This window comes from Ovis aries, chromosome 19 (genome assembly GCF_016772045.2).
Source record: "Ovis aries strain OAR_USU_Benz2616 breed Rambouillet chromosome 19, ARS-UI_Ramb_v3.0, whole genome shotgun sequence".
In the NCBI taxonomy this organism is placed as follows: Eukaryota; Metazoa; Chordata; class Mammalia; order Artiodactyla; family Bovidae; genus Ovis; species Ovis aries.
Genome location: NC_056072.1, coordinates 7326839 through 7590545, shown reverse-complemented (window position 1 = coordinate 7590545; position 263707 = coordinate 7326839). Strand labels below are relative to the sequence as shown.

The window sequence follows — 263707 nt, the reverse complement described above, 5'->3', positions numbered from 1 at the left end:
TCTTGGAAATGGAAGCAAGCCCCATGCACTTTTATAATCTACTTTTTTCGATAAAAAATTATCCTTGCATGCTATTTCATGTCATAACATTTATGGTACATTAATTTACTAAATCATTCTGCAACTTGTTGGATGCTTTTAATATGGTTGAAGGGAACTTTACTAGGCCATTAAGTCTATGAGGAGACATACTCTACAGCTGATTTGACATCTCCCTTTGAATGTCTAATAGACACCCCACACTTAATACAGTCCCAGTAAGACTTTTGATCCAAGTTTCTTACTTTCCCTAAAGAAATGGACAACTATAGTCATCAACAATCAAAACCAAAAAGCCCTGTGAAGGAGAAGAGAATCTGTAGAGACGGAAAGTGAATAACTAGTTGTTTGCAGCTGGGGGAGCAGTGCTGGAGGTAAGAGATAATAACTGAAGGGGACCAGATTTCTTTTTGTACCATTATATCTACTATTGTGAGCAAGAATCACTTCGAAGAAATGGAGTAGCCATCATGGTCAGTGAAAGAATCCGAAACGCAGCACTTGGATGCATTCTCAAAAGCAATAGAATGATCTGTTTCGAAGGCAAACCCCGGACACGACTGAGCAACTGAACTGAACTGAACTGAAGGCAAACCATTCAATATCACAGTAATCCAAGTCTTTGCCCCAACCAGTAATGCTGAAGAAGCCAAAGTTGAACAGTTCTATGCAGATCTACAAGACATTCTAGAACTAACACCCAAAAAAGATGTCCTTTTCATTATAGGGGATTGGAATGCAAATGTAGAAAATCAAGAAATACCTGCGGTAACAGGCAATTTGGTCTTCTCCAGTAGACCACATTCTGTCAGCTCTCTCCACCATGACCTGCCTGTCTTGGGTTGCCCCGCAGGCATGGCTTAGTTTCATTGAGTTAGACAAGGCTGTGGTCCTAGTGTGATTAGATTGACTAGTTTTCTGTGAGTATGGTTTCAGTGTGTCTGCCCTCTGATGCCCTCTTGCAACACCTACCATCTGACTTGGGTTTCTCCTACCTTGGACGTGGGGTATCTCTTCACGGCTGCTCCAGCAAAGCACAGCCGCTGCACCTTACCTTGGATGAGGGGTATCTCCTCACCGCCGCCCCTCCTGACCTTGAACGTGGAGTAGCTCCTCTCAGCCCTCCTGCGCCCACACAGCCACTGCTCCTTGGAATGGCAAACCACTTCAGTATTCTTGCCTTGAGAACCCCATGAACAGTATGAAAAGGCAAAATGATAGGATACTGAAAGAGGAACTCCCCAGGTTGGTAGGTGCCCAATATGCTACTGGAGATAAGTGGAGAAATAACTCCAGAAAGAATGAAGGGATGGAGCCAAAGCAAAAACAATACCCAGTTGTGGACGTGACTGCTGATAGCAGCAACATCCGATCCTTTAAGAGCAATATTGCATAGGAACCTGGAATGTTAGGTCCATAAATCAAGGAAAATGGGAAGTGGTCAAACAGAAGATGACAAGAGTGAATGTTGACATTCTAGGAGTCAGCGAACTAAAATGGACTGGAATGGGTGAATTTAACTCAGATGACCATTATATCTACTACTGCGGGCAGGAATCCCCTAGAAGAAATGGAGTAGCCATCATGGTCAACAAAAGAGTCCAAAATGAAGTACTTGGATGTGATCTCAAAAATGACAGAATGATCTCTGTTCGTTTCCAAGGCAAACCATTCAATATCACAGTAATCCAAGTCTATGCCCCAACCAGTAATGTTGAAGAAGCTGAAGTTGAACAGTTCTATGAAGACCTACAAGACATTCTAGAACTAACACCCAAAAGAGATGTCCTTTTCATTATAGGGGACTGGACTGCAAAAGTAGGAAGTCAAGAAACACCTGGAGTAACAGGCAGCTTTAGCCTTGGAGTACAGAATGAAGCAGGGCAAAGGCTAATAGAGTTTTGCCAAGAGAACACACTGGTCATGGCAAACACCCTCTTCCAACAACACAAGAGAAGACTCTACACATGGACATCACCAGATGGTCAACACCGAAATCAGATTGATTATATTCTTTGCAGCCACAAATGGAGAAGCTCTATACAGTCAGCAAAAACAAGACCAGGAGCTGACTGTGGCTCAGATCATAAACTCCTTATTGCCAAATTCAGACTTAAATTGAAGAAAGTAGGGAAAACCACTACACCATTCAGGTATGACCTAAATCAAATCCCTTATGATTATACAGTAGAAGTGAGAAATAGATTTAAGGGCCTAGATCTGATAGAGTGCCTGATGAACTATGGAATGAGGTTCGTGACATTGTGTAGGAGACAGGGATCAAGACCATCCCCATGGAAAAGAAATGCAAAAAAGCGAAACAGCTGTCTGGAGAGGCCTTACAAATAGCTGTGAAAAGAAGAGAAGCCAAAAGCAAAGGAGAAAAGGAAAGATATAAGCATCTGAATGCAGAGTTCCAAAGAATAGCAAGAAGAGATAAGAAAGCCTTCCTCAGCAATCAATGCAAAGAAATAGAGGAAAACAACAGAATGGGAAAGACTAGAGATTTCTTCAAGAAAATTAGAGATACCAAGGGAACATTTCATGCAAAGATGGGCTTGATAAAGGACAGAAATGGTATGGACCTAACAGAAGCAGAAGATATTAAGAAGAGGTGGCAAGAATACACAGAAGAACTGTACAAAAAAAGATCTTCATGACCCAGATAATCACGATGGTGTGATCACTCATCTAGAGCCAGACATCCTGGAATGTGAAGTCAAGTGGGACTAAGGAAACATCACTACGAACAAAGCTAGTGGAGGTGATGGAATTCCAGTTGAGCTATTTCAAATCCTGAAAGATGATGCTGTGAAAGTGCTGCACTCAATATGCCAGCAAATCTGGAAAACTCAGCAGCAGCCACAGGACTGGAAAAGGTCAGTTTTCATTCCAATCCCAAAGAAAGGCAATGCCAAAGAATGCTCAAACTACTACACAATTGCACTCATCTCACACGCTAGTAAAGTGATGCTCAAAATTCTCTAAGCCAGGCTTCAGCAATACATGAACCGTGAACTTCGAGATGTTCGAGCTGGTTTTAGAAAAGGCAGAGGAACCAGAGATCAAATTGCCAACATCTGCTGGATCATGGAAAAAGCAAGAGAGTTCCAGGAAAACATGTATTTCTGCTTTATCGACTATGCCGAAGCCTTTGACTGTGTGGATCACAATAAACTGTGGAAAATTCTGAGAGATAGGAATACCAGACCATCTGACCTGCCTCTTGAGAAACCTATATGCAGGTCAAGAAGCAACAGTTAGAACTGGACATGGAACAACAGACTGGTTCCAAATAGGAAAAGGAGTATGTCAAGGCTGTATATTGTCACCCTGCTTATTTAACTTCTATGCAGAGTACATCATGAGAAACGCTGGGCTGGAAGAAGCACAAGCTGGAATCAAGATTGCCGGGAGAAATATCAATAACATCAGATATGCGGATGACACCACCCTTATGGCAGAAAGTGAAGAGGAACTAAAGAGCCTCTTGATGAAAGTGAAAGTGGAGAGTGAAAAAGTTGGCTTAAAGCTCAACATTCAGAAAACGAAGATCATGGCATCTGGTTCCATTACTTCATGGCAAATAGATGGGGAAACAGTGGAAACAGTGTCAGACTTTAGTTTGGGGGGCTCCAAAATCACTGTAAATGGTGATTGCAGCCATGAAATTAAAAGACGCTTACTCCTTACAAGGAAATTCATGACCAACCTAGATAGCATATTCAAAAGCAGACATTACTTTGCCAAGAAAGGTCCATCTAGTCAAGGCTATGGTTTTCCAGTGGTCATGTATGGATGTGAGAGTTGGACTGTGAAGAAATTGAGCGCCAAAGAATTGATGCTTTTGAACTGTGGTGTTGGAGAAGACTCTTGAGAGTCCCTTGGACTGTAAGGAGATCCAATTAGTCCATTCTAAGGGAGATCAGTCCTGGTGTTCTTTGGAAGGAATGATGTTAATGCTGAAACTCCAGTACTTTGGCCACCTCATGCGAAGAGTTGACTCATTGGAAAAGACTCTGATGCTGGGAGGGATTGGGGGCAGTGGGAGAAGGGGACGACAGAGGATGAGATGGCTGGATGGCATCACCGACTCGATGGACGTGAATTTGAGTGAACTCCGGGAGTTGGTGATGGACAGGGAGGCTTGGCGTGCTGTGATTTATGGGGTCGCAAAGAGTCGGACACAAGTGAGCGACTGATCTGAACTAAACCGAAGCACTATGGATGGAGATTTGTGACATTGTACAGGAGGCAGGGATCAAGACCATCCTCAAGGAAAATAAATACAAAAACGCAAACTGGTTTGTCTAAGGAGGCCTTAGAAATAGCTATGAAAAGAAGAAAAGCAAAAGGCAAAGGAGAAAATGAAAGATATATCCATTTGAATGCAGAGTTCCAAAGAATAGCAAGGAGAGATGAGAAAGCCTTTCTCAGTGATTGATGCAAAGAAATAAAGGAAAGCAATAGAATGGGAAAGACTAGAAATCTCTTCAAGAAAATTAGAGATATCAAGGGAACATTTCATGCAAAGATGGGCTCGATAAAGGACAGAAATGGTATGGACCTAACAGAGGCAGAAGATATTAAGAAGAGGTGGCAAAAATACACAGAAGAGGTATACAAAAAGATCTTCAAGACCCAGATAATCATAATGGTGTGATCATTCACCTAGAGCCAGATATCCTGGAATCCAAAGTCAAGTTGGCCTTAGGAAGCATCACTATGAACAAAGCTAGTGAAGGTGATGGAATTCCAGTTGAGCTATTTCAAATCCTCAAAGATGAGGCTGTGAAAGTGCTGCACTCAATATGTCAGTAAATTTGGAAAACTCAACAGTGGCCACAGGACTAGAAAAGGTCTGTTTTCATTCCAATCCCAAAGAAAGGCAGTGTAAAAGAATGCTCAAGCTACCTCACAATTGCACTCATCTCACACGCTAGTAAAGTAATGCTCAAAATCCTCCAAGCCAGGTTTCATCAGTGCATGAATCGTTAACTTCCACATGTTCAAGCTGGATTTAGAAAAGGTAGAACCAGAGATCAAGTCGCCAACATCCATTTGATCATCAGAAAAGCAAGAGAGTTCCAGGAAAACATCTACTTCTGTTTTATTGACTATACCAAAGCCTTTGACTGTGTGGATCCCAACAAACTGTGGAAAATTCTTCAAGAGATGGGAATACCAGACCACCTGACCTGCCTCTTGAGAAATGTGTATGCAGGTCAAGAAGCAACAGTTAGAACAGGACATGGACCAACAGACTGGTTCCAAATAGGAAAAGGAGTACGTCAAGGCTGTATATTGTCACCCTGCTTATTTCACTTATATGCAGAGCACATCATGAGAAATGCTGGACTGGATGAAGCACAAGCTGGAATCAAGATTGCAGGAATAAGTATCAGTAACCTCAGATATGCAGATGACACCACCCTTATGGCAGAAAATGAAGAATAACTCAAGAGCCTCTTGATGAAATTGAAAGATGAGAGTGAAAAAGTTGGCTTAAAACTCAACATTCAGAAAACTAAGATCACGGCATCTGGTCCCATCACTTCATGGCAAATAGATGGGGAAACAGTGGAAACAGTGACAGACTTCATTTTTGGGGGGCTCCAAAATCACTGCAGATGGTGCCTGCAGCAATGAAATTAAAAGACACTTGCTCCTTGGAAGAAAAGTTATAACCAACCTAGACAGCATATTAAAATGCAGAGACATTACTTTGCCAACAAAGGTCCATCTAGTCAAAGCTGTGGTTTCTCCAGTAGTCACGTATGGGCTTCCCTGGTGGCTCAGAGGTTAAACCGTTTGCCTCCAAAGCGGGAGACCGGGGTTCGATCCCTGGGTTGGGAAGATCCCCTGGAGAAGGAAATGGCAATCCACTCCAGTATTCTTGCCTGGAGAATCCCATGGACGGAGAAGCCTAGTAGGTTACAGTCCACGGGGTCGCAGAGAGTCGGACACGACTGAGCGACTTCACCTTCACGTGTTGATGTGAGAGTTGGACTGTCAAGAAAGCTGAGTGCCGAAGAACTGATGCTCTTGGAGGTCCAAGAGAGATGCTTTTCATGTTCATGAAAAGACCCTGATGCTGGGAAAGATGGAAGACAAGAGGAGAAAGGGGTGACAGACGATGAGATGGTGGGAAGGCATCACTGACTCAGTGGCCATGAGTTTGCGCAAATTCAGGGAGACAGTGAAGGACAGGGAAGCCTGGTGCGCTACAGTGCGTGGGGTCTCAGAGAGATGGATGTGATTAGCTACTGAACAACAATTGACAACTTAAAATTGGACATATTTAATGGTACAGTGCTATGATTTGATATGTGTATACACTGTGAAATAATGACCACAATTCAGTTGATTAACATATCTATTACCTCGTATGATTACCACTATCTTCCCTTTCTTCCTTACTTTCTTCCTTCCTCTCTTTCTTCCTCGTGGTGAGAACTCTTAAGATCTACCTTCTAAGAAAATGTCAATACACAAAGCAACACTGTTAGCTATATTCACATTGTTATACATCACATATCCAGAACTTACTCATCTTGTGTAACTGAAATTTGCACCCTTTGTCTGGCATCTCCCCATTTCCCTCTACCTGCAATCCCTGATAGGCACCATTCCACTCTCTCTGTGTGTATGCCTATTTTAGAATACACTTACAAGTGAGATCATGCAGTAGTTATCTTTCTGTGTCTGGTTTCTTTCAATTAGCATAATATCCTCGAGGCACATCTGCTGCTGCTGCTGCTGCTGCTAAGTCGCGTCAGTCGTGTCCAACTCTGTGCGACCCCATAGACAGCAGCCCACCAGGCTCCCCCGTGCCTGGGATTCTCCAGGCAACAACACTGGAGTGGGTTGCCATTTCCTCCTCCAAGGCATGAAAGTGAAAAGTGAAAGTGAAGTCGCTCAGTCGTGTCCGACCCTCAGTGACCCCATGAACTGCAGCCTACCAGGCTCCTCCGTCCATGGGATTTTCCAGGCAAGAGTACTGGAGTGGGGTGCCATCGCCTTCTCTGACGAGGCACATCTGTGTTGTCACAAATGGTAAGATTTCCTTCTTTTTAAACACTGAATAATAGTCCATTGTGTAGTATATAGATTGCCCTTTCTAAAAGTTTATATGAATGTATTCACACAATAGTTGAACTTTTGTTTTAATAGCTGGGTTCTTTCAGCACAACATTTTCAAGATTCATCCAAGTTGTAGCATCTATCAGTATTTCATTCCTTTTTATAGTCAAATAATAGTCCTTGAAAGGATATATATCACACAGTTTTGCTTATCCATTTGTCCACTGAGAGACATTTCAGTTCTTTCCGTCTTTTGGCTATTGTGAAAAATGCTGCTATGAATATCTATGAACATGTTTTTATACAGACACGTTTTTCTGCCTGTTGGGTGTCTATCTAGGAGTGAAATTTCTGGGTCACATGGAAACTGTGTTTCAGTATTTGACAAACTGCCAGACTATTTTCCAAAGAGGCTGCACCAGTCTATATTCCCGCTAGTAGTGTGTGAGGATACCAATTACTTCACCAGCCTGTCACATGTTGAAGAAAAAAGTAGTAATAATTAAGATAGTTTAAGACAATTAAAAAATAAGCCGCAGATTGGGATAATGTATTTGCAAAACACATATTTGATAAAGAACTTGTATCCAAAATACAGAGAACTTTTAAAGCTCAACAATAAGGAAACAAACAACTCAATTTAAAAATGATCAAAAGATCTGAACAGACACTTCAACAAAAATGATATAGAGATAGCAAATAGCATATGAAAAGATAATTAAGGCTAAGGTGGCCAAGAAGGCAGAGTAGGAAGACCCTTAGCTTACCTCCTCCCATGGGCAAACCATGACCACAACTATTCACACAGTAACCGTCTATAAGAACAAACTAAAGACTAGCAAGAAACATTTTCAAAAGAAGGACCCACAGTGAGATGGATAGGAGGGGCAGAGATACAGTACAGTCAAGACCCATATCCTCGGGTAAGTGACCCACAAATGGGAGGGTAATTACAACTGCAGAGGTTCTCCCCAAGGAGCCGGGGGTCCTAGCCTCAGACTGGGCTCACTAGCCTGGGGTCCTCCACCAAGAAGACAAGCTCCCAGAACATCCAGCTTTGAAGGCCAGTGGAGCTTGCAGAAGAGAGCCGGAGGATGGTAAGGAATAGAGACTCTGCTCTTAAAGGGCACAAATAAAATCTCACACATTCCAAGTCTCAACCGAGAGGCAGTAATTTGAAAGGAGCCTGGGTCAGATCCTGAAATTGAAGACAATGTCAGGAGATCAGTCCTGAATATTCATTAGAAGAACTGATACTGAAGCTGAACCTCCAACACTTTGGCCACCTGATGCAAAGAGCTGACTCATTGGAAAAGACCCTGATGCTGGGAAAGATTGAAGGCAGGAGGAGAAGGGGACGACAGAGGATGAGATGGTTGGATGGCGTCACCAACTTGATGGACATTTCAGTTCTTTCCGTCTTTTGACTATTGTGAATAATGCTGCTATGAATATCTATGAACATGTTTTTATACAGACACATATTTTTATGTCTATTGGGTGTCTATCTAGGAGTAAAATTTCTGGGTCCCACCAACTTCTGGAGTCTGCTGATAGACTCCAGCAGTTGGTGATGGACAGGGAGGCCTGGCATGCTGCAGTTCATGGGACCTTTGTCAACAAAGGTCTGTCTAGTCAAAGCTATGGTTTTTCTAGTAGTCATGTACGGATGTGAGAGTTGGACTATAAAGAAAGCTGAGCACCAAAGAATTGATGCTTTTGAACTGTGGTGTTGGAGAAGACTCTTGAGAGTCCCTTGGACTGCAAGGAGATCCAACCAGTCCATCCCAAAGGAGATCAGTCCTGGATGTTCATTGGAAGGACTGATGTTGACGCTGAAATGCCAATACTTTGGCCACCTGATGCAAAGAGCTGACTCATTTGAAAAGACCCTGATGCTGGGAAAGATTGAGGGCAGGAGGAGAAGGGGACAACAGAAGATGAGATGGTTGAGTGGCATCACCGACTTGATGGACATGGGTTTGGGTAGACTCTAGCAGTTGGTGATGACAGGGAGGCCTGGTGTGCTGTGGTTCATGGGGTTGCAAAGAGTCGGACACGACTGAGCGACTGAACTGAACTGAACTGAATAGAGGGCCCAGAGATGAACCCACACTTATATGGGCAATTAATAACTTGCCCTAAAACAAAGGAGTCTAAAATATACAATATGCCTAGGTGTAACTTTCTTTGTATTTATCCCACGTGGCTTTGTATGTCTTCAAGTATCTGTGGCTTGGTATCTTTAATCAGTTCAGAAAAACTCTCAGCCATAATCTCAGGATATTCTTCTGCCCCATCCTTCCTCTCCTTTGCTTCTTGCACTTAAGGTATCATATGACTGATCTTCACACAGAATTTTCTATACCTATTACTTCTTTATTTTATATTTTTCCTTTTGTCTCTTTATGCTTCCTTCTAAATATTTTCTTCCAAAATATCTTTCAGTTCACTAAATCTCTCTATCAGTGTTTAGTTTGCTGTTAAAAATATTCATTGAGCTTTTTTTTTTTTTTTTTGGTTGCACTGGTTCTTTGTTGCTGCATGCAGGCTTTCTCTAGTGATAAGTGGAGTCATTCTTCACTGCCGAGCACAGGCTTCTCACTGGGGCGTGTTCTCCTGTTGCCGAGCACAGGCTTCTCACTGGGGCGTGTTCTCCTGTTGCCGAGCACACGCTTCTCACTGGGGTGTATTCTCCTGTTGCCGAGCACAGGCTCCAGGCGTGTGGGCCTCAGCAGTTGCAGCACACAGGCTCTGTAGTTGCTGCAGGCTCAGTAGTTGCTAGAGCATGGGCTCAGAAGTTGTGGTGCTCAAGCTTAGTTATTCCATGGCATGTGGAATCCTCTTGGACCAGGGATCGAACCTGTGTCCCCTGCATTGGCAGGGAGACTCCCATTTACTGCACCGCCAGGGAAGACCCTCATTGAACTTTTAATTTCAATTTTAATTTTTAGTTGCAGACTTCACATTTTTTAATTTTTATAGTTTCTAGTACTCTGACATACTTCTCACAGTTGTCTTTTATCTCTCTGAATATAATGAATAGATATTTTAAACTATGAATCTGATAGCTCCAATATGTGGTTTCTCTATGCTTCTCTTCTTACCATCTCTTGTTTCTGTTGGTTTTCATTATTATTTTCTTTTCGTCCCTCATGCGCCTGTTTTGTTTTAATTATAGATCAGACATCTACTTGCAAAATTGTTTGTAGACTAATTTCTTCCCCAGAGTGATATACTCTTCCTCTAGAGAACATATTTTTATTTCTGGTAGGCACATACACGCCCAAGTAACATGAGTTAACTTTAAACCAAATTCATGACTGAAGGCCAGACACTGTAAACCTCTTAGAGGAAAACACAGAACACTCTTTGACATAAATCACAGCAAGATCTTCTTTGACCCACCTCCTACAGCAATGAAAATAAAAACAAAAATAAACAACTGGTACCTAATTAAAAGCTTTTGCACAGCAAAGGAAACCATAAACAAGATGAAAAGACAACACTCAGAATGGAGAAAACATTTGCAAGTGAAGCAACTGGGAAGGGATTACTCTCCAAAATATACAAACAGCTCCCACAGCTCGATATCAAAATAACAAACAACCCAATCAAAAAATGGGAAGCCTTAAATAGACATTTCTCCAAAGACATACATATGGCCAATTGACAGGAAAAGATGCTCAACACGCTAATTATGAGTGAAATGTAAATCAAAGCTACAACAAGGTATCACATTACACCAGTCAGAATGGCCATCATCAAAAAATTTACAAACAATAAGTGCTGTAGACAGTATGGAGAAAATGGAATCTGATTACCCTGTTGGTGAGAATGTAAATTGATACAGTCACTATGGACAACAGTATGGACAGTCCTTAAAAAGCTAAAAATAGAACTACTGTATGAACCAGCAAGCCCATTTCTGGGCATGTACCCAAAGAAAACCATAATTCAGAGACACATGCACCCCAATGTTCACTGCAGCACGACTTAAACTAACCAAGACGTGGAAACGACCTAAAGGCCCATTAACCGAGGAAAGGATAGAGAAGATCTCATGTATAGATGTAGAACTGAATATTACTCAGCCATTAAAAGGAACAAAGCTGTGCCATCTGCAGAGATGTGAACTGACCTACAGACTACCACACAGAGTGAAGTTAAGTCAGAAAAACAAATATCGTAAACTGATGCATATCAGTTTAGTCGTCGCTCAGTTGTGTCTGACTATTTGAAACCTCATGGACTGCAGCACGCCAGGCCTCCCTGTCCATCACCAACTTGCCGAGCTTGCTCAAATTCATGTCCATCAAGTTGGTGATGCCACCCAACCATGTCATCCTCTGTCGTCCCCTTCTCCTCCTGCCTTCAATCTTTCCCAGCATCAGGGTCTTTTCGAATGAGTCAGTTCTTTGCATCAGGTGGCCAAAGGATTGGAGCTTCAGCTTCAGCATCAGTCCTTCTGATGAATATTCAGAACTGATTTCCTTTACAATTGAGTGGTTTGATCTGCTTACAGTCCAAAGGACTCTCAAGAGTCTTCTCCAATACCACAGTTCAAAAGTATCAGTTCTTCAGTGCTCAGCTTTCTTTATAGACCAACTCTCACATCCATTCATGACATCCATTTCTGCCATAAGGGTGGTGTCATCTACATATCTAAGGTTATTGATATTTTTCCCTGCAATCTTGATTCCAGCTTGTGCTTCATCCAGCTCGGCATTGAACTGAGTAAGTGAATTGAGCAAGACTAATTTATAGCAGCAGGAAGATAAGTATTCTCAGGCTTCTATCATGTCTAACAGTAAGATTCTCACTTCTTTAAAGGTCACAGAGTAACCACTGAGCTCTGTCCTTTTGCTCTGGGAAAGCAGGGCAAACTGACCATCTCTGCTGAATTCCCTGTGGAACTCTCAGTCTGCTATTCGGGACTGTTCTTCCTAGAGCTCCCTCAGATAGTTCATGTATTAACAGTAGACTGTCCTGTTGTACTCACTGGTGTATCTGTACTTGTCAAGCAATGCGTCCAAGCCTTCATTTCCAGAAGAATGGTCATCACACACATGGGACATGGTGAGAAGACAGGAAAACCCAATCCAACAATGTGACATGTTAAATATCTCTTATCTTAGCCCATATGTTGATTTTTTGCTTTTTGCTGAAGTACAGCAAAGACAGAGACATGGAAAATTTTTCTTTGAGAAGTAGTGTGATAGGAGAGCCCAAGATGCTCGGCTTCTCCTCTTAGTCTGTCACCAACCCACCGGGTTAATCATGCCTTTGCACTCCATTTCCTGTTCAGCAGAGCCAAGCAATGAAGAGGTGGCTTCTAAGGAGACTTCCACTATTCTCTTTGAATCCAATGGCCCCTTTCCTCGTGCATGGTGGTTTTCTGTGTTTAGAATGCCTCCTGCTGGCCAGACCAGAATCCCTACCCCTACACTCTCCAAATTTGTCAGCACATGGGACTAAACTGTGTATTCTGCTGGAAAGAGAGTTGGGTGGCGGTGTCCTGGTCCTGCTACACAAGACTATCTGGAAACAGAAAGAGACCCCCGCAGGAAGAGGACAGAGGTTTATGTAAGTTGCCCAAGGGCTGTAGGGGTCCCCAAAAAGGGCTGTAAGGGGTCCCCATAAAGAGCTGTACTGCTGCTACTGCTGCTGCTAAGTCGCTTCAGTCATGTCCAACTCTGTGCAACCCCATAGACGACAGCCCACCAGGCTCCCCCATCCCTGGGATTCTCCAGGCAAGAATACTGGAGTGGGTTGCCATTTCTTTCTCCAGTGCATGAAAGTGAAAAGTCAAAGTGAAGTCGCTCAGTCCTGTCCGACTCTTAGCGACCTCATGGACTGCAGCCTACCAGGCTCCTCCGTCCATGGGATTTTCCAGGCAAGAGTACTGGAGTGGGGTGCCACTGCCTTCTCCGATAGAGCTGTAAGGGGTCCCCAAATAGTGATGCGCCACAAAGGACCCAGGAGCCCACACAGGGAGAGGAAGACCTAATGCCAAACAAAGTCGTGTGTTTCTATTGCTAAGTGTCTAGTGCCAATTTCTGAAACAAAACCGTATCTTTAAATTTAAGCGGTAGTGGGACTGTTAACCTTGAAGTGAGAAAAAAAATCCATGGACTCACTGGGAATTTGGGGGCAGGGATGATTATGCTCATGAAATAATGTTCAAAAGAACAGTGGAAGGTAAAAACAAACCTGTGTTTTGATCACAATCCATGTATCACCTCTGTTCAGTATGCCAATTCATATACTTTAAAGATATACATTTTATTCATTTTGAGCCTCTGTTTACTGTCTAAAGATATGTATCAAGCTGTGGGCAAATATTTTCTCTTTTTGGTATTATGTACTGGAAGCTAAAACCACTCACTGAGAAATTAGCAAACCGTCAATAATTAGGTTAAATTATGTACAAATAACAGTAGGAATGCACACATGACAATTTTCCAGGCGCTTAACTAGAACTGACTTGGACCCAGATAGGTAGTGGGAGAAAGTTATGCTTGGTGTTTCTCCTCTATTCCCTACTAAGTGGGTAGCAGGGCGCTGAAGAGAGAAACAAGTGCATTCTGCTACTGGGTAGTACTGTGAACAAGGGCAAATTGCTTTGCTCTCATTTATTCATTCAACAAACAAGTGATGGGGAAACAAGATGTTGAGAGGAACATGCATGTTGGAGGAGGTTGACAGCTGAAATCTAGGGATGCTGCTGGGTGTGATCGAGAGAGGGAAGCTGGAGCACTTGGGAGGTGCTGCAGAGGCCACGAGCCCGGGGGGACCCACCAGACATTGAACGAAGACCAGAGGAGCATCCCTGTTCAGGGGAGACTTGCATACGTGCCTCGGGTTGCTAGGCATGCCATCGGCTGTCTTAGTGCCTATTAACTTTGCATTCCAGCCTTTAAAAGGTGATCAAGCTTGCTTTCATTTATTTTTAAAAGGTAGGAATAGCCTTGGGAGAATAATTAAAAGCCCACTGTTTTTTGTTACATTATATTTTAAGACAGCATATTTTTCTGTCTACTGACTTTTAAGAGGGCCCTGCCAAATAGTCTGTGTAAGAGTAAATGAGCATATAAAAGGTTTGCTCTGTAGCTATTTGAACTTGGTTTTTACAGAATTTTATCTTCATTCACATGAAAAAATAAACAAATTCTTCACTTCAGCTTCTCCAGGCTCACCAAAAATGCACAATGTGTGCCTACAGAAGCAAAAGGGGAAAAGATGAAAAAAAATAACTCAGTGTGCAGGGGAAAAGATTCTGTTACATGAACAGAGGGCAACATACGGATTGGTTAGATGGTGATGTTGACCAAAGTATTGGGGAAAAAAAACGGAGGAATAGGATCTTTTGAAATACTGCAGGGGAAAAGCTGCTACAAACACACAGTGTAGAAAATAATCTGTAAATGCCAGGGAAGTTGTCTGGCAGAATGACACTCTCTTTCCCCAAAGGTCTTCTGTTTTTATTCCAAAATGCGCTTTTCACCCGTATAACTTTAATGCTTTATCAAATTTTAAATTTCACAAGTCAAAATGAATTCATTGACTTCTCTAAAAAATGTCATATAAAAGCCAGAGTACCCTTTGACTGCTGATTCTATCAAAGACAAACCCTCGACCTTCTAGCGATGTCCACTGTTAAGAGTTCAGCGGGGACTATTGAAAGAGAACGAGGAAGATCTATATGTTCTAAAATAGAAGTCTGTGGAGAAAACGAAATTTACTGAATATACATTATGATGCTACTCTTGTGAAAGATGAAAACACACTCAGCAATTCTATCAATATATTATATCTATATCTGTGTATCTATATTATAGCTATCTAGTTCTATTTATGTCTATACTATCTACGTGCTGTGCTGTGCTTAGTCGCTCCGTTGTGTCTGACTCTTTGGGACCCCATGGACTGTAGCCCACCAGGCTTCTCTGTCCATGGGGATTCTTCAGGCAAGAATACTGGAATGGGTTTCCATGCCCTTCTCCAGGGGATCCCTTGGAGAAGAAGGATCCATGCCCTTCTTCCCACCCCAGGGATTGAACTCAGGTCTCTTGCATTGTAGGCAGATTCTTTACCTTCTGAGCTACCAGGGAATATCTAAATCTATATCTACTGAGTAGAAAAGGTTTAAAGAAATTTTCACTTCTGGTAATGGTGAAATAGATGAATTTCTTTCTGAGGGTAAGGGACATTTAGAAACGTGTGCAAATTTTGATAAAAGCATTGCTCATCTAATAAGATGGTGAATAATTGTTAGACCAGGGTCTATGGAAGAGCAGGTGCTCAAAGTTATCTTAGGGATTAAAACTTCTTTCCTTCTGGAGGATTATTTACTCATTTTAGAGGGGACTGCTGAGAGGATAGGAAACTGAATGGTTGTTTTGATAGCCCTGTCAGGCTAAGGAAATGGAAAATAACACAGTGCAACCAAGAAGGGGTGTTTCTTTGCTTTGTGTTGGGACCTCAATGCTCCACATTAGTGATAAAGTTATACCAAAAAAAGGCTGGTTCTTGCAGAGATTGCAACTCAGCTTTGAATAATCTCAGTCATGGATTTTTCTCTTAAACTTTTATTTTGTATCGGGGTATAGCCAATTAACAATGTTGTTAGTTTCAGGTGAACAGTGAAGAGACTCAGCCACACATACACATGTATCCATCTCCCCCAAACTATCCTCCCATCTACGCTGCCACATGACATTGAGAGGAGCGCCATGTGCTGTATAGTAGGTCCTTGTTTGCTATCCCTTTTGACTACAGCAGTGTGCCCATGTCCCAAACTCCCTATCTCTTCCCCCCGTCGGCCATAAAAGTTCATTCTCTAAGTCTGAGTCTCTTTCTGTTTTGTTAAGTAAATTCGTTTGTATAATTTTTAGATTCCATATAAAAAGGATGTCAGACTCTGTTTCTCCTTCTCTAACTTATTTCACTCAGTATGACAATCTCTAGGTCCATCCATGTTGCTGCGAACGGAGGTATTTCACTCTTTTTAATGACTAAGTAATATTACTTTGCATATAGTTACCCATCTTCTTTATCCATTCCTCTCTTGGTGGACATGTAGGTTGCCCCATGTCTTGCTTTCTGTAAACAGTGCTGCCGTGAACATTGGGCTGTATGTATCCTTTCAGATCATGTTTTTCTCTGGATATATGCCCAGGGACGCGATTGCAAGGGCATATGGTAGCTCTGTTTTTAGTTTTTTGAGGGACCTCCACACTGTTCTCTATAATGAGGGTACCAAGTTACATTCCTATGAACAGTGTAGGAGGGTTACCTTCTCTTCACACCCTCTCCAACATTTATTGTTTGTGGCTTTTTTTTTTTTTATGATAGTCATTCTGATTGGTGTGAGGTGATACCTCACTGTAGTTTTATTTACATTTCTCTAATAATTAGCACTGTTGAGCAAATTTCCATGTGCCTCTTGGCCATCTGTTTGTCTTCTTTGGAGAAATGTCCATTTAGGTCTTCTTCCCATTTGTTGATCGGGTTGAACAAAACAATCATTGGTTGAACATAGGCAGAACACTCTCTGACATAAATCACAGTAATATCTTCTTCAGTCTGCCTCCCAGAATAATTGAAATAAAAACAAAAATAAACAAATGGGACCTACTTAGACTCAGAAGCTTTGCACAGCAAAGGAAACAATAAACAAAACAAAAAGACAACCTACAAATTAAGAGAAAATATTTGCAAATGGTATGACTGACAAGGGATTAGATTCCAAAATTTATAAATAGCTCGTGATGCTTAACAGCATCAAAACAAACATCCCAATCAAAAAGTGAGCAGAAGACCTAAATAGTCATTTCTCCAATGAATTTTTTAAATTAATTTTTAGAGGTGGCAAGAATACACAGAACTATATAAAAAAGATCTTAGTGACCCAGACAACCACAATGGTGTGATCACTCATCTAGAGCCAGACATCCTGGAATGTGAAGTCAAGTGGGCCTTCGGCAGCATCACCATGAACAAAGCTAGTGGAGGTGATGGAATTCTAGTTAAGCTATTTCAAATCCTGAAAGATGATGCTGTGAAAGTGCTGCACTCAGTATGCCAGCAAATTTGGAAAACTCAGCAGTGGCCACAGGACTGGAAAAGGTCAGTTTTCATTCTAATCCCAAAGAAAGGCAATGCCAAAGCTGTTCAAACTACAGCACAATTACATTTGTCTCACATGCTAGCAAAGTAATGCTCAAAATTCTCCAAGCCAGGCTTCAACAATACATGAACCATGAACTTCCAGATGATCAAGCTGGTTTTAGAAAAGGCAGAGGAACCAGAGTTCAAATTGCCAAAGCTACCAGATAATCGAAAAAGCAAGAGAGTTTCAGAAAAACATCTACTTCTGCTTTATTGGCTATGCCAAAGCCTTTGACTGTGTGGATCACAACAAACTGTAGAAAATTCTTAAAGAAATGGGAATACCAGACCATTTTACCTGCTTCCTGAGAAATCTGTATGCAGGTCAGGAAGCAACAGTTAGAACTGGACATGGAACAACAGACTGCTTCCAAATTGGGAAAACAGTTCGTCAAGGCTGTATATTGTCACCCTACTTATTTAACTTATATGAGAGTACATCATGAGAAATGCTGGGCTGGATGAAGCACAAGCTGGAATCAAGATTGCAGGGAGAAATATCAATAACCTCAAATATGCAGATGACACCACCCTTATGGCAGAAAGTAAAGAGGAACTAAAGAGCCTCCTGATGAAAGTGAAAGAGGAGAGTGAAAAAGTTGGCTTAAAACTCAACATTCAAAAAATTAAGATCATGGCATCTGGTCCTATCACTTCATGGCAAATAGATGGGGAAACAGTGGAAACAGTGACAGACTTGATTTTCTTGGGCTCCAAAATCACTGTAGATGGTGACTGCAGCCATGAAATTAAAAGATGTTGCTCCTTGGAAGAAAAATTATAAGCAACCTAGATAGTATATTAAAATACAGAGACATTACTTTGCTGACAAGGGTCCATCTAGTCAAAACTATGGTTTTTCCAGTAGTCATGGATGGATGTGAGAGTTGGACTATAAAGAAAGCTGAGCACTGAAGAACTGATGTTTTTGAACTGTGGTGTTGGAAAAGACTCCTGCGAGTCCTTTGGACTGTAAGGAGATCAAACCAGTCAATCGTAAAGGAAATAAGTTTTGAATATTCATTGGAAGGACTGATGCTGAAGCTGAAGCTCCAATCCTTTGGCCACCTGATGCAAAGAACTGACTCATTTGAAAAGACCCTGACCCTGGGAAAGACTGAAGGCAGGAGGAGAAGGGGACGACAGAGGATGAGATGGTTGGATGGCATCAGCGACTTGATGGACATGAGTTTGAGTAAGCTCCGGGAGTTGGTGATGGATAGGGAAGCCTGGTGTGCTGCAGTTCATGGAGTCGCAAAGAGTCAGACGTGACTGAGCGACTGAACTGAATTCATCTACCCTTTATCGAGCACCTACTCTGTCCCATGTACTGAGTTAGAAAGTGAAAGTGAAGTCACTCAGTCGTGTCTAACTCTTTGTGACCCCATGGACCATAGCCTACCAGGCTCCTCCATCCATGGAATTTTCCAGGCAAGAGTTCTGGAGTGGGTTACCATTTCCTTCTCCAGGGCATTTTCCTGAGCCAGGGACCGAACCCGGGTCTCCCGCAATGCAGGCAGACACTTTACCATCTGAGCCACCTGGGAAACCCACTGAGTTAGAAGCAAATACTTAATATGACACAGAGCGATGCAAGTGGCTAAGGCACCATGCATGTAGAAACTATTATGGATAATCATTCTTTCTGTAGAAAGGTTTTTTATTGACAAATTCCAGTCTCCAAAACCCTGTATGTTAGGTGGCACTTCCATCTCTATCTTACGGGTAAAAAGATACATTCATTTAGTTGCAAAAGTCAGACTGAAACTCAGATACCTTTTCATAGGTGTCCCTCAATAAGGATCTCAATAAGGATCAAAGACTTCAGAGAATGAAGCAGAATTCAAATTGGGGATTGCAGGAGATGTCGGGAAGCCTGGAGCCCTCCCCAAAACGCCAGCACAAAAGGAAGGTGTAGGTAATACCACCAGGAAATCAGCCTTGTCCTGAGGGGCAGCACTGTAGGGCCACTCCTCGGCTGCCCTGAATTGCCTTCCTGCCCAGTCCAAAGCCTGTCTTCCTTCAGAACCAGATCTTCAGAATTGTTTTCTGAGTTCTCGTTCCTACTTCTCCTTAGATTAGGTGCAAACACTCTGAGTAAACAAAATAAAATTTCCTGACCATTGGCAGCCTGCTGCTAACTGTTATACCCTGGACGATTTCCTTTTAGTTAGTAATTCAATTGCTGAAAACAGGGGTGGGCGGGGGGGGGGGGGGCGGGCTTGGTTGGGACTTGGCTCCAGCTGCAAATCAAGTTCAGACCCCAGAGGAACTTGAAAGAACTCCCAGCGCCCACAATGGCTCTTCAGTGTAGCCTGTGTTTACTCAGGACACAGCCCACAACCTCTGTAGCCCTGAAGGCAGCCTGCATGTAAATGCTACATTGTGCAGTGATTTCTCGGTTAGGTGGCTTCAGACTGGAGGCAGATGATTTGCAAGACGGCTTTGGATCCATCACGTCTGAAATCTACATTGGCTGATGTATACTGCTTTTGAGCCTCATTTATTAATCTTTCTGCTCACTGCAGCTTAATGAAATGCCTACTAGCTATCAGAAACAGAAGAATATAAGTGGACTTGGTCACAGCCCTAAAAAAGAAGACACTAAGAAGAGATTCGTGCAGTCCCTTGGCAAATGCATTGTTTTTCTGAGAGCATTACCATGACCCTTGATCTGCTCTCTTCTTGGATGAGTTAACCCCATGGAGCTGGGTGTATGATGAATTCATCAAGAAGAGGTTGAGAACCTACCACGACCCAGGTACTTCCCAAGGCATCAGAGATAAAACCACAGAAAAGACACGGTGTCTGTCACCAGGGACATGCAGACGAGTGGAAGAGACAGATCTATAGGACAGTCACTCCATTAAAGATCCATCGACTTCCCTGGTGGTCCAGGGGTCAAGACACTGTGCTTCCACTGCAGGGGGCAAAGATTCAATCCCTGATTCGAGGACCAAGATCCCACACGCCACGTGGCATGGTCACATAAATAAATTAATTAAATCAAAAATTTTAACTAGCTGTACAGCACAGGTAACTCTACTCAATGTTACCTGTATGTTACCACAGAGTAACAGACATGGGAAGGAACATACATGGGAAGGAAATCCAAGAAACAGGCGATCTATGTATATATGTGACTTACTGACTTTGCCATACGGCAGAAACGAACACAACGCTGTCAAGCAACTCTACTCCAATTAAAGAATAAAACCCAGAGGCTTCCCTGGTGGTTCAGTGGTAAGGAATTTGCCTGCTACTGCAGAGTCACAGGTTAGATCCCTGGTCCAGGACGATCCCACAGGCCACAGAGCAGCTAAGCCCGTGGAGCAGCTCAGCCTGTGCACCACCACTGCGGAGCCTGTGCTCTAAAGCTCACGAGCCACAGCTTCTGAGCCTGCACACCTCGAGCCTGTGCTCCGCAACAGGAAAAGCCATTGCAAAGAGAAGCGCAGGCACTGCAACCAAGGGCAGCCCCACTCGCTGCAACTAGGAAAAGCCTGCACGCAGCAATGAAGACCCAGTAGAGCCGAAAACGTTAAAAATCCATGATTACTGAGATGATGTTCAGGGTACACTGGGAACACAAAAGAGAGCACTGTGAGTGGGGAGACTGGACTGGCCCAGAAGAAGACTTCTCAGAGGAGACGGTGCTAGGATTGAATCAAGAAAGATGAACATGCGTTCGAGCAGGTGGGTCGAGGGAGGCAGGGTGCCCGCAAAACCATGGGGAGTAGGGACTCATTCCTTTATCAGGCACTTGCTGAATATTTATTATGTGCCAGGCACTGGGATAAGGGCTGTGGAGACACTGACATACAGAGATAGTGAGCCACAGCCCCTACTCTCTGGAAACTTATTCTCCAGAGATAAGGGAATAACCCGTAAATAGCATTGACCTACACGGTACGGTCACAAAGAGCTGGAGAAGTTATGGTTTCTTGTTCACACCTGCACAAAGAATGCAGTAAAAGCGTTTAAACTACATACTCAGTGCTCCAAAACAGGAATCCCCAGTCTCTATTTTCTGCACAGTTTTCATATTAACCTAACTTATAAGGTCCCACACTCCTGACCTGCTGGTGGTATGGTGGGCTCATGCCTAGTAAACTGAGTGGCTGGAGAGGCTTTGAATACTTTTCCCACCATGACTAGAGACCATAAAGAGTGAGCTGCCCCTCACTCCATGTGTCTGCGCGCACTTGATTTATATCACTGATCACTTCTGCATACTGCGCTTAAAAGGGCGAGGTTGGTTACAAGGCCTCAGAGAATGATCAGGGAACATGGGATGGGTCACTGCTTATCATTCCTGTTTAATCATGTTTTCAAGTGAGAAATACACGTGCATCTCAACCACTACTAGACGAAAACATACAGAAGCCGGGAGTGCAAAATTGAGGACTGCCCTTGTGGCTTATGTTAGTTCTAGTGTTAATAATATTTCTCTAGAAAATGGAAACTCTGGGTCACATATGAAACTGGATGGCACTCTGTGACAACAGGTGCAAAAAGGAGATATAAACCAGGACTTTTTGTCACTTAATCTTTCTTTCCTGTTTGCCAGAGCAAAAGCCGGAAAATATTATGGAATTATTGGAAAATATTGCCAGCTTATCTTCAAACTAATCAGAGGCTGATGCCAATTGCATCTGCTCTTGCAGGTATACTGTCATTACTAGAATAAATATGGGCTTTGGCATCCGTTATGTTATTAACCCACTAAATGGTTCATTTTTCATTCCTTCAGCCACAAGAATAGCAGCACATTTTCACTGTTTATTTCAGGGCTGTATCTTGAGAGAGATTGACAGCCACGAACTACATCATGAATAAAAAGGTACAATGGTTATACAGCAAAGGAAGCCATAAACAATACAAAAAGACAACCTATCGCCCGGGAGAAAGTATTTGCAATTGATGCAACACGGCTTGATTTCCAAAATAAACCACAGCTCACATAACTCAACAACAAAAAAATCAAGAACCCAATCGGAAAATGGGCAGAAGAGCTGAAGAGACATTTCTCTGAAGGAGACATACAGATGGCCAACAGGCACATGAAAAGATGCTCCCCATTGCTAGTTATTAGAGAAACGCAGATCAAAATTACAATGAGGTACCTCCTCACACCAGTCAGAATGACCATCACAAAAAAATCTACAAACAACAAATGCAGGAGAGGGTGTAGAGAAAAGGGAATCCTTCTGCACTGGTGGTGGGAACATAAGTTGGTGCAGCCACGATGGAAAAGAGCTTGGAGGTTCCTCAAAAAACTAAACTTAGAGTTGGCACATGATGCGGCAATCCCACTCCTGGGCGTATACCTGGACAAAACTCTACTTCAAAAAGATATGTGGTGGTCCAGTGGCTAAGACTTTGATCTCTCAGTGCTGGGGCCCTGGGTTTGATCCCTGGTTGGGGAACTAGATCCCACAGGCCACAACTAAGACCCTGTGCAGCCAAATAAGTAAATAAAAATAGACATTAAAAAAAATATATATATATATACACGGGATTTTCCTGGTGTCTACTGATTAAAAATGCAACTGCCGGTGTAGAGGACATGGGTTCAATTCCTTGTCTGGGACGATCCCACATGCTGCAGAGCAGTTAAGCCCACGCAGCACAAATACTGAAGCCTGCTGGCTCTAGAACCTGTGCTCTGCAAGAGGAGCCGCGCACAGTGATGAGAAGCCTACACATGGCCCCTGCTCGCTGCAACTAGAGAAAGCCCACATGCAGCAACAGGGACCCAGAGAAGCGGAAAATCAAGTACGTTTTTTAAAAGGTGCCTGCACCCCTGTGTTAAGAGCAGCACTATTCACAATGGCCAAGACACGAAAACCACCCGAAAGCCCATCAGCAGAGGAATGGATAAAGAAGATGCAATGCACACTTCCCTGGTGGTCCAGTGGCTAAGCATGTGCGTCCACCGCTAAGGGCATGGGCTTGATTCCTGGTGGGGGAGGTCTCCCATGCTGTAAAATGTGGCCAAAACAGTTTTTAAAAAGATGTGGTATACAGACACAGTGGAATGCTGCCGCTGCTGCTGAGTCACTTCTGTCGTGGCCAACTCTGTGACCACATAGACTGCAGCCCACCAGGATCCCCCGTCCCTGGGACTCTCCAGGCAAGAACACTGGACTGGGTCTCCATTTCCTTCGCCAATGCATGGAAGTGAACTACTCAGCCATAGAAAGAATGAAATAATGCCATTTGCAGCAACATGGATGGACCTGGAGATGACCATAATGAGGTAAGTAAGTCAGAAAGAAGAGAAAGACAAATACATAGTATCAACTATAGGTGGAATCCAAAATATGACGCAAGTGAGCTTATCTACAAAGCAGAAACAGACACAGAGACATTGAGAAAGGCTGCGGGGAGGGAGGAGCGATGGACTGGCAGTGTGGGATTAGCAGATACAAACTGTTATATACCGAATGGACAAACAACAAAGTCCTACTGTAGCACTCAGGGAACTATATTCAAAATCTCGTAATAACCTGTAACAGAAAAGAATCTGAAAATATATATATATATACACAGGCATATAAGTGAAGATATAATCACATGTACATATACATGTATAACTGGAGAAGAGAATGGCAAACCAGTATTCTTGCCTCGAGAACCCCATGAACAGTAAGAAGAGGCAAAGAGATATTACAGCAGAAGATGAGCCCCCCAGGTCAGAAGGTGTCCAATATGCTACTGGGGAAGGGCAGAAGGTAATTACTAATAGCTCCAGAAAGAATGGCACAGATGGGCCAAAGCAGAAACGATGTTCAGCTGTGGATGTGACTGGTGGTGAAAGTAATGTCCAGTGCTGTAAAGAAGAGTGTTGCATAGAAACCTGGAATGTTAGGTCCATGAATCAAGATAAATTGGACATGGTCAAGCAGTAGATGGCAAGAGCAAACATCATCAACATCTTAGGAATTGGCAAATGAAAATGGATGGGAATGGGTGAATTTAATTCAGATGACCATTATACTACTACTGTGGGGAAGAATCTCATGGAAGCAATGGAGTAGCCCTCATAGGCAACAGAAGAATCTGAAATGCAGTACTTAGGTACAAAAAACAATGGATGATCTCAGAAAAACCATCACAGTAATCCAAGTCTATGCCCCAACCACCAATGCCAAAGTAACTGAAGTCGACCAGTTCCATAAAAACCTACAAGACCTTCTAGAACTAATGCCAAGAAAAAGATGTCCTTTTCATCACAGAAGATTGGAATGCAAAAAGTAGGAAGTCAAGAGATACCTGGAGTAACAGGCAAGTTTGGCCTTGGAGTACAAAATGAAGCAGAGAAAAGCTAACAGTGTTGTCAAGAGAACACACTGGTCACAGCAAACACCCTTTTCCAACAACACAAGAGATGACTCTACACATGAATACCACCAAATGGTCAATACTGAAATCAGATTGATTACATTCTTTGTAGCAGAAGACGGAGAAGCTCTATGCTGTCAGCAAAAACAAGACCTGGAACTGACCATCCAGATCATCAGTTCCTTATTGCCAGATTCAGGCTTAAACTGAAGAGAGTAGGGAAAACCACTAGGCTATTCAGGTATGACCTAAATCAAATCGCTTATGACTGTACAGTGGAGGTGACAGATAGATTCAAGGGATTAGATCTGGTGGACAGAGTGCCTGAAAAACTATGGATGGAGGTTCATAACACTGTACAGGAGTCAGTGACCAAAAGCACACCAAAGAAAAAGAAATGCAAGGAGGCAAAGTCGCTGTCTGAGGAGGCTTTACAAATAGCTGAGAAAAGAAGAGAAGCAAAAGGCAAGGGACAGAGGAAAGATATACCCAACTGAATGCAGAGTTCCAGAGAACAGCAAGGAGAGATAAGAAAGAATTCTTAAATGAACAACACAAAAAAATAGAGAAAACCAGTAGAATGGGAAAGACTAGAGATCTCTTCAATAAAATTGGAGCTATCAAGGGAACATTTCATGCAAAGATGTGTATGATAAAGGACAGAAACAGTAAGGACCTAACAGAAGCAGAAGAAATTAAGACAAGGTGGCAAGAATACACAGATGAACGATACAAAAAAGATCTTAATGGCCCAGATAATCACAACGGTGTAGTCACTCACCTAAATCCAGATACCCTAGAGTATGAAGTCAAGCGGGCCTTAGGGAGCACTGTTATGAATATAGCTAGTGGAGGTGATGGAATTGCAGTTAAGCTATTTCAAATCCTAAAAGATGATGCTGTGAAAGTGCTGCACTCAACATGTCAGCGTATTTGGAAAACTCAGCAGTGGCCACAGGACTGGAAAACCTCAGTTTTCATTCCAATCTCAAAGAAGGGCAATGCTAAAGAATGTTTAAACTACTGTACGATTGCACTCATTTCACTCGCTAGCAAGGTTGTGCTCAAAATCCTTCAAGCTAGGCTTCAGCAGTACGTAAACTGAGAACTTCCAGATGTTCAAGCTGGGTTTAGAAAAAGCAGAGGAACCAGAGATCAAACTGCCAACATTCATTGCATCATAAAGCAAAGGAGTTCCAGAAAAACATCTATTTCTGCTTCATTGACACCCCACTCCAGTACTCTTGCCTGGAAAATCCCATGGATGGAGGAGCCTGGTAGGCTGCAGTCCTTGGGGTTGCTGAGAGTTGGACACAACTCAGTGACTTCACTTTCACTTTTCACTTTCATGCATTGGAGAAGAAAATGGCAACCCACTCCAGTGTTCTTGCCTGGAGAATCCCAGGGACGGCGGAGCCTGGTCGGCTGCTGTCTATGGGGTCGCACAGAGTCGGACACGACTAAAGCGACTTAGCAGCAGCAGCAGCAGCTGCTTCATTGATTATGTAAAAGTCTTTGACTATGTGGATGACAACAAACTGTGGGAAATTCTTAAAGAGATGAGAATACCAGACCACCTTACCTGTCTCCTGAGAAACCTGTATGTGGGTCAAGAAGCAACAGATAGAACTGAACATGGAACAACGGACTGGTTCCAAATTGGGAAGGAGTATGACAAGGCTGTATATTGTCACTTTGCTTATTTAACTTATATGCAGAGTACATCATGCAAAATGCCAGGCTGGATAAATCACAAGCTGGAATCAAGATTGCTGGGAGAAATAACAACCTCAGATATGCAAATGATACCACCCTAATGGCAGAAAGCTAAGAGGAACTAAAGGGCCTTTTGATGAAAGTGAAAGAGAAGAGTAAAAGAACTGGCTTAAAACTCAACATTCAAAAAACTAAGATTGTGGCATCTGGTCTCATCACTTGATGGCAAATAGAAGGGAAAAAAGTGGAAGCAGTGACAGATTTTATTTTCTTGGGCTCCAAAATCACTTAGGTGACTGCAGCCATGAGTTTCCTTGGAAGGAAAGCTATGACAAACCTAGGCAGTGTCTTAAAAAGCAGAGACATCACTTTGCTGACAAAGGTCCCTATAGTCAAAGCTATGATTTTTCCAGTAGTCATGTACGGATGTGAGAGCTGGACCATAAAGAAGGCTGAGCACCAAAGAATTGATGGTTTCAAATAGTGATGCTGCAGAAGACTCTTGAGAGTCCCTTAGACACCAAGGAGATCACACCAGTCAATCCTAAGGGAAATTAACCCTAAGTATTCATTGGAAGGGTTGATGCTAAAGCTGAAGCTCCAATACTTTGGTCACCTGATGCAAAGAGCCAACTCATTAGAAAAGACCCTGATGCTAGCAGAGATTGAAGGCAAAAGAAGAGAGCCGCAGAGGATGAGATAGTTAGACAGCATCACCAACTCAGTAGTTTTGAGCAAACTCCAGAAAGATTGCGAAGGACTGGGGAGCCTGCCGTGCTGCAGTCCATGGGGTCGCAAACAGTCAGGCACAGCCTAGCGCTGAACAACAATGTAACTGAATCTCTTTACTGTACACTTGAAGGTAACACAACGTTGTAAATTAACCAGACATCATTTTTTTTTTTCTTTTTGGCCTGGACTGGTTGACCACTGGAGTGTCAGACTTCAGCTGGTCTCATGAATGAGGCATTCTGAATTACACGCAGAGTTCCACTGTTCAGTGGAAATGGTGTGTACAAGAGCAGGCCTGGAAGGAACAAATAACTTACTTGAGCAGGTGGCTCGGGTCCCCAGGGCACTCGCTTCTGCTGCTTTGCTATCTCTACCTCAACCCACATCTATGGACTCACAAGGGGAAAATTGGGGCTTGCTCTACCCTTGAGTGTCCATGGTGTGGCACTAGTCTTCTCTACTCTGGTGCAGAAATAAAAACAGTAGGAACATAAAAGGACAAATATTGTATGATTCCATTTACATGAGGCTCCTAGAATCGTCAAATTCATAGAGACAGAAGGTCGGACAGCGATGGCCAGGAGCTGGGGGTAGGGAACGGAGGAACAGGATTTACTGTTTAATGGGTACAAAGCTTCAGCTGGGGGCAATGAAAGAGTTCTGACAATGAACAGGAGTGATGGCTACACAACAATGTGAAGGTATTTAATGCCACAGAACTGTACACTTAAAAATGATTAAAGTGGTAAGTTTCATGTTATGTATATTTTACCACACAGTAGCACAAGAAACTTCTCCCAACATGCGGGACTTTAGTTTACATGAAAGGAGAGATGGCCTTCTCCATGGATCTGCACTGGTTTATGCACAATGCCTTAAACAGCTAGTCAGAAAATTGAAAAGCTCAACGCTGAAAAACTGGTAATAAGATGTCAGTACGGACCTCTTGAAATGGGCAGCCTGGAAATGTGCACATAGCCTATGGCCCCCAGAGGCCTTCAGTGGGGAGGGTGCCCCTGGTAGTCCAGTGGGCACTTTGGCGCACTGAACTTGTTCTCTGGTTGGCAGTTGCCTCTGTCTCCAGCCATATCTGTGCTTGTGTAACGCAACCATGCACGTCGGGGCCATGGTGGCAGAGACGGAACCCAGGCAAGAGCACAATGACACAAGCTTCTCTTCTTCCTTAGATTTGACCTGGTTACCATTGCTGCTCAGTGTCCAACACGCCAACAGGCAGAGGCTACAGTGAGTCCCCAAACAGCATCGATTCCCTCGCTGGCCCCTCTTGTTGGTTATATGGGAGAAAAGCTTATACTGGATCCCTTTTCTTACAGCGGTTATAGTTATTAATATTTGTCCTCATTGGAACAGATTCTTAATCTCAATACGATTTTGTCTTCTTTGCCTGCCTTGCTTCTTCTGGCATCATCTTGTCAACTCAGAATGCCTCATTGATGGCTGTGGAATCACACAGTACATCATCTGTAACCAAGAAGCTGATTCTGCCACAAAGGCGGTAGGGAATGGAGTCATGTTCTTGAGTCCTACTGTACGCGCCTCACCCAGAAAGAGATGGCTTGATCAAAAGGTAAGGTCACAGGGTACTAGCTGAGCTAACACTCTAGAGTGTTTAGGGCGCTTGCCCAGGATACAGTATATGCCTTAAACCAGTCGCCAATGTATGGTGTCATTTCTCTTATAGACAGGGTACACTAAGGACCAAGGAGTGAAAGTAGGAATGACCTCCCTTCTATTGCATATGATAAATCACCTATCAAAATGCTGCAAATCAGCCCCACAACCTTTAGACTGGTGAATTAGAAGGGCTGGGTAGGCAAGGGAGATATATTTCCACGAGGAACACACGGGCATGTGCCAGTCAGTTGGAAACTCAAATTGCTCTCCAACAGACAGAGGAGGTCCCTCTACTGGCTAGTGACTGGTCCCGATTACCGAGGGGGTTGCTGCTACCTGATGGGGGAAAGGATGACTATGTCTAGATCCCAGGAATCTGTCCAATAGCAACAACCCGTGACGTGAGAAATCATGGCAAACTAATAAAGGTGGGTCCTCAGCAGGAATGAAGGTTTGGATCTCTCCTACCAGTTAAAAAAAATCACCTTGGCCAAGAGGGCAGAAGGGCAATATTGCAATGATTACCAAATGACACCTCTTGGCCAGTTGTGGGATTGAGGACTGTACTATCTACATTTAATGGTAAGCATTTACTTTTTTCTCTGTATGTGAGACAGCACTAATGTGTAAATAAGCAGTGATGGTGGTTAATATTATTGTTTAGCTCCGAGTGAAAGTCTGATTGAATGGACATATTCCCAGATCATATAGAAAGTGATAGAACTTTGCGTTTCCCCTGTTTTGTTCCCAACTGTGCTCATGCAAATGAAAGGAAAAAATAGATGGACTGTGCTGGTTGATTTCCAGTTGCCTCTCCGGATCCACTCTGCACCCACTCTGCCTGACTCTGCAGGCAGGATTACCTGGGAGGATGACTGCTGAAGACTGTGGCACCAGTGCTCCCTTCCCTTTCAGCTATCAAATGGTTCAGCCACCAGGGGGCATCAGGGGAAATTTGAAGGGTAGAAGGAGAGAGAGATTGGGGTATTCCCCACTCCCTCCCCACCAGACCACTGGCAACCATTATGTTCCTCCACCTGTGGTTAACCTCTGCTTTCATGACCACGTTCCTGCTGGGTTTTGATAACACCTCCACCTCCCCTCATACCTTCAGACCTCAAGGTGGTCCCCCTTCCTGCTGTTGATAATCCCAAGAGCTTTAACATCCCTTACTGGTTCTCTCTGTCTGTGGTCCTTTCATTAAGCTCTCTTCTGTTAAACCTACTTAATTTTTCAGGGCAAGAACTGAACTCGTTGTTTTCGAAATAGTTGTTATTAAGGTATAAATAACATGCAACACAATGCACCGAGTTTAAGTGTACAGTTTACACTTAAACTGACCATCATCCCCATCATACAGAAAGCTCTCATTTCTTCAGAAGCTCTGTATGTTCCCACCTCCTCAAAGCGACAACACCATTGTTTTCACCACAGATTAGTCCCGCCACTTTGTGAACTTCATATAAAAATGGAATCATGCAGGGACTTGCCTGGTGGTCCCCTGTACAGTAAGAACTCTTTTGCTAAATCTTCTTTCACTCATCATATCTTCAAGATTCATCCATGTGATTGAGTGCATCAATATTTACTTCCTCTAATTGATGAAGGGTATTCTATTGCATAAACGTAATACAGGTTGTTTTTCTATTCAGTCAATGGATGACATGTGGGTTGCTCCCAGTTTTTAGCTATTGTGACTAAAGGTGCTATGAAATTTGGGTATAAATCTTTTTGTGGACATTCACTTTTTTTTTTTTTTTTAATATACACCCAGGAGTGGAATTCTCTGTCTTTGGGGAGGTGTATTTTCACTTTATATGAAATAACCAAACAGTTCTCTAAAACAATAGTACCAATTAAACCTTTAGAGCATGCTATGTCTCCAAATCAGGCCAGGCCAAGCCAGGGCCTGAATAAGGACAAACTTGAAAATGTCATTCGGATTCGCTAGTAATATCCAATGAACTATTCTAAAAAAACGGTGGCAGGCGCAGTTCCTGAAGCAAGCAAAGCGCAGCTCCTCCTACAGGAGCCTCCTGTCCCCTCCCCACCGTTCTCAGCGATCACCAGGCGTCAGAAGGTCCCCTCCCGCCCAGACGTGTGAATTCTCACTCCTCAGCTTACCAGCTAGCTGTTAGAAGATGAACAGTTCAGTAAATTCATTTACACTTACACGTGAATGACTGTCAGGCCTTTTAGGGGAAAAGGAGTCTCACTAGTCAGTGCGTGTCACTCCTCGGAATGAGCTTGGCCAGTTAGTTTTCTTAAAAAAAAAAAAAAAAAATTCCACTCCAGGAGGACCCCAGCTGCAAAGTCAAGAAGCAGAGGACAGAGTTAGGCAGCCGACTTTTCCCGGTCCTCCTGGAGGGGCTAGGCCTCTCAAGACCGCGTCCCCCTTTCTCAGCGGGTCCCCAGGCAGGCGGGGATTCCCTGAAGCCGGTGCTCCGGTCTCCCGCCTCCTCAAGCCCTTCCCCTTCGTCCGGGAGGCGCCCTGGGAGCCTGCCGTCCGTCCGGCGCAGCCTCCTTTGGCACCGAGACCTCCAGGTGCCCAGCGCGAAGGCGGAGCCGGGCTGCCGCCGCCTCCCCGGCGCCGCCGACGAGACCCCCGGGAGTTTGGCCCCCGCGCTGCGGCTCCGGCGTCCCCAGCCTCCCAGGCCCGCCGCGCTCCCCCCTCTCTGCGTGCGCGGGGCTAAGCCTGCGACGCGCGAACACAGCGCAGCGCGCGGAGCCGAGGGGCGCGCGCCGGGCAGCGGCGCGGGCAGCGGGATCTCGGCGCGGTCGGAGCCCGCGCTCCAGCTGCGGGCCCACGGACGCCCGCACCATGGCTGCCGAGGGACCCGGCCCCGGCGCCCGGCTCTGGGCGGCGGCGCTGCTCCTTCTTGGCCTGCCGCGCCTCTCCACGCCGGCGAATGGTGAGTGTCCGTGGAGCGTCCACGAGGCGGCGGGCCCCGGGTGGCTCATAGGGTCTCGGTGGGGAAAGCGAAGCTCGCCTGGGCTGCCCCCTGGGACGAGCCCAGAGCATGGCCATCTGGGGCGAGAACGAGGCGAGCGGCCGTCCTGCCACCCTGCGTCCCCTCTCTCGGCTCCTCGAGTAGCCTCGAGCCGAAACGCGCCCCGGAGCCCCTCAACCACCCCTTCCTGCGGGGCGCGCGCCGGAGAAAGCCTGTGCTTTGATCTCACAGCCCTGCCGCTAGCTTTCCAAGATCTCCTTGAAAAGTCTGCAAAATGACATCACGTCTAGGGTGCCTGGAACCTCCGCTGCAGAGATACGATTTCCCACGTCTATTAAATGTGCTCCTATGCACCGCCGGTGATTACAGGACTCCCTCGTAGTTTTGGCTTGGTCCAGGGAGAGCTGAAAGATGAGAGGAAATCAGCTAGGCGAAAGAGAGGAGAATATACTGGGGAGAGACGACGGCACGTGCAAAGGCCCTGTGAATGGCAGGGGAAATGGGATAAATGATAGAGTGGCTAGAGTGCAAAGTTCAAGGTGAGGCTGTCCTTCCACAAGAAGCTGGAAAAACAGGTAAAAACCAGATTATTGCAGATTTTTGAGAATTGACCCATCTTTTTGTTCGTTTGTTGAACCTGAATTCAGCTTTCAGTACTTCTCTTAAATTAGCAGAATCACCACCTTAGATCAGTTCAGTTTCAAAAAGCTAATTTAGCTGTCTTTTGATTTTGAAACAAAATCCCTATTGATTTGTGCAGAAGGATATGATGAAAAAGAAGCCATGAGTTCTCACATCCATGAGGGATTTTTAGTAAATCAAGCTTGGGACAAGTTAGGTTGATGAAGTAAAAAAACCCTTGGCTGATTCAGGATGCTTTGTATATCTTAATATGTCATCACTATTTAGCAAACAAATTGGGTGAAAGGAGAAGATTTGACAAAAAAGAAGCACAGTGGTTAGGGAAAAGAGAAAGCCAGAGGAAAACCTCCAGGTATTATCTTAGAAGTTTTGTCTTAAGTGCCAGATTGTAGGACTCTTTGCTCATAATTAAGGTCAGTGTCTTATTTCTCCATATTCTCAGAGAGAGTGTGTGAGAAAAAAAAAAAAAAAAACAGTTAACTTTGAAAGCTTCTAGTGAACACTGTTAATTTTTAATTAAGATAAAATTCATGTACAATTTACCATTTTAAAATGCGCAATTCAAGTGTTTTTTAATATAGTCATTTTGTTTTACAACCATCACTACTCTCTAATTTCTGAGTATTTTCATCACCCCCAAAGAAATCCCGTCCCTATAAGCAGCCAAGCCACTCTTAGTTCTTTGCTGTAGTAGTTTTTGGCCTAACATAGAGTCATGAAAAATTAAGCTGATTTTAAAGAATGCAACTAGAATAAATTGGAGCTGGTACTAACTTTTGAACAATGTATACTATTGTACCCATTTTATTTCCTTTTAAAGAAATATCCTGCAATCCATGAGACTTTCATTTCACCCCATTATAAGTGCTTAAGTGGAATGCCAGATGGATATGGAGCCATATGGATATGGATATGGCTTGATTTGGGTCATAGAAAATTTAAGACAGAAATATCATCAGACAAGGAGAAAGCACCAAGCCTGGCTGTTGTTCAGTTGCTAAGTTGTGTCCGACTCGCTGCCACCCCATGGACTGAAGCACACCGGGCTCCTCTGTCCTTCCCTATCCTCCTTTTCTTGTTAACACTTGCCAGAAATGCCTCCATTTCTCCCTTTTCTCCTTTTCTTCTCCCTTCTTCCCCGATGGCGAACTATAGGTACCTTTGCTTTCAAGAAACTCCAGTTGCTGAGCTCCAACTTTAATAGCAGAGCCACTGAAGAAATTAGAATCTATTTATGAAAGGAATCTTTTCTTTACTAAATGTATGCTTAACTACCACCACTTTTCACACTCAGGGATTTGTGTTCTACAGGGATGGAAGGAGGAAGATGAAATGTGCAGCTAACCTGATGTGTTAGGACATTTGAAGAGAGAAGTTGGTGTTATTAGAAATTCCATAGGCCTATTAAAAAATAAGTCAAACTCAAACGACAAACATTTAGTTTTCCATTGGACTAATTAGATATGTATCTTATACATACAAGAGACCTGCTACTGTAATTTTAAAATACTTTTGAAACTGAAAAAAAATCTTCTCATTAACTGGATGCAGATTAACTGTGTTTGGGTAATGACTGCAGGAAAAGATCATTAATTCAACAAGTAATTTGAGTGTCTACCTTATGCTAGGTTACTACCCTTGCTGTTGAGGATAGAATGGCAAGGAGAAAAAGGTCCTTGTTATCAGGGAGCTTAAAATCCAACAGGGGAGGGACTTCCCTGGTGGCTAAGACTGCATGCTCCCATTGCAGGGTCCCAGGTTCAATCCCTCGTCAGGGAACTAGATCCCACGTGGTGCAACTAAAGATCCCTTGTGCTGCAAGGAAAAGATTCCACATGCTTCCGCTAAGCTGTGGCCCAGCAAAAGAAAAAAAATCCAGTGGGGGGAAGGGACTCATTAAGCAAATAATTATGTGAACAAAATGTGAAACTGCAGTTCTGATAAGATTAAAAGACAGAAGTACTATGACAGCATGTATTAGGAGATTTTTTCATTTGGTGTAGGAGGGTCTGCAAGATGAGCAAGAACTGACCAGGCAAAGGGGGGAAGAAGAGGGATCTGAATAGAAAACGATGTACAAAGAAACTGTGAGTCACAGAGGAAATGGGACATGTGATAAGAAACTGAGTTCTGGAGTCCAGAGCCCAAGGTAGAAGTAGTTTGAGATGATGCTAGGAGAATTGACAAGGGGCCGAGTTTTGTTTCAATCCGCAAACGGAAAGGAAACCACTGAATGGCTTCCAATAGTAGAGTGACTGATCAGGTTTGCATTTTTAGAAGCTCATCCTGAGAGCAGGAAGAATGGATAGGACCAGGGCAAGACTGGATGTGGAGAGACCATACAGGATGGTATTTCACTTGTCCAGGTGAGAGAGGCTGGAGGTGGAGAGAAGGCTGGGGTGAACAGAACGGGTCTGGACTGAAGAGAAAAATGTGAGTCATCATCTCAAGATGGTCTGTGAAATGATGTGTGTAAATGCAATCCTAGGGAAAGATTTTATAGCAAGATGACCTACTTTAGTTTCTCCACATATTCACTGAAGTATAAATACTGAACTAGTTCTAGTAGTTTTTTAGTGGATTCCTTAGGATTTTCTACATTCCAAGATTATGTCGTTTGCAGATACATTTTTCTTTTTTCCAGTCTGGATGCTTTTTATTTCATTTTCTTGCCTAATTGCCTTGGAGAGAACTGCCAGTACAGGGTTGAATAGACGTGGCAAGAGTGGATAATCCTTGTTGACAAGGATCATAGCAGAAGGCACTCAGCACTTCACCATCAAGTGTAATGTCAGCTATGGGATTGTTGTAGATGCTTTTATCAGGTTGAAGAAATTCCTCTTCATTCCTAGTTTGTTGAAAAGGTATTGAATTTTGTCAAGTACCTTTCTGTATCTATTGAGATGATCATGTAGTTTTTGTCCTTTATTCTACTGATAATGGTATTACGTTAATTGATTTGGGGGTATAAGTCAACCTTCCTGGGATAGATCCCACATAGTCAGAGTGTATAATTCTTTTTTTTTTTTTTAATTCTGCTGGACTTTGTTTGCTGGCATTTTTGTTGAGGATTTTTGTGTCTATATTTATGAGAGATAATGACCTGTAATTTTCTTTTCTTGTGTCTTTTGTCTGGGTTTGGCATTAGGGCAATGGTGGCCTCCTAGATCAAGTTGGGAGGTATTGCTCTCTGCTAATCTATTTTTCAGTTTTTGTATTCTAACCATTTTTTAAATTGAAGTATAGTTAATTTACAGTGTTGTATTAGTTTCAGGTATAGAGCAAAGTGATTCACTTTTTGATAGTCTTTTCTATTATAGGTTATTACACTATATTGAATATAGCTCCCTGTGTTACACAGTAGGTCTTTGTTGTTAATCTGTTTTATATATATTAATCCCAAACTCCTAATTTGTCTCCTCCCTCAAAAAGGATGAGGGCATCCTTTTTGGTAACCATATAAGTTTGTTTTCTGTGTCTGTGAGTCTACTTTTGTTTTGTAAATAAGCTCCTAGCACCAAGAGGACTCCTCCAGCAGTCTTCAGAATGAGGGGAGGGGGTATAGTTGACCCTTGTCCCCTCTTTCATCTTGAGAGGTGAGCGCCGCAGACTCTCAGAGCCACGTGTGCTTGTAGCAGAGCTGGAGCAGGGAAGCGAGGGCTGTCAGACTTCCTGCATCATGTGAACCCTTGGCTTTCACTTTTATCTCCGGGGTTTGACCATCAAAACCTGAGTCTAGTTTCATAGCCCTTTTTTTCCAGATACACAAATGCTACTGATACAAAAGTGTCTTGAGGGCGCATGCTTGCTTCTTCAGGTAGGACTATCAAGGATTAATATAGTTATTCAGGCCGTTTTCTGCATACTGGTACCAAGTCTGATGGAACTCCAGTCACCTACAGGTATGTTTACTGTGAGAAGTTTTTGCATTTCTTTTATTATAGCTTTTGCCTCCAAAGCTCGGCAGATTACTGTGTTTGTGGTAGTAATTTTGCAGTAGACGACTGCTAAGTTTCTTTGATTAAGATCAATAATTTATGGTAATTTTGCTGACGGAAGTGAAACGTGACATTTTAGGTGGGCTTTTTCTCCCTGCCTTTACCTTAGATTTGACAGGGTCTTGACTTGGTCCCTTCAGGAGGTTGCTGGGGGCCCCAGCACTCCCTCCTGCACCGTGGTTTTCTTGCCTAACGCTGTCCTTTTGCTTTCAGACTCAGCTTTCACCTCTCCTGAGTTCACGTCCTGTTCTACCCATCTCCCTATGTTTCTTGAGGCTTCTTGCGCGTAGATTGATGTAGTGCCGGCGGCCAGGGTGCAAGAGACGAGGCTACTGCTCTCTTGGCCGGTGGGGAGAAACGCAGCAAACACAAGCACACTCATCGTGGGAAGTGACGATGTCCTGAGACAGGAGGGAAGCAACCTGCTGGGTGTGAGGTCACCCTCCAGGGCCGGGCAGCAGAGGAAGGCAGAGCTGAGGCTGAATCAGGGCTTTGGACACCAAGTGACCTTACCCAGGGGAACCTAGGACACTTAGCCTTAGCGTATGCTGTTTGTAAAATGCCTTTTTATTTATTTTTATTCAGTATTTTGATTTTTATACAATTTTGAAGGTTACTTTCCATTTACAGGTGAGTGATCACACCATCATGGTTATCTGGGTCGTGAAGATCTTTTTGTATAGTTTTCTGTGTATTCTTGCCACCTCTTCTTAATACCTTCTGCTTCTGTTAGGTCCATACCATTTCTGTCCTTTATTGAGCCCATCTTTGCATGAAATGTTCTCTTGGTATCTCTGATTTCCTTGAGAGATCTCTAGTCTTTCCCATCCTGTGATTTTCCTGTATTTCTCTGCACTGATCACTGAGGAAGGCTTTCTTACCTCTCTTTGCTATTCTTTGGAACTCTGCATCCAGATGAGTATATCTTTCCTTTTCTGCTTTGCCTTTAGCTTCTCTTCTTTTCTCAGCTATTTGTAAGACCTCCTCAGACAACCATTTTGCCTTTTTGCATTTCTTTTTCTTTTTCTTGGGGATGGTCTTGATCACTGCCTCCTGTACAAACACAAACCTCCATCCATAGTTCTTCAAGCACTCTATCAGATCCAGTCCCTTGAATCTGTCGCTTCCACTGTATAATCGTAAGGGATTTAATTAAGGTCATACCTGAATGATCCACTGATTTCCCCTACTTTCTTCAATTTGGCAATAAGGAGTTCATGATCTGAGCCACAGTTAGCTCCCGGTCTTGTCTTTGCTTACTGTATAGAGCTTCCCCACCTTCGGCTGCAAAGAACATAATCAATCTGATTTTGGTATTGACCATCTAGTGATGTCCATGTATAGAGTCTTCTCTTGTGTTGCTGGAAGATTTTTTGCTATGACCAGTGTGTTCTCTTGGCAAAACTCTATTAGCCTCTGTCCAGCTTCATTCTGTACTCCAAGGCCAAACTTGCCTGTTATTCCAGGTATCTCTAAACTTCCTACTTTTGCATTCTAGTCCCCTATAATGAAAAGGACATCTTTTTTGGGTGTTAGTTCTAGAACGTCTTGTAGGTCTTCACAGAACCATTCAACTTCAGCTTCTTCAGCATTACTGGTTGGGGCATAGACTTGGATTACCGTGATATTGAATGGTTTGCCTTGGAAACGAACAGAGATCATTCTGTCATTTTGAGATCGCATCCAAGTACTTCATTTTGGACTCTTTTGTTGACCATGATGGCTACTCCATTTCTTCTAGGGGATTCCTGCCCGCAGTAGTAGATATAATGGTCATCTGAGTTAAATTCACCCATTCCAGTCCATTTTACTTCACTGATTCCTAAAATGTCAATGTTTACTCTTGCCATCTCCTGTGTGACCACTTCCAATTTACCTTGATTCATGGACTTAACTTTCCAGGTTCCTATGCAGTATTATTCTTTACAGCATTGAACTTTACTTCCATCACCAGTCACAGCCACAACTGGGTGTTGTTTTCACTTTGGCTGTGTCTCTTCATTCTTTCTGGAGTTAGTTCTCCACTGATCTCCAGTAGCATTCTGGGCACCTACTGACCTGGGGAGTTCATCTTGCAGTGTCATATCTTCTTGCCTGTCCATGTGTTCATGGGGTTCTCAAGGCAAGAATACTGAAATGGTTTGCATTCCCTTCTCCACTAGACCATGTTTTGTCCAGACATCCTGGAATGTGAAATCAAGTGGACCTTAGGAAGCACTACTACAAACATAGCTATTGAAGGTGATGGAATTTCAGCGGAGCTATTTCAAATCCTAAAATATGATGCTGTTAAAGTGCTGCACTCAATATACCAGCAAAGATAACTCTGCAGTGGCCACAGGATTGGGAAAGGTCAGTTTTCATTCCAATCCCAAAGAATGGCGATGCCAAAGAATGTTCAAACTCTCGCACATATTGCACTCATCTCACACGGTCGCAAAGTAATCCTCGAAGTCCTTCAAGTGAGGCTTCAGTAGTACGTGAACCAAGAACTTCCAGGTCTTCAAGCTGGATTTAGAAAATGCAGAGGAAACAGAGATCAAATTGCCAACATCCACTGGATCATAGAAAAAACAAGAGAGTTCCAGAAAAACATCTACTTCTGCTTTATTGACTGCACCAAAGCCTTTAACTGTGTGGATCACAACAAACTGTGGAAAATTCTTCAAGAGATGAATACCAGACCACCTGACCTGCCTCCTGAGAAATCTGTATGCAGGTCAAGAAGCAACAGTTAGAACCAGATATGGAACAATAGACTGGTTCCAAATTGGAAAAGGAGAACGTCAAGGCTGTATATTGTTACCCTGCTTATTTCACTTCTATGCAGAGTACATCATGCAGAACGCCAGTCTGGATGAAGCACAAGCTGGAATCAAGATTGCAGGGAGAAATATCAATAACCTCAGACACGCAGAAGACAGTACCATTATGGCAGAAAGTGAAGATGAACTAAAGAGTTTCTTGATGAAAGAGAAAGAGGAAAGTGAAAAAGTTGGCTTAAAACTCAACATTCAAAAAATTAAGATCATGGCATTTGGTTCCATCACTTCATGGCAAATAGATGGGGAAACAGTGAGAGAATTTATTTTCTTGGGCTCCAAAATCACTGAAGATGGTGACTGCAGCGATGAAATTAAAAGACACTTGCTCCTTGGAAGAAACACTATGACCAACCTAGACAGCATATTAAAAAGCAGGGATGTTACTATGCTGACAAAGATCCTCCTAGTCAAAGCTATGGTTTTTCCCATAGTCACGTATGGATGTGAGAGTTGGACTATAAAGAAAGCTGAGCGTAGAAGAATTGATGCTTTTGAACTCTGGTGCTGGAGAAGACTCTTGAGAGTCCCTTGGACTGCAAGGAGATCCAACCAGTCCATCCTAAAGGAGATCAGTCCTGGGTGTTCATTGGAAGGACTGATGCTAAAGCTGAAACTCCAATACTTTGGCCACCTGATGTGAAGAACTGACTCATTGGAAAAGACCCTGATGCTGGGAAAGATTGAAGGTGGGAGGAGAAGGGGATGACAAAGGATGAGATGGTTGAGTGGCATCATTGACTGGATGGACATGCGTTTGAGTGATCTCCGGGAGTTGGTGATGGACAAGAAGCCTGGAGTGCTGCAGTCCCTGGTCCTGCATTTACAGATGTTACAAAATACTGGCTATACTCCCTGTGTTGTGCAGCACATGCTTGAGCCTGTCTGACACTCAGTGGTTTGTGCCCCTCCCCGCACCTCCCCTCCCCCTTTCATCCCCCACTGCTTTGCTCTCTGTATCTGTGAATCTGCTTCTTTGTTGTTATATTCACCAGTTTTTTGTATTTCTTAGATGCCACATTTAAGTGATATTATACAGTGATATTGTCTTTGTCTGACATGTTTCCCTTAGCATAATGCATTCGGAGTCCACCCATGTTGCTGCAAATGGCAAAATTTCATTCTTTTTTATGGATGATTAGTATTCCGTTGTGTATATCTCTCTATCCATTCATCTACTGATATACAGTTAGGATGTTTCCTTGTCTTGGCAATGAAATTGCCAAGCATTGTAAATAATGCCTCCAAGCATCTTTTTAAATGGAAGATTTGAAGGACTTATCCAGATAAACATGCCAGCGCACTTAGTTAAATTTTTTTTTTAAGAGTGAAAAATTGTAATTGTCATCACTTGGTGCCAGGGATGAGTTCATTGTGGTAGTTGCTGTGCTTCAGTCTTTAAGCAAGTGGGAGAGACTACAGTCCTGACAGGTGTTTGCCCGGGGGGTGTCTGCTGAGGTTAAATTCCCTTGGATCCTGGAATCAGCCTGTGTCCGTGCTTGTCCTCACACAGGGAAGCTCTTCGTGCTGGAGTCTCAGAACGGCTCTCAGGGCCTGGCACTGGAGGCCGCGCGGCTTTCCTGCAGGAGCAGAGGTGCTCACCTGGTGTCTGCAGATGAGCTGCGGAGGGTGGTCCAGGACTGCGCCTTAGCAGTGTGCACCACGGGCTGGCTGGCGGACGGCACCCTAGGGTAAGTCAGGCCAGCTGGGGGCACTCTCCTTCCAACTCATCCCACTACCCCATCAGGGCTGATTTGGTGGCTCAATAATTGTTCTCTTGAGGCACCAGGATAGACAGAGGGCAGTGGGCTATGGCTTGCAGTTTATTTGCTGTTTTGAGTTCTCATATAAAAACATATCTCTGGAGTCCTGTTGCAGTCTTTTCCCCCTTGCTTTGTTATTTTGAATTGCCTTTTAGGTTACAAAAATAATACATGCTCATAAAAATTTCAGATAATTCATATCTATAAAGCACAAAGTGAGTTTCTCTCTTCTTCCCTATCTCCGAGTTAATGACCCTTAACTGTTTGACATATGTTCTTTATCTCTTTTTCTCTGTGGATGTTCATCTGCATCCATGAGAAAAGAGGAACACAGCATGGAGGTTTTAAAATATAATTACAAATTCTTTCACATTACTCCCATTGAGAAGTGGGGTCAGTGTCCCTTCCCTTTGTATTTTGTTTGTTTTTATATCACTCCTTATTTTTTGGGCCTCACCATGTGACCTGCGGGATCTTCATTCCCCACCCAGGGATCAAACCCTTGCCTCCTGCAGGAGAAGCACAGGTTCGTAACCACTGGACTGCCCGGAAAGTCCCAGTGTCCTCTACCTTGGAATGAGGGACAGCATAGAATCGCCTCAACCAGCAGAACACAGCAGGAGTGATACTCTGAGGCGAGGTCGGAAAAAGCCACTCTCTGATTTCTGGGGACACTCACTTTTGAGATGCTACCACTGAGAAGTCCTCGGAAGCCCAGGCCACATGGAAATGCCCTGTGTATGTACTCTCGCCAATAGCCCCAACTGATTTCCCAACCACTAGCAAGCATTAACTGCCTCTGGGTGATTCCAACCCCCGGCTATTGAGTGAGCCAGCCCAGCTCAGCCTTAGACATTGTATAGCAGAGGCAAGCCTTTCCCATCGTGCCCTATCTGAATTCCTGACCCTTGGGATCCCTGTGGAGAAATAAGTCTGTGGCTGACTAGGAGAAAACATCCCATTAGTGCTGCTAACTGCTCTGTTTATTAGTCATAAACAGAGAGGGCAGGAGCCGTTCCACTTTTCCCTTCATGCCACAGGAATGTGAGAGAACAAATGGGCTCCAAGAACTACTTGACCCTGAAGATGTCTGGCTGGGAATTAGCCATAGAAAACACACACAGCCATGCTGATTCACACCCCCAAAGGTGAAGCAGCAACTGGATAAAGAGAAAAATGAAGCCACCTCCAGAACTGTTCAGTGAGTCTGGAACCGTGACTATCTGCCTCCCATTTTACTTCCAACGTCCTAAATCAACAAAATATGCCCAGTGATAGTACATGTTTCCCTAGTGTAGTTAAGTACGGATACTTTGAATAACTCTGTTACTATCATTGAATCAGAGAATCAAGGTATTCAGAGATTCTAAAGAGCCAGCTTGGAGCCAGACTTACGTCTCCTAGGCATTGCAAATAGAAACGAAGTCACGGGAAAGGTTTATCTTCTCTGGGTTTGCTGTAGCGTGTTAAAACATATTACATAGTGGATCTCTACCTTGCTTAGATGATATTTCTTTATACAGTAATCATGCTTATTTGAAATATTTACTAAATGACATATTAACATAGTTTTCTGTGTTAATATTTCTGGAACCATGAAGTATCTGACCATGAGTAGTACATTTCACTGTGGGTCCATCTCCCCTCCCCACCAAAAACTATTAAATGCACAGTGCAAGGACTTCCCTGGAGGTCCAATGGTTAGGATTCCAAGCTCCTAATGTGGGGCCCTCAGGTTTGATCCCTGATCAAAGAACTAGATCCCAGATGCCGCAACTAATAAAATAAAAAATCCTGCATGCCACAATGAAGATCAAAGATCTCACATGTTACAATTAAGAGTTGGTGCAGCCAAATAAAATAAATAAATACATATTTTTTTAAAACTTCTCTAGAGGAAAATAATATTATCCTAGACAATTTATTTCTACAAACTATGTTAGCAAATAAAAGACTTGTCACATAGTATAAAATAACCAGTCACATGGGGAGGCACCAGTCACATGAGGTCAGTTTTCATTCCAATCCCAAAGAAAGGCAAGGCCGTAGAATGCTCAAGCTCCCACACAATTGCACTCATCTCACACGCTAGCAAAGTAAAGCTCAAAATCCTCCAAGGCAGGCTTCAACAGTACGTGAACCATGAACTTCCAGATGTTCAAGCTGGTTTTAGAAAAGGCAGAGGAACCAGAGATCAAATTGTCAACATCCGTTGGATCATTGAAAAAGCAAGAGAGTTCCAGAAAAACATCTATTTCTGCTTTATTGACTATGCCAAATCCTTTGACTGTGTGGATCACAACAAACTGTGGAAAATTCTTCAAGAAATGGGAATACCAGACCGCCTTACCTACCTCCTGAGAAATCTGTGTGTAGGTCAAAAAGCAACAGTTAGAACTGGACATGGAACAACAGACTGGTTCCTCATAGGAAAAGGAGTACATCAAGGCTGTATATTGTCACCCTGCTTATTTTACTTATATGCAGAATACATCATGAGAAACGCTGGACTGAATGAAGCACAAGCTGAAATCAAGATTGCCAGGAGAAATATCAATAACCTCAAATATGCAGATGACACCACTCTTACGGTAGAAAGTGAAGAACTAACGAACCTCTTGATGAAAGTAAAAGAGGAGAGTGAAGAGTTGGCTTAAAACTCAACATTCAGAAAACTAAGACCATGGCATCTGGTCCCATTATGACAAATAGATGAGCAAACAGTGGAAACAGTGACAAACTTCATTTTTGGGGGGCTCCAAAATCACTGCAGATGGTGACTGCAGCCATGAAATTAAAAGACCCTTACTCCTTGGAAGAAACACTATGACCAACCTAGATAGTATATTCAAAAGCAGGGACATTACTTTGCCGACTAAGGTCCGTCTAGTCAAGGCTATGGTTTTTCCAGGGGTCATGTATGGATGTGAGAGTTAGACTATAAAGAAAGCTGAGTGCCAAAGAACTGATGCTTTTGAACTGTGGTGTTGGAGAAGACTCTTGAGAGTCCCTTGGACTGCAAGGAGATCCAACCAGTACATCCTGGAGGAGATCAGTCCTGAATATTCACAGGAAGGACTGATGCTGAAGCTGAAACTCCAATACTTTGGCCACCTGATGTGAAGAACTGACTCATTTGAAGATCTTGATGCTGGGAACGATTGAAGGTGAGAGGAGAAGGGGATGACAGAGGATGAGATGGTTGGATGGCATCACCAAGTCAATGGACTTGAGTTTGAGTAAACTCCAGGAGGTGGTGATGGACAGGGAAGCCTGGCATGCTGCAGTCCATGGGGTAACAAAGAGTTGGACACGACTGAGTGACTGAACTGAGCTGGGGAGACAAGGCAACAATAATAAAAATAGCCAATAGAAATTCTAGATGTTAACATTGGTAGATGCAGACTTTAAAATAACTCTTTAAAATGCTCAAAATACAAAGGACAAAAAAGAGAATTTTGGCAGAAGACTGAAAACTATGAAAATAACCAAATAAAAACTCTAGAAATGAAAAATGCAATAGCTGAAATTAAGAACTTAATGGCCAAATCTAACAGCTGATTTTAAGAGTCAAAGAGAAAAGTAATGAACTGGAAGATATTTTAGAGGAAAATGTCCAGAATAAAGAACAGAAGAAAAGGGATGAAAATATAGAAGAAAGAGTACAAAGCAAAGAAGATGCATGTAACTGGAAATCCAAAAGGAGAAGAGAAATAAGATGAAGCAAAATTAATATGAGATTTAGCCACAATGGTGGAAAAATACTCACACCGATTTAAGAAGCCCTGCAAAGCCCAATCAGGATAAATAAGAGTTTCACAACCTGGAACAAGACAGTAAAACTGGTAAGGATCAAATATGAAGAAAAACGATTAAAAGTAATATGGAAAAGAAAGAGTACCTTCAAAGGAGCAGCAATAAAGTAACAGTGAAAGCCCAAAGACCACTGAATGATGCCTTCAAAGTGCTGAAAGAAAATACTACCAAACTAGAATTCTATACCCAGTGAAAAATCTTCAGAGAATAAAGGTAAAATAAAGAATTTTCAGACAGATATAAGTTGAGAGAATTGATTACATATGACCTGCACTAAATGAAACCCTGAAGCACGTTCTTCTGGCAGGAGGAAAATAATTGGAGGTGGCCAACTGGAGACGCAAGAAAGAATTGAGTGGTAAAAGTAAATATAGGGGTGAATTGAAATTACATACAGATGGTCCCATCGCTTCATGGGAAATAGATGGGGAAACACTGGAAATAGTGTCAGACTTTCTTATTTGGGCTCCAAAATCACTGCAGATGGTGACTGCAGCCATGAAATTAAAAGACGCTTACTCTTTGGAAGAAAAGTTATGACCAACCTAGATAGCATATTCAAAAGCAGAGACATTACTTTCCCAACAAAGGTCCATCTAGTCAAGGCTATGGTTTTCCAGTGGTCATGTATGGATGTGAGAGTTGGACTGTGAAGAAGGCTGAGCGCCGAAGAATTGATGCTTTTGAACTGTGGTGTTGGAGAAGACTCTTGAGAGTCCCTTGGACTGCAAGGAGATCCAACCAGTCCATTCTAAAGGAGATCAGCCCTGGGATTTCTTTGGAGGGAATGATGCTAAAGCTGAAACTCCAGTATTTTGGCCACCTCATGAAAAGAATTGACTCATTGGAAAAGACTCTGATGCTGGGAGGGATTGGGGGCAGGAGGAGAAGGGGACGACAGAGGATGAGATGGCTGGATGGCATCACTGACTCGATGGATGTGAATCTGAGTGAACTCTGGGAGTTGGTGATGGACAGAGAGGCCTGGCGTGCTGCGATTCATGGGGTCGCAAGGAGTCGGACACGACCGAGCGACTGAACTGAACTGAACAGATGGTCCCTGACTTATGGTGGTTCACCTTACAACTTTTTAACTTTATGATGGTAGGAAAGCATTATTCTTTCAATAGAAATGGTTCTTCAAGTTTTGAATTTTGATCTCTTTCTAGGCTAGTGAGATACTATCTGATACTTTTTTGTGATGCAGGGCAGTGTCAGTAAGCTGCAGCTCCCAGTCAGCTGTGCGATCATGAGACTAAAAAACTGATACGCTTACAGCCATTCCGTGGTGAGGCGACCATTCAGCTTTTTCACTTTCAACATCAGTTCAGTCACTCAGTCATGTCCAACTGTTTGTGACCCCATGAATCGCAGCACGCCAGGCCTCCCTGTCCATCACCATCTCCCGGAGTTCACTCAGACTCACGTCCATCGAGTCCGTGATACCATCCAGCCATCTCATCCTCTGTCGTCCCCTTCTCCTCCTGCCCCAAATCCCTCCCAGCATCAGGGTCTTTTTCAGTGAGTCAACTCTTCGCCATAGTATTGGAGTTTCAGCTTTATCCAGGACTGATCTCCTTTAGGATGGACTGGTTGAATCTCCTTGCAGTCCAAGGGACTCTCAAGAGTCTTCTCCAACATCACAGTTCAAAAGCATCAATTCTTTGGTGCTCAGCTTTCTTCACAGTCCAACTCTCACATCCATACATGACCACTGGAAAAACCACAGCCTTGACTAGATGGACCTTTGTTGGCAAAGTAATGTCTCTGCTTTTTAACATGCTATCTAGGTTGGTCATAACTTTCCTTTCAAGGAGTAAGCGTCTTTTAATTTCATGGCTACACACCATCTGCAGTGATTTTGGAGCCCCCCCCAAATAAAGTCTGACACTATTTCCATTGTTTCCCCATCTATTTCCCATGAAGTGATGGGACCAGATGCCATGGTCTTAGTTTTCTGAATGTTGAGCTTTAAGCCAACTTTTTCACTCTCCTCTTTCACTTTGATCAAGAGGGTCTTTAGTTCCTCTTCATTTTCTGCCATAAGGGTGGTGTCATCTGCATATCTGAGACCTACAAGACCTTTTAGAACTAACACCCAAAAAGAGGTCCTTTTCATTACAGAGGACTGGAATGCAAAAGTAGGAAGTCAAGAAACACCTGGAGTAACAGGCAGCTTTAGCCTCGGAGTACGGAATGAAGCAGGGCAAAGGCTAATAGAGTTTTGCCAAGAGAACACACTGGTCAAAGCAAACACCCTCTTCCAACAACACAAGAGAAGACTACACATGGACATCAGCAGATGGTCAACACCGAAATCAGATTGATTATATTCTTTGCAGCCAAAGATGGAGAAGCTCTATATAGTCAGCAAAAACACGACTGGGAGCTGACTGTGGCTCAGATCATGAACTCCTTATTGCCAAAGTCAGACTTATATTGAAGAGAGTAGGGAAAACCACTAGACCATTCAGGTATGACCTAAGTCAAATCCCTTATGATTATACAGTGGAAGTGAGAAATAGATTTAAGGGCCTAGATCTGATAGACAGAGTGCCTGATGAACTATGGATGGAGGTTCGTGACATTGTACAGGAGACAGGGATCAAGACCATCCCTATGGAAAAGAAATGCAAAAAAGCAAAATGGCTATCTGAGGAGGCCTTACAAATAGCTATGAAAAGAAGAGACACGAAAACCAAAGGAGAAAAGGAAGGATATAAGCATATGAATGCAGAGTTCCAAAGAAAAGCAAGAAGAGATAAGAAAGCCTTCCTCAGCAATCAATGCAAAGAAATAGAGGAAAACAACAGAATGGGAAAGACTAGAGATCTCTTCAAGAAAATTAGAGATACCAAGGGAACATTTCATGCAAAGATGGGCTTGATAAAGGACAGAAATGGTATGGACCTAACAGAAGCAGAAGATATTAAGAAGAGGTGGCAAGAATACACAGAAGAACTGTACAAAAAAAGATCTTCACTACCCAGATAATAACGATGGTGTGATTACTCATCTAGAGCCAGACATCCTGGAATGTGAAGTCAAGTGGACCTTAGAAAGCATCACTTTCAGCATAGCATTCAATAAATTACATGAGACATTCAATGCTTTATTGTAAAATAGACTGTTAGATGATCTTACCCAACTGTAGGCTAATGTAAATGTTTAGAGCATGTTTAAGGTAGCCTGGGCCAAGCTCTCGGAGAAGGCGATGGCCCCCCACTCCAGTACTCTTGGCTGGAAAATCCCATGGACGGAGGAGCGGGGTAGGCTGCAGTCCATGGGGTCGTGAAGCGTCGGACACGACTGAACGACTTCATTTTTACTTTTCACTTTCATGCATTGGAGAAGGAAATGGCAACCCACTCCAGTGTTCTTGCCAGGAGAATCCCAGGGACGGGACTGCCATCTATGGGGTCACAAAGTCGGACACGACTGAAGCGACTTAGCAGCAGTAGCAGCAGGCTAAGCTCTGATGTTCAGTAGGCTATGTGTATTATATGCAGTTTTTACTTACCATATTTTCAACATATTATATAACCCCCATTGTAAGTTGAGGAAGGTCTATAATTATATAAAGCAATAACAGTAATAATAAACACTAAAAAATGGCATATAAGTCAGGAAGTGTTTGAAGTATGTTAATACATTGTACTTTAAGTTGTGTTGTTGGGAAAGAGGGTAAAAGAAACATTAAATTTTAATAAATCAAAGAAGCATGTTATAACCTCTGGAGTAACCACTAAAATCATTCACCAAAAAATCACATATTGTATGATTCCATCTATATGAAATATCTAGAATAGACAAGTCTTTTTGAAATAGAAAGCAAATTAGTATTTGGTTAAGGTGGTAAGGGGAATGAATTGAAGGGAAATGGAAAGTAACCTAATGAGAATAAGGTTTCTTTGGGGATGACAAAAATGTTCTAAAATTGCAAGAATGGTTATGCAACTCTCTTCAAAAATTAAAAAAAAAGATTTATAAAAGGAAATGTAACTTCCAAACCAATACAGAAGAAGAGATTGCTGAAAAGGAATTCAAACAATCAAAATCTGGAAAAGAAAAGAGGAAGAAAGAATGGGCAGGACTAACAGAAATACGGCAGATTTAAATTCAAAGAGATATGTGATTAAATTAAGCAAATATGATGCTCTGATTAGAAAACAAGGACCATCACCTCCTAACCTGTTGGTGGGAATGTAAGTTAGTACAGCCACTCTGGAGAACAGTGTGGAGGTTCCTCAAAAAAGTAAAAACAAGAGCTGCCATATGATCTAGCAACCCCACTCCTGGGCATATATCCCCAGAAAACCATAATTTGAAAATCGCGATACACCCCAGTGTTCAGTGCAACACTGTTCACAGGAGTCAGGCCATGAATGCAATCTAAATGTCCGTCAACAGGGGAATGGGTAAAGAAGTGGGACATGTAGGCAATGAAATCCTACTCAGCATAAAAAAGAAACAGCACCTTTGGCAGCAATATGGGTGGACCTAGAGATGATCGTACTAAGTGACAAAGTCCAACAGAGGAAGACAAATTTCGTATGATGTCACTCATATGTGGAGTCTAATTTTAAAAAGATACAGACTTCCCTGGTGCTCCAGTGGTTAAGAATCTGCCTGCCAATGCAGGAGACATGGGTTCAATTCCTGGCCCAGGAAGATTCCAGATGCTGCAGGGCAACTGAGCCTGTGTGCCGCGCTACTGAGCCCACGTGCCGCAACCACGGATTCCACTCTCAAGAGCCTGTGCGCCACAAGGGGAGCCACTGCAATTAGACGCCCATATACTACAAACAGAGAGCGGCCCCACTCTCCACAGCTCGAGGAAGCCTGCACGCAGCAGCAAAGACCCAGTGCAGCCGAAGACAGATAAGCATTCTTAAAAGATACGAATGAACTTATTTACAAAACATAAACAGACCCAGCGGCAGCTCTTTCCTCCCTTTCTACCTCCATCACCCGTTCATCCACCTCTGTGCCAGATAGCTATTGATCAGGTTTCTGACACCTGAGGCTAATTTGTATTTCATATAAATGGCATCATACAGCATATGCTCTTTTTCTGACCCCTTTCACTCAAAAATTATTTTGATATTCATCTATATTTTATGTTATTAATGGTTCATTGTTTTTTTACTGCTAAATAATATTTGACTGCATCAAGTATGCTGCAATTTATTTATCCATACACTTCCTGATAGGCATTTGGCTTGTTTCCATTTTTGCTCTGTAACAAATAAGCCTGTTGTGAACATTTACGTACAAGCTTTTCTATGAACATGTGTTTTCATTTATGTTAGGAAGTACGTAGATGTGCTGTGTGTCTACATCATACGGCACAAATGAAAAAAGAAAAAGAAAACAAGAACCATCAGGTGGATTTTAAAAAATTCTATTTGTTGATTTAAGTGATGCCCCTAAACAAATCATGGGACAGAAATAAATTATAATGGAAATTTACATATATGTGGAAATGAATGATGTTAAAATATAACAGGGACTTCTCTGGCAGTCCAGTTGTTAAGACTCCATGCTCCTAATCCAGGGGGCATGGGTGCCATCCCTCTTGGAACTAAGGTCCTACATGCCACACAGTGTGGCCAAAAATTATACACACACACACACACACACACATATGTGCACACACATACATGGACACACATATATAGCACACCCAAACTCATGGGATGCTACTAGAACTATACCTGGAGGAAAATGCATTAAATGCTTTAACAAAAACATTAAATGCTTCTGTTGAAAAGGAAAGAGTCTGAAGGTTCAGGAACTAATAACAATCTATCTTAAGAAATCTGAAAAGAACAGCAAAACAAACCCATCCCCCCAAAAGAAGGGAGCTAATAAAGAGCAGGATTTTATGAAATAAAAAACAAGCATATACTGGAAGAGATCAGCAATGTATTTTACCTGAAACTTGAATCAATTTATGTGACCTGAACTCAAGCATCACCTACAACTTCCTGCTTTTAGACCGATCTCTGGGAAGAGTATTGATACTTTCAGCCAAAACTCCTGAATCAGAAAAATACTTGCTGATTCAGAGCTGATGGCAGAGGAGAGTTCTTTCCCGGTTTTGGTTAGCTCTCCTAACCCACTGTCGTCTTTGTTTCAGGACGACCGTGTGCAGCAAGGGGAGGGGTGAGCAGCAAGCCGTACGAGCTGTCGATGTGAGGGTTGAAAGCAGCCCGGTTCCTGGGGGTACCTACAACGCGCTGTGTATTAAGGATGAAGGTCAGTGCCGGAGCCTCTGCAAAGGTTTTGGAGGGTGTGCTTGTGGGGGTTGACCTTTCGGTTGTGTTCTATTAGAAGCCAACTTTACGATGAGGATTCACTGAACATTGTGAATCAGGCTTCTGAAGAAAAGCCAGCGGGGCAGTGGGGACAGGGAAAGGAAGGGGGCCAGAAGGAGGGGACACTAATCAATGTCCACAGGGCTTGGGAGGTGGGGGAGGTGGGGAGTAACTGGTGCAGTCCTGCAGCGGCTCTCTGGAGACAGTGCCCACAGGTCATCATGGGATTCCTGATCAGGAGCAAGAGCAGGGCTATCTATACCACTGCTTCTGTCAGTCACTGGGTAAGGGCTGCTTCAGGGAGCTGTAAATTCCCAGACTTCTGGATTTCAGTGTGCTCACACAAAGCGTTCCAATAGGCAAGCCAACCTCCAACAGAGATGCACAGATGCCTACCTAGAGCCCCCGTCCATGGACCCCTGACAGCATCTGCTACAGCTGCTGATACTGCTTGCCCTTCAGTCTGCCTACATGGTGGAAATTTTTCTATGAAGAAAAAAAGAAAAAAAAAAAAAACTTTTTCCCTGAAAAGAAATTTATAGGGTTTAGGAAACTGCTCCTAGAAAGGAAAATTGGACTTTTCTATGGGAAATCAGCTGAATGATGAGGAGAAAACCATAAGGGAGTCTCCAGGGCCGCGTATCATGAGCCCTGGGGAAAGGACACCTTCACTGTCAGAAATTCACGCCACTGAAAGGGAATGTCCGTGCACAGCGGGAGAAAGCAAGCTGCTTACTCATCAGTCATAGACATCATCACAGCTACTGCCTGGCTGCACAGTGTTCTCACCTGGGAAGTTTTAAGAAATACTGAGGCCTGAGGGTCAGCCCTAGAGATTCAGATACAAATGCTGTGGACGTTGGGGCTTTTTAAAGCTTCCCTAGGGGTTCCCAGCTGGCTCTAGAGGTAAAGAACCTGCCTGGCAGTGCAGGAGATGTTGAGAGATGCAGGTTCAATCCCTGGGTCAGGAAGATCCCCTGGAGGAGGACATGGCAACTCACTCCAGTATTCTTGCCCAGATGGACAGAGGAGCTTGGCAGGTCGCATAGAGTCGGACACAACTGAAGTGATTTAGCGTGCACGCACACACTCAGTGGTTATAAGACATAACCCAAGTTGGAGAAAAACTTCACTAATGCAGTTTCCCAAAGCTCTTTGATGGTGAGCAATACCAGATGAACATACTAGAAATACAAACCCTCAGGCTACATCCAAGAGGCACCAAATCCCAGTCTTCAGGGAAGGGGGTCAGAGGAGTTGACAAAGCAAAGAGCCACAGCGGGGATTTCCCTAGTGGTCCAGTGGGCTGAGACTCAGCACTCTCAGTGCGGGGGGGCTCTGGTTGGATCCCTGGTCAGGGAACTAGACCCCACATGCTACAACTAAGAGTTCACAAGCCAAAGCTAAAGATCCTGTGTGCCGCAACTAAGGCCTGGAGTAGCCAAATAAAGAAATACATATATGTATTTTTTTAAAAAGAGCCGCAGTGAACCCTACAGCCCTGGCTGGTGCCTGTTAGATGTGTCTTGGTGGTAGATTTCTCTGCTGCTACGGCATCTCCCTCCAGAAAAGATTCTACATCTGTTGGCTGCAGTCAAATGACTGAACGACATGCCCTGGAAAGGTCTGGGAGAACAATACCCATGGTTTGTTTTTAAACCACATAAGTAAATGAAAATGATTTTTTGAATCTCAAACCGAGGCAGAGGTTCAGATCTCTGAGGGAGACAGGACAGAGCTAAAAGAAAGCCAGCCTGACCTTCTTTCTTTCATGATTGCAATGGAGATGCAGGCCTTCTGAGTCTGAGCTCTTTCCCCTGATGAACAACGGGTATCTGCTATCCTTTGCTGTGGAACATAATGGGAGAAGGAAATGGCAACCCACTCCAGTATTCTTGCTTGTAGAATCCCAGGGACAAAGGAGCCTGGTGGGCTGCGGTCTATGGGGTCACACAGAGTCAGACACGACTGAAGCAACGCAGCAGCAGCAGCAGCAGCATACCATCCATAAATGTAGTGGCTTAAAGCAACAACCCTTTGTTTAGTTCACTGTTTGGGGGATGGGGTGACAGCAATCTGTGTTTCTCTGCTGGGCTCAGCCAGGCTTATTCATGAGCCCACCATCAGCTGCTGGGTGGGGGCCTTGCTTCTGGACGTTGGCTGGCTGTTGACTGGGGTGATGGGGGCCACTGATCATCCAACCACATGTTCCGCACCATCCGAAAGGAAATCCTGGGCCTTCCACCTCACAGGCCCAGGTTGTGTGTCTGTGAGTGTGTGCCTCACTGTCCACAGCTGTAGTGCGGGAAGAAGCCAGAGGTTTGCAATACCTGTTCACATCCTATAGGGCACCAAGCTAAAACCCATGAGTGTGACTCCAAAACCGGGTTCTTGTCAAACCGATGAGATGTGTCTCCTGATATCTTGCACTCTAAGGAGCACAATTTGATTTCAGTAGCCAAAAATGCATACCTCGAATCTGATCATGAAGAGACAGTAATCAGACTCAAACTGAGAACCATCATACAGAACGACTGGCCTACAGGCTTTCCAAAACATCAAGGGCGAGGAAGATAAACAAGGGCTAGGGAACTGTTTTGAATTAAAATAGACTAAAAAGACTTGATGGGCTTCCCTGGTGGCTCAGAGGTTAAAGCATCTGCCTCTAATGTCGGAGACCTGGGTTTGATCCCTGGGTCAGGAAGATTCCCTGGAGAAGGAAATGGCAACCCCCTCCAGTATTCTTGCCTGGAGAATCCCATGGACGGAGGAGCCTGGTGAGCTACAGTCCATGGGGTTGCAAAGAGTCGGACACGACTGAGCGACTTAATTTTCACTTTTCTTTCAAAAAGACTTGACAACAAAATGCAGTCTGTGATCCTGGATCAGCAGAAACAGCTATAATTGATGAAGTCTGAATATGGATTATGAATTAGACAGTAGTGTTGTGTCAGGGCTTAAATTCTCTAACTTTGGTAACTATACTGCAGTTATGCAAGAGAATATCCTTGTTCTTGGAAATGTGTACTAAGGTTTTTGGGGACAAAGGGACATCACATCTACAAATCATTCTCAAGTGGTGGAGAGAGGGATTACAGATACACATATATACATATTTGTACATGTATATATACACAACCATGCAGCCAGGAAATTAAAAGATGCTCATTCCTTGGAAGGAAAGCTATGAGAAATCTAGACAGCGTCTTAAAAAGCAGAGACATCACTTTGCTGATCAAGGTCCATATGGTCAAAGCTGTGGTTTTTCCAGTAGTCTTGTATGGATATGAGTTGGGCCATGAAGAAGACTCAACACTGAAGAATGGATGCTTTTGAATTGCGGTGCTGGAGAAGACTCTTGAGAGTCCCTTGGACAGCAAGAAGATCAAACCAGTCAACCCTAAAGGAAATCAACCCTGAATATTCATTGGAAGAACTGATGCTTTAGCTGAAGCTCCAATCCTTTGTCTACATGATGCAAAGAGGCAGCCCAATGGAAAAGACCCTGACGCTGGAAAGATTGAAGGCAGAAGGAGACGGAGGCAGCAGGGGATGAGACAGTTAGATAGCATCGCCAACTCAATGTGCGTGAATTTGAGCAAACTCCAGGGGATGGTGGAGGATACAGGAGCCTGACATGTTGCAATCCATGGGGTCACAAAGAGCTGGACATGAGTCAGCAATTGAACAACAAAGCCTACACATATATGTATGTGTGTATGTATATATGATGTATATTTTCTCTATATATAGATATCTATATACATATCTATATCTATCTAGAGAATGATAAAGCAAATGGCACAAAATGAAAACACATTAGTAAATGTGGATAAAGCATTTATGGGAGTTCCTTATTCTTAGAATTTCTCTGTAACTTTGCGATTATATGTAAATGAAAATTTCCCCTCAAAAGGTCTACATACTCCTCCCAAACAACAAAAACAATAGGGAAGCAAAAAAGAAAACCAAAAAAAAAAAACCAAAACTGAAGCAAATTCATGACGTTTGTCAGCTTATGTGAGGACTGTTGCCACTTTAGCAGAGTGAGCTCTGTGTGGGGATCTTTGAATCACAGCGCTTGAGCCCTGCACCGCAGGGCAATTTTCTGGAGCCTAGCCTGCCCACCCCCATCACCTCCAGACCAACAGGGAGAGGCTTAGGTGGGAAAATGTGGGCTCAGGAATGCATGCTGAGGCGGGATTGGGGTCAGAGGGATGCTGTTTCTTGGGCCTTCCAGGAAAGCAGGATGGGTTCCCCAAGTTTTCCTTAGAGAGCTCTGTCCCTGATGCTCTGCCTTTGGCCCTTTAGAAAGAGCATGTAAACCACTCCCATACGGCCCCCCACTTTTCCCTGGTTGGAACCATGTAGACAGTCAACAAGAGATTATCATACTAAGCGAGGTAAGTCACACAAAGACGAATACCGTATAATATCACTTATATGTGGAATCTAAACTTTGATATAAACGAGCTTCTTTACAAAACAGAAACAGATCCTTAGACCTAGAAAACAAACCCATGGTTACCAAAGGGGAAGAGGGGTGGGAGAGAGGTAAATTAGGGGTTATTAGCACAGACAGACTACTGTGTGTGTGTTTGCGTATATGTGTGTATACTTCATGGAATCACTTGGCTGGACACCAGAAACTAACACAGCATTGTAAGTCAACTATACTGCAGTTAAAAACAAAAAATCGAAAACAAGGGAAAATCTGTGTGCCGAAGGAAGGTGGTGGGAAGCAAGGAGAGGCTCCTGGGGAGTGCACATGAGGTCTGGTTCAGCAGAGCCCGGGTGCAGCATCACCTCTAAAGGTTGCCTTTTTCCTAAAGATGCTTCACGACACTTAGCCCTGGGCTGCCACTTCTTCTCAGCAAGACAGGGAGAATGAAGGGTGCTCGCTCCAAAAACGGCAGACCTGTGCCTCACAAGCTCCGAAGGCAAACAGAGCCTGTGGCACGTGCAGGCAGCTTCCTCCTGTGTGTCTTTTTTTGAGCTAAAGCTCACCATGAATGTAGACGTTTCTGCTTCCTTCTACTATTTGTGTTTCACTGACAGTGAATTTCCAGCCCTGTGGTGATCTCACTTAAACTAATAAGGGAAGTTATTTTTAACCAACTGGATGCTGATTAAATGAGCTGGCTCCACTTGGGTTCTCCGGCTTTGCTTCTCTTGGCAGCTTGTTTGTGGGGTCAATGGTGTTGGGTCTGGAGGATTCAAGTCCCCTCTCGCCTTCTCCCTGTTGCACCCCAAGGCTTACTTGAGGTGTTCTTCTCTTTCTCCCCCTCCAAGCTAGGGCTGGCCTGGCTGCTCCCTCCACCAGCCCACTTCATTCTCTTAGCATTGCATTCCACCCTCCCCTGCACATGCTACTCCTGCCTGTATTTCCCATAAAAACAGAAATGGAATGATCTCTTTGTTAATGTCTTCAGACAGAGAACTGAATGCTCACCTCTCAGGGCAAGCAAGAATTTTTGAGAACAGCTAATTCCCAGGTCTGCCTGCAGGAGGGGCTATGCCTCCAGGTGGGCTTTGGGGAAATTCTCCAGTGGTGATGGGAGACTGAGACCAAAAAATTGCAATACTTTGAGCAGCTGATAGAACCTATCCAGTTTAGGGTCTCCCAAGGGAGTGTGGAAAATTCTGTACCCATTACCAGTTGGCACTGGCCAATTGTTAATTTATTTGTCTAGGGTAATGCAAAGCAGTGCTCAGACTTACAGGTGCTTTCAATGGATAGATAGATATACAGACACACAGACTGTTGGATGGATGGATAGATGGGTGGATGGCTGAGTGGACAGAGAGATAGATGAATGGATGGGTAAATGAATAGATAGATGATAGGTAGATAGATGAATGGATAAATTGAAGATAGATAGATGGATTGTTGGATGGATGGGTAGATGAATGGAGAGATAGATGAATAGATCAATGACAGGTAGACAGATAGCTGGATGGGTGGGTGGATGGATGGATGAATGGATAATTAGAGAGAAAGATGAGTGGATAGACAGATAGAGATAGAGGACTTTTTCACCCTTCAAGGAGTTGACAGTGTAATGATAAGTAAGAGCCGAATGACACAAAGGAGGAGGATAATTAGGGAGACTTCCTGAGGTGGTGGCAGTTGAGGTGGAATTTCATGGGGATTGTGGTTAGGGAAAGGAGGAGAGGACACTCCACACAGAGAACAGCCGGAGCACAGGCCAGACGAGGATCTTCAGACAGACAGAACAGTGGTTCTGGGCAGACAAGCTCTGGGTGAGCCCTAGTCCTAGCGCTTCAGAGAATGAACTGGGCTTGGCACATCCCTGAGGGCATCCCATCCCTGCTGGGCAAGTCTGAGGAGGCTGCAGAGGGCAGCCCAGATAATCCTATCGTAGTTGGGATTCCCAACTTGATCTATAGATTCAGTGCAATCTCAGTCATAATTCTAAGCAAGTTACTTTGTGGATATGAACAAACCAATTCTGTAATTTGTAAGGCGAGACAAAGACTCAGAATAGCTTACTCATTATTGAAGAACAAGGTTGAAGAACTGAGATGATGACTTCCAGACTGGCATTAAGATGCAGCAGCCAGGACCGAGTGGTGCTGGTGAAAGAAAAGACAAATATCCGTGGAAACCAATAGCCCAGAAATAGACCCACATAAATGTAGTTGACTCATCTTTGACAAAGGAGCAAAAGCTAGTCTTTTAAACATAGATGCTGGGACAACGGAACATCCACATGCAAAAGAAAAGAATCTAGACCCAGACCTCACACCTTCACAAAGTTTAACTCAAAGTGGATCATGGACCTAAATGTAAAATGCAAAACTACAAAAATCTTAGAAGATAATACAGGTGAAAACCTAGAGACCATGTGTACGGTGATGGCTTTTTCAAGACAACACCAATGGTACAATCTGTGAAAGAAATCACTGATAAGCTGGACTCCCTTAAAGTTAAAAATTTAAGCTTTGCAGAAGACTATCCAGAGAATGAAAAGACAAGCCACAGACTGCGGAAGTTCTTTGCAAAAGACATATCTACTGAAGACTCTCATGCAAAATATACAAAGTGAAGTGAGAGTCGTTCAGTCGTGTCCGACACTTAGCGACCCCACAGACTATACAGTCCTTGGAATTCTCCAGGCCAGAATGCTCGAGTGGGTAGCTGTTCCCCTTCTCCAGGGGATCTTCCCAAGCTAGGGATCGAACTGAGGTTTCCCGCATTGCAGGCAGATTCTTTACCAGCTGAGCTTACCCGAGAAGCCCTAAAATATACAAAGAACTCTTGAAATTCAATATTAAGAAAATGAACAACTCAATTACAGAAGACACAAAAGGCATTTCCCTGATGGTCCAGTGATTAAGACTCCGTGCTCTGAATGCAGGAGGCGTGAATTCAATCCCTGGTCAGGGAACTGGATCCCACATGTTGCAACTCAAACCCAGTGCAGCCAGATAAATAAAAAATAAATATTAAAAAAATATGCAAAAGACCCAGACAGATACCTCACTAGAGAAGATATACGGACGGCAAGCAAGCATATGAAAAATTGCTCCATGTCATATGTCATCAGGGAAAGGCAAATTAAAACAAGATACAACTACATCTCTAGTAAAGTGGCCAAAATTCAGAAGACTGATGACACCAGACGGTGGCGGGGATGTGGAGCAACAGGAACTCTCATTCCTTGCCGATGGGAATGCAAACTGACACACCCCTTTGGAAGACCGTTTGGCAGGTTCTCACCAAGCTAAACATCTTTTACCATGCAATCCGGCAGTCACAGTCCTTGATATTTACCCAAATTAGTTGAAAACTTTGTTGTTTAGTTGCTCAGTTGTGTCCAACTCTTTGTGACCCCATGGACTGTAGCTTTCTAGGCTCCTCTGTCCATGGGATTCTCCAGGCAAGAATACTGGAGTGGGTTGCCATTTCCTCCTCCAGGGGATCTTCCCAGCTCACGGATAGAACCTACGTCTCCCCCGTCTCCTGCATTGCACGTGGATTCTCTACTGCTGAGCCAGTACTGAGGAAGGCCCAGCTGAAAGCTTAAGTTCACACAGAAACCTGTACATGAATGTTTATAGCATTTTTGACAGTTTTCATAATTGTTAAAACTTGGAAGGAACCGTGATGTCTCTTCGGTAGGTGAATGGATAAATAAACCGCGGCACTGCCAGACAATGGAATATGATTCAGTGCTCAGAAGAAATGAGGGGACTTCCCTAGTGGTCCAGTGGTTAAGATTCTGTACTCCCCATGCAGGGGGCCCGGGATCGATCACTGGTCAGGAAACTAGATCCCACATGCCACAGCTAAGACGGGCACAGCCAAATAAATGAATAAATAAGAAAAAGTTATTAAAAGAAGTGAGCTATCAAGCCATGAAAAGACATGAAAGAAACTTAAATGCATATTAGGAAATGAAAGAAGCCCGTCTCCAGAGGCTTCCTACTACATGATTCCAACTAAATGACATTCTAGAGAGAGCAAAACTAAGGGGACAGGAAAAGGATTGATGGTTGCCTGGAGTTAGGAGCAATGAACAGACGAAGCACAGAGGATTTTTAGGGCAGTGAAATGATTTTGTGTAATACTACAATGGTGGATATAGGTAATTACACATTGCTCAAAACCCATAGAATGTGGAACACGAAAAGTGAACACATAGGTAACCGTGGACTGTGTGTGATAATGACATGTACGCTCATCAGTTGTAATGAACATACCGCTGTGGTCCACGCTGTGCCCGGTGGAGAAATCTCTGAACCTGTACCTTCCACTCAATTTTGCTGTGAACCTAAACCAGCTCCAAAAATTAGTTTATTTTTTTTAAAGCAGGGACTCAGTAATAAATATTCAGTTCAGTTCAGTCGCTCAGTCGTGTCCAACTCTTTGCAACCCCATGGACTGCAGCACGCCAAGCTTCCCTGTCCATCACCAACTCCTGGAACTTACCCAGACTCATGTCCGTTGTGTCAGTGATGCCATCCAACCGTCTCATTTCTCTATCATCCCCTTCTCCTCCCGCCTTCGATCTTTCCCAGCATCAGGGTCTTTTCCAATGAGTCAGTTCTTCGTATCAGGTGGCCAAAGTACTGGAGTTTCAGCTTCAGCATCAGTCCTTCCAATGAATATTCAGGACTGATTTCCTTTAGGATTGGCTGGTTGGATCTCCTTGCAGTCCAAGGGACTCTCAAGAGTCTTCTGCAATACCACAGTTCAAAGGCATCAATACTTCGGCGCTCAGCTTTCTTTATAGTCTGACTCTCACATCAATACATGATTATTGGAAAAACCATAGCTTTGACTAGATGGACCTTCGTTGGTAAAGTAAGGTCTCTGCTTTTTGATATGCTGTATAGTTTTGTCATAGCTTTTCTTCCAAGGAGCAGGAGTCTTTTAATTTCATGGCTGCAGGCACCATCTGCAGTGACCGATCTAACCCATTTATGGGCTTTCCCAATGGCTCAGCAGTAAAGAATCCACCTGCCAACGCAGGAGACGTGGGTTTGATGTCTGGGTTGGGCAGATGCCCTGGAGGAGGGCATGGCAACCCACTCCAGTATTCTTGCCTGGGAAATCCCATGGACAGAGGAACCTGGCGGGCTGCAGTCCATGGGGTTGCAAAGAGTCAGACAGGACTAAGCACACACATGCACACACATACACACACACAGATGCACAGACACATACACATATACAATTGTCTTTGTGTGTGCTGTAATGTAAATGTTGTTGAGTCACTAAGTCCTGTCTGACTCTTAGTGACCCCATGGACTGCACCCTGCCAGGCTCCTCTGTCCGTGGGATTTCCCAGGCAAGAATACTGGAGTGGGTTGCCATTTCCTACTCCAGGAGATCTTCCCAACCCAGGGATTGAATCTGCTTCTCATAGTCTCCTGCATTGGCAGAAGTATGCTTACTCCTTGGAAGAAAAGTTATGACCAACCTAGATAGCATATTGAAAAGCAGAGACATTACTTTGCTGACTAAGGTCCGTCTAGTCAAGGCTATGGTTTTTCCTGTGGTCATGTATGGATGTGAGAGTTGGACTGTGAAGAAGGCTGAGCGCCAAAGAATTGATGCTTTTGAACTGTGCTGTTGGAGAAGACTCTTGAGGGTCCCTTGGACTGCAAGGAGATCCAGCCAGTCCATTCTGAAGGAGATCAGCCCTGGGATTTCTTTGGAAGGAATGATGCTAAAGCTGAAACTCCAGTACTTTGGCCACCTCATGTGAAGAGCTGACTCATTGGAAAAGACTCTGATGCTGGGAGGGATTGGGGGCAGGAGGAGAAGGGGACGACAGAGGATGAGATGGCTGGATGGCATCACGGACTCGATGGATGTGAGTCTGAGTGAACTCTGGGAGTTGGTGATGGACAGGGAGGCCTGGCGTGCTGCGATTCATGGGGTCGCAAAGAGTTGGAACCGACTGAGCAACTGAACTGAACTGAACTCCAGGAGATCTTCCCAACCCAGGGACTGAATCCGCTTCTCTTAGTCTCCTGCACTGGCAGAAGTGTTCCTTACTGCTAGTGCTCCCTGGGAAACGCTTTATATCTGTATCTGCATTTATTTGTAAACACCAAACCGGTATCAGGGTTATCTTCAGGGTCAAGGTTGGGGGAAGGGAGAGGCAACTTCTATTCTATAGTTTGTAACAGTTTGAAAGTGAAAGTGAAGTCGCTCAGTCGTGTCCGACTCTTTGCGACTCCATAGATTGTAGCCCACCAGGCTCCTCCATCCATGGGGTTCTCCAGGCAAGAGTACTGGAGTGGGTTGCCATTTGCTTCTCCAGGGGATTTCCCAACCCAGGGATCGAACCCGGGTCTCCCACATTGTAGGCAGATGCTTTACCATCTGAGCCACCAGGGAAATCCGAGTTTAGTATTTGTCAAAGAGCATCTACCATTTATATAAATAAGGCAAAAAGGAACTTGCTGCTGGGCATTGCCTCTGGTCCTGTTGCCTGGCAGTTTAAAAATACAAAGCTATATTGGAGCGCACACAATTGAGTCAACATCTGAGTGCCTGCTTCATCTGAGCCAGGCCCTCGACCAGGTGTGGGGGATGCCAGGGTGAAGGCGATTTCCGTTCAGGGTGCAGGCAGCACCCGTGAGGGAAGAGGGGGTCGCTTTTTCGGTTTTTTATTTCTCTCAGGGTGAAAAAGTTCTGCAGAGTTTGGGGAAACTTACTGTGCTTCCTCGTCCGCAGAGAAGCCGTGTGGAGACCCGCCCTCGTTCCCACACACCATCCTGCAGGGCCGCACCGGCTTGGAGATGGGGGACGAGTTGCTGTACGTGTGCGCCCCGGGCCACGTGACTGGCCAGCGCGAAACGGCCTTCACCCTGCTGTGCGACAGCTGCGGGGAGTGGTACGGGCTGGTCCAGGCCTGCGGGAAAGGTAAGCAGGAAGGCAGCTCCATGACCGCTGTGTGGATGGCGCCCCTGCGGCCTTACTCTACCCCCTACGCTGCCCCTTGTGTCTGATTGAAATGATACGGTGGTGGTTTAGTAGCGGAGTCATGTCCAACTCTTGCGACCCCATGGACTGTGTCCCACCAGGCTCCGATGTCCATAATCCAGGCAAGAGCACTAGAGGGGGTTGCCATTTCCTCCTCCAGGGGATCTTCCCAACCCAGGGATGGAACTCAAGTCTCCTGCACTGGCAGGCGGATTCTTTACCACTGAGCCAGCAGGGAAGCCTGAATGAAATTATAGCTGAGGCTAAAAAGACTCCTGGGGGCAGAGCTCCGCAAACCTGATCTGACTCCCCGAGACGTTCCCCAGTCCCTCAGCAGCATTTACCTGCGGGAGTGAGTCTTCTGCCTCCCACCCCTGCCCAGCCCCTTGGGAATTCTCCCAGTGAATTAAATTTCTCTCTCTCTCCTGTGACTCCTGCACCGTGGACCTCATGCCGACCCTGCATTGCTCCCTGACCTCACAGGTCTCCTCCCTCCCCAGGACTCCTTCAGGGCCACCTTCCTGATGCCCCATGAAATCTGAGTACCAAGCGGAAGTTGGCTCTCTAGAGGGGGAGGACTCCAGCACCACGATGCTACTGAATTCATAGGGCAGTTTGTCCCCAGGATGCCCAGCAGGTCATGCGGTAGAACCGTGATGACACTAGGGTGCTGTCCTGTCTGTGAGCCTCACCCGTGTTGCGGCCTGAGCTGTGGCTTGTTGTGTTCATTGCAGTTCACTCTCCGTGGCGAGAACACACTGCCCGTGGCGTCTGCTGATGGTCATTTGCCTTGTTCTCACGTTCTGACCGTCACAAGCTTACGCTGCCGTGATCGTTCCCATCTACATCATTCATTTCACACCTCAACACCTTTCTGTTGGCTTTTGGGAGAGGCGTCACCGCCCATGGAATAGGTGGGTGTCCAGCTTCTGTGGACGCTGCCAGAGAGTTTCCTAAAGGGTTTTGACCATTTTCCTCTCCCAGCAGCTGTGTGGAAGAGTCCTGCTTCAGCACCCTTCCTCACCAAGCCTCAGGAGCGTGAGACTTTCTACCTTCCTGCTGAGCTGGTGACTGCTCTGTCAGATCCATTTCTCCACCCAAGGAGAACCTCTGTCCAACATGTTTGCCCGTTTCTCTGATTGACTTGATTAGGCATCTTCCTGGTGGCTCAGATGGTCAAGAATCTGCCTACAATGCAGGAGTCCCCGGGTTCAGTCCCTGGGTAGGGAAGATCCCCTGGAATAGGGCATGGCAACCGACTCCAGTATTCTTGACTGGAGAATCCCATGGACGACGGAGGAACCTGGCAGGCTACTCTAGTCTGACTCCAAGAGTTGGATACAGCTGAGGGACTAACACGCATATAACGTAGGATTTCTTCTTTATATAAAACCTTATGTGTTAAAATTTTCTCTCTCACTCTGTGGCTTATGTTTTTCCCCTCGGAGTGTTTTATGATGAATACTGAGATTTTGTCATTGTTGTCTCAAACTCTCTGTGTGCAACTTTAAATTTTTTTTTTCCTGTGTGCAATTTGTAAACAAATTTCTGTTTTTTAGTTATTATAGACTGACAGGTTTTGGTAAACTGCAATAAAAGTGAATTAGCATAAAGCTAAAGCAAAGATATTCCAGATATAAATAAAAATAGACATAAAATTCCCCCATCGAATTGTTACAGAAACTTCTAAAAACTTCCTACTTGCTTGTCACATTCTCGTAACAAAGTGACAGCCTGGGACAAGTCCTTGAAACACAGTTTGAGCCATTTCCCAGCACTTTCCTCGGTTGCTGGTGTCTTGTGGCAGGCAGGAGCTCCTCCAGTCCTAATGGATTCACCCGTCCGAGAAGAATCAGGCTGAAGACCTGCCTTCCTGTTTGCTGAGGGTGTCACCTCACAGCAGACCCATGCCCACCCCGAGGTGTGAGTGAGCTGGCTGCATCTCTGGCGCTGTATCATCCCACGAGCCACACCCACCCCGCCAGCAGGCTGTTTACTGGCCCCAGCAGAATGAGCACTATAATGCAGGTCTTGTGTGTCTGAAATGGTGTTTATTTTCTCACCGCAAAGCAGAGTTGTTGGAGCTTTCAGTTGCTGGTCAGGAATTTTGATTTCTACACTTGGCTGAACACACAGACTGTTATGGTTTTCAGTATCTGTGTCACTGGAAGTGTGCATTACAAGAACATTGTCACCAGCTATTTGACTCCACCTTTACATGTTCACTTTTCCAGTGAACTTTTTTGATTTAAGGAACTTTTTCAAATTGGAGAGGAGTCATCTTGGGGAGGGTGGACCAAACCAGATTTTGGAGTTGGATGTGTCTGACTTTGAACAACAACATGCTTTGTACAACTGCCCGGCCATTCATTCATTCACTCTCTCCCCCTCCCTTCATCTGGCAGGGTCCAAGCTACTGTGTAATCAAGATTGAGCAAAATTGTCCCAACCCTAAAGGTAACTAGTAAACTGAGTGCCTTAGAAGAGACAGAAAAGCCACAGATGATGAGGCAAAAGGCAAAGCTAGAAAACGAGGCTTCATAGAAGGTGAAATTTTAAAGGAAGTGTATGTTTCCAGGTGGAAGAAGTGCTCAAAGGATGTACAGATCCAGTCCATGGAAGCTAAAAGTGTACACTGGCTTCCAAGTATCAGAAGATTCTGGAAGCCTCGTGTTTTCAGCGTGTATCTGAGGCATGGAATATACCTAGGCAGCACTGCAGTGATCCCAGGAACGAGCTGGAGGGAGGAAGAGAGCCAAGGCAGGCAACTGCTGCTGTTCACCAGGAAGACGTGGGTCGGGTGGGGTGCAAAGGGTGGAGCCGGAGGAGGATCAGGCGCCCAGCAAGGAGGCGAGGTTTTGTCTGCCTGCTGGCTGCTGTTATTCTAAGATGGGAAGTACATCACTCAGAACAGGACCTGTGATATGGTCTGAGCCCAGTGGAGCCCAGTGAAGCTCCAATCTTTTGGCCACCTGTTCCGAAGAGCCGACTCATTGGAAAAGACCCTGAGGCTGGGAAGGATTGAGGGCAGGAAGAGAACTTGGCAACAGAGAGTGAGATGGTTGGATAGCATCACTGACTCAATGGACGTGAGTTTGAGCAAGCTCCGGGAGATGGTGAAGGACAGGGAAGCCTGGTGTGCTGCAGTCCACGGGGCTGCAAAGAGTCAGACCTGACTGAGCGACTGAACATGAAGGGTCCTTCTTTCCCTTTCACTCTTGTGCTGATGGAGGAGGGTATGAGGCCCCTGCACTGAAGGATGTAAAGATTTGTGTGATGCTGGCCTCGTTTCCCCATGCATTATTGACTCCAGCCCCCTGCACAACAGACAGTCAAAGGCAGGCAGTGACTCTAGCTGTCTAATACTTGGGTGAGAAATTAGTCGCCGCCAGCAGGCATCTCAGATTCTGGAGACAACTGCTGATCCTTCCAGAAAGGCATGGCCCGTGTGGCTTTATGACTCAAGGGAGACCCCGTGGGCAATCAGCTGGTAACTTTCTAACATGTGGCTCCCAGGCCCTCCAGACCTGTGGCCCTGCTGTCTCACCTCCCCAGGGAGCACGTGTCACCTCTGCCCTGGGCTCAGCCACTACCCCCCACTACACATTAGAACCCCCACCACAGAGCATTTCCTTCTGTTCCCTGTGAGCTGCTGGAGCCCGCTCCAAGCCCTCGGCAGAACCTGCTTCAGAGCTTCCTGCCCTTTATTCCCCTCACAACCTCTCCAGATCCAGAGAGCCTCAAGGCTTGGGAACCTTGGAGGTCAAGTGTTAAAAGAACCTGGAGCTCAGATGACTTTGGTCTGAGATTCTAGGGGCTTGGAGGCTCCGGGCTACTAGGAAGACTGTTTCACTCAAATTTGTCTAGTTTGGGCATGTTGAAGACTTGAGTTAGATTCTCTAAAAGCAGAGCCTAATCACACGTAGATGGCCTGTTGAGGGGGAGTAAGGGAGGCAGGGAAGGTGAGGGGAGGAGTTAAGGATGCAGTCTCAGGTGGATTCTTGCTTTGCCTGATCCCTTGGGGAGCTAGGGGGCATGAGCTGCACCGTGTGGTCCCACTTGGAAGCACGGGGACCGGCCTGAGCTCCTCTGTTCTAGTCTGTCATTGGCTGCAGGCTGCTGTCCATGGAGGGCAAAATGAAAGTGTTACTCACTCAGTCGTGTCCAACTCTGTGCTACCCCATGGACTGTAGCCCGCCAGGCTCCTCTGCCCATGGAATTTTCCAGGCAAGAATACTAGAGTAGGTTGCCATTCCTTTCTCCAGGGGATCTTCCTGACCGAGGGAATCGAACCCAGGTCTCCTGAACTGCAGGTATCAGGTGGCTTGTAATTAAGGCTCCCATTCCTCCAAGGGCATGCATGTTTATTAGTGTTTTATGAATCTGTAAGAATAAAGATATTTCACCTAGTGTTAGTAATGCCTTATACTGCACATTTTCCCATTTACAGAGTTTTCAAATGCATTATCACACTGACTTCAGAGCTACTGTAGGCACTAGAAAAAATTATTTGCTATATACTAGATAGGTAAACTGAGGAACAAATAAACTGATAGTATTGAATATATATCAAATACAATTTTGACTTGGGGATATTTAACCTAATGACCTCTGCTACCAATATATTGAATATTAATAGAAATGAAGATTCAGTGATATTACTCTTCTTTCTTTTTTCATTACTTGGGTTTTTTTTAAAACCTTCTTTTTCTCATCACTCATAGAAATTCTCCCTTCTCTAGAGGAAGGGCAGCTGTTGCTTATTAAGGCATCAGTTCAGTAGAGCAGATGTTTAAAAAAAAAATGTTTTTAATCCATTAGTAACATGGGGACTGCCTGAATGGGCGTGATGAAATTTAAACTTTGTAATGGTGGTCACCAACTTGATGGACATGAGGCTGAGCTAGCTCCGGAAGTTGGTGATGGTCAGGGAAGCCTGGCATGTGTGCTGTGGTCCATGTAGTCACAAAGAGTCGGATGTGACTGAGCGACTGAACTGAACTAAATGGTGAGCAGGCGTGAATGCACAGGGGCACATCCACCCAGAGGGGTCAGACAGTAGCTGGTGCAGGAGGGCGCCTCAGCCACACACCAACCACCCAGGTTGTCCGTTCACTGTGACATTAAGGTCCAGCCTCAAGTGGTGATGGTGAGGTCTCTCACTGACGCACAGGGACTTCAGCCTTGACCATCAACCTGAAGGGTGGGGGCTTAACTGCCACTTTTTCCCTCCTCTGTGTTGGTACTTCTCTAGTTTTGGGTCCTAGAGTCCAGGGTTGGGTCTGGCCATTTTCTTTTCCCTTCTATCTGAATCCACACATCTTCTTGGTTCACGTTCCCAGTTGGGCAGCACAGAACATCCATCCTACCTCTCTAATGTTCTCAGTGTTAGTCGCTCAGTCGTGTCTGACTCTTTGTGACCCCAGGGACAGTAGCCCACCAGGCTCCTCTGTCCATGGAACTCTGCAGGCAAGAATACTGGGGTGGGCTGCCTTTCCCCTTCTCCAGGGGATCTTCCCAACCTGGGGATCGAACCTGCAGGCAGATGCTTTACCCCTGAGCCACCAGGGAAGCCCAGTGTTCTCAGTGCTACATGCTCGGCATCTGACTGTAACTGGCTATTGCCTCCCTATAGAAAAGTCCCGGTGCTTTGCGCTTCAGCTGTGTGTGCAGATTTCCATGTTATGTTGCGTTTTCCTTGGGCTTATTATACCAAGTCCCATACAGTCTTCAAGGCCATATCCATCTCTGGCCACTGGTACCCTAGGGACAGCCTCTGACCTCCCACCACTCCACGTGGCTGCCCCTGGCCACATGACCACAGGGCCACGTGCAGTTTCCAGGGCACGCTGACTGCTCCCTGCTCGCTGTCCTGGCCCCTCGGGGCCTCTGACACCGCTGCCCGGTGCTTTCCCTGGTGGCTCTGCCGTCTCCTGACTCAGCACCCTGTGGTCCCGTGGCCTCTGCAGAGTAGCCCAGGATTGACCCCCCAGGATGGGAGAGGCTCATGGACCCTTGCTCTCTGATTTACCCCATGTTTCTCCCTGGAGAAGGAGATGGCAACCCACTCCAGTATTCTTGCCTAGAGAATCCCATGGACAGAGGAGCTTGGTGGGCTACAGTCCATGGGTCGCAAAGCGTCGGACACGACTGAGTGACTTCATTTTCACTTTCTCCTTTAAAGGTGGCTTCCCTGGTGACTCAGACAGTAAAGAATCTGCCTGCAATGCAGAAGACCCAGGTTCAGTCTCTAGATTGGGCAGATCCCCTGGAGAAGGTAATGGCAACCCACTCCAGTATTCTTGCCTGGAGAATCTTATGGACGGAGGAGCCTGGCGGGATACGTACAGTTCATGGGGTCACAAACAGCACAGCACGACTGAGTGACCAACACTCCACTTCTCTAAAACTTGCCCTGACAAAGGGTATCTGCTAGGCTCCGAAAAGCCTTTGAGATCTTCCACCCCAAGCTCCATGGTTCTGTTTGTGCATTCGGGTCTGCGGCATCAGGAAAGTGAGCGACCCCAAGCTTGACCTCAGTCTGCCAGCCCCACCACCTCTGAGTCCCACAACAGATAGACTGAGGTTCTCGCTCCCTTCTCGGGTCTGCTGCGGCTATGGCAACAAGACTTGTTCCCCCGTTGGGCACTGAGGGCACTGTCATAAACAGTGCCAAACCTGTCTCATGTTATCTCTGTCTTGGGAGTTGTCTTTTGTTTCTGTTCTGTTTTTTGACAACTCTCTTGAGGCTTAATTTGCATACAAGAAATGGTACCCATTTAAAATATAAAAGTCCTGGTGGTTCAGTGGCTAAGGTACCACGCTCCCAAGGCTGGGGGCCTGGGTTTGATCGGTGGTCAGGGAAGTAGATCCCACATGCTGCGACTAAGACCCGGCCTAGCTAAATAAGGGAAACCACCCGCAGAACCAGATTACAGAATATGTCCATCTTCCCCAAGCCTCCTCATGCTCCTTTCTGATAGGGGAGTTTGATATGCTTTAATCCTAGCGCATCTTCACAAGTCTGAGTAGAAACAGCCACCTCCCACTGACAGATGGGACCACTGAGGGACAGAGAGGCTCGGTGACTCCCTGTATCAGCCAGCCAGAAAGCAGCAGAGCCAAGATGTAAAACCAGGCACGCCTCATCCCGGCGTCGTGTCCGTGTGCTTCTCTGGGGCCGCTCAAAGCATGAGGGCAGAGCAGGGCTGGCTTTGCAAACGAGCTGTTCTCTCACCAAGTTTCTTTGCTATTTTCTCTCATTTCTGAAGCCCTTCTTTTGTTTTCTTAAATTAACTTCAATGTCTGTTTTTCTCCATCTTCTAGACTTCCTTCATGGAATAAAAGCCAGACACTGAACTGAATTTAGAATTGCCTTGTCAATGTTGCCATATTTGTTCAGAAGTTCATTGAACCGGTGGTTATTTCTGGCGTGTCTGGTTGCCTTTTTTCAAAATTACTATTTTTAAAGGCTGTGTAGCCAAGACCAGAGGGGAAAAAAGAAGGCATGTGTGGGCTTCCAGAAACGCAACAAGAAAAAGCATGGAAGCGGCAGCACTTGGAGAGCCCAGCGTTCTGGGCTCCGGCTTGTACACTCCTGCCCTGGATAAAGGCATGGCCTGGGTGCCCCTTTTTACCCCTGACTCCTATTGATCTGTAGTCTTGTGTTTTCCTAAAGTAACAGTTAATTATAAACACAGGGAGGGATTTGATTTTTCCCAAGAGAGTCCATGAAGTTTATATGTCCTGGACCCGTTGGTCTAAACCAGAAGGCTGGGCATTGTGCAGGCCAGGTTTCAGGAGGGCGTGGGGGAGGGGAGGGTGGGGCAAGAGGAGGGGGGCACAGTTTCTGGATGGTTCGGGAGAGCTCAGACTGGAAAGCAGGGAGAGGCGAGAGAAATAGCACCTCGACAGGCAAAGAGCTGGTGTTCCCCATCGTGATGGCAGAATGTAACTTGGGGTTGACATTCAGTGAGTAACTTTACCGTTACTCAGGAGGGGAAAAACAGCCTTGGGATACTTTGTCATGAGTAGACTCTTTGTAAACAGTTGGTGTCTGTGTCTTCATTTGAGGTTTTGGTGTGGCTGAGACTGTGACATAATGAGAGCCTGTTTCTGAGTCAGACCTTGACCTGAGAGCCTGGGCAGACAGGAAAGGCTTGGCTCTGAGCCCCGGGCTGCTGTCCAGGGATGCTCTAGACCCAGAGAGCTCTGAGGGCAGAATCTCCAGATGGACAGAGAGATACACACAGAGCTCAGAGTGACCCTAAGAGTCCAGGTCAGGGCAGGCCCACCAGGCAGGAGGGGGCTTATTGTTGTAGTCCAGTCACTAAGTTGTGTCCCTCTCCTTGCGACCCCATGGACTGCAGCATGTCAGGCTTCCCTGTCCTTCACAATCTCCTGGAGTTTGCTTCAGTTCACATCCATTGAGTCCACGATGCCATCCAACCATCTCATCTCAAATCCCCAGCTCTAACATCATACACTAGGCCAGTGTTCCCTATATAAGAAGCAAGGGTGGATGAGAACATGGCTCCTTTCCTGCCCATATTCCAGGTGCCTTTTGACTTCTTGAGCTCATAGGGTGGGTTACATGGGAAAAGGAATTTAGCTGAGATTGATTATGTCCAGTCCTGGGACTCAGAGGTTGTTTACCATTCTTTAATACTGTCATAAACCAAATAATGCCCTGGCTGAAGACAGCCAGTGCCGAGCAGGGGAGAAACCAGGAGGACCCCCGAAACAAATGGGTTTTGGCAGCTGCTAGGAATGTCCCCCAAACTCCCTCCCGGGGCCAGCAAACCGTGAGCATCATCTCCTTGAATCCACCTCGTAGCGTCATCATGGCGGCAGCTCTGCTTGTGGAAACCTGGGGAGCCAGATATCGCGAGAGTGCAGCCTCACGTGGGCACCAAAATCTGTTCTCTAAAGTGGGTCCAGGTGCTGGCAGCTCCAAAGCCAGTAAAGAAAAGGTTGATGGGAAGGTAAGTTTGCATTATTTTGGAGGCCGGCAACTAGGGGTAGGGTGTTGTCCAAAGGCGGACTCCTTCCCCCACCCCCGACAACCAGTGGGCAAGAGCTTTTAAAGGGGAGTTTGGGAGGCATGTGGGCAGAAGGAAGGAGCTACATACAGAAACAGCACAGTCAGCTCCGAGGCTTCTTGATTAAGTACCGTTAATCTTCATTTCCAGGGTTGGCTGGTTCCCATTTCTTTGAGGCCAGTTCTCAGAATTGTGGCAGCTCATGTCAGGCTACCGTCTGGTCTTCCACCTGCTGGGTCTACAAAACAGCCTTCTTTGAGTTGTAGTAGTAACATCAAAGATCATGGGTCGAGCTTCCCCGGTGGTCCAATGGTTGAGTCCACCCTGCAATGCCTGGGACACTGGTTCGATCCCTGACCTGGGAGGATCCCACGTGCTGTGCAGCAACTAAGCCCGTGCACTGCAACTACTGTGCCTCCACTCTAGAGCCCGGTAACTGCTACTACTGAAGCCTGCATGCCTAGAGCCCGTGTTCTGCAACAAGAGAAGCCAGCTCAATGGAAAGCCTGTGCACCACAACGGGAGAGTAGGCCCTGCTCTCTGCAACTAGAGAAAGCCCTCGTGCAGCGACGAAGACCCACCATAACCAAAAAACAAATAAATCATAGAAAAAATCATGGATCACCATAACAAATATAATAAGGAAAAGTAAAATGAATGGGCAAATGAGTGTTTTAAAAGATACATATTTAGTTAAACATGCAATCATGTCACTTATGTGAAATCTAAAAACGAACTAGTGAATAAAACAAAATAGAAGCTGAGTGGAACTTCCTTGGCAGCCCAGTGGTTAAGACTGTGCACTTCCACTGCAAGGGACGCAGGTTCAATCCCTGGTTGGAGAACTAAGATCTCACATGCCGTGCAGTGTGGCAAAAAAAAAAAAGCCAACTCAGATATGGGAAATGAATGGTTACCAGTGGGGAGAGGGGAGTAGGGTGAGCAACATAGGGGGAGGGGATAAGAAATGAAATCTTCATTATGGAATTTTATGGACTCGTGTGTGAAACTTGAAAATTGTAGAGCACTGTAGAATTTAAAGAATCTTTCATCCAATTAAAAAGTTTGAAAAGCCATACATCCAGATCATAAGAGAACAGGTTAGTAAATGGTCAAAAAATACAGCAATTTTGCCACCACACAGGTCAAGAAGTTGAATGCTGCCAGTGCCCCCAGAAGATTGTGCTCTTGTGCAGGATTTCATGGCAGTGGGAGTCCATGCTGTGTGTGCCAAAATGTGTGTGTCATTTCTGCAGTTAGTGGCCATTTGCAGTATGTCCAGCTTCTGGCTATTATGAACACGCTTGCGCGTGTCTTTCGGTGCCTATGTGCACACACACTTAGGAGGAGAACTGCTGTATGTCATATCCGCTGGAAAAGGGATAGGCTACCCACTCCAATGTTCTTGGGCTTCCCTTGTGGCTCAGCTGGTAAAGAATCTGCCTGCAATGCAGGAGACCTGACTTTGATCCTTGGCTTGGGAAGATCCCCTGGAAAAGGAAAAGGCTACCCACTCCAGGATTCTGGCCTGGAGAATTCCATGGACCGTTTAGTCCATGGGGTCCCAAAGAGTTGGACACAACTCAGTGACTTTCACTTTCCACTTTCCACTTTCATATCCTTGTTAATACAAGGATAACAGAGCCTGTCGGTCTATTTAATTTTAGCCATTCTGGTGCTAGATAATGGAATCTCACTCTGGCTGTGATTAGCATTTCCCTGTTACTAATGAGGTTAAGCATCTTCACACATGTATAATGACTATTTAGATTTTTTTTTTTTTTTTTTTTAGCCATGCTGCATGGCATGCGGGATCTTAGTTCTCCAGCCAGGGAACAAACCTGTGCCCCCTGTAGTGGAAATTTGGAATCTTAACCACTGGACCACCAGGGAAGTCCCAATACCTTTTCTGTGATATGCTGATTCAAGTATCTTGCCAACGTATCTAGCATTTGTCTGCCTATTTATTGTTGATTTGTAGGAGTTCTTTATAAATTCTGGAACCCTCCAGAGGTTATATGTGCTGCTGCTGCTAAGTCGCTTCAGTCATGTCCGACTCTGTGCGGCCCCATAGATGGCAGCCCACCAGGCTCCCCCGTTCCTGGGATTCTCCAGGCAAGAACACTGGAGTGGGTTGCCATATATGCTGCAGTTATCTTCAAATATGTGGCATGCATCTGAACGCTCTTCATGGTGGCTTTTGACGAACAGAAGTTCTTAAAGTTAATGTAACTTGATTGTCTATCTTTGTGCCAATACCAAACACAGTCTTTGAAAGTACTCCAGTTTTATAGTAAATCTTAAAATCTTGTAGCATACCTGCTACAGCATTTCTCTTCTTTTTTCCTTCTCTTCTTGGCCCTTTGCATTTCCATAAATTTTAGCATCAGCTTGTCAATATCTGAGATTTTTATTCAGTTTCAGTTCAGTTCAGTTGCTCAGTTGTGTCTGACTCTTTGCAACCCCATGAACCGCAGCATGCCAGGCCTCCCTGTCCATCACCAACTGCTGGAGTCTACCCAAACCCATGTCCGTTGAGTTGGTGATGCCATCCAACCATCTCATCCTCTGTCATCCCCTTCTCCTCCTGCCCTCAATCTTTCCCAGCATCAGGGTCTTTTCAAATGATTAATTTGGGCAGATTGACAGCTTAACAATTAAACTTCCATTATACTACTGTGGAATAGCCCTTTACTACTTACGGTGAAGATCGCCCAGTTGTGTCCGACTCTTTGCAACGCCATGGACTATAGCCTAACCAGCCTCCTCTGTCCATGGGATTTTCCAGGCAATAGTACTGGAGTGGATTGCCATTTCCTTCTCCAGGGACCTTCCCGACCCAGGGATCGACCCTGGGTCTCCCACATTGTAGACAGACGCTTAACTGTCTGAGCCACTAGGGAAGTCCCTTTACTACTTAAGTCATCTTTTAATTTTGCTCAGAAATACTTTGTACCATTCCATGTACAAAATCTTACACATCTTCTGTTAGATTTATTCCTAGGAATTCAGGGTGGGGGGTTGGATGTGCAGTGACAGTCTGCTTCCCGGGTGGCACAGTGGGAGAGAGTCTGCCTGCTAATGGCAGAGAGGATCCCCTGGAGTAGACAATGGCAACCCACTCCAATATTCTTGCCTGGAAAATTCCATGGACAGAGGAGCCTGGTGGGCTACAGTCCGTGGGGTCGAAAAGGAGAGCACACACATGCGATGGCAAACAGTATCTTTTAACTTTTTTTCTGTTTATTGCTGGTATACGGAGACACAGTTGGTGTTTTATGTTGCCTGTAGAACCGGTGTCCTTGATAAACTCATCTGTTAATTGTAACAGTTTGTATGTAGGTTCTTTGGGTTTATCTGTGATACAGTCATAGCATCTAAGAATAACAGGTTCATTCCATTGGTTCCAGCCCCTGTGCTTTTTATTCCCTGTGTTCCATGCTGGCTCTGTGCCTTGGACCTCATGAGGCTTTTCCCTCTTTCCTTCCAGATGAGGCAGCGGTACACATTGACTATGAAGATAATTTCCCTGATGATAGATCCGTGTCATTCAGAGAGCTCATGGAGGACTCCCGCACAGAGGCAGAGGACAGGAGTCAGGGAGAACCCTCTGAGGAGGCTCCAAAACAGGACCGTCTGGTCTCTATGCCTGTGGCAAGGGAAGACAGAGCCCAGGATACAGGCTTTGTGCCAACCACAGGCCTGCTGGGCGCTGGGAGCCCTGTCCCCACAGAGCTTCCGGGATCCCAAGGCAGCGGGAAGGATGTGCTCTGGTCTCCTGCTGGGACCTTCCACAAGCCTGAGTGGGAAAAGGAGATGGATGATGACGCCAAAAAGCACCTTCCTGCTGCAGACCACCACAGGGGCAGCACGTTGGCCCCAGGGGAGCCAGAAACCAGGGTCGTCTACCACAGCACTGATGGTCCCTCGGGGCCCCCGGTGGGCAGGAATGACAGCAGGGCTGGTGACGCCATGGTGAGCAGCAGCGATGAGTCCTGGTTAGATGGCTACCCTGTGACCGACGGGGCCTGGAGGCAGACAGAGGCAGGAGAGGAGGAAGATGAGGAAGAGGAGGACAAAGGGAACGGGTCAGCCAGGCTGGAAGCAAGCATGCTGATTACGCCCAGCCAGCCCGCTCTTGCGGGAAGGAAGGGGTCCAGGAGCACCGCCCGCACACCCAGTGAGGACGTGACTTCACTTCTTCCATCTCAAACGCTAGATGGAGAAGCTTTGGCTCTCAGACCCATGAATGTGTCTGAAACTGAGGGTCCTGGCAAAGGGGCTGGTGACTTGACGGGAAATCAGTCAACCGTTCCCTGGAGATATGCCGCAGAGAAGCCTCCCACGTCCACCCTGCCCTATGAACTCACCAGCTCGACCCTGGAGACCGAGACGACCGCCGTCCAGAAGACGCCCAGCCTCACTCCCTCAACTGTCGTGGCGGCCACGCAGACCCCCCTGGAGACCACTGCCCCTGCCGTCCAGGACACCTTCCCGTACCTGCTGTCAGAGGACTTCCTGGGACAGGAAGTCCCCGGCCCGGGTGCAAGCGAGGAGCTTCTCCCGACCTTGGAGCCCTGCGCTGGGGGCAAGTGTCCCAGCCTCGGCAGAGGCCCCATCGTTGCCACGGTCGTCACAGTTCTGTGCCTGCTGCTGTTCCTGGCAGGCGTGGGGGCCGTGTGGGGCTACCGAAGGTGCCAGCACAAGAGCTCCGTGTACAAGCTGAATGTCGGCCAGCGGCAGGCTCGGCACTACCATCAGCAGATCGAGATGGAGAAGGTCTAGCCGCCTTGGGGCGGGGGCTTCCCCCGAAGCCCCCCGGGGAGAATAAACGGTGACACATCACAGTGAGAACCGCTGGCCTTTCACTAGCACACGAGACAGGGGAGTATGGCGGCTCTGCCTCCTCTCAGGGCTTTTTTCTCTAGGCTGAGACGTGGGTCTGGAAGCACCCGGCAGGCTTGGGCGGGGTCAGCACATGTCAGCAGCCGGTGCACCACCTGACCTGGGCCCGGTTGCCCTAACCCCAGACCTGTGCTTTGGCCCTAATTCCAGCCGGAGGTCAAAATTCACCTCTTTATCATACTATTGTCGTCTTCTTTTTTTCTGTTAAAGAAAGAAATGAGTCTGCAACCTGAAATTTTCAAAACAGGCATGACAGAGTATTTAAGAGCAGGGTTATTTTGGATCAGGTATTTAATTGTTGGGAGTGGGAGAGGGAAGAAAAACAATGAGTTATTTCCTTTCAATGGTGCAATGTTGCTGAGGGCAAATGAGCCAAGATCCAGGACACAGTCTAGAAGCTCTGAGATTTTTTTCAAAATTGTTTGTTGCAATTGGAAAGAATTTACAACTGACATTGGTTGCAGGGAGGTGGGGGGGACACTCATCCACCCTGTTCCCTCTGTCCTGTGAGTCCATCTTTTTTTTTTTTAAAACAAGGTTAGCTTTGTACTGGTAAGCACCGTTTCCTCTCAGAAGCAGTGGCCTGGTTGTCCTTGACCAGTCTGTGCCTAGGAATGTCTTAGAGTTTTTGCCAGGACTAACAAAACTCAGTCCTCGGCTTCCTCTCTCAGGATTAACCATTTCTCTGAACGCCAGGAAGAAAGAATGACCTAGGAGGGGAAAAAATGTTTAGAGAGGGCCAAGGGCTAGGATATCAAGCATGGGTACCTACTTGATGGAGAAGCAGAGGAATTTCAAAGGAATATGAAGTGATCTGTGCCGACCTAATCTTTACCCTGTCGTGACGACTGTGAGCTGTCCGGAAACAGCCTGAGTGCATCGCGGGCTCCCCCGGCTGGTGAGCTTCCAGTTCGTGGCATCCCAGGCATCTTATGGTGACTCAGCACGTCTCACTTATGACAGCAGTCCTCAGACCAGCGGCATAGATATCACCTGGGAACTTGCTGGAGATGCAAGGCCTCTGATTCCACCCTGGATGAAGGGAAGGCCCTAGGGGTGGGGCCCAGCCGCCTGTGTGTGTGCTGGCATGTCTGACTTTGTGACCACATGGGCCGTAGCCCACTAGGCTCCTCTGTCCATGGGATTCTCCTGGCAAAAATCTTGGAGTGGGTTGCCGTTTCCTCCTCCTGGGGATCTTCCCAACCCAGGGATTGAACCTGCATCTCCTGGGGCTCATGCGTTGGTAGGCAGATTCTTGACTGCTGAGCCACCTGCTGCTGCTAAGTCACTTCAGTCGTGTCCGACTCTGTGCGACCCCATCGACGGCAGCCCACCAGGCTCCCCCGTCCCTGGGATTCTCCAGGCAAGAACACTGGAGTGGGTTGCCATTTCCTTCTCCAGTGCATGAAAGTGAAAAGTGAAAGTGAAGTCGCTCCGTCGTGTCTGACTCTTATCGACTCCATGGGCTGCAGTCCACCAGGCTCCTCCATCCATGGGATTCTCCAGGCAAGAGTACTGGAGTGGGGTGCCACTGCCTTCTCCTAGGAAGCCCATTTACTGATTTAGTGTCATCTAAATTAATGTAAAAACACATGTAGAAAGGGAATGATTGAAACCGTGTAAACTTCAATTGTATACCATTATGCATGTTTTGAGGTTGCTAAATGTTCAATGTTCACGAAAATCTGGGGGTGGGGGATGGGCAAGGATCCATTAACACAAAGCTTCTGAGATATTTAAAATAAATAACTATTTCCCCAAATAGTTACCTAGTGTATTTTATATCTGGGTTACATCACAGTTGTTGCTGTTCAGTCACTAAGTCGAGTCCGACTCTTTGCGACCCCGTGAACTGCACTATGCCAGACTTCCCGGTCCTTCACTATCTCCCAGAGTTTGCTCAAATTCATGTCCATTGAGTCATTGATGGTATGTAAGCATCTCATCGTCTGTCTCCCTCTCCTCCTGCCCTCAATCTTTCCCAGCATCAGAGTCTTTTCCAGTGAGTCAGCTCTTTGCATCAGGTGGCCAAAGGACTGGAGCTTCAGCTTTAGCATCAGTCCTTCCAGTAAATATTCGGGACTGATTTCCTTTAGGATTGACTGGTTGGATCTCCTTGCAGTCCAAGGGACTCTCAAGAGTCTTCTCTAACACCACAGTTCAAGAGCATCAGTTCTTCGGCTCTCACAATAAGTTTTTTTAAAAAAAGGATTCTCTAGTAATCTTGAAAGTAGTCTTAATACTTGCTGGATCTAAGACCAGCTTTTCTAAGCCTAATTCTCAGCCACATGACTTTCTGCAGCAGGATTTTAGGGTGTCAGCTGAGCTCCTACCCCTCTTCCATCTTCCTAACACCAACCAGAGACCATGCTTCTCAGTACAATAAAAAGCCCAGGACCTTGCTACTCGAAAGTGTGGTTCCCAGGCCAGCAGCACAGACACCACTTAGGAGCTTGTTAGAAATGCAGAATCCGGGCCTTTCCTGGTGGCCCAGTGGTTAAGAATCTGCGTGCCAGTGCAGGGGACATGGGTTTGATCCCTGGTTCGGGAAGAGCCCACATGCCACGAGGCAATTAAGCCTGTGCTCTAGAGCATACCCATACCCTTCTCATCCAGAGAATTGTCCTCAGCCTAATGGGCGTTCCCTTACCCAGGAGTCAGGCCCCCCCCCCCCCCCCACTCCCACTGGCTGGGCAGCCTGCATGCAGCCAGCGACTAATGGACATGGTCACACGGAAGGTTGGCCTCCTTGCCTCCAGGTGGGAGAGCTCCCGTGAGATCAGGCGGAGGCTGGTCTCCAGTGACCACACCCCTGCCAGCTCCTTCCTGCTCCCCTTCTCCTGAGAGCACTCCATCACTCACACAAGGCTTTGCTTCACGAGATCTAGACCTGGACTTACCTGGTGGTCCAGTGGATAAGAATCCGCCTGCCAATGGCGGGAGACACAGGTTCAATTCCTGGTCCAGGAAGATCCCACATGCCCCAGAACAACTTAAGCTCATGCACCACCACCACTGAAGCCCGCACGCTCTGGAGTCCACGCTCAGGAATGAGACAAGCCCATACATGGCAATGAAGACTGGCCTCGACTTGCTGCAACTAGAGAAAGCCCATGTGCAGCGACGAAGACCCAGCACAACCAAAAATTTTAAGACATTTACTAATAATAACTTTTAAAAAAGTGATCTGGAATTAAGACGTCCACTGATGGGTAAACTCTTACTTCCTACTCCCCCCGTTCCTGCTCGACCCAGACTTTTCCACTGTATCCTCCGGAATTCTTGGGCTGACATCAGCAGAATCCCCGTCCTCCCCCTCCTCTTCCAGTGGCTGATGTGTGAGTTCTCTGTGCAGAAAGTCTGCTTTTGCCCTAACTGGCTCCTTACTCTTCCCACCTGCCTCCTTCTACTCTTCTCTTTCTCCTCGCTTGTCCTTGGGTGACAGGCATGGAGCACCGTAGCTGTCAGCTGTCATGCTTGGATTGGTCCTTGTTGGAAACAGTAAATACTTTGTTACTTCTCAGACTGTGGCAGGAAGGGGCCAGCTCATTGGATCCAAAGCAAGCCCTAGATTCCCAGTGTTACCCCTTCGTGGGATCCCAGGTATCTGACAGAGAGCCTTACTTGAGGGGGAGGAATGAGCCTGCATCTCCTGAAGGATCCGGGCGGGTAAGGTTCACCCCTTCTCCGTCAGTCAACAGTCTTTGGGGTGAGGACTCTGCTTCTGTAGATGCACATCAGAAACCTCACAGACCTGAGAAAACAGCTCATGAGACACGTCCTAGGAATTCCCAGGTGGCCCAGTGGTTAAGACTCTGCATTTTCGTTGCCTAGGGCAGAGTTTCAATCCCTGGTAGGGAACTAAGACCCTAAGATCCCATAAGCAGCTCAGTGTGGCAAAAATAAACACAAACAAAAACAAAACACCACTCAACACGTATCCTAGAAGAACGGGGTGTGGTTAGGACAGTCCCACCACTGGACAGAGAAAGAAATAGCCAAGAATAAGCAAAGTAAAACATTTAATGTGATTTCTTTTAAAAAGTTTTGTTTCCAACCATTTTCCAAGTTCTAATTTTCCAAACAGTGAGACCATACCCACTGCCCTGATACCAGGAGGGAGGTGGAAAAGACATTGGTGACAACGTTTCAGTGTGGCCTGCAGACCACAGCTCTACAGCGGGCCATCTTGGATCTGTGGGTACAACTGAGAAACTGCATTAGCGTGGCGGCCTGGGTGGGAGGGGAGTTTTGGGGAGAATGGATACACGTGCATGTGTGGCTGGGCCCCTTCACTGTTCACCTGAAACTGTCACAACATTGTTTGTTAATCGGCTGTACCCCTGTACAAAATTTAAAAAAAAAATTTTTTTTAATCAATGAAAAATAGACAAAAAAAAAGAAACTGCTTCATTTCCTCCCACTCTTTTTCTTGCAAAAGGAGGCACCATCATCTTACTCTGTCAGTTCCAAGAAGATAGCCAGCCAACTCACTCAACAAGACACCCAAGCCAGATCTGGGAGGTAGAGTGGGGGGATCCTTGAGTCTGAGGCCTGCCTCGGGGAAGACGCTGCAACAGTGCAGGCCACGGCCGCTCCTGACTCAGGTTTCTGGGTAGGAGAGGGTCAGTGAGGACGAAGCTGGGCTGTCCTGGTGGCATCCCCCTCAAGGAGAGGCCCCGGGGACGGGGCAGCAGGCACAGGAAGTCCTTGCACAAAACCTTTGGCCAAGGCTTGCTTAAGGTCCCTTCCCTTCCCACACCCCTCCCTCTCCTTGTATACAGTTTAAACTCTCCACACTAGGTCATTCAAGCCTGGAGTCCCCAGAAAAAAAGAAGTCGCTGTTTGGGGGATGGCAGATGGTCAAGAGTTGGGACAGCTGCGATGAAGGATTAGTTGTGGGTTTTTCTCGGAGCCTCGCTACAAACTGTGTTGCCGTTCCATGTGCAAACACTATTAAATGAGAATGTTTTCTCTGGCTCCAGTCCACCTTCTCCCCACAGTTTAAGTATTGAATTTTTTTTTTTTTTAACCGAAGTAGCTTAGGTTTACAGCTCACATTTGAAACTTAAAAACGTTATTTCCATCCATGTTGGCAGAAACGGGCCACTGTTGATTCCACCGGCAGTCATAATAAACCCTTTCCCACTGACAATCGAACAAATCATTTTCTGTTTGCTGCTGAGTTTGGTTCAATAAAATTTTTGTACTCTTAACATTCCCTTAGTAAGGACTCCTGAAAGCAACATTTCCTAAGGCGGCCTCTGTGGGTGACGGCCTCAGTGGTTCTGGACCCCAGAGGTGAGCCTGACAGGTTGGTGGCAGTAATTAGAAAGCCTCAAACTCAGAAAGACATCACTGCGCTGAATACGCTGGTATATGCGACATTTCCATTAGTTGCGTTTAATTCTTTGTGTACACCCAGACCTCCCCCCAGCCCCATCCTTCCCCCCACCAAAAATCTGAACGTTAACATGGGTGCAGGAGGTGCCTTTAGACCCTCCCCAGGGGGGGTCCTTGCCTGGGCTGCCTGCAAGGCCTCGGGGCTGGACAGACTCCATTGCCCCATGGTGGGCAGCCTCCGTGGGCAGAGACCTAACTGGTACCCACTGGGCTGAGTGCAGGTGGGTCAGAGGACAAGCCAGACATCTTAGCCTTGGTCTGGAAACTCCCACACAGCTTACAAATGTGCTTCTTTTTTTCCCTCCAAATGGCTGGCCAGACAAATGCTGAGCCCACGAGGTCTCAATCCAGGATTCTTCTAGGCTCTTCCAAGAAAACCCACTCAGGGAGGTACTGGGCTGAGGTTGCTGAGTGCAGCTGGGCTTTCATGTTACATTTGGAAGAACTGGCCCACCTTCTTCTTTTTTTCAAAAAATTGGTTTGGTTTCTTTTAAAATAAAAACTTAGTAACTTGGTTCCACAGCCTTCAATCAAAGCAAAGGGCTGACAGTATTGATCCCACTGTCCCCAGGGGACAGTCCCTAGGATGGGGGTGGGAGGGGCTTTCAGCCCCCAGTAGAAAGAAGCCAACCTCAGATACCGCCTGCAATGTGGGAGACCTGGGTTCAATCCCTGGGTCAGGAAGATCCCCTGGAGAAGGGAATGGCTACCCACTCCAGTACTCCAGCCTGCAGAATTCCATGGACAAGAGGAGGCTGGCAGGCTATAATCCATGGGGTCGCAAAAGAGTTGGACATGACTGAGTGATTTTCAGATAGTGAACCCAAACCTCTCCCCACACCAGGCAACCCTGTGGAGACACCCTCGCCCCCAAAGTCCCTGGGGAGGCCCTGGGGGAACAGAGAAGTGGAGAGAGTCAAGCCTCCTTGCCTGTCCTCACGCAGCTGCAGAGAGCTGAAGCCTGGAGCTTCGAGGACAGTCAAGCGTCTAGGGCCCAGAGCCTCCCCTGATGGGATCCTGGGGAAGGGTGTCCATGCCCGAGGCCCCCCACTCTGCTTTATATCCCCTCCCTGGGACCCCTCCCCACTGGATCCCTGACTCAGGCTCTGCCAACCACCTGACCTGGGAAAAATCTCAAATCATATTTGCAGCCTGAACCCGGCATCCCAGCCTCAGATGGCTGCAGGCACCGAATGCCCGACTCACCAACCACCCGCCTCCCCATCTCAGTCAATGGCAACTCAGTCCTTCCCATGCGTCAGGCCCCAAACCTTCAGGTCGCCACCAGCCCCTCTCTTTTCTCTAATGCTCTACAGTCAACCTGTCAGCAACTGTGACTGGCCCTGCTTTCAAATCCATGACGGGACCACGTCTCACCATCGCCCCCTGCTGTGCCCGGCGTTGCGCCTTCCTCCCCCTGCCTGGATCTCTGTAGCCATGCCCTGATTGACATTCCCGATTCTCCCCCTGAGCGCTTCCAGGTTTCTCACGGTACGGCAGCAGGCAAGCTCCCTGTAAAGTGCCAGGGAGCCCAGGCTCTGCTCTGCTGCACGACTCCCGCCCCACTCAGAGCAGAAGCCCAGGGCCTTACTTACACTGTCTGTCAAGGCTGAGCCATGCCCCCTGCCAGCCACACACTTACACCACCTTCCACTCTGCCCATGCCCACGCCTCCCCTGGGCTGTGGGCTGTCCCGACGGCACAAGCGCGTCCCCGCCGCTGGACGCCGTATATGCAGCCTGCTCTGCCTGGAAGGCTCTGTCCTGAGACCCACCTCCCCAGGTCTCTACTCTGCTGTCATGCTCTCAGTGACGGCTTCCCTGACCACCCTATTTAAAACCCCAGAAGGGCATGAAAAGCCTGGGTCGACCCAGAGGGATAGGGTAGGGAGGGAAGCGGGAGGGGGGGTCAAGATGGAAGGACACGTGCACCCATGGGTGATTCACGTCGATGGATGGCAAACACCACCACAATATTGTAAGGAAACGATCCTCCAATTAAAATAAATAAATTCAAAACAAAACAAAACACTGCAGCCTTGGGACTTCCCTGGGGGTTCACTGGTTAAGACATCACACTTCTAATGCCAGGGGTGTGATCGCTGGTGGGGGGACTAAGATCCCACATACAGCACCACCAAAAAATTAATGAAACAAACAACCCTGCAGCCTCATCTCCAAGCTTCCTTACCCCTCACTGCTTTTTCTCCATAGCAACGATCACCCTCCGAGGCCTTGTATATATTTATTCTTGTTTACCTGTGGTCTGTCTTCCCCTGTAGAATGTAGGCTCTGTGAGGACAGGTTTTTTTTTTTCCTTTCTGTTTTGCTGTGCAGTGTCTCCAGCGCCCAGATCGAGGCCTAGCACATAGTAGGTGCTCAATAAATATTTGTCGAAGACTGAGTGAAACTAGATCCTCTCTCCTCCCTTCCATTTCCAACTCTGAGACTAACGGCTGAGCACTGTCCTCAAAAGGGATCGACCGGCTGCTGGAAGCCTTCGGACACGCACAAGTATTAGGCAAAAGTCACATGTCTGTTCTCCACGCTGTTGCCCCAACTCCATTCTCAATGGGTGCCAGCAATGATGCAGGTCAGATGGTGTGCAGACCATTATGAAGAGAAGCTTAGCCTTTGTCCTCAACATCTTTGCTGGATCAGGGGATGGGGAGAAAGGAAACCAAAATGGGGGAAAGCAGAAAGGCCAGAGTAGGCTTTTATAATTACCATATTTTAGGATTATTTTTCTTATTTAAAAAATAATACTGATTTTCTGGGGGGGAGGGGGAGCGGATTCCATGGAAAACTGTCCTTCTAACCAAAATGGTGAGAAAGGCAGGTATGAAAATGGAGAAGGCAGGTGTGAAGACGGGGAGGCAGGTGTGATCATGGGGAGGCGGGAATGACGATGGAGAGGCGGGTATGAAGATAGAGCGGCAGGTGTGAGAGGTTGGGGAGGCAGCTGTGGGCACGGGGAATGCAGGCTCACCCCTTGTTAGCTGTAGCAAGAGACGGGGGCTTCCCTTTCACTTCACAGAGAGAAGAGAAGGTTCTGAGGTATCAACAGCCTGGACTATTAGGAAAAGGAAGACAAAGAATTCTGTTTTCTGAACATGGAAGGAACAGCTCTCTGGCTTCTGGGGCTAGCTGGTCTCCTCCAACTCCAGCAGGTCATCCACGTATTCCAGGACCTCTCCCTGCAAGAGCAACAGGACACCTCTGTTAGGCAGCTACCTGACCTTCACAGTGTCGGTGAGCAGAGACTGTTTCCAAGAGGCCGCTGCCACCCGCCCCCGAGGCTGGAGTAGCCTTTTCCCTGCTGCCCTCGGGCCCAGAGGATCTTACTTCTTCTGGGGAGACATGGCTTCCACATCATGTGAACTTGGCGTCAAGTGCTCCAAGACCCCCCCAGATGGTGTGTGAAGTGGGGGGCCCAGCACCTTCTGAAAGATCCTGCTTAGCACCCCCTTTTCTGTGCATCCCTCCCTCACCCTTACCCCTCTCCCAACAGCAGTTACCCCACAGGGAGACCTGTCTGTGCCCCTTCTGCCTTGATCACCAGACCGTGAGCTTTCCAAGGGACCAGCACCTGGGCTCAGGTTCTTTCCCAGAGCCTGGCACACACAGGTCTCCGTAAACCAGCTAGAGGAAGGATGGCTGACTGCATGGACACGTGTTATCCTGCTGCAGCTGAAGCCACCATGCACTTTCTTATCTTCTTTGCATTGGCTTCTCTCCCACAAAGCCCTTGGCCAACCCACAACCAAGCCCTTTACTGCAGAGAAAGAGTGACTCACCAACAAGGCCCAGCTCCCATGCCCTGGGGTCAGCCCAGGCTGACCTGCATAGCTCCTCCTTTGCCCCTCAGTTCCTTTCCCAAGAGCGCTCCCTCAGTCAGCTACTCCAGCAAATTCTAATCTATTTCTTTGTCAACTACAAATGGGCACTCGCCGTGGGCACTTGCCATCTACCACCACAAGGATTAAGTCAGGTGCTGCTACAGCTACTGACCTTCAACACTCCCTGAAAGGAGTTCAGGGCGGAGAGCAGAAATGAAGCACTCTGTGCTCTAGGAAAGACTGGCAGACCAGGGCTTCAGATACTTAAGATTTTATGAGCCCAATTCTTATATCTCTTCGTTTCTAGAAAAGCACTAAAATCCTTCATGGTGACTAAAGACTAGCAGAAAGCTTCTGTGAAAAATACGTGCTAGATTGCATGTACTCCCAGCTCACCCAATAACATTTATACTGACCGTCCCTCTTGCTTCATTAGCGTAGTTTCTCAGCCATCTGAAATGCTGTCGCCCAGGTTATAGTCCTCATTTTGCCCCCAACAAAACTTAACTCTCAACTCTAATGCTGTGCAGTTTTAAAAAGTTAATAGCTTTTAGACTTTCCCAGAGCAAACAATTATCCGAACCTGAAACCTGAAACATCTTGTTGCAGTTTTTAAACTTTCTGAAATGGTAACAGGGCCTCTGCCAAATTTCTAACCAGTGTGCAAACTTCCAGATGTTCTTACACACATTTCAAGCCCAGAAAGCTATGAAGAACAATACCACAGATATCAGTAGACTGTATTGATGCTTTGTTTCAAGGCAGCATTTGGTCCTTTGAAACTTTTAAGGCTTAACTAAGAATTTTATTATGTTAGTTACAGTTTATTTCAAATAAATGATGACTTGCCATCATTTGATATATAATTTAAAAAAACAGGTCATTCTTTAGAAATTATTTCACAATTCTAAAGCCTTGATTAATAACCTAATTACTCTGGGATTTTCAGTGGAGCCCTGTTATCTTGAGAGCACCAAGTTCAAGAATCCTAGGAACTGTAAAGCCTGGAAGAAACCCAGGCAGTTCACCAGATGGTTACTAGGCAGCTGTGTGACTTTCAGTAAGTCACGCTACCTTTCTGAGTTTGTTTCCTCATCTGTGACATGAAAGAACTTTACTGTCTCATAAAGGGGCTCTTCTTGTTCTAATACTTGTGATTTTTCTAGGTCTGCTCACAGATAAACATGATCTTACGCACAGAAACTCCTGAGGAATACACACACAACAAAAAAAGATTAGAACTGATAAACAAGTTCAATAAGTTTGCAAGATTACACTATCAATATACAAAAACCAACAGTATGTCTATATACCACCAAGACACAACTAGAAACTTAAAAAAAAAAAAAAAAAGGAAAACAGTTCCATTTACAACAGGGCTTCCCTGGTAGCTCAGCTGGTAAAGAATCTGCCTGCAATTCAGGAGACCTGGATTTGATTCCTGGGTTGGGAAGATCTGCTAGAGAAGGGATAGGCTACCCACTCCAGTATTCTTGGGTTTCCCTGGTGGCTCAGCTGGTGAAGAATCTGCCTGCAATGCAGGAGACCTGGATTCAATCCCTGGGTTGGGAAGATCCCCTGGAGAAAGGAATGGCTACCCACTCCAGTATTCTGGCCTGGAGAATTCCACGGACTGTATAGTCCATGGGGTCACAAAGAGTCAGCCATGACCGAGCAACTTTCACTTCACTTCCTTTGAAACAGCATCCAGAATAACAAAATTTGAGAAAACTTTATTGAAGGAAGTTATTTTCCAGGCAAGACTACTGGAGTGGATTGCCATTTCCTTCCCAACTCAGGGATCAAACCCGGCTCTCCTGCACTGTAGGCAGATTCTTTACCACCTGAGCTACCAGGGAAGCTCCTCAAAGGAAGTTAAAGAAGACCTAAATAAAGAGAAAGCTATCCCATGTTCATAGATCAGAATATTTGATATTGTTACAATGTCAACTGTACCCAAAACAATTTTCAGATTCAGCACAATTCCTATCAAAATCCAAGCTGCTTTTGGAGAAATTGGCAAACTGATCCCATATCTCATATGGAAATGGAAGGGACCCAGAACAGCCAACACAATCTGAAAAAAGAAAATGAAATTGGAAGACTCACGTTATCCAATGTCAAAATGTAATACAAAGCTATAGCATTTAAATCAGTGCAGTAACGAACTTCCCTGCTGGGCCAGTGGTTAAGAATCTGCCCGCTAACGCAGCAGACAAGGGTTTGATTCCTGGTCCAGGAAGACCCCACATGCTGCAGAGCAACTAAGCCTGTGCACCACAACTTCTGAAGCCCACAAGCCTAGAGTCCGTGCTCCGCAACAAGAGAAGCCTGTTCACCGCAACTAGGGTAGCCCCTGCTTGCTGCAACTCGAGAAAGCCCACACACAGCAACAAACTCAGTGCAGCCAAAATTAAATAAATAAAATCTAGAATACATACATAAATTAATGGGTTACATTGAAAAAAAAACAAAACAATAAAAACAAAAAGTGCAGTACCAGCATAAGGATAGAAGTCTAGATCAACAGAATAGAACGGAGAGTCCAGAAATGAATCTTCACATTTAACATCAATTGATTTTCCTATGAAGGTACCCAGACAGCTGAACAGGGAGAGTCTTTTCAATAAACGGTGCTGGAACAACAGCATTTCCACATGCAAAAAAAATGAAATTGGACCACTGCCTCATATCATATGGAAAATTAACAAAAAGTGGATTATAGATAAAAATGAAAGTTACAACTATAAAAACTTTAGGAAAAAAACACAGTATATTTTAGTGATCTTGGATGAGTTTCTTAGATATGACACCAAAACACAAGTAACAAGAAAAAAATTGGTAAGTTGGGTTTCATAAACATCTAAAACATTTGAGCTTCAAGGGTAAAGTGAAAAGATAACCAACAGATTGAGAGAAAATGTTTGCAATTAATGTATCTGACAGGGAACTTTATAACCAGAATATATAAAGAACTCTCACAACTCAAAATGAAAAGACAAATCACCCAATTTGAAAATGGGCAAAGGAAAACAAAAACACTCCTCTCTCAAAAAAAAAGTGGGCAAAAGGTCTGAATAGAATCAACACTTCTCCAAAGAAATATACAAATGGTTAGTAAGCATGCGAAAAGATGCTCAGCATCATTAGTCAATAGGGAAATGCAAATGACAACCGCAGTGAGGTACCACGCCACACCTACTTCACACCTATAATAAAAAAGACAGACACACACTCAAAGAAAGACAGATGCTACAAATGGTGATGAAGACGAAGCAGATTAGAACTTTCCTACATTTGTTGGTGGGAAATCCAAAATGGGTCAGCCACTTTGGAAAACAGTCTGGAAGGCAGTTCCTTAACAAGATAAACACAGAGTTATCATGGGACCCAGCCATTCCACTTTTAAGTATAAGAGAATGGAAAATTCTTACCCAAACAAAAATCTGTACACAAATGTACACAGTATCATTATTCAAAGTACCAAAGAGTGGAAACAACCCAAATATCCATCAGTCAAAGAATAAACGCCACGTGGCATGTCCACACAGCAGAATAGTATTCAGCAATGAAAAGGAATTTTTTCATGTAACGTGATCCATGTTGCAACATAGCTAAACTTGGAAAACATACTCAGTGAAAAGGAGCTAATCGCAAAAAGCAAAATCCATTTGATTCCACTCATAGGAAATGTCCAGAACAGGCAGATTCAGAGACAGAGAGAAGGTTAGTGCTTGCCAGAGGCTGGGGGCACAGGCTGTGTGGACAGAGGGGAAAGAATGTAAGGTGACGACTAATAGGTTTCGGCTTTCGTTTGGGTGAGGAAAATGTTCTCAAATCTGATAGTAGCATGAATGTACAACTTTATGAATACACTAAAAGCCACTGAATTGTACACTTTAGAAAGGAAAATTGTACGGTATGTGAGTAGTATGTCACATACCAGTTTTCTGTTCTAGAAAAATGTAACAAGGGAAACTGCTCATATCAATGCTAAATGGAAAAGCTCTGAAATATAATTACCATTAGGTTTATGGTGAATATATTAATATATTGGAAATATATGGAAAAATTAGAAGTATAAACACCAAAATCTCAATAGTAGTTTTGCCTTTAGATAATCAGGAACCCAATCCATCCCCATTTTCCCGAATATATTTTTCTCTACTTCTTAAACCACAGCGGCCAAGCTAGTTTGTGTCTGGCCTGTGTTCCTTCCTTTTCAGCATCCTTGTGATCTTATTGCAGGATCTGCCTCCAGAGAACCCAACCCAAGACACAAGGCATGTGCGTCACTTCCTACTCTGTAAAGCACTTCCATGTCCAAAGTGGTATTTTCTTCTTCCAACCCTGCCAGGTCAACGTTATCAGCTGCATTTTCCACAAAAGAATTGAGGCTCAGGGCAGCTAAATGCATGGCAGTGGTCCATTCAACTCATGTGAATTTGTCCACAAAAAACAAATTTCATGATGCCATTTTACTTACAGGTGCTTCACTGAAAACGGGCAGGGGAAAGAGCAGACGTGGAGGCTCGGGGCTCTGGGTCTGGCCGAGCAGCTTCCAGACTTTCCTGTTCCCTGGGGTTCCTCTTCTATGAAGTGAAGGGTCAGCTGAGAACAAGCCCTCAGCTGTCTTCCAACTCTGAAGGATGGTGAGTCCTTAGCTGTCTCAGAAAGAATTCCATGGTCTGTTCCAAACACATCTCTCTAAATGCTACCCCTGCATGCATGCTCGGTCAGTCGTGTTCGACTTTTTGTGAACTGTAGCTCTCCAGCTCCTCTGTCCATGGGATTCCCCAGGCAAGAATATTGGAATGGGTTGTCATGTCCTCCTCTAGAGAATCTTCCCAACCCAGGGATTGAACCTGCATCTCTTACATCTCCTGCACTGGCAGGCAGGGTCTTTACCACGAGTGCCACCTGGGAAGCCCAAACGCTAACCCTGATGATGGCTTTGCTGTGACTAGACTGCCCCAACACAGAATGACTGCCCCATAACCAGCAGAGTCTCCATCAGTAAAGGAATCGGCTGAGTAAGACTTAATCAGGAATTTCAAGAAAATCCCAGAGAAGGATAAAATGCTTCACTCATTAAAAACACACAAACACACACACACAAACTGACAGAAAAATTGGGATGTGGGTTTCCCAGAGTCTTCAGAGTGCTGAGTAATTGAATATTCTATTTTTATAAAGTTAAAAAATGAAGCTTGTTGCTCAGACACAAAAAGGAATGCAATTATGCCATTTGCAGAGACATGAATGGACGTAGAGATTTTCATACTAAGTAAGTCAGAAAGAAAAAAACAAATATCATATATTAATTTATGTATGTGGAATCTAAAAAATGGTACAGATGAACCTATTTGCAAAGCAGAAATAGAAACACAGACATAAAGAACAAAGGTACAGACACCAAGGGGGAAAGGGCCAGGTGGGAGGAATTAGGAGGTTGAGATTGACATATATATACTATTGAGACTATGTATAAAATAGATAACTAGTGAGAACCAGCTGTATAGCACAGGGAACTCAATGCTTTCTGGTGACCTAAATGGGCAGGAAATCCAAAAAAGAGAGGATAAATGTATATATATGGCTGATTCACTTTGCTGTACAGCAGAAACTAACTCAACACTGTAAAGCAACTATATTCCAGTACAAATTAAAAAAAAAAAAACAATGTCTGGGAGCTTCCCTGGTGGCTCAGTGGTAACGAATCCGCCTGCCAATGCAGGAGACATGGGTTTGATCCCTGACTCAGGAAGATCCCACATGTCATGGAACAACTAAGCCTGTGTGCCACAACTATGAAGCCCATGCTCTAGAGCCCCAGAGCCTCCACTACTGAGCCCACTTGTCCTAGAACTCATGCTCCGATACAAGAGAGGCCACCACAGGGAGAAGCCTGCTCACCACAACTAGAGAAAAGCCGACACAGCAACGAAGGTCCATAAATAAACAAACAAATAAAACAAAAACGATGCCTGGATGGCTCCTATGACGGTGACTACAGCACGGCTCTGAACTCTGCCAGGAAGCGTGGTGCTTCAGCCTGGGTTTCCTAGAAGCCCTTCTTGTCCAGGTCAGTCCACTGACGCGTTAAAACACTCACAGAAACCGTGTTTCCCAAGGCCTCTTCTGGGTCTCATTTCAGGAATGACGGGGCCTCCCAGTGATTTTTAACAAAGATGTAAAGAATATTTTGTCTCAGTCAGTCGTGTGCTAAACATGAAAGCTCACCTCATCGTCATCCATGAGATTTTCCTTAGCAAAGTCATACAGCTCTTTCTGGAGCATGGTCACGTTAAAGAACTGGACTGCTTCCTGTTCAGACACAAACAGAGAACAGTGTTTACAACCAACCACTTAACAGGAAAACTGCGGTGCAGAGGGAACAAGGGGTTGGGGTTTCTCTGGTGAGGGGATGATGAAAATATGCAAAATTAAATAGTGGCAACAGCCACACAGCGCTGTGATTACGCAAAAACCTCTGAATTGTGCACTTAGAATGCATGCGCTTTCAACTATATGAATTATATCTCAATTTGAAAAACAGTGGCCAATCCCAAGTGAATGAAAGAGAAATGTATGTGTGTGTGTCTGAACAGTGAGGTTGAAGGAAGATGTATGTACAGAAAACCAGGACAGCCAGCACAAATCTCAATGAAAATACAACTTACGGGCACATGAGAAAAGATCCTCTGAAAGTGATAAATAATCCACAAGTTTCCCTGAACACGTGCAAAACTGTGTGTGTGCATCAAAAGAATGAAATGATGATCCATCCATAAACAACCCTGCCATAGAGTTATTAATTATGAAAAAATATATATATATGGCATGAGAGTAACAAGGGAAGCATTCATGATGAAATTCTTAGAACACACAAAGCGAGTTGTAAAACAGTATGTAGGACCCCATTCTTATAAAAATAAAGAATTACATGCTGCTATACGCCACACATACAGCTTTACCACAGCATGAGACAGAGAAAACATAAAATCAAGAGGCAGTGTCAATTCCTAACTGAAATGTTTCTGCAATGCTTGAAATTTCAGGAGAGTGTGCGGATTTAGAAAAGAGAACAAAGGGGTAAAGTGTTAAAAGACAAAAAAGCGACAGAAGCAAGCTGAGATTCCCTGGTTTCTGAAACAGCCCTTCTCTTCAGGGGCCAAGCTGTCTCCCGGAAGTGGGATGAAGACGAGAGCGGAAACGCGAGGCCCGGTGCGCAGGCGCTCACCGGTCTGGGCTGGAAATGCTCGTCCGCCAGCGCCCACTTGTCCCTGTGGTACTGGTAGTACACCAGGTTCTGCTGCATGACCTTGTCGCTCTGGTCAAAGAGCAGGTAGCTGACCGCACAGGGTGCCGCATTCTTCAGGTCGTTCACTGTGGGCGGAAGAGAAAAAACAGGAACAGGAAGTCAGCCAGCCTCGCAGAGGAACAGTTCTCCGGGGAAGAACAGCTTCCAGGAGAAAAAGATCACCAACAAGCCCCCTCTCCGAGCCCCTCCGACGGAACTCCTGCAATGACGAAAAAACCCCCAAAACTCAGGAATGAACGGGCCGTAGACAGGATCTCCAGGGAAAGGTGGAATCCATTTGTGAAAACGACAGGAGTTCCTCGGTACACAGAGGCCAAGGCAGAAGTAACGAATCAATCCCCGTCAGGCCACCGTGACCTGGGCTGGTGTCACATCCCTGGGGCCTGAGCAGGCCTGCGTCTGGAGGCTCAACTCTCATGGGTCTGACGGAGGATGTGCAAGCAAATGAGCCCCCTTGGACCTGTACTGCCCGCTCCCCTCTTGATGGGACCACAATCTCCAAAGCCAGGCAGGCCCACAAAAAGCCACAAGAAGCCCAGGGCACCCAAAGATCTGTGGATCCTCCCGGGCTGGAAGAGCTTCATAAAGTCACTGGTCTCCCCTCCTCGCGTCCTGGTGTTGGGTTCCCACCTCCACCCTCCTTCCTGACAGTCGCCCCCACTTACGGAGGAGGTGCTCCCTCAGCAGAACGGTTTTCCAGGTGCTGAGATTTCTCCATGGGGGGAAAGGGAAAGGGAAGAAGGAATGAAACACCGTACCCTGGGCGTTTCTTCTGGCACATTCCCCTCTCCTTGACAACCCAGGAACAGGACTTCCCTAAGGCTCTGTCTGCCCAGGTAACCAGATCTGGGTGTGAAGTCAGATCTGTCACCTTGTGGCCTTTTCCCATAACTACAACTTTAAAACCCCCACTTAAGGCCATTTCCTGTTCATCAACCCTGCAAGGACTGGAAATGACACCTACCTTCAAGAAATGTACTGCAGTAGGCTATGAAAAGATATTCAACACTGGGCCGACTTTCAAAACGCCAACTTCAAAAGGTAAATTTCATTCATACTGTTTTTTTAGAAGTAATGGAAAAGCTGCTCCACATGACTCAGTTCAGTTCAGTCACTCAGTCATGTCTGAGTCTTTGCGACCCCATGGACTGCAGCGTGTCTGGCTTCCCTATCCATCATCAACTCCCGGAGACTGCTCAGACTCATGACTACTATTGTATGTATGTGACATATATCCATATGACTACTATTAGAGAAATGCAAATCAAAAATGCAAGGAGGAATCACCCCACACCCGTCAGCATGGCCATCCGCAAATGTCTGTATACAGACAACAAACGTAGAGGCAGAGTGCAGCAAAGGGAATCCTCCAACCAGGTTGTTGCGAATGTAAACTGGGTATCAGCCACTCTGGAGAACAGTGTGGAAGTTCATTAAACAAACTAACAACAGAGCTAGCATATGATTGGGCCACCCCAGTCCTGGGCATGTAACTGGAGAAAACCAGAACTCCAAGAGACAAGCGCACCCCAGCACTTAGTGCAGCCCTGATTACAACAGGCAAGACAGGGAAGTCACCACAGTGTCCATCGACAGATGAACGGAAAAAGAAGAGATGCCACATGTTTACAATAGAATATTACTCAGCCATACAAAGGATGAAATGATGCCACTGGCAGCCACACTGACAGACCCAGACATGATCAGACCAAGTGAAGTAAGTCAGACTGGGAAAGACAAATGGTATACGAGATCACTTAGATTTGGAATCTAGAAAATAATAATTCATTTATGCAACAAAAGGAGACTCACAGAGTTGGAAAACAAACTTATGATCCACAAAGGGGAAATTAGGGCAGAAGAGATGAATTAGGAGGTTAAGACTAACGGATGCACTCTTTTATATATAATAAACAGATAATCGAGAGGGACCTACTATACACCACAGGGAACTCCGTGAAACACGCTGTAAAACTACCGGGAAAGGATCTGAAAAACAATACATCCATGTGTGTGCATAACTGAACCAATTTGCTGTACAGCTCCAACAAACACTATAGTATAAATCAGTTCTATTTCAGTTATATTTAAAGTTTTTAAAAATTACATAAAAAAGCAATGCCTACCATATTGCCCTCAGGGCATGGGGACCTGGGCAGGTGTCCCATCCTAGCACCCTGAGAGGCTTGGGTCTCAAGACTGGACTCTCAAGGGGCTGAGGGAGCTAGGGACTACATGCCGTCAAAGCAGAGCCCCTTGCACCTGTAAGGAGGACTGGTCCCCTCAGGATGGGACCACAGTCTCCAGATGCAGGCGGGCCCTTCAGAAGCTACATGAAGCCCGGAGCATCCAAAGACTGGTGGGCCCTCAGGCCGGAAGAGCTTCCAGAAGCCAGCAGGTCTCCTGGACGTGTCCTGGTGAGGGAACTCAGCACCAGCCTCGGACGACATCACCCTCAGCAGAGTGGTTTTGCAGGGGCTGGGATTTGTCTGTGGGGAGAAGGGGTAAAGGAATGAGACACAGGCCCCTGGGCCTTTGTCCTGGCACCTTCTGCTCCCTTGACAACCCAGGAATTGACTGGCTTTCCTGAGGTTTTGGCTGCCCAGGTGATCAGACCTGGGTGTGAGGAAGTCCTGCTGCCTTGTGGCTGTTTCTCATCACTACAACTTTAAAACCAAGGTTTATGGACTCTTCACCTTCAATAACCCTGCTGGGCTGCAAATGACACCTGCCCTCAAGAAATGCCCGAGGGTAGGCCACAGGAGAAAAAGTCAAAACAAGGTCGCCTTTCAAGAAGCCTGCTTAAAAATGTAAATTTTACTCATACTGTTTGAGACAAAGTATGAAAAAGATGCTCTCAATGGCTATTACTAGACAAATGTCAATCAGAACTACAAGGAGGTATTAACTTGCACCAGTCAGAATGGTCATCAGGAAAATGTCTACAAACGTAAATGTGGAGACAGGGTGGAGCAAAGGAAGCCCTCCTACAATGTTCTTGTGAATTTAAATCTCCAGGAACTCTGGAGAACATCGTGAGGTCTTTGAAAACTACTGAATAAAAATAGAGTGGGCATATGATTTGGCCACCCCACTCCTGTACAAGTGGAGAAAACGGAATTTCAAAAAACACATGCATCCCAACATTCGGTGCAGCACTGCTTACAACACCCAGGAATGGAAGCCACAGCAGTGCCCATCGTTAGATGAACAGAAAATGATGTGGCCCAGGTATACAATGGAGTAGTACTCAGCCACAAGGAAGGATGAAATGATGCCGTTGGCAGCCACCTGGATGGTGCTAGACACCTGGATGGACCTAACTTGGACTGAGAAAGACAAATATTGTATGAGATCACTTACAGTTGGAACCCAAAAACTGATACAAATAATTTATGTAACACGAGGAGACTCACAGGTTCAGAACCAATGTATGATTCTATAAGGGGAAACTGGAGTGGGAGGAATGAAGTAGGAGGTTAGGATTGACAGATACACTCTCATATACATAATATAGAAAATTAAAAAGGACCTCCTGAACAGCACAGGGAATTGTGAAACACGCTAACAACCCAGAAGGGAAAAGGACCCAAAACACAATACATCTATGTGTGTGCATCATTGAACCAATTTGCTGGACACCTCAAACAACATTCTCCTTGACAGCCCAAGAACTGACTTTCCTGACGCTCTGGTTGCCCAGGTGACCAGACCTGCACATGAAGTGGTGCTGCCTCCTTGTGGTCATTTCTCTTTACTACACCTTTAAAACAGGCTTTTATGCGCACTGTTAAGTGGGCTTTAGGAAGCATCACTACGAACAAAGCTGCTGGAGGTGATGGAATTCCAGTTAAGCTACTTCAAATCCTAAAAGATGATGCTGTGAAAGTGCTGCACTCAATACGCCAGCAAATCTGGAAATCTCAGCAGTGGCCATAGGACTGGAAAAGGTCAGTTTTCATTCCAGTCCCAAAGAAAGAACGCCAAAGAGTGTTCAAACTACCACTCAATTGCACTCATTTTACACGCTAGCAAAGTAATAGTAAAAATTCTCCAAGCCAGGCTTCAACAGTATGTGAACTGAGAATTTCCAGATATTCAAGCTGGATTTAGAAAAGGCAGAGGAACCAGAGATCAAATTCCCAACATCCGTTGGATCACAGAAAAAAACAAGAGAGTTCCAGAAAAACATCTACTTTTGCTTCATGGACTACGCCAAAGCCTTTGACTGTACGGATCACAACAAACTGGAAAATCCTTCAAGAGACGGGAATACCAAACCACCTCACCTGCCTCCTGAGAAATCTGTATGCAGGTTGAGAAGCAACAGTTAGAACCACACATGGAACACAGACTGGTTCCAAACTGGGAAAAGAGTATGTCAAAGCTGTATTGTCACCCTGCTTGTTTAACTTATATGCAGAGTACATCATACAAAACGCCAGTCTGGATGAAGCACAAGCTGGAATCAAGATTACGGGGAGAAATATCAATAACCTCAGATATACAGATGACACCACCCTTATGGCAGAAAGTGAAGAGGAACTAAAGAGCCTCTTGATGAAAGTGAAAGAGGAGAGTGAAAAAGCTGGCTTAAATCTCAACATTCAAAAAACTAAGATCATGGCATCCAGTCCCATCACTTCATGGCAAACAGATAGGGAAACAATGGAAACAGTGAAAGACTTTATTTTGGGGGGCTCCCAAATCACTGCAAGTGGTAACTGCAGCCATGAAATTAAAAGATGCTTGCTCCTTGGGAGGAAAGCTATGACCAACCTAGACAGCGTATTAAAAAGCAGAGACATCACTTTGCTGACAAAGGTCCGTCTAGTCAAAGCTATGGTTTTTCCAGTAGTCATGGATGGATGTGAGAGTTGGACCATAAAGAAAGCTGAGTGCCGAAGAATTAATGCTTTTGAACTGTGGTATTGGAGAAGACTCCTGAGAGTCCCTTGGACTGCAAGAGGCTCAAACAAGTCAATCCTAAAGGAAATCCACTCTGAATATTCATTGAAAGGACTGATGCTGAAGCTGAAGCTCCAATCCTTTGGCCACCTGATGCAAAGAACTGACTCACTGGAAAAGACCCTGATGCTGGGAAAGACTGAAGGCAGGAGGAGAAGGGGACGACAGAGGACAAGATGGTCAGATGGCATCACTGACTTGATGGACATGAGTCTGAGCAAGCTCCGGAAGTTGGTGATGGACAGGGAAGCCTAGCGTGCTGCAGTCCATGGAGTCGCAGAGAATTGGACATGACTGAGCAACTGAACTGAACTTGCCTTCAAAACTCCTGCAGGGCTGGAAATAACACCTGCCTTCAAGAAATGCCCCAGGGAAGGTCAAGAAAAAAAAATTTCAAATAGGGCCAACTTTTAAGAAGCCAAGTTAAAGATGTAAATTTCAATCACACTGTTTGAAAAGAGAAAACAGAAAGACAGTGGTTAAAGTGCCCCACAAAGCTATTATTAGAAAAATGCAAATCAGAACTGCAAGAAAGTAACAGCTCAAACCAGTCAGAATGGCCATCAGCAAAACATCTATAAACAGTAAATGTGGAGATGGGGTGGAGCAAAGGGAACCCTCCTAAGCTCTGGAGAACAGTGTGGAGGTTCTTTTAAAACTGAAAATAAAGCAGGGAAAAGGATCCACGCCACTCCTGGGAGTATAATCTGAGAAAACGAAATTTCAAAAGACACACACACCCCAGCGTTCAGTGCAGCACTGCTTACAACTCACACATGGAAGCCAGTGCAGCGTCCATCGACAGGCGAACAGAAAACGCTGTGGCACGCGTGTACGACGGAATGTCACTCAGCCAAAGAGAGAGACAGCGACACACCGGGAGCCACGTGGATGGACCCAGACGCGCTCATCTGCAGTGAAGTCAGTCAGACTGAGAAGTACATGTGTCATGTGAGACCATCTACAGGTGGAATCTGAAGACTGACACAAACGAATTCACATATGCAGAACAAAGACACTCACAGAGTTACAAAACAAACATATGATGCCCAAAGAGGAAATCAGGGCAGGAGGGATGAATTAGGAGGCTGGGATCAACATATATACTCTCACATACATGAAACAGGTAATCATAGCACAACTGTGCTCAACACTCTGTGATATAAGGGAAGAGGGTCAAAAAAAATACATCCACAACTGAATCAAGATGCTGTATACCTAAAACATATCCAATAGTAAAATTCTACTCCATCTAAGATAAAATATTTAAAAACCCAGTGCCTGCCATATTCCCCTACGGCCTAGGGGACCTGAGCAGGCTAGGGTCTGAAGACTGGACTCTCGTGGGGCTGAGGGAGCTGGGAGCTGTGTGGCAGCAAAGCAGCACCCCTTGGATCTGCAGTCCCTGGAATCCTACCCATTAGACCATAATCTCCAGATCCAGGCGGCTCATTAAAAGCCACAGGAAGCGCAGTGCACCTAAAGACTGGTGAGCTCTTCAAGAGCTTGGAAAAGTCACCTGGTCCCTCCCCATGTCCTGGGGTTCCTACCAACAGCACCCTTAGCGCTGCGGTTTTTCAGGGGCTGGGGTTTCTCCGTGGGGTAAAAGGGTTAGGGAAGAAGGAATGAAACACAAGCGCTAGGAGTTTCTTCCGGCACATTCCGCTCTCCTTGACAACTCCGGAAGGCGACTTTTCTGAGGCTCTGGCTGCCCAGGTAAACCAGACCTGGGTGTGAAGAAGTGCTGCCTCCTTGTGGCCGGTTCTTTTTACTACAGCTTTAAAACACCTAGGCTAATGGACACTTTGACTTCAATAACCCCGCGGGGCTGCAAATGACACCTGCCTTCAAGAAATGCCCTGGGGTAGATCACGGGGAAAAAAAGTCAAAACAAGGTCGACTTTCAAGAAGCCTGCTTCAAAATGTAAATTTAACTCTTACTGTTTGAAACAATAACGTATGAAAAAGACGCAATGCTCTAAACTAGACAAATGTGAATCACGGAGGTACCAACACACACCAGTCAGGATAGCGATCAGCAAAACATCCACAAACAGTAAATTCAGAGACAGGGTGGAGCAAAGAGAACCTTCCTACAAGGTCTTGTGAATGTGAATTGGTAACAGGAACTCTGGAGAACACTGTGAGGTTCTTTCAAAACTACTGAATAAAAATAGAGCGGGCATATGATTTGGCCACCCCACTCCTGGGTGTACAAGTGGAGAAAACTGAATTTCAGAAGACACGTGCACCCCAACATTCAGTGCAGCACTGCTTACAACACCGCAGGGATGGAAGCCTCCGCAGTGTCCATCGTTAGCAGGAAATGACGTGGCCCATGTACACAGTGGAACCTTATTCGGCCATAGGAAAGGAGAGACGGCGAAGGACAGCGAGGCCTGGTGTGCTGAAGTCCACAGAGGCACGAAGGGTCGGACACGACCGAGCAGCGGAACAATAAGAAAGGATGAAATGATGCCGCTAGCAGACGTCTGGACGGGCCTAGCCATGATCACACGGAGTGAAGCAACTTGGACTGAGAAAGATGAGCATCGTATGAGATCACTTACAGTTGGAACCCCAAAACTGGCAGAAATGGATTCATTTATGTAACACAAGGAGATTCACAGAGTTTCAAAACAAACATGACTTCCAAAGCGCAAATTAGGGTGGGAAGGATGAACTAGGAGGTTGGGATTAATAGATACACTCTCATATATGTGACACAGAGGGTCAAAAAGGGCTTCCTGGATAGCCGAGGAAATTGTGCAACACTCTAACAACCCTCAAGGGAAAAGGATCCAAAAAACAATACATCTATGTGCTTGTGTACCAGTGAGTCAAGTTGCTGTACACCTCAAACACAGCGCTGTAAGTCCACAGAAACTAACATTACATGAAAAGGAAAAGCAGGGCCCACCATACTGCCCTCAGGCCGTGGGGCCCGGCTGGTGTGGCATCCCCGCAGCCTGAGAGGCTTGGGTCTCAAGACTGGCCTCCCTCGGGGCTGAGGGAGCCGGGGACTACGTGCCGTCAAAGCAGCGCCCCTTGGACCTGTAGGGCCTGGTCCCCTCCAGATGGGACCACGAGCTCCAGATGCAGGCAGGCTCTTCAGAAGCTACGTGAAGCCCAGGGCACCCAACGACTGGTGGAACTTCTGGGCTGGAGGAGCTCGCTAACCAGCCTCCTGGACGTGTCCTGGTGGGGGAACTCGGTACCAGTCTCAGGTGACAGCACCCTCGGCAGAGTGGTTTTGCAGGGGGCTGGGATTTCTCCGTGGGGTGAAGGGTAAGCAGGGGTAGAATGAAAGAGACACAGCCCCTGGGCATTTCTTCTCCCACACGGCGCTCTCCTTGACAACCCAGGAACAGGCTTTCCTGAGGCTGCGTCTGCCCAGGTGACCAGACAGGGCGTGACATAGTGCTGCCACCTTGTGGCCTCGTCCCACAACTACAACTTATTTAATTTAAAGAAACCTTGCGTGTGGACCCTTTCTATTCACTAACCCTGTGGGGCTGGAAATGACACTTGCCCTCAAGAAATGGTGGCTCGAGGATAAAGCATCTGCCTGCAGTGCAGGAGACCCGGGTTCGATCCCTGGGTTGGGATGATCCCCTGGAGAAGGCAATGGCAACCCACTCCAGTATTCTTGCCTGGCGAATCCCATGGACAGAGGAGCCTGGCAGGCTACAGTCCACGGGGTTGCAAAGAGTCTGGACAAGACTGAAAGACTTCACTTTCTTTCTTTCTTTCTCAAGAAATGACCTGGGGTAGGGCAAAAAAAATCAAAACATGGCCAACTTTCAAAAAGCCAATTTCAAGAGGTACCTTTCACTCAGATGGTTTGAAAAAAAAAAAACAGTGGAAAAGATGCTCCACAAGGCTATTGTTAGAAAAATGCAAGTATGACCTGCAAGGAGATATCACTTCACACCAGTCAGAATGGCCATCAGCAAAACGTCTAGAAACAATAAATGTGGAGATAGCATGGGACACAGAAAACCCTCCTACGCTGCCGTCTGGGATGTAAATTAGTAAGAGGCACTCTGGTGAACAGTATGGAGTTTCTTCAAAAACCTAAAAACAGAGCTTGCATATGATCCCACCACCCCACTCCTGCGTGAATAACCGAAGAAAACCAGAATTCTGAAAGACTCATGCACCCCTATGCTTAGTGCAGCCCTGTTCACAACAGCCAAGACATGGAAGCCATCACAGTGTCCATCGGCAGACGAACAGAAAAGATGCGGCTCAAGCATACGATGGAATATTACTCAGCCATAAAAAAGGGTGAAATGGTGCCACTGGTAGCCACATGGATGGACCCAGACACGATCAAAATAGTGAAGGAGGTCTGACCGAGAAACACAAACGTCGCATGATTGCTTACCATCAGAATCTAAAAATTCATACAAACGAATTAATTTGTGCAACACAAAGAGACTCAGAGTTAAAAAACAAACGTATGATTCCCAAAGAAGAAATTAGGGTGGTAGTGATGAATTAGGATGTTGGGATTAACAGATACAAGAAAAGGACCTATTGTACAGTACACAGAAGCCTGCCCGACATTCTGTAACATCTTATACAGGAAAAGGATCTGGAAAACAGCATAACTGAATCAAGTTGCTATACAGCTAAAACACAACACTGTCAATCTAAAAAAAAGCAGTGCTTACCACATCCCCTCAGGCCTTGGGGCCCTGGGCTGGTGCCACTTCCCTGGGGCCTGAGCAGGCTTTGGTCTCAAGGTTGAATTCTCATGGGGCTGAAGGAGCTGGGGAGGATGAGCCAAAGAGACCTTCGGACCTGTGGTGCCAAGTCTGCCTCAGGTGGGACCACAATCCAGATTCAGCCAGCCCCTTGAAAAGCTGTTCCAGGTCCACTGCACCCAAAGACTGGTGGACCGCTGGGCTGGAAGAGCTTGAAAAAGTCTCCACGTGAACTGGTGGCTGGTTCCTGACTCCAGCCTCCCTCAGTTAGTCGTCCCATCTCTGTACAACCGCACCCTCAGCCTAGCCCTTTTGCAGGGGCTGGGATTTCTTCGTGATGTGAAAGGTCAGTGGGAAAAAGGAATGAGACACAAGCCTCAGGCCATTTCTTCTCCTATATTCAGCTCTCCTGGACAACCCAGAAAACTGGTTTAAGGCTCTGGATGCCCAGGTAACCAGACCTGAGTATGAAGAAGTGCTGCCCCCTTGTGGCCACTTCCCATAACTACAACTTTAAAACCCTTGCTTACAGACACTTCTGGGCTTCCCTGGTGGCTCAGAGGATAAAAATATCTGCCTGCAAGGCAGGAGACTGGGGTTCGATTCCTGGGTTGGGAAGATCCGCTGGGGGAGGGAATGGCAACCCACTCCAGTATTCTTGCCTGGAGAATTCTATGGACAGAGGAATCCGACAGGCTACAGTCCACGTGGTTGCAGAGTCAGACACGACTGAGCAACTCACACACACACATGGACACTTGCTATTCACAAGTCTGTGGGGCTGGAAATGACATCTGCCCGCAAGAAGTGTCCTGGTGTGGGTCTCGGGAAAGAAATTCAAAACAGGGCTGACTTTCAAGAAGCCAATTTCAAGAGTTACATTTCTCTCACAGTGCTTATTCATACTCCCGAAAACAAAGATTTCTTGCAGAGCAGCAATAAATGCTGAAAATCTCGTTTTTTTAGCTCCTTTGTCCTTGTCAGTTTCTGATAAGCTCGGTGGTTTTTAGAGCAAGTAAAGGTTTCAGAGGCGTGACCAGTGAGTTGCCAGAGCCTGGACGTGTCCAGTACAGTGCTGAACTCCAGTGTTCTGGCGTGTTGCCACTGAACCCAGCCTGATCAGTGGTTGGAAGAGCCAAGTTTCAGTGTCCATCACAATTAGCTCAGTGAAGTGCTGGCACAGCCTCTCATGAAAATGAAACAAAAACACCAGCTGTATTTTCATCCAACAGAACATGTAGAAACTAAACCCAAGATCGGCAATGTGTTGATAAATGTTTGAATTGGGTGATAGTCACCCCTAGTCCATGGGGCTTCCCTGGTAAAGAACCTACCTGCCAATACAGGAGAGAGAATAGACCAGGTTTGATCCCTGGGTCAGGAAGACCCCCTGGAGGGGAGCATGGCAACCCACTCCAGAATTCTGCTTGAGAATCCCATGGACAGAGGAGCGTGGCAGGCTACAGTCCACAGGGTCACAGAGAGTCAGACACGACTGAAGCAACTTAGGACGCACCCCCTAGTTTATGATACCATCCTTTCTAATATGTTTTTCAATCTTCAGGAAAAAAAAAAAGTACATAATTTTCTGTAATTCTCATTAAAATAAGATTTTTCCGAGTGTGGATAAATATAAGCCAGTAGTTAAATCTGGGGTCGGGTGAGAGGGAGCAGGGAGATTAGCATGGGTGATGTGCTTGACGTTTTTCTGTATATCTCTGTGATGTTTAGTTTACTGCACTAAACCTATACTACAAGCCTTTTTAGGGGAAAAAAAAACAAAACCAGTTACCTTAAACCAGGTACTTATTTTTAAAAAGAAGGCTCTTCATAAGCAAAGACATTGTCCGGCAGAAGACCGCCCCTCCACACTAGAATGCAGTCAACAGATATTTGCTGGAACACGCTGTGAACTCGGTGCTGCCCGGTAGGGAAGCGTGTCCACACATTACACAGAAGTAGACTCTTGTTCTCGCTGCTAAAGAATCCTTTACCAGACAGTTTATGCCAGGCCGACAGTGGCAGATAAACTCACCCTTCCCTCCACGAAAGGGGGCACGAGAAAGACACCTCTCTAAAACAGTCCTCGGCCCTTCCCTCCACGAAAGGGGCACGAGAAAGACACCTCTCTAAAACAGTCCTCGGCCTCCTGCTGGTCTCTGAAGTGTCCCGACCAAGCGCCATTTCAGGCCGCTTCTTTGCACATTTAGATGGGGTTCAGGCTGGTGAAGATCAGGTTCACTGCTGAGAGAGGCAGTTACCTTCCTCAGAAAAACATGGTGTAAATGTCAGTATCAGAGACTTTTTAGGAACAAAGGAATCATCTTGATTAGCAGCAAAAGTTTAAATTTTTTAGTTAAAAAATTAAAATAGAGAGAGAGGGAATGAAGCAAAATTTTTCTCTTTCTTTTTTTCCCCTTTTTTGACCTTCCGCAGGCAAGGCCTCTGGTGTGTCCTGGAGAGGAGACGAGGTGGGATTACCAGGTAGGTGGGCAGGTGTCTGCTGTGGGCAGAGGGAACTCCGCAAAGAACAAGATGCTCACAGCGGGGGAGGAGGGCTGTGGAAGCCAAAGTCACCGGTCAGTCCTCCAAGACATCCCTGAGGCCCCATGACCAGCCACCCGAGTCTGAAAGACAGCCTCAGGGAAGCTAGTCAGACTCCTGCCCACAGACCAGATATATCATCGGGAGAGCAGAGTCTTCCCCGTAGCAAGTGACCCTAGCAACGTCCCATGCTCATTACTGAACCGCCAGGGCACACGCTGCTCAAGCAAGTGGCCCCCGGCTATCTTGGTTACAGGGAAAGAAGGGAAGGCAGGAAATTGGGGCTTTGAAGTCTGAATTCCTCTCTCTCCCCCATGTGAGCCCTTTGTCCGTCTGGAAGGTTCTGATTGAGAAACTCCAAGTTCAAAGCAGGATCAACTGCAATGATCTTAGGGTTAAGAGTCTGAAAAGGTCAATGGTGTGGAGGAAGGGAAATAATGATATATACAGTGGTGGGGGTTTAATCACTCAGTTGTGTCCGACTCTTCTGCAACCCCATGGACCATAGCCCGCTAGGCTCCTCTAAGTCCGTGGGATTTTCCAGGCAAGAATACCAGAGTGGGTTGCCATTTCCTCCTCCAGGGAATCTTTCCCACTCAGGGATAGAAACTGCATCTCTTGCCTCTCGTGCATTGCAGACAAATTTTTTTACCACTGAGCTATCAGGGAAGCCATTGGGAATTTCTAAAAGGAATTCCGTTGCAGTCCAGTGGTTAGGACTCCACATTTCCACTACAGGGTGTTCCATTCCTGATCAGGGAACTAGGATCCTGCAAGCTGCATGGAGCAGTCAAAAAAAAAAAAAAAGATTAATAAACAAAAACACCAGTTATATAGAGTTCGCCCTGTGCCAGTATGTGAATTCCATAAGCATTCCACGTCTACCAACTCATTTAATCCCCAAGACAATCTTACAAGGTTGGTACTCTCCACTGAGGTGGAAGCTGAGTCTTAGTACCTTACCCAGATTGCCTAGAAGATGAGTACTTACATTTATAGTAAGCGAACTGCAAATAATGATACATGGTGGCCACAAATTTCTCCACCGGATATCCTCCTATGACGGGGGTGAGGTTCTCCTCACACTGCATTTTGCATTCCAGGACCTCCACATAATGATCTGAAAGAAGACACAGATTTTCAGGCAATGCATTCATTATTTTCTTTATGCCACTTCTGCCCCACCCCCAAAACAAGGCCAAAATGATCATGATAAAATGATAAAAGTAAAATATTTGCACCACTTATGATAAAGGGCCAAAATCTTTAATACATGAAGCATGCTAAATCAATAGGAAAAAGACAAATGCTCGCTATAAAAATAGCCAAAAAGATGCTAACAGAAATTATAAAAGGGGCTAATAAATGTTGTGAAAAGACCTTAACCTTCTGTGTAATTAAGAAATCCTAAAATAATGTAAGCTATTAAATTGGCAAAATGTTTAAAAGTTGACAACACCCAGTGTTAGGGAGAGAATATCAAGATTCACAGTCTCATATTTTGTTGGTAGGAGCAAAAAAGGAACAATATTTTTGGAGAACAATTTGACAAAATTTATCAAAGTTAAAATACACATATTCTCTAACCCAGTAGTCTCCTTCTGGGAAAATTTTCTTTAGACTTGGGCACACATAAGCAAACAAACTTGAAAGTAACCCAAATGCCAATCAGTAGGATGGTGATCAGGAAGTTATGGTCCATGCAAACAACAGAATCCATATAGGTTTTAAGAGAGTCAGTTCAGTCACTCGGTCCTGTCCGACTCTTTGCAACCCTATGAATCGCAGCACGCCAGGCCTCCCTGTCCATCACCAGCTCCTGGAGTTCACTCAGACTCACGTCCATCGAGTCGGTGATGCCATCCAGCCATCTCATCCTCTGTCGTCCCCTTCTCCTCCTGCCCCCAATCCCTCCCAGCATCAGGGTCTTTTCCAGTGAGTCAGCTCTCTGCATGAGGTGGCCAAATACAGTCACATAGAAAGATGTGGAAGACTGCATTTCCCAGCCACCCTTGCATTTCAGCTGGGGCCATATGACTGACTGAGCCAATGAAATGTGGACAGTTAACAACAGATGGATACTACTTTTGGGGCTGGTCCCTAAGTCCAGCGTGGTCCTCAGCCCTTCCCTTTCCTCCTTTCAGTGTCCAGCATGGTGGTACACATTTTGCCAGCAAGACTGTGGAGGAGTAGGCACTCTCCCTGGTTGGCAGGAATACAAAACAGTACCTTAAAATACCAAATAATTTACTGAAACATTCACCCTGAACCATCATTCCCACTGATGCTGACTTTGCAAACACATTTCCATACTTAGCAAACAACAACAACAACAACAACAAAGAAACCCCCTAAAATTCCCCAGTACAGTAGTAGATATAATACCAAAAGATTGAAAGAAAGTGAAAGTCGCTCAGTCGTGTTCGACTCTTTGCGACCCCGTGGGCTATACAGTCCATGGAATTCTCCAGGCCAGAACACTGGAGTGGGTAGCCTTTCCCTTCTCCAGGGGATCTTCCCAACCCAGGGATCGAATCCAGGTCTCCCGCATTGTAGGTGGATTCTTTATCAGCTGAGCCACCGGGGAAACCCAAGCAAAAGATTGGAGCCGCCCAAACGTCTACCAGACGGTTGAATAAACAGTAGCACACTCCTCCCCGGACCCTCAACGGAGTACTCAGCAGTATGAGAAGAATGACACGATCTCTACCTGCTAGTTAGGATACACTGTTAAGTGGAAAAAGCATAAGACAGAATAGCGTGTAATGTAGGGTATGTATTCTGTATGGAAGAAGCAGGCACAAAAATAAAGGGGAAAGTGGTTTTATAGTCACATAACCTTCATAGAAAAAAAAGATTCAGGCAAGAATTCTCAACACTGTGCTCAATCAGTGCATGGTCAGGGGTGAGGAGGTGGAGAATGTAGAGAATCTGATGGACAGCAAGTTGTCCTAGTCTGGAAGCATCTGTCCGTGAATTATTAATTTCAATAGTAACTATATTGGGGAACTGGAAAGCACTTCTCTTTCTAGCCAGGACCTAACTGAGAAAGCAGGAGACGTCTTTCACATTATATCCCTTCGTCTTTCACATGCGATAGTATGCGCTTATATTAACTATCAAAAATAAAGTTTGAGATTAAGTATTAATCCAGGGTAACCCCCTCAGGTGAGACACTATTTCTCGGGTTAAGAGGTGAGACCACAGTCAGAACACCTGGGTCTAAATCCTAGCCCTTCCCCTGAGGACAAGAAGCACTGGGCTTGGGAGGTGGGGGAAGAAATCAGGAGTTTGGGATTAAGAGATACACACTGCCATGTATAAATCAGGTAAACAAAGACCTCCCATATATACAGGGGGGCTTCCCCAGGGGCTCGGCTGGTGAAGAGGCCGCCTGTCAATGCAGGAGAGGCAAGAAGCAAGGGTTTGATCCCTGGGTGGGGAAGAGCCGCAGGAGAAAGAAATGGCAACCCACTCCGGTACTCTTGCCTGGAGAATCCCATGGACAGAGGAGCCTGGCGGGCTACAGTCCATCGGGTCACAAAAAGTCAGACATGACCGAGCAGGCACACCAGGCACTGTATACATAGCACAAGGAACCCTGCCCAATATCTCGTAATAACCTATAATGGAAATTATATCTGGAAAAAATGTGTGTGTGTATATGTATACCTAAACCACTTTGCTGTACACTTGAAACTGACGCAGCATTGCAAATTAACTACACTTCAATTATTATTATTATTTTTTTTTTGCCAAGCAGGGAGTCTTGTTTCCTGACCAGGCATTGAACCTGTACCCTCAGCAGCGAAAAATGCTGAGTCCTAACCATTGGACCACTGGGGAGGTCCTGGGGACTAGTGTTTAATGGGTACAGTTTCAGTCTGAGAAGATGAAAAAGTTCTGCAGATGGATGCCGATGATGGCCACACAGCAATGTGAAAGGTTAAGAAACTGAGTGCAAGGTGTGGACTTTATTTTGAACCTGATTCAAACCAACAAATTATAAATGTAAGGGACACACACACATATTTATGCCATTTCTAAGACGACTGGGACATTGGATATTTGATGATGAGATCAAGGAAATGTTGTTATAATTCTTTTAGGTATAATAGTTTGGCGGTTATGTTTAAAAAAAAAAGAGTTCTTATCTTTTAGAGGTATCTATTGAAACAAAACAAACGAAATGAGGGGACACCTGGGATTTGCTTTAAAATAACGTGAGAGGGAAGAGGGGGGTTTTCAGATGCCACTCTGCCATGAGTTGACAATAGTGAAGCTGAGTCATGGTAAGTGGGCTTTCTTCACACTCTCCTGTATTTTGTGTATGCTTGAAATATTCCACAATAAAAACGTTTTGTTATGAAAAATAAAGGTACTCTGTAAAAAGAGTCCCATAGGCAAAAATTTACTAAAACAACAACAACAGACCACCATCCTGGACTCAATAACTAAAACAGCAGACAACCCGCAGACCAATTCCAGACTTATCTGACCTGGGGCCCCTTCCTGCAAGGGGCAGTTTGAGGGTCTGTGTTCCCAAACCACTTAGAGACATCTCTTGGCCATTTCCTATCCTCTGGAGCACTGCTGCCCACTAATGGTTAAAGAAAATCCCTAGGGCTATTTATGTGTTTTCAATTTTCTTTTCCTTGTTTTGGCCAAGCCAGAAGGAATGCAGGATCTTAGTTCCTTGACCAGGATCAGAATTGAACCGGTGCCCGCTGCAGGGGAAGCTCAGCATCTTAACCACTGGACCACCAGGGAAGACCTCAATGTTCTTTCTTTACTCTCTCTTGTGCTTTCCAAACTTCCTAAAATAAGCATGCATTATTTTATCATCAGGAAATGTTTTCTTTTTTCCCCAAAAGTTACCTTGTGGATATGTGTTAGTCACTCAGTCGTGTCTGACTCTTTGTGACCCCATGGACTATAGACCGCCAGGCTCCTTCGCCCATGGAATTTTCCAGGCAAGAGTACTGGAGTGGGTTGCCATTTCATTCTCCAGGGGATCTGTCTGACTCAGGGATGGAATCTGGGTCTCCTGCACTGCAGGCAGATCCTTTACCATCTGAGCCACCAAAGTTGCCTTAGTGATCACTAATCATACTCTTCACTCTTGGAGAAGGAAATGGCTACCCGCTCCAGTATTCTTGCCTGGGAACTTCCACAGACAGAGGAGCCTGGCGGGCTACAGTGCATGCAGTCGCAGAGTCGGACATGACTTAGTGATCGAGCATGCAGACTCTGCTTGCTGAGAAATTGCCATAATCAAAGTTATCTCCCTAAGCTGAGGTGTGAGATGCTTTGGGACTCAATTTTATTTTTCTACAAGCCTGTGGGAATCTGCAGTCAAGCAGGACTGATGAAAGACACCTTCTCCACAGGCCTGTGTCTGGACACCATACTCACTATTCCTCTAGAAGCTCCAGCCAAGTCCGAGGCTAATCCATGTCTGTGTCAGCCACCCCAGTGAACCCACTCTCATTTACGCTCAAAAGTTCCTCAGAGGCCACCCGAGTCCCCTAGAAGGCGTGTAGAACTCATAGGGGCAGCCGTGTCCTTTATGTCGAGGATACAACCCACTACCAACCTGCGATGGAAAGATAGAAATCCTTGAAGTCCCTGATCTCCCGGGAGCCCTCGCAGGCAGCGAGACACTCATAGAAGGCCTTGAAGAAGTCAGGAAGGGCCAGCTCCATGTCAGTGATGCACGTCCTCCAGTTCTCGCCATTGTAGGCCCGCACGGCTCGGATGAACAGGCTCTGGAATCAGCGAAAAGTCTACACATAAGGAACGCTGGAGAAGGTGTCGAGGAAAGGGAGGGGTGTCGATTGGGCAGCCACTATGGAGAACACACGATGCATGGAGGTTCCTTAAAACACTAAAAACAGAGCTGCCATATGATCCTGCCATCCCACTCCTGGATGTATGTTCAGAAAAAAATGAAGACTCCAACCCTAAAAGACACATACAGCACTATGTTCGCAGCAGCACTGTTTACAGTGATCAAGCCGTGCAAGCAGCCTAAGTGTCCATCAGCAGATGGATGGATAAAGGTGTGGTGCGTATATAAGTGCATTAAAAAGAACGGAATAATGCCACGTGCAGCAGTGTCGATGGGCCTAGAGATTATCGTGCTGAAGTCAGACAAAGACAAGTATCATGTGATCCCACTTATACGTGGGATCTAAAAAAATGATACAAATGAGCTTATATACAAAACAGAAGTAGAATCACAGACAGAGAAACAAACTTATGGTTACCAAGGGGGAAAGGGACCAGGAGGGATATATAGGGAATTTGGGGTTAACAGTTACATACTACTATATACTGGGTTGGGCAAAAAGTTCATTTGGGTTTTTCCATAAGATCTTATAAAATATGAAATGGATAAACAAGGATCTACTGTATAGCAGAGGGAACTATACTCAATACTTTGTAATAACCTATAACAGAAAAGAATCTGAATATATATATACATGTATACATTTATATATATCTATGTACACGTATGTATGACTGAATCACTCTTCAGTACACCTGACACATTGTAAATCAATCAAAAACAAAACAAAAAAATGGGCTCTAGAAAGCCGAGAAAAGTCAAGGAAGGTCCAGACATGAAGAGAGACAGACTTGTCCTCCCAAAAGGAATCAGATTATCATGAAACTTGACTCTCCTTAACTCCAGACAAACCATGCTCACTCTTTTTTTTTTTAATTAAAAAAATTTTTTTTACAATGTTGTGCTGGTTTCTGCCATACAATAAGGCAAATCAGCCATAATTATACATACATCCTCTCCCTCTCTAGCCTCCCTCCCTCCCCCATTCCACCCACCCAGGTCATCACAGAGCACCAGACTGGGTTCCCTGTGCTACACAGCAACTTCTCCCCAGCTAGGAAGGCAATCAGTGACTTACCTACATCTAGATTTTTCTACCCTGTGCACAGTGGTACAGTTATTTTATTTAACTCAAAAACTAGCAGATGTTTGATAATAAAATCAAGTTTGAATCAAGGAAAAAAGGAAAATACCGGGGACAGAAACCAGAGCAGTGGCTGCCAGGGGTCAGGGGCAAAGGCATGACTGCAAAGGGGTATGAGGGAGATTTAAAACAATTTTTTTTTATGCAGGAGCTTTTCAGGGGAGAAGAACATGTCTGTATGATTGTGGTGGTAGTTGTATGACTGCACACATTTGTCAAAACTCACTGAATTATACACTTAAAATTAGAAGATTAGTTTTAAATAAATTATACCTCCATAAAGCTGATTTTAAAAATCAATTCATATGGCAAAACCAATACAGTATTCTAAAGTAAAATAAAGTAAAAATTAAAAATAAAATAAAATTAAAAAAACAGGTTCAGAAAAAAAAAAAGAATTACAATAGCAAAATACATGAGTCAGAGTTGTGACAAGAATAATATAGGGAATATAGTCACCTCATAGGAAAAGAGATCAGATGTGTGTTTACCAGAGTCATGGATTGGGGAAGAATGGGAATTTGATGAAGGCAATCAATAGGTATAAATTTCCAGTTATAAAATAAATAGTAGGGATATAATTTACATGATAAATAAAATTGACACTGCTTTATGTTAAATATGGAAGTTAGGAAGACAGTAACTCCTAAGAGCTCTTAGGAAAAGGGAAAAAGAAAAAAAAATCTTTTTACTTCTGTATATAAAATGATGAGTGTTCATTAAACTTATTGTGATAATAATTTTATGATGTATGTAAATAAAATCATTACCCTTAAAAAATTTTTTTAATTAAAAAAAAAAATAAAAATCAATTCAAGGAAAAGATAACCTAAAGCAAGTGTTAGACACCCCTTGCCCTAACAGCAAAGTATAAACTAGGAGTTTCCACGTGTCTGCACGAGTTCCTGGGTAGGGCAGCCACACGCCACCCAGAGGAAACATCAAGGAATTCCTGCTACCTGTTGCCTCTACCAGGTACCAGGAATAACTAGGGCTGAGGAAGCAGCTTCATCTTCACCAGAAATAAGTAGAGATCTTGGACACATGCAGAAACCTGCTAACTTGGAGGGGCCAGGACAGGTCTTGAAATAAACATGTGGCTCTCCTTTGGGAGTTTTGTTTTCAGCTGCTCTGGATGGGGGTATTTGAGGGTCACCACTGGGACCTGGAATTTTCACCCAACTTAAAGCCTAAGGTTAGGAAGGTGGATCTCCTTGTATCTCCTGGGCAGGCAGCATCCCCTGGAAGCAAGACAGGCAAAGAACTGAAGCTTTGCCTGGAGATGGATGGGGGGTGGGGGGAAGGGGAGTGTGGGGCAGGGGAAGCAGAAATAGCAGACCGCTGGCTCTGCAGAAATGGCAGGTGGCAGCAGAGAGAGAGCCCTGCAGAGGGCCTTCCCCGGTGGTCCAGTGCTTAAGAACCTGCCTTCCAGTGCAGGGGACAAGGGTTCCACCCCTGGTCAGGGAACTAAGATCCCACACGCCCAAGTCCGGGTGCCACAACTACTGAGCCTGCATGCCCCAGAGCCTGCGAGCTACAATGAAAGATTCCGACGCAGCCAAATAAATAAAAGCAAACAAACAAAGCTCTACAGAGAGAGGATGCCCCTAAGCACAGTGCAATGACCACACACACACAACTCTTTTCCCTGAACCCAGTGGACAATAACAGGGAAGCACATAAAAAGGGGTCAATTCTTCTCACAGGAGATCAGGAAAGGAGCAAGCAGCAGACGAGAGATTTCAACAACATCTGGGAAGACAGAGAGCCGAATGATCAGAGAGGAGGGTCCTCACGGGAGGTGAGCTACACAACCCATAGACGCCTGCAGGCACCAGCGACCACAGAGGCTGGCTCGAGGTGTGGGATGGAATGCTGGGCTGAGAGTCTGAACCTAGCTGTTGGAGCCCGGCTTCCCCCGCCAGCAGCCATCTGCTCCCCTAAGGGACCACGCCTTCCAAGTCTGTTCTAGAGATTCTACCCATAAAGGCTGAAGGCCCAGGGAGCGGGCACAGCAGTCCAGCTGAGGTGTGGGCTGACACCCAGGAACAGGTGAGGCCTTCAACTCAGCCGTGAGACCGCCATCCCTCTCCCCAGACTGGCTCTCAGACACTCCGCCAGCCCTGCAGAAGGCTGGGGAATTCTTCCCTGGAAACCAGATGGGCTCCAGAAAAGAGACTTTGCCCACGATGTTTGAGGGTCACCGCTGGTGAAAAAGTGAGCTTGCAGTCTGGTCCCACGATGGGAAACCCTAGAGTCAGACCTGAGGCTCTAGGAGCTCTCGTGGGCACTTCCAACCCATCCCTCTGTTTTCAACCCCTGCTCCTGCCCCACTGGTACCACACATCTGGAGCCCAGACGTGACAGGCCCCCAGCAGCAAATGCTCTGGACTCATCCTCTTCTTCCTGTCCACGCTCATTCCCCTCAGAACGCCCCTCTGCAGATGCACAGATGCAAATATCCTGTAATCTGTCGAGTCTGTCCTCCTAGAACCTTATTCCCCTTCCATCTTGAGATATGTGCTGTGTGTGTATAAAAATACATGTTTCCTAGCTGCATTGGAGATGAAGAGCTACTTCCTGTTTCTTCTGTTCTTAGTCATTTTCAGATGATTTCCAAGACCCATTTTTATACCATCTTAAAACTGAATGATCAAATGCCCATATTTCTAAAATGTAGCATTTAAAGGAAAAAAAAGTGACTTTAAAATCACTACGCAATGTAAAATTGCATTCTTAAATGGATCAACTTGGTGTTAAAAAAGCAATAATTTTTTCTTCTTTTTTTAATTTTTTGGCCATACCGCACACCATGTGGAATCCAGTTCCCTGACCACGGATCAAACCTGCACCCTCTGCATTAGCAGTACAACGTCTTAACCACTAGACCACCAGGGAAATCCCAAGGCAGTCACTTCTATTGTCATAATACTCATTAAATGTCATCAAAAATCACTCTATCAGTCCTTCAGTGTCAATAGCTGTTCACTAAGATACACTTCTTCCAAAATTCACACTGCAACTAACCACTGTGTAAAAACCCAAATGTACCTCGTACGACTTGGTTTCCAAGTCTTTAATGTAGTCCTCGGCATCAGGCAGGCTCTTGTAATAAGCCATGTTTCTCTTCATCATCTCGTCATCAGGATGCTTCAGTAGAAAGGTGTGAGCAGCTGCAATGGCTTTCGGAAGATTATTTGCCTAAAGTCCAGAGAGGAGAGAAAAGCGCTGCTCAGTGGGTGGTGAGCATGATTTCTGTAAAACAAGAATGTCTGTTCAGTCCTTAGGCAATTTTGTGTTTCTACACAGTGTTTCCAGCTAAGGGCTCAGTGATTTCCAAGGCCCAGCATACCTGGTCCAGCCACAAGGTATGAGCGTTCATTCCCTATGGGTGAGCCGATGTACCCTCTGTGCCTGCCCTGATCTACTCTGCCGTCTCCACCCTGCCCTGCCCAGGAGGCTGGCGTACGGGCTGTCCCTGTGGACTCCCTTGCCCTCCAGCTTTCAGTGGGTTCAGCCCCAACAGGTGCCCAACAGGAGACTGAAGGAAGGGAAGAGAATAAGGCTGCTCTGTTTTCGTCCTGGCTCCTTCCCTGCAAGGTCGCTCCCTTAATTGACGGTCACAGCCCTTAGTGGAGGGTCTCTCCAGCTAGTCTCTCTCCATCCACGTAACCCCTTCTGGCCTGGGAGGTGGGTCACACCCCACTGTCACCAGCTTTTGTAAGTAACCGCCTTATTCATAAGTATTCCTCCAGTTACCCTGTATGACTATAACACATCTTTTCTGCCAGAACCTTGACAGATAAATCAATATTTTCCTGGGTCTCTCACAGAACCTCTGTTTCATCTTCCCGAGGACCCCCACCACCTCCTCATTCACTCACCCATTCACTCAGCAAATGTTTGTTGAGAGCCTCTACAGGACAGGTGCTGTTCTAGGAAGTGAGTCTTGAGGGGTTGGGAGGAAGATCCCTGCCTATACATGTGAGTCCTCCCTTTCCCCAGGACCTCAATCAAGAGACTCTTAAATATATATATATACATGTGAAAGTCACTCAGTCATGTGTGACTCCTGGCAACCCCATGGACTATACAGTCCATGGAATTCTCCAGGCCAGAATACTGGAATGGGTAGCCTTCTCCAGGGTATCTTTCCAACCCAGGGATTGAACCCAGGTCTCCCGCCTTGCAGGCAGATTCTTTACCAGCTGAACCACCAGAGAAGCCCAAGAATACTGGAATGTGTAGCCTATCCCTTCTCCAGGGGAACTTCCCAACCCAGAAATCGAATTGGGGTCTCCTGCATTGCAGACAGATTCTTTACCAGCTGAGTTATCAAGGTATATATTTATCAGGGTATATAAGTATACATATTTACTTAATTAATTGATTTGGCTGTGCTGGGTCTTAGTTGCAGCATGTGGAGTCTAGTTTCCTAACCAGGGATCAAACCCAGGCTCTCTATATTGGGAGTGAGGAGTCTTAACCACTGGACCACGAGCCTCTTTTACGTCATCCTGTCTTCTGCATTCTTGGCAGCTGGCAGAGTTCTTAGGACAAGGCAGGACTTGGTAAGTACCAGTGACATGGACAGGACATCACAACTACATAATATTTTCATGAAATTAATTCATGTTTCCCTCTCTTTCCCCCTCTCTCTCTTCTCCCCATTCGGTGGTGATCAGCTGAATCTGAGTCTCACTGCCTCCAGGGAGGTCAGGACATAGAAGTATGACCAGAGCCCTTGTACTCCTCAGAGAACTTGGCAAGTATGTGAAGAAGAGGAAATTGAGAGAGGGAAGTGCAGGAAGAAGCTGACTGGCCTGGAAGAAGAAGACAGAGGGAGGATTTCCCTGTCGGTTCCAGACCCGGGGTTCCACTGCAGGGGATATGGGTTCCATCCCTGGTTGGGGAACTAAGATCCAGCATGCCATGCCACATGGCCAAAAAAAAAAAAAAACCCAAGGAGGAGGAAGAGGAATCCTCTCGGCTAGAAAAAAACTCCCTCCTTGGGGTCTGCAGGGGCAGCAAGGCCTGTGGCCCTTGATCCTCAGGTTTGGTACCTGCAGGCAGAGCCCAGAAGTCTTCAGGGAAGAAGGAGGTGCCATGAGGTGAGTGAAAAGGCTCGCAGAAAGGGACAGGGACACCTCCCTGTGTGGACACGCGAGCAGCAGAGGGCCCCTCCCCACCATGGATGTCATGGCCCCTCCATGCCCCAAAACCACAGCACAATTTGGGGGAGGGAGGCGCGGGAACCCACCCATACATGTGCAGGGAGGCTCCTTCAGCCAATCCAGAGGGACCCTCGGGGGCAGGAATTAGGGAATTCTGTTTGGGGAGAGAAAATAAAGGGATATTTGGCACGGTCTGGATTTCTGAGAATCAAAGGGCAGCAAATAGCCTGGGCAGAAACTGCCCCTGAAACGCGAGCCTAGTCATTTGGAGATAATGGCAGAGCCTGCCCTGGAGTGGCGGGCGGTGATAAGGACAGACTTGCAGATGTCCGTGCTGATGTCTGAGGAATGCCATCTAGTGGCCTGGAGTGGGACTGTCTCCCTGTACCGCCTCGCCCCCGGGCCCCTCGCCTCCTCTTCGGCCCCTTCCTCCCCCCAACCCCCCTAGACTCCTGTGGAAGCGCATAGCCCTAACCACCTGACCGCCGTGGAATTCCCTTTACTGACTTCAAGTAAGTGATGTCACAAGACCTGTAAATGGTTTTGAAGAGAAGTTATGAATTTCCTAGCCTTTGCGGATGCCACGATGGACGAAACCCCTGCCTTCCGGTCACCCTGAATTAATTGTTCCTCCCCTTTTGCCTCGGTCCACATTCATCCGTGTTTTAAAGAAATCAGAGCTTCCATTATTCTCCAGGTTTAAAAATAAAACGTTTCCCCCTTGATTATGTGACTCAAATTTGGCTCATACTGTATGTGCCAAAAGCTTTACAAAAAAGAGGATTAAATGAGTCTTTTTCAGAGTAAAAATATAGTGCTTGTATGAGTCAGCCATTATTTCTGAGTCCCGGAAATGTATTAATCTCATCCCTGGTCTATTTTAAAACTGTTTGGGTTTTTCTGTGTTTTTTTTTTTTTTTTTTGCTAGGACAAACATTCACTAATCTGATACTTTATATAAAGCTGTAGCAGCCATAGAAATAACCCAGTTTTCCTCCTATTTAGGGTTTTGTGCTATTTTATGGCCCATACGAATGCAACATACACGTGGACCCGTTTCAGAGAGATACGAAAAGCAGATCTTGCAGCCCAAAGACACAGTTTACCAAATCGTTCTCCAATAAAGTGGAAACAGCTTTAAGAGGGCTCTCTTGGCAAAACCCACTGAAGACCCGTCAAGCTAAAGCCTCTTTATCCAGTTAACAGGGAATTCAGCCCATTCTTAAAACTTCAGGGTCCCCCGTGTAAGGACCTAGAGGGTAGACAATTGCAATTTGTGGCTATTTTTAGCCAGCAATCACAGACCGGATGCAGAGTCACAAAAAGGAGGAAGACAACCGCGTTACACTGTAGATGAAAGCCAGCGGAGAGCGCCAGCCCTGAGGAATCACAGCGCTCAGGTTCTCCTCCTCCAGGCAGGCAAGTGTCCTTCCAAGGAGCCCTGCCCTTTTAAGCTCCTCTTTAAAAGAGACTGACCGGTTCCGCCCTACTCAGTTGAGAAAAGGGATTTTGATGCTATCTACTAAAAACAGAAGTCTGTCTTCAAATAACACTGTGCTAGTCGTTAGATATACAACCTCTGCCTCAGAACCACCCGTCAAGAAAAGTATTTTTCATCTTTATCTATGAAATAGAATACGAGGAAGAGGACTTGAAGGCCTCCCTTAGCGACGCTGAGTGCGAGAGAACGCCTAGAAAGGGCGGTGCGACCGGGCCCAGGACGCAGGCACCAGGCAGGGGTCTAGGGGCGGGCCTAGGCACGGTGGGCGGGGCCTAGGCGTAGGGCGGGGCGAGCGGACTTGCCTTGAAGTAGGCGAACTGCAGGAACTTGTACGGCTCTCGGCGCTGGAAGTCCGCCAGTACTTCGCGGCTGGGTTGCGACTGGCGGAAGGCCGGCAGGCCCTGCTTGCAGCGTTTGAGGCAGTGCGCGCGGCGCAGCAGGCCCCCGAAGAGACGCAACTCCGGGTAGCGCGCGAGGCCGGCGGCTGGCTCGGGCTGCGGCGCTGCGCTGCAGTTGCGGTGGCAGAAGGCCTCGCTGTCCCGTAGCAGGCGGTGCAGCCGCAGGCTGATCTCCAAGTAGCCCACGCTCTCCGTCCAGTGCTCGCTGCTGTACTGGTCCAGCGCGTGCCGGTAGGCCGACTCGAGCGGCATCAGCTCGTCCCGCGGGAAGCTGCGGAAGCTGTAGCGCTCGTACTGGGCGCGCCCCGAGTGCAGCGCGCATACCACGCATAGCAGCGCCAGCAGCGCCGCGGCCGCCCGGCGCCCCGGCTCCATCGCTCCAGGCGGAAGGAAGGAAAGAGAGGAGAAAGAAGGAAAGGAAAAGGGAGCCGAATGCTGAAGAGGCGGAGACGCCAGCCTCAGGCCCGCCCCGTCCGGCCGCCCCTCCCCACCCAGCCGGGGGGTCCGGGCGAAGCTGCCCGTACGGGGAGGGTGTCCTAGAGAGGCGCGCTGCCCTCTAGTTTCTGCGAGTCTAACATTTGATCCCCCGCTCCGCTGATCGCTCCTTTAGAGAAGGCGGTCTGGAAGCCAGATGGATCAGCGCTGCTTAGACTTTAGAATCATTTAGAGGACTTTTGAAAAACGCAGATTCACAAGTGACTCCAGAGTTTCTCTTTCACCAAATCTGGCTGAGATGGGGATCTGAGGGTTTGCAGTTCTAACCAGCATTCTAGTGAGGCTAATCCTGCGGGTCCACGGCCTACACTTTGATGACCGCGAACGCCCTTATATTTCAGTGAGAGAGACAGTGCATATACAAAATTAATAAGGATGTCGGTGGCACTGTGTAAGCTATTGATCAAGTTGAAGATGCACACACCTTATGATCGCGATTCCACGCTTCAGAATACGCTCGAGAAACTTGCAGGTGTGCATCAAAAGATGTGGATGGAATGTTAAAGGCAGTACTGTTATTTTATTATTATTAAATTTTTTGGCCGCACCGCTCGACTTTCAGGGATCTTAGCTCCCCGACCACAGGGCACACCCGTCCCAGCAGTGGGAGCGCCAAGTCCTAACCAGTGGACCGCCAGTGATTAAGTCCCAGCATTGTAATTTTAATTACTTAAATTTTTTATTTTTAAATAATTTACAAAAAATTGCAAGGATAGTACATACAACTCCTATATATCCTTTATACGCATCCACAAATGAATAACTTTTGCCACATTTCTTTTTCTGAATCATTTGAGAGAAGATTGCATACATCAGGCCATTTACCCTTTAATCTTTTAGTATGTATGTCCTAGGAACCGAAACTCTCTGTGTGTGCTCAGTCGTGTTTGACTCTTTGCAATCCCATGGACTGTAGCCTGCCAGGCTCCTCTGTCCATAGGACAAGGCAAGAATACTGGAGTGGGTGGCCATTTCCTTCTCCAGGGGATCTTCCCAACCCAGGAATTGAACCCATGTCTCCTGCATCGGCAGGCGGATTCTTTACCACTGCCCCACCTGGGAATGAAACTACAATGCTCAAATTCATTAATGATCAAATTCACTAATCTATATCCCCTATTCCAGTTTTGTCAGCTAATAATGTCTTTTACGGGCTTCCCTTGTGGCTCCACAGTAAAGACTCTGCCTGTAACACAGGAGTTGTGGGAGATGCACTGGTGGCTCAGTGGTAAAAAAAATCTGCCTCCCAATGCAGGAGACATAAGGGAGGTGGATTCAATCCCAACTGTTGTTGTTTAATCCAAACATGTATATAGCACGTGTATAAACGTGTATAGCACGTTTTCCCCCTGGGCAGGAAACAGTCCAATATCATGTGCTGTATCTAGTTGTTTATTCTGTCTAATGTTCTAGAATCTGAACCTTCAGATTTTATTGTTATGTTATTGACACTAAGAGTACAGGCCAAAACAACAGTGAGATCCACCACACGCCTATTAGAATGGCCAAAATTCAAAATACTGACAGTGCCAAATGCTGACAAGGAGGCAGAGCAACAAGAACTCGGTTCCTCGCTGGTGGGAATGTCGAATGGTACAGTCACTTTGGAGAGACAGTCTGGCCGTTTCTACCAAACTAAACATGCCCTGCCATACCATCCAGCAAAATTACATTCACTGGTATTGACTGAAATGAGGTGAAAACGTCTATTCATACAGAAATCTACACGTGAATGTTTATAGCAGCTATTTACATGATGGCTAACACTTGGAAGCAAACAAGATGTCCTTCAACGGGTGAATGAATGAACTGTGGTACATTCACATCTAGCAATGGAATATTACTCGGCACTAAAAAGAAATGAGCTATTCCACCACAAAAAGACATGGAGGAAACTTAAATACATTTTACTACATAAAAAAGGTTATATATGAAAAGGCTATATACTGTATGATTCCAACTATAAATGACATTATGTTTGGGGGGTTTATTTATTTGTTTTTTTTTGTTTTTGTTGGCTGCACCACACTGCTTGTGAGATCTTAGCTCCCCAGCCAGGGATTGAACCTGGGCCCTCAGCAGTGAGAATGTGGAGTCCCAAGCAATGGACCATCAGGGAATTCCCCCAAATATGTGACATTCTGGAAAAGGCAAAACTTTGAGAACAGTAAAAGGATCACTGATTGTCTGGTGATACGGGGAGAGAGGGATAAACAGGCACAGCACAGAGGACTTTCAGGGCAGCGAAACTATTCTGTGCGATACTATAATGGTGGATGGCTATCATTATACATTTCCCAAAACTCAAAGAATATGCAGTATCAAGAGTGAACCCTAATGGAAGTCATGGGCTTTGGGTGATCATATTGAATGAAAGCAGCTTCATTGGTTGTCCTAGGCGTACCCGTCTGGTGTGGGATTCTGATAGCCGGAGAGGCTGTGAGTACGTAGTGGTGGAGGGTAGATGGGAAACCTCTACCGAGTTTCACTACCCCTTATCACTTTCATTCAGTGTTGCTGCAAACCTAAAACTGCTCCAGTCTAGTTTGAAAAAAGAATACAGGGGCCTTCCCCTGGTGGCTCAGTGGTAAAGAATCCGCCTGCCAATGCAGGAGACACGGGTTCGATTCCTGGTCCCAGAAGATCCCACATGCCTCAGAGCAACTAAGCCCCCGTGCCACAAATACTGAGCCTGTGCTCTAGAATTCAGGAGCTGCAACTATTGAGCAGCTACAGCCCATGCTCTGTAACGAAAGCATGAACGCTGCGACTAGAGAGTAGCCTCTGAGACAAGAAAAGCTGCACGGCTGGAAGACCTAGCACAGCCGAAAATAAATAGAGTTATTTTCAACTAGAGAGTAGCCTCTGAGACAAGAAAAGCCTGCACGGCTGGAAGACCTAGCACAGCCGAAAATAAATAGAATTATTTTTAAGAATACAGGCCAGTTATTTTATAAAAAGTCCTCCACTGAGGTTTCTCTGCTGTTTCTTCATTATTAGATTCAGATTAAGGTCTCTGGACTAGAACAGGGGTTCCCAGGCAACAGACTGATACTGGTCTGTGGTCTGTTAGGAACCGGGCCACAACAGGAGGTGAGTGAAGCTTCATCTGTATTTGCAGCTGCTCCCCATCGCTCTCCCTTCACCCCTAGAAGGGACCGTCCAGCTGCAGGAAAACAAGCTCAGGGCTCCCACTGATTCTGCTTTATGGTGAGCTGTACAATTATTTCATTGTCTATCACAATGTAATAATAATAGAAATAAAGTGCACAGTAAATGTAATGCACTTGAATCATCCCAAAACTGTTCCCTCGACACAGCCTCCCATGCCCCAGTCCATGGAAAAATTGTCTTCCATTAAACTGGTCCCTGGTGCCAAAAAGATTGGGGACCGCTGGACTAGAATACCGTCCTTCTCAGACGTCACTGGAGGAACCCACTGTCAGCCCCTTATCACTGATGTTAATTGTGATTACCTTGTTAAGGTTGTATCCATTTTCTCCACTTCATTTTTTTTCTTTTGTATTTAATAAGTGTTTTCGGTATGAAACAGCAGCACAGTTTCTGATAGCAGAAAGCAGAAATAACTTGTGTAAAAACGAATGTGGATTTTTTTGTTTGTTTTTTTAGAGAGAAGATACACACGTAGGAGAAAATTTTACAGCAGGGAATAATAAAAGAATTACAGCTATGCATAACAACACAGTGTAGCCTTAAAAAGAATGATTCCACTTGTTTAAAGTTTAAAAGTATGCTAAAGTACACAAAATATTATTTAAGAATGCAAGTAATAGCATCTTACCTCATACAAACAAATATGGTTTTTCCAGTAGTCATGTACGGATGTGAGACCATAAAGAAGGCTGAAAGTGAAAGCTGCTCAATAGTGTCCGACTCTGCCATCCCATGCACTATACAGTCCATGGAATTCTCCAGGCCGGGATACTGGAGTGGGTAGCCTTTCCCTTCTTCAGGGGATCTTCCCAACCCAGGGATCGAACCGAGGTCTCCCGCATTGCAGGCGGATTCTCTACCAGCTGAGCCACAAGGGAAGCCCAAGGACACTGGACTGGGTAGCCTGTCCCTTCTCCAGCAGATCTTCCTGACCTAGCATCGAACCGGGGTCTCCTGCATTGCAGGCGGATTCTTTACCAACTGAGCTATCAGGGTGCTTTTGAAGACTCTTGAGAGTCCCTTGGATGGCACAGATCAAACCAGTCGATCCTAAAGGAAATCAACCCTGACTGTGCATTGGAAGGACTGATGCTGAACCTGAAGCTCCAATCCTTTGGCCACCTGATGCAAAGAGTCGACTCATTGGAAAAGACCCTGATGCTGGGAAAGATTGAGGGCAGGAGAAGAAGGGGGCAAGAGAGGATGAGACGGTTAGATAGCATCACCAATTCAATGGACAAGAGTTTAAGCAAACTCTGGGAGAAAGGATAAGGAAGCCTGGTATGCTGAAGTCCACGGGGTCGCGAAGAGTCAGACGCGACGGAGAGACTGAACAACAACATACAAACATACAAGATAAAACTGGAATAAAAAAGGAACCAAAAGGATGAAAAAGGAACAGAACTTTTGTATCATGAGATCCTATAAGGGGGAAGGCCCCTCAGGTGACTTAAACGACAAATTCTCTTTAGTATAATGAATTTATTCATTTTTTCACTACACTGGTCAGCACCTACCTTAGACCAGGTCCTGCCCTTGGCACAGAATGCAAAGATGAATCAGACATACATCCTTGACTACAAGGAACTTCCAGTTCAGTAGAGATAAGACATCTATATATATATATTTTAAAATTTTAATATCTTTAATTCTTACATGTGTTCCCAAACATGAACCCCCCTCCCACCTCCCCTCCCCATAACATCTCTCTGGGTCATCCCCATGCACCAGCCCCAAGCATGCTGCATCCTGCGTCAGACATAGACTGGCGTAGACATCTATATTTTTTTTTGCATTTGTCCCATTAACCTATAGTAAATTGTTGTGTGACAGGCACTGTATTAAAGAAATATCAACGCATTCCCTCAAAGTCTTGAGAAGACAGATAAGCAAACCCTTAATTACCCACCATTAGAGCTGGAAAGAGTGTTATGTGGACCCCAAAGAGGGCGGGGTAACTACCTTAGTGACTTCCGGCTGCTATCACAGGCACAATGGATGGCTCATAGACTGAAATTTATTTCTCATGGTCTGGAGGCTGAGAACCCCAAGATCAAGGTGTTGGCAGGTTTGGTATCAGGTGAGAACCTGCTCTCTAATTCATGGAAGGGGCAAGGGAACTTTCTGGTGTCTCTCCCTCTTTTAAAAAAAATTAATCAATTTTTATTTGAAAGATAATTGCTTTACAATATTGTGTTGGTTTCTGCCATACAGCAATATGAATCAGCCATGGGTACCCATACATGCCAGGGTCCCTGAAATCCAAGCAGCTCTGCCACCTCCACACCTGGGGCAGACCTAAGTCCTCAAGGAGTCTCTCTTTTTTTTTAATTTGGCTGCATTTGCTGGATGTTAGTTGCCTGACCAGGGATTGAACCCTGGGCCACTGTAGTGAAAGCACCTGGTCCTAACCACTGGATTCTCTCTCTCTTTCAATAAATGTTTGGCCGTACCTCACGGCATGTGGGATCTTAGTTCCCCAACCTGGGACTGAACCCTCGGTCTCTGGATTGAAAGGCAGCCCATCAGAGAAGTCCCTGGGGATCTCCTTTTCAAGGGCACTAATCCCAATCCATGAAGGCCCCGTCCTTATGAGCTAATCACCCCGAAGACATCAAAGACCTCATTTCCAAATACCATCACTTTGGGGATTAGGTTTAAACATATAAGTTTGGGGAGGGGCACAAACCTTCAGTCTGTAGCACTAACCTAGTCTGAAGGTGAGTCTGGGAAAGTTTCTTGCAAGAGGTCTTTCTCTAAGTCTTGAAGGACCTGAACAAAAGGAATAGAAGACTGCTGGAGGCAAGAAGGGAAAAAGGAAGAAGATTCTTGGCAAAAGAAATAACAGTTACAAAGGAGAAGAGAGGTGATGGCATAAAGACCCCATATGTGATCCTATAAGAAAGATGAATGCGTGGGAATTCCTTGGTGGTCCGGTGGTTAAGACTTTGCGCTTCTGCGGCTGGGGACCCCAGGTTCAGTCCCTGGTCGGGGAACTAAGATCCTACAAGCCTCGCAGTGTGACCAAAAATAATTAATTCATTCATAATTAAAAGAAGATGAGGGTCTGAGTTAAGGCACAGAACATAAAGAGCCATAACACAGAGAAAGATAAATGTCATAAATCAGATGTATCTAGGGCGACGTGGAAAATGTTGGGAGGAAAAGAACCCTTCCAGCTAGTGCAAGCACTAAGTACTTCATTCTGAAAGAGGCATTAAATCTGGGATTTGAATTGGGAATGAATTGTGACCTGTGGTCCTAAAAGCAAAATCTAAGAGGATATGCCCAGAACCCACCGACAGAGAAAGCTTAAGAAATACACGCAGGCAATAATAGGCTGCAGAGTAGTTTCCTCGTATTCAACAAATAATGGTCTCATGCTGGGTGGGCTAGAAAACAGAGACTGAGGCAAGTATTAAGTGCTCAGACTTTATGTGGAAGGTAGAATGCATGACTGGGAGAGAGGAAAGGAAAGGAAAAGGAAAGAAAAAGTGAGATGCAAAGTGTGTGTGTGTGTGTGCGCTAAGTCGCTTCAGTCATGTCCGATTCTTCATGACCCTATGAACCATAGCCCGCCAGGCTCCTCTGTCCATGGGATTCTCCAGGCAAGAATATGGGAATGGACTGCCATGCCCTCCTCTAGGGGATCTTCCTGACCCAGGGATGGAACCTGCATTTGTTACATCTCCTGCAGTAGCAGGCCAGTTCTTTACCACTAGAAGCACCTGGGGAGCCCCTGAGATGCAACGCAAAGATGCAGAGTAACGTGTTCCCACACTGGCTACAACTTCAGAACAGCTTCAAGACATGGGGGCCTTGGCAGGTGCGCCCACTAGACCATATGGAATGTCTCTGGACAAGCTATACAGAGAAACCACTCCTTGAAACAGTTGATCTGAGCGAAGAAGGGCAAGGAGGACATTTATTTACTGGCTCATTCCCTGCTCTGATCCCCACTGCACTGTGGTTCTCCACGAGAGAGTGAACTTGCCTGCCCCTGTGGGTTGCATCACCCAGCCTCTGGCAGCCACAGAGGAAGTGTGGTGCTCTGTTCCAATGAGCGCACAGGTATCTGGAGGAGCCAGAAACTCCAAGTGGCTGGTTTGGGGCGATAGATGTGCAGCCAGGCTAGCTGGATAGAGCAGGCAGCTGAGGGCTCTGGAGACAGGTAACTAGGGGATCTGATGGGTCACATCAATGTGTTTGATATAGCAGTCAGAGAGATGGTAATCAAATTACCATGGATACTCTTTGGCCCAGAAGTTGCAAACTTTCGTGTCTGCTGGGGCCTGCAGGCCACGGAAAAGGTGCAGCAGACCAGAAGGAGATGTTGCAAACAGAAAGAATCTACCTGCCTAAAGAATGTCCCAATGCTATATATGATCTACTGTTACCTCAAGGGACCTTGGGCCTTTTGTGGCTAGACTTTCTGATCATTTTTTCTTTCTTTCTTTGGTCGAACTATGCTGCATGTGGGAGCTTAGTGTCATGACCAGGGATCAAACCCTCGCCCACCACAGTGGAAGTATGCAGTCCTAACCACTGGACTGCTGAGAAAGTCTCGAAAGAGAGAGTGTGTGTGTTGAAAACAAAATCATTCTGCCTCCCATCCCCTTCCCCCATTAAGAAGGGCCTCACTTGGGGTATTTCTGCCTTTGGATCTTTTGGTTTTAGACTCCTGAAAGGGAGTTTGAGGACATGCGGACCAAGGCATCCTAACCTCACGAGAGTCGTGAAACGTGGGCCAGTCCTGGGGTACAGCTGCCAACTTTTATTGAGATTGTGAGGAAACAGCAAGCTGATGATTTCACAATTTCATCTTTTTATTGCAAATAGATGGGGAAACAATGGAAACAGTGAAAGACTTTATTTTTGGGGCTCCAAAACCATTGTAGATGGTGCCAGCAGCCATGAAATTAAAAGACGCTTGCCCCTTGGAAGAAAAGCTATGACAAACCTAGACAGCATATTAAAAAGCAGAGACAGTCTTTTGCCAACAAAGGTCCGTCTAGTCAAACCTGTGTTTTTTCCAGTAGTCATGGATGCAGGTGAGAGTTGGACCATAAAGAAAGCTGAGCACCAAAGAAGTGATGCTTCTGAACTGTGGTGTTGGAGAAGACTCTTGAGAGTCCCTTGGACTGCAAGGAAATCAAACCAGTCCATCCTAAAGGAAATCAGTCCTGAATATTCATTGGAAGGACTGATGCTGAAGCTGAAACTCCAGTACTTTGGCCACCTGACGCAAAGAACTGACTCACTGGAAAAGATCCTGATGCTGGGAAAGACTGAAGCAGGAGGAGAAGGGGACGGCAGAGGATGAGATGGCTGGATGGCATCACCAACTCGATATACATGAGTTTGAGTAAGCTCCGGGAGTTGGTGATGGACAGGGAAGCCTGGTGTGCTGCAGTCCATAGGGTCGCAAAGAGTTGGACACAACTGAGAGACTGAACTGAACTGAACTGATCGTTTCACATTCATACCCATTAGGTGGTTGCACAATTTAACCCCAGGATACAGGTCTTGTGACTTTCTTCATCAGAAAATTTTAAAGACTTGTGAGAAGCATAAGGGATTGCTACACAGCAGAACTGTCTGAATCTGTAGGCAAGAGGCTTTATTTTATAAATAAGCTCTTTATTTTGATATAAGAATTTCTATATGCCCTTTGCCCAATTCATCGATTGTTAACATTCTGCCTCATTTGCTCCATAGTTTGCTCTCATCCTATACATGTAATAATATGTATAGTATGTATAATTATATATATACATGTAATAAATACATATTTATTTTAATGTATAATTATATATATGATACATACACATGAGGCTTCCCAGCTAGCACAGTGGTCAAGAATCTGCCTGCCAATGCAGGAGACATAAGAAATGTGGGTTTCACCCTGGGTTGGGAAGATCCCCTGGAGAAGGAAATGGCAACCCACTCCAGCAATCTGGACTGGAAAATTCCACGGACAGAGCCTGGTGGGGTACGGTCCGTGGGGTCACAGAGTCAGACACAACTGAGCATTGCACAGCACGGCAGCACATACTGACAAGAACTATAAATAGAGCAGGCACAGAAGCATCATGGCCTTGTGGAAATAACCCGGACTCTAATAAACCATAATGAAAATGCATGAAGAAGAACATGTATATACATGTATGTATATAAATAAACTGGAATCACTTTGCTATACTCTAGAGACTACTAATAACATAACATTGTAAATCAACTATACCTCAATACAAAAATGAAGATAAAAACTTGGGGTTTAAAGTCAGGCAATGAGACTGGAGGTCCCGTCACTTCCTGGCTCTGCGGCTACTGGCAGGTACCTCCTCTGTGACTCAGTTCCCTCCTCCGTGAAATGTGGATAATAACACAGACTGACTCACTGCTGGTAAAGCCTTTAGCACAACCATGGCTCTTTTCACTTCCTGTTCAACTATAACACAGAGTCTGGCACTAAAATCTCAGAAACACACTGCTATCTATACTCTCTGGGCAAGCTTCTACTGTAAAGGGTCAGATGCGATCCATTTTTAGGTTTTGTGGCTCATAAAGGAAAGCTATGACAAGCCAAGCCAGTGAATTAAAACGCAGAGGCATCACTTTGCCAACAAAGGTCCGTACAAAGCTGTTTTTTTCTAGTAGTCATGTATGGATGTGAGAGTTGGACCATCAAGAAATCTGAACGCCGAAAAAGACTCTTGAGAGTCCCTTGGACGGTAGGGAGATCAAGCCAGTCAGTCCTGAAGAAAATTAACCCTGAATATTCATTGGAAGGATAGATGCTGAAGCTGAAACTCCAGTACTTTGGGCACCTGATGCAAAAGTTGATTCACTGGAAAAGACTCTGATCCTAGGAAAGACTGAAGGCAAAAGGAGATGAGGGAGGCAGAGGATGAGATGGCTGGATAGCATCACTGACTCAATGGACATGAATTTGAGCAGATTCCTGTAGAAAGTGGAGGACAGAGGAGTCTAGCGTGCTGCAGTTTATGGGGTTGCAAACAGTCGGACACAACTTAGGGACTGAACAACAGCAACAGCAAAGTCTCTGTTTCAGCTGCTCAACTGCCCTTGTGATCCCAAAGCAGTCACATGCAGGACGTAGTGGGTCAGAAGGGGTGGTAGTCTAATACAGCTTTATTCATGGATGCTAACATTTGAATCTCATATCTTTTTTTTCTGGCCATGCCTCAAGGCCTGTGGGGTCTTAGTTCTTAGACCAGACAAAGGATTGAATCCTGCCCCCCTGCAGTGAAAGTATGGAGTTCTGCCACTGGACTGCCAGGGAAGTCCCCCTCATCTTTTTTTTTTTTTTTTTAGGTTTTTTTATTTTTATTTTTGGTTGTGCTGGGTCTTCATTGCTGGGGGGGCTTTCTCTAGCTGCAGAGAGTGGGGGCTACTCTGTAGCTGCGGTGCATGGGCTTCCCATTACGGTGGCTTCTCTGTTGTGGAGCACAGGTGTTAGGCACACGAGCTTCAAGTACTTGCAGGTCCTACAACACAGGCTCAAATGCTGTGCACAGGCTTAATTGCTCTGCAGCACGTGCGATCTTCCCACAAAAGGGATTGAACCCGTCTCCTCTATTATCAGGTGGATTCGTTATTACTGAGCCACCAGGGAAACCCCCAAAATAACTTTTAAACTAATTTTAAAAACAACTACAGGGAATTCCCTAGCAGTCCTGTGGTTAGGACTCTGTGTTTCCACTGCAGAGGGCATGGGTTCGATCCCTCATTGGGGAACTAAGATCCTACCTGCCGTGAGGCGAGGTCAAAAAAAAAAAAAAGGTACAGGAAGTGACACAAAACAAATGAATGACTAAGTGGTGAGTACTCCTGTAACCACCCTCTAGTTCCAAAACAAAATTTGGGGGGCCCTTCCCATTTCAGGCCCTCACTCTCATGAGTAATTACTATTCTTTATTATTACTACTTTATTTATTTATTTGGCGGTGTCGGGTCTTAGTTGTGGCCTGCAAGCTCTTAGTTGCAGCATTTGCTTGCTGCGGGAGCTAGTTCCCTGACCAGGGATCGAACCCTGGCCCCCGGCATTGGAAGCTCAGAGTCTTAGCCACTGGACCACCAGAGAAGACCCGTAACCACTAATCTTGTCTGATAACCATCACTCTCATTGTTAAAAACCAACCTAAGTTTGAAAAAGCTCTGAAAATTGTAAAAAAAAAAAAAAAAAAATAGTGCTAAAGAAAAAAAATTGGATACGTGCTAAAGTGGTAAGGAAGATTTTCTTCAATATTTTTGTCATAACAGTCAATTCTACTGCTACAGGTGGAGAGGGATGGTTCCCAATTCTAACTACAGCAAAGAGAGCTGGGGATTTATAGCCAGCAGAGTTAGGGGCTTGTGGGTGGAAAATTGTAAGAGGAGGTCTCAAGGGATTCTTGCTAAGGGTAGGTCAAAGAGTTAGATGTCAAGGAGAGGTGGGGTGGGGATGAGGAACTTGATCAGATAACAAGAACTGGGGGATTATTCCCAAACTGATTTAGCAGGATGCTTTGCTAAGATTTTTTTTTTTTTTTTTTTGCTAATTTGCTAAGACTGGACAGTTCGGGTCAGGCAAGGACAGGTCAGGCACAGAAGGCCAAGATCCAGGTCTAGAAGAGTCTCGAAGAGTCTCTAGTGAGAGAAGCCTAATTAAAGTCTAGTCAAGGAGTCTATCAATAAACTGTAATTCAGGGTGTGGGGGGGAGGTGCTCGCAGTTTGGCTTGTGGGACCTTAGTTCCCCTGCTGCTACTGCTGCTGCTAAGTCGCTTCCATCGTGTCCAACTCTGTACGACCCCAGAGACAGCAGCCCACCAGGCTCCCCCGTCCCTGGGATTCTCCAGGCAAGAACACTGCAGTGGGTTACCATTTCCTTCTCCAATGCATAAAAGTGAAAATGAAGTTGCTTGGTCCTGTCCAACTCTTAGCGACCCCATGGACTGCAGCCCACCAGGCTCCTTCGTCCATGGGATTTTCCAGGCAAGAGTACTGGAATGGGGTGCCATTGCCTTCTCCATCAAATCCTGGGACCACTAGGGAATTCGCTAACCCTATACTGTTATTGTTAACCTCAAGTCTCAAGTTAACAATATGGGCTTCCTTAGTGGCTCAGTGTTTAAGAATCTGCCTGCAATGTAGGAGATTCGGGTTCCATCCCTGGGTAGGGAAGATTCCCTGGAGAGGGAAATGGCAACCCAGTCCAGTTTCCTTGCCTGGGAAATCCCATGGACAGAGAAGCCTGGTGGGCTACAGTCCCTGCTGCCACAAAGACTTGGACACGACTTAGCGACTAAACCATTAGCAAGTCAATACATTTAACATGAGTGATTTTTGTAGTGTGGGGGCCAGTGTGAGGAAAGCAGGAGAGACTCCATCTTGAAGCCTGCCATCTGTCTTAAAGACAGGATGTAAACTGGGCCTGAACCCTGCCCAAGAATGAGAAAACCATTGCTAATAAAAACCAGGTCTCCTGGAGACTTCCCTCCATACAGATGGCAAACGGAGACTGTAGTTGAGGTCAGGCTGCCCCTGTTAGATTAACCATGGAGATATCCCCCCTTGATATATAAGCATTGCTCCCCACCTTTAACCTTAATTGTTTGTTCTCCTAGCACATACTTGTTGTAATACTCAGTCATACACAACAAAGAGGTTGCTAACATGTAACCACTCACGTGGTGGGGGCGGGGGTGGGGGGGATGGTTATGAAACCCGGCCACTGGGAAACATCAAGGTCCTTGTTGGGAACTGATTCCCTTGGACCTGCTGGCAGTAATAAACGGTACTCCACACTGTCTTGTGTCCTCTGAGGTGTGTTTTGTGATTCCGGATTCCACAACAGTAGAATGTTAATCGTAACTCAATAAAGCTGGAAAATATATATACATATATATATTTGAAAGTGATTTCCCTAAAGGCGCCTTCCTCTGAGATTCAGTTTTCATTAGAGTTGATTAAAGTGCAGTGATGTCAAAGGTGAATTTGCAGAGAGTTTTGGCAACCAGGTAGGAAAAGACAACGTTAGGTTCAGATCTAGGGGTAGCCAGCGGTCCTGGACTGGTTAACTCACAGTAGGGTCTCCCTTTCCCCAAGTGTAGAAAAGAGATCATACTAGATATTGTACGTCCACTTGACAGTTCTGCTTGCATCACAGGGATGTTGAGTGGCTTAAGTGCCAAACTGAAAGACGGGACCTTTTGGTACTCTTATCTCTTATCTCTCAAAATCCGGCATGAAATAAAAATTCCACAGACCCGGGTGCCTTGAGGGTTGGCCGGCATTCCTGAAGATTTCGCCACAGTTGAACCACATCTCTTAATGTATCAGTAACCTGGAACCTGCCTCTTGAGAAATCTGTATGCAGGTCAGGAAGCAACAGTTAGAACTGGACATGGACCAACAGACTGGATCCAAATAGGAAAAGGAGTACGCCAAGGCTGTATATTGTCACCCTGCTTATTTAACTTCTATGCAGAGTACATCATGAGAAACACTGGACTGGAAGAAACACAAGCTGGAATCAAGATTGCCGGGAGAAATATCAATAACATCAGATATGCAGAGGACACCACCCTTATGGCAGAAAGTGAAGAGGAACTAAAAAGCCTCTTGATGAAAGTGAAAGAGCAGAGTGAAAAAGTTGGCTTAAAGCTCAACATTCAGAAAACGAAGATCATGGCATCCAGTCCCGTTACTTCATGGGAAATAGAGGGGAAACAGTGGAAACTGTCAGACTTTATTTTTTTGGTCTCCAAAATCACTGCAGATGGTGACTGAAGCCATGAATTTTTTTTTTTTTTTTTTGCAGCCATGAAATTAAAAGACGCTTACTCCTTGGAAGAAAAGTTATGACCAACCTAGATAGCATATTCAAAAGCAGAGACATTACTTTGCTGACTAAGGTCCGTCTAGTCAAGGATATAGTTTTTCCTGTGGTCATGTATGGATGTGAGAGGTGGACTGTGAAGAAGGCTGAGCGCCGAAGAATTGATGCTTTTGAACTGTGAGAGTCCCTTGGACTGCAAGGAGATCCAGCCAGTCCATTCTGAATGAGATCAGCCCTGCGATTTCTTTGGAAGGAATGATGCTAAAGCTGAAACTCCAGTACTTTGGCCACTTCATGCGAAGAGCTGAAAAAAGACTCTGATGCTGGGAGGGATTGGGGGTAGGAGGAGAAGGGGACGACAGAGGATGAGATGGCTGGATGGCATCACTGACTCGATGGACGTGAATCTGAGTGAACTCCGGGAGCTGGTGACGGACAGGGAGGCCTGGCGTGCTGCGATTCATGGGGTCGCGAAGAGTCGGACACAACTGAGCAACTGAACTGAACTGAACCGAACCTGGAATAATGGTTCTCAAGCTTTGCGTGCTGTCAGAATGACCTGGAGGGTTGTAAAAATAGATTTTCTGGACCCTATCCCTACTCGGAAATGAATTGTCTGAGGAGACACATCTGCTGACAAAGCAAGAGATTTTATTGGGAAAGGGCACCCGGGTGGAGAGCAGTAGGGTAAGGAAACCCTGTAACCTTATTCTGAGCAATATGATTAATGACATTCCAATTATCTGGTGCTACTAGGTAGAAATAAGATTTTATAATATACTTGTGTTTGCATTTTACTATTTATAGATTCGTGATTATCTTTCTTCTTTGCTGTTATGCCTTCCTTTGCTATCATGAATATCACAAAAATACCTACAACAGCTTCATTTGATTTTTTCCCCCTGTGATAGGTATTCACAATTTCTCTTCTGAATAGTTTTTAGATTTGAATCTAAATAGTTTACTCATGTCAGTGAAATTATGCTTTAAGGGGGAAGACAGTGTTGCTGAAACCCCAGATAAAGGGACTTAGTTTCAAAAGTGTCCAAAGACTCTTGTGAGAAGGACATTTTTACTCTTAAAGGTCCGTCTAGTCAAGGCTATGGTTTTTCCAGTAGTCATGTATGGATGTGAGAGTTAGACTGTGAAGAAAGCTGAGCATTGAAGAACTGATGATTTTGAACTGTGGTGTTGGAGAAGACTCTTGAGGGTCCCTTGGACTGCAAGGGTTTCTTGGGCGAGGACTCGTTATTTCCAATTCCAACACGTACCAGATAGAAGATTGGATCAGGGACCACACTTTGGCGGACTCCTGGTTGTTTTCCAGACTGCCCCTATGAAGGGCTGAGGATCCATCTAGTCCACTTAGGTTTAACTGCTCCGTTTCTGTCGTGTCCGGGAAGCCGGGGAGCAAGGAGACCCTTGTTAAAGTCCAAACCCGAGGTGCGTTATCAAGCTGCTGACAGCGAGTACTCCTGAGGCTTTGCAAAAGGTTCCTCCCTCAGGCGGAGGCCGGCGGAGGTCAGATAACACTGCCCTGCGGTCCCGCGGCCGCGTGTGGCCCCAGGCTCTCGGCTCCGCCGGCTCCGGGCTCCGCGGCTGCGGCGGCGGGGCGGGGCGCGGGGCGGGGGCGGCGCGGGGCGGAGCCAGGCCCCGGGTCCTCGGTCAAGCGACGCCGAACGGCTGCCCCGGCTGACTGCGGAGCCGGGAGGCCCGAGAGCGGACGGACATGCCGGGGGTCGTGCGCCTCCTCGCCCTGCTGCTGGCGCCGCTGCTGCTGGGCTCCGCGCGTGGTTTGCACGTAAGTCCACAGGACCCCGCGCACAAATGATGAATCGGGGGAGCGCAGGCGGGGAACCGGGCTGGGGCTGCGGCCCCCTGCGGCCCCCTGGGCGGGGGTCCTGGGACCCCGAGGCCCGCCCGGGCCCGCCCGGCTACGCGGGAAGCTCAGGCAGTGGGCCGGCCCTCCCGCCGGGGCCGGGCCGGGCGGGGCGCGCGTCCTTGCCGGGCGCTCTGTCGCTGGTGAGTTCCGCTCCCGCCGCCTCTGTCGCCGAGAGCCACTTCCTTATCGGTGCAACCAGGGGCCGAGATGAGGTGCTTTCCAGCTTGGCGGGTTTCCGGGAGTGGGATCGGAGTCGCGCGCGCTCCTGGAGGCCGCCGGAGCCTCGGGCTTGGCGCGCCTCTCCTGCCTGCGCTGTGCGGAGCGCTCCGGAAGGAGAATAGCGGAGTCACGAGAGGCCGCAGCAATGGGAACACTGGGTTAATTACCTTCGGGGTGTGCTCTTTGAGGACGTCTCTTGCCCGTCTCGCTACTTCCCTCCGCCTGCTTTTAAGGCTTGGATTTTTCAAAGCCTCCGCGTTTGACGGTGGGCCAGGGGCAGGCTGCAGGTGGCCGCCAGCGTTGCTGGAGGGAGGTCTGGGCCGGCGGGCTGTGTGCTGGGGCGGGGACGCGGGGGCCGGGGAGGTGGGGGGAGTCGTGCACGGCTTGCGGGAGGACAGCCTCAGTCTGCCCGGCAGAGCTAAGGGAGCGGCCGAGGGAACTCGGGGTCTTGGAAAGGTGGGGGTGAGGAAGATCTGAGCTGGGAGATGAGAATGGGGACTTGAAACGGGCGCCTTTCTCTCTGCACTTTCTGGGACCTAATTTTGGTTCCTCCAGAGTTCCGATGGGCTGAGTCTGGGGTTTGTTTTATAAGTAGAAGCTGGTGAACTTGACAAGGCCTACATTTATCTAAAAGCAAGGTTGAGAGTTTTACTTGGAAAACAACTGCTGAAAATATTTTCGTTTGGGGTCTTATTGGGAAAAGGTCACCTCAAGTGAATATTTGCTAACCTTTGTCTATCCAGGTCTGTAGTTCCCTTGCAGTTTTTTGTCTGGGAGCCAGCCAGCTGTAAGAACCAATCAGGAGACTGGCTCCACCCCAGGAATCTTTATGTCAGTTGCCTCGGTTCTCCTTCTTGGCCTACAGCTGAAAAAAAAATACCAGCAGACTAGCTTTCCATGGCTCCCTGGTTTACACGTTAGAACAGCGGTTCTCAAACTGTAACTGTCCTAGAAGTTAGAACATTTAAAACTATATGTTAATAAACTATATATATATATATATTTTAAACAAGTTGTTCTCTCCAGTTTTTAGGGCACAAAGTGACATTGTACATTTTTGCAAATCTCTTTCATGTTTTTTTTTTTTTGGAGATTAGACTTTGTTTTTTTCAAACTTTAAATTTTTTATTTTGTATTGAGGTATAGCTGATTAACAATGTTGTGGTAGTTCCAGGTGAACAGCGAAGGGACTCAGCCATATGTATACTTGTATCCATTCATGTCTGTCTTAATAGATGGCTGTTGAATGCTCGTAACTAATTCTGCATTCAGTTCTGCCATTTCACATGTCACGTAACCTCTGGAAACTTCACTGTACATTCATGAGAGAATGATTATGGCTTAGTACTGTTTTTGAAAACAGTCAGTAGACACCGCCCCCCGCCTCGCTTCCCCCGCAACCCCAACAGCCAAAGGGTCTCCCTGGACCACACTTTGAGAACCGCTGATTTAGAATAATGTTTTTCTTATTATAAAAGTTCATATACATGTTGTGGAAATACTTGAAAGATGCAGAGAACTGTAAGAAAAGTGAAACTGCCCATCTTGTTACAATCAGGTGTGTTTGTAGTTCACTGGTAAAGTGTAGCAGCTGACTAGTTTTGACTGGTTTGAGTGAGTGGCTTGGATTCAAGGCTGGTTGGGCAGATGTAAGTGGTCTTCAGGTTTTGACAGGGGACTAGAAAGCTCTCATATCCCACAAAGCTGACGCCGGTTCCTGGTTGCAGGAGGAGCTGACCTGGAAACCTGTCCTTGGCCACTGTCCTATCTAAGGAACTCACCTTCCAGAGCTCACCCACACAGAGCTGGAGGGGTATCCTCTTAGGAGCTGAGGCAATGACGATCTTCAGGCAGCTGTCCCTGGGGGCAAAGGCCGCCCTGGCTGCCGGGACTGTCTTCGTGTCCATGATTGTCTCCCGGTCCTACCTGGCGGAGAGCTTGGAGTTCAGGGCCTGGCGATGCCTGTTCCGCCTGCAGCTCGCCCTGTTTGCCAACTCGCTCATGCTCCTCGGCTCCATCTTCATCTGGCGTAGCACCGTCAGCAATCTCAAGCATTCCCCGGCTGCAGAGTCAGCCTGTTTCCAGCTCTGGAAGATGATCGTCGTGGCCTTCCTGGCCCTGGCGCATTCCAGCTTCTTCACCATGATCTTTCTAGTGGCCGAGGAGCCCTATCTCTTTTCCCTGGTTGCCTACACCTGCCTTGGGGCTTATGTCATCATGCTCTGCTTCCTCTGTGTCCTCAGCGGCATGGAGCAGGCCTACCAGCTCCTGGCCTGGCGTGCCGGCAGAGCAGTGGGCAGCCTTGATAAGACCAGGAAGCTGGCCCTTCGGCCGGCACTGGCAGTGGTGGTAACCACTGTGCTCAGCGTGGTGGGGCTGCTGAACGCCGCCCAGCCCCCAGTGGTGATCACTGTGGAAGTACCCGTGCATCGGCTGCACCCCTCCATGAACAGCCTCAAGGTTGTGCTCCTCTCGGACATCCACCTGGGCCCCACGGTGGGCCGGACCAAGATGGACATGTTCGTGAGGATGGTGAACGCGCTGGAGCCGGACGTCACGGTGATCGTGGGCGACCTGTGCGATTCCGAAGCCTCTGTCCTGCGCACAGCTGTGGCTCCTCTGGGCCAGCTGCGTTCACGCCTGGGCACCTACTTCGTCACAGGCAATCACGAGTACTACACGTCAGATGTCAACAACTGGTTTGCGCTGCTGATGTCCCTGAACGTCCAGCCCCTCCACAATGAGAACGTGAGGATTTCTGCTCCCGGGGCCCGCCGTGAGGATGACGGCTGGATCTGCCTGGCTGGGGTGGACGACATCGCAGCGAACATGCTGCACTACACTGGCCACGGCATGGACCTGGAGAAGGCCCTGGAGGGCTGCAGCCCAGACCACCCCACCGTCCTGCTAGCTCACCAGCCCCTGGCTGCCAAGAGAGCCCTCCAGGCCCGGCCAGATATTAACCTGATCCTTTCTGGGCACACGCATGCTGGGCAGATCTTCCCCTTGAACGTGGCAGCCTATCTCCTGAACCCCTTCTTTGCTGGTCTCTACCAGGTGGCCGAGACTACATTTGTATATGTGAGCCCAGGCACGGCCTATTATGGGATACCCATGCGTCTGGGCAGCAGGGCAGAAATTACCCAGCTCATCCTGCAGCCGGCCCCCTGACCCCACCCCTGTCTGCCCCCCGGGCGCCTGCCTCCTCGTTGCCCTTGCCCTCTGTCCCCATCTCTCTGCAGAGTAGGCTGTCCATCTACCCTCTCCAGCCTCCCCCGCCAACCCACACTTGTCACAAGACTGGCTGGCACTGTGATCTGTGCTGGGGCTGCCTGGCAAGTCCAGGGAGGTTAACTCTGCAGATGACCACCTGCTTTTTCATATGCATGTGAGGCCACTAAAGTAACATGTAAGGACGGGCATCTGTTTTCCAAATAATGTGGAGTAAGCCCTCCTCCTCTGCAGAACTCACAAGGATGCCCTGAAAACAGGTGTTGCTGAATAGGGATGCCTCTGGCAAGTGGAATAGGGAAGGGACTCTCGGTGTTCTAAAAATCTTTTGGACTTAAGCAAAACTGCTTGTTTCCAGAAATCAGTGATCCTGAACTTGCTGGGAAAGGGGCAGTGGGGCTAGGTAATCTGGGAGAACAGGCAAGATGGAGGCCCCTCTGGCTGCTGGAGAAGAGGGTTTACTGTTCCCCCTTGATTCTGTTAGAGTCACCTTTACTGAGAGCATCAGCCAAACTGTCTGGAATACAGGGTTCCTCCTGTTCCTCTGGGCCTTGATTGATGCTGTCTAACTGGCTGCTGGACCTTTGGGCTTGGGGGTGGAGTGGAAGGATGTGAGCACTGCGAGATGAAGGTCATGGTGCTGCTGCCTAGAATTCAGAGGGTGTTTGCCAACCTTGACTCCATTTGTATTACGACACTTGGATGGAGTGATTAGGGACGGGCAACTTGCCCTTGCTGAGAGAGGAGGACACTAAGGCAAAGGGAAGTTAGGGCACTGGCAACATTGTCCTAACTTCCCTTTGCCTTAGTGTCCTCCTCTCTCAGCGGGGCTGAGAGCCAGGTTTCCGCCTCCCAACAGAAGGGTTCTTCCCACTGCCTGTATCTTTACAGGTGAGAACAGGGTTCAAACACAAGTAACAGTGTAACGAGAAGGGCCTGGAGCCTGATGTCCTTTCCAAGTGCTCTCCTTGAGGCTGATTTCAGTTCATCATAACTACACGGGCCCTGAAAGGGGGTTAGACAGTTTCAATGTAGGGCAACTATTACAGGGGAGGGGCAGCCAGGAACCTGAAGACCACACCCTCCACCCCAGGTTGGGGTTAGAAAGGGAGGTTCGCGCCCTCCCAGTGGGGAGGTTGACGCTTGCATCGGGAGTGGCAGGGGCCTTTCCTCCCTGGGGGTCCTGGCTTTGGGATGCTGGGCTCTCCTTCCTGTCCAGCTGACCCCATCAGAGTTACCCTTGCGCTCTGGTGATGGAACCAGATGGCCATCTCTGCACTGGATCCACAGAAAAAGAGGCAGGGGTCAATATGTCTGGAGCAGCCCTGACCCCACCGGCTGGCCTCTGTGCCAGAGGCAGGGGACCCTGTGACCCTGGGCTAGCAATAAATCCTGATAGAAAAGCCTCACTGGGAATCTTTCTGTGACCTCTGACCGGGTTGGGGTGGGGCTCCTCACCTTCCTGCTCACTTGTCAGGCAGCATTGGGCAAACTTGAAGTCACTGAGCCTCAGTTTCCCTCACCCTGCAATGGGGATAATTACTGTATGTACCTCAAGATTGTTTTGAGGGGAGGGTGTAAAACGTGGTGCAAAAAACAAAAACAAAAAAACACGTGGTGCAACAGTTGCCAAGGCTCAGTCACAAGGAAGCACTTGATGTTGCCAGTTTTAAAATATCCCATGGGGTGTGCAGTAATGCTGTTGGTACCGGGTGCCCAGAGAATCTATGGAGCAGCCACTCCTAGGGAATGGGAGTGGACGTCATGCCCAGTGATTTGTCAGAGCAGCAACTGCTGGCATTGCTTTCCTCTGCCTGTTGTTTGTCTCCCTGTTCAGAGGGAGGCAGGGCCTGGCCAGGGCATTTCTCCATTTTCCCAGGCAAGTATCATTTGCTTCTGTTCTTGATCAGTGGAACCTTGGGGGATCCTGGAGACCACCTCCCTTGTTTCCAGGCAGCCAAAGTGTTGACAGCCGGCCTTCCAGGCAAGTTTAAAATGCATCTTTGCGTGGAGATTTCAGTGGTTTCCTTACTATTTACCCCCTTGTGTTTAATCGTTCTTACAGCCAGGAGTATGTTTGGAGAAAAAATTTATCTACAACCAAGGAAGGGACCCTGGTGAGCCTTTCTTTGAACACATTTTGCAGATGGTGGGGTCGTGGGAGAGGGAAGTGCTTTGCCCCGGGCAGCGCCCAGCTCAGCTCAAGTTCTCTGACTCCCTTCTCCGTGGCACCACCCAAGCTCCACGCCTCCCCCTGTCTCAGAAAGGCCGCTCTTCCAAACCCTCTCAGTCCCTCGTGCCTGGCCCAGTTGGGGTCCCTGGCTCTCTGACTCCCTGGTTTGGGTCCCCCCAGTCTGTGTGAGCTCTGCCGTTTGTCTTCCACCTTGTGGGGCAACAGGCCGTGTGCGTCTCTGCTGCTCCAACAAGTATTATTTCACTGGTTTCCTAACTGCGGATCTTTCTTTCCAGTGCCTGAGCCGGATGGAATTTACTTCCCTCAGTCCTGGTTTCCTCTTGCAGCTTTGTCTCTTCTCTTCCCCTTGACTGCCAGTACTTTCTGGTCCTGTGCCCTGTCGTCCTTATTCTGAGGTCCTTGGTTGACCGATTCCTGTCTTAACAGAAACAGGACAGGTCCATCTTCTGTGCCCAAGGATTAGTCAGCAACACCTTCTCACGCTTGGTTTGTGTTCCTTGATTTTATGGGGGAAGCTTTCCGAGCAGAAATTTTCCGTTTCTGTTCAGATATGATCTGTGGAGGGGTAGATCTGTGTGGTTTGCTCTCCATGGCCCCGGGCGCCTATGTTCCCCCGTTCTTTGCTCATTACCTTCTCCGATTTATTTATTGCCAGGGGAGGTGGTGAGAAACATTTACTTGAAGCTTGAAAAGGCTTTCAATTTCATTCTAGTTTTTTTTTTTTAATATATCTGTTAAATGCAAGTTAAACAAAAAACTTTCTAAAAATTAACAGTAGCATGTGTAGTATGGTACTATTGTTAGAAAATCTTAGTACATTTATCCTTCTGCGGTTTATTCCAAACATCCATCCATCCTTCCTTCCTTTTCCCCTCTTATTTTGTTTATTCTTTTTTTTTTTTTTTTCAAGTAACTGTATTTTTATTGAAAAAAGCTGAGCTACTTTAGGCAAATATTATACTTGTTAACTATGATTGGAAGATAACATTCCTGATTTATTATCTCCATATTCAAAAAGAATTTCAAAGTAACAAAACAATTCTATCCACCATAGAATCCAGAATAGGGTTGGGCTCTGGGGACCAAATTCATTGTTCACAGGGTGGGCAGAACCCTCTGCCTCTAAACAATCTTTTGAGCTAATTTGGAGAAGGCAATGGCAACCCACTCCAGTGTTCTTGCCTGGAGAATCCCAGGGACGGTGGAGCCTGATGGGCTGCCATTTATGGGGTCGCACAGAGTCGGAAACGACTGAAGCAACTTAGCAGCAGCTTTCAGCTCTGAGTCCTGGTCACAGTCTTGAAATCACAGAAGGTTAGAGACTGGAATTACTCAGCCAGATGGATGAGTTTCTGGTTCAGACACAAGGAGAGGGTTTCTTGGAAGTGATCAATGAAGCCTCTTGCAGCAGAAACAGACTAGGGCAGAGGGCATGGGGGCCAAACCAGAGGGGCCTGGCACTGGCGGGGGCAGGGGCGGAGGTGAGGAGCCCTCTCACCATTTCCTTGTTTTCATCTGTGTGTCTCCACTCCGTAGAACAGGGGCTGCGTTCAGTCAGTAACTCTGATGTAAGAATGTTCTTCTCACAGTTTCTCAGAATTTAAAGACAGGGCCCAGTAGGGCCCTTGACTGGATCCAGGAGAGATCCCATGATGCCAGGAGCTACACGCTTTCGATTACTGAGGTGGTCTGGCCAAAGGTCCCAGCTCCTGGAAGGCACGGTCACGTTGTCTTACAGGGACAGCCTAGGGACGGATCCGTACGATGACACTGGATTGGGGCCTGCAGACTCCACACTGCTCAGGCCACGAATCATAGCCCTCGACACTGTGGTCAAACAACACAAAGCGGACGCCCTTCTTGATGTTGGTGAATGCGTGCATGATCCGAAAGGAGAAACTGCCTGTCCGTGGCCGGACGGGAAAACGTTTATGGAAGAAATAATGCAAGGTGGCATAGTTGGCATCTAGGAGCTTGACGACTAGCTGATACATCCGGTCACTGCCTTGTTGCTCTGTCCAGCGGCGACAGACAGAAATCCAAATCTTTCCACTATCCAGGAGTTCCCGCCACAGACCCTCCTCCTCCAGGTCCAAAATTTCTCCCTTGTACCAATACCTGTAGGCAGGACTGTAGCTCATCTCCCCAGAAGTCTTCAGCCTGACCCCCAAGTCTTCCTCTTCCTCCGAGCCATCGCTACAGCTCAGCATCATACAGTCCCAGAGTTCTTTTTTGCCCAGGGGGTTCGCGGTGAGCTTGCGTCCTATGGGTCTGAGCTCGCAGAAGCGGCCCAGGATGCAGGGCCCGGGGGCGTCAGCAGGGGGCAGGCAGGTGCGGATGACGGGCCACAGGTCGGGGTGTCTCCAGGGCAGGATGCTCCGCCACAGGTCCCAGCTGTCCACCACGTCTCGCCAGAGCCGGCACACCGGGCGGCAGTGCCGGAGCAGCGTGCTAGGAGGCAGGTAGCTCAGCACCTTCTGGAGCATCTCGATGGGCAGTTGGTTCGGGCCCGGAGCCTCCTGTGGTTCGTGGTGCGGGGCTGGGACGCGGGCGGGCAGGCCCCAGGAGGTTGAGGCCTCCGTGGTCTCCTCGTCAGGCCCTGCGGCTGCTGCTGCCTGCATCTCAGCCAGTGCTCCTCACCAGTGGGCCTTCACCTTGCCTCTGTTTATTCTTTTTAAAGTCTTTTACTGGGAAAATTTGAAAGTATTCATAAAGTAGAGAAAACAGCAACTGAGTTTCTATGTGCCCATCACCCAGCTTCAACACTTGTGACTATTCCACTGTTCTTTCTCATCTACCCCAGCCCCACACTTTTTGTTTTTGTCGGGAGTATATTAAGACAAATCTTAGAAAATATGATTTTGCCCTAAAATACTTCAGTACGAATCAGTTTTTAAAAAGCATATCCATAATGCTGTTATATCTGATGAAATTCACAGTAATTCTTTAAAATTGTCTAAGTCTTGGGGCTAGAAGCTATAATAGGTCTTCTACCTCTTAATAAGAGTGTTTTTCCCACTATCTGAGGATTAAGTAGCTATATCTATTATAGGTAAGTATAGGATTCAAATGCAGTTAACTGGATAAGGATTAGTTTTCAGGTTTTTTCTGACTATTTCAATTGTCTTTTGTGTGTGTGATTTGAAAAAACACGTAAGATAAAATTAATCATCTTAGTGATTTTTTAAGTGTTCAGTTCAGTGGTATTAAGTATATTCACATCAATGTACAACAGCTCTTCAGAGCTTTTTCATCTGCAGATATAAAACTCTGTACCCATTAAACAGTAATGCCCCTGCCCACCCCCAGCTCCAGGTAACTCCCACTTCACATTCTGTCTCTATGAGTTTGACTACTCTGGGTACCTCCTGTAAGCAGAATGATACATTATTTGTCCTTTGTTTCACTTGGCATAATGTCCTCAGGTGCGTCCATATTGTAGCATGTGACAAGACTTCCTACCTAAGGCTGAGTAATATTGCACTGTACGTGTCTCCCACATTTGGTTTACTTGTTCATCCATCAGTGGACACCTGGATTCCTCTCACCCCTTGCCTGTTGTGAATAGTGCTGCTTGAACACGGGTGTGCAGATATCTCTTTGAGACACTGCTCTCTCTTCTTTTGGATATATACCCAGAAATGGAATTGCTGGGTCATGTAGTAGTCCAGTTTTTCACGTTTTGAAGAAGTTCTATACCGCTTTCCATAGCAGCTGGCCCACTTTACAGTCCCACCAGCAGTACGGTGTTCCAGGTTCTCTGCAGCCTCACTGAAATTTATCATCTCTGTTTGTTTCTGGTAGTACTGTGAGATGCAGACTTACTGTGGGTGTTGATTTGCATCCCTCTGATGACTCGTAATATTGAGCATGTTTTCGTATGCTTGTTGGCTATTTGTATAGCATCTTTAGAGAAATGTCTATGCGGGTCTTTTGCTCACTTTAAGTCAGAGTATTTGATTTTTTTTGTTTGTTTGTTTTTGAGTTGTAGGTCTTTATATATTCTGGATATAAACTGCTTATCACATATATGATTTGCAAGTATTATCTCCCATAGACTCACTTTTAACTGTATTGATTGTATCCCTTGATGGGAAAAAGTTTTTAAGTTTCATATCCTATTTGTCTATTCTGATTTTGTTGCCTGTGCTTTTGGTTTCATACTCAAGCAGTCACTGCCAATCCCAATATCATAAAGTTTTTCCCCATGTTTTTTTTTTTTTTTGAGGAGTTTTAAATGTTAGGTTTTATGTTTAAGTATTTAATCTGTTTTGAGTTATTTTTGTATATGGTGTAAAGTAAGGATCCAATTTTATTCTTCTGCTTGTGGATATCCCGTTTCCCCAAAACTTTGTTTAAGAGATTGTCCTTTCCCCAGGGTGATCTTGGCTCCCTTGTTGATGACCAGGTGAACATATACGTGACAGTTTATTTCAGGCCCCTCGGTTTATTCCAGTTGTCTCTTTGTCTGTCTTTATATCAGTAACTCATTGTTTTTATTACTATGGTTTTGTAATATCTTTTGAAATCAGCAAGTATGAGTCTTCTAATGTTCTTCTTTTCTAAAATTGTTTTAGCAATTTGGGGCTCCTTGAAATTCCATATGAATTTGAGGATGAATTTTTCCATTTCTGCAAAAAAATCCTGTTGATGTTTTGATAGAGATTATGCTGACTCTGTAGATCACATTGGGTAATACGGACATCTTAACAACACTAAGTCTCCTGATCCATTAACATGGGATGTCTTTCCATTTATTTGAGTCTGTTTAAAATCTCAGGGATTCAGGATTGGGAGCTCGTATACACCCGTGGCGGATTCATGTCAATGTATGGCAAAACCAATACAGTATTGTAAAGTAAAATAAAGTAAAAATAAAATAAAATAAAATAAAATCTCAATAGTGTTTTGCTTCATTAGGTTTATTCCCAAGCATTTTATTCTTTTTGGTCCCATTTTGATTGGAATTGCTTAATTTCCTTTTTGGATTGTTCTTGTCAATGTATAGAAATGCAGCTGATTTTTGTATGTTGATTTTATTCCCTGCAACTTTGGTGAATTCATTTATTCGTTCTAATAATTGTTTGTGTATGGGGGCTGGGGAAGACTCTTTAGGGTGTTCTACATGTAAGATCACGTCATCTGTGAACAGAGATAATTTTACTTTTTCCTTTCCAACTGAATGTCTTTTTTCCTTTTTCTTGCCTTGTTGCTCTGGCTGGCACTTCCGTTAGTATCTTGACTGGAGGTGGTGAGAATGGGCATCCTGATCACGAAAGAAGAACTTGCAGTCTTTCATATTGAGTAGGACGTTAGCTGTTGATGTTCATATGTGGCCTTTATCGTGTTGCGGTAATTTTCTTCTATTCTTAGTTTAACAGAGAAGGCAATGGCACCCCACTCTAGGACTCTTGCCTGGAAAATCCCATGGATGGAGAAGCCTGGTGGGCTGCAGTCCGTGGGGTCGCAAAGAGTCGGACACGACTGAGAGACTTCACTTTCACTTTTCACTTTCACGCTTTGGAGAAGGAAATAGCAACCCAGTGTTCTTGCCTGGAGAATTCCAGGGATGGGGGAGCCTGGTGGGCTGCCCTCTATGGGGTCACATAGAGTCGGACACGACTGAAGCGACTTAGCAGCAGCAGCAGCAGCATAGTTTAAGTGTTTTATCATAAAAAGGTATAGAATCTTACTAAATAGATTTCTGCCTCAATTGAAGCAATCATGTTTTTGTTCTTCAACCTGTTAATGTGGTGCAGCCCATTGATTTTCATATGTTGAATCACTCTTGTGTTCTGAGTCCCATTTGGTCATGAGGTACTGATATAAAGAGTTGCTAAGGGAAACCCCTCGCAGTCTAGTAATTAGGACTCGGTGCTTTCACTTCTGAGGGTGCCAGTTCAACCTCTTATCAGGCAACTGAGATCCCACAAGCCAAGTGGTACAGCCAAAGAGAAAGAAAAAGAGTTGTTGAATTTAGTTTGCTGATATTTGTTGAGGATTTTTGCATCAGTATTAACCAGGGATATGGATTTTGGCCTGTAGTTTTCTTGTTCTGTTATGTCCTGTCTAGCATTGATATCAGGATTATGTTGTTCTCATAGGATGAACTTAAAAGTGTTCCCGCCTCTTTAATTTTTTGAATAGTTTCAGGAGGATCAGCATTAATTATTCTTTAAATGTTTGGTAGAATTCCCTAGCTCAGTTGGTAAAGAATCCGCCTGCAATGCAGGAGATCCCAGTTCAATTCCTGGGTCAGGATGACCCGCTGGAGAAGGGACAGGCTACCCATTCTAGTATCCTTCCGTTTCTCTTGTGGCTCAGCTGGTAAAGAATCTGCCTGCAATGCGAGAGACCTGGGTTCGCTTCCTGGGTTGGGAAGATGCCCCTGGAGAAGGGAAAGGCTACCCCACTCCAGTATTCTGGTCTGGAGAATTCCATGGACTATATAGTTCATGGGGTCACAAAGAGTCGGACACAATTGAGAGCATCAGGCTCTTGGTTTTTCTTTGAGATTTTCAATACTGATTCAGTCTCTTTACTAGTTATTGGTCTGTTCAGATTTTTTATTTCTTCATGATTCAGTCTGTGTAGGTTTTATGTTTCTTGGTAGGTTGTATGTTACACAATTTGTAGCCATACAGCTGTTCATAATAGTCTCATAATCCTTTTTATTTCTGTAGCATCCATTGTAGCATTTTTTCTTTAATTTCTAATTTTGAGTTTTATCTCTTTTTTCTTAATCCAGCTAAAGATTTGTCCATTTTGTTGATCTGTTTAAAAGATGAACTCTTACTTTCATTGATTTTTTTTTTCCTATTCTCTATTTCACTTGAAAAATGAAAGTGTTGCTCAATCGTGTCTGACTCTTTGCAACCATAATGGACTGTAGCCTGCCAGGCTCCCTTGTCCATGAAATTCTCCAGGCAAGAATACTGCAGTGGGTTGCCATTGCCTTCTCCAGGGGATCTTCGTCACCCAGGGATCAAACCTGGGTCTTCTCCTTTGCAGGCAGATTCTTTACTGCCTGAGCCACTTATCCCTGCGTTAATTTGCATTATTTCCTCCCTTCTGTTAGCTTTAGGTTTAGTTTTTTCCTTTGATTCCTTGAGGAATTGTGTCACTTTATAGTTCTTTTGTTTGAATCAGGATCTAAAAAAAAGGTCTCTATATTATATATGATATATTTCATAAGTCTCTCTAAGTCTTTAAGATGTCTTCTTATTTTGTGTCAGTTGTTTGTTCAAGTTATCTGGATTTATATCTTGGTATTTCCTACACTTTGGATTTGTGGCGGTGTTTGACATGTACTACCCTTCATATTCTCTGTAAACTGATAGAGGTGGACATCTGTTAAAGTTAGAGCTAGAAGCTGGACAGATTCGTGTTCAACTTTTGCCCTGTTTGGTAGGAAGACTCCACTGTTTTCGGTGAGGCTGAGGTTGATCAGGTGTTGTCAGCTTGGCCCCACCACTAGAAAGTTGCACATCTTTTCATCTAAGGTTTCAGGAGTCGTTGATGATTGTTGCCTGAAGTCATTAGTCTAGTAGGGATTGTAAAATGGTGACTTTTTTAAGTTTGATACATTTAATACAGAATTTAGTAGGCCAGAATACCAGGTAGACTTTCTAGGAATAATTACGTGGCTTTAATGTATTCAAGAGACAATGGAAGCTTCTTTTACCTCAGTTTTGTATTTTGAAGGCATTTTTGTGGCACTTAGAAATATAATCCTGGGAATTCCCTGGCAGTCCAGTGGTTAAGACTCTGAGCTCTTTCTCCTAAGAGCCCAGGTTCAATCCCTGATTGGGGAACTAAGATCCCACAAGCCACACAGTGTGACCAAAAAGAGGTATAATTTGGCCATCAGCCCCCAAAACGAGGATTTTTAATCACATCATTTCTTCTCTATTTACTAGCTATGGTTTTTCTACAAAGAATTCTCTGCATCAGTTTTTTGGTTATTCTGAAAAAGTCTGTAGCAAAGGCGAGAGAGACCTGGATTCTTCCCCTTCGGTCTTCTGTTTTCAGGATAATGAGCTGATACCCCAGCAAACTTCAAGGATGACCAAAAAGCTTTTCTTTTGTGTGAGAGGGAGTATTCTGAATTTGGCTATTTTTACATGTCTGATGTGTTTCAATCCAGTGAAATGTTAAATCTTTTGCTGCTCAGAATAATCCATCTTCAGCCAGTAGGAGCCCTTTCAATTTGGCTTCTATGTAATTTTGTTGTTGATAATAGTTATTGATTGTTTTAGGCCTATTTTGTATATATTCTACCCAGACTTGGATTAAGTAATTTCTTGGGGAGCTCTGGTTTCTTTTAATGGGAAATATTTAGAGACTGTAATTTAAGGGACTAGATGAGCTAAGTGCTACTGGCTATTGTCATTTCTAAGCCGTTTCTGTGGCTATTGCTGGGAAATAAATATTTTTTTTAGAAAAAGGAAAACTTTAGTTTATATTATTTTTAGAGCAGTTTTATGTTCGTAGCAAAATTGAGTGGAAGGTATAGAGATTTTCTGATTATAGGATTTTTAATTAACCTTTGATTTTATATTTGCTTCTATTTTATATTGAAAATTTTGGTTCCTAACAATGCAATATAATTCCATATGTATCCTACTGTGTATTTTATGAATTCAAAATAGTCATGAAATATTAATAGGATGAAATCTACTGGTTGCGGGTTTGTTTGTTTTAATGCAGCTCAGGATATATTTTTATCCTTAGTTAAAATACTATTTCAAATGGACATGATTCTTTCCTCTATGGAAAGTTAGGTCTGTTTTTAACTTTTAAAAATTATTTTATATTGACCTAAGTCCCACTGGGGAAGGAATTTTTATCATGTGTACTTGGGTGGCATCATAGTGCCCTTCCGCAAGGGAATTCTCCCTTCCATCAGTCAGTTCCCGCCTCAGAGCTGGGGCCTGGATGGAGCTGTGATTTCCCGTGGTGGTGGCTGACCTCAGCCGTTTGTTCATGAGTGACTGATTTTTTTGTCTCTTGTGAGACTCATCAAGCTGGAGCCCCACTGGCTGCCCAACTGTCCCCCCCTCTCGGAACGCTGTGGTTTCTGAGCCCTTGCCTGAGGTTGCCACCACGGTCATAGTGATGGTGATTATGTCCACCAGCCCCTGGCGGCTAGGTGGCCCCTCTTTGGGTAAGTCAGCGCTTTATCACCCTCGAAGACACAGAGTGTCTTCTGCCCTGCCCTGCCCACAGAGCACAGCCCTCAGGGGACCTGAGGTCTCCAGGGCCTCCTCACTGCGGCCTTCCTTACGGAAGGGTGCCCTATCTGGCCAGGCTTGGGGAGTGTAGGCAGATGGTGGGGTGTCTGGTCACCGGCTTTACCTTCTCATCTCTTAGAGCCGTCTCACACGTTCCTTAGGATTGCAACGCAGTGCGGGCACCTCACTTCATTTCCTGTAGGTCAGCATCAAGTCCAAGTTCCCAGGCACCGGGTTCCAGCAGCACAGGGGCCGGGTTGAATGCCTTTCCCAAGATGAAAGCTCACGAATCTTGGGAGAGTGAGCCACGTCCATACGCTCCCGTCTCTCCTCCTCGTGTTGTGTCCCCTCGAGATCCTCTCGCCATGTTCCCCCCCACCCCATGAAGTCCTGGCCTTATCTTTCTGGCAGGAGATGTACGTCTCTTTCAACATTGCCACGGAAGCCTCTAGCATTCACAGCATGCCCAGCGTGGACGCGTGATTTGAGCCTGTCAGCCAGTCTTTCTTCAAAGCTGCCAAACGGTTAATAAAAGCCAGCCAAGCCCACAGTCCTTACAGTTAGCAGCACCCTGTCCTTCAGCCCCGTCCCACAGGGAGAGCTAAGGCAGATGCCAGCTCCTGTCTGCCTGTGTCTCCTCCCAGCCCTGTACAGGTGGGGCCTCGGTGCGTGTGTTTGCATTGCCAGAGGCTGTCGCCCCCTCCACTTAGCACTACTTTAGGGTTCTCACTGCTGTCTTGACATAGAGGAAATGAGAAATCCAGGTATAGACTCAGCATCATGAGGATCTGCTGTTTAGGCCACTTCTGGAACAAGTTGTCTTCATTTGGGTTCCTCTAGAAGTGAAACCACCAGGGAAGTCCTAGAAGTAAGACAGGCTTCTTTGGTGGCTCAGACAGTAAAGAATCTGCCTGCATTGCAGGAGACCCAGGTTTGATCCCTGGGTCAAGAAAGTTCCCTAGAGAAGCGAATGACAACTCACTCCAGTATTCTTGCTGGAGAATACCACGGACAGAGGAGCCTGGCGGGCTACAGTCCAGTTCAGTTCAGTTCAGTCACTCAGTTGTGTCCAACTCTTTGCAACCCCATGGACTGCAGCATGCCAGGCTTCCCTGTCCATCACCAACTCCTGGAGCTTGCTCAGACTCATGTCCATCCAACCATCTCATCCTCTGTCTTCCCCTTCTCCTCCTGCCTTCAGTCTTTCCCAGCATCAGGGTCTTTTCCAATGAGTCAGTTCTTCGCATCAGGTGGCCAAAGTTTTGGAGCTTTAGTTTCAGCATCAGTCCTTCCAGTGAATATTCAGGACTGATTTCCTTTAGGATGGACTGGTTTGATTTCCTTGCAGTCCAAGGGACTCTCAAGAGTCTTCTCCAACACCACAGTTCACAAACATCAATTCTTTGGCACTCAGCTTTCTTTATAGTCCAACTCTCACATCCATACATGACTGCTGGAAAACCATAGCTTTGACTAGGTGGACCTTTTTTAGCAAAGTAATGTCTCTGTGTTTTAATATGCTGTCTAGGTTGGTCATAGCTTTTCTTCCAAGGAGCAAGGATCTTTTTCATTTCAAGGCTGCAGTCACCATCTGCAGTGATTTTGGAGCCCCAAAATATAAAGTCTCTCACAGAAAATTGGATTAAAGATTTATTGAGCACGCCCCGCTCATCAGAACAAGACCCAGTTTCCCCCACAGTTAGTCTCTTCCACCAGGAAGCTTCCATAAGCCTCTTATCCTTATCAGAGGGCAGACAGGATAAAAACCACAATCACAGAAAACTAACCAAACTGATCACATGGACCACAGCCTTGTCTAACTCAATGAAACTATGAGCCATGCCCTTTAGGGCCACCCAAGACGGACGGGTCATGGTGGGGAGTTCTGACAAAACATGGTCCACTGGAGAAGGGAATGGCAAACCCCTTCAGTATTCTTGCCTTGAGAACCCCATTTATAGTAGGAAAAGGCAAAAAGGTATGACACCGAAAGATACACTCCCCAGGTCTGCAGGTGCCCAGCATGCTACTGGAGAAGTGTGGAGAAATAACTCCAGAAACAATGAAGGGACGGAGCCAGAGGGAAAACAGTGCCCAGTTGTGGATGTGACTGGTGATGGAAGTAAAGTCCGATGCTGTGAAGAACAATATTGTATAGGAACCTGGAATGTTAGGTCAATGAACTTGGAATGTTAGGTACATGAATTTCTCTTGAGGCAGGTAAGGTGGTCTGGTATCTCTTTTAAGAATTTTCCACAGTTTGTTGTGATCCACACAGTCAAAGGCTTTGGCATAGTCAATAAAGGAGAAGTAGATGTCTTTCTGGAACTCTCGCTCTTTCAGTGATCCAGTAGATGTTGGCAATTTGATCTCTGGTTCCTCAGTTATGTCCGACTCTTTGTGACCTCATGGACTGCAGCACACCAGGCTTCCCTGTCCTTCACTGTCTCCTGGAGTTTGCTCAGATGGAGATAGTTTGCTCCATTGAGTCATTGTGCCATTCAACAGTCTCATCCTGTCTCTCCATTCTCCTGTTGTCAGTCTTGCCCAGCACCAGGGTCTTTTCCAATGAGTCAGCTCTTGCATCAGGTGGCCAAAGTATTGGAGCTTCAGCTTCAGCATCAGTCCTTCCAGTGAATATTCAGGGTGGATTTCCTTTAGGATTGACTGGTTGGATCTCCTTGCAGTCCAAGGGACTCTCAAGAGTCTTCTCCAACACCACAATTCGAAAGCATCAGTTCATTGGCGCTCAGCCTTCTTTATGGTTCAACTCTCACATCCATCCATGACTACTGGAAAAACCATAGCTTTGACTAGAGGGACCTTTATCAGCAAAGGGGTGTCTCTGCTTTTTATTACGCTGTCTAGGTTTGTCATAGCTTTTCTTCCAAGGAGCAGGCCTCTTTTAATTCCATGGCTGCAGTCACTGTCTGCACTGACTTTGGGGTGGGAAGTCACAAAGACTCGAGGGATGAGTTTGAGATGAGACCCTATCAGCATACAGTACAATGAGCTCCCCAGGGAGTAGCCACAGGAGCTGATGTAGATGTGTGTGTTTTTAATTTAAAGTATTTATTTATGTGACTGTGCCAGCTCTTAGTTGCGGCACTTGGGATCTTTAGTTGCAGCCCGTGGGATCTAGTTCCCTGACCAGGGATTGAACTTGCACTCTGTGCTTTGGGAGCAGAGTCTTAACCACTGGACTGCCAGGGAAGTCCCCTGAGTTCACATTTTAAGCCTAATTTTTTCCCAGTTTTATTGAGAAATAATGGCACACATCCCTGGATAAGTTTAAGGTAAACAACATGATTGACTGATTTACATACTGTGAGATGATTACCACAGTAGGTGTTAATATCCCTCTTCTCGTACAGATACAATAAAAAGGAAAGAAGGTGGAGGAGGAAATGGCAACCCATTCCAGTATTCTTGCCTGGAAAATTACATGGACAGGGGAGCCTGGTGGGCTACAGTCCATGGGATTGCAGAGTGGGACACGACTGAGCACACACACACACAGTCCCTTATAATAAGTTTTTATTTCTGTGATGTCTCCTCTTTGATTAACTATTTTTAAAAAATTATTTTTGGAGTATAGTTGATTAACAATGTTAGTTTCAGACGTACAGCAAAGTAATTCAGTTATACATATATCTATTTTTTTTTCTATGATTTCTAATTTGATTATTTTATCTTTTTTCTCAGTCTAATTAAACGTTTGTCAGTGTTGATCTTTTCAAAAAAATTGGTTCATTGATTTTTAAAAATCTTTAAAATTAAAAAAAGAAAGAAGGAAGAAAGAAAATTTTTTCTTATGACGAGAACTCTTAGAATTTACTTTCTTAACAATGTTCCTATAGATCCTGCAGCATTCTTAGCTGGAGTCATCATGTTGTACATGACATCTCTGGTACTTATTTACCTTGTAAATGGAAATTTGTGTCTTTTGACCACCTTTCTCCAATTCTTCCTGCCCCGGCTTTTTAATTTGTGTCAACATTTCCCTTGGAAAAGTTCTCACACTTACAGAGAGTTGAAAACATTTCATATCCTCACCATTCAGATTCTCCCATTAGCATGTTACTGTCAGTTATCCCTCCATTCATCACTGCATCCATCAACTCTGTCTTATTCTGGGGATGCATTTGGGAGTCGGTTGCAGACATCGGTATACTTCCTCTGAAATATATCAGCATATAAATCATTACCTAGAGGTCAATAATTGTTTAGAGCCCTTTTCCCCTTTAAGGTAAACTTTACATGGGCCTTCCCTGGTGGCTCAGATGATAAAGAATCTGCCTGCAATGCAGGAGACCTGGGTTCGATCCCTGGGTCAGAAAAATCCCCTGGAGAAGGGTATGGCTATCCACTGCAGTATTCTTGCCTGGAGAATTCCATGGACAGAGGAATCTGGCAGGAATCCTACAGTTCGTGGGATTACAAAGAGTCAGTCAGTGAGCAACTTTCACTACTACAGACTTTACATACAGTGAAATGCATGAGAGATTTTTTAATTTAACAGTGTTTGGGGTTTTTTTTTTCAAGATTTGTTTATTTTTGGCTGTGCTTGGTCTTTGCTGTATGCAGGCTCTCTCTAGTTGCGGCGAGTGGGGGCCATTCTCTAGGTGCAGCGAGTGGGGGCTGGTCTCTAGTTGTGGAGACTGGGGGCTGTTCTCTAGGTGTGGCGAGTGGGGGCTGTTCTCTAGGTGCGGCGAGTGGGGGCTGGTCTCTAGTTGTGGAGACTGGGGGCTGTTCTCTAGGTGTGGCAAGTGGGGGCTGTTCTCTAGGTGCAGCGAGTGGGGGCTGGTCTCTAGTTGTGGAGACTGGGGGCTGTTCTCTAGGTGTGGCGAGTGGGGGCTGTTCTCTAGGTGCAGCGACTGGGGGCTGTTCTCTAGGTGTGGCGAGTGGGGGCTGTTCTGTAGGTGCAGCGACTGGGGGCTGTTCTCTAGGTGTGGCGAGTGGGGGCTGTTCTCTAGGTGTGGCGAGTGGGGGCTGTTCTCTAGGTGCGGCGAGTGGGGGCTGGTCTCTAGTTGTGGAGACTGGGGGCTGTTCTCTAGGTGTGGCAAGTGGGGGCTGTTCTCTAGGTGCAGCGAGTGGGGGCTGGTCTCTAGTTGTGGAGACTGGGGGCTGTTCTCTAGGTGTGGCGAGTGGGGGCTGTTCTCTAGGTGCAGCGACTGGGGGCTGTTCTCTAGGTGTGGCGAGTGGGGGCTGTTCTCTAGGTGCGGCGAGTGGGGGCTGGTCTCTAGTTGCCGTGCATGGGCACAGGCTTCAGTAGTTGTGATGCACTGGCTTGGTTGCCATGAGGCATGTGGGATCTTCTCCTGGCAGGGATTGAACCCGCGTCCCCTGCGTTGGCAACAGAATTCTTAACCAGTAGACCATGAGGGAAGCCCACTGCTTGATGAGTTTTGACAAACGCATACACCTGGTAATCCCAAACCCTGATTCAGCGCTAGGATGTTACCATTGCCCCAGAAAATTCCCCAGCGTTCCTTCCCAAGCATTGCTATTTTCAAAAATATTTTATTTTGTTTTAATACCATCAACATTTCAGAGTAACTCTTATCACTAGACTTTAAAATGTCCCACATGTTGGATTTGGCTTCTGACTTCCTCGTGTTAGAATTAGATTCAGTTCAGTTGAGATTGAAGTTCAACAATGAGCACTGCTTTGAGGTGGGGCTGTGTACATCTGCCTGAATCACAACGTGAGAGTCACGTCTGCTTGTTCCACTTTTATGAGGTTGACATGAACAGAGGGATCACATCTGCCTGCTCCCTCCTTTATAAGATTCCTTCAACCTTGATGATGGTTTTAGCATACACTGCTGATTACCCACAAAGGTCCATCTAGTCAAGGCTGTGGTTTTTCCAGTGGTCATGTATGGATGTGAGAGTTGGACTGTGAAGAAAGCTGAGTGCCGAAGAATTGATGTTTTGAACTGGTGTGGAGAAGACTCAAGTCCCTTGGACTGCAAGGAGATCAAACCGGTCCATTCTGAGGGAGATCAGCCCTGACTCTTCATTGGAAAGACATGATGAAGCTGAAACTCCAATACTTCGGCCACCTGATGTGAAGAGCTGATTCATTTGAAAAGACCCTGATGCTGGGAAAGATTGAAGGCAGGAGGAGAAGGGGACGACAGGATAAGATGGTTGGATGGTATCACCAACTCACTGGCGATAAGTATGAGTAAACTCCAGTAGTTGGTGATGGACAGGGAGGCCTGGCATGCCGTGGTCCATGTGGTCACGAAGAGTTGGACATGACTGAGCGACTGAACCGAACCGATGATTACAGCTTAAGTCTATTATTTCACTCAAGGTTAGGAAAGGATGTTTTTCAGATTCTGTTATTCTGTTGCCATTTATTAGCTAGAATTCTGTGAAGAATTCTCCATTGTCAACTTCTTGGTTACCCTGAAATATATTTTTTCTGTGAAAAGGGAAATAACCTGCTTGGCTTTTTCCCTTTGCTTGTCATTTTTGGAGTAATGAGTTGGTACTCTCGCAGTCTCCAAAAGTGACTGGTGAATTCTTTTTTCCCCTCTGTGAATCATTATGAACTCATAAGTGTTAATATTCTTGCAGTCCTTTTGTTCCAGATGATAGCTGTTAAGTTTCTCTCTTTTAAAAATAATTTTTAAAAAAATATTTTTTGATCTCTTGGCTGCTTTGCATGGCATGTGGGATCTTAGTTCCCCGACCAGGCATTGGCAGTGTGGAGTTTTAACCACTGGACCACCAGGAAAGTCCCTCTCTCTTTTTCAAAGAAAAAGCTCAGTTTTTTCTGCCCAGAATCAGGGGGAGCCTCTGGCTTAGGGTCAAACCCATGAGTTCTGTGGGGTCTACTTCCTGCCCACCTGACCCCTTGCTACCGCCATCAGGGTCCACAACTCTGCTTCTTTGATTGCTATTTCAGGAAAAGAGCAGAGTGCCAAATATTTGCAAACCCCACACGTCTGATCCTATCAGTCTTCTGTTCAAGGTGCTCTCTGTGGCTCTCGGCACAAAGTCCAGGCCCTTGGATGGGACGTCAGAGCTCATTCGGTCTGGCCTCTCCCGTCTCCTGGTTTCGGCTGTCACTCTGCTTTATCTGTGTGGTCCACCACACCCTGCCCGAGTGCCGCACCCTCTCCATCAGGGCTCCCAGTTTCTGCTGCCTGCCTTGCACCTCTCCTTGGCTAACTCTTCTTCATCCTGGGGCTCAGCTTAAACCAGGCATTCTCAACGCTGACTATATGTTACATCATGTGGGCAGTGTTAAGAAATGCCAAGGCCTGGACTCCACCCAAGATCAATTAACATCCGCATGTCTGAGCAATGAGGCTTGACTTTGCTATTTGTAAAAGCTTGGGCAGGTGATTCTGTTGTGCAGCCAAGGTTGAGAATCACAATTTGAGGCGTTCCTTCATCTGGAAAATTCTTTGTCTCCCAGCCCTGGGTTACAAGCTGTTCATTACTGTTGCGTCTTCTGCTCTTGTCCCCCAGCAGTACTTGATATAATTGGATAACTGTGTATGTTTAAGGTATACAATCTGGTGGTTTTAGCCTCATTTAATCATCTAAGACTCGTTGTGTTGATTCTTGGGTTTCTTCCTCGCTAGACAGAAGCTTCACGTGGGCTGCGGCTGCATCTGTGTGGTTCCCCTGTTATTAAATTACTTGTGTTTGTAATTTTTATAAGTAGTTATTAGGTTGATGTTTGGGCTGTATTTTGAGGTTGTTTGAATGCAGAGATGGTGGTGCTGCTCTGTTCTCTGGGATTAAGCCAGATTTCACCTTCTGCCCAGATCACTTCTCTCTAAGCTCATTTCCTACTTCTCTGAACCACTTCTCTTAGACAAGGAGATTTGTGGGATCTTAGTTCCCCAACCAGAAATTGAACCTACATCCTCAGCTGTGAACAGACTCCTAATCACTGGACAGCCAGGAAATCCCCAACCAGCAGACTTTAGACAGCCCTTTCCTCTTCCCAGTTCTTTCCGAAGTCGCTCCCTCCCTTTCTATCGGTCTAAAGAATTTCCCCAACCTCTGAGCTGCCTTTGAACTCAGAGAACTTGTAGGAAACCTTTATTTGATATTTATTCATATACGTGTTTTGAGATGTTTTCAAAATCATCCATTGGGCCACATGGTATAGAAAATAATTCTTATATTTTTGTTAGTTTCTGGTTTTTGAATGGCAATTAAAGCATTGCTTACTGAAAGAATAAAGGGATATTGACACTCTGGCATTTGAAAAAATGACTCTTAAATTAGTTTTTTGTTTATTTTTGGTTAGTAAAGCTTTCCAGTTGTCCCTTAGCAGTCTCTGAATTGTTTAACTTTTAGTCACTTTTTTTTTTTTTTTTGCCATGCCCGCAGCAAGCGGGGTCTTAGTTCCCCAACCAGGGATCACATCCACGCACCCTGCAGTGGAAGTGCAGAGTCTTCACCGCTGGACCCCAGGAAGTCCCACAGTCACAGGACTTTAACTTTCTAGTTGGATTTCAAGCCAAGTAGGATCTAGGACCCCTGCTCTCATGGTTGTTTCCAGATGCAACACTCAAAAGTTTCATGGACTGTTATGATGCTATGAAAAAAAGACTTAAAAAAATGGCTAAAGATGCACAAGAAATTTTACCAACACTTGTTCAGTCGCTAAGTTGTGTCCGACTCATGGACTGTAGCACGCCAGGCTTCCCTATCCTTCACTGTCTCCCTGAGTTTGCTCAAACTCATGTCCATTGAGTCGATGATGCCATCCAGCCATCTCATCCTCTGTCGCCCCCTTCTCCTCCTGCCCTCAATCTTTCCCAATGTCAGGTCTCCTTTCCAGTGAGTCAGCTCTTCAAATCAAGTGGCCAAAGTATTGGAGCTTCAGCTTCAGCATCAGTCCTTCCAGTGAATATTCAGGGTTGATTTCCTTTAGGATTGACTGATTTGATCTCCTTGCTCCCCAAGGGACTCTCAAGAGTCTTCTCCAGCTCCACAGCTCAACAGCATCAGTTCTTTGGTGCTCAGCTTTCTTTATGGTCCAGCTCTCACATCTGTACATGACTACTAGAAAAACCACAACCATTGTTAACAGTGGAGGACACTAATTAAATGGTTTCTTGTATCCTTGGGTCGGGAAGGTCCCCTAGAGAAGGAAATGGCAGCCCACTCCAATATTCTTGCCTGGGAAGATCCCATGGGTAGAGGAGCCTGGTGGGTTGTACAGTCCAGAGCATCGAAAAAGAGTTGGATGTGACTTAGCGACTGAACAACAATTTGTAACCCTGGTCCTGTTGCTACCTGAGGTCTGTTGCTGCCTTTTTCCGTCCACCAGAGGGCAGTGCTCTATTTTACCTAAAAGTTGGCCTCCCCTTTGAGGTCTTCACTTTCAACTCCTATCATTTCGCCTTCTGAAGTGATCCCCAAACAGTGTTTCTTGAAATTTGATTTGATTCTAGAAGTATAACTTACATTGCAACACCACAGAGATATTCATCCATATGCAAATCTACATATGCCTATATAACTAAAGTTTTATAAAATAACACTTACCTTTGTAGAGAAGAGACTTGTGGTTGCCAAGGAGAAGGGGGTTGGGGGAGGGACGGATGGATTGGGAGTTTGGGGTCAGCAGATACAAACTATCATACAGAGAGTGCAGAGACAACAAGGTCCTGCTGTATACCACAGGGAACTATGCTCAATATCCTGTGATAGATCATAATGGAAAAGAATATGAAAAAAAGATGTATATATAGGTATATCTGAATCACTTTGCTCTACAGCAAAGATTAGTACAACATTGTGAATCAGCTACTTCAATAAAATACAATTTTTTAAATAACGCTTGTCTTTACTATGTGTAACACTGAATTTTTTTTTTCTTTCTTTTTCCTATTCTCTTTCATTTAAAAAAGTTCTGATCACCCAGATTGAGTTCACGATTCACAAACTGGGTCGCGGATATTGCCTTCGAGTTCATTTAGTCTGGCATCCTGCATTTTTATGGATGGAGAGACAGAGGGTTAGAAAAGGATGCTCGGTCACGGCGGGGCTCGGAGCAGCAGCTAGGAAGAGGTTTCAGGGCTTCGGACTTCTGGTCCGTTGCTCTGAGCACAGAGACGTTCCTGCGGAGGGAAATGCAGGGCTCCGGCAGGGCGCGGCCACAGGGGGCGGGGGGAGGCAGTGTGTGTGTGCGTGTGTGTGCATGCTCGTGTGTGTTGCCGCCGCAGTACCCTGGGTATGAGAGGAGCCCCCTGTAGCAGGGGGACTCTTTGGTAACGTGACTTGGGCATCTCACCCGCTGATTGTCACGTTGGCGCCAGCCTCTGGAACTCGGCATGTAGGTTCCTCCTCGCCCTATCTCCGCCGTGGTCTGTTTTATAGCCCAGAACCGGGCACGTACACAAACTAGATGGGTAGGGGGTCCCTCATCACCGTAAACATCTACTTTCTGAGGGTGGAAGTTCTCATGGGGTCCAATCCTTGCTCTGTAGAATGCCACCCAGAGAACATTCCAGATCGACTACCGCCGTAACCGCTTCCTCAAGGATGGCCAGCCCTTCCGCTACATCTCGGGAAGCATTCACTATTTCCGCGTGCCTCGCTTCTACTGGAAGGACCGGCTGCTGAAGATGAAGATGGCTGGGCTGAACGCCATCCAGACGTAAGTAGGAGGGCACTGGGCGCCCCTCCAAGGCAGAGACACCTGCAGCTGGAGTGGGGGACCAGCTGCATCTCTTTGTGCAGAGGTTTCGTTGCTCAGAACGGGAATAATAGTCTGGTGTCCCACTCGAGTAGTCTTGCCTGGGAAATCTCATAGACAGAGGAGCCTGGCAGGCCACAGTCCATAGTATCGCAGAGAGTCGGACACAACTGAAATGACTTAGCATGCACGGTGTCCTGGAGACGTTTGTCTTGGGCTTGGGTGTCGCTTCGTTAGACCGTTAACTACTTCTTCCAACCTTGAACTTTGTCAGCAGAAATCATAAAATGAATAGCAGCTTAAAAAGGCAAAGGGAAGTAACAATGACTGAGGGTTTGCTGTGTGCAGGACAAGTGACATGGACGATGCCATTTCTCCCAGTTCACCATTACCGAATGCAGCTGATAAAACTGAAATTTGCCGAGGCATGTGCTTTTGGACAGAAATCCAGCTGAGATTTAAAGATAAGGGTGTTTGTAGGCGGCCGTAGCTCCTCTCAGCTCCTAGGGGAACACGCCTTGTTGGGTAGATCCCTGAAACCTAGTTTGTCTTTGTGGTTCTGCTGGGGTGATTCTATGGCCCAGGGTTACAGAATCACCCCCAATAACTATCTCTCCTCATCTCTTCTGTTTGTTTCAAAATGACTAATTGAGAAGGAAGTTGGGGTGGCTGGCCACTCTGGTTTTTGCATTGCTGATGTGAATTGCTGATAACTTTTCAAAGATAAAGTATGAGAAAATCCAGCAGCAGATTCCTGGGACAGATGGTTAGGGAGAATCCCACTCATTCTTCTGGTTGTCGGACCACTGGGGCCTGTCTGTAGTTTTAGCCCTAAAATTAAAGTTTTAAAACTAAACTAAGTTCTGGGAGACCACAATGGCTCCAGGGAACCCTGAAACCCTGAAACCATAAGTTAGGGATCACCAGAGAGACCTTTGTGATGGCAGTGGGTAGCTTCCTGTTTAAATCTGTGTCCCTTGCTGCAGGCAGTCAGGAGAGCTGGTCAGAGTTTTTGTTACTTTACCTCGTTCAGGATATTCCTGATAAAATTTCTGGTTAGGAGGACACAGGGCTTGGAGGCTCTTCCATTTTTATTGAAAAACATTTTTCAAAAAGTAAGTATATCGCTTCTGACCTTAACACAGATACTTGAATTTTTCCTAAGCCTTACACAGGCATATATAATTTTTACACAGTAGAAGTTTGCGTCAATGTAACTATGTATTTTTTGTGTTTTGGCCACGCCTTGTGGCTTGCAGGATCTCAGTTCCCCAACCAGATATGGAACCCCAGCCCTGTCAGTGAAAGCCCGGAATCCTAACCACTAGGCCACCAGGGAACTCCATATATATATATGTTTTTTTTTAAATCAAGCATTAAATAGAAATGGGCATCCTTTGTGGAGCAGACACTTAAAAGTGTCCCCACAAGTTTGATTATCTGGGTAGCTGCCATGAAAACTCAAAACAAGAGTTTTTTCTCAAGAGGATGTCTGTGTGTGTCCTGTGGGTTTATAGTTATGCAGAGTGGTTCAGAAATGTGTATGGGACACCTGGAATTTTGAGCTGTTTGCAGGAAGGGGCTGTGTGCGTCTTGGCAGGTACGTGGCCTGGAACTTCCATGAGCTGCAGCCTGGACGGTACAATTTCTCCGGGGACCATGATGTGGAACATTTCATTCAGCTGGCACATGAGCTGGGACTGCTGGTCATCCTGAGGCCTGGACCCTACATCTGTGCAGAGTGGGACATGGTGAGTGTGGCTAACCTGGCCTTGTCTGCCTGGTGCGTGGACAAATGGGGCTCTGGGGGAAAAGGAATGAAAGTGGTGTGGATAAGTCTCATTCCAGATAGCACGGGCCTGTAGCTAAGAAAGCCCAGGTGTCTTTTACCTTAGGTGGTGGCCAGGCAGAGAGGAGCAGGGAGGGGTGAGAAGGCGTGGGTCCTCCTCTTGGTGGTCACAGACAGAAGTCAGTTTCATCTGTTAAGAGCAGTTCATGAAGTGGCCTCTGTCTGCCCCACAGGGTAGATATGAGGTTCAGTGGAGCAATCTATAGAAAAATCTTTGATTCTCAAAACATTGCATTCATGCAGAGTGATCGTATTTTTTATTATGTTTACAATCTCTAATTACCCTGAAAGTTACAAACCAGAAAGCCTAGCTCAAATACCCATTCTCCATGACACATTTCTCCTTTACTCTTGCTGCTAGTAGTAGTAATAATTTCTATCTCCCCTAAGACCTTTAAGTGGTTTCTGTTTTTAAATTTGTTTGCTGTTTCCCCATCCTAGGGAGGATTACCTGCTTGGCTGTTGGAGAAAAAATCTATTGTTCTCCGTTCTTCAGATCCAGGTGAGTTGTTACAGGTGTTGTAAGAGAATTTAAGAAAGTTCAGATATTTTATATCCAGAGGGTCAGATACAATATTTCAAAGGCTGGAGTACTCCTGGGTAAATGCTTCTGAAAGTTTAGTAAAAGTGTGGGTGTCCATCATTCTCCACCAGACACTGAGTGTGTAGGAAAGAAGGATTGAACAGCTCGACGAGATCTTGTCGATCCCCTTGGTAACTCTTTGAATTAGCACTGGGCCCCATTTGCGGTTGACTGATTGACGTTAATGCTTTCTCTCCCTCCGTTCTCAGTCTGCGACTTGATGGGGGATGACTCCCAGCTAACCAGAAGGGCAGACGTAGTTTCTGTGGTGGTGTCCCTGGATCTCTCTTCACCTACTTTCACAGAGTGATCTGTGAGTGATAGGTTTTTCCCTTATCTAGCTATAAACCCTGATCAGTCTGCAGGTCCTGATTTGCTGTATTTATTTTTTGCGGGCGTATAGTTGACTTACAGTGTGGTGTGTACAGCACCGTGAATCAGTTATGCGTATTTTTGAGCTTCTTTTTCCATGTAGGTCATTGCAGGGTACTGAGTAGAGTTCTTAGCTGCATTTCTGTCTTCTGAAGACTTCATTTCTCTTGGGGATGAAGCTGGTCATAAGAGCAGCTAACAGTGATTAAATCTGCTGTATAAAAGGCTAGTACATTGTGCTCTGTGTGGCTTTTCTTCTTAGCGTACTACGCGCATGTTTCACACTCTTAGCGTATTATCAGTGTTTTCCCACGTACTATCTCATTTAATACTTACAGCAGCTTTGTGAACTGCTTACTTATCCCCATTTGACAGTGTAAATGTATAGTTGATTAGAACTTAATTTCTTTTAAACTCAGCTGTGACAGAGAAGGACCCGTCACTCAGTCATTCAGCAACCTCGGCAGATGTCTCCTGTGCCGCAGGCTTCTGGCCCTAGCGGCAGGGGCCGATACCAGGCACACTGGTCCTCCGAAGACCCCGCTGAGCAGACAGCTCCAGGCAGGACAGCTTTTACCAGACTTGTGGTGCACGTGACACCCCTGTGTCAGAAGGTAGTGGTTGAATCAGTCTGTTCGACCTCTGCTGCCAGCCCCAGGATAATAGGGTGCATGGTGCCTCTTTGTAGAAAAAAGGTGTGTGATGGTGTTAAACCTGGTTGTTTTCCAGATTACCTTGCGGCTGTGGACAAGTGGCTGGGGGTCCTTCTGCCCAAGATGAGGCCCCTCCTCTATAAGAACGGAGGCCCGATTATAACAGTGCAGGTAATCATGGAGCCCGGGCTGGTAGGGGGAGGCTTCCATTTATCCACACAGTATATGGGAGTGAAGCAGACGGGAGCCGCGTGTGACTCTTTCTTTCTTTCTTTTTTAATTTTTAGAACTGAAGTGTGGTTGATTTGCTATGTTGTGTAAGTTTCAGGTGTCCGGCAACATCATTCGGTTTTATATACGGATATAGATTCTTTTCCATTATAGGTTATTACAAGATGTTGAATATAGTTCCCTGGGCTCTACAGTAAGGTCCTTGCTGTTTATCCTCCTATGTCTATCTCTAAGAGGCAGTGCCACAGACGGTACTTTGATTTAAATTGCGTTTGAGGGGGCTTTACCGTTTTTGAATGCCCTCTGTGTGAGACTCCGTGCTGGCTGCCCTATAGATGCCATTCAGTTATCCCAGCCACTGTTGCCAAAGAGGTTAAGTGACTTGGCCAAGGTCACGCAGCTGGCAGGTGGCAGTAAGGATTGCAGTCTGGCCCCTTTCCACTCCCACAGTGCCTTCTGGCTGCAGGGACGCAGCCCGGACCAACCCACTTTGGCGTCTGTATCGCCTGGGTTCCCATGGGTGTGGAAAGATGATGCGGTGAGCTGGGGCCCTGTGTTTTTCTCTCCCACTTCCTGCGCTCGCCTTCCTTCTTCCATGTGTGTTTCTCTTGCAGTGACTGGCAGAAGGAGGAGTGTGTCATATGGCAAGGGTGTCCCAAGAGAAAGATCAGTTCACGTGACCTGCAGTGATTTTCGATGTTTGTAAAATGACTTAAGTCAAACAAAACCGTGTCTGTTGGTCCTTTTGCAAGGGTTCTCTTATTGCAGAGAGTATGTTATGTAAAACTGGCTGTGTCCCGGACCAGCATGGGATGTGTGCAGCGCTCCCTAGGGGAATGTGGGCCAGCGCTTGGGACCAGCACCGTTCACTGTCTGCAGGGAAGGTCATTGTGGGGAGGGAGCCTGGCCACTTCTGTGCACTTAAGATACAGGCTGTAAGGGGCTTCGTGGCGGTCCAGTGGTTAGGACTCTGCACTGTCACTGCTGTGGCCTGGGTTCACCCCCTGGTCAGGGAATTAAGATCCCACAAGCTGTGTGGGATAGCCCCCCTCCCCAAAAAAAACCTAACAAACAAATATGTAGGTTGCAACAAGAGGGCTGGGCTGACCAGGGTGCCTGTTCTGACATTGCGTGGTGGAGAAAGGCCAGGCTGCTATTCCCAGAGGGATGTACTACTGGTAGCATTCACTGCCCCCCACCTGTCCTGAGTCTGTACCAGTTAAGCTTCAGTTCAGTTCAGATCAGTCACTCACTTGTGTCCAGCTCTTTGCAACCCTATGAATTGCAGCATGCCAGGCCTCCTTGTCCATCACCAACTCCTGGAGTTCACTCAAACTCATGTCCATCGAGTCGGTGATGCCATCCAGCCATCTCATCCTCTGTTGACCCCTTCTGCTCCTGCCCCTAATCCCTCCCAGCATCAGGATCTTTTCCAATGAGTCGACTGTTCTCATCAGGTGGCCAAAGTATTGGAGTTTCAGCGTTAGCATCAGCCCTTCCAATGAATACCCAGGACTGATTTCCTTTAGGATGGACTGGTTGGATCTCCTTGCAGTCCAAGGGACTCTCAAGAGTCTTCTCCAACACCACAGTTCAAAAGCATCAATTCTTCGGTGCTCAGCTTTCTTCACAGTCCAACTCTCACATCCATACATGACCATTGGAAAAACCATAGCCTTGACTAGATAGACCTTTGTTGGCAAAGTAATGTCTCTCCTTTTTAATATGCTATCTAGGTTGGTCATAACTTTCCTTCCAAGGAGTAAGTGTCTTTTAATTTCATGGCTGCAATCACCATCTGCAGATAAGAATACCAGACCACCTAACCTGGGTCTTGAGAAACCTATATGCAGGTCAGGAAGCAACAGTTAGAACTGGACATGGAACAACAGACTGGATCCAAATAGGAAAAGGAGTACGTCAAGGCTGTATATTGTCACCCTGCTTATTTAACTTCTATGCAGAGTACATCATGAGAAACGCTGGGCTGGAAGAAGCACAAGCTGGAATCAAGATTGCCAGGAGAAATATCAATAACCTCAGATATGCAGATGACACCACCCTTATGGCAGAAAGTGAAGAGGAACTAAAAAGCCTCTTGATGAAAGTGAAAGAGGAGAGTGAAAAAGTTGGCTTAGAGCTCAACATTCAGAAAATGAAGCTCATGGCATCCGGTCCTATCACTTCCTGGCAGATAGATGGGGAGACAGTGGACACAGTGAAGCTTATCGGAGCCCGTTTTCCTATATGATGATTTTCAAGGCTGAAGCTGGATGTGTCTGCCTAGCTGGATCTTCCTCCTTCCTCTTGATCTCAGGTTTTCCTCAGTTTCCACTGTTTTTTAGTTTGTTGTTGTTGTTGTTTAGTTGCTTAGTCACGTTTGACTCTTTGTGACCCCATGGACTGTAGCCCACCAGGTTCCTCTGTCCATGGGATTCCCCAGGCAAGAACACTGGAGTAGGTAGCCATTTCCTCCTCCAGGGGATCTTCCCAACCCAGAAATGAACCGTCTCTTGCGTCTCCAGCATTGACAGGCAGATTCTTTACCACTAAGCCACCTAGAAAGCCCTTTGCTTCTAAGTCACTTAAAAAAAAATTATGTATTTACTTGGTTGTACTGGGTCTTAGTTGCAGCCTGCAGGATCTTCAGTCGCAGCCTGCTAACTCTTCGTTGGAGCATGTGGGATCTAGTTCCCTGAGCAGGGATCACACCCAGGCCCCCTGCATTGGGAGCAAGGGGTCTTAGCCACTGGACCCCCAGGGAAGTCCCCCCTAAATCACTTTCAATTTTCACTCACAAGTTTTCTGTATCTTTTGGTTATTGAAAGCCACTAAAATGTCATTCCTGGAGAAGGGAATGGCAGTCCACTCCAGTATTCTTGCCTGGAGAATTCCACGGACAGAGGAGCCTGGCGGGCCACAGTCCATGGAGCAGCACAGAGTTGGACACGACTGAGTGACTAACACTTTCACTTTCACTTTAAAAATGTCATCAAATACGAACTCTGCACAGGAGAGCAAAGTTAACTGATTTAGAGGGGTGGACGGTGGGCGTGTTTCCTCCTGTATCCATCCCTGGCGACCTCAGGTGACATGAACTTAACTGTGGGTCCTGCCAGGGGACTCGGTTCCCTCCTCTTTCTTCTCCCCACATATCTCTGTCTGCTCAAACCCCAGCTAATCCTTTTGCCCCTTGGTAATCAAGAATGGGGGCCTTCTACCCTACAACCTAATTTGTGGGGCACTCGTCATGAGGGATCCCCTCTGTTTACACCTGTTGTTTTGGAAGGTCAACAACTGAAGACGTCTTTGTCGCTTTACAGTAAATCCCCTATGTATGAACGAGTTTCATTCCAAGAGCACGTTCCTAAGTCTAATTTGTTCCTAAGTCCAACAAAGTTAGCCCAAGTACCCAACTAACACAATTGGCTATATGGTACTGTACTATAATAAGTTTATAATACTTTCCACACAAATAATACATTTAAAAAAAAAACAAAAAAGAAAACATTTTTAATCTTACAGTACAGTGCAACAACTGGGACACGGGGGTTGGCATGAAGCGAACAGGCAAGAAGAGCAACTGACTGGAGAAGGGAGACGAGGTGGGAGACGGTAGAGCTGAAGAATCGTCGGCAACGGGGCAGAGTACAGGCTTTGATTTCATCCATGCCTGATGTTGACGGTAGAGGTTCTGGTTCCTTGCTGGATCAATTCTGTCTGTTATTGTTCAGTTGCTCAGTCGTGTCTGACTCTCTGTGACCCCATGGACTGCAGCACTCCAGGTGCCCTGTCTTTCACCATCTCTCAGAATTTGCTCAAACTCATGTCCATTGTGTTGGTGATGCCACCCAACGATCTCCTCTTCTGTCGCCTCCTTCTCCTCCTGCCTTCAATCTTTTCCAGTATCAGGATCTTTTCCAGTAAGTCGGCTCTTTGCATCAGGTGGCCAAAGTGTTGGAGCTTTAGTTTCAGCCTCAGTGCTTCCAATGAATATTCTGGGTTGATTTCCTTTAGGATTGACTGGTTTGATCTTCTTGCTGTCCAAGGGACTCTCAAGAGTCTTCTTCAGGACCACAGTTTGAAAGCATCAGTTCTTTGGTGCTCAGCCTTCTTTATGGTCCAACTCTCACATCTGTACATGACTACTGGAAAAAACCATAACTTTGACTATACAAACCTTTGTCAGCAAAGGAATATCTCTGCCTTTCAACACTGTCTAGGTTTGTCAAACAATTCTGTCTACCCTCTTGGAAAATGACCCAATGATATCTAGGTTGTAGCTCTGTTTTTCTCGTCCTAAAAGACAATGGTAGCCCTGGATTGCATTCTGAACAGCTCCTGCAGTCTTTGTGAACTGTTCTACGTTTGGGTCCCATGCCTCAAAACCTAACAGACAGTGGCTCCTCAAATAAAGCAAATCCCCTTGCCATTTCCCTGCATTGTGAATCTTTTCGGTTCTTCCGTTTCTTCATCTTCCACTTGATTCTCTTCATCCTTTCTCTGGGCACATTCACATCTTTGATAGTTCACAACTTGAAGGTTCGTATGTAGGGGACTTAGGACCTTACAGGGTGAGATAATTATCCTGGAGCAAGTATCTGTGAGCTGCAGTAGGGGCCCCCTGCCCGTTGCGGTAAATCAGTGCCATTGGCACACGGCCATTTATGCATTGTCTAGGGTGCTCGGGCACCACGAGTATGGCCCCAAAGCCCCTGGTGTTTACTGTCTGGCCCTTAACTGATGAAGTTAGCAAACTCCTGCTCTAGAAAAATCAGTGTTCCTCGGAGTCTCACTTCGACTTCTGTGTGTCTTTCAAGCCCTTTTCTGTATGTTTCTCCTCTCACCTGCCCCGCCTCTCCTCTCCCCTCCTTGGCAATGATAGAGAGCTTGAATACACGCTTTGTTGCCAGTGTTTTGAGCCCTCACAAGGTGCCAGGTACCGTGTATCGGCTCAGGGATTCCTCGTGCAGCCCAGTGGGGAAGGCACACTCACCTCTGACAGACAGAGACGGTTTACACGTGGAGCCACATGGATGAGAAGAGGCAGAGCTGAGATTTGCCCGAGGACTCTTGGGCCTTTGATGTCTGTGCCTGCGACCGCAGCGCTGAGCTGTCTTGCCATTGTGGAGCTTTTCTCTCTTTCTCTAAAAAGCAAACCAAATTATGTGTATGCATGAATTACAATCCTGTTTAAAATACCCTCCTATATTTTACTGTAATATAGTGATGTTAATGGATAAACGAGGCTTGAAAAAGTAAGTGAAGATCAACAATGTCAGCTTGGGCGTGGCCAGAAAAGAACTCGGGGTGCAGAGGCTGTGAGCCCACTTTGTTGCTAGAGTTGACCTTAAAGTTAGCTCTGAACTTCTTGGCAGCCAGATGATGAAGGAAGACACAGCCATATAAGTACCTGTTTTTTTTCCTTTTTGGCTGTGTCGTGCAGCCTGTGGGATCTTAGTTCCCCGACCAGGGATTGAACCTGTGCCCCCTGCATTGGGAGCACAGAGTCTTCAGCATGGGACCACCAGGGATGTCCCTGTAAATAGCTCTTAATTTTTTAATTAAAAGGAGGAAAAAGAAAATGAGGGGGAATGTACCTTGCCGGTATTTATGAAGCTTTTCTTAAGATTTATTTCACTTATTTTCAAAGGGGCTGCTGATGAGGATCAGGTCATCAGGGTATCAGGATCAGTCTCCCAAGGAGCGTGTCCTGCTCTGAATGGAAACACCTCCTTTTTCAGGACGGCTTCATGCCCTGTGACGCCCTTGGTACTGGCTGCCACTGCCTGTTTTCTTTCTTCCTAAGAGCATCCAGAAGACAGGGTATTATTTTGGCTGCGCTGGGTCTCTGTTGCCGTGCTCAGGCTCTCTCTGGCCGTGGCGCTCGGGCTTCTCTTCTTGCGGAGCGCAGGCTCGAGGGCACGCAGGCTTCAGGAGTTGTGGCCCATAGGCTTAGCTGCCTCGTGGCATGTGGAATATTTCCAGAACAGGGATTGAACCCAAGTCTCCTGCCTTGGCAGGTAGATTCTTAACCACTGGACCACCAGGGAAGTCCCAGAACATTTTTATGTTATTTTATTTGCCGTACCTGGGGGCATATAGAACCCTAGTTCTCCGACTAGGGCTTGAACCTGTGTCCTCTGCATTGGAAGCATGGAGTCTTAATCAGTGGACCACCCGGGAGGTCCCCGTTTTGCTTTTTGAACCCATACCATGACAGTATAGTCAGAGAGATTCTTGCTGAGAAAACCATCATGCATTAAGCCATTTGGAAGGTAGCACTTTTAGACAGTGACGGTGGTATTGGGTTCCTCTGCATCACTCCCCTCCCCTCCCCACACCCCGACTGTGTCCACAGGCTTCCTGGAGCTGCCAGCAATTCTGCAAACAGCCTGCTCTCTGAGCGGCGCTCTCCACCTGTCTCGCCTCCTTGACCAGTGCCTTTCTGTCTAGAGCTGCCTCGGGTAACCCCTCTGGGGAAGCTCCGTTAACCTCCTCTCCCAGCTTCCCTCAGGCTGGACACCTGTTTTCCGGGGGCTCACGGTTTCTTTTTCTTTTAACTTTATATTTTGTATTGGAGTTTCTAACAATTACTAGCAATGTTGTGATAGTTTCAGATGCACAGCAAAGGGACTCAGATATACATGGATCCATTCTCCCCTGCCAGCCAGGCTGCCGCATAACACTGAGCAGACTTCCCTGTGCTGCACAGCAGGTCTTTCTTGTTATCCGTTTTAAATACAGCAGTGCATACGTGCTAATCCCAAACTCCCCAACTATCCCTTCTTGGGTGGGGTGCTCGGTTTCCTGTGCTCATGTTCAAAGACATCATATTCCTTGTATCACAGAAGGTTGTTTTGTGTTGTGTGCCAGTTGAAATTTTTATGTTTGGGCAATTTTTAAATTTCTGTAAACTTGTGAGCTGTAACACACACACAGTAATGTGCAGTGAATGAAGCACTGTGGAGAGAACAGCCGCAGAATGACCACCCAGGATGGGAAATGGTCTGTGACCAGGACTCTAGAAGCTTCCTGATCGTGCTCTGCTTTTTCTCACTGTCCTGACTTTCATGACCATCAGCTTCGTGCTTTTTTCCACACTTCTACCAACCAACTGTCCTCACACCCACACTTACAGTTTGGTTTTAATTGGTTTGGATTTTCTGTTTGGGAAGTTTTATTATGTGTATTTTTTTAGCGTCATGCTTCCTTCATTAAACTCTATAGCTCTAAGATTTTTTAAAATATTTATTGATTTATTCATTTGGCTGCATTGGGTCTTACTTGTGACTCACAGGCTTAGGTGTTTATGCTGAGTTGCTCTTTGGAAAATGAGTTTTGAGGATCAAGTGTAGGAGATATTTAGGGGGAGGGGACCACTAAGCGTCATCATCTCAGAGAGGCTCGGGGAGTTTCTCCAAACAACAGTTTGCCTTAGAACGTTGGAGTCTTGATTTCTTTCCCCTCCTCTTTTTTAAACTTGCAGGTTGAAAATGAATATGGCAGCTACTATTCCTGTGATTACGACTACTTGCGTTTCCTGCAGAAGCGTTTCCAGGACCACCTGGGTGAGGACGTGCTTCTGTTCACCACGGACGGGGTCAATGAGGAGTTCCTGCAGTGCGGGGCGCTCCAGGGGCTCTACGCCACCGTGGACTTCAGCACAGGTTGGTGTCTGCAGAAACCCAGCTCAGCAGGTGGATCTGGGCCTTTTACTCAGTCGATTGCTCTAAGCAGCTATTGTTTAAGTGGCATGGGCATATTGAATAGGATTTCCCAAATTTTCCTTCATTTGTAATGGTAAAATAGAATACCTGATAAAGCACCCCTTGGTGGCACAGATGGTTTGATGTCAGCTGAGTTGGCCCTTAGGACACAGGCTGTGTTTCCAGCCCTGGCAGAGCTGGCTGCAGCCTGGAGTCCTGTTTTCTTAGGGGCTGCTGCCAGGGGTTCCCCTAGCTGGAAGAGCTCCACCTTTCAGGCTGTGTCTGGGATGTGCTGTTCTTCTCTGCACCTGCCCCCTTACCGCCTCCATCCCCCCAAGTCATGGCTGGGTGCTTGGGCCGAATTGAGGCCACTGTGAACTCTGAGGTCAGCTCTGGAGTGCAGAGAACATGCCTGGCACTTCCGCCTTCTTTCTGTATAACTCATAACACTGGGAACTGTGATGGGCCGGAGGTGGTTTGGTTGATGCTGCAAAGAATCATCTTTCCTGACGCATTCGTGCTGCATGAGCCACCGAGGTTCTGCACATGAAAGCATGGTTGGGGTGCTCGGGGTGCAACGACATTAAGAGATCTTCACGTGGGTTGAGAGCGGCTTTTATAAAAGGCATCACGTTTAAGGGCAGTGTGATCCTGAAAAGGGTCCTGGACTTTTTTTTCTGTTTGTTTTGGTTGTTGTTATTATGAAGGACATTATTGAGACAATTGAAATCTTTGAATAAAGCCTTTAGATAATGGTATTCTATTAGATAATGGTATTCCATGTTAATTTCCCATTTTTTTTTAATCATTGTATTGTATTTATTTAAAGAATGCTCTTGCTCTTTAGGGGATACATGCTGAAGTATTTAGGGGTAACGGACCATCCTGTCTACAACTTATTCTCAAATGGCTCGGAAAAAAAAATGTGCATATTTATATAGAGAGGAAAAAACCAATGATGTGGTAAAATGCTAACAGTTGGGGAACCTGGGCGAAGGAGAAAATAAGTTCTTTGTATTATTCTCACAGTTTTCCTATAAATTTGGAATGATTTCAAAATAAAACGTTATCCCACTCGCCCAAAAGACCAGCTCTTCAAGTAGCGTAAAGACCCCGCTGTTGTCCTGTCTGAGGGAGGAGACACACGTCCAGCATTCCCTTCTATAGAGAAGGATGCTGACTGAAGTTGCATTTTTAAAGAAATTCTTCTCCACTACGAACAAAGAGATAACTGGCTCCTGAGTGTTTCTAGAAACATGGTACATTGCTCAGATCACTTGGTGATGAAGTAAGTCATCTACAAAGAGCTGAACAGGAAGTGGCATGCTGGTTTCCTCCTGCTTTGGCACATTTCCTAACACAGCAATGAAAAAGCACAGTATTTTTCTGTTGGGTGGAACAAATTGAGGATTATCACGAGTTAGTTATAAGTGTTATTTGTATGTGGGGTGATAGCATGGTTGCTACCGCTGTGGGTTCAAGGACAGACACTCAAGGCCAGTGTGCCTGGGGCAGGGGGGATGGTGGCAGCTTCATTTCCTGTAGTGTGAGAGGGGCAATGCCTGGGGTCAGATCCCAGGAGAGGCTCTTGAGAGCAGGTTTCAAGATCTGGAAGCCAAAAAAAAAAAAAACAAAAACAAAACACCAAGTTACCCAATTAAGAAATGGAGAAGAGATCTAAATAGACATCTTTCCAAAGAGGACATACAAATGGTCAAAAGCACATGAAAAGAGGTTCAACAGCACTAATATTAATAATTACAGAAATATACGTCAAAACTACCATGAAGTATCACCTCACACCAATCAGAGTGGCCATCATCTAAAAATTTACAAGCAGTAGATGCTGAGAAGGTATGGAGCAAAGGGAATCCTCTTAGACTGTTGGTGGGAATATAAGTCGGTAACAGCCATTATGGAGAACAGTATAGAGGTTCCTTAAAAACCAAAACTACCATACGATCCAGCAATCCCACTCCTGAGGTTTTAGAGCAAAAGAAAACTAGAATTCCAGAAGATACTTGCGCCCCCATCGTGAAGTGCAGCACTGTCTACAATAGCCAGGACACAGAAGCAACCTAAATGTCCATCAGCAGAGGAGCGGAGAAAGTAGATGTGGTGGAATATTAGCCACACCAGAGTGAGATAAAGCCATATGCAGCAACGCGGATGAACCCAGAGACTGTCATACTGAGTGAAGTAAGTCAGATACAGAGAGACAGATGGCGCACGATGTCCCTCATATGTGGAATCTAGAAAAGGGGGGTATAAATGAACTTACAAAATAGGAATAGGGTCACAGATGTAGAAAACAAACATGGTTATCAGGGGATAAGGCGGGAGGAGGGATAAATTGGGAGGTTGAGACTGACATATACATACTGCTGCTAAGTCACTTCAGTCGTGTCCGACTCTGTGCGACCCCATAGACGGCAGCCCACCAGGCTCCCCCGTCCCTGGGATTCTCCAGGCAAGAACACTGGAGTGGGTTGCCATCGCCTTCTCCGGACATATACGTACTACTGTGTGTTAAATAGATAACGTATAAAACCTGCTGTATAGCTCAGGAACTCGACTTAGTTGTCTGTAATGACCTATATGAGAAAAGAACCTTAAAAAAAAAAGTCAGAGAGTAGATATATATGTATGTATAACTGATTCACTTTTCTGTGCACCTGAAGCTATCACCACATTGTAAATCAACTATACTCCAGTAAAAACTTAAAACAAAAGATCTAGAAACCACCTAATGCTTAGTTAATAGTGAGAAATTTACAGCCGTAAAGTAAATGAAATTCCACTCTTTCTTGATCATCACTTTCTCTCCTGAGAGCTAGCCTCACAGAGAAGCCCGAGATTTGTCCGACGGCAAGGGGTTGTTTGGAGGCTGGGCTGGTGTGCTTGCACTCTGGGACACCTGCAGGAACTGGTGCAGGGTGGGCCAGGGTGTCCTCGACTCTGGCTGGAGAGACACTGTCTGTGCTCATTACTTCTCTGTGGAGAAACTTTTTCTCTTTTTAGAGGAGGAGGGGATAACAGAAGATGTGGGAAGCAAGATGAGACATAGACATCCTAATGGAACACTTCAAAAGACAAAAATTGAGCACAAGTGGTCTGGAATGGCTTGAGATGTACACATTAAAATGCAGAGTGTACTCTGTGACTCAGGATAAATGTATTAGAGCACGATTTGTCCCTTTGATTTGTTAATTTGTTGTTGTTGTTCAGTTGCTCAGTCATGTCTGACTCTCTGCAACCCCATGGACTGCAGCACACCAGGCCTCCCTGTCCCTCACCATCTCCCGGACCTTACTCAAGTGTATGTCCATTGAGTCGGTGATGCCATCCAACCATCTCATCCTCTGTCATCCCCTTCTCCTCTGCCTTCAGTCTTTCCCAGCATCAGGGTCTTTTCCAGTGAGTCAGTTCTTTGCATCAGTGGCCAAAGTACTGGAGCTTCAGTTTCAGCATCAGTCCTTCCAAAGAATATTCAGGACTGATCTCCTTCAGAATGGACTGGTTGGGTCTCCTTGCAGTCCAAGGGACTCTCAAGAGTCTTCTCCAATACCATAGTTCAAAACCATCAATTCTTCAGTGCTCAGTTTTCTTTATGGTCCAACTCTCACATCCATACATGACCACTGGGAAAACCATAGCTTTGACTAGATGGACCTTTGGCAGCAAAGTAATGTCTCTGCTTTTCAATATGCTATCAAAGTTTGTCAACTTTTCTTCCAAGGATCAAGCATCTTTTAATTACATGGTGGCAGTCACTATGTGCAGTGATTTTGGAGCCCGAAAAATAAAGTCTGCCACTGTTTCCACTGTTTCTCCATCTATTTCCCATGAAGTGGTGGGACCAGATGCCATGAGCTTAGTTTTCTGAATGTTGAGCTTTAAGCCAGCTTTTTCACTCTCCTCTTTCACTTTCATCAAGAGGCTTTTTAGTTTCTCTTCGCTTTCTGCCATAAGGGTGGTGTCATCTGCATATCTGAGGTTATTGATATTTCTCCTGGCAGTCTTGATTCCAGCTTGTGCTTCATCCAGCCCAGCGTTTGTCATGATGTACTCTGCATAGAAGTTAAATAAGCAAGGTGACAATATACAGCTTGACGTACTCCTTTCCCGATTAGGAACCAGTCTGTTGCTCCATGTCTGGTTCTAGTTTGTGGCACTGTGATGCATATGGTGCTGTGGGGCCTACCGGGAAGTATGTTCAAAGCAGGGTCATCGTGTAGGGAGCAGCTTCGTCACCCAGATACCTGAGTGGAGAGAGCTGCACACCAGCCGTGTGTCTAGGCTCTGGGGGCACAGAGGAAGCACAAGGCCTGTGTCATGATCCCCCAGAGGAGTGCAGTCAGGAGAGGCCCAGACACCGTTCACAAAGGGAACATCATCCTGTGGTCCCCACAGTCCATCGAATGTATGGTCTGAGTCCTCACCTAAAGCTGGCTTGGAGGTGTGCAGGCCCACGGGGGTATGAGGGAGGGCAGGGAGCCTGAGGCTCAGGTCCTGCAAAGGAATCTTTTTTTTTTTAATTTTTATTAATTTATTTTCAACTGTGCGGGGTCTCCGTTGCTGCACACGGGCTTCCTCTGGTTGCAGCGAGCGGGGGCGACTCTTCGTTGTGGTACACGGGCTTCTCTTGTTGTGGGCTCTAGGTGCATTGGCTCCAGGAGTGGCAGCACCTGGGCTCAGTAGATGTGGCGCATGGACCTAGCTGCCCTGCTTCATGTGGGATCTGTCCAGACCTGGGATCGAACCCGTGTGCCCTGCATTAGCAGGAGGATTCTTACCCAGTGTGCCACCAGGGAAAGTCCCCTTTTTAAAGAAATGAATTTATTATACACTTGGCTGTGCCAGGTCGTAACTGCAGCACTCAGGATCTTTCGTTGTAGAGCACAGATTCTCTGCGGTGTGCGTGGGCTTAGCTGCTCTCCTGCACGTGGGAATCTTAGTTCCCCAACGAGGGATCAAACCCATGTCCCCTGCATTGGCACGTGGAAGTCCCTGCAAGGCAGACTTAACGACTGGACTCACTTCCTTTGGGAAGTCTCCAAAGGAATCTCTTCTTGAACTTGTCCCTCCCATGGCTGACCTCTCTCCTCTTTCTCATTGTTCAGGTTCCAACCTCACAGCTGCTTTCATGCTCCAGAGGAAATTTGAGCCCAGAGGACCCCTGGTAAGAGTCAGCGGTGAGGCATGGGGAGACCAGTTGGTTGTACAGACTTCTTTTCTGCTGTTGGGGGAGAGTGATGAGGTGCTGTGAAGGGTGGGGATGGATCCTTGGTTTCCCTGGGTCTGGAGTCAGAACTGATGGGGCTGTAGAGGCCGCCTTCTGGACACGTGGAAAACAGCTAAAGCAGTGCCACTGCTCAACACTAAGGCCCTGCACTGGAGGGGCAACCAAGCCCATGTGCTGCAACTATAGAAGCCTGCTTGCTGCAATGAAGACCCAGTGCAGCCAAATCATGAAAGAAAGAAAGAAAGAAAGAAAAAGAAATAAAACTGATTTTTTTTAATGCAAAAGAAAAAAAAAAAGCAGAGCTTAATGAGGGGGGATGTTCACCATGGTCCCCATCCTGTCCCCTCCAGAATGGATCCTAGTTCTTCTACCAGGGATCAAACCCACATCCCCTGGATTGCAAGGCAGATTCTTAACCATTGGACCACCAGGGAAGTCCCAGGCTCTGCACCCTGGCATGCCTCGTCACCTTTGGTCCTCGTGGTAACTCTCAGAAGTGGTGTTATGAGAGCTCGCTCTTTTCAGTGAGACTCAGAGACTATGTCACTTGCCCGTGCTTAAACAGCTGGTGAGTGGCAGGGATCTGAGTTCAGGTCCGTGTTTCTTGAGAGCTCTTTGTGACAGAGCTGCTCCGCCTTCAGTCTACTCAGAAATCACATAGGAGTCTTGTGAAAATACAGACATTGATTACTGGGTCTGAGGCAGGGGCACTGAGTTTCTGACAGGCAGCCAGGAGATGTGGGGAAATAGGGTGCTGATGCTCTGGGAGTTGCCGGGCTCTGTGGCATCTCTGTAGGCGGCTGGGAGGCAGAGACAGCAATAAGGTCCTGGCAGGTATGCTCAGCCCATCACTGAATGTGTGTCTCTCTCCGCTTCCCTCCTCCCCGCAATTGTTGTTGTTACTTGGCCCCACGTAAGGGATGTTTTCCGCGCAGCAGGTCAGGCTGCCCCGCCTGTGTACCCACCTTTGAACAAAGCAGCCTTTTTTGAACCTGGCCTCTGCTTCCTGAGTCATGCAAAACCCGTGTTCACAGACTGAGTGGAGCTGTTTCCTGCAGCCTGAGACAAGAAGTCCCCAGAACACATCCAGATTTCTCTTTTTTGTAGACAAGGGCTTGGCAGGGTCATGCCCAACAGAAACACCAAGCGCTAGAATATTTGGACAATATTTCTACAACACATTCAGTCAGTCTGAGACCTAAAGAATGTCTGTATGTCACTTTGCTGTACAGCAGAGATTGGCACAACATTGTAAAACAAGTATTCTTCAATTAAAGTAAGTCAACCTGAGATCTGAAAATCTGGATTCTCACAAAGGGTGAATTTGGAGCTAATTATTTCATAAACATATTTTGTCATCTGATTCTTTTGCCCAACAAACTTCCCTCCCATATTCACACTGGGGGTGGGTTAACAAGATTTCGATGCAGGTACAGCTTTTCAGGAGCACCTGCCTTGTCCGCACCTGAGACCTCAGTTTAGGCAATGCCATTATGAAACGTCCTCATTGGTCCCCCAGTTCCCAGCAAAGCAGTGAATGTCAGCTGCCCCCTCTTCCTGTTCTTCAGTGGGTAACCTAGGGCGGTAGTTACTGGGAAGCCCAGCGTGTGAAGGTTTAAGTCTGTCCTAAGCTCCATATCCCTTTCTTTTTAGATCAATTCTGAATTCTACACTGGATGGTTAGATCATTGGGGCCAACGTCATTCAACAGTCAGCTCTAAAGTGGTGGCTTTCACCCTTCATGATATGCTTGCTCTTGGGGCAAATGTAAACATGTGAGTGTTAATTTTTGGAGGGAAGGGTGTCCTCTGTAGCTGTGGGCTCATGGTGAAGCTGTGGGTTCATGATGAGCTCTGGGCTTATCTGTTCTCTTGTTTCCTTGTAGGTACATGTTTATAGGTGGCAGCAATTTTGCCTATTGGAATGGTAAGAGCGATTTAACATTTGTTTGTAGAATCTAATGGTAGAATGTTTCTGGTGCTTGATTTTGTCCATGCGTATGGCCATCTGTGATTCTTCTGGTTTGGTTTGTCTTCTCCTAAATTTTCTAATATGTAAGATTGCCTATATAATAATAAAAAATCACTTTAATTTTTTATTTATTAGGAAGAGAGATGTTGGATTTACTTTCCTATTGAGAATGATTTTTTTTTAATTGAGTATGCAGGTGTTATGAAATAATCAGTGTTATATGAATGAGTAGCTTTAGGCTGCTTATGAATTACCCTTCTATACTTGTTTTAGATGTGCAAAAGTTACTTTTTACAATTTACTTCAACATTTCAATTTAATTTACAAATGTGTAAGAATCATAGAAGTGGAATTTTTTTTCCCTATGTAAATTTGAATTTTTCTAGGTTTTCTTAATTTTATTGACGTATAGTTGCTTTATGTTGTATCTCAGGTATACAGCAAAGTGATTCAGATATATATATAGTTAGATAGACAGACAGATATAGATACAGATACATATATTTCTTTTTCAGATTCTTTTCCCTAATATGTTACTATAAGATATCGAGTTCTCCGGCTATACAGTAGGTCAAAAAATCATTTTTCTTTTATCTGGTCACACTTCATGGCATGTGAGATCTTAGTTCCTTGACTGGGGATCAAACACATACCCCGTGCACTGGAAGCATGGAGTCTTTTTCTTTTTTTGGAAGCATGGAGTCTTAACCACTGGACTGCCAGAGCATTCCTACAAAATCATTTTTCTGTAAAAAAATTTTAAGGGCTGTAAGTTGTGCATTTAGAAACTATTGTTTAAAATCAAGCTAACTGGGCAAATCATAGTCTCTGGCTCTAACTTACTTGTTCATATATTCTGGTGTTTTTTCTCTTTCTTTTTGAAAAAACATTTTGTTGAGGCATAATTCACATACCCTAAAACTGATGATTTTTAAAATATATGATGTAGTGGTATTTAGTTTAGCACAAACTTGTGCAGCCATTAACACCATCTAATTCCAAAACATTTTCATTACCCCCATAAGAAACTTCATACCCAAGAAATGCCCCCCTGCCCCTTCTCCCAGCTGTTGGCCACCACTCCTTATCTTTATGGATTTGCCTGTTCTGGACATTTAGTACAAGTAGAACCACACAGTATGTGGCCTTTTGTGTTTAATTTCTTTCATTTAGCATAATCTTCTCAAGGTTCATCCATATCACAGTGGGTATCAGTACTTCATTCTTTCTTATAGAGGAATAATATTCTATTATGCGGATATACTACATTCTGTTTCTCCATTCATCAGTGATGGACATGTGGGTTGTTTTACCTCTTTTGGCCATTATGCATAATGTTGCTATGAACATGATGTGTAAGGATTTGTTTGAACCTCTGTTTCAGTTCCTTTGACTGTACACCTAGGATTGGAATTGCTGGTTCACCTGGTAACTAACTAACTCTATTTTTAGAGGTAGAGGAACTGCCACAGTATTTTCCAAAGCAAATGCACCGTTCCTATACTTCCTATATGGTCTTTTTTTTTTTGGCCATACCACTTGGCATGTGGGATCTGAGTTCCCTGACCAAGGATTGAACCCTCGCCCCCTGCAGTGGAAGCACAGAGTCTTGACCACTGGACCACCAGGGAAGTCCCTCCACGGTCTTTTTTTGGGGACAGGAAAAATTACGATAAAATTCTCCAAGTTTACTTGGTCTGATAACCCCTTAGTGGTTTGCTGCTGATCCTGGGCCCAGAAACCTGTGGGTCTATCATGGACCTTTTTTTAGCCACAGAGGAGGTCATCAAGATCACAGCTGCAAGGTTAACAGTCAGACATGTGAGTCGTGCCATAGGCCTGGCCACTGCTGGCTGTGAGATGTCTGGGGGCTGTGCTGGGAGCTTCGGATGCCCTGCGGATCCAGTGCGGGGATATCTGCTGGGGTTGCTGAGAGGGTAAATGGGGAAAGTCCTTTGTAGACACCAAGGAGCTCAGTGAGGGCCACCTGCAGGAAGACCTTGCATCTGGAGGGCCACCTCTCTGTCACTGACCAGTTGGCTCTAATGTGCTTCCTTATTCACCCCCTCCACGAATCCATAAGATCTTGTCACAGGAGAAGGCCTTCTGTAGTAACCAGGGGCATGCTTTTGTCTTCCAGGAGCAAACACGCCCTACCAACCACAGCCCACCAGCTACGACTATGATGCCCCGCTGAGCGAGGCTGGGGACCTCACGGAGAAGTATTTTGCTCTGCGGGATATTATTCAGAAGGTGAGTGCTTTGTACATGCTCCAGGGGCTGGTCTTGGACCAAGCCTGCCTGGGACTCACGATGCTCTGTAGACATCTCCTGCAGCCTTTGTGTGTAAAAGGATGGATGAAGGGAGGCATCAACTAGACTTGCCCTCAAGGCTTGGCCACCACCCCACCCCCCCACCCCCCCACAGTTAAGAGTGAGCCTGTCAGCAAGTGAGGCCACAGCACGCGGTTATGTTGTAAAGATTAGAAAGAACATAGGTAAAGCCTCGGGAATAGTCCTTACACATATGCTCTCCTGTAAGTGTTAGCCGTTACTATTATTTATACTAAAGGTATAAATGTGTACCCGCATAAATAGCTGAAGTGTGCGGGAGAGAAAATCTATGGGCATTGTGAACACAGGGCAAGTGTGAGCTGTCAGCAGAGCTTCATTTTTCTGCTTTGGAGCAAGTGATTGCTATTTCCTCCTGGTCTGACACCTGAACACTTAGTCCTGCTAGCATTGTGACCTTTTGAAGCATCTAACGCACCCAGGTGGGGTTTCCTGTCTCTGTGTGGCTTTAAAAAAAAAAAAACCCACAGTTTTTCTGCTCAGTCACCTGCGTTTTGAAGTTAAAAAACAAAGGTTTTCTGCCTATAAATGGTATAAACTTTTTTTTTTGTTTTCAGCATAGTCTCAATTTAAGCCTAAGTGGTAACGTTAATATTATGAAATACTTTAAGCCTATTAAAAAGTAGAGTCAATACCTAACTACTCAGAGTTTGTTCATTTCATCTGCATTTTCAGATGTGTGGTTGAAATGTTGCTCGTGTCATTTTTATTGTGGGTTTAATCTCTAGAATTTAGAGTGATGGCTCCCAAGTTCTGCCTTGTACATTTGTTCTCTGTTTCAAAGCTCTTTGTTCCTGTCTTTATAGTTTCCTTCCTTTATTTGAAGCTTGGCTTTTTAAACCAGACTTTGTTCTTTTCTAACATAAATAGTCAAGTCTGTACCTTTCCTTCAAGTACTGCTATGTGCATCTCGTAAGTCTTGATGTATAATATATTTATTATTATTTGCTTTTAAACATGCTTGTTTTGACTTCTCTTTGACCCTTCAAATGTTCAGAAGTGAGGTTTTAAAATATGAAACACAAATATTTTTCTAGTCTGATGGTTTCTCTCATAGTTGCATTCTGGTTAGAGAATGTTTTGAGTGTAATACCAATCCCTTGAAATGTACTGAACATCCTCATACAGCCTGGCTTATACCAATATGAACAAAAATATTCCATGTATTCTTGAAAAGACCGCATGTTTTATAACTGTTGGCTATAATCTGTATAGGTGTTCATTTGATTAAGCTTATTAATGGTGCTATTGGTATCCTTTATATCCTTCCTAATTTTTGTGAGTTTATTCTATTAGTTATTGAGAGAGTTGTGTTTATGTATTTCTCCTTGTACTTCTGTCAGTTTTTGAGGCCATATTATTAGAATACAAATTGAGAATTAAATCTTTTGGTATCATATGGAAACTACCTCTGATACTGATTTTTGCCTTAGAATCTGTTATGTCTGATACTAATACACTTACCTGCATTCTTTTACCTGGTGTATCTTTGCACAGAAAGATATCCTTCCATAGCCTTTCTTAAAAAACATCCCCGAAACTCTGTCCCAAAACAGAAACAAACTCACAGACATAGAGAACAGACTTGCAGCTGCCAAGGGACAGCAGGACGGATTGGGAGCATGGGGTTAGCAGAGAGAGACTATGACGCCTAGGATGGATAGACAGCAAGGTCCTTCTCTAGAGCACAGGGGACCAGATGCAATATCTTTGTAATAAGCCATAATGAAAAATAATGTATAAGTGTATAACTGACTTCGTTGTACAGCAGAAATTAACACAACACTGTAAATCAATAAAAATAAAATAAAAAATAAAAACATACATCCTTTGTAAACAGGATATAGCTGGATTTTTTAGAAATCTCGTCTGAACATTTTGTCTTTTAACTGGTGCACCTGCTCATCATCATTTCATTATAACTCTTGATACACATCGATTCATCTCAGCCATCTTGTAGTTATCTGCTTGCCTGCCTTTTCTGTTTCGTCTTCCTCTCTTACTTTCTTTGACCTGTTTATTTTTGTTTTCTTATATCACCGCCCCCTCCACACCCGAATTTGGATGTTATCCTCTGTATTTTCGTTTCTTTAGGGGTTACCTGTTGAAGTGTGAAGTATGCGCACCCCACCCTCCCCAGAAAAGCACAGCTCGTGAGTGTAGAGCTCAGTGAATTTATAAAACACAGACTCCTGGAGCCAACACACAACCCCTCAGAAGCTTCCCTCATGTTTCTTCCAATTACTGACTTTCCACTGACCTTGATCACCACAAGTTAGCTGTGCTTGTTTTTTGACTTTATATAGATGGGTTCATACAATATGCACTCTTTTATATCTGGCTTTCAAAAAACTTTAACATTCAGTTTTATAATAATTTAAAATTAATCTATATCTTTACTTCCTTCCTACAACCAGAACTTTAGTTCACGTTAACTTCAATTACATCCCTCCTGACTTACATGCTCTGAATGGCGCGTATTTTAGTAGTGGGCTAGTTGTGGATGTGAATCTTCAAGAGACATTTGTTTTCTCCCCAGTTTATCTCTGTGCAACAAATTACCCACAAACTTAGTAGCTTAAAACAACAGATGTTAGGAGTTCCCTGCTTACCTGCTGGTTAGGATTCTGGCTTCCACCGTCATGTCCCGGGTTCAGTCCCTAGCTGGTGAATCCCCCAAGCTTCGTGCCATGGCCAAACATGTATATATACGACCTCACACCGTTTCTGACAGTGAAGAATATAGGGTGGCTTAGCTGTATGTTCTAGCTCATGAATTCTCCTGAGGCTGCAGTGAAAGCTGTTAGCCAAGCAGCAGACTCTAAAGACTTGCGTGGGGCTAAAGGACCCACTTCTTTCTTTTTTTTTTTTAAATTGAAGTATAGTTGATTTACAATATTATGTTAGTTTCCCCTATACAGCAAAGTGATTCAGTTATACATATATATACATATTCTTTTCCACCATGGTTTATTAGAGGATACTGGACATAGTTCCCAGGGCTATGCAGTAGGTCTTGTTATCTATTTTATATATACAGTAGTGTGTCTGTGTAACCCCAAACTCCTAATTTATCCCTCCCCCGCCCTTTTTCCCCTTTGGTAAACATAAATGTGTTTTCTTTTGAACTGTGTTAATGACTTTATGTTTGGCTGCACCGGGCCTTCCTTGCTGCATGAGGGCTTTCTCTGGTTGTGGCGAGCAGGGACTGCTCTTCACTGCGGCGCACAGGCTTCCCATCGCGGCGGCTTCTCTTGTTGTGGAGCACAGGCTTCAGGAGTTGTGACTCTCGGCTGTAGAGAGTGGGCTCAGTAGCTGTGGCGCCTGAGCTCCACAAGGCCTGTGGGATCTTCCTGGACCAGGTATCAAACGCGTGTCCTCTGCGTTGACCAGCAGATGCTTAACCCCTAGACCACCAGGGAAGTCCCCGTAAGTGTGTTTTCTATGTCAGTGAGTCTGCTTCTGTTTTGTAAACTAGTTCATCTGTACTAATTTTTAGATCACATATAAGTGGTGTTATATGGTATTTCTCTTTTTCTGTTTCTCGTAGAATGATCATCTGTAGGTCCACCCTACAAAATGGCATAATTTTATTCTTCCTTATGGCTTAGTAATAGTCCATTGTATATCTGTACCACATCTGCTTTATCCATTCATCTGTCAGCGGACATTTAGGTTGCTTCCATGCCTTGGCTACTGTGAATAGAGCTGCTACAAACACTGGGGTGCATGTTTCTTTTTTGAATTACAGTTTTGTCCAGATACAGTCTTAGGAGTGGCATTGCAGGATCATATGGCAGCTCTATCTTTAGTTTTTGAGGAACCTCCATGGAGACATAGTGGCTGCAACAACTTACATTCCCACCAGCTCCCCTTTGAAAGGTCCATCTCACATGGCTAAGGGCAGGTCACTAAAGTTCCTTGCCATGTAGGACTCTCCATGAGGTGGCTCACAACGTGGCTTCCCCCACAGATCTGTGAGAGAGCGGGCACCTCCAGATGAAAGTTGCAATCTTTTAAAAAAAAATTTTTTTTTAAATTTATTTATGCCACATGGGATCTTGTTTCTCTACCAGGAATTGAACCCATGCCCTCTGCAGTGGACGCACGGAGTCTTAACCACTGGACTCCCAGGGAATCACTGAATCACTGAATTCCCTAAGTTGCAGTCTTTTAGTTACCTAAACAAAGAATGACATCCCATCCCTTTTCCACATTCTTTCCTCCAGAAGCCAGTTGCTAAGTCTGGGCCATCTTCACAAGGCCTAAGTTCCACTTACCGAGGTGAAGAGGACCAGAGAATTTGGGGCGTATTGTTAAGCGATCGCATCCCCCTACAGTCAGGGCCAGATCTGTTACGGTCAACACTCATTGTAACCAGAGGTAACTTTTGGTTATGCTGCTAATCAAACAGGTTCATTTATTTCCTTTAAGGAAACAAAGGAAATTTATAGAGGTTGCTTTTTTCCTTTTTGACCTAATTTTGTTTAATTATATAAAATTACAAAGTATCAGTATCTTTAAATGTTTCCTCAATGACCGTTAAGATTTTCAAGAAAGATGTCTTCTGATTTTCTGCCTGGAGCAAGCGGCTGGCTGCCAGCATCCTGCACCCTGGAGCAGGGCTGGGGTGGCGGTAGTTACTTTTTACTCTGTACATGATCACAGTCTCCCCTTTTAAAATGCTCCACGTGTCCTTAACTCTGCAGGTTAACCAGGAACCCAAAGACCATGTTTTCTCCTCCCCAGAAAATAAATCTCTAGCCCCAGGTGGGAGAGGGCATTGCACACAAAGAGCAGTGTTTCTCAAATACCAGCACATCAGAACCATCTAGTAACTTGATGGAAATTCCAATTCCAGTGAATCAGAAACTCTGTGGGTAGGGCCACCAATCCAGGATTTTACAGTCAGAGGAACCTCTGACATGCGCTAGAGTTTGAGAACCCTTAGCTTGGAGAAGAAGAAATCATGCTCCTTATTTACTTAAGCACCGGTACCTCCCAGGTTTGGAAGTACCTGGTGCCGCCAGTTTTGAGCCTTTTAGTAATTCTTCAGAACCAAATTGAACTGGTTCTTAGTTTCCTCCCATTCTCTTTGCCTTTCTTCCTACTGATTTGCTATTCATTTGTCCCATTTTCCAGCTTCCAAAATTTTGTTGCTGTTGTCTCCTCTCCTGTTCTTCAGTTCTGTGCATTTGCGTCTTAAACAGAAATCTGTTCACTGAGATTTTACTGGTGTTTTGGGCAAGAATGGCATCAGAAGTTCTGTTTAGTGAGCCTTCTTAACCTAAATGGCCTCATTCTCCGTAATGCAATCATCACGTGCTATTGTAGATGTGCCGTGTACTCGGCTACATGCTATTATACTATTCAGATCTACTGCCATTTACTGAAACCGTTTCTCATTGATGGGCATTTAGATTATTTTGAACTTTTATTTTACTTACTTAAAATTTTTTAAATTAATGTGGCTTCACCGGGTCTTTGTTGCAGCATGTGGAATTTTTAGTTATGGCATGTGGGATCTAGTTCCCCCACCAAGGGTCGAACCTGGGCGCCCCCCCCCCCCCCCCCCCGCATAGTGGAAGCCCAGAGTCTTAGCCACTGGAAAGTCCTAGTCTTCCGTCTATAGTCTTTCAGAATTTCCCCAGCTATTATAAACTTTCATATTATTCTATCAACTTCAAAACAAAAACTCAGGATACCTGTTGATGTTTTAATTAGTTTTGTGTTAAATTTATACATCAACTTAGGGGTGATATTTACTGTATTGAGACTTAGCCAAGAAAATGGTTTTCTGTCTATTCAAGTCTTCTCTGATGTCCTTGTTTTAAAGTTTTCTTAAAAAAATAGTCCCTGTCCATTTCTGAATATGTTTATTCTCAAGTATTCTGTGTTCCTAATTCTAATATTATTATAAATGGAGTCTTTTATTTCTTCATGAGAAATATTATGATATATATTTGTCTTCAAAATATGACATCTTGAAATTTTTTTAATATATAGAATAATGTTGCAGACACTCATGTACCCAATACCTAGATATAACACAGGTTATTATGAAATCTTTGCTTCTAATTATTTAAGAAAATAATACAATGCAGATAAAGCTGGGTCTGTCTGCTGTTTCTTGCCCTCCCTGCTCAGATGGACGAAGAAGGAATGGTGTTTATCCTTACATACATTTTGTGATTTTACCACAAATGCATGCATCCTCATATACTATATTTAATTTATTTAGTCTCTTTAAATTGTACATGAATATTCCATTGTACTTTCCTTTTTAAATTATTGACTGATTTCTAGGATTTTATTAATGTTATAGTGCCTGTGGACTTATTTCTGTTGCTTCATCTCACAAACCATTTCAGATTTATTTATTTATTTTTAAACAAATTTATTTAGATATAAATCACATACTGTGAACTTCACCCATTTAAAGTACACAATTCAGTGGATTCTGAACGTTAATTTTTTTTAACTGTGGTAAAACATAAATCACATTAAATTTGGCGTCTTCATCATTTTTAAGTGGTTAAAAGTTCAGTGGCATAAATTTCATTCATAACGTTGTGTAACCATGGACATTATCTATTCACGAAATCTTTTCATTCGCCCAGACAGAAACGCTGTTATGCAATAAGTCCCCTCTACGGCCTCCTTTCAGCCACTGGGAAGCTCTCGTCTACTTTCTGCCTCTGTGGATTTGCATACTCTAGATGTTTCAGAGAAGAGGCACCATACAGTATTTTCCTTTCGTGACTGACTTATTTCATTTAGCATGTTTTCAAGATTCAGCAACATTATAGCATGTATCAGAATTTAATTCCCTCTTATGGTGAATAATACTTTATGGTATATATACAGTCAGTGCTCCGTATCTGTGGGTTCCACATCTGCAGACTCAACCAACCACAGATTAAGGGGGGAAAAAAGCAAAACAGAAAGTTCCATAAAGCAAAACTTGAGGTGGTTGCATAGCACCAAGTTTTACATGACACTGACATTGTATTTACAACTATTTACATAGCATTTATACTGTATTATAGGTAATCTGGAGATGATTTAAAGTACATGGGAGGGCTTCCCTGGTGGCTCAGTGGTGAGGAATCCACTTGCCAAAGCAGGAGACTCAGGTGTGATCCCTGGTTTGGGACGATCCCTCACACCTCGGAGCAACGGAGCTCGTGTGCCACAACCACTGAGGCTGTGCTCTAGAGCCTAGAGTGGCATCTGTTGAGCCTGCTTGCCACAGCTGCTGAAGCCCACGTGGCCTGGAGCCTGTGCTCCGCCACAGGAGAAGCCGCTGCCGTGAGAAGCCCATGCACTGCAACGCACCGCAGCCCCCGCTCACAACTAGAGAACAGCACGCACAGCGCAGCCAAAAAAGTGTTTGATTATTAAAAAGTACATGGGAGGCTGTGCACGGGACACATGCAGATATACTCAGATTTCTAACATCCTGGAATTTTGGCATCTGCAGGAGTGCTGGTGGCAGTACCCTGCAGGTACGAAGGGAAACCTTGTGTACCAGTTTATCTGTTCATTTCATTCATCTCTTGATGGACACTTTGAATTGTGTGACACTCTTGGCTATTTTGAATAACACTGTATTAAACATCAGGGCACAAATATCTGTTCAAGTCCTGCTTTCCATTCGTTTGGCTATGTACCTTGCAGTGGTATTGCTGGAGAGGCTTATTTTTAGAATGCTTTTGGATGAGATGGCTGGATGGCATCATGGACTCGATGGACGTGAGTCTGAGCGAACTCCGGGAGGTGGTGGTGAACAGGGAGGCCTGGCGTGCTGCGATTCATGGGGTCACAAAGAGTCGGACACGACTGAGTGACTGAACTGAACTGAACTTTCTTTCTGAAATAATGAACTTTTCTATGCCTAATAAGAAAAAAAATGCAAATCAAACTTACAAACAGATATTTACATGTGCTTTTTTGCACGAAACATCGTCTTATCTTTGGCCTCATCACAACCTCACACTCTTAATCTCCTGTACGTTTAGCTGCTGCTTTCTGCCTCTTCCCCACTCCTGCAGCCCCTCACATTTTCTTGACCTTCCCTGGCCTTATGATTGCTGGCTGTTAGAGTCACTGTCGCCCTGCATAGCTCTCTCTGCTGCTGTTCAGGCTCCATGCTCCATACACCAGCCTGGGCCATTCTGCTGCCACACTCTGGCCCTGGAAACAGGCAGGAGGATTGTGAGCATCAGTGTCAACTGGCTGAAACAGGGACTTGTACTTCCAGCCTCAACTGGACCTTTAACTGTCTGCACTTTTCTGTCTCCACCCTCATCTCTTCTCCCCGTCCAGTGTGAACCATCACGGCCACACTTTTCCCATAATGTACAGGTGATGCTGTCTCTTCCTTCATCAAGAACATTAATGCTGCCGAAAAAGCCAGGTGGCATAGCTATACATTTCAGAGAGGGTATCGGATGAGGCATGAAAAGCGAACGTATATTTAAATGAGCAAAACCAAATCATTAAAATTTATGGATACCAGAGAATAAGGGGGGAGGAATAAACTGGGAGGTTGGGATTAAGGTATACACACTGCTATATATAGACAACTAATAAGAACCTGCTGTATAGCACAATGGCATCCCACTCCACTACTCTTGCCTAGAAAATCCCATGGACGGAGGAGCCTGGTGGGCTGCACTCCATGGGGTCACACGACTGACGCAACTTCACTTTCACCTTTCACTTTCATGAATTGGAGAAGGAAATGGCAACCCACTCCAGCGTTCTTGCCTGGAGAATCCCAGGGACGGGGCAGCCTGGAGGGCTGCCGTCTCTGGGGTCGTACAGAGTCGGACATGACTGAAGCGACTTAGCAGCAGCAGCAGCAGCTGTATAGCACAGGGAACTCTACTCAATACTCAGCAATGGGAAAAGAATCTGAAAAAAAAAAAAGTGGATATATGTATATGCATAACTGATCCCACTTCATAGATCACAGCCTATGGGTCATGCCATACAGGGTCACCCAAGATGGACAGGTCATAGTGAAGAGTTTTGATAAAACATGGTCCACTGGAGGAGGAAATGGCAACCCACTCTGGGAGTCTAACCTGGAGAACCCCATTAACAGTATGAAAAGGCAAAAAGATATAACACTGGAAAATGAGTCCCTCAGGTCAGAAGGTGTCCACTGTGCTACTGGGGAAGAGCAGAGGGCAATCACTAATAGCTCCAGAAAGAATGAAGAGACTGGGTCAAAGCGAAAACAATGCTCAGGTATGGATGTATCTGGTGGTAAAAGTAAAATCCAATGCTGTAAAGAACAATATTGCATAGGAACCTGGAATTTTAGTTTCATGAGTCAAGGTAAAGTGGACATGGTCAAGCAGGAGATGGCAAGATTGAGCATCGAAATCTTAGGAATCAGTGAACTAAAATGAACGGGAAGGGGCCAGTTTAATTCAGACGACCATTTTGTCTACTACTGTGGGCAAGAATCCCTTAGAAGAAATGAAGTAGCCCTCACAGTCAACAAGAGTCCAAAATGCAGTACCTGGATGCAACCTCAAAAACGACAGAATGATCTCAGTTCATTTCCAAGGCAAACCATTCAACCTCACTGTGATCCAAGTCTAAGCCCCAACCACTGATGCCAAAGAAGCTGAAGTTGACAGGTTCTATGAAGACGTACAACACCTTCTAGAACTAACACTAAAAAAAGATGTCCTTCTCATCATAGGGGATTGGAATGCAAAAGTAGAAAGTCAAAAGATACTTGGAATAACAGGCAAGTTTGGCATTAGAGTACAAAAAGAAGCAGGGCAAGGGAAAGAGAACATGCTGGTCATATATCAAATACCCTTTTCCAACAACCCAAGAGATGACTCTACACATGGACATCATCAGATGGTCAATACTGAAATCAGACTGATTATGTTATTTGTAGCCAAAGATGGAGAAGCTCAGTACAGTCAGCAAAAACAAGATGTGGAGCTGACTGTGGCTCAGATCATGAACTCCTTATTGCAAAATTTGGGCTTAAGTTGAAGAAAGTAGGGGAAACTATTAGGCCACCCAGATTCGACCTAAATAAAATCTCTTATGATTATACAGTGGAGGTGACAAATAGACTCAAGGGATTAGATCTAATAGAGTGCCCAAAGAACTATGGATGGAGGTTCATAACATTGGACAGGAGGCAGTGACTAAAACCATCCCAAAGAAAAAGAATGCAAGAAGGCAAAGTGGTTGTCTGAGGAGGCTTTACAAATAGCTGAGGAAAGAAGAGAAGTGAAAAGCAAAGGAGAAAGGGAAAGATACACCCAACTGAATGCAGAGTTCCAGAGAAGAGCAAGAAGAGACAAGAAGGCCTTCTTAAATGAACAATGCAGAGAAACAGAGGAAAACAACAGAATGGGAGAGACTAGAGATTTCTTCAAGCAAATTAGAGATATCAAGAGAACATTTCATGTAAGGATGGGTCCAATAAAGGACAAAAATGATAAGGACCTAACAAAAGCAGAAGAAATTAAGAAGAGCTGGCAAGAATACACAGAAGAACTATATAAAAAAGGTCTTAATGACTTGGATAACCACTGTATTGTGGTTACTCTCTTAGGGCCAGATATCCTGGAATATGAGGTCAGGTGAACCTTAGGAAGCATTATTACAAACAAAGCTAGTGGAAGTGATGGAATTCCAGCTGAGGTATTTCAAATTCTAGAAGATGATGCTGCATTCAATGTGTCAGCAATTTTGGAAAACTCAGCAGTGGCCACAGGACTGGAAAATGTCAATTTTCATTCCAGTCCCAAAGAAGGGCAATGCCTTAGAGTGTTCAAGCTACCACACAATTGCTAGCAAGGTGATGCTCAAAGTCCTTCAAGCTCAGCTTCAGCAGCTCATGAACCGAGAACTCCCAGATGTACGAGCAAAGAGACAGAGGAACCAGAAATCAAATTGTCAACATTCACTGGATCATGGAGATTGCAAGGGAGTTCCAGAAAAACTCTACTTCTGTTTCACTGACTACACCAAAGACTTTGACTGTATGGATCACACCAAACTGTGGAAAATTCTGAAAGAGATGGGAATACAAGACCACCTTACCAGTCTCCTCAGAAACCTGTATGCAGGTGTCAAGAAGCAACAGTTAGAACCAGACATGGAGCAACTGACTGGTTCAAAGTTGGGAAAGGAGTATATCATGGCTGTATATTGTCACTCTGCTTATTTAACTTATATGCAGAGTACATCATGTGAAATGCTGGGCTGGATGAATCACAAGCTGGAATCAAGATTGCCAGGAGAAATACCAAAACCTCGGATATGCAGATGGTATCAGTCTAATGGCAGAAAGTAAAGAGGAACTAAAGAGCCTCTTGATGAGAATGAAAGAAGAGAGTGAAAAAGCTGGCTTGAAACTCAGCGTTCAAAAAACTAAGATCATGGCATCTGGTTCCATCACTTCATGGCAAATAGAAGTCGAAAAAGTGGAAGCAAGACAGATTTTATTTTCTTAAGCTACAAAATCACTGTGGACGGTGACTGCAGCCATGAAATTAAAAGACACTTGCTCCTTGGAAGGAAATGTATGACCAACATAGACAGCATATTAAAAAGCAGAGACCTCGCTTTGCTGACAAAGATCTGTATCATCAAACCTATGGTTTTTCTAGTAGTCAAGCACGGATACGAGAGTTTAACCATAAAGAAAGCTGAGTGCCAAAGAATTGATGCTTTCAAATTGTGGTGCTGGAGAAGACTCTTGAGAGTCCCTTGGACAGCAAGCAGATCAAACCAGTCAATCCTAAAAGAAGTCAACTCTGAATACTCATTGGTAGGACTGATGCTAAAGCTGAAGATCTAATACTTTGGCCACCTGATGTTAAGAGCTGACTCACTGGAGAAGACTCTAATGCTGGGAAAGATTTAAGGCAAAAGGAGAAGAAAGCAGCAGAGAATGAGATGGTTGGATAGCATCACCAACTCAATGGACATAATTTGAGCAAACTCTGGGAAATAGTGAAGGACAGAGGAGCCTGGTGTGCTGCAGTCCATGGGGTCACAAAGAGATACAACTTAGTGACTGAACAACGTTACTGATTCACTTTACTGTAAACCAGAAACTAACACAACACTAAATCAATTATACTCCAATGAAAAAAATTTTAATCATTGCAAGTTAAAATTTTTTTAAGATTAAAATAATTGGAAACGTCACAAAACTTAAAAACGTATTTTGATTCATTCACTGCTTGAAACACCTCTGCCATCCTTCTTTGCTTTTGGCTTCATGCTGTTTTATTGTCTCTTCAAATGACAGCAGTGTTTGTGATCTTCTCTAGTGAGATTGGCTCTTGAGTGTGGTTGATAGAAATTTCTTTTTCAGTATTGACAGTTTAGAAAAACAGAAAAGCTTCACATTTTGTTACCGATAGTGTTGTATGACTATTTAGTATTGTCATGCAAATTGGGAAGGTGTCTTTCAAGTTCTTGCATGCATGAGCAATAATATTTGGAAGAAATTACAGACAGGTGCTGGCTGCATAGCATTTCAAACCCTGTTTCCCTTACACAACCCACATATTTCTGGGGGTGGATGCCTTAGAGCACAGTCATGTTGCAAGTCAGCAAAATCTGTTAGCAATAGTTTACCTACTCATGGGAGTGACAGTGCAGCTTGTAAATATATTTTCCACCCAAATTAAATAAATCCCCACCTCAACTGTCCTTTGGTTGAATCAAGGCCTGTAGCCACTCTAAAGCCCCTTCACCTAAGAGCATGCTTGACAGAGGAAAACTAGTGCAGAAAAAGACGAGTGTTTTAGCCTTTTGTGGTTAAATTGTGTTACTTTGCAAATTTTACAGAAACCTCTGATCACGCACTGCTAGGACCCTCCCTTGGGGAGGGAGTTACCCTTGGGGGCACTTCTGGGTGCAGGAGATGAGTTCAGAGGCTGCTAAAGTAACCAAGGAATGAGATGACGGCACAGGCAGCAGGGAGTGGAGAGACAGCAATTGATTTGAAAAATATTTGGGAGGTAAAATTGGTGACAAAGGGAAGCGAGAGTGTTAGTGGCTCAGTCATGTCCGACTCCTTGCAGACTCATAGACTGTAGCCTACCAGGCTCCTCTGCCCTTGGGATTCTCCAGGCAAGAATACTGGAGTGAGTTGCCATTCCCTTCTCCAGGGGATCTTCCTGACCCAGGGATCAAACCTGGGTCTCCTGCACTGCAGGCAGATTCTTTACCATCTGAGCCACTAGGGAAGCCCAAAATTGGTAGGATTTAGCAACTGGCTGAATGCAGGTGTGAGGAAGAATGAGGAGTCGTTGATTGGTCCGTGTTACAACGTTAGCTGGATAACTGGATGGGTATTGGGGTTAGCAACTAAGACAGAGAGCTACAAGGAAAACACGGTGGGAAGTAGGGTGGGGGAGAAAAGTCAGTTATGCTCAGGATGCCTCTGGGGACAACTAGGGGAGGCCTGGCAGGCAACTCACTTAAGAGTGAAAAGTTCCAGGAAGAAGTCGTTAGGACAGACATGGATTCCACAGTCATTGTGGAGGCGGAGGAGAGAGGCTGAGATTGCACATGGGGAGCTGATCAAGAAGGGCAGTGGGCCAAGCAAAGGACCAGTCCAGAGGATCCCAGGTGTTTAACCAGTGGCCACAGTAAGGTGAACTCATGAAGGAGACCGAATCTTCAGAAATTTACGTGATTCAGTAGCTTATGATAGATTGCAACGTAACGTGTAGTTGTCTTTCCGCTCGTTCTCTGTGTTGATATTTTAGGTATAGGAAGAGAAAAAAGAACAACTTCAAAAGTGGGCTCTTTCTTAGGAGACGTCGTAGATGTTCAGCTAGCTGGTTTGTTAGATGGTGTTCAGAGTATTTGTTTGCATGGGGGAAAAGAAGTAGGATCATAAATATCCCCATATACACCTTTTCCTGCCTCTTTCCTTCCCCAAAGACTTACAAAGTTGAATGGGTCTCTTCTTTAGTCCATCTCAAGACTAAGCTGGGTGGAGATGGACAGTCTCTTTCACTGATGTGGACTCCTTCCCAGAGGGCTCCACCAGCCTGTGCTCAGTGGTGAAGGCTCCAGGCAGCCCTCCAGGCAGCACAGGACTCTTTTAAGGCATGACAGTGCTCTTGATATTTGCATTTTTAAAGCTATTCTCTTTGCTGTGGGTAAAACTCAACCAACTTGGTTAACACTTTGACCTCGAGGATGAACCGTAAGACTGTAGGGTAAGCGCCCTCCTACTCATTACCAATTCCTGAGAGGGGCAGTGGTGAGTTTATTTTCATATGCTTTTGAATGAGAGTTTTGTTCCAGTTCTTAATAGGGGTTCTATCAAAGATGAGTCCAGCTGACTTTTTGAAGATGGGTTATTCTGTAGAAATTAATCAAGTTGTAGTTGGTGACCTTGATGAGTGGAGTGAATCCTGGAATTCCTTGAGGGTGGCATTGGGGCTGGGTGGTAACAGGGCATGGGAGAATGGCCAACGTGATTCTCAGTATTTCAGAAGCTTAATGACATTTGAACCTTGACCCAGGACTAGTCACACTGGCTGAATGTCCCCTTGGTTTATGGCTAGAATGACATTAGTTCAGTGGGTGAACCAGCTGTCTCTTAATGGTGCTGGTGGAAACATAGTGTTTATGTCAGATAATTAAGGATGACAATGTCAATGTTGTTTAATGAACGTTAGTCTTTAAAAAAAATTTATTGAGGCACAGTTGATTTATAGTGTTGTGTTAATTTCTGCTGTACAACAAAGTGACTCAGTTATACATATAGATACATTCTTTTACATATTCATTTCCATTATGGTTTATCAGAGGATACTGATTATAGTTCCCAGTGGTACACAGTAGGACTTGTTGTTTATCCATCCTACGTGTAATAGCCTGCATCTGCTAATCCAAATAAATAGTCTTTTAAAGCATCACCTAAACTCCTGTGGCATTAGTCCATTTATTTCCTGCATACCTGGCTTTTTCAGTCTGTCTTCCGAAGTGATTTCTCTGAAACACTGATCTGGTCAGGATGCCTTCCATGACTCCACCTCTATTTTCATCAAGCCTCATCTTTCAATTCTCCTTTCTATTTAAGCCATTTTTTAAAAATTTAAGTATAATTTACAATGCTGTGTTAGGTTCTGGTATACAACAAGATGATTCAGTTCTTTTCCACTCTTTTTCAGATTCCTTTCCTATATTACAGGTATTGAATATAGTTCCCCGTTCTATGCAGGTCTCCCTTTCTTGTACATGACTGTCTAGCCTGAAGATAAAGGCACATAAAATTCCTCAAGTTCTACAGGAGGTGCTGCTTCTACTCCTTGGCCTCTGCACAGAGTGGCCCCTCGTTTATCCATCTGGAAAATGAGGACTTGCCTCATTACCTTCTCTGGGGAGTCATCTCTCTGCAGACTTAGTCACACTTTGCTTTCTGCTACTATGTTACACTATGGAAATCTTGAATACACAACTTCTCCTAGTGTGAATATAACTCGTTTATACACACTGTCACTCTAGACTTGAGGCTGTTATTATGCTTAGTACCAAGCACAGGACCTGACACAAAGTACTTTCTTTTCATTTTTTTTTCCTGTGCCACGTGGCTTGCCAGACCTTAGTTTCCTGACTAGGAATTGAACCTGGCCCATCAGTAAAGTGCAGAGTCCTAAACACTGGGCTCCCAGTGGATTCCCCAATTACTTTCTTAAGAAGAGTTTACTAGATCAATGAACAAAAACGTTAGAGGTCTTGGGGAGAGAATAGTTGGTCACCGTTGTATCTGTTGGATTCTACTAGGAAAAGAGCAGCTTCCCACGTTGAGTTTGTCCCTCTAAATAAGTAGGATAAGAAGCAATATGATTCTTAATTCTCAATTCTGAAAACTATGATTAAAATACAAATTACTATGGAGACATAAAGGTTCAGAAGTTAATTTTGCTATATTTGTCTATTTCTTTTCTGACACATTGGTTACTTGGACAGAAGATTAGAATTTTGCTATATGATAATCAGTGAAAACTCACTATAATAATTTTTTTAAGGTTGTGGCAGATGTGATCGACAGATGGAGGCTTAATATGGAGAATATAGTGAGTTCATCCTAGTGAGTTAAAAAATCGAGATCCAAATAGATAACTGGAGAAAGACACAAACAAGTATAGACCTCCTGTGAAAACTTTGCACACCTTATATTAAGAATCGTATAAAATGCTTACATTTGACCTAATGACCCCGCACTTGACTGGAGGAAGAAATGGCAACCAACTCTAGTATTCTTGCCTGGAGAATCCCATGGCCAGAGGAGCCTGGCAGGCTACAGTCCATGGGGTCACAAACAGTCGGACATGACTGAAGCGACTTCCCATGCACGCCCCTTACTTGGAACTTTCTTTTAAAAATTCTGAACATGGAAAATATTATAGACAAGAAGTTGTTCATTGCAATATTATTTATAGTATCAAAAACTGGAAATAATTCAGTGCCTAATATTGAAAAGCGATGGTTATATAACTTCTGTTATATCTGTTGGAATATAATATGCAAGTAAGTAAAATTGTTGTTACTGTTTGGTCCATGCCAAAAGTGCTTTTGGTAAGTGGCAGGAGTAAATTATAAAATTATCTCATCTTTATGTGTGCATAAATAGAGGGGGTATTGCTGATTATTGTTCAGCAAAAAAGGAGGCTAGATGGAGCTGTAGATGGGACTTACCTGGTGATCCAGTGGCTAAGACTCGGAGCTCCCAATGCAAGGAGCCTGGGTTCGATCCCTGGCCAGGGAGCTAGTTCCCACATGCTGCAACTAAAGGTTCTGCAAGCCTCAACAAAGATTCTTGAGTGCCACCACTAAGACCCAGCGCCGCCAAAAAAGTAAATAAATAAAAATAGTGAAAACAAAAAAGACAGAGCCAGAGGAACAGCACTAATCTTGGAGTTGAAGTCCCAGCTCCCTCCCTTGCCCCTTTTCAAAATCTTGAGCAAGTTCCTCAGTCTCATCTCTAAAGAGGAAATATGATCGCAAGCTGTGAGGGCCTATGTAAGGAGTAAATGAGATGACAGAGCTGGCACATCAAAGTTAGCTGAGTGTAGTTTGAATAAAAGTGTCTGTGCAGTTGACTTTTTCATCCAGTGTGGTAGAGAGGTTGCAGTCCTGGCCACACCTTGACTTTAGAAATTAGGTGGGTCGTGGCCCCCTACCACGCACAAGTAAATAGGGGATCTCAGAGTGCTGTCAGGCCACCTCTGTGGGTCTGTGCTGACTGCTGTTATCAGCCAGAATGTTGGGGGGGAGAATGCAGTATGTCACCTGGCAAAAGAGAAAGAATGTGATCGAGACTTTAGGCAAAGCTGGGAAGAGAGACCCTGCATCTTGCTCTAAGGTCAGGAGTCACTCTGGCCTCATTTGTGTTACTGTGAGTCATAAAGTTCACTGTAACATGATCTTTTAAATTTCACAGAAACATAGACTCATAGAATATTAGAAATACCCAGCTCCAGATGGCTGCCTGTCTACGTATCTATCTCTTCCTTTCAAAATGTGACTAATGACAAAAAAAAAAAAAGATTTTTAAAATGAAGCCAACAAGAAGGGAGCTGTCCATGCATGAGAGATTTCAGCAGATTTCTGGGAAACAAAAATAGATGGAGCAATGGTAACTGAAGAAGTAAGATAAGGAAATCTAGGTTCCCACTGAGCATGGAAGAGGGTTATAGGAATAGGGAACAGGGGGTAGATTGACCTTAAAGAACCAAAAAGAGCTGGGGTCTTGGAAATGCAAGTAAAACAAAGGATGGAAATGAAAGCTGAAAATGGAAGATCTGGATAGTCCAGTGGTTAAGATTCTGCACTCCTTATGCAGGGAGTGGGTGTTCGATCGCTAGTCAGGGAACAAAGATCCAAGGTCCCACAGGCCATGTATCATGGCCAAAAGATTTCTAAACATCAGGGGTGGCAGGGTGGGAAGGCTGATGAAACTCTGCGTATTCCCTGCCAGATCCTTCACTCCTTCACTCCACTTTCCAATGAACTGTCCATCAGAGAAGCATCTTTCTACCAGCCAGAAAACTGGAAGATTAAGAAACAAAAAAAAAAGTGCACAGCCCCAGAGCAAAGACCCCACATATTATGTCTGATTCCCTGTGAAATCATCCTAAAACAAAGCTCCCCACTGGACAAGCCTGGCTCCTGTACGCATAACAGGACTGGCACATAGAAGCTGAGTGTGCAAATGCGAGTGCATTCATCTGCATTACCATTAAATGTGAACAGACAACTAAGGAGGATGGCCAGATGCTTGTGCAAACCCAGAAAAACTGCACCCAGGAGGAGGAAGACCAAGATTAAGTAAGCAGGAAAATAACCCTAGAGGCAACAGAGAATCCACAGGACAGATCTTACACAAAACAAAGCAAACCTTCTCAAATTTATATCCTTCAGAGATATTTGAGAAGATATTGCATCGATAAAATAAGAAGAGAATACTTTGATAAAGGAGACCAAGGAAAAGTTATTGGAAGTTTTTAAAATATCCTAGAAATTAGGGTGAGAAGACAGATGGAAACAGGAAAGAAAAGATGAGACACATAGAAGAATAATCTGGGAGGTGCAGGTTACTTACAAGGAAGGGGAGAAATGGAGAAAAAGAAGACATCAAAGAAATAATACAGAACTTTCTCCAAAATAAAAAAGACTATCCGAGTTGCCTAGCACAATGAATGTAAAAACCGTGTGTGTCCATATGCATCTTTACAAAAATTTAGGATGTTGGGAATAAATAACCTACAAGCTTCCAGAGAGAAAAAGCTGGTCACCTTTTTCAGGAATGTGCTTGGCATGAGCCACAGCAGATGAGAGAGGATGCTGAACAGCACCCTGGTCTTTCTGAGGAAGATGATTTTTTAGAAAAATATTTATTTATTTGGCTGCATTGGGTCTTAGCTGCAGCATGCGAACTCTTAGTTGAGGCATGTGGGATCTAGTTCCCTGGCCAGGGATTGAACCCAGGGCCTCTGCATTGGAGGTCTTAGCCTCTGGACCACCAGGGAAGTCCTGAAGATGATTTTCAACATAGAATTCTATACCTATCCAAATTGCTAACTAAATATGACATACTCAGACATTCAAAGATTCAGGAAGTTTCCCTCCCATGTACCAGTTCTTAGGAAGTAACTTGAGATTGCTCTAGTGAAATGAGGAAGTCATGAGATTCTAGAAACAGGAGGGAAAAGCCAGAATAATGATAGAGCCTGAGGGACTTCCCTGGTGGTCCAGCAGTTAAGACTCCACACTCCTGATGCAGGGAGCAAGAGTTTGATCCCTGGTCAGGGAATGGCGATCCCACAAGTGGTGCAGCGGGGCCATGAATAAATGAAGTAGGAAAATAATCGTGGACTCTCAGCCCTTGGAGCAGAAGACTGAGGGTCCCAGTAGGAGGATTTCTAGGAGAGAAAAGAGTATTGGAAGAAACTTGATACCGTCTTTGGCAATTTGGAACCATCTAAGCACCGTGTGAACCGAACAGCAGAGAGGAAAAAAGAAAGGCAATTAGAAACCCCAGGGGAGAGAAAAGAAAAATAACGTCTGCAAGGAGAGAGGATATGCCATCCTGGTACATACCGGCCATGTAGCTGTGCAGAGAGCAGTGTTTATAGGATCGTAATAATGTGAGCACACGTGATTAGTTTTAATATAAGGTCAGTGTACACTTGAAGGGAGGACTTGTGACTAATAGGATAGACCTTTAACCCTGACGTTTAAAAAGCACAGCTGATGGTTTGGAGATGGGAGTGGAGAGGAGAGCTAAGGGGAAGGATGCAGACAGCCTTATCTTTAAATGTGTGGAGACAACGGATAATGTCCTAGTCGGTAAGAACTAAGAAAAAAAGGTATAGGGTATTATTTAAAGCTACAAAGATAACCAGTAGAGAAAAATGGTGACATAACCATATTGGCAAGAAAGGGTGATATTTGAAGAGTACAACTGAGCTAAATCCCATGGATTAAAGAAATAAATGATCGTGCTTTAAGTTGCTCAAACAAGAAGTAGCAGATAAATTTAGAGACCAACAGAAGCAAAAATCGAAACAGTGAAATGATTTTAAAATGGTTTCCTCTGAAGAACAGAACTAAAAGAATATTGCAGGAAACCGCTGCTTTTTACTACGCTTTTAAAAATTGCTTTTAAAAAGGGAAGCTGAGAGCCGGCGGTGGGGTGGGGGCGGGCGGGGAAAGAAGGAAAGAACTAAGAGCCTGATAGATCATAATACAACCCATTAATACTTGGAGATTCCAGATGGATGGACACCGACTTTTTTTAAGACCTGGGAATTACACCCGTATCTTCTGACATTAATATAAGTTGTGTGTGTATGTATTTAATAAGGTTTTGTTTTTATTTAAAAATAATTTCAAACTTAGAGAAATGCTTCAAGAATAAGAACAGCAGGACAAACACTTGTGTGTTCCACACCCAGATTCACCCATGTGAATGTTTCACTACGTTTGTGTCAACATTTGCCCCTCACCGAGCCCGAATGCTCTCTAAACCTGTGGAGGGTTTTAGACATCAAGACTCTCGACCCCTACATACTTCAGTGTATGTTGTTTAAGAATAGGCAAGAATATCCTCTTATATAACCACAGCAAATTTAACATTGACACAAAACTTTAATCTACTCATAAGATTTAATTTGCAAACAGCATCTTTTCCTACTATAGACTCGCCCCTCCCTTCGGAGTCGGTTTTGCCATGTACCTTTTTTTCCCTCTCCACTCGTCACTTTCATCCTCTCTGCTTGTTTTTGCTCTTTTGTTTTACCCCATTCCTAATTCAGATGTCAGTTTTTGTTGTCGTTTTAAAAAATAATTGTTTCTCCTTTTGGCTGTGCTGGACCCTCTTTGCTGCAGGGCTTTTCTCTAGAGCAGGGCCGACTCTGCGGTTGTGGTGTGGGCTTCCCTTGCAGGGCACTTGTCCTAGGGAGCACGGTCCTCAGTAGTTGCAGCACGTGGGCTCAGTAGTTGTGGCTCCTGGGCTCTAGACACTGGCTCACTAGTTGGGGTGCATGGGCTTGTTTGCTTTGCGACATAGGGGACCCTCCCAGACCAGGGACCGAACCCATTGTCTCCTGCATTGGCAGGCAGATTCCTTACCACTGGACCACGAGGGAAGCCCCTGTTGTCATTGTTTTTAATGGCAGCATTTAAAAATTTTGTTTTTGGTGTATAGTTGATTTCTCCTGGCAATCTTGATTCCAGCGTTTGCTTCATCCAACCCTGCGTTTCTCATGATGTACTCTGCATAGAAGTTAAATAAGCAGGGTGACAATATACAGCCTTGACGTACTCTTCCCAATTTGGAACCAGTCTGTTGTTTCATGTCTAGTTCTAACTGTTGCTTCCTGACCTGCATATAGATTTCTCAGGTCAGGTGGTCTGGTATTCCCATCTCTTTCAGAATTTTCCATAGTTTATTGTGATCCACACAGTCAAAGGCTTTGGCATAGTCAAAGCAGAAGTAGTTGTTTTTCTGGAACTCACTTGCCTTTTTGATGCTCCAACAGATGTTGGCAATTTGAGCTCTGGTTCCTCTGCCTTTTCTAAATCCAGCCTGAACATCTGCAAGTTCACAGTTCACGTACTGTTGAAGCCTGGCTTGGAGAATTTTGAGCATTACTTTGCTAGTGTGTGAGATGAGTGCAATTGTGTGGTAGTTTGAACATTCTTTGGCATTGCCTTTCTTTGAGATTGGAATGAAAACTGACCTTTTCCCATCCCTGTGGCCACTGATGGGTTTTCCAAATTCATTGGCATATTGAGTGCAGCACTTTCACAGCATCATCTTTTAGGATTTGAAATAGCTCAACTGGAATTCCATCACCTCCACTAGCTTTGTTTGTAGTGATGCTTCCTAAGGCCCCCTAGACTTCACATTCCGTAGACTTCACCACCCTTATGGCAGAAATCGAAGAAGAACCAAAGAGCCTCTTGATGAAAGTGAAAGAGGAGAGTGAAAGTGTTGGCTTAAAACTCAACATTCAGAAAACGAAGATCATGGCATCTTGTCCCATCACTTCATGGCAAATAGATGGGGAAACAATGGAAACAGTGACAGACTTTATTTTTGGGGGCTCCAAAATCACTGCAGATGGTGACTGCAACCATGAAATTAAAAGACGCTTGCTCCTTGGAAGAAAAGTTATGACCAACGTAGACAGCATATTAAAAGGCAGAAATATTACTTTGCCAATAAAGGTATATCTAGTCAAAGCTATGGTTTTTCCAGTAGTCATGGATGGATGTGAGAATTGGACCATAAAGAAACCTGAGCGCCAAGGAATTGATGCTTTTGAACTGTGGTGTTGGAGAAGACTTGAGAGTCCCTTGGACCGCAAGGAGATCCAACCAGTCCATCCTAAAGGAGATCAGTCCAGAATATACATTGGAAGGACTGATGCTGAAGCTGAAACTCCAATACTTTGGCCACCTGATGCAAAAAACTGACTTATTGGAAAAAACCCTGATGCTGGGAAAGATTGAAAGCAGGAGGAGAAGGGGACGACAGAGGATGAGATGGTTGGATGGCATCACCAACTCAATGGACACGAGTTTGAGTAAGCTCCAGGAGTTGGTGATGGACAGGGAGGCCTGGCGTGCTGCAGTCCATGGGGTCGCAAAGAGCTCGAGAGTTGGACACGACTGGGCTGAACTGAACTGATAGCTGATTTACAATGTTGTGTTAGTCTACTTGTTTCCACTTTCTGTTTTCAGGTGTTTTGTTCTCTAATTATTTGAATGATTCCTGGAGCTTAAACCACAGACATACACAGACGTGTGCTTAGAATTCTGTTTTGGAGGGAGTTTTTGGTTCCTTTGCCTTTCCAAAAATCATTGGCGATATTTGAATCTTTGATGGTTCTTTTGAAACATGAATTGTAGAGATGTGTTTCTAAGAGTTTAATAGCCATTTTTCTTTTCTTTTTTCCACTGTGGTTTATAGTTTGCAAAAGTACCGGAAGGTCCTATCCCCCCATCCACACCAAAGTTTGCATATGGAAAAGTTGCTCTGAAAAAGGTAAGAAAAAAACTGACAGAAACATTAAGAGTGAGGAAGTGGAATTCAGTAGTCATGAGTCAAAGTGTTACGCCTGGCAATCGGTTCCTTATATTTTTGTGAACTTGTTTTCTGTGAGACTGATGGGGTGGGTGATGTTTCTGGGAAAATGGGGACACAGGCCACGAGATGCTGCGTGATGCTGACGGGGTGAGCATGTCAGGAGTGAGTGGGCATTCTTAGATCATTTTGTTTCCATTATCAGTGTCAAAACCAGCATTAGGAGCCCTTGTGGGAATAACATGTAACCTTACTGTTATGGCTAGTGACATTCGTTTCTATAATTCTCCTTTTCTAAAAGCAGTTCTCAAAAGCCATGAACATTAACTCTAAATTATACACTGCCCTCCATCTCAAAATCATGTCTTCAGGAAAAAAAGAAAAATCTTGCCTTCATAGCTTGTGGCTTGTATGGTAATTGGGACATTGAGTGGGAAAGCCAGAAACGAATCATAAATATTAGCGAAGAGCTTTTTCTTCTAGGGAAAGAGAAAAAGAGGAGAGGCTAAGTTTGATAGGAGTGACGTAAGCCCAAGGCAATTTGTTTTGACCATCTTCAGGTTTTCCCCTCTGATAATCCCTAACTCCTACCTGGGTTAACTAACAAGAAAAAAAAGTTACACATTTCTTAAGAATCTTGATATGCTAAAATAGCATCATAAGTTTTTATCTTTAAGCAAAATGCCAAACATGATTGTATAATATTTCCATTCGTGAAGCCCTTTGATGTTTGTTTGAGCTGTTGTAACATTTTCCACCTAGTGTCAGATATGTGTGTTACATTCTACAAAGAATGTGGTTTCTCTGCCTGATAGGAATCTTGCTTTAGATTAATCAGACTTTAATCACATTTGTAAAGGGAGTACCTGCTACTTTTTCATTGCTACTGCTACTTAAGGAAAAGTTTGGTTTGCGTCTTTTTAAAAAAGCTGTGAAAAGTTTATTTTTATGCAACAGAAAATAACTGCAAATGTTTTAAACAATATTGCTAACCTTAGTACCAAAGCACATTCTGTTTACCAGGAAGGAGAACTGTGAGACCAGAAACTAAATACAGGATTGAAGACAGCAAATTGACATAAAACTGTGTAAAGTTTGGGAGTTCCTTGGTGGTCCAGTGTCGAAGACTCTATGCTTCCAACACGGGGGGCCCAAGGTTTGATCTCTGGTCAGGGAGCTAGATCTCACATGCTGCAACTAAGACCCAGTGCAGCCAAATAAATGAATAATTAATTTTTTAAAATACTGAATGAAGTTTATGTAGATCATAGTTATATAGGATAAAAGCTTTGACCATGAGCTCCTTTAGTTGTCCAAGTAGGAAAGCACTCACTTAGCTGAATTGATGGGATTGTACCTAACAGATTTTTTTTTTTTCTTCCATGCTACCTATCAGTGAGGTAGCTCTAAAAAGCGTTTATAAAATTCCTAACCAGTTTCATGCTGGGAAAAGCCCTGGGTTTGAAGCCAAAGCTAACTGCAAATCCCGTCTGGGCCATGACTCAAGTGAAATCCTGAGTCCCCAGTTCTTTCTTCTTCCCTAACAAGGGACAGTATTGCCGTCCTTGCCGGCTTTTGTGAAGACTCAGTGAGGTGTGTGGGTAAAGGGAGGTCTCTCCTAGAGTTTGGTGAGGCACCCAGGGTTGTTTTGTGCATCAGAGTAAATATCATGGGCTACAAGAAAACACAGTCATTTAGGCTGAATATAAAAAGTTTTAATTGGGTGTCTGTTATGTGCTGGACATTGGAGGTGAGCACAGTACGGACCTTGGTCTTAAGAAGCTGGCTGCCCACAAGGAGTGCAGTGGGGTCAACAAGTGCAAGGCGATCCCTTAAGTGCAAGGGAACGTGCTGCTGACACGCTCTGAGGAGGGCACAGCTGGGGCTGCTTCACTCGGGGGTGGTGGGGAGGTTTCACAGAGCCTTGGTTTTCATGCATTTTATGGACCTTTTCTATACAGGAGGTTGTGATTGTGAATAGGTATGTTTAAAACTCTTTACAATATCATCTGTTATTTTTCATCCAGAGTTAGGGACTGGATAGAATTGATTGAAGGTGACTGTGGGACAGCCCTGAGTGGAATTCAAACCATTTCATTTTATTTAGGGGTTTGGGCAAATCTGCTGTCTCTGGTGATGACGTTATTTCTACTGTGATTAAGTGAGGGGTGACAGTGAGTGAATGCTGCTTTTGTTTCTTTCCAGTTAAAGACGGTGGAGGATGCTCTCAACATCCTGTGTCCCTCTGGACCCATAAAAAGTGTTTATCCCTTGACGTTTGTTGATGTGAAACAGGTAGGGCTTCAGAGGTAATGCTTTACCTTTTTTCTACCCTCAAAAAAATGTGCTTTCTACCTACCTGTTCTGAACACAGGGACCGAAATGGTAAGCAGATAAATCAGACCCCATGTAAAATCACCTCGGATCTCCAGGCTCTAGCTCTGTGGCTGATCTTTCCTGTTCTCCCCACCCCTATTTCTTATCACATAGGTAATAACCTGCTTTAGCATAATTCTGTGCAGGTTATACATTGAGTATATGTCTGATATAATTAATCTTATTAGATTTCAGAGTAAAACCACTGGCGGGTGTGTGTGTGTGTATGTGTGTGTGTGTGTGTGTGTGTGTGTGTGTGTGTGTAACCTCCAGGCACAGCTCCATCTTTATTGTAAAGAAAACTTCCAAGAACAGTACAACACCCATAGAGCTTTAACCTAGATCCAGCAAGTGTTAACAGCTGCTTCATTTGAGTTCTCTTTGTGTGTATGGTTCGGAGTCAGCTGCTTTTTGCTTTTTTTAAGCATTTGAGGTAGTTGTCAACATCATGACACTTCCACTCTTAAATATTAGAGCATATATTTTTAAGAAGGACATTATCCTACATGATCACAGATAATGATCACCCTTAAGAACTCTAGCATGGATACAGTCCTATTATCTAATTCACATTCTACGATCAGGTATCCCAGTTTATTCCAGTAATGTCCTTTATAGCGTATCACTTTTCAGTCCAGTTGCCAGTCCACGCGCACACATTGCGTTTAGTCTGCTTTCATCTGAAACAGTTCCTGAGTCTGTTCTTCCTCTCTCTCTCGTGACATGGTCATGTCTGAAGAGTTCAGACAGTTGCTGAGTTTTGTAGACCACGCCTCACCGTTAGATTCAGTGAGACATCTTTGGCGCACACACGACGGCAGCGGTGTGTTCGTCTCAGGGTACCGTAGTAGGATCACTCGGTGTTGGTTCAGTGTTCTGTTTGATCACTTAGTTAAGATCTCAGCTCTGGTTTTTGAAATGGAAAATTATCTAGGGGCTCCTTTCTGACTTTCTGAGGAGCTCACCTTCTGGAGGATGATATAATAATAGCACATTTGATCTTGCTTTAGCTTATTTTGCTTCCAGTTACTATTGTTATGTTTGTGATTTCACCCCAGCATTACTGCTTTGTGATAAATAAAAATGATTAATTAAGCTCCCCCTCACTTTTTTATTAGCGTTGGGTAGTGTTCTTTCTCTGGTTCTAACACACACTGGTTGTACACCCATGTCTCCATCTACCCGTCCTCTTCACCGAGTAGGGTCGGAGCACATCAGATAAGACACAGCTCAGAGCAGTGGGAACCTGGGAAGTGGATCCCAGGTTAGTCTCCTTCCTTTTTCTCAGCCCCTTTCTGCTCTCTCACCTTTAGGCCAAGGCAGTGGTCTCAGATCACGTGTGGCTCCTGGGCCCTGACTGCTCAGATCTGGGACAGGCCATAGAAGATTTACTTCCAGCAAACCTCTCCTCTCGGCGAGCACAGCTGCAGGGAGTGGGGTGCAGCTTTGGTACCCCTGCAGCTGCCTCCCCATCAGCCCCGACCCTGGAGTTCTCTACTTTGCCATTGCAGGGAGCATCTCACCTTCTGGTCCCCTCCTGGAAACCCCTAGTCTCTAAGCTAGGACTCACCACTCTGCTCCATTCAAAAGAAAAAAAGAAACAAGAGATGGAGATTTGGGGGTCTGGAAGGGAGGCATCCTTGTGCTTGAAGGTTTGGGTGATGACAGTGGCGTTTCTTGAGTTCAGCACTTTCCTGCAACACAGGAACATGGGCTAGCATTTTCCTTCCGCTCTCGCATATCACCCCTCTCCTTTGCTGGGCTGCACTTTCTTGCATTCAGGGCTGAGGAGTGGGAAACTGTTTTTCCTGATGAGTTTCCATTTGGATTCTCCTGTATGACTTGATTTGTCCAGCTCTCCCAGCTAATGACCACTCAGGAAGCCATTCACCCAGGCTGGTGTTTGGGGGCTTCCTTTCCGACCAGGGGTCCCAGCATCTCAAAGTACTTTCTGAGGCACAGTGAGAGGCACATTTCGCCCCCACCTCCGTCTTTCGCCGCCTGTTTCCCCCTCGCCTCCACTTGAAACAGTTTCTGATTGACTCTTGTTTTGTATGTTAGCCCAAGAAGCTGGAGAATGTTCTACAGAGCATTCTGTTGCTGTTTACCTTTTGTTTTTGTTGTCCTTGGTTTTGGTTTTTGAGATAATAGCAGTCCTTTTGATCTGTGACGGGATTCCCCCCAAGTGATTCTGGGCACATCACCCAACACGTTCCAAGGTCTGGTTCCCTCTTGTGGGAGGGGAGGGGATGTTTGACAGAGGCCTCCAGGCTTCCTTGCAGTTTGCTGCTGTGATGGTTATTCTGTGATCTGAAAACTGAAGCCAGTTCCCTTCTTTCAGACAGAATATTTGCCGAGGCTGGGGAAGCATTTCATTCCTATAGTTTTAGAAATGTTGCTTTCACACGGATGGAGGGTGACCCCGTTCTCCTACGGTGAACTGCAAGAGTGATATCTTCTCTTGCATCCTTCTCTAACCAGTACTTTGGATTTGTGCTGTACCGAACAACGCTCCCTGAAAACTGCAGCCACCCTACACCCCTCTCTTCTCCATCCAGTGGCGTCCATGACCGGGCCTACGTCTCTGTGAACGGGGTAAGAATTCTCTCTGAACTTGTGTGTCTGCCCCCACGGTGGGGGAGAGTTGTGGGTTGCACTTGGTGATGGTCTCAGAGAGACAGCAGTAAGCAGTCCTGAGGAGAGATCTTATTCCTTGCCCAGGAACTGGACCTGGGTAACCTGGATGAAAAGCAGAAATCTTAGCCGCTGGGCCACCAGGGGCTACAGGCAAAGTTTTCCTGGCTCTTTCCCCTGTGTGAACACAAGAATGTTTCAAGGAGGCAAAAACTGTAAAAACAGGTAGCAAGTTTATCCTTAGAGACACAGCATAGTGAGGGGGGCAGCGCACAGAGAAACAGCATGTTTATCCGCGTTCCCTGGCCGCCTAGTGGTTAGGAGTCAGCATTTCACTGCCAAGGCCTGGGTTTGATCCCTGATCCAGGAACTATCTTGCATGCCACACAGCAGGACCAAAATACAAAAAAAATAAATACATAAAAATAAAAGACTGAAGCAAGGCAGAAATACACACCTGGAGAGGACAGCAGGTGTCCTGAATGAGGAGTGTAGTAAAGAGGTGATTTAAATCCCTTATATAAGACAGTCCTTCTGGGTCTTTGTGTACCTTTGGCCAATTATCGTTTCTTTTTTCACACTTGACCTGTCCTCGGGCCTTCCCTAACCTGTGTGCGTAACTTTTTGCTAAAATGGATCCCACTGCAGAGGCCTCTGGGTGCATATCCTCACTTGTCATGGGGTGGCATGTTGTGACCCCCAAGGAGCCTGCCTGCACGTGTACTGACAGGGAAGTTTCCCTTGACCTCAGGAGTGGTCATCTTATTGCTTCTCTTCAGCAGAGATCAGCTTCTGCCACTAGCTTTGTCCTTGGAGTGTCTTCAGTTTGACCCCACTTGACAAACGCCAGATGTCCAACCCAAGGGCCCATCTGTCTTCTGCCTCAGTAACATGACAGTCAGGGAGACTGTTGCCTTCCCATCCCCAGGCTCCACCCTCCTCGTGACACTCCTGAGCTGTCCCTTGCTGGCTGATGCACCCTCACCTGCACTCCATCTGCCCGAGGTATATACCCCCTCGTCCATCCGAACTTCCTGGTCACTCCCCTAGTCCAGGGCCATCCCCTCTGACTGACACTGTCTCATTCACATCTTCTTTACTCCTGGATGGCAGAGTCTGTTTTGTACACGCTAGATGAGTCATTTTAACTTAGGGTCTTCATCCTACATGAGAAGTTATATTCTGAAGGGCTGTTCGTGATAATCAAAGCTAGGAGATACAAAGACTTTGGCTTCATAACGTTATACGATTTCCATTCCTCTCACTGAAAACAATCATGTGAAATAAACACATGAAAGATTGTTCCTAACCAAGAAAATTTGTTGAGAAAAAAATTTTATTTTTCTTAAAAAAAAAAAAAAAGAATGAAGTGATTTTAATATATGAAATAGGCAAACAACAAGGTCCTATTCTGTAGCACAGGGAACTGTATTCAGTATCTTACAATAACCTGTAAGGGAGAAGAATGTGTAAAATGAAATCACTTTGCTGGACACCTGAAGCTAACACAACATTGTACATCAACTATGCTTCAAACACACCACAAAAGGAAAGAAATTAAGGGTCAGAGAAGGGAAGTGATTCACCCAAGGTTACTCAAGAACTATCAGAACTAGTTCCCGGCTTCTTTGATTTCTCCACAGCAATCTCCCATGTCTCCCAAACTACTTATTCTTTTTTTTTTTTCAGATTTTAAACTTTTTCTTTTGTGTTGGGGTATAGCCAATTAATGTTGTGGTAGTTTCAAGCGAGAGACAATTTTAAAGGAAAATATTTCCATCCCATTGTCATGAGTGGTTTTGAGTGGCAACAAATGTCTAAAGCACTATGAGTATGTATGGCAACGGTTTCTAAAATTCCAATTTGAGGGTTGTTTTCGTGATATACTTTTTTTTTTTTTTAAAGAATCTTGCATTTTAAAAAGTTAGGAATATGTTGCTGCTACAATACCTGTTATTTCCCCTCATTCTATTACTTCATCTTTGTGGTTAATGCATCATATCAGGTATTTTGAAGTAAAACTACTCCACCTAACCCTCTGATTTTATCTCGTTTGTCTTATTGTGTCCCATCTCCATGCAGTTTAAAACCTATTTTTTATTACTGCCTTTTTTTGCTGTGAGCACATGAAGAGATTCCTGTATTAGAAATCTTCCCCTGGAATTTCTGCCTCCATCCCCTCTCTATTAAAAATAGATGCACAGCCTACTCAATACTCTGTAATAACCTATATGGAAAAGGAATCTGAAAAAGAATTCATATATTGATATGTATACATATAACTGCACCACTTAGCTGTACACCTGTAATGAACACATTATAAATCAACTATACCCCAATATACAATAAAAATTAAATTTAAAAAATAAGGGACTTCCCTGGAAGTTCAGTGACTCTGTGATTCCACTGCAAGGAGTGCAGGTTTGATCCCTGGCTGAGGAACTAAGATCTTGTGTGCTTTGTGGCATTGCCAAAAATTAAAAAAAAATGAATAACATTTAAAATAATAATAAATACAAAATAAAAAAATTAAAATAGACATACAGGAAAATAACCCAGAGGTAAGGAAATCAGCCTCAGCCCTTCCCTGCTGGGAGCTGAGTCTGGCAACCCTCCTATGAAGAAAGCAGTGGTTGCCGGAGCCTGGGCATCTGGCTGAGGACTTGGGCAAAGGAGCCATCAGAGCATTTCTGTCCGAAGTCTGGTGACACTTCAAGGTAGGAATATGAGTGTGGAACTGACTGAGCAGACTGCCTCTGCTGACCCTCCCACCCTAGTTAATTCTCATTTGGTATTGAACCCACAGGTTGCCCAGGGAGTCCTTGAACGAGAATCTGTGATCACCCTGAACATAACAGGGGAAGCTGGAGCGACCTTGGACCTCCTGGTGGAGAATATGGGGCGTGTGAACTATGGCTCATATATCAACGATTTCAAGGTAGGCCCACCCTCCCTGTTGGGAGTGAGACTCAAAGGTTGACAGAACTGTGCCCAAGTCATTGGGGAAGTTTCCGTAAATCCACTTAAAGGCTGTCCTGCATACACTCTTTCCTTCCAGCCCTGTTCACGTAGAAGTGATTTTCTGCTCTGGTCGTGCTGGGCCTTTGCTGCTGCGCACAGGCTTTCTCTAGTTGGGACAACTCTAGTTGCAGTGCATGGGCTTCTCATTGCGGTGGCTTTTTTTGCTGGTGCAGTACAGGCTCTAGGGCTTAGGAGCTTCAGTAGGTGCAGCTTCTGGGCTTGAGAGTCCAGGGACTTCAGAAGTTGTGACTCATGGGCTTAGTTGCTCTGAGGCATGTGGAATCTTCCCAGACCAGGGACTGAACCCGTGTCCCTGGCACTGGCAGGCAGATTCTTATCCACTGTACCACCAGGCAAGTCCACATAGAAGTAATTTTTAAAAGCACACCCCCTTTGCCAAATTTGATGAGTAAACTTACCTGATTTGTTTTGCAGCCTAGAAGTTGGGTTATTTTGAAGATCTGTTTTCCTCTGTAGATGATGAGAAAGTTGAGCTTTGCAAACAGAACCCTTGCATTTGAGTTCAGCCATCCTTTAGCAAGAAACAGAAGGAGGAAGCCACTGCACCATGCTTTTCCTTTGCTTAAAAAACCCACCGAGCCTGCAAAAGGCACTCCCATGCCAACAGAGCCAACTTAGCATTTGTTCTGCTGTTTTCTGGGTGTGGACAAACTCTTGAATTTTAGAAAGCCTGTCCCTCCGTGCACTGTTCTCACCTCTCTTGGTTAGTCTGTGCCTAGGCGTCTAGTCCAAGTATGTTTTTCTGATGTACATTTTGAGAGCATTGTTCAGTAAATGTTTGTTATGCTCATCCTCTGTGTGTGTGCTCCATGCGGTGCTTTTGGGGGAAGGCAAGGATGTTGAGATACAGGCTGCCCCTTGGGTAGCTCACCATGTGCTAGAGGAAGGAAGCCTGCACCTCCAGAATGATGGCAACACCCACGACAGGACAGGTGTCTGGGGCTATCTCCTGACCCTCCTGGTGGCATCTCAAAAGCAAAGCAGTGACACTCTTAGAGAACAGTCATGCAGGGGCCACTTTTGTCTCCAGTATAAAAGAAATGTTCCTGTTACCGTCCTTGTGGTCAGACTAATTAATGGTCATCCTGCTTGGCTATCATAGGCCACACTAACCCACAGAGTGACGGGGACTCTTGTAAGATGACTGAATCCCCAGGACCCAGCAAAGAGCCTGGCATACAGCTGCATGGTTAACGCTTATTGAATTACTGATTGGGCCATTGAGACATGGTATTGAGAGGTGTTGTACAACAAATATGGGATCCCACTGGGATGGAAAAGTTCCCCTCCTGAAAGGCTGGGAAGAGGAAGCCAGATGAGCCACGAGCAAAGGCTTCCATGCAGTGTCTGGTGCCATGGACACCGCAAGCCCTTGCCTCCACTGGACAAATAGAGCAACTTCAGAATATGCGTCTCAGGCTCCCCATCATTGTCACAGACTCTTCTGTCCTTTTAACAGTGGGCAAAGTGTTCCTTTGCATTCTCCCCCCACCTCCATTCACTCCCCCATCCTCGAAACCATCATTTCCTCTGTTCTGGCCACATCTTTGAACCAGACACTGAAGACTGGGGATCTGAGGTCGAAAGCTCTGGCCTCGAGCCAGATCTGCGTCACTCTGACGGACACACAGTTTGAGCTTCATGTGCTGTTGGCGTTTCACATCCCAGTTTGCTTTTACCAGGAATTCACGGCTGGAACACAGAGTCACATGAAGCCTCTCTCCACCCCTGTCTTTACCCCCCAGCTCATCACTCTGTTTCTCTTTTACAGGGTCTTGTTTCTAACCTGACCCTTGATTCCAAAATCCTCACCAACTGGGAGATCTTCCCGCTGGACATGGAGAATGCAGTACTCAGTCACCTGGGGACCGGGGGTGGCAGTGACAGGCGCTACCACAATAAAGCCCGTGCACACAGTCCCCCTACCTACGCACTCCCGACCTTTTATGTGGGTAACTTCACTATTCCCAGCGGGATCTCAGACTTGCCTCAGGACACCTTCCTCCAGTTTCCTGGATGGACCAAGGTATGTGTCTTCATGGAAAGTATTTGCATTTAGGCCTCAGATGTCTTCTTTTCTGTGTCTGATACGGCATTAAAAAGACTGCTAATGGTGTGCTGCGTGAGACTCAGGGGAGTGGAGGGTTTTCTGTGGAAGTTTATCCATTTCTCAGGAGCAGGGCCATAGCAGATCTTCAGAGATGCTGTGGTCAGCCTGAAGGTACACCGTCTAGCCCATTTTCATTGACAGCTTTCTTTAGCAACTTCCTCCTTCCCCTAAGAAAAATCATACCTTCTTTGAAAACTGACTAGGAATAGCATTTCTTGTTTATACTGAAGAAAGTCTGGCCCAGGCAAAGGGGCAAATCTCCGGGAAGCCTGTTTTCTCTTGTTCATGCCTAACGCTATACTCTCCAGAGCACCCCACCTCTGTATGGGGATGCTCCCGTGCCCGGGGTGCACCCACCCCTGTCTGTGGGGTCCCCAGCTGCCCCCAGCCACTTTACTGCCTGCTTCATTCTCCTTTATTCTTTGAAGACATGTCTTCTCTACTTCAAGCCCTGTTTTCATCCTAGACCTTTTCATGACTCAAGTTATTCATTCAACAAATATTTTTAGTGGTTTCTGTTTCTGAGAGTGGGTCCAGCTGCTCGCCGCCCTAAAGCCAATGAAGAGTTCAGGTTGGTCAGAGGCTGGCAACGCTGGGGGAGGGCAGAGTTCTGTCACAGGCTGACTCCCCCACCGCTGACAGTCAGTGGGCAAGAGCTTTATAGGCGGAGGGAGGAGCTACATGCAGAAACAGCACCGTCAGCTCTGACAGTCATCTTGAAATTGGTGGTGCAGTGGTCTCAGCAGTGTCATTGTTTTGAGTACAGTTAATCTTCAGTTCCAGGGGTGGTTTGTTCCCATTTCCTAGGGGCCAGTTCTTGGAACTGTGGCACCTCATGTCATGGCTGCAGTCTGGTCCTCATGTAATTAAATTCTTCCATCTGGTGAGAGTTTCAGTGTCTACAACACAGCTCCAAGGATATGACTCAGAATATTATCTATAACCCTTGAGAAGAAACTAAAGGTCTTTAACTTTGCTTACTGACTCAACCATTATCATTTTGTCCTGTTTGATTGTTTTCCTTTCCTTCTGTATTTTCCCAATTCTCTGATTAAACTGGTTAAAGTTTTCTGCAGATAAAAGGCAGGCAGAGGACATGGGAGGTTGGGGACCATAGGGTCTTCTTCCCTTTCAATCCACCCCTTTTTGACACTCTTCAAGATTAAGGAGAGACAGATACAAAGCAAGAAATGGGATAAAAGTTTTCAATAGAGAATAAAGTTATTAATAAAGTTGGCGGAGGAACTTGGTTTTAGTTCCTTTTTTCTTCCAGTATTCCCCAATTCTTTGAGGCAGTGGGGTGTGACTGCTCTGGTTCCTTCCTGCTGAAATGGAGCGAAGTCCTGCCTAATTTGGGGAATGGACACAGAGTTGGAAATAATCTCAAGTCTCAAGTTTAGCATCAGTATTTTGTATTGTGAAAACATGACCTCTGTCTGATCGCCTTGTCACAGTGCCTGGATAAACGCTTAAAAATTAGTAGACATATTATGGATGAGGATAATAATCAAAATGCATCTTTATATTATTCTCTGAATGTATTTTCTTAATGGTTAAAGCAGATGTACAATGTATGTCTAATAGGCCATAAGCCGGCTATTTGGAATACTGGAGCGGGCTGCCATTTCCTTCCCCAAGGGATCTTCCCACCCAGGGATCGAACCCAGGTCTCCGCATTGCAGGTGGATTTTTTTCCATCTGAGACACCAGGAAAGCCCTGGTTAGCCTAAAGTTCAAATTAAATCATGTATAAGCCAGAATGACCCTCACACCTCAATGCGTGAAAACTTCTTCTACCATTTTCCCCTTTCCCATAAAAAGCACTGATAATCAATATATTTTTCCACTGCCGCCAGAGTCGCTCAGTTGTTGCCTGCTCTGGGTCCATTCATGTCCCTCGGTGCTAGGCCAACTTTTTGTTTATATATTTATCTAGTCATCCACACTGGGAGAAAACTAATTAGATGTAACAAACAAGCATAGAGAGGTATGCTGACAGGGAAGCATTTTATAGGTCATACATTTTACTGATTATACCCAATCTTTACACCTTGTACATGTGCTTTAAGTAGTAAACTTAAAGGCAGCAATGATACACATCATGAGTGTTATACTCTGTGATAACTTCATTAAACAATTTCTTCCATCCTGAACACTGGGGTCAAAAGTATGATTAGAAGAAAAACAACAGCTTTCCATTAGAATTCTGTCAATATCTTAACAGTATTTTTCTCTGAGATTCCTCAGGGGCCCTCTGGAAAACTCAAAGCTACCTAGATAAAGAAACTTATGATCTGTTATCAAAACCAGCACAATATTCCTGGAAAACTCTGTTCTCGTAACAGAGAGAAAACCAAATTGCTTCCCTGTATCAGCTCACTGTTAAAATTCATTTACCTTATTAAATTCAATCTAATTTTAATCAATCTTAAGTGTCCAAAATTCCTTTCTCATAGTACTTTGATTCTTTACAAAAAAGGATATTTTCTATATCCATTTTAATTTCTAATTTTCTTTCCACCCAAAAGTTATTCTCCTTTTATCCTTCAACAAAAATATCTCCAGGGAATTCCCTGGAGGTGCAGTGGTTAGGACTTTGAGCTTATACTGCAGGGGCACAGGGTTGATCTTTGGTGAAAACTTAAGATCCTGGAGGCCACACGGTGGGGCCAAAGGAAAAAAACAAAATCTCCATCCTTTATATTTTCTCTGGCAGACAACACATGTCCTACTTGCTTTATATACTGAAATGTATCCCTTATCATTTTTACATATTACAATTTTTAACCCTTTAAAGCCTTAACAAAACTAAGAAACAAGTAGTTGAACTGTTATACCAGCATTTCTGATTCGCAAACTTAAGAACATATTCCATAACCTCTAAAAACATAATTTTTTCTCATAGCACAATTTCTCTTTAATGTGGTACAATATGTGTATTTAATAATATGCATTTATTGTGTTTAAAGCTAAGCCCTCTTTCCTTTTTTCTTTTTGTTTAAAATTGTACTAAATAACCCAAGTCTGAAGTCTCAACGTGAGCTGTGTGTGTATTTCAAAGACAAGAGTTAACTTCAAGCTTTCTCCTAAGCATATTTTTGTTTCTATCAGGGTCAGAATTGTGAAAAGAAAAAAAAAAGTTTTCTCTAATTACATATGCAAAAATAAAAGACTTTCATCATAACCAATTTTTTTTGGAGTTTAAAGAACACTTGGTGGCCACCCAGTGTTTAAAAAATCTTTTTTTTTTTCTTTAGTCATAGTTTCATAGCTAAAATCTTTCTAATGAATTGAACCTGAATTTTTCACTTTACAAAGACAAGAATACCAATCACACAAACAGAATACACACTCACACACCAGAAAGAACTGTCATAAATCCCCTGAGAGGATGACGGATATGGAGTCCCAAATAAACACTTTCCAACACAAACAGTCCTCAACATCATACATACATCAGAACCAGTTGGCAAAAATGCCAAAATAGCACTTCAAGCTCAAAAGAGAAGTTAGCCGGGTGCACACCTGTGGACTTACTGGGTCTGGGAGCTCCTCAACTCATCCTGAGGTGTCTTTCCGTTCCACCAAGAAAGCGCATGTTGGCAGCCAGTGCCGAGCAGGGGAGAAACAGGGAGGATCCCCGAAACAAATGGTTTTGGCAGCTGGTAGGAATGTCCCCCAAACCTCCTCCCCGGACCTGAGAGCCATGAGCAATGGCTCCTTGAAGCTTTCCTGGCGCGTCTTCATGGTGGCAGCTTCCCTTGGGGAAAACCCCCAGGAGGCAGGTGTTGCGAGAGCTCAGTCTCCCGTTGCGTCAAAATCTGTTAGCGAAAGTGGGTCCAGGTGCTCGGAGCTCAAAAGCCAATAAGAGGCAAGGTTAGTGGAAAGGAAAGTTGTCTTTTTTTCAGATGTATGTATCCAAAGGGAGGGCAGACTCCCGCCCATAGGCCAACTCATTCCTCCTCCCACTGACAAGCAGTGAGCAAGAGCTTTTAAAGGGGATCTTCAGAGTTGTATAGGTGTTAGGGAGGGGGCTACAGTCAGCTCTGACAGTCGCCTTGAAATTGACCATGCAGTGGTCTGACCAGCATTTTGGGTGTTTGTTTCGCCGCACTGCTTATCTTGGGATCTTAGTTCCCTGACGAGCGATTGAGCATGGGCTCCCTGTAGTGGAAGTGTGGAGTCCTAACCACTGGACCACCAGGAAATCCCTGACCAGTGTCATCTTGATTATTTTCAGTACAATTAATCTTCAGTTCTGGGGTCAGTTTGCTTCCATTTCCCTGGGGCCAGTTCGTGGAACTGTGGCATCTTATGTCATGGCTAGAGTCTGGTCTTCATGTAGTTAACTTCTTCCACCTGGTGGGGGTTTCAGTATCTACAACACAGCTCCAAGGATATGGCTCAAATATTATCTAAAGCCCCTGAGAAGAAACTAAAGATCCTTGACTTTGCTTACTGACTTAAGTTATTATTATTTTATCCTACTGGATTGTTTTCCTTTGCTTCTGTATTTTCTTAGTTCTCTGATTAAACTTATCCTTTGGCTAAAGGTTTTCTTCAGACAAAAGGCAGGCAGAAAGCATGGTGGCAGAAGGCCCATAGGGTCCTGCTCCTTTTCACTACTACATGCCCAGACTTTGTGCCAGGCACTAAGGATCCAAAAATGAAGAGAACTGGATGTGGTTCTTGCTCCCTTGGAACTTAAAGTCTGGGTGTGTGCTAGTCACTCATTCGTGTCCGACTCTGTGACCCCGTGGACTGCAGACCACCAGGCTCTTCTATCCATGGGATTTTCCAGGCGAGAATACTGGAGTGGGTTGCCATGCCCTTCTTCGGGAGATCTTCCCAACCGAGGGATCAAACCCAGGTCTCCTGCATTGCAGGCAGATTCTTTACCATCTGAGCCATGAGGGAAGCCCTCTTGCTCTCATGGAACTTAAAATCTAGCATACCCAAATCATATCATCACTCAAATTAAATGATACAATTGCAAATGCAACGGATGCTAAGAAGAAATATAGAGGTTGACAATAATTGGGCATTTGACCATGTTAAGGTGGTTAGGGAACATGCTGGACAAGTGAACATGATGCTTGACAGAGAGGGGTTGAATAGGACTTAACATGGCAGAAAGGGGAGGGAAACATACGCCAGGCAGAGAAGCCAGCATATGCCAAGGTTATGTGGTTACAGGGAAAAGTGGCCAAAGTGAAGAACTCATAGAGAACTCAACTGTATGAAACACAGAGAAGAGGGAGTGTGGTTCAGAGAAGCAGCTGGAAAGTGGGTAGACACTAGATCGGGACAGGGTATTTAACCACATTATAGTTTTATCTTTCTTTTGAGAGCCACCAAAACAGAGTGACATGGCATGGTTGTGATGCAATGAGTTTCTGTGACCCCGGGATGGATTGGGCTCAGGGAAACTGTCTAGGAGACGGGGTTGGTGGGAGACAAGATGGTAATGACAGACTATTTGAGAGATGTTTGTAGTTAAATCCATAAAGAGGTAGTGACAGATTGGACAGAGGCATTTAAAGAGAAGGACATATCAGGTGACTCTCCGGTTCTAGGCGTGCTGCTAGGAAGATAACACCATTTACTGAAAGAAGAAATTTCAAAAGAGGATTTGTGCTAGAAGAGCATGATCATGACTTTGGATGTGGACAGTTGAGTTAGGCCATGGGGAATAGCGGAGAGAAGGTACTTGAGAAGGCTGTTGTATTTATGGGTGGATATTCGGAGGAGGGATCTGGGCTGGGAATATATGTATGAGATCATTTGTATATGGATGGTCATTGAAGACATGGCCAGTAGACAAGTTCCTCTAAGGAAAGATGATGTAGAAGGAAGAAAGGGAGACACTGAGCTGATCTCTGAGAGACACAAACATGATGGAGAGTGAGGAGAGACCAAACAAATAGGAGGAGAACAGCATTATGCTGCCAAGAGGCAAGTGAGATGAAGACTGAAGCATCTCTGCTGGGTTTAGCACCAGGGGTCACAGGGACCCTCAGTAAGGGCTAAGCCAGTGGAGCAAACATTGCAAGCCAAACAGCCTTCTATTGAGGACTGAAGGGGGAGGAGATGAACACATGAAAAATATAGATACTTGACGATAAACAATCTTCTTGAGAAGCTTGAAGGAGAAGAGGAAAAAAATACTGGAAAAAAAGCTGCAAGAGAAGATGCGCATGTGAAAGTGAATGTTGCTCCGTCGTGTCCGACTCTTTGCCAGAATACTGGAATGGGTAGCCATTCCCTTCTCCAGGGGATCGTCCCAACCCAGGGATTGAACCCATGTCTCCTGCATTGCAGGCAGATTATCTACCAGCTGAGCTACCAGGGAAGCTGAAGATGCACATGGCATGTGTTTAACAAGTGCCCTTTTATAATGTTTGATTTTTCCATATGTTTTCATTATCATTCTGTCTGAAATATTTTCTAATTTCCCTTAATAGCTCTTCTTTGAACCATAAGTTATTTAAATATGCATTGTTTAATTTTCATATTTTGGTGGGTTTTTTTGGCCATACTGCACAGCTTTTGGATCTTAGTTCCCTGACCAGGGATTGGACCCAGGCCCTCAGCATTGAATGCACACAGTCCTAAGCACTGGATCACCAAGGAATTCTCTGTGTTTTTGTTTTAGAAAGCATTTATTTTTTTATTTCTAACTTAATTCTTCTATAAAACTTCTGGAAGAAGGAGAAAAATCTTCCTGATTTTGAGTTAGGCAAAAACTTCTTAGACTTGACACCTAATACATAATCCTTAAAGGAAAAAATTCATGAATTGATTTTATCAAAATTGAAAATGTTTTCCCTTCAAAAGACATTATTTAAAAAATGAATATCCAAGCTTCAGATTGGCAGAAAATGTTTTCAATGCATATATCTGACAAAGGACTTATATAGAATATATAAAGAATTCTTATAACTTAGTAATAGAAAGATAACCAAACCCACTCAAAAAATGGACAAAGGACTTGCATGGACTTTTCACCAAAGAAGATAAGTATGTGAAAAGATGCTTAATGCTTTTAGGAAGTGCCAATCATTAAGGAAATGCAAATCAACCACAATGAAATACCACTTCACACCCACTAAAATGGCTATAATATTAAAAGATGGACAAGAACAAATGTTGGCAGGGATATGGAGAAATGGGAACCCTCCTACATTGCTAGTGGAAATGTAAAATAGTACAAACACTTTGTAACACAGTTTGGCAGTTTCTTCAATTTCTCCTAAAATTACCATAGGATTCTTCAATTCTACTCCCAGCTGTTTCCAAGAGAAATGAAAACATGTGTCTACACAAAGAGTTACATGCAAATGTTCATAGTAGCATTATCAAAATAACCAAGAGTTGGAAATAATTCAAAATGTCCATCAACTGATAAGTAGAGAAATAAACTATGGAATATCCATACAAGGGAATGATATTCCACAATAAAAAGGGGCAGACTACTGATACAGGTACATCATGGATAAATCTGAAAAACATTATGCTAAGTAAAAGCTGCTGCTGCTGCTAAGTTGCTTCAGTAGTGTCCAACTCTTCAAGACCCCATGGACTATAGGCTCCTCCATCCATGGGATTTTTCAGGCAAGAGTACTGCAGTGGGTTGCCATTTCCTTCTTCAAGGGATTTTGCAGGAAGGAAGCCAATTCTGACTCCATGTTCAAAATTGTTTCTTTGACTTGATTTTCATCGCTTTATTATTATAATCATACTTAATGGCCTCCCTGGAGGACCCTGCCCCTCTGCTTGACAGGAAAGTGCCTTTGTTCAACTCTTGGAGAGACAGTTTGTCCCTGCCCACCTGTGAATAGAGATTAACACACCCCATCCAAAGGCTGACCATTCCCTTGGAGGTGTTTTGCAAGACTGAAGACCCTTAAGTAAAAGCAGCCAATCATAAAAGACCGCATATTGTGTGATCCCATTTGTCTGAATTCTTCAGAAAAGGCCAATCTATACAGCCAAAAAGTAAATGAATGGCTGCCTAGGACTTAGGGTGGGAATAGAGAGTGACTGAAAATGGGTATGGGGTTTCTTTTTGGAGTGATGGAAATGTCCCCAAATTAAATTGTGGTGATGGTTGCAAAATCTTCTTAAATTTATTGAGACTTGGTTTATTGCCCAAGCATGTATTTCCTGGTGAACATACTTCTGTAATTTTAAGCTCTACTATCCTCTCTCCCAGAGGAGATGGCACCCCACTCCAGTACTCTTGCCTGGAGAATCCCACGGATGGAGGAGCCTGGTGGGCTGCAGTCCATGGGGTCTCGAAGAGTCGGACACTACTGAGCGACTTCACTTTCACTTTTCACTTTCATGCACTGGAGAAGGAAATGGCAACCCACTCCAGTGTTCTTGCCTGGAGAATCCCAAGAAGGGGGGGAGCCTGGTCGGCTGCCGTCTACGGGGTCACACAGAGTTGGACATGACTGACGTGACTTAGCAACAATCCTCTCTCTGGCCGTATGTTTCTATCCCTCAAAACTCTCAAGGCTCCCAGGTCTACTCTTGGATCCTGTGGATGACCTGAAACTCCACCATCAGGGCCACAGTTCTTCCCTATCCTGCCTAGACGACACCACCATTTTTTTTTTTCCTTAGGAGCCCTCAATCCCCTGGCCCCCTTGCCCTTCCACTCCTTGTTTAGGCTCACTGGGAGTGGGTTTAGCACTGGCCTCTCTGCTGCTGCTGCTAAGTCGCTTCAGTCGTGTCCAACTCAGTTCATCGGTAACTGAGGACCCCAGGTGTGGCCTCTGGCATATTCGTCCCCTCACTGTCTCCAAACTCTGGAGGTCCCAAGCTGCCCGGCAGTCCTTGGCCTTAGTCTTCCCTATCCACAGCTGGCCTCTAACTCTCACCACCTCCCTTACACCACCTGCCTCCTCCACTGAGGACTCACCCTACTTGACGCTATCAGGTGAGATCCTTTGTTCCTCAGCTTCCTGTCAGACTTACAGGACTTCCTGCCTCCACCCTCACTTCCTGCCCAGTGGCCTCTAGAAGGAAGTGCGAGCTCCAAACCCCCTCCCCACCTTCTTCCTCCAGGCCGAGATCCTGTTCTCTCTCTTCCTCCTCCTGCAGTTTGTCAGCTTCTCCATCTCTCCAACTCCTGTCCGCTGGGACCCGGAAACGAAGTATAGCCTGACCCGGATGCTCCCAGTGGATTGCGCATGCTCATTCTTTTCTCCCTCCCTCTTCCTCGCCCCGCCCTTCCGCCACGTCCCCCTCCCCCGTTACTGCCCCCTCTTCTCCCTCTTGGTGTCCTCTCTTCACTCTTTTTCATTCCCTTTCTGTGCCCACTGGGTCTTCACAACTTCAAGGCTGGCATTAACTCCTGTCTGAAACCTTCCTGCACCCTTTGTCCCCTTTGATACCCCTGGAGCCCAGTCTGGACTCAGCACCCGTGGCACTTTGTCACTCAAGCTGGCGCCCCAGTTTCACCGCTGAGTGATAAGTTTCACGAGGGGGCATTTTTTTTAAGTGCCTGGTTTATTTGGCCTCCTCCCTGGGCCTGGTTGCTCTGTAACTGCCTCCAGGTGGAAGGGGGGACTTGCTTCTGTTGCTAGGTCCCTTTCAAGAAACCTCTTGGCGGTGAGTTTGGAGGTGAGTGGAGTGCAGGCCTTCCGAGGGTCCCGTTGGTGAAGAGAGGCTTGGCTGTTGCTGGAGGACCAAGGCCCACGAGAAGACCCAACACAAACGGTGGCTTTCACCAGGTGGCATCAGTTCCGTGGCTTAGAGAAAGAACCTTCAAGAGATGAAACGCATAAAGACAGCATTATCTTTCCCAGGAGCTATGAGAAGGGCTGAGGGCTCAAATGGAGCCTGAAACACACCCAAAGGATGGATAGTCCTTCATCAGAATCAGAGGTTATGTCAGGGAGGGAACTTAAAGTGAAAGAATAGTAGATACAAAGGAAAAAAATAAATGGAAAAGCATAGCATGTTTTTGGAGGTCAAAGGGGTTCACCTTGGCCCGGTCATGGAAATGTCACACCCAAGAGTTACTGACCCAGGCATTTTGCTCAGCACTTAGGAAACACTATCTTTATAATCATCAAAGGAGGCCCCTGTGGTAGGATGTCCTGGTAGTGTCTTCAGTTTGCAGATGAGCAGATAGAGGTTCAAAGACCTCAGTATCTGGCATGAGGTACAGACATGCTGGTGGAAAGGCTCCCCAGCCCTAGGTCTGTCTGACTTGGAGGCCCAGATGAAAAGGCTGGCAGCATGTACAGGGCCTCGAAGGCCAGGGGGAGCTTGTACTAATGATCCAGGCAGAAGCTCTTCACTTTCTTAGTCTGATGGGTTTTCTGCACCTTTATGCTTGAAAAGTTCATGTACAGGACTCGCCTGGTGGTGCAGTGGATAAGAATCCACTTGCCAGTGCAGGGGACACGGGTTCCATCCCTGGGAAGATTCTGCATGCCGTGGAGCCATGAAGCCCGTGAGCCACAACTACTGAGCCCACACTCCAGAGCCCACTGGGCTCCGAAGCAAGAGAAGCCACTGCAGTGAGAAGCTCCTGGACAGTAACGAAGAGTAGCCCCACAGCCCCCCTCGCCACAACTAGAGAAAGCCCACACAAAGCAACCAAGAGCCAGTGCAGTCAAAAGTTAAAAAAAAAAAAATTAATCTTAAAGTACATGTGCGCACAATATTTATGAATGTGTCAGGGTGTTTAGAACCCAAGAAACTGATCTAATTCATATGTCTGATCAAAAACTAGTATGCAGGGGAACTAAGATCCCACATGCTGCATGGTTCAGCCAAAAATAAAGGTAAAAACTGGTATACAGATGTACAGAGCAGTATTACCCAGAATTATCCAAAATCAACTAAAAGGTCAAAAAACCCAAGTGCCCATCAACTAATAATGAATAAACAAACTATGGCCTATCTGTTTAATGGAAAATTATTTGGCAGTAAAAACGAATGAACAGGACTTCCCTGGTGGCTCAGTGGTAAAGAATCCGCCTGCCAATGCAAGAGACACGGGTTCGATCCCTGATCTGGGAAGATCCCACATGCTTCAGAGCGACTAAGCCCATGCACCGCGACTATTGGAGCCTGTGCACCCTGGAGCCCTTGCTCCACAAGAGAAGTCACCACAGTGAGAAGCCTACACACCACAACTGGAAAGTAGCCCCTGCTCACCACAACTAGAGAAAAGTCCGCACAGCAGTGTTAATACATAAAAATGCTAAAAAGACGAATGACATGGATGAACCTTGAAAACATGTTCCGTGAAAGAAGCTAGTCACAAACCATATAAACCATGTGATACCATGTATGTGAAATGTCCGGAACAGGCAGATCTATAGACCCAGGAAGATTAGTGGTTGCCTAGAGAAGGGAAAAGGGGGTATTGAGGGAAAATGGGGGTGGGGAGCAGATACTGAAGACTGAAGAGTTTTTCTTTGGTTGGATTGCTCTTTAGTAAACTAATAACCTCTGAGTTGCATACTTGAAGTGAGGGAGTTGTATAGTATGTGAATTACATCTCAGTAAAGCTATACCTACACACACACACACACACACACACACACACACACACACACACACACACACACACACACACACACACACACACACACACACACCAGAAGGCCTGTCCTTGAGATTTGTGAGCCGGGGTTGCCTAGGTCGGAAGGTCAGAGAACACACGTTTATCATCCCTAGGACAGGGCATGCGCGATTTCTGTTCTATTCTGGCGAGCGGTGGTCCCTATTGCCATGGACCGTCCATACCAGCTCCTGAGGTTCTGAGCAATCGGCAGACGCACGGCAGACAGATCACACCCCCGCTCTCCGGGCACGGAGTTCTGAGTTTGGGAGGATGCGCACTTCAGCAGATCAGGGGGATGCAGAGGGGTTGGACCACCCAAAGCGTGGGCGGTTTCTAAGACTCTGCCTATCGGCACCAAACCCTCTGTATCCTTCAGCTGGGAGGCCCTGTCGAGGCCCCTGTTCTGGCCCTTTGACTTCTGCCATTCACTTGTTATAGAGAAACTACTTTGATGGGGTGAATGAAGTCACTGATAAAGAGATTCAGGAGATTAAAAAAAGTCACTTCTGATTAATCGGCCGTACTTGAGTCGGATGTGGCTTTCTGGTTAAATGCCCGAACGTCAACTGGGATTTCTTTGGGAAGTGGTCTGACATGTTTGGCTTCATCCAAGAGACACAGACCAGCGCTTGGTCTGCACAGAACTCTCGTCAGACCACAAACTCCGCACAGTGAGCATTGCTCCTCAGTGATCCAGTGTGCCAGGTGGGCCAGACCTAAAACCCTTACTCTGTCTCGGCAGTGACGTGTGTGCTGTTTCTCTCTCCTTCAGATGCATGTGGAGGACGCCACATGAATATCCTCTGTAGACTTCCTGCACTTTTTACCACTTGCACTAGGTCTGGATGCTTAGCAGAGCCTGGGGGTGAGAGGGCTGGGATAACTTCCAGTTTTTCCTCTACCAGAATTAAGCTTTGAACATTAAGAAGCAACATAGAGGGACCTCCCTTGTGGTCCAGTGGTTAGAACTCCAAGCTTCCACTGCTAGGGTCACAGGTTCGATCCCAGGTCAGGGAACTAAGACACCAAATGCTGGTGACCAAAAGAAATCAACATTGAATATAGATGAAAAGCAAGAAGCTGTAAAAGAACCAGGGATAAAAGAGTTTATAATGAAGGTTTGATAATTATCTTCTGTTTGGAGACTCTTTTTGAATCTTGCTTTTGAAATTTCCAGCTCTCTAATCATTTGGTCTTTCTGGTGATCAGTCCTATCCTGAGGCTATCCTAGTCACCAGAAGACAATGTGATTAGACATTGGAACTTTCAGCCCATCCTTCCTCAACCTCTGGAGTTAGGGTCAGGGACTGGAAATGGAATTCTATTAAAAAAAAAAACAAACTTTAGAACAACAAGATTCAAGGAGCTTTTGGGTCGGTGAACACTTCCAGATGCTGAGAGCTTACACCTGGGCGGGAGGTACACAAGGAGACGGCTGGCAGCTCAATCCCACACCCCTAATACCTTGCCCTGTGAATCTTTTTCGTCTGGCTATTTCTGAGTTGTATTCTTTATAATAACCCCATAGATATCTGTAAAGTGTTTTTCTGCATTCTGTGAGCCATTCTAGGACATTATTGAATCTGAGGAGGGGCTCACGGGAATCCCCAACTCGTTGTTCAGAACTAGGACTCCAGAGTTTGGAGCCTACACATGTGGAGGTATGGCACTGTCAGCCTCTGAGGAGGACAACCCAGGAGCACGGTGGGGGCCAGAGGCCACTCCAGTGCTTGCTGCTCATTCAGGAAGAGCTGTCCGCTCTTGGTCATCACAGGGGGTGGCCATGAAGTCTGGAAGGCAGCAAAAAAGGGAAGCTGCATTCAGCACAATGAAATTGTGTCATCTCTGTTTCCAGACCTGATGGCCATCTTCTAGATGGCCCATCAATCGAGTCTCTATGGATAATTCTGTACGGGTTGCGGGGGCCGGGCTGTATGAGGCAAGTTCTGGGGAGACTTCAGCATTGATGGGAATGCAGCGGGAAGGTGCCTGTTCAGGAAAAGACTCAGCCTGTAGAGTGGACGGCAGTGGGCAGGAACTCTGCTCCCATGCTCCTCCGAAGCTGTCCCCACTGAGACCACCGGCACCCACATGGTGACATGCTCCCCAGACATGTCTCACTTAACTTCTTGGCAAGTAACATCTGACACAGATGACCACTCCCTCCCTTGAAGCTCTCCTGATGCCTATGACCAAGCTTCTGCTTTCCTACCCTGTCTTCATTCCTTCTCAGGCTTTCCTTTCTCTGTGTTTCAGTTCTCAGGACCTGATTCAGGGCCCTCTGCTTACACTTTGAGGGGAGTTCATCCCCACAGATGTAACACCTTGATTTCCAGCTCATCATTTTTGAGGGCGGGGAAAACCACATCCAACCACCGGGATGGACTGACCACTGGAGCCTCAGAGGCACCTCTCGTCTGATACATATAAGACAGACCCTTCTTCCTCATTCCCCCAACACTTGCTTTTCAGCAAGAGAAGTGGTCCAGGGACAAGGAAGGAAGCTGGACTTTAGCACAGCAGAGAGGATGAAAAAGGGGCCCAGCTGCGGGAAACAATACCAGCAGTCTTGCTGTGGAGAGCTCCCTGCGCACCAGCCACCGTGCTGAGTGCTCACCTGAGTCCTCTCACTTACTTACAATACCCCTGAGAGAGGTACAGATACGGCAGAGGTGGGGACTTGGAGATGGATGGGATCTGGAGGCTAATTGGTGAAAGAGGAGCTTACTAGTAGAGGATAACCCTACTCTTGTGAAATCGGGTTCAATGACGTCATTTACTTTACTGAAAAGTAGCATGCTGGTGTACATTGATGCCATGGAGTTGTGTTATCAGTTAGCTTTCGCTGTCTAAAAAACCACCCCAAGCTTAGTGGTTTCAAACAGCAACCTTGTATTTAGCTCCTGATTGGGAGTGTTGGCAGACTGGGTTGTGGTTCCGCTGGTCTTGGCTGGGCAAGCCCTTCTAGTCGGTGAGGAGGCCCTCGTCTTGGGGCTTGGCTGGCTGTCTGCTGAGGCCGTACAGATCGGTCTGTGTCTCTCTCATCATCTAGCAAGCCAATCTGGGCTTGCTCATAGGATGACTGGCAGTGTCCAAAGAAAAAAATGCAGATGTGCAAGGGTTCTTAAGACCCAAGTCAGAATTCACGTGTGACTTCTTCCATGTTCTTTGCCCAACACTTGACCAGCCCCATCCAAGATTCTACTTCCTGAGTGCATATGCTGTGAAAAGTTGTGGGCATTTCTGCAGCCTGCCACGAAGTCTTAGCCCTGTTTGACCCTACTTTCATTCTGAATTTGACATGCTTTTTCAACTCTTTTGGCCTGATTTACAGTTATCCTACCCCTAACAAAGTTTACTATTTCCACTTTATTCATTGTTTCTGATCACAAGTCCTGTGAACTTGGAAACTAGATAGACACCTTTGCCCAAATGTGTATTAATTTAGTAACAAGGCTTGTAAGAATTGTATACCAACAGGAGTAAATGGGCTCTGAGTAAAGGAGAATCTCCTTCAAATTATAGTGCATGGACTCTGCAACAAATAGTGTATGGCTGCCTAGAGACGGTTTTCGCTTACCAATTCTTAGCTTCATTCCAGGAGTGTGAAGACACATGGGAAAGTCATAGGGGAGATGCTCCATAAAAAGATCAGGCAATGGCGGCACCCAGGGGGAGTTGAAAAGGAAGGAATGGGTTTCTGAGAGCAGGAAGTGACTCATCTTTTATGTTAATATTCTGTGTTTTCGTGGCTTCGATTCTATCTGGGTCTGTCCTAAAATACAGAGACATCATAAACTTTTTACTCTAAGACAAAGGAAGAAGGAAAGGATTTGCATCAGCTGCAGACTTGGGGTCTGAAGGAAGGGGAGATTTTGGTTTTCTCCTGTGTGAAGGTTTATGTAACATCTTATCTCTCACTCTTTTACTTTTTTTCTTTGTTTTTTCCTCCCAAGTTAGCACCATAAATACTCATGAATCATGCATGTGAGAACCTTGTAACCTTGAGAAATGGACTTTTCAGTCTTCCAAGTATCAAATGTCTTCTTCCAGAGTAGAACAGAGTCAATGTTCAACCCAAGTGTGGTGTTGTTAAAGGAACTCCTGACCACATTTGAAAATGTTGAAGCTATGACTTAAACCAGGATTGAATCTTTTGTTTTACATTCTTCTCAGAGGGTTCTATTTATCTGGGGAATTGAAAACATGTCTGTCTGTCTGATTAACACAGAAGCAAGTCAGTCACTGCCAGGAACCTGTCATTCACTGGAACTGTTACCACCTTGGTGATAATATTTAGCAGAGAGTGGGGAGTCTGTCAGGGGTCAAGCCACAGTCAGAGAAAGTCAGCATTTGTCATGGAGATGTTTCAGCTGGGACAACCCGGGGAAACTCTGCAGCCATCGGTGTTCACTCTACAGATGCTCAGCCTTAGTATGTATTAATACTTAACTGTGTTGATTAAGAGTGTGTCTACTTTTAGGAATTTTCCTGGAGGTCCAATGGTTGGGACTCCAAGCTTGCGCCTCAAGCGGCACAGGTGCCATCCGCAAACCACATGGCTAGAACAAAAGGAAAAAAAAGAGTTACGTCTATTTTTAGATCACATGGGCCTACTCTCCCCCCACCGATAATTTCAGCATAATTTTTTAAGAGAAACAAGAATCAGAATGTGTATATATATATATATATATATATATTTTAATAGTTTTTTTTTTCAGTTTGACTCTTTTAAAGTGATTTTTTTTTTTTTTGGCTGCGCTGGATCTTAGTTACCAGCGCAGCTAGTTTCTCTTGGTTAGTTAGTTTCTCTAACCGTCTTAGTTAGTTTCTCTAGTTGCGCTCTAGCAGCACTGCGCCGGCTTCTCATTGCGGCGACGCCTCTTGTTGCAGAGCATAGGCTCTAGAGCGTGGCCTTCAGAAGTTGTGGACACGGGTTCAGTTGTTCACAGCATGCGGGATCTTCCCAGACCTGGGATTGAACCCACGTCCCCTTCATTGGCAGGCGGATTCTTAATCACTGGACCACCAGGGAAGTCCTAAACTGATTATTTTTTGCGGTAAAAAATTGTGGTTTAAAAAACTCACAGTGTTAATCAAGGGAGCAGGGAAGTGCTGCGTTGTTCTGCCTGTGGGCAGTAGTCCCTAAAATTCTTAAGCTGGGAGGGGAGGGACAGGAGTATTCTTGAAGTGGGACTGGGCATTTGCCCGGGCAGAATCGTCCACGAGTCCTACCTCCTGGGTGTCGTGGGTGTGTATCGTATGTCTCGCTGCTGGAAACAGCTGCTAAAGCAGTAGTGAAACAAGTGACTGCATGTGCAAACAATGCCAGTAACTAGAAGAACAATATCAAAGGGCAAGCGCGTGGCTGGGAATGGAAGGCCCAGGACTGAGGAGGGTGACATGACTTTCTCTCTGTGGAGGTGGTGATGGGGTGGATGCTTGAGGGGTCCGAAGGCTTGGAGTGTGGGGGATAGCCTTTGAGGCTCGGGGTGAAGCATGGGGCACAGGTGAGTGAGCTTGGGGTGGGCAGGAGGAAAGCAGGGAGCTGACCACAAGGGCGAGAGGACCGAGGCATATGCCCGTGGGCCACATACGGAGCTTAGAAGCAGGACCTCGTGAGAACTGTTTGATGTTCATGTGGCTGCTACGTGGAGCCTGGGATCTAGAGTTAGAGGACGTAGGGGGACCTGCCCAGGCGGCAGGGGGTGGGGGCTCCAAGCTCCTGAGCCAACGCTGCCCGGAATGTGTCTGAAGACCTGGCTGGGAAAGTAGAGGGGAGCAGGGAGATGGGTCTGACGATGGAGTGCTGGGCATTCACCCCACCTCTGCTGAGCTGCTCAGCACAACAGTCACCGGGCACCTGCTATTTTACATTTACCTTTGAATTAATTCAAAGTGAAAACTTAGTTCCTCCCTTGCACCAGCCACTGGTAAGTGCAGGTAGCTACCCTGTGGAGCAGCACAAGCCCTCCATCTCTGTGCACAGTTCTGTTGACCAGCAGGGCCTCAGAACTCTGTACCGTGACCTGTGCTCTCCGAATCCTTCATTCCTCCGGGTTGGAAGGGCAACCAAACTGTCATAGGCATCCCTGAACGCCCATTCTGTTCAGGACGGAGAGTAGAGGGAAACTGTCCTGAAGACTTTCCTTGCTTTGGAGAATTAACCAAAATCAAAGAACTCGCCTGCAATGTAGGAGACACCGGTTCGATTCCTGGCTCAGGAAGATCCCCTGGAGAAGGAAATGGGAATCCACTGCAGTATTCTTGCCTGGAGAATTCCATGGAGAAGCCTGGTGGGCTACAGAATGACCCTACAGCACGGGGTCACAAAACAGTTGGACACGACGTAGCGACTAACCACCAACAGCAAAGATCCTGTAACCCTGAATTTGGGGAAGGTTGGAGAGAAGGTGCCAGGCACGATATCTACATGTTAGAGTCACTTAGGTGAGTAAGGAGGCAGAATGCAGATGGGAGCTGAAGGGTCCAAATGGGTGATAATTTGGGAGAGAAAAGATAGCTTAAACAGATGGTGCAAAACCAGGAGGATCAGAAGAAAAATTACATCTACTTTGATGAGCAACTAGGAGTGACAGTTAGGGGTTACTGAGGGCACCAAGGGCAAGCTGAGCCCATAGGTGCCAGTCCCTCGTCTACCCGTGCAAACCCCTGACAGTGGCCCAGCTCCCCTGCCACCTTCCAGTGTCAAGCAAGGTGCTCCTGGGGTCCCAGCCCACTGCGCCAGGTGAATTGCACCCCCCAACCCTGGAGGAAGCTGGGGGGAGTCTTTTCCCACCCAGCTCCCCAGTCCCAACAACCAACACAGGAGACCAGCTCCGTGCAGCGGGAGAGGTGTTGGAGGGGCAGCATCTTGGGAGGGACTGGTCCTCGGTGTGGCCAGGATGCAAGGTGGAGCCGGGGTGGCCCACACGTGGTGCTCACAGCGCTCTCCCTCGCTTCCTTGGAGCCCATTTCCCCCCACCCCGACTGCAGAGTCGGCCTCTGCCGTTCTCTAACTTGGCGGAAGCGGGGCGCCACCAGATCTTCAATGTGATAAACCCTGGTGAAGCTGACGGTTGCGTGTACCTTCAGCATGGATCGAGACAGCATATCCCGTGGTAAAAACAAGAGTAAAATAATTCTGAGAAGTGTGAAACTGTCATCCTTTTTCTAAATGACTTATCCCAACAGACAGGTGGCTTTCCATCACTGGCTTCCTTTCAAGGGGCCGTGGAGGCCAAGGTCTTTTCACTGGGTGGCATGAGGGGTGCAGCCACACCATGCTGACCACGCCCGGCTTCCTCCTGCCTGCCACCCATCCCCGGGTACCAGTGGGAGTGGGGACCTGCCCAAGGTCACATAGGCAGGAGGCGGCAGGAATAAGGTTGGAAGCCAGGTGGGAAGCTCGCATCCAGGGGCCACCTGGGGGCTGAAAATTACCCAAAGGTGAGAACTGAGTAGGTAGCTCCAGGGTGAGCACCCAGAGCTGGGTTCAGGTCTGGGCTCCAGGGGGCAACTGGGGCGGGACCTCTCCAGGATGTATCCCCAAGACATTAGGGGCCAATTTTGGTGCTTCTTCCTCCCTCCCATCCTCTCCCAGGTATCCTTTCTCCCTCTAGTGTGTGACCTCCTCTCCTTTGCTCCCTTGCTTTCTCTGTAACAGAATGGTCCATCTGTCACATCAACTGCTAAGTCTCACCGGACAGCAAATTCTAGCTCCTGCCGTCACGCTGTGCAGACACACCCGGGCCCAGTCCCCATTCCTGAGAACTTTCTCCTCCTTCTGGGTTTTGCAGAGGAAGCAGCTTTTCCTACTCCTAAGTGTCGGGCACGACTGAGCGACTTCACTTTCCCTTTTCACTTTCATGCATTGGAGAAGGCAATGGCAACCCACTCCAGTGTTCTTGCCTGGAGAATCCCAGGGCCGGGGGAGCCTGGTGGGCTGCCATCTATGGGGTCGCACAGAGTCAGACATGACTGAAGCGACTTAGCAGCAGCAGCAGAAGTCTTCGCAGCTTGTAGGATCCTCTGTGCTCCTTGAAGCAAGTCCTCACCCCTCACTCTTATGCTGGTGTGAAAACCATCAAAAGGCAGCAAGAAGGTAGACGCCCACCTGGGCAGCCAGCCTCTCCCTCCTCGACCCCCTCTATCTTTCCAGAGGAAGCATGTGTCTGGGCTGCTGGGCTCCTGCTTACCTGGGGCAGCAAGACCCCTACAGCCTGGAGGAGGGGGGAGCACAGAGGCAAAGCTCGTCTCCTGAGGAGGCAGGGAGGCGACTGTGTACAGAGGCCTCGGGCAGAGGCGGGTGTGTGCAGACAGGCACCCCCACCCCCACATCGCACCGTACCCAGGACAGAATTCGGAAACTTGGTGACTGCCGCAGCGTCATCCAGTCCTGACCTGCGCGGCACCGAAGCCACAGGAGGGACCGAACACGTCTCCTGTGAAGCAGGGTGGGTACTGGGATGAGTGGATTCTCTCATCCAACTCCTGCCCGACTTGAGCATCTTCCTGGGGACACTGCCTGCTTCCCCACCCCACCCCCCCCGACCAAGGTTCTCATGCCCCTCAGAAGGGTCAACACAGCTGAGTTGATGGTTTTCTCTCTCTCCAGGGTCAGGTGTGGATCAACGGCTTTAACCTCGGCCGCTACTGGCCAGTGCAGGGCCCCCAGATGACCCTGTTCGTGCCTCAGCACATCCTGGTGACTTCGACCCCAAACATCATCGTGGTGCTGGAGCTGGAGTATGCGCCCTGCCAGGACGGTGACCCGGAACTATGCACCGTGGAGTTCGTGGACAAGCCGGTTTTTCGCACAGTCTAGACCCACAGACATGCAAACTAGGAGCAAGACTCATGGCCGACTCCCTGGGACAAAGACTGTGACCCTTCAGAGTTCCAGCCTTGCACATACCTCATCTGCCACTCGGAAGGCCAGCATTCACTTCTGATTGGAAGATGGGCTAGGCGTGTGCTTACCTAGGTTTCCCTGGCGCCCGGCGGTGCCTGACACACCCCGTCCAGGCTGCGTGGTCATGGGGCGGGGCTGGTAGCCCAGCAACACAGAGGCATCCACAGGGTTGGAAGGGAAGCATTTGAAGTTTTTCTGATTTTTATTTTGTTAAGAATCATGTAGCCTTTTTATTAAATAAAATTTGTATTCAAATGATCTTACTGTTTTTAATGTTGAGCAGGTATTAAATTATAGCTTCTGATTTAAATCATAACTAGACTTGAGTGGGCTGAATAAGCCACTTCACTAAGTTGAGGTTGGTTCAAAGGAGTGGAAAATAGTCTTGTTTTGATCTAGTGGACCATTGCTTTTCTGATCTTTGACTTCCTTTAGAATTTCTGTGCTACCCACCAGGAGAGCTCATAAACACAGCCCCAAATGATTATGCAGACCAGCAGCAGTGGGAAAGCATAGATGGGGTGGGAGACCCCAGAGCCGCTAAGATGCAGATGGAGATCTGTACTTATTTACTTGAAAATATCTTCACGGTAAGTGGTGTGGAAAAAGCATTTGCCCTAAGTTGGATCCTGTGTTGTCGGTTTGGACAGAAGAGCTGCACACACGCACACACTCAGGCCAGGCCTGTCCACCTGTCAACAGACAGGGGCACACATGTGGACGTGCAGAACCCGGCAACTGTGGGAGACGCTCTTCCTGCTCCAGGCGTCCTGATCTCACACCGTAAGCACTGTCCTCCACCATGTCCAGTTCTGAGCATATTGTGTATTTAATCCGCTCGTCCCTCCCCAGAACTCAGAGGAGCTTACTGTCCTCTTCCCTGATTTACCGGGTCGTGTGTCTACATACTGGTCTTCCCTGGTAGCTCAGGTGGTAAAGAGTCTGCCTGCAATGCGGGAGACCCAGGCTTGATTCCTGGGCCGGGAAAATCCTCTGGAGAAGGAAATGGCAACCCACTCCAGTATTCTTGTCTGGACAGTCCCGTAGATGGAGGAGCCTGGCAGGCTACAGTTCGTGGGGTCTCAAAGAGTTGGACATGACTGAGCGACTAACGCGTTCGCTTCACATCTGCACATTGTGGAGACGTGGTCTGAAGCCCAGTCCTCTGGCTCTGGTGTGGCACCTGTCTTATATTGACACGTGCTCATGTTCCCAGAGGAGAAGACTAGTGAGAGAAACGGAAATGTTGGCATGAGCATATCTGGGGGCAGGGGATGCAGATTAGATTTCACATGCTGCAGAGCAACTGCTGAGCTCACGCCCAGCTAACGAGCCCACACACCCTAGACCCTGTGCTCCACAGCAAGAGAAGCTGCTGGAGTGAGAAACCCACACACCGCACTAGAGAGGAGACCCGCTCATGCAACTAGAGAGAGCCTGCGCACAGCAACGAAGACCAGCACAGCCAAAATCAAGTAAATAAATAAAAATTTTAAAAATATATGCACATATCTGGGTGGTGGGTGTGAGAGGTTGTTTACAATTTCTTTTTTTGCTTACCTGTATTTTAGATTCTGTGCAGAGATGAGGTCCACTTTCTTAAGAGAGGAAGAAAGATGTCTGTTGCTAACCAACAGCATCTTTTTACAGGAGTGTGTTTCTCTGTCTCCCAGACATCAGTGATGACCGGGAGTCCGGGAACTCTGCAGGAGGCATGTATGTGCTGAAAAAAATAGCCCAGACCCGGACTGAGGGGTGTCTCCGTAGCATCTTCTGCTGGATGTCCCGCATCCTCTGGGTGTTGGGCAGAGTGCAGGCACTGCTCCCTGCGCCTAAGCCTCAGTGCATCCCTCTTCCTTCCACTAAGTTCCTGAACAATGAGAAAGTGATGCTCAAGAGCTGTACCTTGTGACATGCTCTGGGGAGACGAGAGACTAAAGCCTTGCGTGCGTTGGTCCCCTGCACATCCCCCGTCCCAGAGAGTCCCTGTTGTGGCGTCTCCAGAGGCTCGGGCCCTGGAGTGAAACCGCCTCGGCAGAGTGTTTCCCTTCCATTGCCTTCCCTGGTTCCCCTCATCCAGCCTTCAGAACCGCACCCCACAGGTGGCAGTGGAGAGCCCGCTTCACGGATGAAAACGTTTAAACTTCAGGGAGAGGTGGAACTGGATTCCAATCTGGTCTGTCTCCACCGAAAGTCAGAGTGTTTTCTTTGTTTGTGTGAGGGAGTCTTTGGGGGTTCTCCCCCTTGTCCAGGGTGCTATGTTCTGGAAAACAATCTTTTTGAATTTTTAAATTAATTTTTATTGGAGTATAGTTGCTTTACAATGCTGTGTGTGTTTCTGCTGTCAAGTGAATTAGCTCTACATATATCCCCTCTTTTTCAGACTTCCTTCCCATTTAGATCACTCTAGGAGAAGGCAATGGCACCCCACTCCAGTACTCTTGGCTGGAAAATCCTATGGACAGAGGAGCCCGATGGGCTGCAGTCCATGGGGTCGCTAAGAGTCGGACACGACTGAGCGACTTCACTTTCACTTTTCACTTTCATGCATTGGAGAAGGAAATGGCAACCCACTCCAGTGTTCTTGCCTGGAGAATCCCAGGGACGGGGGAGCCGGTGGGCTGCCATCCATGGGATCACACAGAGTCGGACACGACTGACTCGACGCAGCAGCAGCAGCAGCAGCAGCAGCAGAGCTCTGACTGTGCTGTACAGTAGGTTCTCATCACTTAACTACTTTATACATAGTATCGATAATGTATATAGTTCAATCCCAAGCTCCCAATTCATCCCGCTGCCTTCCCTCCCCCTTACCTCTGGTATCCATACATGTGTTCTCTATATCCGTGTCTTCTATTGCTGCTTTGCCAATAAGTTCATCTGTACCATTTTTCTAGATTCCACAAATAAGCGACATTCTACGACATTTGTTTTCCTCTGACTTTCTTCACTCTGTATGGCAGTCTCCAGGTCCATCAATGTCACTGCAAACTGCATGATGTCATTTCTTTTGATGACTAAGTGGTATTCCGTTGTATTTCCGTAGCGCATCTTTATCCATTCATCTGTTAATGGATATTTAGGTTGCTTCCTTGTCTTGGCTATTGTAAAGAGTGCCGCAATGAATATTGAGAAACACGTATCTTTTTGAATTATGGTTTTTTCCAGGTATATGCCCAAGAGGGGGATTACTAGAGTCATATGGTAGTTCTACTTTTAATTTTGTTTTTTCTTTAAGGAACTTAAGGAAATGGCACCCCACTCCAGTACTCTTGCCTGGAAAATCCCATGGGCAGAGGAGCCTGGTGGGCTGCAGTCCATGGGGTCGCTAAGAGTCGGACACGACTGAGCGACTTCACTTTCACTTTTCACTTTCATGCATTGGAGAAGGAAATGGCAACCCACTCCAGTGTTCTTGCCTGGAGAATCCCAGGGACGGGGGAGCCTGGTGGGCTGCCGTCTATGGGGTCGCATAGTCGGACACGACTGAAGCGACTTAGCAGCAGCAGCATACTGTGGAAAACAGAATCTTAATACTAAATGACCCTACCCTGGACTCTACCCAAACCAATCCAACTCTTTGTTTGTCTCTCAGGGGCATACATTTCACCTTCTACAATGTCATTTGTAAAATTCAATGAGCCTCTGAAAATAATACGGACAACATCTTTATTGACCGATGTGTAAACCTTTTATATTAAATTTACCTTAAGCTGATTTTTAATATGTCAGAGCTTTCTGGGGCCCTCCCTGATGGTCCAGTGCCTAAGACTACACACTCCCAGTGCAAGGGGCCCGGGTTAGATCCCTGGTCGGGGAACTAGATCCCACATGCAGCAACTAAAGGTCCCATGTGCTGCAGCCAAGACCTGGTGCAGCCAAATGAATAATTTTTAAAAATATGTCAAAGCTTTCTGAGCAGGCCTGAACTAACCCATCCGTAACACTGATGTTCCTGGAACATTACTGTATTTTCAGCCATCCTTGTGAACAGCAGGGCTTTTTCCTTGGCCTCCTTGGCCCAGATTTGCACAACCAGCAGATCGTCTTGTTTGGAAAAGTGTTGTTGAAGTATAATTTACGTACCATTAATTTCACTCATGTTAGGGTACACTTTGATGGGTTTTACTAAACTTGTGTGGCAGGGGGGTGGTTCTCAGTCATGTCTGACCATTTGCAATCCCATGGACTGTAGCCTGCCAGGCTCCTCTGTCCACGGGATTTTCCAGGCAAGAACACTGGAGTGGGTAGCCATACCCTTCTCCAGGGGATCTTCCTGATCCAGGGATCAAACTGGCATGTCTTTTGTCTCCCGCGTTGGTGGGCGAGTTCTTTACCAGCTGAGCCCCTGGGGAAGGCCTTTACTAAATTTATTCAGGTGTAAATCCACCACCACAATCCAGTTTTAGGACACGTTTTTCACTCAGAAGACTCTCTCAAGCAGGAAGTCTTCATTTCCACCCCACATCAGGCGACCACTAACGTTTTCCATCTCTGTGGTTCTGCCTTCTGCTGGAATTTCATAGAACTAGGGGCTTCCCTGGTGGCTCAGATGGTAGAGCGTCTGTCTACAATGTGGGAGACCTGGGTTCGATCCCTGGGTCAGGAAGATTCCCTGGAGAAGGAAACGGCAACCCACTCCAGTACTCTTGCCTAGAAAATCCCATGGACGGAGGAGCTTGGTGCAGGCTACTGTCCATGGGGTCACAAAGAGTCAGGCACGACTGAGCGACTTCGCTTCAGCCATGTGAAGTCTTCTGTGCCTGACCTCTTTCACTCAGCGTCGTGTGTTTGAGGCTCATTCCTGCTGCAGCACGATGTGGAATGTTCTCCGTTTTCCTGCTGAGGAGTGTTCCATGTGTGAACATTGATTCGTCAGCTGATGGGCATTCAGACTGTTTCCAGCTTGGGACTCTTACAAATAATGCTGATCTGAACATCTGTGCCCAATTCTCTGTGTGATCAACTGTTTTCCTTTCCCTTGGGTAGGCACCTGGGAGTGGAATTCTTCAGTCATATGATAAGTGTATGTTTAACTTTTTCAAGAAACTGCCAGACAATTTCAGAAGATCTGGCTTGAGCCGAGGAGGGAATGAAGAAGACTGCTCACACCCCTCCCACCTCCCTCTGTCTCTTTGCCTTGCTCTGAGTCAGGCCAGTCACTGTCTCTCTCTCTTTTTATCTGTCAGCAAATCCAGTTTGTTCAGAATGAGATTGTTTCATGTTCATCTGAGTTTGGGTTTTTCTTTCACTGTTTCCCCAACAAGCGCTAGGTCTTCTGGCAGACGACATACATAGGAAATGATTTTGTGTGGCCTTTGTTTCTTGCCTTACAATCATTAAAAAAAAAGTCATTTCCTGAAACTGCTTTTTCAGCTCGTACTCTGAGGGATTCTGTCTGGTCTGTGGTAGAGAGGACGGCTCATGCGGTCCAGCCACTCGTGGGCTGTGAGGAGAGTCTGGTCAGCGTCCAGATGCTCAGGGTGAGGGGTTCTGGGTTCCGCCCAGCCTCTGCTCTTGATCTAACTGAGTGTGTTCCCGGGTTGTCCCCTGCCTTCCAGCCTTTGGGGCCTGAGGTTTGCTAACTAGACACCCAGCAGCCATCTGTGACGATTCTCAGCTGATTCCCCAGCAGACAGCTGCTCTATTTGTACCCCCAGGGGCTTTCCATGTGTAAGGAAGTCCCCTAGGAGCCCCAGACTTGTAAGCCCCCAGGCCAGCACCACTGTCTCCTGGGTGAAATGGGACAGGCTGGGGGCGGGGGGGTGCTGCAAAAACGCAAGTGGGTGCTCCCCGCTCATCACTCACCATCAACATGATCTTAAGCAAGTGATTCACTTATTAAGCCCTCATTTCGTAAGGGGGCCTCCACTTGTGGAGTTTTTACATCAAAGGCAATAATCATAAAAGCACCTCCCAGGTCACTTGCCATGGAGAAAGGGTTTCCTGAAGGCTATTTGGATGCTTTCCCATCACATTCCTCCACAGAAGCAGGTAAAGGGTCATCTGGAAACCTGAGGGACAGGCTGGGGAGAGAACCCACCAGGAGCCACTGCCCTCTCCTTGTACCCCCCTTGTGCTCAGTTCAACAGCTGGGCCCTTCTGACTGGACACTGCGCTTGACTGAAGGATGCAAAGCCAAAGAGATAGTTTGGTATCGAAGATGGACAAGGACCAGAAAAAGGGAGGGCAGAGGCTGCACCGAAAACGGAAGGTGCTTCATCCCTCAGGACCCTCCAGCACTGGCCTGACCTTGCTGGGGGCAGCTTATGCCGACAGAAAACACTTGAAATCCAGCGTGGACGTCAGAAACCCTCAGTGTAGACTGAAGGGTCCTCCATTCCTTTAAAGCCTCTGTTCACCTGTTCTCAAAATTGAAGCAACTCTCTGATGCCAACACCTTAATTTCTAATCCGAAGGGCACGTCCCATCACTATGTGCCTGCCGCTCATGGTCTGTTGCTACACATCCAAGCACTTCAATACATTTGTGGAAGTGGCACAGAAAACTATCTTGTGATGCGTGTGATTCCATGGATCCGGAATTCAGACAGACTCTGCAGGATGGCTTGTCGGCGTTGTGGCACTGCGGCCTCTGCCGGGTCCTAGAATCGTCTGGAGGTTCCTTCACTCCAGATGGCCTTTGGGCTGGCGTCTCTGAAGGCTGAACTCAGCTGGGATTGTCAACCAAAGCTTCCACCCATGGCCTAGGACTTCTTACAGCCTGGTAGCCAGGTTCAAGAGGGTGTGTTCCAGGAGGAAATTCCAGAGTGCTATATGTATTTCCATTCTTCCCACTCAAGTCTGAGAACCGGGTGAGCATGAATCGGGTCCTTTCACCTCTGGTGCCAGGTCCTATTGGCAGAGCACTGTGCTTCTTCCATAGCAGCTGTGTTTCACCTGTGTTAATGAGTGGGATTCGTCATTTTTTGCAGATTACTGGCCTTTGGTGGTCCTGCCAGGTATTAGTCAGATGGGAATTGTGACTCTGAACACAGACCTCACCAGGAAGAGTATACGGCGGGGTGAGATGACAGGAGTGTGCCCTGCGCTTAAAGTTCAGTTTGGTTTCCCGTTTTATTTTTGGCAAAGCCTTTGGATTTAGATTTCTGAGCAGGATGTGCAGTTCAGTTCAGTTCAGTCGCTCAGTTGTGTCGGACTCTGTGAACCCATGGACTGCGGCGCAGCAGGGCTTCCCTGTCCAACACCAGCTCCCAGAGCTTGCTCAAACTCACGTCCATCAAGTCAGTGATGCCATCCAACCATCTCATCCTCTGTCATCCCATCATTCTCCTCCTGCCTTCAGTTTTTCCCAGCATCAGAATCTTTTCCAATGAGTCAGTTCTTCACGTGAGGGGGCCAAAGTATTGGAGCTTCAGCTTCGGCATCAGTCCTTCCAATGAATATTCAGGACTGATTTCCTTTAGGATTGACTGGTTTGATCTCTTTGCTGTCCAAGGGACTCTCAAGAGTCTTCTCCAATACCGCAGTTCAAAACACATCAATTCTTTGACGCTGAGCTTTCTTTATGGTTCAACTCTCACATCCATCCATGACTACTGGAAAAACCGTAGCTTTGACTAGATGGACATCTGTCAGCAAAGTAATGTCTCTGCTTTTGAATATGCTGTCTAGGTTTGTCACAGCTTTTCTTCCAAGGAGCAACCGTCTTTTAATATCATGGCTTCAGTCACCATCTGCAGTGATTTTGGAGCCCAAGAAAAAAAGTCTCTCACCGTTTCCATTGTTTCCCCATCGATTTGCCATGAAGTGATGGACCAGATACCATGATCTTAGCTTTCTGAATGTTGAGTTTTAAGCCAGCTTCTTCACTCTCCTCTTTCACTTCCATCAAGAGGCTCTTTAGTTCCTCTTCACTTTCTGCCATAAGGGTGGTGCCATAAGGCAAGATGTGCGACCTGCCCAATTTACTTCACCTTGGCTTTAATTTTTACTAGGCAAGAGGATCTTTATCCAGGTAGTTGGGCCATTCTGGCTCACCTGTCCTCCTTTCCACACCTTTGAAGACATTAAGTGTTCCAAGAAGTGCCAGAGAGGACTCCTGGGGGGTTCAGATCCTGTCCCTTTTAGGGTCGGTGTGCTCCTCACCTTTAACTATGAGCAGTGTCCTCACCCACACAGTAAACGTTCATTCAGTACTTACTCTGAACCCCATGTTACTGAGCAGGATATATTTCTTGCCCCTCGAGGATCACACAGGTGTGTATGAATGGACGAGGCAGTGTTGTGGGAAGACAGTTTCAAGGAGAGCAGCATGCTGTGAGCATGCCGGCTCTAGACCTGGCCCTGGCGCAGAGCAGGTGTTGGTCAGGGTAAGCCTGCCGGAGTGGAGACACACGGGGAATGAGAGGAGGAGGAGCAGAGATGAAGAGAACAGAAGGCACTTCAGAGAGGAAGCAGCAACTGCAGAGATCCAGAAAGACAATAGAGAATTCCACAGATATCCAGACCCCAGCCAGTCTTACTCAACGAGTTCCCTTGCTTCTCACCAGCTCCAACTCTAATGCTCGATAAGCAACTCCTGAAACTCACTGGAACCTGTGGGTTTTGCCTGGATCAGCCTCTCTCATTTTGTAGTCCAGCAGAACAAACTCTGGTGCTTCTCGAGTCTGTGTCTCCCAGGCTACAGCCTTAACAAACCCCAAATAAACACCTTTTTATTTCAATCAGGCATTGGTTTCTAAAATTTTAGTTAACATGCTTCTATCAGGGTCCCATGAATCCCTCTGTTGCAGAGTCTGAAATACAAGAACTTAGTTTCCTCCTAAACTGTTGACACTTAGAAAATTTATTTTCTTTCTTTTTTTGATTGCTATTGTTATTATTGAAAATGGGAGGGGAGAATTCTTCTTTGCCATTCTCACTTAAAGAAAGCATGTCCCACACAATCCCTCCATCTCTAGCATGTCTCATAAAATCTCTCCATCTTCAAGCTAAATGTGCTAAGAATCTCATCAGTCTCTTTGGGACAAATGCCCACCCCCCTCCATGCTAACTATGGACATCAAGGCAATTATCTCACCCAAAGGTTTTTGAGATGATGGGCAATATCCTGTTTTGGTGACACTTGGTCTCCCATCAGCTTAACTATAACATGGGATCACCATGGAGCTTCTGCAGAGTTGTCCTGTGCTCATGAACCAACAGGCAATGATAATAACAATCAAAAAAGAACAGAAACTTCCATCGTTTAATTAGGCAAAGGACACATAAGTAAATATCCAGGGCACTGTGTCAGAAATTCAGACGTGGATTAGGACCAGGTTGGCAAAACATTCTGTGAGCCTCAGGAGCAGATGAGGAAATGAAAGAGCCAGGGTCCCTGATATTTGTTAGTGGAGAGACTGTTAACCCTTTCTCTGGTTACATCCCCTCTATGGCACTTAGCTCATAAAACTGTAGTTCTTTCTTTACCACTGACCAGAGAGCCTTCATGACAACTACCATGTGATTTTCATTCTTGTATCCTTGGTACCCACTTCAGCACATCTAGCCCACAGTAAGTCGTCCATCAATGCTTCCTGAATGCAAAAAAAAAAAAAAAAAAAAAAAACCTTCTATATACTCACAGATTGGGAGTGGGCCCATGTGTTTTTAGCACTCCTTTAGCCATGTCTACCAGATGTCAGCTGAGGTTTCCTTCTCTTTGAAAATCTAGAAAAGACTTGTTTTTAAAACCTTCCCAAGATTTCTGTGAACCCCTGGAGGGCTTCCTTCTCATCATTTCCTCTGGCTAGACACTCTGCCTCCACTGAATGAGTTCAAGGCATGAACGAGCTCACCGTCCCACATATTTTCTTGCAGTATCTTGACTCAAATGTGGAACTGAGTCCCTTGAGTTTCACAAAACCTCACCCACACTGGCCCTTTCATCTTTCGAACTTTACAGAAGCTTAAAGAGACAGGGGTGGGGGCGGTCTACAGAGTAATAGCATAAGCTTAATTGTACTGAATATCAGATATTCCAGTTTTTACAAGACATTTTACCATGGTCCATATTGCTTGGCCAGCTTTTCTTAATCTTCACTGCTCTTTGTCCACTCCCATCTCTCAGTTTCTAATGATTTTAAAATTAAGCATGCCCCAATCTTTATTTCTGAAATGACACATGCTTGCCTTTCTCCTTCAGATCTAACTTCTTAGGAAGGGGCCCTGAGAGGGAAGAGGCTTCCATGGGCTGAGAGAGAGGAGTCAGAAGGAAAGCAAAAGTCAGATGCTAGGAAGTACACCTGGGAAGGGTCCTTGTATGGCCACCGCCCATAGCCAGGCTTTTAGAGCTAGAGAACACAATGGAATCCCTACCAAGGTCTTGAAATTTGAGCAAAAAGGGAGGACGCAAGATCTCTGCATTTTCCATTGTAGCTCAAGTCTGGAGGAAGCATAGCATAGGTGTCTGCACAAGGACCAAGGTCCCTTCAAGGTTTCCTATGATCCAGAGATGGACCAGGGAGAAGAAGGGTGATCTCTCACGCCAGCCAGAGCAGCAGGAAGTAGCAACGGCTCCAGAAAGCCCTGCTATGTCTGCTGAGGCCACAGAGGAACACAGGGGATAATGGAGCGTTTCCAGTGTTGCCACAGGATCGGTGAATAAACTCAGCAGGTCAGTCCATGGATTGATGGTTGAGGCCTGGGCGGGATTAGGCAAGTCTCAGCAGTTGCTGACAACAGATGACGAAGACCATTTTCCAAAACTGTAATACCAAAATGCCACTGAAGCAAGGCGGAGTGGGTGAAATGCTGAATTGACTGAGATTAGGTCTCTGATTTCTGGGAGAGAAGTCAGATCTCAGATCTTGAAATAGAAGTTCAGTTCAGTTGTAGAAGAAAGTTCACTGTTAACACTCGAATTCATCTCTCCTAACACCTTTGGGTAGGGTCAGTTCTATCAGGTGTCAGTAAAATGCTTGTTCTTTGTTAGTGGGTGTTATTACTTCCTCCAAATGGATCAGCATGTTTATTTAGAAATATTTTCCCTGCTATTTTCTTATATTGAGTTCATCTCAAGTGATCTCGTTTTGAGTGTTGATCTTGTTCATTGTACAATCATATCTCTTCCTTGGAGTAAGGAATGTTGGATTGCAGGCTCGTTTTGAATGGAGATTTCATATTAGTTTGTTTATAAAGATTTATTTCTCTCTCCCTCTGCTCCTCCATCTCTGCACTGGAATTTTGAGGTTGCCTCTGTAGTGGATGTTGTTGGTATCCTACCCAGAAGCCTTTGCCTACTGCTGCACCCTTCCTTTAGCTGCTGTGTTAGTTGCTTTTTTTCCCCCAGAAAACTACTCTCTTAATTAATTTATTTATTTATGGGCTGCATGGCATGTGGGATCTAACTCCCTGACCAGAGATTGAACCCAGGCCCCACACTGGACGTGCAGTCTTATCCAGTGGACCAGCCACCGAGGAAGTCCTACCACAGATCTACTCTTGGCTTAAGTAGGAAGACGCCTCACTGACATGTGGATACAAAAGGCCAGCCTCTTTGCCTCAGAATGGAACTAATTCTGTGGAGCAATTCATGCTCCAGAGCCCCTGTGAAATCAAGCCAGTGCAGGCAACTTGTAATGGTTAATTTTATGTGTCAACTTGACTGAGCCACAGACATTTGGTTGAACAGTATTCTGGGTATGTCTGTGAGGATTTCTGGATGAGGTTAATATTTGAATAGAAATATTGATTTATGTTGATCTTGTATCCTGTAATCTGCTGAACTCACTTAATAGCCCTAAGAGTTTTCCTTTTTTATGGATTCCTTACAATTTTCTACATAAAAGATCAGGTCCTCTGCAGAGAGACATAGTTTTACTTCTTCCTTTCCAATCTGGATGCATTTAATTCAGCAGTTCTTTTTCTTGCCTTATTTTCCTAACCAGAACCTCCAATATGCAATGATACAAGTGGCAAGAGCAGACATCCTTGTCTTGTTCCTGACTTTAAGGCAAAGGCAACTACAATCAGGTATCAGCTCACACTGGTCAGAATGGCCATCATCAAAAAATCTGCAAACAATAAATGCTGGAAAGGATGTAAAAATAAAGGGAACCCTCTTCACCTTTGGTGGGAATGTAAACAGATACAGTCACTGTGGAGAACAGTATGGGGATTTCTTTAAAAACTAGGAATAAAACTACCAAATGACCCAGCAATCCCACCACTGGGCATACACCCTAAGGAAACCACAATTGAAAAAGACACATGTACCCCAATGTTCGTTTGCAGCACTATTTATAATAGCCAGGGCAGGGAAGCAACCCAGATGTCTCTCAACATATGAATGGATAAAGAAGTTGTGGTATATATATACGATGGAATATTGCTCAGTCATAAAAAGGAACACATTTGAGTCAGTTCTAGTGACATACAGAGTGAAGCAAGTCAGAAAGAAAAACACAAATATTGCATATGAATGCGTACATATGGAACCTAGAAGAATGGTACCGATGAACCTAGTTGCAGGGCAGGAATAGAGACTCAGACAGAGAGAGCAGACTTGCGGACACAGCGGGGGCAGGAGAAGGTGGGACAAACTGAGAGGGTAACATGGAGATAGATACATTACCATGTGTAAAACAGAGAGCCTGCGGGAAGTTGCTGTATGACACGGGGAGTTCAGTCTAGTGCTCCGTGACAACCTAGAGGGGTGGGATGGGGTGGGGGGAGGGAGGGAGGTTCAAGAGGAAGGGGGCACATGTATATACCCATGGCTGATTCATGTTGATGTATGGCAGAAACCAACCCAATATTGTAAAGCAATTATCCTCCAGTTAAAAATAAATAAAAATTTTTAAAAGGGGAAAGCATTCAGTCTTTCACCGTCAAGTTTGATGTTGTGAACATTCTTGTACAAGCCTTTTTATGGGGAGGAAGGTGGGAGGGGGGTTCATGTTTGGGAACACATGTAAGAATTAAAGATTTTAAAATAAAAAAAATAAAAAATAAAATAAAAAAAGAACTAAGATCTTGCGCAAATACCTAGATATAGAATTCCTGGATCATAGGGTACATATACGTTCAACTTTACCATTGTCAAGGTATTTTCTAAAGTGGCTTTTGTATCCAACCATCTTTTAAATTTCTCTTGTTACATCCCAGTGAGTTTTGGAAGACAGAAAGGCCCCCAAACTGTAGACTTATGTTGCACCTTAATTGGAAGTCTTCTCTGTGATAGACTCAACGTGTCTGTAACCTTCAAGAAGCTTTCAAGAGATTATTTTTTATTTTCAGCTTAAATCCATTCCCTCATAAGCTCACTATTTGTCGACTGTGCAAACCCTGTCAAACTCCTCCTCAGTCATTCCCCCAAGAGAAGCCCAGCGAGACCACAAAACGCACCACTGGAACCACCATTCACTTTATTTGCATGAGATGTTTTTGTAGCAATGTCATTACAATTAGGAGGAATCCCTCAAACCAAGGCAACCATGGAGAGGTAGCTGTACAGTCCAGCGTTGGTGCAGAGCTTTTTCCTGCTTGGCGGGGCTCCAGGCATCACCTTGGCTTATCTCCTGTGAGATCAAAAGAATGCAGACATTCTGCAGGTTCCCACAAGTTATCTTGTAACCATCTCATATGCAAACTCCGCTTCCCATCCCACGACTGACATCAGCATCTTCTTCAAAGAACCCATCTCTGTAGGCAGGTATCATACCAGGATGAGCAACCACCTGCTCACCTCACCTGGGAGCCCTACTTTTTAGATTCTCTCTGCAGTTCATTAGTCAACTTTCCCCAATCACAAGGCCTCCCTCTTTTTATTTTCTAAAATGGGGAGATCCTGATTGTTTTGGCAGGCTGTGAAAATAAGGCATGTCTGTTTAAAGAAATAAAGAAGCCTAGAAATTGTAAAGTAGTATAATTGTTACCTCTATAAAAATGGATAAAAGACATCCTGGTGGTTCAGTGGTTGAGAATCGCCTGCCAAAGCCAATGCAGGGGACACAGGTTTGATCCCTGGTCCGGGAAGGTTTTGCAGGCCACGGGGCAACTGAGCCGGCATTGCCACAACTGGAGAAAGCCCACGCGCAGCAGTGAAGACCCAGCGTAGCCAAAAACAAGTAAATACATATTTTCAAATTGTATAAAATTTTTTAATTAAAAATAATTTCAAGAAATGGCTAACATCAATAATATCTCAACAAATCTAGAAAAATTTTAAATGAATAAGAGTTTGGGATTTAAGTTTTAGGTGTATCATTCCAGGTTTTTATAATGCACTTACAGGAATTCCTTGGTAGTCCAGTGGTTAAGACCAGACACTTTCAGTGCCGGGGCCTGCGTTCACAGAAAGCCACATGGCCAAACAAACAAACAAAAAACAATATATATCATGAACTTTTGTGCATAGTAGTAAGTTTATAGCTGGAAGCCATTCTTTTTTTTAATGGCATATTCCATAATATACATTAATTAGTTTTTTATGAAATGATTTAACCATATAGAAAAGTATTGAGAATGATGTAACAAACGTCCTTTTGCCGTTTAGCAGTAGAAAAACTGCTCAATTGCAGATACATATTTACTCCAGTTTGTCACTTGTCCTCTGAGTTTTATTTGGGGATGTTTCATCACGCATATTTTTGTTTTCACATGGTTGAATTTATTACTCATTTCTTTTATGGCTTCTGAATTTTGAGAATGTTCTTGCCTGTGCCATAATTATGAAGAAATTCTTCCATGTTTCCATTTAGAATTTATATTGTTCCAATTTTTACATTTACATTTTTATCTATTTGCCACTCAACCATGCACGTATGATGAATGAATCAAGCTTAATTTTTTTCCCAGATAACAGTCCAACTTGACCTACTCCTTAAGTAAATCTGTTGTGTCCCTCCTTTGATTTATGATCCCATCTTTATTTTTTTTATTGAAGTATAGTTTATTTACAATTTTGTGTTAGTTTCAGGTATATAGCAAAGTGATTCAAGTATATATGTATAAATATTCTTTTTTAGAAGATTTAGATATAGATACAGGCAGAGATGGGCTTCCCTGGTGGTTCAGATGGTAAAGAATCTACCTGCAGTACAGGAGACCAGGGTTCGATCCCTGGGTCAGAAGATCCCCTGGAGAAGGGAATGGCTACTCACTCCAGTGTTCTTGCCTGGAGAATTCCATGAACAAACAGTCCATGGGGTCACAAAGAGTTAAACATGACTGAGTAACTAACACTTTCACTTGTTCACAGGTTAAGATATGCAAACAACGTAATATTACTCAACCATAATAAAGAATGAAATATTGCCATTTGTGCAACATGGGTAGACAGAAATGGTATAGACTTAATAGAAGCAGGAGATAATAAGAAGAGGCTGCAAGAATACACAGAAGAACTGTACAAAAAGATCTTCACAACCCAGATAATCACGATGGTGTGATCACTCACCTAGAGCCAGACATCCTAGAATGGGAAGTCAAGTGGGCCTTAGAAAGCATCACTATGAACAAAGCTAGTGGAGGTGATGGAATTCCAGTTGAGCTATTTCAAATCCTAAAAGATGATGCTGTGAAAGTGCTGCACTCAATATGCCAGCAAATTTGGAAAACTTGGCAGTGGCCACAGGACAGGAAAAGGTCAGTTTTCATTCCAATCCCAAAGAAAGGCAATGCCAAAGAATGCTCAAACTACCACACAATTGCACTCATCTCACATGCTAGCAAAATAATGCTCAAAATTCTCCAAGCCAGGCTTCAACAGTACATAAACCATGAACTTCCAGATGTTCAAGCTGGATTTAGAAAAGGCAGAGGAACCAGAGATCAAATTGCCAACATCTACTGGATCATCAAAAAAGCAAGAGCGTTGCAGAAAAGCATCTACTTGTTTATTGACTATGCCAAAGTCTTTGACTGGATCACAACAAACTGTGGATAACTCTTAGAGATGGGAATACCACCTGACCTGTGTCCTGAGAAATCAGTATGCAGGTCAGGAAGCAACAGTTAGAACTGGACATGGAACAACAGACTGTTCTAAATCGGGAAAGGAGTACTCCAAGGCTGTATATTGTCACCCTGCTTCTTTAACTTATATGCAGAGTACATCATGAGAAATGCTGGGCTGGAGGAAGCACAAGCTGGAATCAAGATTGCTCGGAGAAATATGCAGATGACACCACCCTTATGGCAGAAAGTGAAGAGGAACTAAAGAGCCTCTTGATGAAAGTGAAAGAGGAAAGTGAAAGTGTTGGCTTAAAGCTCAACATTCAAAAAACTAAGATCATGGCATTTGGTCCCATCTCTTCATGGCAAATAGATGGGGAAGCAATGGAAACAGTGTCAGACTTTATTTTGGGGGGCTCCAAAATCACTGCAGATGGTGACTGCAGACGTGAAATTAAAAGATGCTTGCTCCTTGGAAGAAAAGTTATGACCAACCTAGACAGCATATTAAAAAGTAGGGACATTACTTTGCCAACAAAGGTCTGTCGAATCAAAGCTACGGTTTTTCCTGTGGTCATGTATGGATGTGAGAATAAGTAAGTAAGTAAAGTCACTCAGTCGTGTCCAACTCTTTGTGACCCCGTGGACTGCAGCCCACCAGGCTCCTCAGTCCATGGGATTCTCCAGGCAAGAATAGTGGAGTGGGTTGCCATTTCCTTCTCCAGGGGATCTTCCCTACCCAGGCATCAAACCTGGGTCTCCTGCATTGGAGGCAGACGCTTTAACCTCTGAGCCACCAGGGAAGCCCTGAGAATAAATGAACAAAAACAAAAGAAATGAACAAACATTAAAAAATAGAAACAGAAGGGAGGGTATGGGGGAATGAGTAAACCAGGTGAAGGAATTTAAGGGGTACAGGTTTCCAGTTACAAAATATATGAGTAGCAAGCATAAAATGGACAGTGTGGGGGAATATATCCAATAATTATGTAATATCTTTGGTATCCTTTTTTAAATTTCATATCTCTATAAGCAGATGGATATTCCCTAAACTTACATGCTAATCATTTCATGATATATGTAAGTCAAATCATTATGCTGGGGACTTCCCTAGTGGTCCAGTGGCTAATATTCCATGCTCCCAATGTAGGGGCCCAGGTTTGATCCCTGGTCAAGAAACTAGATCCTACATGCAGCAACTAAGAGTTCACATTTTGCACCTAAGAACTGGGACAGCCAAATAAATAAATATTTTAAAAACCATCATGCTGTACACCTTAAACTTAAACAGTATCCATCTCACTCAGTCGTGTCTGACTCTTTGAGACCCCATGGACTGTAGCCCGCCAGGCTCCTCTGTCCATGGGATTCTCCAGGCAAGAAGACTGGAGTGAGTTGCCATGCCCTCTTCCAGGGGATCTTCCCGACCCAGGGATCGAACCCAGGTCTCCCACATTGCAAGTGGATTCTTTACCTTTTGAGCCACCAGGGAAGCCCAGGAATACTGGAGTGGATAGTCTATCCCTTCTCCAGGGGAACTTCTTGACCCAGGAATCAAACCGGGGTCTCCTGCATTGCAGGCAGATTCTTTACCAGCTGAGATGCCTGGGAAGCCCAAATGTATATGCTGCTGTATGCCAATTATATCTCACTGAAACTGGAAGAATAAAAGAAAATTATGAAGAAAGTAGAGTGTTCCCATATACCCCATGCCCCATTTTCCCTATTGCTAATACCTTACATTAGCGTGATACATTTATTATACTGAATGAACCAATATTGAGGCATTATTATCAGCTAATGTCCATACTTTATTAAATGACCTTAGTTTTTAGCTAATGTTCTTTTCTGTTCCACAACTACATTTTATCATCACGTGTCTCAGGCTCCTCTAGTCTGGGACAATTTCTCAGACTTTCTTTGTTTTTACTGATGTTAACAGTTTTGAAGGATCTTGGTCAGATATTTTGTAGAATATTCCTCTTTCCAAATTTTTAAACCTCTAATTTATCCCTAAATAGGAAGGAGCTGGTATCTCAAAGCCTGGTATCGTGTAGCAGCAGTGATAGCAGGCATTCTTGTCTTCTGTTTTGAGCTAAAATATCTCAGGAGTGCCCTGTTAAGCATTTTAAGAGAGTGAAAGTGAAAGTCTCTCAGTCGTGTCCAACTCTTTGTGACCCCATGGACTATGTCCATGGAATTCTCCAGGCCAGGATACTGGAGTGAGTAGCCTTTCCCTTCTCCAGGGGATCTTCCCAACCCAGGGATCAAACCCAGGTTTCCCTCATTGCAGGCATTCTTTACCAGCTGAGCCACAAGGGAAGCTGGGGATAAATATATTTGATGATAGTAATAAAACATTATATTCCTATACTTCTATAGTACTCCTATCCTGATTATAGTCAGTATGATTTTTCTGAGTGTCGCTCTTTGAATTGTTAAGTATGAGTATGCGTGTGTTTGAGGCAGGGTGTCCGTTCTTTTCCAGGAGGCAAGCTGTTTGCACAATCCAATGACTCTCTTCTGTAGCCACAGAGATAGATTGCATCCTGCCTGCAGATCTGAAACTGAGCAAATCTGCCTCCTCTGAACCAAACTGGGCCTCGGAGGGCTTCTGATTCAGGCTCCACTCCTGCCAGCTCCTGCTCCTGGCGGTAAAACTCTCCCTATGGGAAATGAGTTCCTGCAGAGACTGGGAGCTCTGTCACTGCCGTCCTGGCATCGAGCGCTTTTAGTAGGCCTTTCATGTATATTTTAGGCTCTGAAAATATTTCTCTCTCCAAGTTTGATTGAAAATGGAGTTTGTGGGGGTTTTTCATTCTTCTTGCTGATATTTTATAATTTCCCAGAGAAGATGAAAATGCAGATTTTTGCAACTCTGTTCATACCAAAAGTCATAATGAAGTCATTTTTGACCCAAAGACCACCCACTAATTTCTGGAACTAGGAGGCAAGTCAATCAATCTTTGAACTCTGTCACACAAAGTTTTATTAGAAACATATTGGGGATTTTGGAGAGAGGACTGGTGAACTTTGTGTAGTGAAATAGAAACTTGAGTTGCCAGCATAGACTACTTAATTAAGAGATAAGGAAATTCACTCATTCACTAAAAAATAATTGAACAACTGCTCTGTGCTAGGCATTTTACTAAGCAGTTAGGTGATGATTATTGTTGCTGGAGCTGGTTTACTTCATTATTAAAATGTTGTTTCCCCTGAACTCAATTGCTTGGGGATAAAAAAACACCAACCTTATCTATGTAAAGAGAAGGCTGAAATGAGTTTCAAAACTAGTTAGTGGAGTTCTGATATTCTGAAAGGGGAATTTGAAGCCATTAGAAGCTTTTGAGGAGTAAAGTATTTTTTAAAAAACTTTATTGAAATGTAGTTGATTTGAAATGTTGTCTTAGTTTCAGCTGTACAGCAAAATGATTCAGTTATACATATATATCTATTCTTTTTCTGATTCTTTTCCATTACAGGCTATTAGGTTATTACAGGATATTGAAGATTGTTGCTTGTGCTATAGGTCCTTGCTGGTTATTCCATGTGTAGTAGTGTGTGTATTTTGACCCCAAACTCCTAATTTATCCCTCCCCCTTTGCTTCTCCCTTTGTCAACCATAAGTTTGGTTTTTACATCTGTGAGTCTATTCCTGTTTTGTAAATACATTCATTTGTATCATTTTTTTTAGATTCCACATGTAAGTAACATCATAGGATATTTGTCTTTCTCCGTCTGATCTACTTAGTAAAATAATCTCTGGTTCCATCCATGTTGCTGCCAATGGCATTAGTTGATTCTTTTTACAGCTAATATTCTATTGTGTATGTATATATATACGACATCGTCATGCATTCATCTGCAGCACTTAAGCTGCTTCCATGTCTTAGCTATTGTGAATAGTGCTGCTATGAACACTGGGCTGCATGTGTCTTTTCGAGTGGGAGTTTTCTCCAGGTGTATGCCCAGGATTGGGATTGCTAGATTATGGCAGCTCCATTATTCATTTTTTAAGGAACCTCCATACAGTTTTTCATAGTGGCTGCACCAATTTAGATTACCACCAACTGTGTAGGATGGTTCCCTTTTCTCCACACGCTCTCTAGCGTTATTTTCTCCCCATTTTTGGTGGTGGTGGTGGTGGTCATACCACTTGGCTTGTGGGATCTTAGTTCCCCGACCAGGGATGGAACCCAGGCCTTGGCATTGAAAGCAGTGAAAGTGAAAGTCCTAACCACTGGACCATTAGGGAACTCCCTCCAGCATTTACTGTTTACAGACTTTTTGATAATGGCCATTCAGGAGTGAAGTATCATGACCCCAGAAATGAATGGAACTTGTGTCTGGTTCATCTGAGTCCAGGAAGCCACAGACCAGTGCAGAGTACAGGACCTCATGGCCAAGGGTAGAGCTGAGCTGTTACCATAACAGAATAGGGATGATGGCTCAGGGTTTGAGGCAGGTGAATTATGACAGCAAAGGCGAGGCTGACTGAAGGAAGCACATGAACAAAGAGTCAAATGGGGTTGCTAGCCAGAGGGTGATGAATGGACAGCCTGATGCAGACTCTGTGCATCCTCATTTTCCCACACCTGGGGTCAAGCCTATTTATATTAGGTGATGATCCAGAACTCCCATTTTAGACTTGAGTTCCTGGGAGCAGACCCTGAGACTGAGATGAGCATACAGGAGATTCACTGGGGAGTCCTCTTGGGAACAACATCTGTAAGGGCATGAAGGAAGCAGGACTGGGCAACAGAGGCTGATCTTATGGGCAGCTCTGCGGCTGGAATGGCTTGTCAGCATGTCCCAAATTAAAGCAAGGGAGCAAGTGTTTCTTTCCCCTCAAGACTCAGGCACTGGAAGTGAGCTGCCCCCCTGTGAGGACAGTCCTGAAGAGACCAGCCGAGAGCCCCAGGTGTCAGCGCTCCTGGAGCCGACGGGGTGAGTACTCCTCATTCTGCACAGGGTGTGTGGACAGCATCCCACAACCCCAACAGTCTCCTCCAGCCTGATGCAGGAGGGCCGCTGTCCCAGGAGCTCAAAACCACGGCCAAAAATGAGGTCCCTAAGTTTTCCTTTGTCTCAGCTTTTCCTCTTTTGCCCCTCTCCCCACCCAACCCCCCTTCACTTTAACTACAAAAACCCACGCACCCCTCCCTGACCATAAGGGGCAGTCTTGACACAGCATCTGCCTTTTCACGTGCAATTTCACCAGCTTAGAATGTCCTTCCTCCCTTCCATTCACCAAAATCAGGCTCCTCTTACAAGGCCAACTTCAAAAGCTAGTTGAAGTTTGACATTTGACATTGGTTCCTTCTTTGTCTGGGGTCCTGAGGCATTTTGTTTGTGACTCGGTTATTGCATCTGTCCTGCTTGCTTCTTAGTTAACCTTGTTCTTGTGTCTTCCCTTCTCAGGTTACAATCTATACATGCAGCGCTCACTCCTTTATCCTACCTCCTCTCCACTACCCACCATCCCGCGTGGTACAAGACAGACTCCCAGCAAATCAGAAATCATTGCATAAAATGTCCCAGAGTGTTATTACAGTTTCTTGTGAAAAATCTCCATAAAGGTCTATACATCAACCAGCATTCTTCCTTCTCTTGGGAGAATTCTTCCTTCTCTTCTTCTCTCTATTTTATTTAATAGAGTTTGAGTAGAACTGTACAAAAAAAGATCTTCACGACCCAGATAATCATGATGATGTGATCACTAATCTAGAGCCAGGCATCTTGGAATGTGAAGTCAAGTGGGCCTTAGAAAGCATCACTACAAACAAAGCTAGTGGAGGTGATGGAATTCCGGTTGAGCTGTTTCAAATCCTGAAAGATGATGCTGTGAAAGTGCTGCACTCAATATGCCAGCAAATTTGGAAAACTCAGTAGTGGCCACAGGACTGGAAAAGGTCAATTTTCATTCCAATTCCAAAGAAAAGCAATGCCAAAGAATGCTCAAACTACCACACAATTTTACTCATCTCACATGCTAGTAAAGTAATGCTCAAAATTCTCCAAGCAAGGCTTCAGCAATACGTGAACCGTGAACTCCCTGATGTTCAAGCTGGTTTTAGAAAAGGCAGAGGAACCAGAGATCAAATTGCCAACATCCACTGGATCATGGAAAAAGCAAGAGAGTTCCAGAAAAACATCTATTTCTGCTTTATTGGCTATGCCAAAGTCTTTGACTGTGCGGATCACAATAAACTGTGGAAAATTCTGAGAGAGATGGGGATAACAGATTACCTGACCTGCCTCTCGAGAAACCTATATGCAGGTCAGGAAGCAACAGTTAGAACTGGACATGGAACAACAGACTGGTTCCAAATAGGAAAAGGAGTACGTCAAGGCTGTATATTGTCACCCTGCGTATTTAACTTATATGCAGAGTACATCATGAGAAATGCTGGACTGGAAGAAACACAAGCTGGAATCAAGATTGCCGGGGGAAATATCAATAACCTCAGATATGTAGATGACACCATCCTTATGGCAGAAAGTGAAGAGGAACTAAAAAGCCTCTTGATGAAAGTGAAAGAAGAGAGTGAAAAAGTTGGCTTAAAGCTCAACATTCAGAAAACGAAGATCATGGCATCTGGTCCCATCACTTCATGGGAAATAGATGGGGAAACAGTGTAAACAGTGTCAGACTTTATTTTTGGGGGCTCCAAAATCACTGCAGGTGGTGACTGCAGCCATGAAATTAAAAGATGCTTTCTCCATGGAAGGAAAGTTATGACCAACCTAGATAGCATATTCAAAAGCAGAGACGTTACTTTGCTGACTAAGGTCCGTCTAGTCAAGGCTATGGTTTTTCCTGTGGTCATGTATGGATGTGAGAGTTGGACTGTGAAGAAGGCTGAGCGCCAAAGAATTGATGCTTTTGAAATGTGGTGTTGGAGAAGACTCTTGAGAATCCCCTGGACTGCAAGGAGATCCAACCAGTCCATTCTGAAGGAGATCAACCCTGGGATTTCTTTGGAAGGAATGATGCTAAAGCTGAAGCTCTAGTACTTTGGCCACCTCTTGTGAAGAGTTGACTCACTGGAAAAGACTCTGATGCTGGGAGGGATTGGGGGCAGGAGGAGAAGGGGACGACTGAGGATGAGATGGCTGGATGGCATCATGGACTCGATGGACGTGAGTCTGAGTGAACTCCGGGAGATGGTGATGGACAGGGAGGCCTGACGTACTGTGATTCATGGGGTCGCAAAGAGTCAGACACGACTGAGTGACTGAACTGAACTGAACTGAGTGCCTATTATGGGACAGATATTGATAGGGCTAATTCTTATTATTCTTTTTGTTGTTGTTGAGGTAAAATTCACACACTATAAAACCAATCATTTAAAACTGTACCTACCATTCAGGATTTCTCTGGCCATCCAGAGGTTAAAACTCCACGCTTCCACTGCAGGGGATTTGATCCAAGGATTTGATCCTTGGTCAGGAGACTAAGCAGAGAAGGCAGTGGCACCCCACTCCAGTACTCTTGCCTGGAAAATCCCATGGGCGGAGGTGCCTGGTGGGCTGCAGTCCATGGGGTCTTGAAGAGTCGGACATGACTGAGTGACTTCACTTTCAATTTTCACTTTCATGTATTGGAGAAGGAAATGGCAACCCACTCCAGTGTTCTTGCCTGGAGAATCCCAGGAACAGGGGAGCCTGATGGGCTGCCGTCTATGGGGTTGCACAGAGTCGGACACGACTGAAGCGACTTAGCAGCAGCAGCAGCAGGGAACTAAGATCGCACATGCTACATAGTGTGATGATAAAAAAAATTCTTTTTTTAACGTACAATTCAGTGGCATTTAGCACATTCACAATGCTGTGCAGCCATAACTTCTATCTTATTCCAAACAATGACATCATCTGAAAAGCAAACCTCTATCTTTTGTTCTTAAAGAAATTACACCTAGTCTGTGACTCATTGGAAAAGACTCTAATGCTGGGAAAGATTGAGGGCAGGAGGAGAAGCGGACGACAGAGGATGAGATGGCTGGATGGCATCACTGACTCGATGGACATGAGTTTGGGTAAACTCTGGGAGTTGGTGATGGACAGGGAGGCCTGGCGTGCTGTGGTCCATGGGGTCGCAAGGAGTTGGACACGACTGAGCGACTGAACTGAGCTGAACTGAACTTTGTTCCCCAGAGGCTAGACATGGTGCAGCAAGAGAAGAATGGTCCTAATGAAAACATAGTTAAACTCACCTTAAAAAGAGTTTCTGTCACAAGAGGCACTCGTAGGACAGCTCTTGTTCTTTGCAGAATCAACATCAAGAGATTTTGGAAGTATAATTTTTTGGTTCTTGGGTAGCTGGTGATTGTTGTTCCTGGCACCCTTTAAAAAAAAAAAAAAAGCAAAACCAAACTTTGTGTAGAAATCAAGCTAGGGTTTCTATGCTTGTTACTGAAGGGGAAGGAACTTTCTTTCCAGTGAGCTGACAGGGTTATGTTTGGGTATCACCAGAGGTTCTAAATTCCCATCCTGAAGGGTCAGCTCCCAGCTGTGGAGCAAGGGCGGCCCTGAGGTCCTGGAGGTGATAGGTGAGCCCATCCTCAGATGGGGCGCAGAAGCTGTGTGGTCTGCAGCCTCGGTGAGCTTTAGATGTGATGTTTTTACACTAAGTAACACCCTGTTGGTTAGTCTTTGCCTTTTGGTGTCCTTACACTTCTGTCTCCTACTGATTAAATGAATGAAACCGCAAACTCTAAGAGGAAAGGGGAGGCAGCCACTGGCTGGGAAGTTCAAAACCACACTTTATGACCAAGGAACATAGATACTTTGAGTACTCATCCTTTTTTACAATCACTCTGAACTCTATTCTGCTTTACAGATAAGAGGAAACCAAGGCTAAGAGAGGAAAATAATGGCTCAGATGCACAAGGAAACACAGAAGTATAATTTGCAGACCCTGCCGTGTCCCGTGGGGTTTTCTAAGGACTGCCCAGGAACCCCTCCTGTCCCCACTCCTCATCCACTCTCACCCCCAAGCACTTTTGTGACGGTGAGTAGTGCCTCCTTTCTCCATCCCCAGTGGTTATCTTAACACTGAAGCCTTTACTTCTTCCTCTCGGGGACGTGGACCTCTTCTATAACATGTAGCACGGATGATCCAGCCAGACAGCGGGAACATTAGCAGCTCAGATGCTCATCCCCAGTGGTAGACTAAACATACACATAAGCAGGAAAAAACTATACACGGGCTTATTTATTGTCTTTTATTGTATTTCTAGAAAGGCAATATCAACTTACCCTGTTAAAAATCACCTGAAAATAAATTTTCTGGAAATGCATTCTTTATAAATGGAAAGCATGCGATAATGTGTAAATTTACAGAAGCATTTTAAACTGGTTAGCTCAGGTAATAGTTTGCAAAATAGGTTTTGTTTTGGAGCAATTACAGATATCCTTAGACTTTGTAAATCTTAATTCTGATTAAGGCTGTAAGAACAGAGAGTTCTCTTAATCATTAATTACAGAATTAAAATGATTTGTAAGAAGTGACTGATTGAAATTTTGAATCATCCAAAAGTTAAGAAGCAGAGCCAATATTTTAAAAAATGACACTTTTCACAATTCCAAATTTTTGGGAAGTCATTTCTATGCCACATCAGCATTAACTTTTAGTGGATTATTTTTGCCTTACTTTATGGCAGGCACTTTGAAATGATTAAGAAAGCGTTGTCTTCTTACTTGATTAATCCTCGTTATGTTTTGGTTTTGAAGGAAATGTTTGTAAATTTGTAAAATGTATCTGGGCCTGTGTAGTATTTCTTAAATTTGAATACTCATGTATTAATGAAAATAAAACACACCACAAGCGCATGAAACTGTGTTTGAATTTCCACAAGTTACATTCAGATTTGTTAATGCCTTGCATTTCATGTTTAGAAGCCAGACCATTCTAATGCCTTCTTAAGCTTATACTTGTTATCAGCACTGGAAATTTGGCTTTCATTAACAAATAATCCTTCACAATAAAAGATTCCAGATCTAATTTCATTCCATTACTATTTGTTTCTGCAGACACCTGGCTTCATGGAGTACACCGTGCTTCAGAAATATGATTAGGAAAACACTGGGACAGTGTGCCGAAGTATTTCTATATTGTTTCACAGAAGCTAGTAGAAGTTTAAAGGCCTCATTTTCACAGCAAGAATTAGCGCTTTACTCCCCCAGTCAATTTTCAACAAACCCCTCTAAAGAATCCCATGAGTTCAGGCTGGAAGGGAATGGTCTTCCCGTCCCCAAATCATCTCTCTCCTCACTGAAGCATGCTCAGAAGCCTCCTCAGGTTTACCCATCCCTGCAGGAAAGCCTAGCGCAGCAAGGAAGGATGCCTCGGTCCAGGTGAACTCCGGTCATGCTGAACTTGTACCTGGCAGGAAGAAAACGTGACTGCCGGGTGAGAAGCCCTACTTTTTGCAGTGTGTAATTCTTCTCGCCTGTACTTGCTCAGGAAACTGTTACTTTGATACAATTTTAAATAAGCTCTCAACTTGGGAAGCTTATTAACTGTTTCTTGCGTTTCCAGTTTCTACAGAGCATCGCGGAGATCATGGTCCACCGTGGACTGCGTGTAAGATGAGCTGGGGGTGTCGGTGTACATTGGGAGCAGTCGACAGTATTGGCAGAGCACCAGAGTGCCGCGGCAGGTTTTGAAGAGCTGTACGATGTACTTGCGAAATTTCTCCCCCAGGAAAAAGTAGATGACAGGATTGAGGCAGCAGTGAACAAAAGCCAGGGTCTCTGTGGTCTGAATGGCATAGTCCAGGTGTCGCTCAAAGGTGCAGTCCTGCAGGACCTCCAGCTCCACCAGGGTCTCCAGGAAGAGCACCACATTGTAAGGGGTCCAGAACCCCAGGAAGAGGACCACCACAGCAAAGATCATCTTCACTGCCTTGTTCTTCTTCTCGTTCTTACAGTGCTGCAAGGTCCTAATGATCATGGAGTAGCAGAACAACATGATTCCCAAGGGGATCACCAGCCCCAGGATGTTGATCTCCAGGGAGCTCAGCACCTTCCACCTCGTGGAGTTGAAAGAGTACTTGGTTTTGCAGTAGGTGTGGTTGCGCTCAGTGTAGCACGTGCTGAACAGGAGGCCTGGGAGGGAGGCGAGCACAGCCACTGACCACGTGGCCACACTGGTGATGACCCCGTAAGTCAAGGTCCTGGCTCTCAGGGAGAAGACGGCGTGCACGATGGCCAGGTACCTGTCGATGCTCATGAGTGTGATGAAGAAGATGCCGCTGTAGAAGCCCACCAGGTATATCCAAGAAATGAGCTTGCAGAGGCCAAGGCCAAACACCCACTGGTCTGCAGCGTAGTAGCCCCAGAAAGGGAGTGAGAGCACGAAGAGCAGGTCCGAGATAGCGAGGTTGAGCAGGTACACGTCAGTCATGGACTTGAGCCGCTTGTACTTGAACAGGACCAAGACCACCACAGAATTTCCAAGCAGACCAAAGAGAAAGACCAAGGAGTAGAGTGGGGGCAGGAAGAGCTCCCCAAATGCCCTGATGCCGTCCTTGTTGCAAGGCTTGGGGATATTTTCATAGAGATAATAATTGTTATAGATGCTCTCATCCACGGTGGTGTCTGCTGTATCCGTGGGGTTCATTTTCAGATTTACAGGCTCCTCAAGGCAGGTCTGAGCCCAGTCAGAAGAACCTAATGAGGGGAAGAGCCAACAGATTTCTATAAGAACAGAAACAAATCAGAACAGTGCTGTGTGCAGAGCACAGCTGCTTTGCCCAGATCATCAGGCACTCTTCCCAAGCTTC

General features: G+C 45.4%; 5 protein-coding genes, 1 long non-coding RNA gene and 2 other non-coding genes across 10 annotated transcripts in view; 4 read left to right on the top strand and 4 right to left on the bottom strand.

Moving 5' to 3' along the window:
- The first annotated feature begins 31033 nt into the window (after positions 1-31033).
- SUSD5 (sushi domain containing 5) lies at positions 31034-76396 on the top strand. Its single transcript, XM_004018573.6, has 5 exons — positions 31034-31637; positions 40652-40829; positions 50860-50978; positions 62253-62441; positions 75033-76396. The coding sequence occupies exons 1-5, from the start codon at positions 31547-31549 to the stop codon at positions 76325-76327; spliced, it is 1872 nt and encodes a 623-aa protein (XP_004018622.2). The 5' UTR covers positions 31034-31546; the 3' UTR covers positions 76328-76396.
- Positions 74766-76218, bottom strand: LOC121817203 (uncharacterized). The gene is made up of 2 exons (XR_006056986.2): positions 76043-76218; positions 74766-75570 (listed from the first exon to the last, which is right to left on the bottom strand). It is a non-coding gene; the product is annotated as an uncharacterized LOC121817203 (long non-coding RNA).
- Positions 76397-80452: 4056 nt separating the features above from the next.
- CRTAP (cartilage associated protein) lies at positions 80453-119695 on the bottom strand. Its single transcript, XM_015102223.3, has 7 exons — positions 119209-119695; positions 115283-115432; positions 110833-111004; positions 106228-106356; positions 92932-93077; positions 91932-92015; positions 80453-85046 (listed from the first exon to the last, which is right to left on the bottom strand). Exons 1-7 carry the CDS (start codon positions 119677-119679, stop codon positions 84993-84995), a joined length of 1206 nt encoding a protein of 401 aa, XP_014957709.2. The 5' UTR covers positions 119680-119695; the 3' UTR covers positions 80453-84992.
- A 15816-nt stretch (positions 119696-135511) lies between these two features.
- On the top strand, positions 135512-146244 carry TMPPE (transmembrane protein with metallophosphoesterase domain). Of its 3 annotated transcripts, none has more exons than XM_042235776.2 (2): positions 135512-135618; positions 137646-146244. In XM_042235776.2, exon 2 carries the CDS (start codon positions 137755-137757, stop codon positions 139087-139089), a length of 1335 nt encoding a protein of 444 aa, XP_042091710.1. In that variant the 5' UTR covers positions 135512-135618; positions 137646-137754; the 3' UTR covers positions 139090-146244. The 3 variants fall into 3 exon arrangements, with proteins under 3 accessions (XP_042091710.1, XP_042091712.1, XP_042091711.1); XM_042235778.2 differs by lacking the exon at positions 135512-135618 and adding an exon at positions 135833-135911; XM_042235777.2 differs by lacking the exon at positions 135512-135618 and adding an exon at positions 135833-136183.
- GLB1 (galactosidase beta 1) lies at positions 135512-236274 on the top strand. Its single transcript, XM_015102219.3, has 16 exons — positions 135512-135618; positions 161052-161221; positions 162861-163011; positions 163551-163611; positions 164794-164888; positions 172438-172618; positions 177781-177839; positions 179556-179677; positions 179788-179828; positions 182014-182126; positions 205234-205308; positions 207553-207642; positions 210205-210318; positions 213164-213295; positions 215171-215425; positions 235720-236274. Exons 1-16 carry the CDS (start codon positions 135547-135549, stop codon positions 235927-235929), a joined length of 1941 nt encoding a protein of 646 aa, XP_014957705.2. The 5' UTR covers positions 135512-135546; the 3' UTR covers positions 235930-236274.
- Positions 236275-252649: 16375 nt separating this feature from the next.
- Positions 252650-252721, bottom strand: TRNAW-CCA (transfer RNA tryptophan (anticodon CCA)). Its single transcript has one exon. It is a non-coding gene; the product is annotated as a tRNA-Trp (tRNA).
- A 7416-nt stretch (positions 252722-260137) lies between these two features.
- LOC114109489 (U11 spliceosomal RNA) lies at positions 260138-260267 on the top strand. Its single transcript, XR_003586171.1, has one exon. It is a non-coding gene; the product is annotated as a U11 spliceosomal RNA (small nuclear RNA).
- Positions 260268-261134: 867 nt separating this feature from the next.
- The window catches only part of CCR4 (C-C motif chemokine receptor 4), a 4961-nt gene continuing 2388 nt past the window's right edge, over positions 261135-263707 (bottom strand). Inside the window, exon 2 of the mRNA XM_027957949.3 lies at positions 261135-263594. Within this exon, the coding sequence (XP_027813750.1) occupies positions 262465-263544 (1080 nt within the window). The 5' untranslated portion in view covers positions 263545-263594 and the 3' untranslated portion in view covers positions 261135-262464. The remainder of the gene's footprint in view (positions 263595-263707) is intronic.

What these genes read in the sequence shown, in the direction of transcription:
- TMPPE (XM_042235776.2), top strand. Translation starts at nt 137,755, where the DNA reads ATGACGATCTTCAGGCAGCTGTCCCTGGGGGCAAAGGCCGCCCTGGCT.
- CRTAP (XM_015102223.3), bottom strand. Translation starts at nt 119,679, where the DNA reads ATGGAGCCGGGGCGCCGGGCGGCCGCGGCGCTGCTGGCGCTGCTATGC. An exon ending in TTTCTATCTTTCCATCGCAG is followed by an intron (nt 106,357 to 110,832) that starts GTTGGTAGTGGG and finishes GTCTTCTTTCAG; the next exon opens with ATCATTATGTGGAGGTCCTG. An exon ending in GCAGTTCGCTTACTATAAAT is followed by an intron (nt 93,078 to 106,227) that starts GTAAGTACTCAT and finishes TTCCGCCCACAG; the next exon opens with TGAACGACCTGAAGAATGCG.
- SUSD5 (XM_004018573.6), top strand. Translation starts at nt 31,547, where the DNA reads ATGGCTGCCGAGGGACCCGGCCCCGGCGCCCGGCTCTGGGCGGCGGCG. An exon ending in CCTCTCCACGCCGGCGAATG is followed by an intron (nt 31,638 to 40,651) that starts GTGAGTGTCCGT and finishes GTCCTCACACAG; the next exon opens with GGAAGCTCTTCGTGCTGGAG. An exon ending in GGTCCAGGCCTGCGGGAAAG is followed by an intron (nt 62,442 to 75,032) that starts GTAAGCAGGAAG and finishes CTTTCCTTCCAG; the next exon opens with ATGAGGCAGCGGTACACATT.
- GLB1 (XM_015102219.3), top strand. Translation starts at nt 135,547, where the DNA reads ATGCCGGGGGTCGTGCGCCTCCTCGCCCTGCTGCTGGCGCCGCTGCTG. An exon ending in TTGAGCCCAGAGGACCCCTG is followed by an intron (nt 177,840 to 179,555) that starts GTAAGAGTCAGC and finishes CTTTCTTTTTAG; the next exon opens with ATCAATTCTGAATTCTACAC. An exon ending in CCTACGTCTCTGTGAACGGG is followed by an intron (nt 210,319 to 213,163) that starts GTAAGAATTCTC and finishes TTGAACCCACAG; the next exon opens with GTTGCCCAGGGAGTCCTTGA.